The 248727-nt window shown below is 43.5% G+C and overlaps 1 protein-coding gene, 3 long non-coding RNA genes, 1 other non-coding gene and 1 pseudogene across 13 annotated transcripts; 4 read left to right on the plus strand and 2 right to left on the minus strand.

The window, feature by feature from the left end:
* The first annotated feature begins 27569 nt into the window (after nucleotides 1-27569).
* Nucleotides 27570-175696, plus strand: Mrtfb (myocardin related transcription factor B). Of its 8 annotated transcripts, none has more exons than XM_085694531.2 (19): nucleotides 27584-27614; nucleotides 34768-34828; nucleotides 69462-69521; nucleotides 79901-80117; nucleotides 85960-86022; nucleotides 131663-131728; nucleotides 133675-133730; nucleotides 135276-135351; nucleotides 137898-138059; nucleotides 139283-139461; nucleotides 149662-149799; nucleotides 157376-157656; nucleotides 160933-161014; nucleotides 161835-162833; nucleotides 164459-164602; nucleotides 166366-166524; nucleotides 166780-166917; nucleotides 168168-168228; nucleotides 170687-175696. In XM_085694531.2, exons 4-19 carry the CDS (start codon nucleotides 79964-79966, stop codon nucleotides 171220-171222), a joined length of 3294 nt encoding a protein of 1097 aa, XP_085550657.1. In that variant the 5' UTR covers nucleotides 27584-27614; nucleotides 34768-34828; nucleotides 69462-69521; nucleotides 79901-79963; the 3' UTR covers nucleotides 171223-175696. The 8 variants fall into 8 exon arrangements, with proteins under 8 accessions (XP_085550656.1, XP_085550655.1, XP_085550659.1 ...); XM_085694532.2 differs by lacking the exon at nucleotides 69462-69521 and adding an exon at nucleotides 50587-50677 and having other exon boundaries at nucleotides 27588-27614; XM_085694530.2 differs by lacking the exon at nucleotides 69462-69521 and having other exon boundaries at nucleotides 27570-27614; nucleotides 79913-80117.
* On the plus strand, nucleotides 27576-43590 carry LOC125399698 (glutathione-specific gamma-glutamylcyclotransferase 1 pseudogene; annotated as a pseudogene). The gene is made up of 3 exons (XR_015003472.2): nucleotides 27576-27614; nucleotides 34768-34828; nucleotides 39123-43590. The product of XR_015003472.2 is annotated as a glutathione-specific gamma-glutamylcyclotransferase 1 pseudogene (transcript).
* A 9411-nt stretch (nucleotides 175697-185107) lies between the features above and the next one.
* Nucleotides 185108-187966, minus strand: LOC148121061 (uncharacterized). Its single transcript, XR_015738937.1, has 2 exons — nucleotides 187636-187966; nucleotides 185108-186316 (listed from the first exon to the last, which is right to left on the minus strand). It is a non-coding gene; the product is annotated as an uncharacterized LOC148121061 (long non-coding RNA).
* A 36348-nt stretch (nucleotides 187967-224314) lies between these two features.
* LOC146892807 (uncharacterized) lies at nucleotides 224315-232660 on the minus strand. The gene is made up of 2 exons (XR_015003471.2): nucleotides 232453-232660; nucleotides 224315-226583 (listed from the first exon to the last, which is right to left on the minus strand). It is a non-coding gene; the product is annotated as an uncharacterized LOC146892807 (long non-coding RNA).
* Nucleotides 232661-232805: 145 nt separating this feature from the next.
* On the plus strand, nucleotides 232806-232877 carry Trnat-cgu (transfer RNA threonine (anticodon CGU)). Its single transcript has one exon. It is a non-coding gene; the product is annotated as a tRNA-Thr (tRNA).
* A 685-nt stretch (nucleotides 232878-233562) lies between these two features.
* Nucleotides 233563-234960, plus strand: LOC146892806 (uncharacterized). The gene is made up of 2 exons (XR_015003383.2): nucleotides 233563-234034; nucleotides 234738-234960. It is a non-coding gene; the product is annotated as an uncharacterized LOC146892806 (long non-coding RNA).
* The last annotated feature ends 13767 nt before the right edge of the window (nucleotides 234961-248727 follow it).

The raw sequence follows: 248727 nt of genomic DNA on the forward strand, positions 1-248727 counted from the left end.
CTTGATGTTTTATTTTGATGAGGGTGTTGTTTGGTTTTGTTCAGACAGGATCTCATCATAAAGCCTATGATGGCCTCTAACTTGCAAATCTCCTGCCCAAACTTCCTGAGTACTAGAATTACAGGTGTGTACCAGTCTGGTATGCCTTTAGCAGACGTTTGACACATTTCAGTGAAAAGGGAGAGTAGGCTCCTGGCAGAAGTTCAGCAAGAAACCACAGCTGTATAAATCACCTACAGCTGTGCCCTAAATTCAGTGGCATCAAAAGACTGCTCATGTTCTAGACACATGTCCACAGGTCAGAAACTCAAGAGCATTTTAGATGCGTGGTTCTGGTTCACAGTCTCTTCTGAAGTCGCAATAACCTCATGGTTTGGCTGAACTAACAGAGCCTGCTCTTAGTTGGCCCAGGGTGGTGCTGGAGTTGGTAGCAGCTCTCAGCTTTGTATCATCTGGGTGTCTCCCAGGCTGCTTGAACACCCCTACAACATGGTACCTGACTGGGTCCAGAGCCAGCAGTGGAGAGAGCCAGGGAGCAATTGGACGCCATCACTCACATATCTGTTTGGTCAAGGGGCTGTGAAATACATCGAACCCAGATCAGTCCTGTTCACTGTAGAGGGAACTGACACAGGGCCTGAGGAGCAGAAGGTAAGGCTCACTGCGGACCATCTCAGAGGCCAGAACTCTAGAGTCACAAGTCCTGCTTTCTCTTAACCACTTTGTAGGCCACTTCCTTTATAGCTGCATACATAGAGAATATGTATTAGTGTTGCTTACTCCTGTGATTCAGTAGCAATGTTGTGTGACAGATAGCTGCTTTACACTTGACAGTATGCTTCCGAGACCTCTCTGGGTTGACATCAGTAGGTCTGGTCACTGCTTTAATTTAACAGTACACGTCACTTTATTTATCCAGTCTCCCATTGAGGGCCATTTAGAAATTCCTGACCTTTGTCTTTATAACAGTGAAGGTCTGAAATTCTTATACATATCCTAGGAGAAGTAATGAGAAATTGCTGACTTGTGGCATATATGAGTTTTTTTCTTGGTGGGCAGGGACAATCACCCTTTAAAATGGTGATTTCAAATTCTCATTCTCCAGTAAGACTCCCTTGTCCTCAGCACCATCCTATTGCTAGAAATTGTAATTTCTGCATATCCTTTGTTTCTACTGTGGTTGTTTGTTTGGGGGTCTTTTGGGGTTTTATTTTTTTTATTATTATTATTTAGAGAGGATTTTCGGTGTAACCCATTTTGGTTTCAAACTCATGATCTTCTTACCTCCACCTCCCAAACTGTAAAATTGCAGGTCTGCACCATGACTATTGCTTGGTTGAACAATTTGAGAGAGAGAGAGATGGTATTTCAATATTTTGGGTGGGGATTTGTTCATTTGTGTGTTTTGGTTTATTTGTATTTTTAGATGGGGACTTATACTTAATAGGTACTTGTACTAATATACTCAATAGGTAGCTAGAAATGATTGTGAAGTTATGATTTTCCATCGCCTGAGTGCTGCGATTACAAGTAAATGTCACCACACCAAGTTTATAAAATGCTGCAGATATAGCATGGGACTTGGTGCAGAAGCAAGCCACATATCCAGCTCTGAATTATTTTACACTATGTTTGACAAAATAACCCAAATTTCCCTAAGCCCCCACAGTCACCACGCTTGTTTCAGTATGAGCTCAACTTTAGATACCTACATAAGTGTGAGTGTGCAACCCATGTTTGCATTTTGCACCTGGTTGTCTTCTCTCAGTGCAACATCCTCAGACTCCATCCATATTGTAGTATGGACAGGATTTCCTTCTTGTGAGGCACTTGCCACACTTCCTTTATCCGTGTATCTGCGGATGATCATTTGTGTTGACTATTGTGAAACATGGCTCCGTGGACACAGGTGCACAGATTTCTTTCAATTATTTTGTGTATATATGTAATCTCCAGAAGGGATTTCTGGATTGTGCAGTGATTCTATTTTTAATTTCTTGACAATCCCCAATACTGTTTTCCACAACACTGCATTTTCTTTTTTACATTCTCATCAATAATGGGACAAGAGTTCTAGTTTCTAGGTATAGTTTGGTTGGCAGATTGCCTGTCTAACATACATGAGGTCCTGGGTCCGATCCCCAGAACTTCATAAACTGAAGGTGGTGCCACATACCTATAATCCCTGCACTTATAAAGTGGAGGCAGTGGAGGCAGGAGAATCAGAAGTTCAAGGTCCTAAGCTCCACAGCTCCTTCAAGGCCAGCCTAGGATCCATGGGACCCGGTCTCAAAGAGTTGCAGATTTTTCATGCACTTGACAATACTATTTTTCTGTAATTGTTTTTTGACAATGGCCAACCAGCATCTGCATTTTATACCTCACAGAGTTCCAGGGTCAGTGGGCGTTCATTCGCTGCCCCACTTAAATGATTGAAACTTGCAGCTTTGGAAAGGCAACGCCTTCATCCCAAAGCACAGAGCTAGACAGTGGCAGAGCTGATGCAGAAGCAGGCTCCCAACATGCCACCCTGCCTTCCTGAAGAGAAAGAAAAGAAGAGAGAATGGCTCCTGCTTCTGAATCCCTGAAACACACAGTGCAGACAAGGGGGGATGTGCACAGGATTGTTGTTCTTGGACTCGCAAGCCAAGTGGCCTCTACCTTCACCTAGAAGGAAGCAGCATACAAGCTAATACCCCGGACGGGAAATGTGTGCCCAGAAGATTATAGCTCCATTGTGTGTGGCTGGACGCCTTCCACTGGTTTTGTTTATAGGACAGATTGTTTTTGCTAAGTTGTTTGCTCCGGTAAGTCTCCAAGCTGTTGAGGCCCTGGCCATGGAGAGGGTCACATTTACAGGCAGCACAGCACAGGCAGGAAAGCTCTACAAAGGAGTTAGATCCCACGAGGGACCCAAAACTCCCTGAACAAAACAAAAGCTGCTTTTACTTTAGCTTCTAAATTGATGTGCCACGGTGTTGGTCTCTCCCTCCCTGTGGCTGTGGGTGCTGATATCCTCATGTCACTGTCCGTGTCCCACGACAGCTTACCTTACACACGCCCATAAGTGCTGCTGTGATTTGGAGACATTTCCTTTGGTTTTCCTAATTCTTCCTTCCAGAAATACAATATAGTCAGTAGTTCAAGCTTTGTTGCACCATTTGTTCCAAATCACGGAGCAGATGGAGCCTGTGGAGTGTAAGGTGAACACGCCCCACTCAGGGGCCATGTGGGGTGTCTCTCCTCTGGTGGTCTTGGCGCTGTGTTCCTCTGGTGGAGAACACATTGTGTCTGGCTTTTGGAGCAGATGCCAGCTGCTAACATGCTCTCCTCACTGTTCCCACCCACCTCGCCACCCAGCCCATCCCACCGCCCAGCATGTCCCACTCTTCCCAAACCTCAAGAATTTAGGCCAGTCAGCCTAGAAAAGGCAGATGTGGAAGTCAAGGACTAAGGGCCTAACCATGGCTGAACATGGAGAAAGACCACCCTGGCCATGGAGATCACCGCAGCCACAGGGACATTATTGGGAAAGCACTCAATACAATGCTGGGAACCTTGAAGCATTCAAGAAGTGCTTGCTAGGGCTGAGGTTGTAGCTCAGTGGGAAGCATGTCCTTAGCATGCCAAGGTCATAAGTTTAAACCCATCACAATAATATAAGTCCCTCTAACTTCTTGGAGACTACCTTGGGCCAGACCTTCTGCTACAGATAATCTTGCCAGTGTGAACCACAATGAACCAACTACAGTGTGTAGATTAAAAAGTAGACACCTAGACCCAACTATATCAGAAAGCTTCCTGGAGGAGGTGGCATCTAGATTGAGCTTGAAAAACAAAACAAGCAAGCAAAAAAAAAAAAACCAACAACAACAACAAAAAAAAGTTTTCTTCTGCTGTTTAGGCAATCTCACCAAGAACAATCCAGAGTCTTAAAAGACACCATTTGGTATCCATGACTGCTGAAGTGCCTGGCCAGGTCCTCATTCATTCATTCATTCATTCATTCATTCATTCAATCTACAGTGTCAGTGCCAGATGACTTCAGGTATTTCCCATGACGGTGTCTGTGGGCAGATAGCTCAGATGGAGAGGGAGCATGCTCTGAGGTCCTGTCCCCAGCATGTAGCTTCCTCACGGTACTGACTTAGCTGCTCTTCATAATGTTAGGAATGGCTTTTGTTCCCATCTTAAAGGAAGGATGTTGAAGTGCAGGGGCTGTGTTAGCTGAAATTTGGAAAGCTGTAACAAATACCTGAGAGATTAATTTGGCTCACAGCTGCAGTCAGTGGTGTCTGGTTCCATAGAATCTCACAAAATCTTCTCAACTGTAGTATTTTCCATACCCCACCTAACAATCCTGTCTTAGCAAGTTCAGCCTAAGTGGACATCTGAAGGCTGACTGCTTCCTGCCTCTCTCCCTCTTCTTCACCCAAAATTCTGTGAGCAGTGAAGGTCTAGCCTTAGAAGTGGAGAGAGGGGTAAGCAGGGAGATGGCTTGGTCAGTGAAGAACGCTCCTTTCATGCACGCGGACCTGAGTTTGATCCCCAGAACCGAAGGTGGTAGTACATGCTTACAATCTCGGTGATCCCTGAGGCTTGCTGCAACCAGCTGGACCTACTCAGGGAGTTCTGGGCCAGCGATGGACCTTGTCTTAAAAAAACAAGGTCATCAGCACCCAAGAAATGACCTTTGAGGTTGGCCTCCGCCTTCACATGCATGTGCACAGGCCCACTCCGACATGCACATGCAAAATGTAGAAAGTCACAGAGAAAAGTGACTCCAGGAGAGAAGGCAGTTGCATCTGAGAACCGAGCCTGCTATCCTAGTGTTCAGCAATGTAGAGAGTGTGAAGAGGCTGAGAATAAACAAACAGGAAAGACCAGAAGAGTCGGGAGAGATGGGCTGTGAAATCAAGTTTCTTGAGTTCATGCTCAACATCCACCAGCTGCAAGTTGTATGACCTCTGGTAACTCACTTAAACTGATTCTCAGTTTACCCAGCTGTAAATTGGGGATGACTTTAATCTCTATCTCACATACCAGTGAGAAATAAATGGAAACATACCACTAGATCACTAACTCCTGGATCTGGATGCTAATAGCATGAATGCCAGCTTTATTCAGGGAGTTATGTTTCTTGGCACCTGACTAAATAAAAGTGTTTAAATTTTTTATTTCATTTATTTATTTGTTTATTTATTATGTATGTGTACATGCCTACATGCCATGGTTTGGTGGTCAGAAGACAGCTTTCAGATGTGGCTTTCTCCTTTCATTGTGGAATCTGGGGATCAAATCTGGGTCATCAAATTTGGTGGCAGATTGTTGGAAGGAGGTCACTTGTTGGTTTCCTGGTCACACAGACTTCCGAAATAAACACACAGAAACTGTATTAATTAAATCACTGCTTGGCCCATTAGCTCTAACTTCCCATTGGCTAATCCTTAGATCTTAATTTAACCCATCTCCATTAATCTGTGTATCTCCACATGGCAGTGACTTACCAGAAAAGTTCTGGTGTCTGTCTCCAGCAGGGCTACATGGCTTCTCTCTGACTCTACCCTTCCCTCCCAGCATTCAGTTTAGTTTTACCTGCCTAGCTCTGTTCTGTTCTATCAGGTCAAGCCAGTTCCTTTATTAACCAGTGGTATTCACAGCATACAGAGGGGAATCCCACATCAGCAGACACCTCTATCAGTGAGCAATCTCACTGTTCCAAATTGAATTTTCACAAGGAAGTAAGGAGAAAGAAATGAGTGCTACTGAGTAGCCAGTGACCTTAACCACGACTGATAAAATGGCATCAGCATCGTGACAACTTCAGAGTACGTTCTGAAGAATAGCAGTTATTAACATGATGTAGGGCCTGAAAACTTGTACTAGTGCTGACATGGTCGCAGATGGTAGAGGAAAGTCTGTGAAGTCCTCAGAGTCATCAAATCGTAATGGTTTATTTTGTTTGTTTTAAGACAAGTTCTCAAGTCTCTCAGACTGACCTCAAACTTGCTATGTATCTGTCTAGTTTGGTTTTTATTGCTGTAAAGAGATACTTTGACTATGATAACTCTTATCATCATGGCGGGAAATATGGCAGCTTGCAGGCAGACATGGTGCTTGAGAAGGAGCTGGGAGTTCTATATGTGGATAAGCAGGCAGCAGGAAGAGAGGGGCATTGGGTGTGAGCATCTGGAATCTCCAAGCTCACCCCAGTGACACACTTCCCCCAACAAGGCCACATCTCCTAATAGTGCCACTTTGTATGAGTCTATGGGGGCCACTTTCTTTCAAACCACCACAGTACCCAAAGTGATCCTCCTGCCTGCACTTCCCAAGTGCTGAGATTACAGGCTTCTGTCACCATGCTGGGCTAAAGCCCAGAGTTTTGTGTGAAGTGAACACTCAACCAGTTGAGCTGCCCCTTGGAGATTCCAATCATTTCTATACTGTAAACAGAGACTGCTCTTTTGTTCCTGGACACCCACACCCAAATAATCACACAGAAACTATATTAATTACAACACTATTTGGCCAATGACTGAGTAATATTCCTAGCTGGCTCTTACATCTTAAATTAACCCATTTCTATTAATCTGTGTATCACCATGGGGCTGTGGCTTACCAGTAAGGCTCCAGGTCCTTCTCCTTTGGCAGCTATGTGGAGTCTCCTTGACCTCCCCTTCTCTCTCTCTCTCTCTCTCTCGCTCTCTCTCTCTCTCTCTCTCTCTCTCTCTCCCTCTGTTCTGATCTCCTGCCTGGCTTTATTCTGCTAAGCCATTGGCACAAACAGCTTTATTCATCGACCTATAAAAGCAATGCATATACAAAGGGACATTCCATCTCATTGTCTAGCTATATATTGCCTGCCAGATACATCTCGACAGAGTACATAGTAGGTGGTTAATAAATAAGTTCCTGAGTTGAAAGGGATAAGTGTCCTGGGCTCTGGTGAGCTGCAGCTTCGCATCCCTATGCTAGCAGGACCTCTGAGGGCCTTTCAGGCACACCAGTTACAATGACTGCCAAGTCCCGTCTTGCCCATAGTGCACAACACCAAAGACACATTTCATGGACTGCATTTCTTAGCCTGTACATGAAATTACCAGGCTTTGTGCAACGTCTGTCTGCTTCCATACCCCACAAGTACTAACCTAGCAGCTCACAGAAAAAAATGTGGCTCTCTCCAGCTGCCATAGTCGTTTTTCTTAATCTATAGCCTGACTTGTTGGCACCAAGTAAACAGAGCTTAGAGCTGGAGAAGCAGCCAAAGGGTCCTGCTGCAGAGGCACATAGACAGCAGAGCCTTCTAGACATAAATGAACCTGGTCACGATCTCAACAGGCAGCAACAGTTCTCTGAGCAGCGATTGCACGCCAGACGTGACTCTAAGTGCCATGCATCCATTGATTCCTTTCATTCTTACACTCTTTCAAGGTCCAGTGAAGAGTGTGCAGGTCAGTGGTTATCAGACTTGATCTGAGTCAGCCCTGAGCCTAGAGGACTGGCTGTGGAGTCACAGATAGAGGATGGTTAGGGGTCCAGGAGTACAGTTGGGTAGATGAATAATCCTTGGCAACATTTAGTTGTATATTTCAAAATAACTAGTGAAGAGAATTTTGAATATTCCAAGACAAGATAAAGGCTGGGAATGATGGACAGGTGTGCTGCTGACCCTGACCACATTGTAGGTACCTACTGAAATAGCACACTGGATCACATAAACATGTGTAAGTGTTAAGTATCAATAAACACACACATATAAAAAGAAAATTCACACTAAAATTTCAGATAGGATTTGGGTTTAAGATGCTTTTGACTGATGACAGCGGCTCAAACTCTAGAGTTTACTTTTCCCTCAGGAACAAAAGTAAGAGGATGCTGCACTGGTTCTGAGATGTAGGGCAGGAGAGTCCCTTTGGTCTTGGGAGGCTTGAGCATCCCTCAGCACCATCCTGCAGTTCAGCATGGAAGGAAGGAGGGGATGAAGGGGAGTAAGGGAGGTTGAGGAGGTTCAGTGCCCTCTCTGGAGTGCTGACAGAGAACCACCTCTGCCCAGACTGTCACTCAAGAGGAGGCCAGGTCAGCTAGCCAAAAGTGCCATGGAAAGTTCTCCGTGTGTCTGTCAGGACGGGAGAGGTGGTTCTGAGCAGAGGCCTGGTGACTAGGACCCAGGCTCACAGCAAAGATCTGGAACAGAGCAGGGGAAAATGCAAAAAAAATCATCATTTGGAAGCAAGCGGGGACAGTGCTGGGCTTGGGGTATCTCAGCAGAGAGGGAAGTTTAGGGCCACTAAGGCCTGAAAGCCACAGGCAACAGAGCAGGGCCCCAGGGCACACAGGGGCTTTTAGACTGGGATCCAGGTGGGGGGGATAGACCTACAGCTTTCTGTCAGGGGTTGGCAGGTGCCACTCACACCGTTGGTGCACAAGGGTTCTGAGAGGTGGCTGCAGCTGAGGGTGTAATCCTTCTTTCTTTCCTTTGGGGCTTTTCCTCCTAGAAATCCTCACCCACTCCACCCTACCCCCTTTTGATGCCAGCGTGGCTCCTGGAGTGCTGGCCCATGTGCTCTTCTCCCCAGGACCTCGCGCAGGGCCAGAGTGGGGGAGACACTCGCTAAACACCACGTGAGCTGAACTGGGTAGGAGCAAAGTGTCTGTTCCAAGATCCCCCACCTGTTGCCATTGACACTGCTCATGGTTCTGGCTAGAGCACTGGCTCTTGAAGGGATGGCTTTGCCTCCCAGGGAGATTTGGAAATGTCTGAAGGCATTGCTGCCATAACTAGAAAGAAGTGACCACATTGTCACTGTTTTCCCCACAGGGCACAGTGTGGCCCCCACACAGAATGACCTGGCCAAAAATGGCAATAGTTCTGAGGTTGAAGGAACCTGCTCTGGATCTAAATGCCTGCTCCACTGTTCCCCTAATATTTTCTGCTACATTAATTTACTTTTTATTAACACATATTGTGTCAAATAATGGATTTAATTGTGACATTTTCATACAAGTGTGACTTACTTTGATTAGATTCCCCTCCCTTAACACATCTCCCCAAATGAGTTCACTTTTTAAATGAAGACCAAAAAGAGGAAGGGAGGAAGAAAGGCTGGGGTTAGAGTGCTTACTGAGCATGAGCAAATCCCTGGGCTCTATTACTAGCCCTGCAAAAATACACAAATAAAAAAATTAAAACAGAACGTAAGATAAAGGCAAGACCATTTATGGCTTCCCTAATTAACAAACCAGTGTGACTTTTGGTAAATAGAAGACTGTATGAAAATAAATATTCCATAAAAACTGGTTGCACTGTAGCTGAGTGTTTCCACCACTTCAAGTTCCCGAGCCTGAAGCTTATTTCTCTCTGTCTCTCAAAAACAGAGCTTGATCAACAAGCATCATTAAGACCTGAAGAATTAAGTTACAGGAAGGTGAAAAGGCAGATAGATGCAGTATGATTCTGGATTGATTTGAAACAGAAGAAGAATATTAAATGATTCAGATGGCCTTATTGTGGCAACTGACAAGTCTAGATGTGGCCTGTGTGTTAGATGGCAGGGAGGGATTAATATCACATGACTGTGTGTGTGGTTGTATTCAGAAGTGCCCTTGTTCTTAGCAAACATGGGAGACATGTAAGAGTGCAATAAATGATCACGGTACTGGCAAGCCATGCTCCATGCATTTGAAGTGATTCTGCACTACTGCACTATGGCTATGTTTACGGCTAGAGGTGTTTGCGAGCACCATGGTGCAAATGTGGCGGTCATATTACAGCTTTGGACAGTTGTTTTCGCCTTCCAATGTGGGATCCAAGAATCAAACTCAAATCATTAGGCTTTTGGGCAAGCACTTTTACCCATTTCACCATTTGCTGGCCCTCAAATGCTTTTTTTTAATTTGAGATATAGAAGCATATGTGTGTAATGCACACATGTAAATAGGCATGGAAAGAGGTAGACAAAGAAGACAAACATAGCAAAAATATAAATCTAGATCTAGTACATAAGAAAAATTGTTGTATTGCTCTTGTAACTTTATTTATTTATTTATTTATTTATTTATTTATTTATTTATTTATTTATAGAACCGGCCTTGAACACATTAGAACTGAAGATAACCTCACACTTATAACCCTCCTGTCCCACCACTCAAGTGTTCAGATTGTAGGCATGTGTTCCATCCCTGGGTTACGCTGTGCTGGGGATGAAAGTCAGGGTTCCGGCATATGAAGCAAGTATTCCACCCACCACCACCACCCTTGTGCCTCACATTTATCCAAAATAAAAAGCTAAAAGCACTGTTGGCACAGGTTGGGGAAACAGTTCAGTGGGAAAAGTTTTTGCCTTGTAAGCACAAAGACCTGAGATAGACCCCCCAGGCCTCATATTTATGACAACAGCAATAGAAGTCAGGCACTTAAAACCTTCGCTGCTGGGAAAACAGAAACAGACAGTTCCTTGTAGCTTGCTGACAGTCTCACCTACCTGACACATCCCAGACCAGTGAGAAAGAAAGAAAGAAAGGAAGGAAGGAAGGAAGGAAGGAAGGAAGGAAGGAAGGAAGGAAGGAAGAAAGAAAAGAAGTAATGAAGGAAGGAAGAAAGAAAAGAAAAGAAGAAAAAGATGAAAAAAGATGGACATCACCTAAGGAATGACACCAAGGTTGTCCTCTGGCCTCCGTGAGCATGCACATACCTCCACCTGCCCACTCACATGAGTTGACGTGCTTGCAAGCAAGTGCATGTGCGTGCGCACACACATAATCAAGCAAGTAAAAACTCCTGACTTTGCCTCTCACATAATAATTGCCCGTGTTTTAGAAGCTCAGGAGGGCTTGGAATGTTAAACGCTTCTGTTGAATTGAATACTTCTATTTTCCCCAAAAACCATTAGCAAAATCTAAATGTTTTCCAAATAAAGAAGCAGGGCTTTCCGTGCCATCATACATACATAGATAAGACAGGCAGATCACCTCCTGGGGGCAGGGCAGTGCTGTTGTGACAGATGCTGTGTGTGCAGGGCTAGTATGCTGAGTCTGTAGGACATCTGCTTCCGTCTGGGCAGCTGAGGCTGGATGTCTCCCTGCAGACACCGCACCACTTGAGAATAAAGAGCTGCTGGTGAGAGAGTGTGAAAGGTTACCCCATGGGAGAAGAGAGGGGACACTCTAGCTGCCACTGGGTGTGCTCTGGCCAGCCAGATGCCTCTGGTGGCCCAGCCGCTGGCAGCTTCTCTTCAATTTATGAAAAATTACCTGTGAGGCTCAGCTTCCACAGCTGTGAAGAAGTGAGAAACAGTGTGAGCTGGGTGTCCACGTGCCCTCTGAGGTCTCTAGAAAGCACCAGAAACAGTGTGAGCTGGGTGTTCACGTGCCCTCTGAGGTCTCTAGAAAGCACCAGAAACAGTGTGAGCTGGGTGTCCACGTGCCCTCTGAGGTCTCTAGAAAGCACCAGAAACAGTGTGAGCTGGGTGTCCACGTGCCCTCTGAGGTCTCTAGAAAGCACCAGAAACAGTGTGAGCTGGGTGTTCACGTGCCCTCTGAGGTCTCTAGAAAGCACCAGAAACAGTGTGAGCTGGGTGTTCACGTGCCCTCTGAGGTCTCTAGAAAGCACTCACTTGACTCACCACCCACACTCTGGTTCCCAGTCTTGGGGAAATTCCAATAGCAATGCAAAGATGTCACTGGATTCCTGGAGCCTTAAGTCCCCACCCAGGGCTCTGGTTCCTCCTGTCTAGGCTGACCTCTTGCCCTCCCTCTGACATATGCAGCAACTTAGTTGTCTTCTCACACAGAAATTCCCTTGCAATGGTGTCCAACATACACAAAGGCAAGGGAACACACACATACCCTGAAATTTAGGAGACAAAGACACACACCCAGACACAGCAACACACCTAGACCCGGAGGTGAAAGATGCACACAAGCAGAGCTGTCACACACACAAGCTAGGGATGTCGCTCAGCAGTAGAGCGCTTGCTCACAATCTGTAAGGCTCTAGGCCAGTCCCTAGTACCTACTAATAAATTCCTTCTTGTTGGGGATGGTGGCTTATGCCTGAAATCCCAAGACCCCGAGAGGCTGAGGCTGAGGCAAACTCACTGTGAGTTTTAGGCCAGTCTGGCTACACAGTGAGCTACAGAACATCTTGGGCTACCAAGTGAGATCCTGTCTCGAGTAAAATAAGAAAATTTTATCTTCAGCCACACTATTCTGAACACCTGTGATGCTGTCTGACCACAGAAACTAAACAGAGTCAGAGTAAGCTTGGATAGGAGAGATGTATCTAGGCACACAGATACATGTGTATGTAGATGCATATATCATACACACAAATGCACAGCCATAACTCCCATGTGAAAATATACATAGACGTGTAGACATACTCTCAAATCAGCAGAAACACACATAGCCTGAATATGTGGCCAACTTGACAAGGTCTGGGAATTCTGAGTTTTGATGTGGCAGGCACACATGCTGCTGTAATCCCAGCCCTCAAGAGGTAAAAGGGAGACAGTTACAAGTTCAAGACCAATCAGTGCTGCATAGTGAGACCCTGTCACAAAAGAAAAAAATAAAAGAATTGTCAAGGCAAAGTCAAATATTAAGAATATTCCTTTTCAAGTCCCCTGAACATCCTTTCTCTCTCAACTTCTACAATTCTTCCCAAAATATTCTCCAATCTTTAAAATCAGAACTAGTAATTTATTTGTGACTCTCCTTACTTTCAAATCCTTTGGATTACCCTTTGCAGGCCTCCACCCTCACACCCAAGCTCCACCCCGCTCTGCTCCCACATGCTTTGTCTCCACCCTCACACCCAAGCTCCGCCCCACTCTGCTCCCACATGCTCTGCCCCCACCCTCACACCCAAGCTCCACTCCACTCTGCTCCCACAAGCTCTGCACTCATTTCCCATCCCTGGGACGGGTCATTCGCTCTTAGACTTAGATGGATGCCCTGGTCACACTGTACCCTGTTACATTTGCTGAGGTTTGCATTGGTTGCTTCCTCCTCCACCACCTGGCAGGCTTGCTGGAAGATGATGTGAAATGTGGTGTTGGTGGCAAACCCATGACTTTAAGATCCCAATATAAGGCAACTTAAAGTCAATAAATCAAAGTTCATGGTGATGGGCACCACATCCACTCAAACATTCATGGTGATGGGCACCACATCTCCTTAAATACACTGCTATGGTTTTAGGTGGGATCTGAGTTTGTCCCTCAAAAGTTCACACACCAGAAAGGCACTGTTGACACAGAGAAGCCTGTAAGAGGTGGGGCTGGGGGCATAACTAGGTTACAGGCTCTTGAGGGATATTCTTGGAAGGAATAGTGCAGTTCTGACAAGAGCCCAGGTCACTCCTAAAAGAGAGTTGTTATATATAAAAAAGAGCAAGGCAAGAGGGGAGGGGAGGACTGGGGGGATGGTTCCGTCAGTAAAGTGTTTGCCATGTAAGCACAGGAACCCGAGTCTGGATCCCCAGCACCTACATACATGCCAGGAGTGGCAGCAGGTATCTGTAAGTGCAGCACTGAGCAGACAGGAGCTACAGAGCTTGCTGGCCAGTCAGTCCATCTTCAGGTATCTCAAACCTGAAGAAGAGTCGATGTTGACCTCTGGCTTCTACACACATGTACACACACACAAGCATACACACACAAACCAGGGCCGGCCCATGTCTCTGAAGCTTGCTGTCACATGTGGCCTCTCTCTTCCCTCTGAATGTAGCCCCAACAGGATATCATCAATCATATATTGTACAACCAGACATGTTCTTCCAAGAGGCAGAACAAACAAGGCTGCCTGATCCTAAACTTCACTCTTCAAAACTGTTCAGTTAAATGAAATGTTTTTCTTTATAAATCTCCCAGACTCTAGTATTTACTTATAGCAGTAGAAAATGAATTAAGATACACACCTACGTCTTTCCTGTCTCAGGGCTTCGTACATGCTGCTCCTCTACCTGGCATTCCTCCTTCTCCCTTAGGGGATTCAGCTCTTTCTTGTCCATTAGCTCTAGCCTTTTTGCCATTAGTTCAGGAGTGCTCCCTAGGCCATCCTGCTGGCTTCCTGCATCTGCCTTAGCTCACAGTGATTCTGGGTGATTCCTTTTTTATTTTTTTTTAAAGATTTCTTTTTATGTGTATGGGTGCTGTATAATGAAAAGTCATTTGGTCCAACAAGCATCTCTCCTGACACAATAACCCAAATCAGACCAAATCAAACTAAATTACAAAAAGCCCAGGGATGGAGATGAGAAGTAAGACTGGGAAACCACAGAGAAGGGAAAGGAACCGGAAAGATCATGTGTTCGTTCTCTGGGAAGCAGTTTAAACAGCCTGTGGGAGTGGCCTTGACTCTCTCTGGGGAGGGATCATAGTTTGGCAGGCTTTCCTGGAGGTGGAGTCTGGACTGAGACTCCCAGGGGAGGGGTCTGGGGAGAGTTCCACCCAAACATTTCAGACTCTTTGGATATAGAGATGTCAGCAACTGGGGTGAAGCCTGGACCCAAACATTCCAGACTCTTTGGGTATAAGGATGCTAGGGGCTGAGGTGATGCTTCCAACGAAACATTCCAGACTCTTTAGGTATAGGGGGTACCCACTCAAGTCTGGTTACTTCCTGCAGGCATGGGGTGATGTGAGAGAGGGGGAGAGTTGGGAGTTAGTGGGCTCACGCTCAGCAAGAGGTGTGGCCGAAGAGGCATTTAGTTTAGTGTCATCCTGGAGACCTTGGGCATCTGTTTCTAGAGGAAGATGAGAAGGCAGGTAGCAAGGAGAAAAAAATATTGTTATTATCAGCCCTATGAATGGAGCTAGCCATGGAAAGGGTCGTTAACTGCCAGAAAGAATGGGACAGAGAAGTGCCCTGGTTATATAGGAGAGGCACAGGTGAATAAGTGAGACACGAGAACAGATATGCCCTTTAAAACCAGATTTTAGTTGGTAGGTGTCCTTTTGAGCCAGGAGAGTTGGTACTAATGGTGAAGTGTCTGGAAGGCCCTCTGTAAGTTGGTCTTGACCCAGACAGCAGGAGTGACCTGTAAAATATGCTTGAAAATGAGTGGGGTTAAAATAGAGAAGATAATTAAAGGGAATTGAGAACTCTGGATCTTTGAAAATACATTTGAAACTTATTAATCCTGGACTATGAAACTTGTGAAAGAGGCACACCTGTTTATATTTTTAGCAGTAAACTTAACAAACAAAGTAATGAATTATCAGTACCCTAAATAATTAAATGCCATTAGATGGATCTGGGAGGGATAAATGAGCAGAAATGAGACAGCTTTTTTTTTTTCCAGCTATGCAGGCTATCCCAAGTCTCTCCATAGTCTTTGACAAACACCAGCCTTAGAAGTAGTACTTGCCTTAGAAGTAGTACTTGCCATTAGAAGTAGTACTTGCCATTAGCTGCCGAGTCCAGGAGGCCTGAAGATTTTCCGGAGAGGGGAGGATTTAGGCTACCTGTCTTGGAAAGATGAGAAGATCGATTCCCCCAGTGTAGTGTACAGGAAGCTGATGAGGTGGAAGGCCACTTTTTGCTGTGTGGGTGGCATTGCCATACCCAAAGGCAAGCCTCTAGGCAGAAAGTCTTCGGTAACCATGCATCTTCTTGGAGGAGATATTCCTGCTGCAGGAGCTGGCATGTTTCTGTATTAGAAGCTCTTTTGTTAAATGCCATACTCTCAGATCTGTAAAGGAACTTGAGAATTAGGGTACCATTACCTGTTAGGTATATTTAAATTAGACATAGAAGTTAAATTTAGACATATTCTTTACCCAATTAGTTATAGCTTACCAATGCTAGTAAATGTAAGAAGATTTAAAAGAATATTTTAATAAGTCAAAGAATATTGTAGGCAGAATGTCTCCTTGGTAGGTTCAGCACACATGGATACTCTGACAAAAGATGGCACTAAGGTCAAAATGGCAGTTACCCATGGGCTTTTATTATTTTAGAGCTGTTGTAATCTGGAGTTACAAGTTTTACAGATTTTAAAACACGCACACATACACACAGAGAAATAAGACAAGCACACTATGGAAACAAACACATATACACACATAGACATAAAACAAACATAATATGGCCACATTATTTTATCAGACAGACAAACATTTTTTTCTGAACCTGTGTTAGCTGACCAACTTAAAAATCCTGGTGTAGGCTGCAGAAGCCAAGGAAGCACACAGTGGTCCCAGTAAGGACCAAATTAGCAGATGCTGTAAGGGAGAACAGAAACATAAGGATGGAAGAACTATACAGTTTTCGAGTGGAAGGACAGGGGGAAAGGATCCATTGTAGAGAGCAAACAGCGAGAGAAGTGGGGAGGGAGGTTGGGGAGGGGAGTGGGAGCACAGCATCCAGAAACCATGGGAATATGGGGGCTTGTTTAGCATTATGTGTTAAGGATGTATGCTGTCAGATACCTCCATTTTCAAAGGATTTTTGTAAAAGGCAGCCCAAGGGCATTTGAGGCTCTGGCTTCAAATTGGAGGTGGTCATCTAGCAAGTCTATGCCAAGACTCAGGACTCAAAGCCTAGCACAATGTGTCCACTGTGATAAGATTCTTGAGTCAAAAACAGACAGGTGTGGAAGATTCCTGGGAAGGACATCTCCTATCCGAAGGAGCCCCAAAGGGGTCAGGCACCTGGCACAGGCCCTTGACTTCAACAGACCTCCTGACAAGTGAGGGCCCTAATAGCAGCACTTGGGAATAGGGACTCACCCAGACGAAGCCCATCTTAGCCTGGTGGAGAGCAGGTGCAGGCACGAGAAGGGTGTTTTTCAATACATAGCCCTGGGCCAGTGGAAAAACCCAGCCCCCTCAAGGTTTATACAGCCCAACAAGCCTCTCTGCTTGACACAATAATCCAAATCAGACCAAATCAAACTGAATTAGAAAAAGCCCAGGTTTAATGGGTGCCAGCACTCCCGGGTCACCTTCCAGTCCCCAGGGATGGAGATGGGAAGGATGACTGGGAAACCATAGAGAGGGAAAGGGAAGACCGGAAAGACCACGTGTTAGTTCTCTGGGGGCAGTTTAAAGAGCCTGTGGGAGTGGTCTTGACCCTCTCTGGGGAGGGGTCACCATTTGGCGGGCGTTCTTGGAGGTGGAGTCTGGGCTGAGGCAACTCCCAGGGGAGAAATGGAACTTTCCACCAAACATTCCAAAATGAATGCCAGGGGCTGGGATGGTCCAGGGGTGATGCTTGGACCCAAATATTCCAGACTCTCTGGGTATAAGGATGTTAAGGTCTGAGGTGACATTTCCAGCCAAACATATATATGTGTACTACACGCATGCAGAGGCCAGAAGATTGCATCAGACCCCTGGAACTGGGGTTACATATTGTTTTGAGCCATCATGTAGGTGCTGGGAACTGAACCCAGGTCCTCTGGAAGAGCAGCCAGTGCTCTCAACTGCTGAGCAGTCTCTTCAGTCTCTTACTTTATTTTTAAAAAGATTTCATTTTTATTTCTGCGTGTATGCTTGTCTGGATGTAAGTGCACGTGTGAGTGGAAGCACTCACAGAGGCCAAAAGAAGGCATCATAGCCCCTGAAGCTGGGATCACAAGTAGTTGTGAGCCACCAAACGTGGGTGCTGGGAACCAAATTCTGGTCTTCTGAGAGAGCTATCAGTTGTTCTTAACAACTGAGTCAGCTGGAATTCTTGTTCTTATTTTTAGTATATTTTCCTTAGTGAGTTCTTAGTAAGTAGGCCTGTGTGTCCATTATATTCCTGCAGAGTCCAGCACGCTACTAAGTACACGATGCTGAATCCCCTTTGAAAGTCTCACAAGGTTTAGATTGTTCTAAAGGGCTTTACTTTTGCTTTGTTTGACTATGATCTGAGTTTTCATTTTTTGAGACAGTTGTACTGTGTAGCCCAGGATGGCCTTAGCTTCAAGAATCCTGAACTTCAGGCATGCCCACAAAGCCTACCTAGGGTCTCCAGACTATTGCCAGCTTTAGAGTCTACCCCTTTTAAGTTCATAGTGTTTCTAGACAACTGGAGAAATGCCACATCAGTCATGTGAGCAAGCGCTGTACACTGTGCTAAGCGTGCAGCCCTGCAGTGGCTTATTAATGGCGATTTTTAACCTGAGTCACCTGACTGACACGGTGCCTGTTTGATTCATAGACTTAGAAATTAGTGCTGTGGTCCAAGGGGGCTTGTTCTGTTGCCGTCGTTTCTTCCTTGTGTATTAATTATAAGTCTCCTTGCAGAATCCCTCCCTCCTAGCCACTGTGCTCAGGACATCTGTTGCATTCTATGACTCAGCAGCCAACACTCTCTTTGTTCTGTTGTTGACACTGTCCCAGCTTTGATTGTTGGCGCTCCTTCCCGTATCCTTTCAATCTGCCTTCCCTCCTCTGGAGCACCGGTTCCTTTTCCTGGATAGCGTTTAGAAACTGAGATTTGGATGAAAAGCATGCTCAGCATTACGGATAGGGGCCCTGTGACACTAGGCTTTAATGGCTTCTTTCTTTATTTGTCATCGTGAGGTAATTTTTCTCTCCAATTGAAGAGCTAATACTTAAATCTTGAAAAAGCTATGAAAAATGTTCCCTGCCGTGCCTCCCCTTTCTCTCTACCCCACACACTGGGGTAGAGAGACTGGGCGCTGCAGCACAACTTTGAATGCTAGTGATGTTGTTAGAAGTGACACCACGGCCCTTCCTTGTGTAGGAAGCCCTGAGCAGGGGTGCGGGAGGGTCCGCTGGGCTCTGGAATGTGAGCTCACTCTCCAGGCAAATGAGTCAGAAGAGATGGGAATGAAGACGCCTTTGGGCACTTGTGTCAACAGGCGCTGGGGGAAGGAGGGACTGTGGCCCTCTGAGACCCTTCTACAGCAGTTCTTCACTTTGGCCACTGGCTGCTCTCCCAGGCATGCGCTCACCCCTCAGTGACATCTGGCACCATCTCCTCCCAGCACACCTGCTGTCATTTTCATCGGATTCTCCATCCTTATCCCTGAGTTTTCACCTCAGTGTCCCAGCACAAACCCTTCACAGCTGAATTCTCAGATTTTCATTTTTTTTTTTTTCTAAAAAAATCAAGTTTACCACGTTAGGTTGACAAGCTCATCCTGCTGGGGACTGGTTTTAACTGTGACTTCCCACAACCTGGAAGGCTTTGTTATGTGGTCCCACTGTCTCTTTCAGATGTTTATCCCATTCCTATGGCAACTTCTTTTTAACTCTGCATCTCTGTTTACTCATTCCATGTGGCCCTCAAAAGTGGGGACTGAGTTCTAGACCAAGTTCCGCAGGGAGGGACCAGTCATGGGGGTATCAGCTTGGTAGTGGTGCGAGACTGGTCTCAGATGTCTGCAGCCTGTAGTCCAGCTAAGCACAACACTTTGAATCAATGAGTGAAGGATCACATCTCATGTACAGTCATTCTTCAGTATCTAGGCCCCTGGGGATTCCCAAATCATGGATGCTCAAATGATTTATATAAAAGTCATAAAAGGGCTGGGGAAATTGCTAGGTGGTTAGTCTATCAGCCAAGAGTAAGAAACAGGTTTTGTGTTCCAAGAACCCAACTGAAAAGTGGACAAGGGGCTTCCTGGAGCAAGCTGGCCAGCACAGCTACCCATATCAGCCAGCTCTGGGTGTGACTGAGGCACTGCCTCATTGAATAAAGTAGAAGAGCAGTTGAGGATGATTCCTGATATCAGCTTTAGGCCTCCACATGCACATACACTCACATATGTCCACACACATGTGCACACACTCACGACATAAACACAAATGGAATATTAAAAGATAAAATGACATGGTATTTGCACATAATATTGCAGCCATCAGTAGACTAAACCATCTCCAGATCACTCTAATACACTACAGGGTGGATATGACATGGAGTGTTGGCAAGCTGCATCATTTGGAAGGCTATATGCTCAGTACACATGCAGATTAAAACATTGTTTCCTCAGTTGAATTCACAAATTCAAGATTAATAGCTATGGAGGGAAAGCAGTCAAGACAGACAAGTGCACATGGGGACAGTCATCAAGGCCCACTTCTAAATGGCCTAGCACCAGAACGTTCATCCTCAGCTCGCACTGTGAGTCCATGAAAGATGGGCTGGGGTACTCTGCTCAGCAGATTCACCACTGTCCTGAGCACTGCCCTGCTGGACAGACAGAGCCCTGTCTCAGTTTAACTTTAATGCTTTGTCACAGAAATGATGCATTGCCCCTCTACTCACACTCTGATCACACTGTGACCCAATCTGAGGGAACCAGGAAGTGCCAACACCCAGAAAATGGGGATCCAGACATCTTTGTTGAGCAGCACAGATGATTAGCAGCCTCCAAAAAGGTAATCTTGTCATTTCATAGAGGGCCTGAAGACATGTGTTCACGGCAAGGCATAGTGGTGAACAGCCGTAACATACCTATGGTCACAGTACTTGGGAGGTAGAGGCAGGGGGATAAGGAGTTCTCTGTAGTCAACCTGGGTTATGTGAGTTGGAAACCAGCATGGGCTACTTGAGACCCTGTTTCAAATAAACAAAGCAAAACAAAAAGTTGTTCAGGAGCAGAGGGTAAATGGGTTTGTGCTCTGCAGAAAAGTGAGAAAGCTGCTTCAAGGTTATAGTTTTTATTTTCTAATGTAATGAGGTTGGACAGCACATGCCATTAAATGTAGTAGTTAAAAGCCTGGAATCTGGGCATCCTATAAGACCTTCTTTGCCACTTATTAGCTGTATGAGCTGACGGGGGAGACCACATGCACAGATGGGAGAACAGAGGTAGGATGTGTTTTTTAGAATGGGAGATGTGGATCTGGACAGGGGTTACCTAAACATGACCGGGAGGAAGGAAGGATGTATGCAAAACCTGCCCAGCAGTTGAAGGGCCTGGGCACAGTGGGGGACATGTGAGCTTATTCCTCAGAAACTGTTGCCTTCCTTTGGGCCAGTGGGAATGCTTAGGCTGCTGGGGACAGAAACCACATGCAGCTGGTTATTAGCTCAGGGAAGGGACTGTCCAGGGCCCTGTGGGTCTGGAGTCCTCCCAGAGCAGTGTGCTGATGTCACCAACGAGCCAAGATCTTTTGGTTTCTTGGTTCTCTGTCTTGATGGCTTCCATCTCTTATGGGCGAAGCACCAATGACCACAGAGTGTGTTGGCTTCCAAGAGATGCTCAGTTAGAGCAAAGAAAGTCACTTTTGCCCCTTTAGCCAATAGCCTTTTTGGCCAAGCCTCTCAGGCTCCAGCCTGCTTTGGTTTCTGTGGGGACAGAGCTCTTGAGTAGAAATCCTAGCTGCTTTAAGCAGAAAGGTAGAGGATGTTAGAAGCCCACAGAGGCACTGGGGGAGGGGGAGAACTTTCCATCAAGCATCCAAGAAAATTGTCTTAAACCACACAGTATGCTGATTTCATGAACTCACCACCACTGAAAGGTGGGTGAGTATCTGTCACCTCAATGTGCTGGGTGTCAGGGGCTTGCGCTGGCTGCTCTCACTTTTACCAGAATCAGGGCCACTGCTTTGCCAACACTCACAGCAACAGAGTACAGGCTCACATTGGAGTCGAGAATCCTGTGAGAACACAGGCTGACAGGAGATATCGTGTCCCTTGACCTAGTATCGATGGAGGCTGACTCTGGCATGCCAGGACATTTCCTTATCTATAGATGTGAGGGCTGCTAATTACAACCTTCCCATCTTTGTGATTCCTTTTAACTGACAGCCTAGAATCACACACACACACACACACACACACACACACACACACACACACACACACACACGAATCCTAATGAGGACTTGTCTACATCAGGTTGTCCTGTGGGCATGTCTGTGGGGGATGGTCTTGGCTGTAAATTGAGGTAGGAAGACCCACCCTGAAGGAGGGCAGCACCATTTCCTGGACTAGACCTGGACCATCCAGGAGTGGAGAAAACTAGCTGAACATAAATAGGGGGGCAGCTAAGGTGCACCCACTTTTCTGTTGACGGTGGAGGCGACGTGACTAGAGTAGGTTCCTACCCTTAACTTCCCCAACAATGATGAACTCTAGCCTGGAACTCTAACCCAAATAAACTCCTCCTTGTGTTACTTTTTGTCAGGGTATTTTTTATCTCAGAAACATAAGTGGAATTAGGACACTACCCTTGATCAAATTCCTGAGCAAAGATGGAGGACTCTACAATGATAAGACTGGGTTGGCCAACAAGGAAGAACAGATCTGCATCTGTAGGCCTTAGTGATTCAGTGCAGTCACCTTTCCAGTGTCTTAGTTACGGTTTCTATTGCTGTGAAGAGACACCATGACCATGGCCAACTATTACAAAGGAAAAACTTTAATGGGCTGGCTTACAGTTTCAGAGGTTTAGTCTGTTATCATCATGGTGTGGCATGATGACATGCAGGCAGAATGGTACCAGAGAAGGAGCTGAGAGTCCTACATCTTGACCTACAAGCAACAGGAGGCGAACTGATACTGGGTGTAGCTTGAGCATAGGAGCCCTCAAATCTGCCCCTACAGTGACACTTCCTCCAACAATGCATACCTACTCCAACAAAGCCACACCCTCCTAACAGTGCCATTCTTTGGGTTTATGGGGGTCCAATTACATTCATATTATCATAACATGTACAGGTCTTTGTGGTTGATGCTTTGAAGTAGGGTCTGGCTAAGTAGCTCAAGTTGGCTTGGTACTCAAAATGCTTCTTGTCTCAGACTCTCCAGCTAGTGTATCACCATGCCTGGTCACATACATGACTTAGGATATTTCCACAGGCCCCAGCGTACCCTCTTTTCCCAGCTACCCACACTATTTATTTCTTGCTGATCCAAGTTGTCCCTGTCTCTAGAGTGCTATCTTCTTTCTACCTTGCCTACTATAGAGGTTTGAGTGAGATTGGCCCCCACAGGCTCATATACTTGCAATCTTGGACCCCAGTTAGTGAACTGTGTGGAAGGATTAGGGGATGTGTCCTTGTTGGAGGAGGTGTGTCACTGAGAGTGTGCTTTGAGGTTTAAAAGCCTAGTGTTGCTCTCTCTGACCCCTACCCTGCTATCAGGATGTAAACCTCTTAGCTACTTCTCCAGCACCATACCTACCTGCCTACTGCCATGCTCCTTGCCATGATGATAATGGAGCAGTCTTCTAAACTGTAAGCCAGCCTCCAATTAAATGCTTTCTTTTATAAAAGTAGTCTAGGTTATGGTGTCTCTTCACAGAAATAGAACATTTACTGAGACACTATCTCTGGTGTATACTTAAGAACTCATTTCAATCAGGTTTTTCCCATATCCTTCAAGCTATTAAAGAAAACTTTTGTGTATATGTATGGTGTATATGGTGTGTGTGTGTGTGTGTTAGAGAGAGAGAGGGGAAAGAGGGGAGAAGGAGGAGGGAGAAGAGGGGTGCCATAGCATGTATGTGTAGTCCAGAGGACAATATCAGGTGTTCACTTGACACAGGGTCTCTTAGTTGTTTGCCCAAGTGTACCAGGATAACTGGTTCTTGAGTTTCCAGACATTTATCTGTCGCTCCCTTCCCTCCAGCTATAACAGCATTGGGATAATAAATGTGTGCTACCATGCCAGACTTTCTGTGGGTTCTGAAGATCTAAATGCTAGACCTCATGCTGGCACACACAAAAGCTTTAACCGTTTAGCCATCCCCCAAACCCTTTTTAGAGAGCTCACTTGTTCTTACTGATTCCTAGCTTCCTCCATTTAACAGAAGAACATGAAATGATGGCCTTGCTCATAGTTTTTAACACAATACTTGACAGTTAGTGCTTAGATGTTTTCACCGGTGCAGTAACCACACTCTATTACTGGCATTTATGAAGTCCCCCATATATCCAAAGACATTTTGATACTTTCCATCCTCAATTATACCACATACTATGTAATATACCTTGACCCTTTATGGATGGACAATTTGAGCCAGGTAGTGGTGACATATGCCTTTAATGTCAGCACTTGGGAGGCAGAGGCTGGTGGATCTCTGTGAGTTCAAGCCAGGATGGTCTATACAACAAGTTTCAGGACATCCAGGGCTACATAGAGAAATCCTGTCTCAAAAAACAAAAACAAGACCACATTCCATTTTAGTAGTCGTACACTGATACCCTTTAGGATGTTGCTATCCTACCCCATCTGAGGGTCACTTCTGTTTCAAGCTGTTGCCATTGGTGGAAACTTGGAACAGCTTCAGCTTTTATAAATCTTTCTCTTTGTTCATGATGTCACAAGCGTTAACCCCAAATCCCACTAGAATTTTGTTAACAAGTTTCAGATTTATTTATCTTTCCTTTGCCCTTGTTTTCTGTTGTTGTTGCTGTTGTTTGTGGCTGTTTTCCCCACAATGAAGTGACTAACAGAGTTCTTTAAAAATGGCTGGTAGATTTTCCTGTATAAGGAGGAAGTCTTTAAAAAATCCTGTGCTCCTTATAGGACAGTTGGAAAGTTGGGAAGAGAGAGCTTTGGAGAGGGCACAGTCCCCTTTCATACTATACTATGGATCCAAGGACAACCTGGGCTACAGAGACCATCATACTATAGAATGGATTCAAGGACAACCAGGGCTACAGAGACCATCATACTATAGAGTGGATTCAAGGACAACCTGGGCTACAGAGACCATCATACTATAGAGTGGATTCAAGGACAACCTGGGCTACAGAGACCATCATACTATAGAGTGGATTCAAGGACAACCTGGGCTACAGAGACCATCATACTATAGAATTGATTCAAGGACAACCTGGGCTACAGAGACCAGCATACTATAGAGTGGATTCAAGGACAACCTGGGCTACAGAGACTGTCCTACTATACAGTGGATTCAAGGACAACCTGGGCTACACCATTTTTTTCCATTATGCTAGGAAGTACTTGTAGTCCTATACCCAAGCCCATCTTCCAGCATGATTTGGAGTTTATATTGGGAAGAGCAGAACAAAACAGGCATTACAAGGAACTTTTCCATGGTAAGAGTGTCTCAATTTGTGTACAATACTTTCATATATGTATCATGTTTACTAACTTAGTTCATCCCCCCAAACTATTTGTGCCCTATTTATATGAGACAGAGAAAAACACTGAATACTTTATGTTGTCTTGATCCCAGGTAGTTTGTTCAGTGGGGGGAGGAGGGGTCAGAGGACAATTTGAGGGTCAGTTCTTGCCTGCTACCACATGGATCCCAGCGATGGATCTCAGATAGTTAGTATGGGCAGCAAGTGCCTTTACCTACAATAGGGTAGGAAAGAATTCATAGGTCACAAAAGCCAGGTTTTGTAGGTTTGGAGTTGGTGACCTGGAGTGGGATTGCTAACTGCTACATACCAACTGTGTGTCCACTCATTTCCTCGACTCTTGGTTTCTTCATCTGTGAGAAAGAAATAACACACACTTCTTCACAGGTGTGTGGCAGCTAATGTGAGGCATCCACCTGATGGGTGTTAAGGGATTCTCAGATAACTCATTACGTCTGAGTGTGCTCACTGGACATGCCTGGGAAAGATTGCAGTATGAATCACTGGGCTGAGTCAACTTTATCTGCTAATGGCAAACTTGGGCAGTCCTCTAGAGTCATGGACATTAGTCCTCCGTCCTTCAACATAACAACTTCAAGTACTCTGATCTTCAGACTCGGAGACCTACACCAGTTCCCTCCCAACCCCTTATTTTCTTGGATCCTCAGCCTAAGACTGAGAGCTACATCATCAGCTTTTCTGGTTCCCAGGTCGTGGGACTTGGATTGAGGTATGTCACAGATGTCTTCCATGGTTGCCAGCCTTGCTGGCAGCATATTGTGAGGCTTAGCCTTGATGATGAACCCCCTCCTGCATATATACCCTATTAATTCTTTTCCTAATTCTTTCAACTGGGAGCTACCAGTTGGATAGGATCTCCACTCTTCATCTACATCCCCATGCTGATCCATGTTGCCACATTCCAACAACATGGTGTCTATAAGAAGAATGCTTTCCAGGGAGGCTAGGTTGGGAAGATTGGTGTGGACCCACATTTGCTGACATGATGTAACTATCAGACAGCCTCAGCACAGCTTATAGGGATGATTAGAACCTTCCTGGCTCTTGAGTCTAAAGAAGCTACCACTGAGGGGCCAGATCATAGGAATGTACAGAATAAGACTGTGGTGGTTTGAATAAAATGACCTCCATAAGCTCTTAGAGCTATTAGTAGGTGTGGCCATGTTGGAGTAGGTGTGCCACTGGGGAACAGGCCTTGAAGTTTCAGAAGCTCAAGCCAGGTTTAGTAGCTCACTCTTTCTTCTTGCTGCTTGCCAGTCTGGATGTTGAACTCTCAGCCTCTCTCCAGCACACTGCCTGCCTGCATACTGCCAAGCAATATTACCACGGCAATAATGGACTAAACCTCTCACCTGTAAGCCAGCCCCAACTAACTGTTTTCCTTTATGAGAGTTGCCATGGTCATGGTGTCTCTTCACAGCAATAGAAACCCTAAGACAAAGACCTAACTAAGGCAGTGCCAGGTCCTGGACTCAATGCAGTTCAAATACTGCCGTACTATGAACATGTGGGATATTTTCTTCATTGTAAGCTTGGGAGATTATGGGTACCTACTTTGATGCACCTCAGTATACCAGCCTCTCTTCTCCTAGGAAGAAATCACAAAGTTCTCCCTAATGCAATGGTTCTCAACCTTCCTAATGCTGTGACCCTTTAGTACAGTTCCTTATGCTGTGGTGACCCCAACCATAACATTATTTTGTTGCTACTTCTTAGCCACAATTTTGCTATTGTTATGAATCCTAATGTAAATATCCGATATGCAGGATATCTGATGTGCGACCCCAGTGGTGTAAAATGGCTGCCCTAAGGCCTTTTATTCTTTGGTTCTATGTCATGATCCTTTCTATCCTAACGTCTCCCACTATAGTCTAAGGAAAGCACATACTGCTTTTAGGGCTCTAGGGAGTTGGTCAAAGAGTGAGAGGCATTTAATACCTAGCTGCACAAAGGCGGTTGCAACAGATCACCTGCCAGGTGGTCTTTTACTCAGGAGAACTCTGAGGGATAGGGAGTGAAGCTAGGTTTAAGTGAAGGAGGGGGCCCGAAGGGCCAAACTGAGGTGTGGGTTGAGCATCAGAGAAGCCCCGACTCCACAGTCGGGTCTGCTCGTCCTGGTTGTCCCCATTCTGGAATGGGAAGGCGGTAAGAATGCATTTACTGAGGCACCTGAGCCGTGTGGTAGCAGGCGCTAACGGACTGACCACTTCACTTTGGGCGCAGCCAGAGTTTATGCTGGAACCTCTGAGCACTCGGTCCCGCAGCCCGACCTGCGCATGCGCCCCGGGCCAGCCAGGTGAGAGTGCCGTGGTAGCCCTCGCACCTGGGCTTTAACCCTTCCGGGTCACGGGCGTGGACGAATGCCGGGTGGGAGAAAAGAAGAAGGTCGTGAACCCCCCCCGGGGTCTGAACGGCATTTCCACGACCTTCCAGACTGTGGTCTGGTGCCCTCCTCGTTCGGGCGGGAGGGGGGTAAGCGCGGGGCGGAGCGAAGTCTCGCGAGATCTGGCGGCAGCTGCGGCGGCGGTGGCGGCGGCGGCGGCGGCGGCGGCGGCGGCGGCCCGGGAGGTGAGCGGCGGACGGGCGAGAGGCGGCCGTTGGGGCTGAGGAAGGGGAGAGCTACGGAGGGCGAGGCCAGGCTCTGGAGACGGGCGGGTGGAAGGCCACCGTCCACGGTGGCCCCTCGAGGCTGCTGCGGCGCCGCCTGGTGCGCGCTGTCCCGGGACTCGCGCGGGGCGGGGCGGGGCGGCCGCGGTCTCCGGGCCACCGGAGCCAGGCGTCCTTCTCCGGGGGTCCCTCTGTGAGTCCGCGACTCGATCACCGCGGGCAGCCTTGGCTTGGTCGGTACCAGGCGCTTTACTTGGGCGCTCCCACGCTGGAACTGCCGGGAGCTGCAGCGCCCTGGCCGAAGTCACACTGCGGGGTCGTGGTGGGATGGGACGGCCCACGCCCCGGACTCACCTACCAGCCTCCTCCCCACTCCGGCTCGCGGCTCTTCTCCTGGGGCCCCCGCGGGGCTGCAGAGGGTGTGTCTGGAAGCCCTCCTGAAATTGCAAGCAACGTCCCACGTTTCTAGGGAGAAAGTTTGTCCTATCCCAGAAGGTTCCCTAACCCTGAATGTTCAAGAACCATCTTTTAGTCTTGTGAGTGATGAGAGGCGAGCTGGGTGTGGGGGTCTAAGGCCAGGAGGTTAGCTCAAGGCTTGCCTCAGGCAAAGGAAACTCTGAAAAGTTTGAATCTTGTCTGAAGCCCAAGATCACACTCTTCGGATGAGTGATTGCGAAGCTCGTGATCAAGGCCTCTTACTTCTGTGGCAAATGTTTGTAAAGCCCACCTTGCCACCCTGACACTGAAGTTCATAAGTAATATGCCTTCATAAACATGGCCCAAGGTCGTGGAGTGCTCTCCTTTAGGTGTAAGGAAGAAATAAAGGGGAAGAGGTGCGGGGCGTTTGTGTAGCCCAGATGCCCTGTTGGACACCATTCGACAGACCCTGCGGCAAGTGAGTGTGTTTGCAAGTGAGTGTACTTGGAGACAGACAGACACACGTATGTATGTGTGTTTCTGTATGTATGTGTATAAGTATTTGTGTCTTTCAAAGTCAGGAACCAAGATTGGGACCCGAGAAAACCATCTTATTGGGGATAATTAATGCTAATGAGGAAAACAGTGTAGGCTGAATGACAGCATACAAGATAAATCACAGCCTGTCTCCGTCAACACTCAGTTAATAAAGCCCTCCAGGGATGCAGTATTCCATCTACATTGTAGCCCACCTTGTGTGTAACCCATATTGTGGGTCACCATCACAAACTCTGCAGTATCGCCATCTAAGGGTTAACACCAAGTCCTTCCTGCTTATCGTTGGTAATAAAGAAATAGAAGATTGAAATGGTTGGGTTTGCCGGTAGCGGCTCCACGTGTGCCTAGTGCTGGGGTGCAAGTGAAATGTGCCCTGTGGAAGTTCACACGGTTTCCTTTTCTTGGTTGTCCATAGTCGGGGCAGGAACACACCTTACCAAATGGCTCAGTATTGAATTCTAAAGTAGTGTTAATCTATAGTGAACTCATGGACCAGGTAGCCTGGATCATCACCTCTACCACCCACGTGTTGTATTATATGGGTCTAGATCCTGGATCCCAAATGCGGTTGCTTTCTGCTGCCAGTCTCTTCAGTAATTAACAGTGTGCTTTGGGGACAGTTGTGCCCCCTTGAGAACCACTACTAGCTAATTATAACAATTCAAGACACACTTTTCATTGGGAATTAAAAACAAAATTCTCTGCGCTTTTTCTGATACATAAAGAGTTTCTTTGGTTAGTGACACTTTCATTGGCTATCTTTAAGTCTCGGAAGGTGGGGTTAATGCCTGCTCACCTGTAGCTGTTTCCCTTTGGAGGGACTCCTTGTTGGGAATGTTGGTCACACTCGAACTGCTGAGCATCTTGAGGTGAGAAGGGGGTTGGAAGTCTCAGCAGCCTCATAGATAACTGAGGGGCATTGAGTACCAGTCAGTGCAACCCCTACTTAAGTGGCCTTTTCTACTTTTGGTATTCCTTTTAGTGAATTTGGAAAATACGGAATGTGCTCAAATGTGAAAACTAATATTGCCCATCCAATCAATTCTGGGGATGGCTCACAAAATACTGTCTTGACTGGGGAGCTCTTGCTGAAAGTTCAGCTCAGTCCGTTTCGTAGCTATAGCATAGTAAATTTCTTCAACTTGCTTAAGTCTGAGAAAGAAGTTTATTTTCGCCTTTTTTCTTTAAATATAAGTTGCTTCTTGCAATAGAATATTCTGGTTGCTTGTTACTTAGAAAGGCACAGGAAATCAACATCTAAGTAAAGACTTTTGAAAATAGGATACATTTAAAATTGTCTAGTCATACATAATGTGAACTCTTGTGAGTTGAAAAGTCACCTAAATCGAAAGTAATTAATTTTTATTACTTTAAGTAAACACTATCCAGTTCCAGGGTAAAAAAAGGCCAATACTTTTGGCTGTTTTGTTTTTATTGATCACTACTTTTTAAAAAAAACACTTCAGTTTTAGTTAGGGTTTCTATCGGTGTGGTAAACACTATGGCCAAAAGCAGCTTGGGAAGGAAAGGGTTTGTTTTGTTTACAACATCACAGTTTCATCTTTGAAGAAAGCCCATGTAGGTACTCAGGGCCGGAACCTGGAAGAAGAGCTGATGCAGAGACCATGGAGGAGCGCTGCTTACTGGCTTGCTCGGCCTGCTTCTTAAAACACCCAGGACCAACTGCCCAGGGGTGACCCTGCCTACAGTGGGCTGGGCCCTCCCCCAGCAGCCTTCAGTTAAGAAAATGCAGTACAGGCTTGCCCACAAGCCAAACTCAGTGAGGTTCCCTCTTCTCGTATTACTTCAGCTTGTGTCAAGTTGACATAAGTCTAGCCAGCACAGTCTACCTGTTCTTAAATGAATTAAGTATGAATTATGAATTAAGAGCTTGCCTTGACGATGATGCATCTCAGAGAAATAGGAACTATACAAACGTGTTCGTGCATTGGTTTATTTCTAACAACAAAAACTGAATCCGAGGGATGACTTGCAGAACGAAACTGCACCCTGTCCAGATCCTCCATCTTAGCCTGAGTTCTGTACTCTGAAGATTTAAAGTCACGGTCACTTCTAGAACCGTTTTTAAAAAGTGTTTAGAGGAAAGCATCTTGGGGTGGTGGCCTCTGCAAGCATGAGGTCAATGTGAGTTATTTTGGTCTGCTGCTTTATTTGCTCTTCCATTCTGTAAAGCTTGTCGTTCCATGGATAACTTTTTCTCGAATGGGTCATCCTTAGATTAATTTCACTGATTGACAATTGGTGCTGCTTAGGAAGAAATGTGTTTGAAAATACTTCTGTGGGAAGCAGGCAGTGTATGTGGAGAGCTGTTCCCTGGTGTCTTAGCCATTCGACACCGAGGGCAGCTCCCAGGAACCCCAAATGCACCACACCCTTGAGCACCTCCACCCTTCTCAGGTTTGTTGGTCCCTCACAGCAGCTCATCATAAGGCCCTAGCGCAGCCTGTGAGGAGCATCAGATGAGGGGCTATGGAGAAGGATCCATAGTTAAAGTGCTTACAGTCCAAGCCTGAGCACTGGAGGAGACCCAGGTAAAAGCTGTGTGGGTGTGGCGACTCACCTGTGATTTCAGAGATGTCACACCCAGAGCTAGCTGACTAGTGAGACTAACCATATCAGTGAACTCTGATTGACAGAACCTGCTTCTATGAAAAAGGTAAAAGAGCAACCGAGGATGATTCCTGACATCTACCTCAGGCCTCCATATGCATTTGCACAAACTTAAACACATGTAGCCACATTCAATATGTACAGATGGAGTCCTGTGGGTGTATACAGTGCACATCACACACACATGAAAACGGAGCAGCAACAGAATGGAGCATGTATCTCCAGGACTGCTGGCCACCACTGGAGTTTGGGCAGGTGGCCAAGTCATAGCCACGGCTGCTACTCTAGAGCCTGCACCTAGCATTATCACATGCTTTGCTTGTTTTTCAGTATCGAATTTAAGAGAAATATTCCCTCCTAATCATTAAATTTGAACTCTGACTTATAGGCAATTCTCTGTGTGAGTATTTTTTCAACATTTAAGAATTCTGTTTATATGGACAAAATCTTAATATGGCTCAAACACTTAAATAACGCGGACACGTCCAGAAAGCCAATTCCCAATTCTCTTCCCACATCCCCGCATATGGTCTTTATCTATTTCCTATAAATATGTCTATCATTTCTCTTTGTAGATATAAGCAAATGTCAGTGGGCTGTAATATTTCTTTATATAAAGTGCAGTGTTCTATGTAGCCTGTCTTGCCCTGGCTTTCCATTAGTTACTTAGTTTAGTTGCAGCATGTTGAGCTTACACAGTAAGTCCAAGCAAGGTATGACTGTCCTCAATCTCTGTGGAGGGTCGATTCCAAGACTCCTGGTTGATGATGAAGTCCAGGTTTGCTTGAGTCTTAATTTGAGATAGTGTTTACATGTGACACATAAACATACTTCACAGGCTGTGAAATAATCTGTGAATTACATGCTGTTCTAGCTAGTTTTATATCAACTTGACACAAATTAAAGTCATCTGGTTGCTGACAAGTCTGTAGGGCATTATCTTGATTAGGGATTGATAAGGAGAGCCCAGCCCATGGTGGATGGGGCCATTCTTCCATTGCTGGTTCTGGGTTCTATAAGAAAGCAGGCTGAACAAGCTGTGGGGATTTAAGCCAGTTAGCAGTACCCCTCCTGGCCTCCGCATCATCTCCTGTCTCCAGATTCCTGCCCTGTTGGAGTTCCTGTCCTGACTTCCTTTGGTGATGAATAGTGATGTGGGAGTGTAAGCCAAACAAACCCTTTCCTCCCCAGCTTGCCTTTGGTCATGGTGTTTCGTCACAGTAATAGCAGCCCTGGCTAGGACACATACACAGCCAGAATTAATGTTTTACTCTTGTTTTGGGACTGTGCACGTATGTAGAGGTCAGAGGACACCTTGGGCATCAGTCTTCACCTTCCACCTTGACTCTCCAGCCCCATTAAAGAAAAAAGATACTCTTAAAAAAGGATTTTTGTCTATAGGTCTTTTGCCTGAATATTTATCTGTGCTTCACGTCTTGCAGTGTCTGTGGAGGCCAGAAGATGACTTTCCATTCCCTGAGACTGGAGTTATAGATGATTGTGAGCCACCATGTGGGTCTTGGGAATTGAAACCAGATCTTCTGGAAGAGCAGCCAGTGCTCTTAACCACTGAGCCATCGCTCCAGCTCCACATCTTTTCCTTTAAGGTTTACATGGTTTCTGTCGGTCTTCTATGGAGCCTGAATTTGGATGTAATTACTGGAGGGCATTCTCATTCTTATTTCTGTTAAGTCTGTGGGTTTACTTCTGCAGTTGAGCCTCTGGTCCATTTAAGATTTGGTTTGGTGTTCTGAGTGGGCGGGGGGGGGTGAAGGGGACAACACACAGATGCTGCTGCAGCTCTGCAAATACCCATTGTGCTCTGGTGCATTTGCCCCAGAGCCTGTCTGGGAACCCAGGGCCGGCTGCTGTGTTTGTTAGGCACATCTTTGCACTTTGCATCCTACTTTTCCCTCTCTCTCTCTCTCTCTCTCTCTCTCTCTCTCTCTGTCTCTTTCATGTTTTCCAAGACAGGGTTTCTTTGTGTGTCCTTGCTCTCCTGAAGCTCGCTTTGTAGACCAGGCTGGCCTCAAGCTCACTGCCTCTGCCTCCCAAGTACTGGGATTAAAGACATGCACCACAATTACCCAGCTTGCATTTTGTGTCCTACTTTTCTAGGGGAAAATAAAAGAAGTGAAATCACAGTAAAAAAAAAAAAAAAACAAAAACAAACAAACAAAAAAAAAACCCTCAAAAGTCGGTTTAGCTTTTTCCAAGCCTGGATTGCCTCATCTATAAAAGGAACAATACGGAGGACACTAATAGATATACTAAGGGGAAGGGGCAAGCTTACGCTTAAGTCTGCTTAACCTCCACCTTCTCACATAAAAGAAAAAAGCCACAGAAGTGTTAAAATTAGAAGTAAGATATTGGTCTGAGCAGGATCAGCAGCACCCCCCCCCCTTTTTTTTTTTTATCATTTTCCTGTGGTCGTGATATAGTCCATCTCTCTCTTTTTGCTAGGCAAGCTGAGCTAAGAGTCCCAGTTTCTCCTTCCTTTTATTGTTAAATTTTGGGGTGGAATCTCACTGAGTTTCTCAAGATGGTCTTGAGTTCACTATGTAATTCATAATTCAGTCAAGCATTGTGATTGTACTCTTCCTGCCTCAGCTTCCCCACCACCAGCAGTTCCTGGCTCTTCCTAGTACAATCACTAGTCAAACATTTGAGAATAGAGAATGAAGTTTGGGTTGGCATTCAAGACTTCCTTCTTGCTTTCTGGACTCTCGCTACTTAATCCTCCCTTGCATACATCCTGGCTGTGCTGCTAGGCATTGGGTTTCTAGAATACCATTCAGAATGTTCTGTTGCCTTATGCTACCAGACAAGTGTGGCATTCAGTAAAAATTGGCACATCCAGCAGCTTGTTGGGCTGGTTTTTTGCACCTTAGTTGATTGGAAACTGAAGAGACACCGTGTTCCTCCTATGAAGAATACCTAATACCCAAACAAACATCTGGTAGAGGCAAACCAGATGTTAAGCAAGGAAAGGAAGGCTCAACTCTGGTCTTTCTTTTTAATTGCAAGTCAGGTAACTCATCTCATTGTTCTACTCTTAGCCCCTTGAGGACAGTCATAGGAGTCGTAACAAACACTAGAGAGATGGAGCAAGAGCAGACTTTTTTGCATAAGACCCTGTAATAGCAAAGCATGAAATTTTTTTCAACACATATATTCACGAGCTGCCAAGAAGTACCTGACTGGGTCATCTAATGTGATCCTTGTGCCTGTAGACACACAGAAAATGGGCCCAAGGGTGTGATGCTGACTGAGGATACTTACCCTGGTGGTACAGGTGATCTGAGTGCCATGCTTAGTCCCAGCCAGATACAGAGTTCCAGTCATTGGTGGATCCCTGAAGGATTTAGAAGCTTTCTCTATATGACCAGGGTTTTGTTTTTTGGATGGTCCCCTTTTTGGTGACCTCAGTGCTCTGACTTGTCTGTAATCACCTGCTGGCATACGGTAGGTCATGAAGAAAAAGTAATTTCTGCTTTTTTTTTTCCAGGTTCATAATAAAGGTGCTAAGGAAGAGAATGTAAGACAGGAAAATAAATAGTTTTATTGAGGTAAGTCTTTTTTATGATTTTAAAACAATTTCTTTTGAAAACATAATTATAAATTCTTCACAACTTCATTTTCTCTGATGTAATGGGTGGTTGTCTTAGGAGTGTTTAAAGTTATGGAAGCTAGGGATGTGAGGTGTGCAGGGGAGCAACACACACACACACACACACACACACACACACACACACACACACGGAGAGTACATGTGTAGAAGTCAGAGGACAACCTAGGGAGTTGATCCTTTCCCTCCATTATGAGAACTGGGTCAGACTTAGGTCCTTAGGCTTTGGGGCAAGCTCTTCTCCAGCTGAGCCATCTTGCTAACCCTAACAACTCTTTATAGTAAATAGCTCATTGTTAGACCAAATGGCCTGGAGAGTCTCTGAAGGAGACTCTTGTGCCTCCTCTGGTGTCTTACTGTGGTGGTATAGAAGTTGTTTACACGCTTTTCTTCTGCGATGAAAATGCCTTGGAACCCAGTTCTCAGTCACTTGTGATAAGTAAGTAGTAAATGGGAATCTTTTCTTTTAATTAACTAATTTAATTTTTTTAAAGCAATCTTTCCTCATTTTATATACCAATCCTAGTTCTCACTCTCTTTCCGTTCCTGCCACCCCACCCTCCCATCTACTCCTCAGAGAGGATAAAACTTTCCATGGGGAGTCAACAAAGTCTAGTACATTACTTTGAGGCAGGACTGAGACCCTCCCCATTGTATCTAGGCTAAGCAAGGTATCCCTCCAAAGAAAATGGGTTCCAAAAATCAGTTCAAGCGCTAGGGATAAATCCTGGTCCCACTGCCAGTGACACCCTCAGACTGTTCCAGCCATACAATTGTCACCTACATTCAGAGGGCCTAGTTTCGTCCTATGCAGGTTCCCCCGCCATCAGGCCAGAGTCAGTGAGCTCCCAGTAGCACAGGTAAGCTGTTTCAGTGGGTATCCCATTATGGTCTTGACCCCTTTGCTCATATTCTTACTCCTCCCTCTCTTCAACTGGACTTTGGGCACTCTGCCTAGTATTTCACTGTGGATCTCTGCATCTGTTTCCATCAGTTGCTGGATGAAGGTTCTATGATGACAAGTAAGATAATCATCAATCTGATTACAGGGGACAGCCAGTTCAGGGACCTTCTCCACTATTGCTTAGGGTCTTAGCTGGAGTCATCCTTGTGGATTCCTGGGATTTTTCCCTAGTGCCAGGTTTCTTACTAGCCCCATAATGACTCCTTCAACCAAGATATTTCTTTTCTTGCTTTTCCTCTCTGTCCTTCCCCCATCTTCCCTCATCATCCCTTCATATTCTCAGTCCCGTCCCCCTTTCCCCTCCCTTCTCCCCTACCCCTATGCTCTTAATTTTCTCAGAAGATCTTGTCTATTTCCCCTTCTCAGGGGATCCATGTATGTTTCTCTTAAGGTTTTCCTTGTTACCTAGCTTTTCTGTGGTCATGGACTGTAGGCTGGTTATCCTTTGCTTTATGTCTAATATCCACTTATGAGTGAGTGTATTCTGTTTTTGTCTTTCTGGGTCTGGGTTACCTCACTCAGGATGTTTTTTTCTTATTCCATCCATTTGCAAATTTCAAGATACCATTATTTTTTACCACTGAGTAGTACTCCATTGTGTGAATATGCCACATTTTCTTTATCCAATCTTTGGTTGAGGGGCATCTAGGTTGTTTCCAGGTTCTGGCTATTATGAATAATGCTGCTATCATAGCTGAGCAAATGTCCTTGTAGTATGAATGTGCAGTATTGCTGGGTCTCGAGGTAAATTGATTCCCAATTCTCTGAGAATCTGCCACACTTCCACAGCATTTGTACAAGTTTGCACTCCTACCAGCAATGGGGAAGTGTTCCCCTTACTCTACCATCCTCTCCAGCATAAAGTATCATTGGTGGTTTTGATCTTAGCCATTCTGACAGATGTAAGATGGTATCTTAGAGTCATTTTGGTTTGCATTTCCCTGATGGCTAAGGATATTGAGCAGTTACTTAAGTGTCTTTCGGCCATTTGAGATTCTTCTGTTGAGAGTTCTCTGTTTAGTTCTGTACCCCATTTTTAAATTGGATTATTTGGCATTTTGATGTCTAGTTTCTTGAGTTCTTTATATATTTTGGAGCTCAATTCTCTGTATGATGTGGGGTTGGTGAAGATCTTTTCCCAGTGAATGGAAATCTTAATTCAAAGCATTGCTGAAATGCTCTGTAAACTGATCTCAAGGCTTTCTCACATGGGGGTTGGTTTAAATGTGGTATCTCCAGCGGCTTCCTCCCATTGTAGGCAGAGTTTCATGTTTAAACGGGCAGACTCAGTGGATATAAGTTGGGCAGAGATGAGAGGCTGAGTGTGAGCATTCAGGGTGTGTGGCTGTCAGCTTTCTAGGTGAAACTGCTTTGTAGTGAGGGGATGAGACTGAACTGTGCCGGGGGAAGGAGTCTTAATTGCTGCCGCATGGTGGGAGCAGGAGGTCTCCAGAGTCAGTCTGATTAGTTTCTCTCCTTATACTTCTAGGCTGAAGGTAGAGTTTTAGCTGGGGTAAGGGGAGAGGAGAGGAAAACAGTAGACTGGGACCCTAAGTTATTTCCTAAGCTCCACATCCCTTAGCTCTGTGTCCCATCCTCCCTGAAAAGAAGCCATGCCTTATGTGTGGCATCAAGGAAACCTATCTGGAGCTAGACAGAGGAGGGCAGCCACTGCAGAGCTAACATGAAACTATGGTACAAACTGGCCTTTCCCCTTTAGCATAGACACAGCTCCACACAAGCGCTTCTTCCTTCTCTGTCTTCAGAGAGGGGAAGATGAAAGTTATGTGTGTATATTAAACCCAGTAAATTTCATCTTGATTGCATTTCAATCGATTCTAATGTGACAGAATTTTTCAGTTTGAGCTTGTTCTAGCTGCCTTCAGTCAAATGAGAATTGCTGTCAAGGGAAAGCGTACCCTCCCACACCTCTCCCTGAGTACTTGAATCCATCCCACTTCCTTTTCCTTTTACCTTCAGAACTGACTGCTGACACTTGGGAATTATAATCAGATTGCATCAGTCTTATGGAAAGGTTACCAATTACTGTTCTGCACAATATGCACTTCAAGTGTCTTGGTTCAGTGCTTTTAAATACCTGCTAGGTGAATGAAGGCTTTGTGTCACGCCCTGATTTAATACATTTGATGAGAGACTTTATTGATGGCTTCTTGTCTTCAGTTCTGTGGCGGAGGCTGGATGAAAGAGGATTACTTAGTACGAAGTCTGCATGGGGTCTCTTGGTGATTGCTCCATGAAGCTGGATCCTGAAAGGAGCTTGGCTGTTTCAGTGACTGGGACTGAGGGTGAATCCCGCCTTAGGTGCCACATGGAGCTGTGAGCAGGAGGAAGTTTCCTGGGGGTGCACTCTTGAGTACTGTGCCCTGTTTTCCTGACCTCATTTTGTTTGCTCAGTATCTGATAGAAGGGCACAATGAGACTGTGAAATTTGTCCTTGGGCATGTAGCTAGTAGGTTTTAAAATGTTTGGCTCAAATCTTCCCTCTGGTTCCCAGATCTGTCTCTCTTTATGTCTGTGGATGTCCATAGAAGATGTAGGTATTGTGTTAGGAATGGTTAGAGTGTCTCTGGTGTTGTAGGATATGCAGGTTTGAACAAAATGACAGTCAAGCTATGTCATCCTCCATTGCTGTCTTCTCTTGATTTCCTACATCCTTAGCCATGCCTGATGAAGTCTCTTGACTGGCCAGGATGTCTGACTATGTTCAATACACATAGTCTTGTCCAATTTAGCAACTCTCAGAGGTGAAAGGCTCTTGTCAGCTAAGTACAAACAGGACACTGATGTAGTCAGAAGAGAGAATGCTTATTTCCTTCATTCTGTGCCAGTTAAGAGGCTGACAGATTTTCTCCTCGTGAGGCAAAAGGACTTGGACTTGTTGAAGTTTCTGTGACCAGCAGGCTGTGTGTTGAGAACACTTTTCTTCTTGCAGTCTTGAGTTTGTTTTATCCTATTGAAACTGGCTGATTGTATGTTCTTTTGTTCTTGGTTCTGTTTACTTTGCATTTCATTTTATGGTTGGTCACGATGGGGATTTATTGGTAGGAAAACCAATCCTTTCCTCATTTGAACAGATTGTGTGTATGTTCTTAAGACGGCAGATTATCCTGTTGCGGGCAGATTCAAGTAGACCCCTGAGCAGGGGGCACTACACTATTCCTCTATGCCATGTTTCTTAAAATAATAGTTTTATTCATGTTTAATTCATATACTGCAAGGTTCATAAGAGTGGTGTTTATTGTGTTCACAGAGTTCTACACCAGTCACTACTGTCTAAGTCCAGAATGCTCTGAGCACTCCATGAAGAAATGGCAACCCTCAACAGCCGCTTTCCGCTCATCATCCCCCCGGCAGCGCTCATCTTTGTCCTCATAGACTTAGCTATTCTAGATGTGTCATGTGAATGTAGTCTTCTGTGTGTGGCCCTTTTAGTTAGGGTTTTGATTACTGTGATAAAACACCATGACCATAAACAACTTGGGGTTTATTCCACCTTTGTGTCACACTCAGGGAAATCAAGGCAGGAGCTCAAGCAGGGCAGGAACCTGGAAGCAGGAGCAAATGGAGAGGGGTGCTGCTTACTATCCACACAGCCCTCCTGGGAGGATGGTGACCCCCAAACCCTGTGGATTTTTGGGTGCGGTTTCCTAGTGTGGAAGCCGGATTTTGCTCACAGCGACAGCTGTGTGGGCTTTGTAAGTGGCTACAGCTGTCAGTTCTGGCAGGAAGATACCTTCCTTAGAGGCAGTGACAAGATGCCCGGCTGAGTGGTGACCCTCTTTGAAGATCATGAAGGCTGCACTTGGGTGTAGCATACCAGGTTCGAGGGGAGCAGGTGAACAAGGCCCTGAAGTACCCGAATGTGAGGGAAGCAGTGTTTGGAGGCTACGACGCTAAGGAAGTCACCTTCTATCCTCAAGATACCCCTGACCAAACCCCTCACAGCCCTGGCCTATGTGACCACTCCGCAGAACCCTAGCTACCTGGGTCCTGCTCCAGAAGAGGTCATTGCCACACAGATTCTTGCCTGCCGAGGCTTCTCTGGCCACAACCTTGAGTATTTACTGTGTTTGGCAGACTTCAGGAGCACCAGCGCTGTAGGTGATATTACCCACAGTGAGCTGAGCCCTCCTCCATCAATCATTAATCAAGAAGATGCATAGTAGGCTTGCCCACAGGCTAATCTAGTGGGACATTTTCTCAATTCAAGTTCCCTCTTTTCAAATGACTCTGACTTATGTCAAGTTGACATAAAACTACCCAGCACAGTGTGTTATTGAGGTTCATTAACATTGTAGCAAATATCAGCCTCGTTTTTACTTCTGTTGTGAGGTATTTTATCAGTTGGTGGACATTTGGGTGCTTTCCACTTCTTGGCTTTTTACAAATAGTGCTTTTGTGAACTTCTTTTTTCTGTTATGTTTTATTTTGGTAGTGGCTTTTTACTTGTGTATTGGGGCAGGCAGTAGAGGTACACAGAATGGGCTTAGACTCTAAAGGTAGTTGGGGACAAGAGCTTCTCATGATCTCTAGTGATTGATTCTTTTTGGTCCTTGCTGCTGTGTGTAGTACATCTGCCATCCATGCCATGTTTAAGTCATGTATTTAGGGCACTCACTAATACTCCACTCTTTGACCGGTTGCATGTTTCTGCGTTAATGCTATCTACTTCACAAAAAAACTTCTTTGATGAATCCTGAGAGCTGCTTTGGGGAAAGAGATATGAATTTAGAGAGAAATTTGATGCTGTATCTATTTAGCAGAATAGTAGTAGGTTTAGTGAAGTGTCCAGCCACAAGTGGAACATCTGTATCATCTCCTCCTCACAAGGGCAAGGAACATCACAGAAAAGCAGGCAGAAAACTTGTAAGAGCCGGAGGCAGAGGTTAGGGAGGCCCAGAGCATAGCTGTCTTTCAGATGTGATGGGACTCGTGCACATGAGCTCACAACACCTGGGATTGCCTACTCAAGATGAAGCCAGTCAACATCTTAGCATGAAGTTGGGTTCACAGTCGTCCCCCCCCCCCCACCTGAGGGGCTGTGGATAGTTGATGGCTTCTTCTCTGGGGAAGAGAGAATCAGGTTCTTAAATTGTTTTTTTTAAGGGTGTATCTGCTGATGGTACAGTCACTTGTGACCCTACACCAGGAGGATATGGACAGCACAAATTGGACTCTTTGACTTATAAAAATAGAAAAAGAAATTAAACGGTTGTAGGGAATAGGGAGGTTAGGGTGGAGTTAAGGGGGTGAGTTGAGTGAATATGATGCCCTGTATATAATTACCAGAAGTTAAATAAAAAGATTATACTTTTTATAAGAAAATAGCTTTTCAGTGTGGTCATAGGAAAGTGTAAATTTAGATGCGATGCATTGATGCCCAGAAATAAGCCCAAGAAAGCCACTTGGTGTCAGTTTCCTCAAGCTTGTAGGAATGAAAGCATCCTCCTAGTAATGGGTTCAGCATATGTAGTGGTGGTCTGAGCTCAGACTCCTGCTCCAGGGAGCAAAGGGCACAACACTCTACAGGGTGCCACTTCTTTTGTTGGCTAGGGAAGAATGTTCGTTGTTGGAGTCGGATGTGTTCTGTTGTGGCGTTCACATTGTATGCTTAGCAGTAGGTAGGGGCATTGACGTATCTAGCAAAGCAAAAGGGTGATAGATACGGTTGTTGTAGTTCCTGTACTCTAGGGTCTGAGTGTGAACACACCCATTGGGCTTTGTGTTGTTGTACCTGAGAGCTGGTGAGGACTGAGCTGGGTGCTGAATGTGCAGTGAAAAGACACTGTGCTGAAAAAGCACAGGAGGATTTAGTTAACAGGAAGCTCACACATACTGTTGCAAGTAAGAGAGTTTCTGGAAGATCCCTGGAAAAGGAAGGACACACAAATAACAGTACTGCAGAGACCAAGTGGGATTAGCATTGTGGGCCTGATCACTGGGCAGGTCTGTCCTTACACTGAAGCCCCAGAGTGCATGAGCCATCCTCCAGCTCTCCTTTCAGAAATCATAGCCACACTCCAGCCTTGAGTTTTGTGCCCTCTTTGCTGGAACCCTCTGCTGCCATCACTGAGTTCTCAGAGAAAGGGATGATGTCTAGCAGGTTCACCTGTCCTGTCATTCTAGCAATGTGAGCTGGTCCAGGATCTGATCCAAAGGGAGAGTTCATGGCTACCTCACAAGTTTCTGGCTTTGGGAGCCATTCTGCCCAAGAGTAAGGAAGTTCAGGTTGGGCAGAGCAGAAGGTAGCAAGTCAGCTGAACAATTTTTAGATTGGTTTAGTCTAATATAACACTGCTGGAGATAACGGTTTAAGAATCTGATTGACTTGGCTTCCTTCAGTGCTAGCAGCTAGAGAATGTTCTCTTTGCTGTGTCTCTCCTGAGCCTGTGTCTTGCTCTTGCCACATGACTGGTGTTAGAAGCAGGAGTTTGGATGGGGAAGTAGTACATCAGACCAGGTGCTAAGGGATGTGTCTAGTTCAGATACTCTGTAGTCTGTGGTTTCCATGTACAAGTAACATTATTGTGCCTACTTTTTTTCTTTCTTGTACCACCTGACAATAAGTTAAATTTTTTTTTTCTAAAATTGCACTTAGAGAATAAAGATGATGAAGACAGAGAGACTTAAGAATTGAGACACAGGGTGGAGTCTGACTTTAGATCTCTTTGGTAAATACAAGATGTTTATGCAACACTTGGAATGATACAGATTGTATTCAGAAAACGTGCTTGGTCAGCTGTGGAACTATGAAGCAGGAGCTTAGTAACTCAGGGCCTCTGGGAGTGAGGGACTGGAAGTTCACCTCAAAGGAAGAATTCTGTTCATGCCAAGACTTTAGACTTGAGCATTTTGTGTTTCAAATAGCATATGTTAACCTAGTTTTGTCTTTTATGTAAAAATGGAATAAATCACAGGTTTCAAATCTTGGCAGCTTGAAATCAGACTCCTTATTTCTATTTCTTAATAACCATCAGGCACTAGTCCACAAGGAGAATTTGGTTTTTTTTTTCTACCCTTTACTTTTGAAGTGACTCTGCTTCCAACTCCTCCTTCTCTCTATATCTAGGAAAACCCAAATTATTGGTAGCTTGGGTATGCTGTAATTTTTATTATTTAAGTTTTAGAAAAGTACACTTGTGTTTATATATATTAGTAATATTATGTTCTTACTTGGTCAAAGTGGTTTTTTGTTTTTGTTTTGTGTTGTGGTATTGTTGTTTTGGTTTTTCCAGACAAGATTTCTCTGTGTAGCCCTGACTATCCTGGAACTTACTCTGAACACAAGGTTGGCCTTTAACTCACAGAGATCCGCCTGCTTCTGCCTCCCAAGGGCTGGAATTAATGGCATGTACCATCATCCTGGTGGGCAAAGTACCTTTATGGCAGAAATACAATGCCATGCTATCATTGGTATCTGCGTGTTCAGCCATCAGTTATCTGTGGCTGTTGCTTCCGAACTCTCTGTGGGTACCAGAATCCAAGGATATGCAAGACCCTTTGTGGTCGCTTAAATAGGGATGGCTCCCATAGACTTATGTGTTTAAATGTGCTTGAATGCTGGGCCCATAGGGAGTAACACTGTTGGGAGGCATGGCCCGATTGGAGTAGGTGTGGCATTACTGGAGGAAGCATGTCACATTGAGCGCGGGCTTTGAAGTCTTAGATGCTCAAGTTAGTTTACATCCTGTTGCCTGTGGATTAGGATGTAGAACTCTGTTTCTTTTCTAGCATTATGTCTGCTGCATGCCTCCATGCTTCCTGCCATGATGATAATGGACTGAACCTCTGAACTGTGAGCCACCACCTCAGTTAAATGGTTTTCTTTATAAGAATTGCCTTGGTTATCGTGTCTCTTCACAGCAATAGAAACCCTAACTAAGACACCCTTATTATATAAAGTGGTGTAATGTTTACATATAACCTGTACACATTTTTCTATCTACTTTATAGGTTTATTTTTTTTAGTGGGGAAGTTTTAATGAGATAAAGGGACTGCAGAAAGGAAAGGGAGAGAGAAAAGAAAGAGAGAGAGAGAGAGAGACAGGTGAAAAGAGAGAAAGCTAAAGACTTATTTTTGATTATGTGTGTGGCAGGATATATGCATGAGAGTGAGTGCCTGTGGAGGCTGGGTACTTCTCAGGATGGGAGTTACTAGCGATTGTGAGCTACCCAGCATTACACACTCTTTCAAGTGCTGACCTATTTCTCCAGCTCCTGTGTACTTTTGTCATCTCTAGATTACTTACTGTGCCCAATATAGTGGAACTGCTGTACTGGATAGTTTAGGGAAAGGAGGACACGCACAGGATACAAGCAGTGTTTTTAAAGATAAATTGTATGTGCACTTGGTTGAACCCATAAATGCAGAACTGATGGTTAAAGAAGGCCAATTGTGTTTTTAGTGTTGTTACTTATTGTTTAAAATCTTTTCTTCCTACAATACAGTAGAGCTATTTTTATTTTATTTTTTGTTTGTTTAATTGAATCTTTACTATTTTTTTCAATACATCTCAACCCCCAGATCCACTCCTCCTCCATTTCCCTTCAGAAAAGAGTGAGCCTCTCAAGGGATACCTTTTTGTTCTTAATTGTTGTTTAAAACAGAGCATTGATTAAATTTAGCTGCTTATGCAGGCTCTTATCAAGTTGTAATTTAATAGACATTTCTCTGTAAGAAGTCAAGTTACAGCCCTTTAAATTATTGTAAGATATGTTGCTATATTTATTAAAAATAACTGATCATTTTCATTTGAACCTTAGACAAATATGTGTTCTGTCTGAGTTTGCTTCAGATGGATTAAGGATTAAAGTTGCATTTCCATAAAGCTACTCAAAAGCTTTGAGAAACAGTATACCCTAGAATAACCTGGGCCAAGTGTGGTGACTCAGGACACACACACCTATAATCCCAGCACTCAGAGTTCTCGCCTAAGAGAGTTCCAGGCCAGCCGAGAGACAGAGTGAGACCCTATCTCAACAAAACTCTGAGCTGGGAAAATTGCTCTCAGTATAGAGCACTTGCTGAGTAAGCCTGAGTACATGCGCTTGGATCCCCAGAAGCACAGAAAGCTGGGCAGGCTGCCTGGCCTCTTGGAATCTGAGCATTCTGGAGGCACGAATTGCACAAACTGATCAGGGAGCCTTGGGTTTCAATGTGAGAGAATGAATGGCCTCAAGAAATGGAGTAGAGAGTGGTTGTGCACAACACCAGATGTTAATTGGGCCTACACACACATGTGCACATCCGATATATTCATATGCATGCATACACATGCAAACCTGCATGTACACATGCATGTACATATACACAGGCAAAATTTTTTTTTAAAAAGCACAAATAAAGGTGTGGTATTTGCCATGTTGGTTAAGTAATCATGTAGGAAATTCCTGTGCCAGGGTCTTAGACTGTTACATATAACATCACACTTTAGATCAGCTATCAAACTGTAGTGGAAGATTGTTGATTTGAGGAGATACCCTTACCAGCTCCTGCGAAAAGTAACCAAAGTGTACCTGATACACTATTGTTTATTCTGTTTCCAAAGTGATATTTATTCCTTAGGAAGTAGCTAGTGTTTGTCTTTACCGATTAACTCTTCAAAGGTGGTGCCATTTAAAACAGAACCCATAGCCCCGATGTTGTGATGAGTAAACAGCTATTACCCAGACGTGCTAAGCACAGGCTTTGCTGACAGGAGCCTGGGCTTGTCAGGGCTGTTCCTCTGTTGGATGCACTATTTATGTAGGAAGGACTACTTTTCACACACTCTTGACATTCATTAAACTTTGAGTGTGCTTTATTTTACTTTACTTATATATTATGTAGGTGATAATCAAGAGGGGTTGTGTGTCTGTATGTATGTATACATGTGCATACATTCATTCATGTGCCATGGTGTATGTGTGGAGGCTGGAGGACAACCTTGTGGAGTCGGCTCTCTCCTTCTACTTTTATGTGAGTTCTGGGGATTCAACTCAGGTCACATGTATTAGTCAGCGTTCTCAGAGAAACAGAAGAAATGGAATGGATGACTAATTATTATATTTATTATATATAAAAGAATTTATTAAGTCAGCGTCTGTTAAAATAGTAGCATTTATCTCGTAGCTGAGAGTCTGAGAACCTGGTAATTCTTTAGTTCTTGATGCAGGGTACTTCAGCAGTTGGAGTCATACCACAATAGCTATCTCTCACTAGAGAGGCTAGATGGTCAGTTCATAGGGCTGGGTGCTTTAGTCTGCTACCCAAGCCTGAAAGATTCCTGACTATCCCTCATCCTCAGCCCATGATGGAAGTCTGGAAACCCCGGACTATGTTGAAGGAAGCAGTATCACCAACTCACCTGGATGGCAAGAGAAGGCCACATGAGAAAAAATTTACTGATTTCCCTCTGCCATAACCTTTTAACTTGGCTGCTACGAGAATGTGTCAACCACAGTTGGGGTTTCCCATGGAAATTTAATTTCCTAATTAAAGTAATTAGGACACTTCCTCAGGTGATCCTCTCTACTCAGGTAATTCTAATTTATGACAAGTTGGCATCAAAACCAACCACAATCTCATGCCATTTTGCCAGCCCTGTTTTTTGTTTTGTTGGTTGTTGTTCTTTGTTTTTGTTTGTTTGTTTTTGACAGAGCATAGATAATGGGAGGGTGGCAAATCCAGATGATCTGTCTCTACTGAGATGCAGTCAGAAAGACTTGAGGTAGAAACCATTGAAGTGCACTCTGGTAAAGTCCACATAGAACTTAAGCTGAGAGGCTGCATGGGCCATAATATGGTCCTGAGTCAGGACTTCAGTACCTGTGTTTCCATATGATCGTGCTTCCAAAATACAAAAGACAAAGAAGAAAGTTAGGCTATATGCTGGCTGGTCTTGTGTCAACTTGACATACAAGCCCGAGTTATCTAAAATGAGGAAACCTCAGTTGAGAAAAAGACCTCACTGAGACCCAGCTGCAAGGCATTTTCTTAGTGAGTGATTGATGGGGAGGGCCCAGCCCATTGTGGGTGGTAGTACCATCCCTGGGCTGGTGGTCCTAGGTTGAGAAAGCATGCTGAACAAGCCATGAGGAGCAAGCTAGTAAGCAGTACTCCTCCATGGCCCAGCTCCAGGTTCCTGCCCTGACTTCCTTCAATGATGAACAGCAGTATGGAAGTTTAGGCCTAATAAACCTTTCGCCCCCCAAGTTGCTTTAGTCATGCTGTTTCATCAAAGCAATAGAAATCCTAAGACAGGCTATGACGCCCCTAAGAGGGAGGTAAGGAGAGGGGGGGGGAAGAGGATACACACACACTATGTAAACACACATTTCTCAAGCCTCCATGACAGGTGTGTTCATGCTGTCTGGTTTTCTTATGGACAAAGGGCTGTACAGCTGCTCAGGCCATTCTTGTTCCTGTCTAGTGAGGTCTGAAATTTAGGTTTAGTCTTCATCTCAAAGATAGCAGAAGTCCTAAGAGGGTGGGAACTTTTGTGACCTGCTGGCTCCTTCTCTGGGTGTATTATCCATGGAAATTTCAGCCTGTAGCAGGTAAAGCAGAGGCTTCATGTCAAGACCTTGCTGCTGGCCCTGAAGCACCCCTCGGATGTTGTGTAGACAGTGGAAAAATGACTGAGAAGTTATTCAGTATGCATCCTATTATAACTTTCCATAAATTACTTAAAGCACTGGTAATATTTAAAATTAGAATTGTTATAATTTAAAGCCACTTTAAGCATGATAAGAAGTAACATTACTGCTAAGAAATCCATTCCATAGATGTAGAATAAGTACGTTGGGGTGGAGGCCAGAGGGTGACATCAGGTATCGTTCCTATGTTGCTGTCCTTCTTACATGTTTTAAATTTATTTTTCCATTCAAAAATTTCCACTTCCCTCCTCCCATTTCCCCTCCCGCTCCCCCACTCACTCTCCTCCCTCCCCCTCCAGTCTTAAGAGAGGGCAGGGTATCCTGCCCTGTGGGAAGTCCAAGGCCCTCCCTACTCCATCCAGGTCTAGGAAAGTGAGCATCCAAACAGACTGGGATCCCAAAAAGCCAGTACATGCAGTAGAAACAAGTCCCAGTGCCATTATCAATGGCTTCTCAGTCAGCCCTCATTGTCAGCCACATTCAGAGAGTCTGGTTTGATCACATGCTCGTTCACTCCCAGTCTAGCTTGATTTGGTGAGCTTCCATTAGAACAGGCACACTGTCTCAGTGGGTGGACCAACCCCGCACAGTACTGACTTCCTTGCTCATCAACTCCCTCCTGCTCTTCAACTGGACCTTGGGAGCTCAGTCCAATGCTCTGATGTGGGTCTCTGTCTCTGTCTCCATCCATCGCCAGGCAAAGGTTCTGTGATGATATTTGAGATAATCATCAGTGTGACTATGGGACAAGGCCAGTTCAGGCACCCTCTCCTCTGCTGCTCAAGGACCTAGCTGAGGACATTCCCGTGTACACCTGGGATCCCCTCTAGAGCCAAGTCTCTTGCCAACTCTTAAATGGCTCCCTTAATTAAGATATCTTCTTCCCTGCTCCTATATCTGCCCTTCTTCCATCTCAACCCTCCCATTCCCCCAAGCTCTCTCCAATCCTTCCCTTTTCCCTTCTCTCTCCCCGTCTCCCTTTCCTCCCATCCCACCCCACCCCCATCCCCATGCTCCCAACTTTTGCCCAGTGATCTTGTCTGCTTCCAATTTTCAGGAGGATCTATATATGTTTTTCTTTGGATTCACCTTATTATTTGGCTTCTCTAGACTTGTGAACTATAGGCACAATGCCCTTTGTTTATGGCTAGAATCCATTAATGAGTGAGTACATACCATATTCATCCTTTTGGGTCTGGGTTATCTTACTCAGGATAGTGTTTTCTATTTCCATCCATTTGCATGCAAAATTCAGATGCTTTTGCTGAACCTAGGACTTGCTGATGTGCTAAATTGGCTGACTGTAAAGTATAATTCTATGCCCTGCTTTAAAAATTATTTTCTGTATATCTGTATATGCCTGAGTGTGTGTACCATGTGACTGTAGGAACCTGTAGAGGGCATCAAATCCCCTGGAACTGGAACTACAGTTGCTTGTGACACAGATCTCTACAAAAGCAGTGAGTGCTCTTAACCACTGAGCCATCTCTCCAGCTCCATGCCCAGATGGTGGGGGGGACAGGGAGATGGTGAAGATACTGGGGAATCAAAGTCAGGGCCTCATGCTTCTACAGTAGGCATTATATCCTTTGAGCCATTTTACCAGAAGGACCTGGTTTCACTGCATAAATAGAGCAGCGCAGGCTATATATTCTCAGCTGCTCAGAATATAAGGTGTTGTATGCAACCCGCATCGGGTCCACAGCTTGGAATTCTCTAAATCAGGAATGAAGAATGTGCTTATGTCCAGTGTGGTGGCACACATCTGTAATCCTAGCACCCAGGAGGCTAAAAGATGTCAGCCTAGGCTTCGTAGTACCAGCCCAGCCAGGGCTACACAGTGAGGGCCTGTCTCAAACAGAAAATACCCCCCACCCCCCAAAAAAGAAAACAGGAAGGAAAAGCTATGGCATGGAATATTATCTTTGCTATAATCTCTAAGAATTTACTTAAGCTTCAGTTGTTATTAATAGTTTCAAACTTTAGGTCCAGTGCTTGTTAGCTTTCTACACTGCTTCCTATTCCAAGCTGGAAGGACCTCTTTGTAGCCAGCCAGCTCCATGAGAAGAGTAGCCGTCCTGGGCTGGCTGTATGCATTTTCCCTACCGCCTTCCTCTGCTGCTGTGTGCTTAGTACACACAGCAGTCTTCCAAGGGACTTGGAAGTACTAAGTACTTCCAAGGGACTTAGTACACACAGTGTCTTCCAAGGGAAGACACACAACAACTTTGTAATGTGATCCTGGCCCTTCTGCATGAAGTCCAACACCTCAAAAATGCCAGACACAGAGGGCTTGTACGGTGAATGTTTACCTGAATTAATGAACTGCCTTAGGGCAGGTTGCACTAGTAATGATTTCAGTATCTAGTGACAGAGCAGTCTGTGCTCATACTTGAGCTTAAGATTCAGGCTTCCCTCAAAGCCAGTCAGCAGAATCCAGGGAGACCAGTTAGTTCACTTTTCCACCCAATAGTCATTTACTTTTACAGTTGTGTTTATGTAAAGGTCAAAGGGAATGTTGTGTTGAAGGCAATAACATCAGTCACTTTGTTACAACAAAAGTTTCAGTGTGCTGTTTGAAGAGCTGCAGAATCAGGCAGTCCCTCCTCCCCCTCCTCCTCCTCCTCCTCCTCTTCCTCTTCCTCTTCTTCTCCCTCTTCCTCTCCTCTCTCCCTCACCCCCCCCCTTCTCCTGCCCCTCGCTCTCTTGAGACAGGGTTTATGTGTAGCTTTCATTAGCCTGGAACTTGTTTTGTAGACCAGGCTGGCCCGGTGCTGGGATTAAAGGTGTGTCCCTCCTTACTTTAACGCCAGTTGGTATCTCACAGGGTCTTGTGTGTATGAGGCAGGCACTCTCCACTGAACTTTACCCCAACTGCTCTAGTTACTTTCTGTTTTACTAGTCTGATCAAAAACTGGCCAAAAACAACTTGAGGGAAGGAAAGGGTATATTTTAGCTTACATTTTACAGTTCATCCTTGAGGGAAACCAGGGCAGGGGCTTAAGGAGCCACAGAGGAACACTGTTTACAAGCTTACTTTCCAAGGCTTGCTCAACCTGCTTTCTTATATACCCCAGGACCACCTGCACAGGAGTGACATGACCCACAGTGGACCGGGTCCTGCTCAATCAGTCATAACCAGCACAGTGCCCCACAGGCGTGCCACAGGTCAGTTAGGTTACTTCAGTTTGTGTCATGCTGACAAAACTACCAAGCACATTCAACCCATAATCTTTTAAAGTTTACCTTTTATATTTTTAAAAGTGATGATGGGGATTGAACCAGATTCCACATGTACTGGACAAGCAGCCCACCATTGGCCTCTGACGGTTTCTTGAAGTGTAATTGTCATCCGCAGTGAAGTGACCATTTCAGACGTGCAGTTTAATCAGTTCAACACACTCGTATGCCCATGGCACCTTCTATAGATAAGGAGAATGAATGGATCCATGATCCCCCAAAGCATTTTGTACCACTCTAGAATCCACCCTCATGGTCCTCTGGCCATCTCCAGGCAACCACTGCTGTCATTTCTGTGACTTTAGCTGAGTTAGTTGTCTCTGGCTTCTATAACAGAACCCTGTGTGCTGCCTTGCCCTGAGATGCTGATGATGTTGACACAGCAGGGCTTTCCCATCAGTGTTGTCATGTTGTAGATATGCTTTGTGTGTCTGCTCACTGTTCACAGCTGCTTACTTGTGTCTGTGTTTGGTTCTCATGAGCAATGAGCATCTGAGCATGAACATAATATTAATACTCACTCTTAGGAGCACACCCGGTACGTAAGTGTTCTGGCGCTTCAGGTCACTGCCAGTGCTTGCTAGCTCCAGTTTTGTTTTTGTTTTTGTTTTTTTGTTTGTTTGTTTGTTTTTAGTTTTCTAATACAAGACTCTCATTGAGATTTGAATTTGTATTTTCTCAGTAGCTAAAGATTGTGCATATTTTCTTGTGCTTGTTTGTTATTCTTTGATAAAGTATCATTTATTTTATATGTTTACTTATTGGGTTGTTTTCTTAGTTTTGAGAGTTTTAGATACAGATTTTTTTCCCCCCGAGACAGGGTTTTTCTGTGTAACAGTCCTGGCTGTCCTGGAATTTGCCCTGTAGACCAGGCTGGCCTCGAACTCACAGTATCCGCCTTCCTCTGCCTCTGGAGTGCTGACACTAAAGGCGTGCACCACCACTATCTGGCTAGATACAGAGCTTTAATCAGATTTATGGTTTGAAATATTCTGTCTCAGAGTGTGACTTGCCTTTTCTCTTCTCCTTGCTGTGTCTTGGAAAGAATAGCTGTTCTGATTTCAATGAGTAAAGTCTATCCACTTGTTCCATTAAGCCTTGTGCTTTTGGTGTTATGTCTAAGAACTGCTTACCAAATTCAAGGTTACAGAGGTTCCCTCCTCCAGTTCCTTGGAGAAGTTGTATAGTTTGAGGTGTTTCATGTAGTTACAGCTAATTTGGTTGGTTGATTGGTCTTTGGTGATAGGCTTCACATTTATTAAGCAGGTGCTTGACCACTGTTATGCTCCAGGCCATAGTTAACATTTGTACATAGGGCAAGATGTGAATCAAGAATTCACATTTTTGGCATATAGATATTTAACTGTTTCAGCACCTTTGAATGTATTAAAATGATCAGTTTCAGCCAGGCGTGGTGGCACATGCCTTTAATCCCCGCACTCTGGAAGCAGAGGCAGGAGGACCTCTTGAGTTTCAGGTCAACATAGTCTACAGAGCAAGTTCCAGGACAGCCAGGGCTTTTACATAGGAAATCCTTTCCCCCACCCCACCCCCACCCCAAAGACCAGTCTCTCTACTGAATACTTGCGCATATTGTCAAAAGCCAGTTGCCCTCTGTGTGTGTATGTTTGACATTTGTTTTTCATTTTCATTGTTTTTCAGTTTGTTTCACTCTGTAACCTAGACTGACCCCGTATTTCTGGTAATCTTCCTGCCTCAGCCTTCAGAGTGTTCTGATTATAGTCTGAGCCACCATATTCACTTGATTTCCTTAGGATAGGCTCAGTACCATATTGCCTTCCCTGTCATGGCTTCATAATCTCAACCTTTCATGCTTCTCTAGGCTCTTTTGGGTCCCTTACATATACATCTAAGGTTTAAGTCAGCTTCTGAATTTATTCAAAATGCTTCCTGGGATTAATTGAAATAATCTGAAGATCAATTTGAAGAGAGGTCATTTAGTGTGATTATAATTTTTTTATTTTTTATTTTTTTTTTCAAGACAGGGTTTCTCTGTAGCTTTGGTGCCTGTCTCAGAACTAGCTCTTGTAGATCAGGCTGGCCTCGAACTCACAGAGATCTGCAAGTTTCTGCCTCCCAAGTGCTGGGATTAAAGGTGTGAGCCACCACCGCCCAACATAAATGATATTTTTTAGAATCTCAGTATATGGGTGCAAATTGCTAGCATGGAGATTCGATTCCATTTTGTATCTTTTTTTCCATTTTCTTTCATTTTTTAATTTTTATTTTTTTCATTTTTAAACTAATCTTATTTTACATACCAATCCTAGTACCCTCTCCCTCCTGTCTTCCCACCTTCTCCCTACCCCACCCTTATCCACTCCTCAGAGAGGGTAAGGCCTTCCAAGGGGAGTCAAAAAAGTCTGTCACATCACTTGAGGGAGGATCAAGGCCCTCTTCCCTGAATCTAGACTCCATAGGGAATGGGCTCCAAAGAGCCATTTCCTGCACTAGGGGTAAACACTGGCTCCACTGCTAGTGGTCCCATCAACTGCCTGTGCCACACAACTGTCACCCTCATTCAAGGGCCTAGTTTGATCTTATGCTGGCTTCCAGCTGTCAGTCCCAGGTCAGTGAGCTCTGTCTGGGAACTTTGCCAATCTCAGTTAGTAGCTTGCTTGTTGGTTTCATTGGCATTTCTCTTTTTCTGGCACTGGGACTCCAACCTAGTACCTTGCTACACATCCAGTCCTTTCCTTGGCTTTTGTATAGACACAGTTGTAAGGTGCTATCCTCCCAGCCACACCACTGCAACTGAGTCTTTGTCTTTATGAAATCAGCTGTGCTTGTTTGCTGGCATCAGTCACCATGGGACGTTCCCTCCAGGGTGGAGGTCTCATCACTGGCCACTCCTCCCAGCCAATTGAATGTAGCACTGCTCTGCTTGCATGTGGCTTCTGGGTGTTGGGGAAGGGCTAGAGTATATAGGCTAGAGAAGACAAGGAAAAAGGGGCTTCACTTGTTGGCTATGGGAAAACTGTCATTCTTACTGGGTATAGACCTTCCAGTCTGCTTTGGGGTCGCCTGACTGTTTCTCTCTGTAACTCCAGCCCATGCTCTGCAAGTGAGTCTAATAAACTGATTGCCTCCCAGGGTGAATTTTGGTGGGATTATATTTTGGTGGAGGAGGTAGACGTTGTTTACATCTCCCCAAGGAAAGAAATTCTTGGGACAATATCCCCCCCCCCATTCCCTACTGCACCCCCGTTACAAAACAGTGTAACTCCTTTCGTAACTTTCATGCTTTACTGAATCGAGCAGAGCCTCCAGTGTGATGTGGTAGAGAGCTGAGAGTGTGGACATCTTGGCTTTGTTCCGTGAGCTAAAGGAAGCATCCTGCCTTTCACTGAGTGTGGTGGGAACAATAGGGGTCTGTGGGTCATTTATCACGTTGAACTCTCTTACATTCTTGCTGTGTGTTGCTTTTAGCTAAGAACATGTTAGATTGCGTGGTAAGTTCTCAGCATCTGTTGAGATGATCATGTGTCTGGTTTTGTTGTTGGTTCTGGTTTTTCTTGGCTTATTGGTGCCATGAATTATATGGCATTCCAAATGGTAACCATTCTTAGCATCAGCTCCATTTAGCCATGATGTGTTAACCATTTTAATATGCAATTAATCTTACTTGGTTAAGATTCTGTTTAGGAGTTTTTCTTATTCTTGTTAGGGTTTGGTATCAGGCTATTTCCAGCCTCAATAAATTGGGATGTATTTCTTCTTGTTTAGTTCCCTAAAAGAACTTGGATAGGCTTGGTATTCTCCTATAAATACTTGCAAGAATTCACTGTTGAAGCTATCTAGATCTGGGTTTTTCATTGAGGGGAAACTTTGAAGTTTCAGGTGAGTCTTGTCTGTTCCCTTTTGGTTTTCTCTTCTTGATGGCATCTTTTTAGGGATTTGTCCTCTTCAGTTTGGTTGTAGAATTTATTGGCATCAAGTTTTCTCAATATTCTTTTTTGCTTTCCATGTGTGTAGCATTTGTGATGACATCACCTTTCTCATTCTTCTGCAGCCGTCCTCCCTCCCGTCTCCGCTCCCCCATCACTCTGATTGGAAATTTGTCAATATCATTTGCCCTTTCAGGAAATGGTCTTTTTTCATTTCCTTCCCTCCATCCCTCCCCTTCTCCGTTTTCTTTCCCTTTCCCATCCTCACTCCTTTCATTTTCTTCCCCTCTTCTCTCTTTGCCACCCCTTCCCTTGGATCTGGGACTTGAACCAAGCACCTTGTGCACATCCCTCAGCCAAAGAACCAGCTTTCCATTGGTTCTTTTTTCTACTTCACTGCTCTTTCTGCCCTACTCTGTCCCCTGCTTACTGAGTATCTTTGGGATTTTAATAATTTCTTTTATTAAATTTTTCTAATTTTACGAGTAGAGTACACTTCTTTGAAGTTTTTTATTTAAATTTTTATCTCCCTAATACACAAAAATATTTTGAGGCCCAGAGAGATCAAGACAAACAGCTGAAGTGCATTCCACTGTCCTGTGGCTGCTGTGCTTTGAGTGCTGGGGCGGGGGAGTCCATGTAGTCTTTACCTAGTAAGGAGCAGGTGACAAGGCCTTTGGAAAAGCTGAGGTCCAAGGAGACTGGCTTTGTTGGGCTGGGGATTAACCTATTGCCAAACCCAAAGTATCAGCTCTTTAAATTGACTTTACCCTTGCTACAGGTCTTACTCTTACATGTGGCATTATGAAAGTGAGTTAGAATATACTAAGAGTACTTATGTCCACAACTTTTGTTTCCTGAGGTCTGATGGGTTTTTATGTCTGTTACTGTTTGTAGTTGACATGGTGATTTGAATAAGAATGGCCCCCAATATGCTCAGATGTTTGAATACTTAGTCATTAAGGAGTGGAACTGTTTGATAGGATTAGAAGGATTTAGGTGGCGTGGCTTTGTTGGAGGAGGTGTGACACTGGGGTTGGGCTTTGAAGTTTCAAAAGCCCAGGTTTCCCCAGCTCTGGCCTGTGGATGAAGATACCACTCCAGTGCCTGCCCACCTGCCGCCATGCTCCCTGTCCTGACGACGATGAACCAAACCTCTGAACTGTGAGTCAGCCCAGCAATAGAACAATCACCAAGACACACAATAACTATATCTATAACAGTATTTGTAGGTGTGGCTGACAAGTTGTTGGATAGGAGAAAAATCTGGGTTAGGAAAGGGGTCATAAGGACTTCCATTAACATTGCCCCAGAGAGTCTCTTATAATGACTCTAAAAGCTATTCCTTGTCTAGGACAAGTTCTAAGTTCAAAAACTAAGAAGAATGTTCATTATTAGAAAGACTGACTTCTGGTTATTTTATAAGCAGAGTGGTACCAGGATACTTTAACTGTCTTCTTGCATCCCTCCCCATTCTCAGTCACGGTGCTGTTTTAGGGTTTCTAAAAACATGGAACAGTCTTTTGCAGAGAGGCACTAATAAAACCCCTGGCTAATATAAGGGAAGAACAAGAGGAAAAACTAGAGGATTTATTTTCAGTGGTCATAAAGGCAAAGAGTATATTGTTATTTTGGTTTTTCCTTTTTTTTAAAAAAAAAAAAAGACAATTTCAGTTGTATTCTAGACTAAGCTGCTCTGTTGATAGTTTGAGTTCTAAATTGGAAAAATATTCAAACTTGTTGTTTTTTTATTCCTGTTTATGTAGAGACTGGGTCCTTGATACCTAGGCTGCCCTTAAATGTGATCTCAACCTTTACATTCCTCTTCCTCATCCCTAGTGCTGGGATTACAAGTGTGAGATGTACCTAGTGGGTGTGGTACTGGAGTCCTGACAACTACCTCCGTGTGTTGGGCAAGCACCCTTCCAACTTAGTCACATCCTTACCTCTCAAGTTTTTAAAGGACCAAGCATTAATGGGAACAGTAGATAGCAACTGGCTAGTGTTGATGGCGAGACCAGGCCCCAGGCTCTGGAGTTAGAAACCCTAGTTCTGATCCCAGCTCAGCAGCTTTCTATAGAAGAAGATAGCAACAATCTCTCTGTTCTTTGTGGTTACCACTCAGTGCATGGTAATGTTGTCTGGGGGTAGAGTCATTTTCTCTATCAAGTACTTGAGGAAATAATCAAGGGTCATATGCAGATAAGACAATTCTTAGAATTTTTGTGTCTCAAAAGTGAATCTAATTCACTTTTAGATTTTAGATTCACTTTTAGAGTGAACTCTGCTTTTAGAATTTTAAATTCATTTAAATTAAACAAATGCAACCAAATTTTCATGCATTTATAGTCTTTCAAGCTGGTAGGTCTTCAGTATTAACAATTGGATCCCATTTTGTTTAGTCTTGAATTTTTTAATGATGTATTTGACTAACTGTGTGCTAGAATAAATATTGCTGTCATTCACATCCAGTGGCAATGTCTGTGTGATTGCCACATGGACTCTCTTCCATGTCTTGATGGGTGTTTTGGAATGTGACGTTTCCTCATTGTGGGAGCTTTCTGTTACTTTAGCTTTAGACAGTGAGGAGTGAGTGCTGAGTGTTGTCTGCTCCTCCCAGCCTGCCTACTCCCTTAACCACTGTTCCTTAGTCCTGAGCCCTTGCTGCACCTGCCTGCCTGCTCTGGGAACAGTTGCCCTCTTATACTCCTTGCACACTGTGTTACAGTTGTCTGTTCTTGTGGTCTTCCTAATATAGGGTAGAAATGAGTCTCACTCAGCTCATATTGACCTCAAGTAAAAGATTCTTGGCCGGGCTGTGGTGGACCTGCTTGGAAGATCTGCGGTGAGGCTGAGTGCCTGCTTTTTCAATCTGAAAGGATCTAGGAAGACTCTGGTTGTGGGGTGTCCAGCCTGACTACATTTCCTTTCTTTTCCCTCACCAGGGAGCCAGGGTACAGTGGGCTGTGTGAGACTATTCATCCCAATGGGCCCCTAGCTGTGAGGTGGTAAGCCTCATTATTTGAAGGGCTTCTACTTTGTAAACCAGAAAGCGTCCAGTTGGCAGGAAGAATCAGGACCCAGCAGGACTTTTCTTTAATCCTAGCACTTGAGAGAGAGTCAGGCAGATCTCTGTGAGTTCCAAGCTAGCCAGGGCTGCATACCAGACCCTGTCTCTGAATGAATGAATGAATGAATGAGTGAATGAACGAATGACAAACAAATAAAAATAAATCAGAACCTCCAAACTGAACATTTTTTTTTCATTTGCACACTGTTATTTTTAATGGTGTTAGAAACATGTTTGAGGTTGCAAAGAAAGAGACTACCCCTCCAAAGTGTCTTGACAAAGCACAAGTTTACTCTTGATCAGGAAGGTGTGCTGTTCATAAAGCAGAGGAGAAAGCACACCCAGACAGTTTTTACTCTAACTCAGGTGCCGATTGTATTGTTTCCCTATGGTTTGGGTACTGCTAACCTCATAGTTTTTAAAAATTGTCTAGTTTTTTGTTTGTTAGGTTTTAAAGGGCAAAATTGAAGGGAGAGAAAATGATGTAATAATTTTAATTTCAAAAAAATAAAAGTTGTGATAAAAATATTTTTCCCAAGGGAGAAAAAGGAATCAGGCAAAGGACATGAAAGACAGTAGGAAGGAATAGGCCACCTAAGGCACTTAAATTCTGGGAATGCAGCAGGGCCTTTCTGTAAGCAAAGGTTTTGCCTGGAAGAGAGGGTTAAAACATTTACATAAAAGTCTTACAAGGTAGGGAGATAAAAATATTTGAATTCCTTTTCACTAACACAGATTTTACAGTGTTTAATACAAAAGAATAATATTTAATGTTTCTTACAGTGGTAAAATTTGAGAAAGATAAGTCTATAAAAAAATGAGCTTTGTGAGCTGGGTGGGGTTTTAGTGAGGTCACTTCCTGCGGGCTTAGCTTGCTGTGGGCCTCCACTTTGTCATTGTCCTGTCTGTGACCTGACTACCAAACCTGGCCACTAGCTCTGCTTGGCGCCTTGGTTATGATAGCCATTCACATTGTAGAAACTGTAACGGGATGTGCCTTGGTTCAGGTGCATCTGCACCTCTGCCTGGCTATAAAACCTTTATTAGAACTTGGAGCTTCAGGGTGGCATCAGTATTGGGCTGATAGTTAGAAGGAGAGGGGCCATATAGAAAGAAGCCATCTTTAAAAGTGTGAACTAATGTCCAGAAATTAAAAATATAACATCATAGAGGTTTAGTAGGCACTCCCAAACAGCTTCAGAATGAGAAGTTAGCCACATGTGGCTTCCCACTTCTACAGTCACAGCATTATTTATGTGACTGAGATAGGAGGATTGTGAATTCCAAGCCAGCGTGAGCCACATAGTGAGATTCCGTTGCAAGAAATCAAATGGCAAAGAAAGAAAACTTGAACCCTTATCTTTCTTTGTGTTGCTTGTTAAGTTAATAAAGCAGTCTGCTTTGCCTCCTTCACGTGCTATTCTAACCAGCGCTGAGAACTTTTCTCTGTCTCTCCCTGATGGGACTTCTAGGGTTGCCATGTATAAAAGGTCAATTGCAGAAATAAGTGATGTTTACCTTAAAAATCAGTTGCCATAATTTTATTTTTTTTGTAAGTCAGGATCTAAACAGTAGTAAGGTAGTTAGATACATTGTCCATCAGATGTGAAATGCTATCCTTTTGTTAGTGGGTACTGTAGTTATTTGTTTGAAGATGGAAATTGTATTATTATTAATAAAGTTCTTAGAGAGGTTATTAGGGGAGTCAAATGCTGTCATTCTGTCTCTTTATACTTAGGAACAAAAGCAAATGACTGAAGTATTTAGTGGGTTGAACCTTAATGTAGTGTTTGCCTTCCCCAGTATTATAAGAAGCACGTTGCCCAGTTGCCATGGAAACAGATTTAAATTATTGAAAGTTATGATGTAGATTTTGGTACTGATATGTGAAAGATAGATACTGCGTACCAAGGATCTGGATGCTACCCCAGTAGTTACTTCAGGGACAGGCATTGGCTGTACTTGCCATCACAAGTACAAAAAGAGTTCAGATTGTCCTAGGGATGGCGAGCAGCTAGATAGGCAGGACAGCAGGTACAGACATCATGCCTGCCGCTGGAGGACTGCTGCCGGAAAGTCAAGAAAGCAGCACTGACAGGTGGGTAAGAGATGGTGTTCCTGCTGAGGAAGCTGCTGGTATGAGCTGAAAAGAGAGGCAGAGTTCATCTAAGTCCATCCTTAAATTACAGCCTTAGCCACATATCTAGAAAGTGTTGGTGGGATGGACTGGACCAGCCTGCCAATGGTCACCAGACCATCCACCTCAGTTGTTTGACTTGTAAGCCTGCTAGGGCTGCTCTGTGGTTAAGAGAGGCTGTAGCTTTGGGCATGTCCTAAGCACTGTGTGGATTGTGCATTAGCAACAATGGTCTTGCCACTACTCATTTCGCTGCTGGAAGGAAGGTGTTTTTCTGATGGGTTAGCTCACTGTAATACTACAAGCAGTACTAGAGATTGTTTATAGTTAGCTATTGGATGCTTGCCTTGTCCTGAGTGCTGAACTGCTCCTTGTTCGGCTTCCAGCCGAGTTGAGAATGAGCATGGACAAATATGAAGCAGAGTTGGTACAGAGGTAGTTCAGTGTGCTAATAGAGGCAGCACAGCTGCTCCTGTGGCTCATGCTCTGTTGTCAAGGAAGCCTTGGCATGGCCAGAGAAGACGGAGCACAGAAATGGCAGACTTGAGGGGGAGAGGTGAACTTTCCTCTTCCTGTGTGAGGTGGGCCTGCCAGGAGTGGAGGGCAGTTAGTTGTCCCCATGGCCATCCAGTCTACCACTACAGAGGGCAGCTACATACCTGAGACAAGGGCTTCAGCACAGCCTTTTCTGACTGTGGTTTTCATCAGAGTTGAGATATAGAATAGAAGAATGTAGTTGGAACCGGTGATGGCCATCTACCAGTGACAGACTTTATATTGTTCTCCAGCAAGCAGTTCAAGAACGCATGTCAAGTGGCTGTCCTATGCCAGCTGCTGTGCTGAATTAGGAATAGAAGCATGGGTGAGAAGGCATGGTGTGCTTAGCTCAGCGGCTCCAGCCCCACAGGTGAAAGGAGAGGAGGTGCATATTGGGCAGATGCTGCGGGGGAAGTGAGAGAAAGCAGGGTCCCCAAGGAGAGGTATAGGCAATACTAGAAGACCTGCTTAACTTCCTCTAGAGCACCTTCCTGTCTTCTCCAAGTGTCCCAGAGGACAGGAAACACTGACCTGATTCTAGACATTGACTGTCACTGCCTTCTTTACCTGCCACCGCCCCTGCTGGGGCCTCTTTTGCTCAGGCAGCAGTGATGGACTCTGTTTCTCCCAGGTCTGGAGCATTCGGCCAGTTGAGCTGCTTTCTGTCGGCCTCTGTTTTAGTGCAGGACTACATGCTCAAAGAGCTCTGCATTTGAGCCATCTGCTAGGCCTAATGCTAGAGGCAGTAGAGGAGTAAGGTTGGTGTGGGTTGAACAGCATCCAGGAGATGGAATAACTGATAGTTTTGTTTGCTTTTTCCTAGATAGGGTTAGTGCTGGTCATTCTCTGTCACACTCAGGTTTTGAGGTATTTTAGAGATGGTTAGAGATGAACCTGTAGTATGTAGGTTAGACAGCTGTGAGAGCTCACAGTTGATTTCGTCATCGTTAGTTTAGTTTAGAACCCTGGCAGGATTTTCAAGTGTGTGATAGTGACGTCCTGAAGCCCTAGTGACAGGCCAGCAGCCTTCCTGGCCCTCACCTGTTGTGCTGTAGTGAAGCTGTAGGAGCTGGCTGCTTGGTAACCTGCTCACTCTGTGTAAGACTTGTAAAAGACGTTTAAATCCTGTACCTCAAGGATGTTATCTCTCTTTTTACTCAGATTTAAGATCCTGGATATGCGTTTTATCTTTATTTTTAAATATACATTTTTTTTAAAAGAAACCATTTATATTACTAGAGTTAAAGTCTGAAAAGCTGCGAGTTTAGTTGAACTCACAACACCAAGAGTGAGTTTAGTCCATGTTTTTTTTGTTTTGATGAAAACAGTTTCATGACAATAGCAACAACTATGCCAACAAAGAAAGCCTTGCTGTTATCTGCCCTATCAAGAGTAGTGCCTCAATATTTGGGACACTTAAAGGCAAAAGTATTAATGTCTTGCTTCCAGAAAGAAAATGTGAGCTTCTCTCACATAGTCAGTCTAAAAATTGTGCTGTCTGTTTAAAGTTTTGTACTACATTTCTGTTTTATAGTTTCTCTTTCTATTCTAAGTTTGATATAAATATCACAGTCATTAGAAGAAATTGCTTTTTAAAGGGGCTTGTAACCTGGCTAACGGATTACGTGTCTATCTTCATTGTTTCTTAGTATTCCCTTTAAAAACACAGGATTCTCTTCATCCAGGAAGCTGAAAATGCAGCCTGTTCTAGAGGACACTGGTTCATGGTTCCTTTCTGTCCAAACTCTAAGCCGAATGCTTTTCCTTGCCCATAAATTCAAGGACACAGTTTATGTGAATAAAAACAAACTGAGTAGCACCTGCCATTCAGAGAGAGAGAGAGAGAGAGAGAAGAGAGAGAGACCTTCTTCAAGTTACTACGCAAACCGCTGCATTCAGGTTAGGGTTTTGAGGTGCTTCATGCATATGTAGACAGAACAGCAAATGTCAGCATGAATTGTGTGAGGAAGTAAGGAAAGGTGGGAACACACCCATGGTCAAATCTGAGGTCCCATTGGGTGCGTTCAACTGCAACACTGCCATCACTGTGGGGCTGGCACCTTGAAAAATTGTTGATAGAAACACAGAACTGTTGAGTTGCTCAGAAGGATTTACAGTTTTACAGTTTTTTCTTTAACTGTCTTTACCATGATTCTTTAGATTAGCAAGAAGACAAACAACAAATAGTGCTTGGCAATTTTGCTATAAAATATTCAGCACTGTGGAGTTGACTCAGCCAGCTGTTAATAAGTTCAAACGATCTAGACCTGTGTACTCTCAGCATCTGCTCCAGTGTGGCCAGTTTGCTGGGACCTATGGTACCTCACACATGCCCTTGTCTGAGATAGTTGGGTTCTGGAAGAGGCAGCCATAAGAGTTCAGAAGGCACCAGAGATGGTGGGTTCTTGTTCTACTCTGTCACAGCTAATTTTATGAAAATGGCAAATCTTCTCTGGGCCTATGTTGCCCTGTTTATACTCAAGGGAGCTGAAACCTGCAACTTGAGCCTTATGAGTGCTATGACTTAGGGTCACATGAAGCATTGTGCCCTCACTGTGTGTAGTTGGCATGTAGGCATGTGACTCCTCCATCAGTGCTGCTAGTCACCAGGCTTGCTGGATTTTCCTCTTGCAAATGTTTCTCCCTGCCTCCCTTCTCACTATCCTGCATCTCACCAACTATTGTGCCTTTCAAGATGCTTACATTATACACCCGCCTTTCCTCTAGCATGTCCCATCAGCATTGTGCATCTCCTGTCCCTTCCCACCCGATTCACTGTCCTCTGCTCCCCCATCCCATCCAGTTCTAGGCTCTTGGTCTTAGACTGATCCCATCGTGAGCATTTCCTCATTCAAAAGTCATCACTCTGCTCTGGCTTTAAGATCTTCTGTGAGTTTGTCCTGCAGCATCCATCCTACTTTATTTACTGCCCCTGTACATACTCAGTGTCATCTCAGTTACCATAAATATCTTGTGTTTTTCTTCTTCCTGAACATTTTCATTCTTTATGTGGGTGTTGTATGCATGTGTAAGCACATATATGTGGGGTGTGTGTGTGTGTGTGTGTGTGTGTGTGTGTGTAGGCCAGAAACTGGTTTCAGGGGTCTTAATCTGTCATTCTCCAGTACATTTTTTGAAATTGAAAATGAGTCTTCCCATTTTCCCAACTAGGCTGGCTGGTCTACCTCTACCCCCATGGGTTACAGAGGTGTGCCAACATACCTGACTTTTGTATGGATGCTGGGAATCTGAATTCAGGTTCTCATGCTTGCATAGCAAGCGCATTAGCTACTGAGACATCTCCTAAGCCCAAATTTTTTTATTTATTTTTAAAAAGTATCTCTCCATGAAACCTTAAAATTAACATGAAGCAAGAGTGACTTTAGGATAACTGAGTAAAGCCCTGCAGAGGGCAGAGATGGAGGGAGAGGCACCTTAGAAGCAAAGAGTGTTGGGAACCAGGGGTAGGAGCAGGGAGATAGAGACTAACCATGCATGGTTTTGAGTCAAAGAAAGGAAGAAGTTTTGAGTGATCGCCCCAAATGGCCATTGCTTTCAGTAGATTAGAAGCCAGATTCATTAGCTCAGAAGGGTGAGATGTGGTACTAGGGGCGGGCACAGAGGGGCTCAACCAGAAGTGTGTGTAAGATTTTCTGAGCAGGTGTAGAGAAGCAGGTTGCAGTCATTGGCATGACTTTGTGGTAGAGCCATTAACTTTTTTTTCAGTTCAGGGTTTGCCTTTGTGGATCTGATAGGAGAACCCAGAATTATGCTTTGGTGCTGCTGAAGAATGACTGCCTCCTCTCCACCACTGCACCAGCTTCTAGACTTGGGAAGGATGTGAGTGAACATGGAGAGGCCTGGCTAACCGAGAGGAAGGAGTTGCTAAGGGTCAGAGAGGTCCATCTCCCTTCATTTCGTACGCACTTCATCCCTTTGTCCCTTCACAACTCCATCCACACTCACTACCCTATCTCATGTGTGTCAGTGTGTGCATCTGGATCCTGTATTCCTCCAGCCCTGTATATTGTGGGTGATAGAGGGAGACATGGGTTGTCTTGGAGAGAAAGGGAACAGGTCGATGTAGCCTCTCTAGAGAGTAACCACCAGCTGTAATGCTGGGCTATATAGTCTCAGCTGCCATCCAAGGCTCTCCTGGTACATGGCTGCCTTCCTCTTACCTCTTTAAGGATATAGCTCCACTGACTGTGTCTTTCTGCTCTGCCAGATTTTAACTGCTCAGGGATGGGTGTGGAGCAGGGTCAAATGTGGTTCAATATGTGCTGAGGTTCTGCTGGTCATGCTACAAGGCACAAAGAATCTATGACATTTGAGTGACCATAAACCAGAAGGTAGAAAGGTAGTGGGATCTGCGATATGGGAGTTCAGGAGGTTGCAGGATTTGAGACTCAAACTTGCAAAAAAAGGAGTTCAGGCAAGCCAGGGTGGGTTCTTGGATTTGGATGGTAAGAAGTGATTTTGCTGAGGGACTTATCTTGCAGTGAGTAACTGAGGGAGGGGGGCAATCTTGTGGAGAGTAGCTACAAGAGGGGCGGGTAAGGTGATGGATGTGAAGCAGGATAGTGTTTTGGAAATGATGGTGAGCTGGGTTAGTAAACTGTGCTGAGGTTTGTGAAAGTCAGATAGCCACTACTCAGAAGGACTGCAAGGCCAGCAATATCTTCAAGGTTAACACCAGGACTTCGAGCCTGCTCTTAGACTACTGGCAGCCTAGTCTTAACTCAACAGTGGTGTGGCAGGAGAAGTCCAGTGTCTCCATTCTCATCTCTCTTGGACTGGTAGGGTAGGCTCCCTCACGGCTACTGCTCTAGGCTGCTTCATTGCCTGGACTGCAGCAGAGTGTCCCTGCCTCCAGGACTTGCATGGACTCTTTCTCCATGTGTATAGTTTGCTCCCCACCACATTCGGATCTCTCCAAGGGCTCTTCCAGCAGAGGGGAGCCCATCTCATTTATTAAACACTCTTAGTCCCCGTTTGCTGTGGGTTGTTTGTTTTTTCCTGAAGATCACTGTTTGACAGCATACACTTTATTGAATTGCTGATTGATATGGTACAGGAGGGCAGAGATGTCTCTATTTTTAGTGGTGCCTTTTCTCTGCACCTATTATAGAACTTGGCAGATCACAGACGTTTACAAACATTAGTTAAGTGCAGAGTGTACATAACCAAGTAAGTGAAGGGAGGAATTGGGGGGAGGGCTAGCAAACAGAGGGAAGGATGTGCTCACCCTGCAACCTTGGATTCGAGGGTGGGTTGTTACTAAGGGAGAGTGAAGTGCAGAAAACAGAATGGTTCCTGTTGTTGAGGAAGTCAGCTGTGGGGGTTGGGTGATTAGGAATTCCACTTCCTGGCATGATGGCAAAGCAGGAAATCAGGCCCAGGAATGCTGGGTAATTTAGGAGGAATCAAGTTACCAACTCTTGACAAGAATGGAGGGTGGTGATGGTTTCACAGAAAAGTGGCTGTGAGGCATCACACACCCCCCTCCCTGCCCCCCAGCAGAATCTGCCCCTTACTCTTGGGTGTGTTTAGTTCCCTGTGAGCTTCTCTGTCTCTTGTTTTGTTTTTAAGAATAAGAAATATTACAATATAGAACTAAAATGTGATAAAGCTAGTTTTTCGATCTGTTACTCTCACAGGGGAGACCAAGAGTGTGTCAGTACAGTAGCTGGTATGACTTGCTAGTTCCTTTGGGTCTTTGGGAAGAGTCCCAGCGTTTGCTTTTCAAACTGTCACAGGTTCAAAATACAGAGTAACATTTATGCTGCTAGGGTTGTGTTTGGAAACTTGAATACTGCCAGAATCTTCCTGTTGACATCTGAATAACTCAGATTATGCTTCTGGTAAATTTATGGTCCCAAAGTGCCCAGCAGACCTCCCTGCCTTCAGCATCAGCAGTGCATGGCCATGACCTCACTCTGCTCAGACTCTGGCTTTCTAGATGCTTTAACGTACAGCTGCCCTCCTGCTGCTGTGAAGTGCACAGTAGGTATGCTTCAGGACCCAAGAGGACTTGACCACAGCAAAGATTTCAGCCTTTCATGTTCAAGTTCCTGTTCGTGCTGTGTTTTAAGAGTGAGGCATCTTCCTGAACCTCAGAAGTGGAAACCTGTTTCAAACAGGATTTCCTCTGGATGGCAGCCCTCTCCTGCCAGCACTTGTGACCTTGGCCCACCGTGGCTGTGGCCTCTATGCCTCATTTCCCATCCTCAGCTTTCTACAACTACTTTTCCCTCTTCTGCTTTGCATGGGTCTGATTCCTTACTCTTTTTTGTGTTTTTTGATTTTTGGGGGGGTGAGGGGAGGGGTGGGCGTTGAGACTTTGTTTCTCTGTGTAGCCCTGGCTGTCCTGGCTCTGTAGACCAGGCTGGCCTTGAACTCAAATTTGTCTGCCTCTGCCTTAATTAAAGGCATGCACCACCACTGCCCAGCTTCGTATCTTTTCTAGATTTAGCGTGAGAAAGAACATGGAGCATATGTCTACGTTAGTCTGATTTTGCTTAATATGATTCTCCCAGATTTTTTTAATTTTTATTTTTCTTTTAAAATTAGTTACTACCATGTAGTTGATTCCAGTCTTGACCTTTTTGCCCTCCTGCCTCAGTCTCCAGAGTCTGGGGTTACAGATGTGAACTACCTTCCTCACTACTGTATTAAGTTCTAAGTAGATGTAATACTCTCCTCAGTAAATCTGGAACAGTACCCATAGCAGCACTAAGCGTTCAGTAGCGTCCACATTCTGCTGCCAAATGGTTCTGGTAAGTTGGGCACCAAAGGAATTGCAAAAAGCATGTAGGTTTTGCAGTTTGGGGCTTTAGAATTGCCATTTATGTAAGCCTACCCACTGGAGATAATGATTGTCCTGCCTCAGCATTGTTTATCAAGGGCCTCCTCCTTTGGGATCTCTGATCTTCATGGCCAGAAGAGTGATGAACCTTGAGAAGCAAGAAGGTTGCTCAGTTCAGCGTGATTCAGTAGCCTGTGTTGATTCAGACTTCAAGTTCTGACCCTGAGTGGTTTGTTTTAGACGTATTTAAGGATAGCACAATTTGGTGAAAACAATTGTGGTGATAATGAACTCAATCCCACTTTCATAACAAAGCATGCATAAATCTCCTCGAAGAACAAAGTAAGCAAAATACACATCAGACTATGTTGACTATGTTGTGACTATGTTGAAACGTTTTAAAGTCTGTAAAGGTAGCTTCTTTATATTGACTGAGAGAAACAGGTTTACACTGGGAGAGTGGCCAGTGCTGTTACTGGAATGTTCTCTAGCCACACAATAGCACAAGGTCCAGCTCTGCTCCAGCCTTTTGGGTGAATAACAGGTTCTGCATCCCTTCCCGTGAAGGAACAACCCTGTGTTCTTAAGCTTCTAAGTTTTCCTATTGCTTATCTGTGAGGACAAAGACCTACATCTTCATGTCCCCAGCCACACAACCTCGGCTTAACCACTCCTTTAATCCATCATCCTCATTGGTTTTTCTTAGTCAGCTCAGTTCTCTATACCCATCATCTGTTCACCTGGGAATATGAAGAAAGTCATGTGTCTTTACCCTCTGGGAGTAGAATTCTCTCCCAGAGAAACATTTCTCACCCCAGCTCTGGATCCGGCATTCCACCTTTGTATTTGTAAAAGAGTACATACCTTTGCTGCTTTGTGACATTTTTAAAGTTGCTGCTACTTCTTTGGAGCCAGCATCTAGCATTGGCATTTTGAATATTTTCATCTCTTCACCTGGTGTTGACCACTTTCTTAGGCCACTGGCACTTGGCCTGTTGGGCCCAGACACTGGGTCTCTGACATATGTTCTCCTTGTTGGTCAGCAGGCATGACTCTCAGCATCAAGCCCCAGGATTTTGCACATTGACGCTGTTGCCACCTGTAGCTGCATGGTGTGTTGTAGACGGCCCTCATAGTGAGCATCACTGCAGAGTGCTCAACTGCACCCTGGGTCTTCTCTACTAGACTCTAGTGACCATCTTCCCAATGGTGACAAGAACAAGTGTCCCTGGAAACAAGGACAGTCCTCTCCAGCGGATTTGGGATTAAAACTCTGTGGTGCTCTTTATGTTTCTACCTTAACACGCACCAGTCTTTCAATGCAGATTGCGATGCGTGCAACGGGCGGATGGGTGGAGGGGCTGACTCTCCTGACACTGTCATTTTTAAGGGTTGAGGTACCACCTTTTGCCTGTTGGACATCTGCCAAGGAATCCTCTCACCATAAAGTCAGTCATTGGGTACAGCACCTTCTTGTTTGTTGGAAAAGACCTTAAAATCAACCTGGAAACATTGGTTAAAACAGTATGCAAATATTAAGTGGCATTCCTTCCAATTTTAGTTTTATAGATTTAGAAATTATTTATTTAATGTTTAAACTGCCTGAGACTGTGATTGTTATTTTTCTAGCTGTTGGCTCCAGCACATAATTATAAAAATGGGGATGCTGAGGCAGAGTCTTCCAAAAGACAGTGTAAGCAGCAATGTCAGATTGTTGCTTACTAAAGGGGCAAAACTGTAGTATTGGTCTGGGTGGAAGGTATGAGAATATTCTTGATTACGGCACCTGGGTGAGTTCATAAAACTGGAGCGCACAGAAGATAGAAAGAAGAAAAATAGATTTCTCCACAGGCTTGATGTCAAACAACTTAGTTCAGAATGTTTAGAGTCGTGCTTTATAGACTAACTGACAAAGCGTGGCATGTCGGAGACCAAGTTGGTGATTTCGGCTGCTTTCCTCTCTTTCTCTTTGTTCAAAATAAAAGGTACCTGATACTTTAAAAATGGGAATACAGAAGAATTTAGAGAAAAAAATTAACCCTTTGCCCTCTTTGCCTTACATTGAGAGCTAAAGATGACGTAAAATGAAATAAAAGACATACAATGTGCCCCTCACATTGTCATGGTGTTTGCTGTGCGCATGCATAGCTGGCACTTACACTACATGTGTGCTTATAGGCTGCAGCATCTTCAGCTTAGAGAAGTGTGGGAGTACACTGTGTGTGCTCAGACTTGTGTTTTTGCTGTTGTAGGACAATATCACAGTTTGTTTCTGCACTTCGTTGTTGGACAGTATTGTTCTGAACATTGAGGTATGGGTTTATGACTTTTAATTCTTTACTGTCGTTCGTGGTGCTGGAGATGCAGTGCAGGGCCATAAGTATGCTAGTCAAGTACCCACCACTGCTTCATCCCTTCCCCCACTTTCATGGTTTGTAACTATAAGTGTGAGTGTGCCTGTGTGTGCAGATGCATATGGGGTTACATGTGTGTACATGTGTATGGAGGCCACAGGTTAGCCTGTTTTCAGGTGCTTTCCACCTTCTTTTCTGGCAGTAGTCACAGTGACCTGGACTGGGAGATATCTACCAAGATATCTCCCCTATCCCTTGCAGTTTCTTGCCAGGCTTTTGAATTTTACCTTGAAAAAGTACATTCCCTTAATTTCTCCTAAACTTGAGCATTATTATATCTTCTGTTTATCTGACTATCTCAGTTTCTTCTTTTATGACTTGTGTTTTTCTTCTTTATTGATGGATTTTTTTTTTCAGACACATTTTAGATTTCTCTGTATTCTAGATGTATTGATGTTTCCTATATGCAGGTGTGTTCCCTCTGGTGGCGTATCTTTCCAGAGGGTGGCCTGCTTTGCCATGTGTTTATCACCTATACACTCATGGCAAGGCTTTTGGCGTAACTTTAATAGCTCCATACTCTTAACAATTTTTACCCCAAAAGTTTGTCCTACATTTTAATGTTAGTCTGATTCATCTGTGCTTTCTTTTTGTGTATGACATGAGATAGGGGATTAGTGTCCATGAAAATATACTAGTGACATGAGCCAGCATCACTGTTGCGTAGTCCATCTTTCCCCACGGATTGCTAATGCCACTGTCATTTGTTTGAATTGCTCACCATGCATGACCTTTTCTTCCTTGGCTATCGTACACTCTTGGTACCTTCTACACTTGCCATTACCAAGGCTTCATATGTTCATGTATTATGGGAGGCCTTGCTGTGATGGGATTAGAATCTAAGGTGGAGAAACCAGTGGGTGCCCTAGGAAAGCTGATGGACCTGACACTTAGAGGCTTTGAGAACATAGATTAGGCCACTCTGTGACAGCCAAGGGGTCACTAGGTGCTGGTGGGTGTAGCTGTCAGGACTGAGGCTGTGACCTTTTAGCTGCAACCTTGGGGCTGAGAGTCTCAAATCTACACTTTGTCCCTCCTTGTCCCCATTTACAGGTTGTACCTACTGTCTCTGGGGAACTTTTAGCACACTCCTTTTTAAACTCTGATCCTCCTAAAAAGCCTTACCCAGTGCTCTAGCCTAAAGCCTGCCTTCATGTGGGTTATTGGGAAGCACCATCTTCATCTGGAGGCATCCTCTTGTTCTTGCCATTTTCCTTCTTAGATCATACGGTTCTCCTGCCCCCCCCCCACCTTCTTCTTTTTAAAAAACTTTAACTTAAGGCCTGTTTTTTTCTCCTTACTTTGTACTGAATTAAATCAGAAAGAGAATGCTGTATTTAAATGTCATTGTTCTTTTGAAGAAAAGCTTCAGCTTATTATGTTTGTTTAAACTGCAGAGGTATCTTTAGGCTGCCTGCTTCTGCTGAGCATGGGTAACATGACTTCTTTGGGTGTCAGTGCATCGCCATGTTCCAGACGTGGCTGGCTGTTCTGAACTCTGAACAAATGGAACCACGTTAGTGAGAATCAGCTTGGAGAAGACTGGCCTCTGTAGAGGAAATTCAGGCTATCTGAAGCCCCTGTTGGTTATGCAGTGTTTGGAAAAGAAGTAGTAAAAGAGACACCAAATGAGAAGAGAAAGTGCAAAGCCTGTTTTCTTTTCAAAGTGAGAATGTCTTCATTCGCTGTGCAGACTATAGAAGTACTGCAGTTACTAAAGGCCCAGCAATGCCTGATGGTGCAGAACAGCCCGCTGATGTGCAGCCTCTGCCTAGGAGGTCTGCTGTGTCCACCAGCACTTGGGCTATGACAGCACAGCAGTGGAACTTGTTTATCTTTTATGTCACTGTAACTTATAGTCTTAGCTGAGTTTGGTGGCACATGTCTGTAACGCCAGCACTCCAGTGGCAGAGGCAAAAGGATCTCTGTGAGTTCAAAGTTAGCCTGGTCTACAAGTGAGTTCCAGGTCAGCCAGGGCTAAATAGCAATATAATTAATAATAATAATTATAATTATAGAGTGGACATGAGGATGAGCAACAACTAAGACCCCCTGCAAAGAGCTCAGCTCTTGCTCATTCCCAAGTCTGCTCAGAGTGTGGCTTCTGTACCTGCCCCTTCCGTTGCTGCACCTTATGTTTCTTTGGCATGCACCCTGCTGTGCACACACTCCCTACCTGCCCTTGTCTTTCTCTTGCTTTCTCCATGTTTGTGTTATGTATACACAAACTAATTATCTTGATAAACTAATTATTTTCCTTAGTTATGCATCAAGGCTATTTTTAAAGTACCAAAGGATTTGTCTGTCTCCTTTTGGTCAGTTGTGATGTGATTTGAGTGATGAGTGCACCAATATTTGTTTTTAACCGTCTGGCTGTTTCAGTTTTTCTCTATTAATATTTTTAAGTAGCATGTTTTTCTGCTTTATGTTTTGCCCATATGTTGAGTGCCTTGCAGTTTGTTCAAAACTGGGACTCTGTCTTTACATTTATATTTGATGTCTGTTAGAGGATTTTCATGTAGCTGTAAGTAAGGAAACTTCAGAACATTTGCCTGCATTTGAGGACTGTGTTGCTGCTGGCCAGCTTCCCTGGTGTTCTGACTGCTGTCCAGTGTGCAAGGGAGAAGCTCGAGTGCCACACTGCTGTGAGTGCTTGCTTGAGGCCCTGATGTTGAGGTGGATGTGAAGGCAGAGTCAGGCACCCTGCTGCTTCTCCTTTGGGAAGAGTCTGCTTTGTTGGAAGTTCTATTGAGACCGAGCCCATTCTGCTCCAGATTCCTTCTGCATTGAAAAGGAAATGAAATTTTGACTCATGGTCCAGTAGTCATCCAGCCTGGCTAAGAGAGCAGTCATGCCAGACAAGGGGCAGATAGGAGATGTTCTGAGTGTAGAGCACAGCTCTGGGAGTGCTGACGGCTAGCTGGCAGAATTATTCTCTAGCCAGCAAATGCCTCAGTTTTAACCATTTAGTAATTTTTCCACTATCCTCTGTAATTTTTCCAAAAATGTCCTGTTGCCAGTCTTCTGATAAAGACTGTTTTCCTTTTAAAATTATAAATTAATAAATTGCTCAGTATACTTGGCTGCCATAGTAGCCTCTTGTCCTCGGGGTGTGGGTTCCACACATCAGAAGTTCATAATATGCTGAGGTCATTTCCAAGTCATGATTAAAGGTTTTAAATTTTCAAGTGAAAATATCTTTCTCTGGCATATTTATAGGAAACAAAACAATGCTGCTTGAAAACAGAGAACTCATTAACATAGAAATCCAGGCTTTCTCCTCCTCTAAATACCTGCTTTCAGGGACTGAATTACAGCCTGGCACCTTACAGAGGACAACGTTGACAGTATGAAGAGGAGTCAGTTCATGGGAAGAGGCTTACTATGTTGGTTGAAATAAAAATTTGGTGAAAAGTTTGAGTATGGAGACTGCATGACTAGTTTTAAAAAGTAGCTTGAGGGATATCTTGCTTTTCCTTTAAAAACCAAAAATCTTAATTTAACCATATAAGAATGTTATATTGCTAAATATCTTGTTACATCGTAAAGGTTGCAAAAATTAGGCAAAAGGAACTCATTCCAGCTTCGGTTATTTCTAGAATTAGGTTGTGTGCTGGCCTGAACATAATATCACTGTGCTGAACAGACCTAGACTCAGACCGCCCTCTCAGTACCGCTGTGCCCATAGATTACCTCACTGCAGAGCTTTCTACACACAGTGAACTATGCTTAACACAGAAACTCACAGCTGCTTGAAATGTCAAGAGTAAGTATCTGTAATCTGGTCAGTCCCAGATGAGACCTCTGTGTTACCCACCTCTATCGGGCTTACGGACCGTCTCAGAAGAGGGAGTGAAAAGATTACAGGAGTCAGAGGCCAGGGAGAACTGGGTTGAAAGTCTCTTCTGGACATGGCAGGACCGCTGTACCCAGGAACTCAGCTACTGTGCCCACACAAGACTCACACAAGAATAAACCAGTCAACATTCCAGCATGGAGTAGGGTGAACTTAGGGGACTTTACACCAACTGGGGAGCTGTGGAAAGTTGATGACTTCTAGGGGAGTGAGAGTCAGTAGGCTCTTGGTGAATTGACCATGTTCCAGTGGATGGCCCCACACAGAAGTACATGGGCAGCATATTGGACTTGGTGTGTTATTAAAAATAAAAAAGGGACCCAATTTTGGGAGAGCATGGAGACATGGTAGATATGGAAGGAATGGGGGATAAATATGACCAAAATACATTGTGTGACTTTCTCAAACACTTAATAAAAATATTGTATGAAAATTGAACTAGCTGAGTGTATTCATTGTAGAACCAGACTGTAGTGCTCTTGTTTTATGGAAATTTTAAAACCCTATTGTCATTATACATCAGAATTTTGTGTGTGTGTGTGTGTGTGTGTGTGTGTGTGTATGTGTCAGAATAGTTGGTAGGAATAAACTCCCCCCGCCCCCAATTTGGAAGTTTGAAGTACAATTTAAAACAAGCTAAAAATGAAGTTTGATATGTAGTTTGAAAATTTTAAGAACTGATTGCAATACTTTTGTGTTATTTCACATAATAGATGCCGGAAACTAGAAATGTGACAGACAGAATAACACTAATTGCTCACATTATTGGCATGGATTGATTTATTTAAATCTCTGCTGTACATTACATGTCTGCTATTCTTTCTTTTTCCTATCAAAGTCAATATCCTGTTGCCCTCACTTTTAACTACCCCCTGTGACTCTGAAGGTACCAGTGGCTATCTTTCTGGAGGTTTTCCGGACTGGGATTAGATGCATCCTGGTCCACCTGGTTTTCACCATCACTGGTCCGATGGCAGACCTTTGAATATGGATTCTTTCACTGATAGAGATGCAAGCAGATTCAGCTGTGGGGCAGGTGTCAGTGGTTCATTTTCTTTCAGTACTCTCTTGTATTCAAGCACCAGTTAATAGCTCTGGTTAGTGCTTAGTTGTGAAAAATGCTGCCATATCATTTACATACAATAATATCTGCTTATTTAAAGTATAAAACTTGATTGTTCTGTAATTATATGGAATTTTATGGCTATCACTGCAGTGTAATTCACATCATCTTCAACAAAACAAAAGCCCCCTCATTGTATCTGTATACAGTCAGTCTCTTTCTGGACCCCAATTCCAGGAAGCCACCAATTTAATTTGCTCTGTAGACTGACTTGGGGAGCTGCATATGAACAGAGCAGTGTGCATTATTTGGCCGCTGGCTTCTTTCACTTGCCATATTTCCAAGTTTGTCCCTTTCCACGTGCGTCAGGATTTCTTCCTTTCTTGTTTTGAGCAGAATCCATTGCATACCTTACACTGTGCACCGTTCACTACCTGACAAGTTTGTTAGTGGTTCTTGGTGAATCAGAGTGATGCTGCTATGAACATTTACCTGCAAATTTTTGTGTAGACTTTTCTCTTGTCTCTCTATGTCATCTCAGAACTGCTTTATGTGATGTCTTTGTGACTTCCTCATGGTGTGGCAGCCTCAGGGCAGTCAGCTGGCTTACAGGGTATCTCATCTCCTCCAAAGATGAGCATCCCATGAGACCCTGGAAGACCTTTTGTCTTAGTTAGGGTTTCTTTTGCTGTGATGGATACCAGGACCAAAAGCAACCTGAGGAGTAAAGGGATTATTGGGTTTACATATCCTGAATTGTAAGATATCTTGTTTACTGTGTCCTTTGCTTTACAGAAGCTTGTCGGTTTCAAGGGGTCCCACTTATTAATTGTTTCTGTCACTACCTGTGCTTCTGGGATTATATTTAGGAAATGGTCTCCTGTGCCATTGTGTTCAAAGTCCCAGATTCACGTCCGGACCCTCAGCCATCTCTGGCTCTGGCTCACTCGCTCAGCGGTAGCTTCTCTGTACCTTTTGGGTGGAGTTTGCTGTCTCAGGTCTGCTCTGGCCCAGGTCACTGGCTCAGTCCTGGTCCACCAATGTCCCTGGACTTGCTTGGTCTGTTCCCGCTCCCGTGGAGCTTGCTTCTTCAGGCCCACTCTGGCCTAGGTCTGGAATGTTTTTCTTGCTAGATTTTGTAAGGAATAAGCTCCCTCGTCACTCGGGTGCCACTGCCCTCTAGTTCAGTTCTGACCCAGTGAGACAATCTGTGCTAATGCTCCTTCTTCCCATCCCACAGTGGCTCAGTGTTAGACATCAGAGTGTTGTTTATAATAGGTGTTGGGTTTCATTTTCAAAAGGAATTGTCAAGCACTTAAGTAGACTTTACTATGACATTCTGCAAATTTCAGAATGCATTCCATGCCCTACCAAAAATGTTCATGAATATTAAGTTAATTTTTTTGAAAACCTATTCTTTTCCCTTTGCTACATTTTGTAAAGATTTACTTAGCTTATAATTTTCTCAATTTGGAAGTGTGTGGGAGTTTCAGGTGAGTACAGTGTCAAGGCATAAGTTTAAAAAAAAAAAGGTCTTTCAGTATTAGAAACAGGTGATACTGCATTGAAAATATTTTAAAATCTCTGTCTAAAGGACCCTCTGGATCAGTACCACTGATGTTCAGGTTTTGTACGTCTTGTCATTCTAAGCGCATCATAATAATTGTGTCTTTGAAATATTTTGGCATGAACAGATTTTATTTTCTAGAAATAAATAATTCAAAATGAAAATGCAGTGTTGAAAATCTTTGAGTAGTATTTTAATGTTTTTTAGTAAAATAAGGTATTTTGCCTGCAAATTTATCTACCTACTGGAACCGTTGAAGTCAACATTGTGTGATAGCAGTGTGTAGTCTTCACCATCTTCTTGGCTTCTCCTTAGTGGTCATTTACCTCTACCAGAATCATACTTTTCCTTCTTTAAGAGTGTTCTGAACATATATTTTTGGATTTTAAAAAAATCTAACATTGTCATCCTCTCTTTTGATTAAAGTGTTTAGCCCCTTTAAACATAATATGATTGTTAGAATATTGGGTAAGGCCTACTATTTTATTGTTTGTGTTTGCCTCATCTTTCTTCTTCTCACCATCCTCCCTGTCTTTTGGGAGTTCATTGGGTATTTTTTAGAATACCATTAATTTCCCCTATCAGTATTTCAGCTATTTATATTATTTATATTGTTGTGTACAGTTATTTTGGAATTCTGCCGTAACTTCCCAGTCAGTCTTTTTAAAGAATTTACTTAAGGTCTATAGAAATGTAAAGACGTTCATTGCATTTGCCTCCTTCATCCTTTATGCTAAAATTGTCACATGGATTTCACCTGCAAGCCCCATGCCAAGATGCTATAACTTTTGCATTGATCTTAATAGTGACGAAATTAAGAAGTAAAACCAGTCTTAGTTCATTACTTGCATATTCTCCTTCGCTCCTAAGATGTTTCTGCCTGCTGTGCCTTTTCTTTGTTCTGTATGAGTCTTGGAGCATCTCTGTGCCCATCTGCTGGTGATGGATTACCATTGTTGTTACAGCTATTTTCAGTGACTTGAGATTTTGGTTGATTCTTCTTAAGACTCTTGGGGAAAATATAACCTTGCCTCACTTGTTTGTGAAGTTCGATCTTCCATATGCTGGCTGACCTGGCACATCTCAGTTTAGTTGTTATTGCCATAGCTATGTTCTGTAGAGTCTCACCTGCACATGTAGTGCTTACGGGTCTCCCAGAGATCTGGGGTACAGTTTACCCTTTTTGAGGAACTGAATTGAAAACTAGGGGATATGTCCACACTATACAAGCTAAATGACTTTCAACAAAGATGCAAAGATAACTTGGTAGAGAAGGCGATCTTTTCTACAAATGATGCTGTAGCAGTCAGATGTCCATAAGTCATCAATAGTGATTCATATTTTGTGCATATATAAAACTTTGCATCTAGCATTTAGATATATGGTGTCTTTCTATGTCGTGTGAATTTTGAGGGGCCTACCACCCAGCTCTCAAATAAATCATACACAGAGGCTTATTCTTAGCTATGAATGTCTGGCCTTAGCTTTCTTTGTTTCTAGTCAGCTTCTTATGTTAACCCATTTACCTTTTGCCTCTGAGTTTTTATCTTTCTCTATTTCTGTATACCTTTTTTTTTTTTTACTTCTTTCTTCATGGCTTGCTGTGTAGCTGGGTGGCTGGGTAGCTGGCCCCTGATGTCCTCCTTCTCTCATTCTCCCAGATTTCTCCATTTATTCTCTCTGCCTGCCAGCCCTGCCTATCCTTGCTCCTGCCTCACTATTGGCCATTCAGCTCTTTATTAGACCATCAGGTGTTATATACAGGCAAAGAATCACAGCTTCACAGAGTTAAAGAAATGCAGCATAAACAAAAACAACACACCTGAAGATAATATTCCCCACTATTTCTGTGTCTAGAAGGAAACACAGGAGTTAAGTTCTGTGATCTAAGATTTATTAGCTACAGCAACAAAAGTATAACACATAAGAGAAAGTACATGTAAATTGGACCTTACCAAATCAAAAGTATCTAATTTTTATAAAACACTGATGAACACAAAAGTGGAACAGTCTGACTGGAAGAGAACAGTTGCCAGAAGCATATTTACAAAGTGCTTGTGTCTGGAATATACAGAAGATCCAAGATTCAATTGTTAAAAAAAAAAAACTACATACTATTAAAACTGAGCAGGTTTCATCAGATACTTAATCCAAGAACATAAAGGAATGGGGAATAAGTACATAAAAGGTGTTCAGCATCATTAGTCACCAGGGAAACAGTTTTAAAAGAGCTGGAGAGATGGCTCAGGGGTTAAGAGCACTGGTTGCTCTTCCAGAGGACGCAGGTTCATTTTCCAGCACCCACATGGCAGCTCATAACTGTCTGTAATTCCAGTTCCAGGGGATCTGACACCCTCACACAGACATACATGCAGTCAAAATACCAACTGCACATAAAATAAAAATAAACAAATCTTTAAAAATAAAAGAAAGCACCATGAAAACCTTATGCCTTCTAAAATGTTCAAAATGAAAAGAATCTTCTAAAGGATTAACAAGAATAATGGACCAACTGGGATATGGTACCCTAATACTAGGGGTGGAAGACCCTTTTTCAGTTTCTTAAAAATCTACATATACTGCTGCCATGTGGTCTGCTCACCCCACTCCTAGTATGTGGGAGAGAAGTGGAAGCGTGTATCCAGGTTCATGTGTAGGAGAATTTCTGTGATATCGTAGTCAGAACTGCAGCCCTCTCAGCTACAGGGAGCTGACAGGCTGTGCAGAGAGCGCTGCTGTCTGAGCAGACCACAGTTGCAGCAGGTAGGTTGCCACTGCATGGCATGGATGGACTGCCATCTCCTGACTTCTGATGCAGCACCTAACTAGTATCACATGCTTGAGGTTCTCATTGTGTTTTGATTATGTCCCTACCAGCTTCTCAGTAGTCTGCACAGTCCAAGTTCTGCTATGGTAACAAACAGAACCATGTCTCCGTGACCTAAAGTAAAACTTCCCCTTATGAACTGTGTTTTCCTTGTTTCATGTTTGTTCATTCTGAGACCCAGGCTGATGAAGGAGTTTGTGACTGTTGACTAATTCAGAGCCTCCCAGAATAAAGGCATTGAGATGGACTTTCAAGACAGCCCACTTCTTTATTTTATTTTTTTTAAATATTTGTTTGTTTGTTTATTATGTAGACAATATTCTATCTGTGTGTATGCCTGCAGGCCAGAAGAGGGCACCAGACCCCATTACAGATAGTTGTGAGCCACCATGTGGTTACTGGGAATTGAACTCAGGACCTTTGGAAGAGCAGGCAATGCTCTTAACCTCTGAGCCATCTCTCCAGCCCCCACTTCTTTATTTTAATTAGTATTTGTTGTCTCTGTTCTCATTTTAGCATGGATTGAAATCTTTTCTTTTTTTTTCTTTCTTTTTTTTTTGTTTTTTTTTTTTTGTTTGTTTTTTTTGAGACAGGGTTTCTCTGTAGCTTTGGTGCCTGTCCTGGAGCTCGCTCTGTAGCCCAGGCTGGGCTGAGTGCTGGGATAAAAGGCGTGTACCACCACCACCCAGCCGTGTTGAAATCTTTAAATGACACTAGTAGGTAGATTTTTTATTTAATATTTGATACAAAAAATGTATGTAAAATGTCTTTTAGCTTTTATTTATAAATGCTTTTTAGCTAGGAACCATACTCCTGTAAGTTGGACAAGGAACCTGAGATGCAGAGCGGGTGAGTTGGTAATAGACAGGCAGCGATAGAACTAGTGGGACCTAGGAGCCTGTCTTTTGTGTAAGCTGGAGAAAACTTAAGCCATTTAATTTACACTTTGTAAAAATGTTGTCAGTTTCTTCAACAGGCCACGTAGAAGAGGTGTCCCATATTCTCTGTCATCAGTGGCTGGAGCACAATGGATCACACAGGGGCCATAGACACAGAGGAAGAACTGGGACCTCTAGCCCACCTTGCACCAAGTCCTCAAAGTGAGGCTGTGGCTCACGAATTCCAGGAACTCTCTCTACAGTCCAGTCAGCATTTGCCCCCTCTGAATGAACGGAAGAATGGTGAGTGTTTCAGCTGCATGTGGGACTTTGATCTAGAGGTCACCCCCTTTGTGGGGCTGTTTAATTCCAGTTGCGAGTGACGGTTTATCATTTGCATTTGGCAATCCCCACAGGGGACACTTTCCCAGAGGTCCAACATTTCACTTGCCACCTACCTCTCTGTTGTGTCACTAGTGACTGCCATTGGTGGCAGTGCTGCCTTTAGAAGGCAGCCTTAGATTAGCCCATTGGGTGGGAAGCCCACTTCTGGAAAGGCATTGTGCAGTTGCTGATGCCAAAGAAGTGGGTGATGGCCAGGATCTCCTCCTCCCTTTTGCCATGCCCAGTGTATTAGAACTTAACTTCAGAGGTGGTGAGAATTAGCCATCTCAGTGAAAGCAAGAACTTCTTGAGTGGTTTTATACTAATGGGCACAGGACAAGCTAGGTTTTATTTGGAGCTAGTTCATTCCTGTATACAGAGTGAACATTTTCTAACCAGTGTGGCAAATTCTTAGGACAGAGGCAGCCCAGTGTCTCCAGAAAATGGTTCTTATTAGTAAAGACAGACTAGATACTCTTAGTTCTAGTATACTGTAATACACTTCAAATATAAACACAGTTGATGTTCAGACAGCATGCTGATCATGCCAAGGCAGAACCCAGAGCTCTAAGTGGGTTTACCCTGCTGTCAGAGTTTTCATGTGTTCACCTTTACAAATACATGTTTTCAGACTACAGTTTTAAAAGTAAGAAGAAATAAAATGATTTTCCTGCAGAATGCTTCCTATCACCCTGAGGTTTCTAGGGCCTGAATACATCCCATTCACACTCCCTGGCCTCTCCGGGCTAAGGACAGGCTTGGTGAGCTTGCTGTGCCTTCTCACTGTTAGGTTCTGCCCTTGGCCATCTTAATTTAGGCAACACATAGACTTGGTTCAGAAAGAGCCCTGAGTGATGCTTTCTAGACGTTCTGTCACCGAGATGCAGTGAGAGAGGGCCCATTAGTTCTAGCCTCTTATTGGCTAACTCTCACATCTTGATTCAGCCCATTTCTAATAAACTGTATGTCACCACAAGGTCGTGGCTTACCGGGAAAGATTCAGCATGTTTGACCTGGCAGCTCCATGGCGGCTCTCTGTCTCCCTTCTTCCCAGTCTACCTAAGTGCTTCTCTATCAAAAGGCCAAGGCACTTTCTTTATTCAACCAATGAAAGCAACACATAGAAGAACCTCCTACACCACCAAGAGCCTGGCTTTACTGTGGACAGTCACTGAGACAAATATATTTACTCAGAAATGACTAAATAAATGAAGTTGCATGGTACCCTAGACCAGTTTCATGTCCTAGGGATTTGAGTTGTATTTGGTGTAAAATCACAAGCTGGCCATGTGTAACAGAGGAGGGAATGCACAGAAAGCAGTGCACCACAGTCATGTAGTTCATTCTCTCACAGATGCTCAGGCAGGTGTCTGAGTATAAGGTGCACATATAGAGTAAGCTCCCCTTAGACACTTAGAGTTTGGTATTTTGGAACCCAGCACCTTATCCAGGCTGGGCAAGCACTCTACCACTGAAGTACAACTCCCTTCCTATATGTCATTAGGGTGGTAGATGAAAGGGTAAAATGTTTAATTTACTAAGACTGCTCTATTTTATGAAATAATGCAGTCATTTGTCTTGCTCGTCCTGCTTTCATAGTTACTGAAGCCATCCTGCCCAGACTCTGTGTGACTCTGTGATTAGCATTTTGTCAGCCCATATTTGTCTGTTGAGCTGTCATTTCCAGGTTGCACCTTCATTTCTATCACTCTGAATTCCAGCAGCTTTTAAAATCCACGTGTGATCCAACACTGGAATTCTATGCTGAATCTTAAGCACCACTCATGAAATAGTAGGGCTGGTTTTCTCCTGTTGTCTCCTATCCGTGGTCTTTGTGACATGATCATTTATGTCTGATTTGTTATCATGTGTAGTCTTGTGCAGACCAGAACTTCTGTTTTAGAATAAACCCACTTTGTGTTCTGTTTTCAAGCCAAATGCATCTTGTTTAGCTGTTCTGAGAACACAGGAAGAGTATGTTGGCCTCCAGTCTGCCCTTTCCTTACTGGTTGTTTCCCCAGAATCAACAACTTTTACTAGTGTCCTTTCTGAGACAGAAATATTTGACTGTTTTTAAAAGTAGTTCTAAAACATGTTTTTGTAACAACAGTGTAGTACTTTAAGATTATAGCTTGGGAATAAGTAATGTATTGATTTTTTTTTGATTATCACTATAGGGCTTCTATAAACTTAAAATTAATTTTGAATAACATAGGTTTTTTAGCCAGTGTGTTTTCCCCAAGAGTAATTTCTGTTCAGTGTTAAGCCATGAAGACCATCATCTCACAATGAGGTATCATCTAAGGTTTCAAGCAGGAGCTAGCTCCCTTTTCTAAGGGGTGACTACAGGAAGTTTGAAACGTTGTCGTACATTCCAGGCTCATAGCATCTGCCTGCTTTCCATACACATTTCAGGGTATGAAAGTGATCTTTGTGCACATGCAATTAGAAATGTAGGTTTTTAGGGAGTTAAGGGTCAAGGGATAAAAACCTGAATCAGGAGAGAGGAGGAAGTTGGAGCTATGTATGGTGACTATGGTTTTAATGATGTATGTTCTTCCTGAACAGTTCTAGGAGAACAATCTAAGCACCCCCACTACAAAGACAATGGGATTTAAGGCTTCATTTAACTATCCCATAGAGTGTGCATATTTCAAAGCACCATTGCACATATATTTTATAAATATGTGTCATTTTGTCCAATTAAAACAAATTAAAACAAAAATAAAAAGAAATCTGGGTTTTGAGCAATACACACGTGTATGTGTGTATATATGTATGTATATATATATAAATGTATATATATTATATATACATGCAATAAAGATAGATGCTAGACCCTAACTTGCTTTCTTTGATATTTTCATGTATGTTGTTCTTTTTTTTTTTTTTTGCTTTTTGTGTTCTTGTGTTTATATCATGTCAGAATGGAGGTACTGGTCTCAAAGCCTCTTGCTGAATATTCTGTGACCACTATAAAAATATCATATGCATATGTCCCTGCTTGTATGTTTTGTTGTTTTTCCTAAGTCTTTAACTTTTCTCACGGATGCTGCATTCATTTCTGTTGGGAAAATTATATAGAGTAAGTCTGATTAGGAGGATTAGGAGGATTATGTCGTCATAGCTTATAATTCAGCTCTGGGAGCAGATGGGCTCACATTTAGGTAGTAATTCCAGTATCTTCCCTCCTATATTTTTTAGAAATATTTTTATCTTTCGCTTAGTTGAGTGGCAGAATGTTCCCACCCTGGAGTAAATATGGAAGATATTCAACACAAATACACTATATTCTTTTCTTTATGTCTGAATGTTGCTAAAATTATAGCTAGTAACATCTCAGTAAGGCGATCATTGAGGTGGACCCTATAAAGGAAAGTAGATACCTAGCCTGTTTCTTTATGAAATCAGTCCATCCACAGAAACACCAAGCTTCAGCTGTCACACTACACACCAGTTATTTCTGTATTTATGTTGACCTTTCGTGTTCAATAGGAAAAGCTCAGGTGGAGGACAGTGTAGGTGGATATTCTCTAGGGAATTTGACATTCCCCAAAAGAGCTGCAGCCCTTTCCTGCGTCCACACTCAAGGAGAGCTCTGAACTGTTGGATGCTCTGTTTTTTAGAGCAGAGGTATCAGACATTGCCAGCATTTCTGCAGAGCAGCCCATGTAGCCGCTGTGATAAAGAGCTGCTCACTGTCCGGGAGCATCTTGAATGTGTTGGTGTGAGACTCACTGCCCTTCACACAGCGTCAGGCTCACCTTCAGTTACCCAGTAGCAGTGAGGTCAGTGCCTGCCGCCTGCCTTTCCTGAAAAGCTTTTGACTGTGGCCTACCACCTCTAACCCAACCGGCTTCATCTGAAGCATTCACTGTGAAATAGCACGTGTAGGAGCCTGGTAAGGAGACATTCCATTTTCAGACATTGAGACATCAAGTCATAGTTAGGGACTTGAGCTTACAGCCTCATCTGAAATTTTTTTTTTCGAGATTTTTTTTTCCTTCCATTAAATTTGTACACTGAAAAACTTAGACCTTCCTGTTCACTAATGACCCCTTACTAGAGAGAAAATCATATATTCAAAAGTTGGTTGCACACAAGGAAATACAGAGAGCTGTTGACTTTGGACTCTGCACGGGGCTTTATCTAGTTCCACACAGATGGAACTTTCCAGGCTGTGGCACTGAGCCAAGGGCAGCCGCTTGCCTTCACCTTACTGAATAGTGGCTTCTGTTCACAGCTGCTCTGTTGTCTGCATTTTATCTGAGCATTCCCCACCCTCATTAGCTGTTGGTCCAGGTGTTTGGAAAAGTGCGAAGGTAATAAACATTGTTCGCAAGTAAACTCCGCTCCTCAGACTACACATGACCTGGTGCAGTGGTGGAGATGTGAGGAGAGGACAGCAGTGGTCATTTCTGTGAGACTCTCCTCAATCGCTTCCATGTTGACATTTAGGATCCAAAGTGCTTACTGTGCCACTTTAGGGCATCGCTAAACAGTCTGATGAATTTTGATTATTTATTTTTCTTCAGGAGTCAGACTAATAAATAAGTGTATATTTCTAATATTCCTTATCAAGTTTTTAATTTTTTTCAATCAGCCTTAGGACTTAGACACAATTATAAATCCAAAACCAAACTCTAGAGTGGCTCCTTAAATGAGGTTCTTCAATGGTCGTGGCAGAAGATGGTGCTGTGTCGGGTGCTTCCTGACTCCGTCAGAAGAAAAAAAAGCCTTATAAGCTCTCAGAGTGAGACCACACTCCCTTTCATAGCGGCCTCTAGTCGCCTAGTGAATCATTGTTTTGTTTCACGATGTCGGTAGACACCTATAACCTGTCTGCCCTCTGTTTTCTCCTCTGGTTTCTTTTTCAGACAGTTGTTGGTAAGGATTTAGTTTGCTTCAGTGTGTTGCTGAACACACCCTTGTAGTATATGCCTGTGGGGGCAAGCAGGAGATGAACTCTTTTCCACACCTCTGGCCTGGGCATGAGTCTTATTTGGTGCAGCAGCTAGAAGGCCAGAATGCTCGTAATGCTCATCCATATGTGTTTTAGGGGTTCCTGGGGCCCACAGTTTCACAGGACCACAGACCCCACTTATAGCACCCTGACACCTCATTCAGAGTAATTTATCTTGGCTTTTAAATTCTATCTCTTACAGACATGAGTATTAACAAGATAATTTAGAGTATAATAGTAATTAGCAGTTTGGTTTAAGCTGCCATTGAAATCATATCATTATAACATGTAGAAATGCCTAACCTAAACACTTTTAAAGGTTTTTCTAGGTACTAAGTTCAAGAAATATATTTTTTACATAAATTGAGATGATTTTCTTATAATTAGAATCTACTATATGTTTTATTAGACATTGGACTGATGAATAATGAACCAATTTGTGAAGGAGGAGTTGCTGTCCCTCAGAGAGCCTCAAGGAAGGGAAAAGAGACATCAGAAACTTGGACTCTGGCATACATGTGAAGACATTGTTAAGTGGACGGGAGGGTAGTGGGAAACATAGCCCATGAGTACTTTTATTCGTATCATTTAGCTCATACTTTAAGATATCGGTATCATGGCACTATTGTAACAGAAAGCAACATGATGAGTGAGAACAGCAAATGAATTAGAATTTTCTCTTAGGTTGGTAATTGATGATCATCTAAACTAACAAGCAGTCACACCCAATGTTTTCTAACTCCTTTAACCATGCTCTTGGCTCTCCTGCCTCACTGCTGCCCTCACTGTTATTAACAGGAAGTATAGTCTTTGGGGAGTCAGGACTCCAGCTTCCTCTGCCAGCTCAGTCTGTGAGCACGGGTAAGTCCCAGAAGCACGCGTGTCACAGTGTCCCCATCGCAGTGTCTGTCCGCAGCTTCAGCCACACGCTTCCCTCTTGCTGCCCTTTCTCATCACGTCATGCACTCCTCTGTGTCATTTTACTTTGGTCTTGTGTTCTTCATTAAGCAGCAGAACCATAAATATGCTTCCATCTCAGCCAGTTGATGAATTTTCCATAGATCCAGAGTAGTCATTTATCACGTTATAAAACATGTATGTGAGCTCTGTTAGTCAGATGCTCCTCATTGCCAGAAGGAAAGAGAAGTTGCCTTGATTGCTGCTCTTTCTAAAATAACATGTCTACTTTAGGTCTTGCAGTGCTCTCGGAGGTTGGCCGAGTGTGTGTTGTGTGTTAATGGTGGCATCAGTCTGTCGGTTTAAAAGGCACCATTTCACCTGGTTTTTAAAGTCCAAAGGATCGATGTTCCTTTCTTGTCGTGTATGTTACTGTTTTCATTGAGAGTGATAATATTCTTTATTCACTGTCTTACAATGTTGGTGTGTGACCTTGTGTTTAATAAGGAAAGGGGGGTCGTCTCACTTGCCACTCACCTTTGGGTCTCACAGACTACCTTTAGAGCCTGCCAGTGTTTGGATGGCTGCCATGCTGTCAATTGGAATAGTCACTATCATCTTGACAGGGCAATTAAGATACTGATTGGGCTGCCAGCTAGCCAGTTTCTCCCAAGGTGTTGAAAATTGACACTCCAATGATAGAAATAAAGATACTTTTAATTTTTTCATTTATTTATTTGTATGTAATATGGATTCTGAGGATTGAACTCAGGTCATCAGACTCAGCAGTAAGTGCCTTGACCAACTGAACCATCTTGCTGGCTACCAAGGTATTTTAAAAAATATCATTAGCAAACATGCATTGAGATGACCATTGTGAGTCTCTATAGGGTAGAGGCTTAGAGAGGTAGAGGCTTAGAGAATCTCTAAGCCTCATGAGATATAGGTTTCCCCCAGTGATATTTTATAACTTGATGGGTTTTTTATTTTGTTTTCAATAATTCCGGTAATTTTTTGCTTCCTGATTCCACAATTATTTCTTTTTTTAAAAAAAAAATATAATGGCACACAGCTTCATCCCTCTACACATACACCTTTACAACACTGACTGATCTGTTGAGCTTTGAGAAGGCAAAAGCAGTGGGCACAGGTTTCCCATGAAGTTGTCTCTCTTGAGAAAACTGAAGTTCCCACAGTCCTAACAGTCCCTGGGCATCAGTCAGTGTGCACAAGGAAGGACTTTGAGATTGTAAAGCATGTGAAAAGACAAACAGGCCAACACTCAGGCTCTCTAGGGACCCTGCCCTCCAGAAAAGACTCCAAGCTGACATTTTCACAGGCTACTTGCAGGAGTTCCAATAGGGCGGGTCCAGTCAGCAGACTCCTGACCAGAGCCTCCATCACCCGGGCTGCTGTGCAGCTGCTCTTTCCTGTTCTTGTTCTAAGGTGGTAGAGTCAATAGTTGTAGCTGCTGAGAAGCTGAAAGTCTGTGATATGAACAACCATTGCTGGGCAGAAGACGTTCAGTATAAAAAATAAAGTGACTGTGATGTTTAAGCAGGTTTCTTGTTTTAGGTCATCATCTAAACTTTTTTTACTTTAGTTACAAGAAACCTCTGGAATAATCACATCTCTGACTTTTTATTATGACTTAATCATTTAACAAAGAAATTAGATCAAGAAATGACCTGTTAAAAAATAAACGTGGATATTAAGAACATGTTTATGTTGCCATGGCTTGTTTCCCAGTGATCTCTAAAATACACAAAAGCAGAGACACTTGCAGTTACTTAGAAAGTTGTTCTGAAAGATCTTTCAGTGACAGCACCTGTTTTGCCTGATACTATATATTCTTGGAAGGAGCTGTAAATTGTTTTTATTTGGGTCCTTTCTTTTACTTTATTGTGTGCTATCATACTTTTCCTTTTTAAAAAAGTTATATCTATATCTATATAAATCTTTGTATATAAAGGGATATATATTTGTACACACACACACACACACACACACACACACACACACACACACACATATATATATATATATATAGTGAAGGGCAGGACCCAAGGAATTTGAAGGCTGGATTACTTAAGGAAATAGATAATTAGATAATTATGACTTCTGAGTGCCATGTCTACAATTCCAGAGGTGGACATATTCCGCCCTGGAGAGGTGGTTTATCGGGAGTGGAAAGTGTTGTTCTTAGAGCTTTTTAATGAGTTCTCCTGTTTCTTTTCAATGAGTTAACATTTAGATGAATCCATAGAATTGAACTGTTAAGAGTCCTTCCCAAAGCTAGGTGGTGGTGGCACATGAATTTAATCCCAGCACTCGAGAAGCAAAGGCAAGTAGATCTCTGTGCATTCAAGGCCAGCCTGGTCTGCAGAGTGAGTTCCAGGACAGCCAAGGCTACACAGAGAAATCCTGTCTGGAAAAAAAGAAAACAAACAAACAAAAAACCAACCAAATAAACAAAATCCAAAAAGCCAAAGCAGCAGCAACAAGAGTCCTTCACAACCGGAAATTTATGATTCCATATCCTTTTCTGTTGTCATGTGTTTTGAATGATTTTTTTTAAAGGACTTGACCAAATAGACCATGTATGTTCTCAGTCAAGCCCCTTCAGCTAGGCAGTAGGAATAGTACAGATTTTATTATATTCTGTTGGAAATCCAGTATATTTTAGATGTCCCTAGTTTGGGGGCTAGGGGAGGAAAAGGAAGGAAACTGAAGTGAAGTAATAAATAGATCACAAGTAGTTATTGAATATCCTGGATTGTATTAGACTGTGTGACTTCTGATCATTGTGTAAAATTATAAATGCTGAAAAAGATATGTGACATTCTACTTGTGTAACTGCGCTTTCTTGTTTGTCATGGACACGGAGCGCCTGTGTGATTGCACAAACACAATATGGACTTATTAGTTCCTTGTCTCTTGCTGTGATAAATACAAAAGCGGTTCTTTGGGCTTATGGTTCTAGAGGGAGAGTCCATAATGTCTGGGGAGGCGTGGCAACAGGTTGCTGTAGCAGGCTGAAACCACGTCCAACCACAAACATGTTGGGTAAAGAACTCACTGTAAGTGCATTGAGACTGTGAACTCTGGAAGCCTACCCCCAGTGACATACTTCCTCCACCAAGGACCATATTCCTGGAACCCACCCATGTAGCACCGCTAACCAGGGACCATGTGTTCTTCCTATGAGGGACATTTCCCATTCAAACCACCCACACTGTACAAAGTACAGAAAATTTTACTTGGATATACATAGGTCAAGGTAAGGTATAAGATATTGAAATCAAGTTCAGACTAAACTACTGACATTTAAATAATTTAGGAATTGTGACTTAAGGCCGAGTAGTTTTAGAAAGTGTCTTGATTTTTATTTTCGTCAACTATGGCACTAACATTCTCTAAAGTATGCTTTCTAATGGGAATGTATACATTTTACAAGCAACTGTGGTTATTTCATATAACCTTGAGGATAGAATGTTGTGTTTATGTCAAGTCCCACTTAGGAAGTATTGTCTGTGGTCACTAATGACTTTGTATTCACTTGTTCCACCATGCATTCAAAGATCTGTGTCTTTCCCATTTCTCTGCACTTTGTTTGCTCTTTGGCTTTGTTTGGTTTTGGTTTTGTAATAGGGTCTCTCACTGAACCTGAAGTTTATTAATTCACCTAGACTGACTGGCTGGTGAGCTCCAGGGTTCCATCCTCCTGTGTTGAATGCTCCCGGAGATGGAGTTATGGACATTTGCTGTCATGTCTGACTCCCATGTGTGCTGAGGATCTACACTCAGGTCCTCATGCTTGCTTAGCGAGAACTTTACACAGAACTGAGCGGCCCTCAGACCCTTTTGTTTAGATACAAGGTCTCACTATGCAACCCTAGTTGGCCTGAAACTTACTCTGCAGTCTAAGCTTGAGGCAGTTCTGTGTCTCTGGGATTGCAGGTGTGTACCACCATGTCTGGATTCTTCAGGATAATCTTTGTCTTGTGATAGAGATTTCTTGTAAGAGAGTATGTTAATTAATTTTTCTTAACTTGACACAAACTTGGGGGGAAGGAACCTCAGTTAGGAATTGCCTCCATCACATTGGTCAGTGGGCAAGTCTGTAGGACATTTTCTTGATTTATGATTGATGTCAGGGGCCCAGCCTAATGTTGGGTTATGCCACCCATGGGCCAGTAGTCCTGAGTTTTATAAGAAAGCAATCCAAGAAAACTATGGGAAGCAAACCAGTAAGCACATAGTAAGCACATTCATCCATGGTCTCTGCTTCAGTTCCTGCCTACAGGTTCCTGTCTTGAGTTCTTGCTTTGACTTCTTTTCATGATGGACTGTGAGCTGAAATGAACCCTTTATTTCCCAAGCTGCTTTTGGTCATGGAGTTTATGAAAGCAACAGAAAGCAAACTAGGACAGTAATTGTAATTAGGTCTCATTTATTTTTAGATTTATTTTTTATTTAAGTATATGTGTTTGTGTCTGTGTGTATACATGTGTGGGGGGTACCCATGGAGGCAAGAAGGGGACGTCTGAATCCCCTGGAGCTGAAATTGCAGACAGTTATGAACCACCTGGTTATGTGCTGGGAACAGAACTCCAGTCTTCTACAAGTGCACGTAACCACTGAGCTCTCTCCAGAACCTTGAATCTCATTTGTAAGAACCTCCTCTTTAAAATTCCGTACGTTTTTTGAATTGTTCCTTTCACATCATGAAACCCCCCCCATCCCAGGTAATGAGCCCCCTTCTAAAGTGTTTTCCTACAGTTGACTTGACATGAGACTCCTAGGTGGTTTCTTATAGACTGCACAGAACTGAATCTTTCTTACTCCTATTTGATAATGTCTTTCAGTTGTCATGCTTAGATCACGGATATTATTGTTAATTACTGTGTCCAAAGTTATAACAATAATAGTTATAATTACTCGATAACGGCTAACTGAATGCCCAGTAGTTATCTCATAATTTCTATAGATCAGGAATTCATTTGGGTCCTCAGCAGAGCCCCATTCCTTGAGTTCCTTACTGACTATTGCCTGGAAGCCACCCTCACATCTGCCACCAGGGTTCTCTAGAATGACAGTTTGCTTTCTTGCATCCAGTAGGACTAGGAAGGCTGAATTAACCCCTCAAAATTGCCGTGGCTTGTTGATGAGTGAGCAAATTGCTTGGGTAAGCAAAGCCATGAGTACTAGAGGGTGGGGCTGGTTGGGGCTTTAGCCGCAGCTATGTTGGATGCATCCTCTTGTGGATTTCTTTGTCCCTTTTTTCCTCTCTCTCAGTTCTTCTTTTCCTGCCTTTTTACTGGTAATTTTAAAGATTATTTTGCTTTTGCTTTTACTTTTACCCTGTCTTGTTAGCACTACCTCTCCTCTCCCTACATGTTTAGTAACATTCATTATTTAGGTAGAAAGTGACGTTAATACCACCTGTAAAATAGTTCTTTCTCATGCCTCCTCAGCCTTCTACTGCTATGTTTCTGCTATTGTAGCTTTATCCCAGCAAGTTCCGGTTTTCCTTCTTGCATTCTCCATTTCCCCCAGTAGAGCCAATATTTTACCCCCAGTGTTTTCGTGTTGAATTCTTAGTGAAGTCATAGCAGTTGTTAGTTCCTTCTCTAGCATTCTGTGTCTTCTCTGTGGAATTGTCTCCTATGGAATGAGTTGTATTTCACTGAAGGAGTTGAGCTTGGCATGGTGGTGCACAACTTCAATCCCAGCTCTTGGGAGACAGAGGCAGGAGGATCTCTGAGTTCAAAGGTAGTCTGGAATCTACACTACACAGCAAGTTTCAGGACAGCCCTATCTTAAAAACAACAAGATCAAAAGAAGTCACTGAAGGAGTTTTACTTCCCTGCTTCCTGGAAATGTTTTGTGGCTGTTACTAACTGTAACACTGGGAGTGTTGCCAGGCTGAGTGTCCAGTGTTGAGTTTTTCTGTCTTCTTTAAAAAGCATGTGCTTTTGACTTGGTGGACCTTTTGGTCACCTCAAAACTTTTCTTAAATTTTGCCTGTGATGATCTAGGGGTACATTTTGTTGGGGACAGTGCTTTAAGGATCTCCTTTGGTGTCTCTGCTGTTTGTTTGTCCTGTCATCTGTCCCAGGGAGACCATTCCACTCAGGCTGCTTGGACCATGTGTGCTATGGAGACACTTCAGCTGATCATTTCTTACCTAGTCCTGTGGGATTTTAGTTCATTACATAAAGTCCTACCCTCAGCAGAGCTGTCAGGGCACTGTCAGGCAGGTGTCTGGACTCTGTCAGCCTCGTCAGGACCCGTCTTTCTTTGGAGAAACTTATCCTTCAGTGTCCTTACCTTATCCTCCAGAGCTCTGGGCCCTGACACCACAACCCTCGCTTCCCAGTATGTGTGTGCAAATGCCTCATGTGCATGCCAGGTTTCCTAGTTTCTCATGTCAAGAAATTAAGTCCAGTGTTTATCACTCCATCGTGGTTAAATCTGTGGGGTCTGAAATTGGCATTTTAGCCCAAGGCCTGTGCCCTGTCCTCTGGGATGCACATGTGGGGCTGAACTTTCTCATAAGACTACAGCAGCAGTGGCATCTCATTGCTTTTTATTGATACTTTGGGACAGTGAGTGAGTAAAACCAAGTTGTTGGTGAAGAAATAAGGAGAGTACCTTCCATGTCTCAGCTGGCAAGAGCAGCCGGCAGGTCCGTCATAACAACAGTCCTGAGCCTCATTGGTCTGGAGCCAGTGGCAGTGTTGCTTACTTCTAGAAGTTCATTTTTCTTCTCTTTTTAAGGATCACAGAGGAAAGTTTTCTCAGGTTGACAGAATCTATTCTTCATTAATAGAGAACTAGTTACACACTGTTTTCTCTTTTAAAAAAATCATTTTGCCTCAATAATTGAATTAGATCCAGCTTGGCAGAAGAGTCAGCCCTTAGAGATAACCTGTGGGTGTACTTCTCCTCTCACGGGTGGATCAAGTGGGAGTTTTCCAGTCAGGACTGTATGGATTTTACTAAGAGAAAATAAGTAAGAAGATGATAAATGCATCATGAGTGCCCTCTCTCCCACCATCCTGCACCCTGCCCTGGGAGAAAGGCAGGGGTACAGTAGCAAGCTGTGCTTGTTAGCGGGCAGCATGCGTACCATCCTGTGTCCTCCTCCTCCCTCTCATCCTTCTTCCTTTGCTTCTTTTTGTCTTTATGATCTTGAGATAGAATCTGACTAGTCTATTTCATTGAATGTGGACATTTGTACAAGTATATATTGTATATGAAACACATGCCCAGGGCCTTCTGCCCTCCCTTTTTTTGTCCTTCTTGCCTCCCGTTAGTCCCCTTTGTTCCCTAAACAGTTCCACAAACAGGAGTCTATGTCCCTCTGTAAAATCTAGGACCCATCAGTGAGAGAAAATAAGTAATATTTGATATTCTGAGACGGGCTTAATTTGCTTAACATGTTATTGCTAGTCTCATTCATTTTCCTGGGAATGGCATTCTGTCATTCTACCAGTCTATTAGTTTTGATCCTTGTGCTAGACTTCCCAAGTTCCGGGATGACAAGAATACTCCACCATGCCCATCTCCTTTCTTTGCTATAGTATATATTCCTCGTGTGTACATAATGCTATTTATTATCAGTGAGGAAAGACAACCTTAAATGCATTTTGTGGAATATCAGGAATTTGGTAGGTTATTACTTTATTCTGATGTTGGGGGATTCTACTTAGAGCTGATCAGGTTGATTCTTTGCATTCATCATAGATTATCATTCTTTAATGTACAAAAGCATTCAGGAAACATGCTCTTTTGTTACATACTTTGAACAAGGTGATGGAAATAAAATAGGGTTTCACTGTGATCACTTGGTCACACAGCTCACCCACGTAATCCTAACACTGATCAGACTTTCCGCAGTCTGGCCCCCAAAGGCTGTGTCCCAGTTTATCATTGCGCTCACAGGGCTGTCATCGCTCTCACATGTGCTGCTGCTATAACCCCAGCTCCCATAGAACCAGAGAGTAGTGCATAGCAGGCTGATTGTACTAGCATCTGTATCAAATTGCAGTAGAGATGGAGATGGACCACCTAGCATAGGTGAACACACACCATCAAGGAGCTAGTGAGTCCAGGTGATACTCAATAGGTTCAGGAAAGCTGCTGCTAATGTATAAGCCAAGTATGAGCAGAATACAATTAGAATCAGCTCTTGATTGACATTTGGAACTGTCGAGCGGTCAGACAGAGATTTTATCAAAGGAGTTAAAATATATATAGAATAATGTAGATTCATAATATAGAGTTCTAATGTATTAACTCACATGCTATGTGCATCAGTTTGGTTTTGGTTTTGTTTGTAACTTGTTTGGAGGTAAGGTCTTACTCTGTAGCCCAGGCTAAGCTAGAACTAGATATACCCCTTCCTCATCCTTCCAAGTGCTGGCACTCCAGGTATTGCTGCCACTCAGAGCTGATAGTTTGTTTAAGTGAAAGGTTTCATTGGTGTGATGTGCTAATGCAGCGTGTTTTCAAAACGAGGCTTCATCTCCACACTGTTCCCTTGGCTCTTTTGTGAGGTGCACAGTTACTTAGCACTTGGTTTTGACTTGCTTAGTCACCATGCGGCATACAAAAACCACCCACACTTTTGTCTTCACTCCCTTTAATGGTACAGCCAGTGGACATCTACAAACAAGCTGCTGTGTCAAATTTTTCTGTGTGGTGCTGTGTTTTGTCAAATGTTCCTCTTTGCTACACAGCAGACCTAGATCCCATGAGATCCCTGGATTCTGCACACAGAGAGGCTTTCTTCACCAGAGAGACAAAGCATTGACCTTGTGAGATAAGATGTAACTGTTTACATTTCATGTGCCCCATAAACCGAGATGCAAGGAGGCTAAACAAGGCACAGAGTGGCTATTCGGAAATATAGTTTTATAGATACTCAAAAGCTGCTGCCAAAGGTAACGAAGAAGGCCACAATGCAGAAAAGATTGGTTTTAGTCAAAGCTAAAGTTGTTTTACATAAAAACATTGGGAAAGGAATAGAGGTAGTCGTATATAAAGCTAGGAGAGGCTTGAAGCTTTTACAGAGCAGAGCAGTTTTCCTTTGAACTCCTCCTGAAGATGGAAACCTTGTCCTGTCAGCCACCAGCCTCCTTAAGCCTCTCCACTTTGCCTTTGGGTTCAGTTCAGCCAATAGGTATTGCAGATGCTGTCTTACTTAACTTTTCAGTTACCATGATAAAGCAACAGAACTTGCAGTAGAAAGAGTTTATTTGGATTCATGGTTCTAGAAGGATAAGAGTCCTTGATGGTTGACAAACAGCAAGCATCCTAGCAGAATAGAAAGCTGAGAGTTCATACCCAGAACCAAGCATGAAGTAGAGAGAGCAAACTGAAGCAGAGTGGAGTCTTAAGTGCTCAAAGCCCTCCCTGAGTGACACACTTCCTCTAGTAGGGCCGCACTTCTAAAACCTTCCCAAACAGCACCAACAGCTGGGAACCAAGTGCTTAAATGCCCGAGACTATGGGGGACATTTCTTACTCAAACTACTGCAGATGCCATGCTAAGTATTGATAGAAACATCCATGCGAACAAAAGCTCACTGCCACCTGCAATGCTGTCCTCTGATGCTATTGTGTTTTCCCATCCTTACACCTTCCTCAGAATGCTATTACTGCTTGAGGAAAAGTGACTTCATAGCTCAGCACCATTGGAACTCAGAGCCCAGAACCATACACAGGTGGGTGCATCTTTTCACTCTGGCCTAGTACTTTTAAAGGTTCTCCATGAAATGAATAAACAATTTTTAAGAATTTCCTATAGTAAAAAAAATGTTCCAACAATCATTTGATTATTTTTCATCTTTAAAGAATTAGTTGCATTTATTTGTTTTTGTGTGTGCTCATGTGTGTGTGTGCACGCATGTGCAGATACCATAGCTTCGTGTAGGTCAGAGGGCAGTTTGTTGGAATTGGTTCTTACTTTCCCCGATGTGGGTACTTGGGATTGAACTCAGGTTCTTAGACTTGGAGGCGAGTGCCTTTACCCTGTCAGCTAACTCACTGGCCTTCTTACTAATCTTCTAAACAAATATACTTCATTTTCCAGGAAAGTGAAGAGCCTAAAATAGATCATCCTCTTCTGGCAATTTATTTTATAACAAACTATTTGACATTTTAACAACTAAAATAAAAACCTGCTTTTACTAGTTTTATAAGTCAACTATCTTTTCTGTGGTGAAGTATATATGAGCTATTTTCACTTGTGGTTGCCCCAATTGAGTAGGAGCTCTTTTACATTTTCTTTTTAACTCTTGGAGCCAAGGCAATTTATTAGCCCCCCAGAAGCATCTGTGTAAGTTGCAGGCATACCCCCATACACCAGCACACATCTAGTAAGAATAGAAAGTTAACATGAGTGTGATAGCAGTGTTGAGATGTGTCCATCGCCACTCTCCCCATGCTCCTCAGAAATGTCCCTTTTAGTTTTGTATTGTTCAGCCAGGACCTTGACAACTATGGCTTCATGTGTTTAGCTGATAGACTTTAATTTCTCCTAACTCAGCACAGTTCTCCCTGCCCTTTGTAACTCTGTGCTTGTGGAGTAGTTGCAGTACTTTGGAGTAGTTGCAGAAAAAAGGCACCAGTTTTTCTTTGTCTGATTGGGTTGTTGTGGGAGGTTTGGATAAGAGTATGATTTGGGTGCTAAGTCCTCAGTGAGTCACATCAAGAGTGAGTGATAGGTTGACCAATTCTTGGATGAGATTAAAGTACCCCTTATTCTCTGCAATGACATAAGTGTTCTGAGAACCAGCCATCTTTCACCCGTTGTTTAATTGACAGTTTCCACCTACTCTTATGAAGTTACTTGCAAAATGGTTTCCAATTCTGACATGGAAACAATGGTTTCCATTCTGGAATTCTGAGAGCACTGAGGACTTTATAGGTTCTTTAGCCAGGAAGAACCGTTGTTTCCACATATGTAGTGTATGCGTAGGCATGCATGGGTTGAGGTCAGAAGACAGCCTTTTGAAATTAGTTCTCTCTTTTCACCCTATCAGTTCCAGGTCGTCAGACTTGGTGGCAAGTGCTTTTACTCAATGAGCTTCATCATTTTTGTTGAAAAATTTGTTTTAATTTGAATAATAAAACTCCCTTTGTAACTGTATTTTTCTTTTGTATACTTTTGACCTTTTCTTGTTCATCTTTGGATCACCTTTTAAATGTTCATTGACCTAATTTTAGGGTTAGCTGTACCTCTGCAAATCTCTGGTTCCTTTAGTAGGGAATAGTATTTAGAAACCACAGAGAATGGTCATTTTCAGCTGAGTGTCATTGATTCAACTCTTTTGTTTTGTTTTCTCAAAACAGGGTTTCTCTGTAGCTTTGGAGCCTGTCTTGACCTGGAACTCGCTCTGTATGCTAGGCTGGCCTTGAACTCACAGAAATCTGCCTGTCTCTGCCTCCTAAGTGCTGGGATTAAAGGTGTGTGCACCACCGCCCAAGTTGATTCCACTCTTTAACCTGTAACACTATAACCACTCTTGGAGGTTACAGAGGACATTATTTAGAATTGTGTCTTCAGGCCTAGAATTACCATGCAGGTATAAAGAAGATAAAAGTGCCAAAGAATTGATCCACCAAGGCCTAATGTGATGCTGCAGAAGTTGATCTAAAGAAACAGTCTGCCAGTGGAGCAGCATAGAGGAGTTAGGGGTAGATAACACTCAACCACCTGGGCCAATTCCAGAACGTGCCTTGAGGAAACAGTGCTCTGATCTCAGTTTGCTAACTCTCCAGGGAAAGACGTCTACCTTTCACTCATCCCGTACATATTCATATAACTGTGATAGACCAAAGCTTTGGTGGGGGGCATATTTCCATGACAGTATGGGCAGAAAAATTTTAAATAGGACTTGTAAGTTAAGCTGTATTTAAGTTATAGACATTTGTGCACCAGCACATCATTGAGAGTTTTAAAAAGAAATGCATCTCAATGGATAGATTTAGTAAAAGACTACAGTATAGTAAGTAAGAGATCCCTGCAAGCCAGTCTAACCTATGGACGAGTGCCTGGACTGTTAGTTCATGTGATGGTTTAAACTGAATAACCCTAACAGACTTATGTTTGAATACTTTCTCTAGGGATTTGAACTGTTGGGGAAGGTTTAGGACAGCAGTTATCAACCTGTGGGTCACAGCTCTTTGTAGGGTCAAACAACCCTTTCATGGGGGTTGCTTAAGACCATGTCAAAACATATATTTACATTATGATTCATAACAGCAAAATTGCAGTTATAAAGTAATTTTACAACAAAAGTAATTTTATAGTTGGGGTCACCACAACACAAAGAACTGTACTAAGGGATTTCAGCATTAGGAAGGTTGAGAACCGCAGGATTAAGAGATGTGACTTTGTTTGATGAGGTGTGTCACTGGAGGTGGACTTTGAGGCTTCAAAAGCCCAGTGCTCTCTCACTCCCCTTCCTCTTTTGCTGGTGGCTCAGATGTAAACTCTCAGCTACCGCTCCAGCACCATGCCTGCCTGCTGCCATGCTCCACACTATGATGGTCATAGTGGTCATAGAGTCCATAGGGACTCTAACCCTCTGGAATGTAAACCCCCAATAAACTTTTTCTTATGGATGTTTCCTTGGTCATGGTGTCTCATTACAGCAGTCTAAAATTAGCTAGACAGTTGACAGTGGATGTCATCTTCAGGATGCTCATGTCTACAGGGGCAAGGGTAGTTTGTCCTTAGTCATCAGAACAGTAAAACATGGCATATATCCCAGTTCGGGCTTGGCAACAAGCGCCTTTACTCACTGAGGAACTGAATTCGATCCCCAGGACTTACATGGTGGGAAGAGAGAGCTGACTCCCATGACATTATCATGTACCCACTACATAAATAAATGTAAAGATAAATAAATAACAAGCCCTGGGCAGAGTGAGGTCCTAGCCCTCCCCCACTCCAGCGCTGGGTTGTAGACGTGGATTACCACACCAAGCACAGTGATCTTTTAGACGGATTTTTGTTTTACTTTTTAAATGTATGTATGCGTTTATAAATGTGTCCATAGAGGTCAGAGAGGCCATCAGATCCCTGTAGCTGGAGCTTTAATCCTCCACAAGGGCATTCTACATTCATAACCACTGAGCCAGCTCTTCAGCCCCAACATTACACTTTTAAAAAGAAATCATTATCTCTATTTGTAACATTATTAATAAAAGCCCAGAGACTGATATTGGGGTTCAACCTGAAGGTCAGAAAAGCAAAACAGCTAGCCACTGGCTGTTAACCTCTACCTCACCCAAAAATAGCGATCCTGCCTCCAAGAATCTCAGAATGAGACTGACTGAGAGTTGTCTCCTCCTGTTTTATAATCCTCTCTATTGCTGCTGGGATTAAAGGTGTGCACCACTACCACCTGGTTTCTTTGGCAAACTTAAAGTGTGGCTACTGGGTTTAAAGGTGTGTGTTACCACTGCCTGGTCTGTAAGGCTGACCAGAGTGACTCTTTTACTCTCTGATCTTCAAGAAAGCTTTATTTATTAAAATAAAATGAAACATCATTACATTTTTTTCTTGTTATTTTCATCAGAAAAGCAAGTATTAGGAGGACCAAGAAGAGTCTTGTCCTTGTTGACTGATAACCCTGTGCCTGGAGATTTCCTTCACAATCTCAGACACCCTCCTTAGCAGTCTGTAAATGTGGATCTAGATCCTTAAAGTTCGAGTAAAGAAGTAAGAGGAACTGCAGTTTGAGAGATTTGGAGCCTTACAGGTCTGAAACTACAGAGTAAGCAGGATCTGAGCCCAGGTCTTTCTGACTCCCAAGTTCAGTGATAAAGCATGCCTCCTTTCTCAGAGCAGACTTATTTTTATTGGACTCAGGGTTGATTCTGGGTGAGAACTAAGGGGGACAAAAAAAAAAAACAACCTAGCAGTGGTGTTTGGCATGAGATATTAGCACATCCTTCTGAGCAAGAAAGGCAGATACATGGTACTTCTTGCTCTCAGAAACAGTCCTTTAGTATGAGTCTTTTTCCCTGTTCTGAACTTCCTCTAAGCCAGGAGTTCATCTCACAATAAAGTTTAGTTACTTGATATATGTCCTGGTTGCTCCTGAAGATGAATCTTGTGACTGAGTAGCCTAAAAGCGTTGGGAGAGCACTTCTCCCCCGTTGCCACTGTTTGTGTTGCTCCTCCACAGCCTGGAGCAGCAAGTGTTCTTCCTGATGTGCATATTTTCTCCAGAAAAATAGGTATTGGAAGAACCAAGAAAAGTACTGTCCTTGCTGACCTCAGGCCTTGCGCCCTGTGTTTTCCTTCACTATTCTTTCTGGGTGTCTTCCCAAACATACACCACTCCGTCCACAGTGCTTCCATGATTTCTGTTTGCCTTCAGCAAAAAATCAGACCATCATGCCTGAGCTTTGCACAGCTCTCCAGCCTTCCTTCATTCTTCCTTGCACCCAGCACTGACGTCTTGTGAACTACCAGCTCCAAACCACAGTTACTCAAGTCTTAAGACTTCCCCTTTTTGTAGGTGTTCTGCCATTCCCATCCCAGTCTTCTCACCCCCATGCTCCTGTTTGCCAGGTACTGTCCTCCAACACTCTTACTTTGCTTTGTTCAACTAGATGACTGAGTAAATCTAGCCCCTTAGTAGCAACTTTTGCCTCTGTGTCACACCTGAATTTGTGATCACTTTTCTAGAGTTATAGGCACTTGTGAGCCTTCATGTGGGTACTGGGAATCAAATCTAGGTCCTCAGGAAGGATAACCAGTTCACTTCTCTACCCAGTCATTGTTTCAGGTCTGTGTTTTGTTTGTTTTGAGAGTGAGTCTTGTATTACCTGGGCTGACCTTGAAGTCTTGGGGTTTAAGTGATCCTGTTGCCTCAGCCTTCCGAGTAGGGAACTGAAGGCATGTGTCACCAGGCCTGGCTCTATAACTTTGTTTCGAAGTGATTATATGAAAGTTACAGACGTGGTACAAAGAATCCCCACTCTTACATTCCATTGTTCTTTACATTCATAGATGTGGCTTGCTTTCTGAACCACATGGAAGTAGGTTCTGGATGTGCTATTTAGTGCTAGACACTCAAGTATGTGCTCACTGAAAATACAGGTACTCTGTTCTTTAGCCACAGTGTTAAAATGAGAGCGTGGCATTGACTCACTGCTGGTAACCAACATCAGACACCTCTCGGGTCCCCCAGTTGATTCAGTCGTAGCCTTTGTAGAAGAAGTAATAGTATATGTCTTTCTTCTTTTGTGCTGTAATCCAGGGCCATGTTCCAGAGCCAGGTGTCCACTTCTCCTTTATTTCTTGTCTTCTGTGACATCTTTGAAGGTATTGGCCAGTTATTTTTGTGAAATGGTCTTTAGCTGGAACTTGACTCCTGGTACTCAAGTGGTAACAGTTTGATCAGGCTGTATTCTTCGGCAGTCCACCATGCTGGAAAGTTGTTTTTCATTCACTGGGCAGGAAGGTATGGCATCTGTTTAGCCAATACAGGTTACCTTTGGGTTTAACAGTGGCAATTTTACTATTTTTACACTAAAGCTTTCATAATAATGTCTGTGGAGAAATATTTTGATACTCTCTTGTAACATGAGGGCCTGCTTGTGGGGGTTTCTGTCCTGCCCAGTTCTCACAGCCGGCAAGTCCCAAAGAAAATCACACAGAGGTCTCCATAAGTTATAAACTGATTGGCCCATTAGCTCAGACTTAGTATTAGTTCTTATAACTTATATTAACCCATAATTCTGATCTATATTAGCCTCATGGCTCAGTACCTTTTTCAGCAGGGCAGGTCGCATCCTGCTTCTTTGGTGTCTGGACAGGACTCAAGAAGAGCTTCCTTCTTCCCAGAACATGCCTGTTCTCATTGCCCCACCTCTACTTCCTGCCTGGTTGTCCCACCTCTACTTCCTGCCTGGCTACTGGCCAATCGGTGTTTATTTAAAACATAATTGACAGAATACAGACAATTCTCCTGTACCGCTATCTGAATATCTTCTCATTGCTGGTGGTTCTTGCCTAGAGCAAGAACTGGTCATTAACGTCAGAGTGATGCTTTTCTGTTTCTGTCATTCTGTGCATAGATTAGATGATACCCTACTTAAAGTACAAGCTTCCGTTTCCATCTCTTCATCCATTCTTTCATTTATACTTTATTTCAGCATGAAATTGTGGACTGTTAGTATAAAGTATATAGGTATAAACTGTTGATATTATGTATTTTAATGCTAAAATTATCTGAATTAGTCAGTACAGCTCCTGTGTTGCTATGATAGGCCTGTCACTCTGCAAGCACCTATTTGCTCTCTGGAGAAGATGCTCCTGGTTCAGTATATACTTCTCTGCACCAACCGTGAAATAAGCCTTTGTTTTGTTTTGTTTATTATTCCTGCTAGTGGAATATTTGTAGACAAGATTGAGAAGTCAGTGTGTTTACTGCTACATCTCAGAGCTCTGGAGCTCTCAGTGAACAGGGGAGAGCCAGACCTCATATACACCCTTAAACCCTGCCAGCCTAATGAGGCCCCTGGTATCCTGCCCTAGCGTTTCAGGCTTCACTTAGCCTCTCCTCTGTGTTTGTAACTCACTTCTCTGATAGCAGAAACAGACTTCCATTATCAAATAGCTTTTCAATATTTTATTTTTCTCATTTTTAACATCTATTAACTGAATGAAATAATAGATTCCATTATGTTTCACACATGTATAGAATATGTTTTATTATCTTCTACCTCCTATAATCATATCCTGCCCCCCTTCCCATGCTCCCCTTCTCCATCTCCAAGCCTTCCTTCTCCTTCCATCTATTATCTCTTCTGTTTTCCTTAACTATTGCTGTTGCATGTATACATGTGTATAAATGTGTCTCTGTGTGTGTGTGTACATACTCACACAACTTGCTAAGTCCATTTAGTGTTGCTCATCTGTGTAATATTCTAGGGTTTACCACTTAGTATTGGGTAGCCAATCAGGGACTTGGAGAAGACTGATTCTCCCTCTCTCAGTAGTAATTAATTGCCTGTAGCTCTTCATGGGGGTGGAGTGGGGTGGGGTTGTGAGATTTCCCACATCACATTGGCGTGTTAACTGGTATTGGGTCTTGTTTATGTAACTTGATTATTGAGAGGCTGTAGCTTCTCTGTCATGTATGCCGTAGTAGACCTCCTAGTCCTCTGGCGTTTACAATCTCTGTGGTCTATTCTGAGATATTCCCTGAGCCTTAGGAGGAGGCATGGGCTACATTGTAGATGTGTTACCAGGGCTGCGCACTTCAGTCTGGCTCACTGCATTTTACCAGTTGTGGATTTCTATCATGCTCCCTGTCCTCTGCAAAAGAGCGTCTCTGATAAAGGGTCAGAGCTATATTTATCTGAGGGCACAGGTAAATATTTAGAATGTAATTAGAAATTGTGCTGGTTTGGGAAGGGAGCAGTAGCAGACTTTCCTCTGGGTCATGAGTCGTTGTCTAGGTTTGCGGTACCAGGCATGACCTCCCTCCTGGTGAGCAGACCGAAAGTCCAGTTAGACAGCGGTTGGTTGTCTCCCAGATCCCAGTGCCATTATGGCATCATTAGGAGCACGCTGCTGTGCTGTAGTGTCACAGCTGGGCAGGATTAGTGCGCACCTTCCAGTTCTCAGAGCAGAGGCTTTGGAGTCCTTTGTTCAAAGTCTATGGGACTTAACTTCAGATTCTGGAAAGCAACCAAGGGCAATGATAATAGTTTGTGTTGTTTTGAGGTCTTGGCCTTCTCTGACAACAACTTGAAAGGAGGTTTCTCCTACCTATTACAGAGGAAAACATTATCACCCCTAGTGATAAAACTTCGTCTAAACTGTATGTATGCATGTATGTATGTATGATATAAAATATATCTTTAGGTAAGCATAAAATGATTCCCTGTAGCCTTCTTTAACATTCTCAGTGTTATTTATGCCTCCTCTGACCCTCTCCCTCTTTATTTTCCTCTTTCCCCCTCTCCAATTAGAGCCCCATGGAGGAGGGAGTCTTCCTATGTCCTCCTTTGTAGACTCTGAGTTCCGCTGCTTCCCTCTTCAGAGCTCTTTTTCCCCTTGCCTGGCCTTCGACTTTCCTAGTTTCTGTGGTTAGTTCAGGCTATATGCTCACATCTCTCTATGATTAGTCCAGGCTATGTACCCACCTCTGTCTGTGGTTAGCCCAGGCTATGTGCTCACATCTGAGGATGTGAAACTAGGAACTGTAGATGAGAAAGAACATGTTTCTCCTTCTGGGTCCCGGTTCCCTCTCTCAGTATAATACATTCTAGTCCCAACCATTTACCAGCAGACTTCATGATTTTTTTCTTTACAGCTGGAGCAAATTCCAGTGTGCATGTGCACTATATTTTCATTATTCATTCATCATGTGAAGGGCATTTAGCTTGTTTTGGTTTCCCAGCCGTTGTGAACAAAGTAGCCGTCAGTATGGAGGAGCCAGTATCTGAGGAGGAACTTGTCCACTTGTTGGGCTGCTCATCTGGTAGATCTGTTTTTAGCTTTTTGAGAATTTTCCAGATTTCCATAGTGGCTGGACCAGTTTGCAATCCCACCAACAATGAATGCGGGTCCCCCTTTCCCCACATCCTTGCCAGCATTTTCTTCAGTTGTTTGTACATCTTAGCTGCTCTGACTGTGGTAAGTTAAAAATCATAAAGTGGTTTCAATTAGCATTTCCTTAACTTCTAAGGACGATGAGCACTTTTGTGATATTTATTACCATTTTTATTTCTTCTTCTGAGAAATCTCTGTTGAAAGCATTAGTGCATTTTTAACTGAGTGTTCTCTATATACTCTGTTAACCCTCTGTCAGATGGGAACCTGGCAGAGGTTCCTCTACACTCTGGACTTCTTCACCTGTTGATGGCTTCACTGTCTGTACACCATTCTAATCTTACAGGATCTCATTTTTGTCTATTGTTGGTCATTTATTATTACTTTTTAAATTACATGCCTATGTATGTGTCTGAGTGTAAGTGTGTGTGCGAGTGCAGCACCTGCCGAGAACAGTGAGGCCGTCTGACTCCCTGGAGCTGCAGCGGCAGGTGGGCGAGGGCATCAAACTCAGGTCCTCTGAGAAGAGCAGCAAGCAGTTAAACTGCTGAACTTCTTCTCTACCCTCGGTGTCTGAGTTTGCTTTTTATTGCTGTGATAAAACCCTAATGAAAAGCAGCTTTGGGGAGGAAGGTGTTTATTTGGTTTACAGGTTACAGTTCATCATCAGGGGAAGACAAGAGATGGATGTGATGACCCGTCTGACTCCCTGGAGCTGCAGCGGCAGGTGGGCGAGGGCATCAAACTCAGGTCCTCTGAGAAGAGCAGCAAGCAGTTAAACTGCTGAACTTCTTCTCTACCCTCGGTGTCTGAGTTTGCTTTTTATTGCTGTGATAAAACCCTAATGAAAAGCAGCTTTGGGGAGGAAGGTGTTTATTTGGTTTACAGGTTACAGTTCATCATCAGGGGAAGACAAGAGATGGATGTGATGTAGGTGTTTACTGGTTTGCTCAGTCAGCTTCCTCATACAGCCTATGCTCTCCCCTTCCCCGGGGCGCACTGCCCACAGGCCAGTCTGATAGAGGCCTTTGCTCTGATACTAAGTCGTTCCAGGTCCCTCTAGATTGATTGTATCAAGTTGACAGATACTAGTCAGCATAGCCAACAAATATCCTTTCTCCTTTTGTTTAATTTTATAATATGCATAAAAGAGACTAGTACTGCTAGTCCTTACCACTGTAAAAATAAATCAGCATTTACAGATATATGCTCTGTGCTGTATTATTTATATTCCAGTAAAACTTTTTAAAATATCTACTAAGTGAGTGAGTATTTGTTTGCATTCTTTTTATTTGTACCCAAAAGCATATAGCATTGCAGTCTTGCATTGAGAGGGGTTGTGTCTGACTCTCTTTATTCAGTGTATTGGGTTCTTTGCATTTGCTTATTTTAATTTTCATATGTGGGTGGCCTATGTCCTTCCTGATGGACCTTAGCTCACGTTCCACCCAACAGAAAAATGAGTTCCCATAGGTTACGCAACCAAGCATGCTGAACTTCTGCACCATTTGATATTTTGCTATGACGTTAAGTTTCTCTAATTGTATGAGTAAGCTAATGAGTAAGGCTGAACGTCTTTTCCTGCTTTTAACAATTACTTCAAAATGCTTGATAAGTGGGGGACAAATGATCTGATCATTTCTCTGGCAGGTTTTTGAACTTTTTTTGTTTTGAAGCATTGTGAATATTCTTTTTTGGGATACTTGGGGCTTTGTTTTAATGTGGACAAAATCTGTCAGTCATCTTTTGCGTTTGTATCTTGAGTCAAACTTTGAAAACCTTTTCTCATGTCTAGGGCCTGGAAAACTTCACTCACAGCACCATATAGCTTGAATTTTCTTTTTCATTTAGATCCATGAGCCTCTCAGAGGCTTATTGTTGTTTGTTTGTCTTTTAAGATTTTGTTATTTTTTAACTATGCATGTACGGACACCCTGAGAACATGAATGCAGTTGTCCATGAGGGGCCACAAGCCCTGGCCTCCCTGGAGCTGGGGTTAGCTGGGGCTGTGAGCTGGAGTGTAAGGTCTAGGAGCAGAACCAGGTCCTCCCAAAAGTAGTCAGTGGTCTGACTGTCAAGCTATCTCCAATCCAGAGTTGTTTTTGCCCCTCTCCACTACATGGCTTCTATTTTTATATGTTTTCCTGCCTCTCTTAGGGTGTTTTTATTTTTTTCCATATAAACTTAACTGTCAGCTTGTCTGTTTTTATTGAAAAACTACTAGGTATTTTTTTATAAATCTATAGACTAACTTAGAGATCTTTATGATTTTCAGTTGTCTTGTCTGTGTATGAAGACTCCCTTTCTGTTCAGTCCAACTTCTATGTAGTCAAGAGCTTCATACATTTCTTAGTTAATTAATAGGAATCCCCCCCTTTTCTGTTGTTGATGCCTAATTTTTTTTGGTGTTTTTATTTTTTTTTTTTTGTTTTAATTTGTTTTTGCTGTTGTTCTTTGTTTTCATTGACTTTTTGAGACAGACTCACTGTATAGTCTGGGCTAGCCTGGAACTCATGAGAGTATCAGGCTGCGGTGCTTCTGATACTTCTGGTGGCCTTGACTTCTGTGTAAGTCTGTCCCACTCCATGTGTGTGGGTTTCTTAATTCTTTATGTTTTCCCTTGAGTTAAGGGAATTTTCAGGTATTACTTTTGCAGATATGTTTTCTGCTCCATTATTTATCTGCCGTTTATGACTCTAGTTGCATAACAAATAGCCCTTAACACTCATTTGTACGTGTGTATGTGTAGGTCTGTCAGGGCAACTCTTGGGAGTCACTCTTTCTTCCCATTTTGTATCAAGAGTAGGCAATAAGCACCTTTACCCACAGGGAACAGTTTTGACTGTGATCTGTGTGTTCTGCTGTCAGGATCACTGCCCCACAGTGTCCTGATCTGTAGTGCCCTGCTGTCCCCCACAGTACTTCAGTCCTGCTCTGAGAAAGCCTCCCTCAGCTGCTGTTAAGGGCCTTTTTAACAGATGAGTAAGTGTACCAGTTTGGGTTTGCTCAGCTTTCTAAACAGTAGGAACTATCACATGATAGGGTTATCATAATTGCATAAAACGTTTTTCTCTTTCTTCTACAAATACTATTGTGAGGTCTCTGAAGAACATTTATTAAAATGCAATTGGCATGCAATAAATTACTAGTGTTTAAAGTTTCGAGTTGAGGAGTTTAGGCATGTATACACCCCGTACCATCATCACCACAACCAAGATAAGAAACCTAGAATTTCCTCCTAGCCTTTGCAGTGCGTTCAGTATTCTTCCCACTGCAGTCCTCAGGCAACCACTTGTCGACTGAGGTTTCTCCAGCCCGGTCCCAAAGAATCACAAGAGGTCTACATCAATTATAAACTGATTGGCCCAGTATCTCAGGCTCTTCATATTAAATAATTGTTATAACTTATATTAGCCCATAATTCTTGTCTATGTTGGCCACGTGGCTTGGTACCTTTTTCAGCGAGGCAGTCACATCTTGCTTCCTCTGTGGCTGGGTCACAACTGCAGCATTCTTGTTGCCCTGCCTCTACTTCCTACCTGGTTGCCGTCACTCCACCTATACTTCCTGCCTGGTTGCTGTAGCCCCGCCTATACTTCCTACCTGGCTACTGGTCAGTCACCATTTTATTAAAAATAATACAAGTGACAGGATAAGAGACCATTGTCCCCACAGCAACCACTGAGCTGACTTTTATTCCTGCTAATTAATTTTCATTTCCTAGAATTTAATAGAAACCAAATCATGCATATTACATATTGGGATTTGTTTCTTTCATTGAGTATGGTTACTTTGTTTTATGTTGCTGGATATAATTGATTTTATTGCTGAGTAATATTCTCTTATATGGATATTTCAAAATTTATTTGTATATTTATGGATAAATGACTTTACAGTTTTTGGTTCTTATAAATAAAACTGCCAGTAAAGTTCTGTTAAGAAACTTTTCTTCAAAAATTAAGTGTAGGGGTAGAAGAGATGGTTCTTGCAGAGGATGCTAGTTGAGTTCCCAAAACCCGCGTCAAGCAGTTCATCTCCTATAACTGCGGCGCCAGCGGATTGGATGACCCTGCTGGTTGTCACACGCATAGAACTCTAGTATACATACACAGATGCAGGCACATACAAACAATTAAAATTAAAACAAATTTTGTTTTAATAAGGTAAGTATATGCCTTTTATATAATCATACCTTATGCAAAAGAAATTACTGTAAACATTATTCAAAGATTACAATCAATGTTCAGGGAGGCACAGAGGAGCTTAGGTCAGAAGTATAGTGAGTTAGCAATCAGATTATGTAAGGAGGCAGGACGGCCTGGATTTTTCCTGGCAAAATTTCTCCTACGAGGGAAGCTTTGACTATCAAGAAGTAGAGTGCCTCTCGAAAGACTGAGGGGCCCCAGTTTCTTGCTAGAAAGATGAGGGGTGCTAGTACAGTGTGATTTTGAGAGCAGTGAGGTGCTGAGACCCAGTGTTGCTAATTCCAAATAGCATGGACAAAAGAAGGCATTCCTGTGGGGGCCACCGTGGCTCTCTCTGGAGTTGGGATGGCATTTTTGGCTCCTCTGGCTCTTCAGCTTCACCTTCCATCTCTACCAGTGACTCCTAAGATGCTACGTAAGGGCAGTATGTGACTCACTGGAATGGCACTGCACAGACCATGCCTTGACTTACAAACCACTCTCTCCAGCGTCATATAGTACAGTGCTCCCAAGCTGAAGTGACACATAGGTCTTGATTTCATTCTTACTGGTGTAATATTCCTGAGTTATGTGTAACCATGAGTGACAGGGGAACTTGTGGTTTATGGCACTTACATGGATACAAAACAGAAGCTCCTTCATGCTGATTTTTAAACCCACAGCATGAATGAGAACAAGGTTGTACTAACTGACCTGCCTTGAAGCTTCCTGCCGCGCCAGCTCAGATGGGACTGTCACTTTGTTTTCTATAGGTGTGACTGTCATTAGATTTCTTTTCTATTTGCCCCTATTTGGTTACAAAATAACTGTTCAGGTCACTACAGAGAATTTTTTTCTAGGTTTGAGAAATGAAAACACAATTTAAAATTTTTATGAAAGGACTGGAATGATGCCTCAGTGGTTAAGAGCACTGATTGCTTTTGCAGGGGACCCACCCAGGGTTTAACAACCAGCACTCAGTCTGTAATTCCAGATCCAGGGGATCCAGTGCCCTCTTCTGACCTCTTTGGGTACCTGAGTACACACATATGTACACACACACACACACACACACACACACACACACACACAATTAAAAATAAATTAGGTTTTTTAAAAAAGACTTCTTTATGGGTGAAAATGCATGAGGTTCGAGTATAAACACTACACTTTACATGTATGTCCAAGGTGCATGTTTGTTTTCATACTACATAACCTCGTGGTGTTACATATCCGTGAAACATGACTAGGAAAGAAGAACTGTGGCATGGGGCATTGGAATGAAGAGGGTAACTCCACTGTCAGACTTCCTTACTAGTCCGGCAGCCACTCAGCATCACCGATCATGTTATAACTGGCCATCCCATCTTTGCTGGAATTTGGTCCTCTTCACCTTCCTGTCATCTCTTACATCTTGTATGATGTTTCAAACCTGAATCATTTCATTCTCCCATCTCTTTATGGCTGTGGTGTCTTCTGAGAACTCAGAGGACTGACTGGAAGAAAATCCAAGGAGAGCTTCTAGTTATGGATCTTTCAGTCACTGTTATGTAACTGCAAAACTTAGAAACAGGAAAAGGATTTGAATGGCTTCTTTGAGCATTCATGAGTGTTCTGTCGTCTCTTGATTACCATACGATGACTTGAAGCGAGATTTAACATGACATTAGACATTCACGAGTCAATGTTGCCATGGAGCAAAGCCCTGTAATGAAAGAGATGAGGCTGGAAATGAATTGTGGGGGATTCCTTGGCCATGTGCTATTCTTCACCCTGCTCCACCACTCTGAAGAGAGGTTTGTTTTTTAGAATAGGTCTCACTTTGTAGCCCAGGCTGGACTGAAACTCATTGTCATCCTCCTGTTTGAGTTTTCCAAGTGCTGGGATTACAGGAATGCGCCACCATCCTTGACAAAAATGTATCATTTAAATGATAAAGGTAAAGAGTATTTAAGATTATTTTTCAAGGATAGCACTATTTTAATTTTAATTTCCTTAAAAAAAAATTCAAACTCACCATTGGACGTTACCTATTTAGTAATTACTATTTAGTAATGGCCTAATGGTTTCATATTTCAGAGTAGTGTTTGTAGTGTTAAAAAGGAAGAAAATAAAGACCGAAAATTTGTTGTTGTAGAAACATAGTTCCTTTAGAAGAAAATTCAAAGTGTATCCTCCACTGGATTCTATAAATGTGTCCAGCCAGTGTGCAGGAGGCCACTGAGTTCACCTTTCCCCAGAGAGCAGAAAGCCAAGGCCTCTCCATCTCCCATCAGAATCCCAGCAGCCTCTTCATGTTGTAGCTTTCAAAGGGTTTGCATCTGTAGAATGTCCCGTTCTCTCTGGGTTTGGCATCATCCCAGCAGGAATCTTTTCATCAGTAGTTTTGTGGGCCTCCATTGGTTCTGCCAGGTTTTTGTGGGAGTCCCTTGGGCCATGGTTGTTTTTATTTGATTCCTGAAGCCTTTCTTGAAATGCCACTACTCTAAGCCACGCAGTTTTTTCTCATGCTTATTAAATATCTGTACTTGGTGCTGGGGAAATTGACTTGATTTATGGCAGCCTCTTTCAGGGCTAAAGTGCTCTTTTGAGCGTACATACACACAAACACTGTTAAAACAAATTTATCTTAAGTAGAAGTAACTTTAATCACATACCTTATCATTTGAAGTTAAATGTTACTCGTAGCACCAATTGACAATTGAAAGTGTGTAGTGCATGAGGTAGGAGGAAGAGCAGTCCCTGTGAAAGCGCAGACTTCCCTGCTAAAATAATGCAAGGCTCTTTCTCCTCTCTGTTCAGTCCAAAGATTGGTGTGAGGTCCTAGCAAGGTAGCTGCCCTGAGACACTGGTAGTGAATCAGGATGAGATGTCCCCTGTGCAGCGCAAAGCTACAGCACTGACTGTGGGTAGTGATGGGTTGTAGAGACTCCAGAGGGCAGAGGGAAAAGAGGGTTGTGAATGTAGAAATGAGAAAACAAGCATGAACCTTAGGTGTTGGGCTGGACATTAGAAGTGTTGGGGTGAATTTGTGTTCTTCGCTGTTTATAAATAAATACAGATGTATATATCTAAATATAGATGTATTTGATATCTCTTAATATAGAGAGATGTAAATGTGTGTGTGTTACATATAAACACATATAGCACATCCTAGCTCTGTGCACAGAGAAGTCCTGGTTAAATAGAGACAGTCCTATCACCAAATGGAAGGCAATCACAGGTGCAGCCTCTGGAACAAAGCAGGAAGCCCTGAGACTGCTATAAATGGTAATGTATGCTGGCTGTTCGTTTTCTTCCTGTTGGATATACCTCTAATATAGATGGTCACCAATATGTGTTTCTACTTACGATTCTACATTTCCAGATGTACACAGGTGTGTACCTAATATAGATGGTCACCAATGTATGTTTCCACTTACGATTCTACATTTCCAGATGTACACGGGTGTGTACCTAATATAGATGTTACCAATGTGTGATTCCACTTACGATTCTACATTTCCAGATGTACACGGGTGTGTACCTAATATAGATGGTCACCAATGTATGTTTCCACTTACGATTCTACATTTCCAGATGTACATGGGTGTGTACCTAATATAGATGGTCACGTATGTATGTTTCCACTTACGATTCTACATTTCCAGATGTTCACGGGTGTAAGAGCAACACATACAGAGCGGAAAGCATGCGTTGAATTTCTGTCTTTTCCTCAGATGCGTGGCCCAGTTCTCTTGTGCAGTTAGGCAGCAGCCGAGCACCACTACTTGCAGTCAGCCCAGGATTACCAGGAGTGATGGGATGCCATAGTGCTGTGCCACTGCGGTGCTCTGCAGGCCGGAGCAGTGCTTGATGCACTGAGGACTTAAGAACATATCTTATTTAAAATCAATTATCAGGACATACATTGTAAGTACAGATAGAATGATCTTCCTTGCCACACTGTGTCGCCCCAGTTTTATCTCGGTGGCACAGCATCCAAACCCAAATCTCAGGCTCTTCTGTGAGCCCATGCAGCCCTTACAATTCACTGCTCCAGACTGAGGGCACCTGAAGAAACTTAACAGCTGAGTCACGTGCGACCCTGCTTTGGACCCTTTGCTATTTGGACAGTTTTGAACTTGGATGGGGTTTGTGGATTGATCAGCTTTGATCTCTCAGTCCTGGTCCTTATGCTGTGGTCCAGTCAGAAGGTGTATTGTGTCTAGGAGCATGCACACCAACATGCTTTTCTTTTAATTAATTTATTTATTGTGTATACAGTGTTCTGTCTGCATGTGTCTGCACACCAGAAGAGCATACCAGATCTCATTATAGACGGTTGTGAGCCACCTTGTGGGTGCTGGGAAGTGAACTCAGGATCTCTGGAAGAGCAGCCAATGCTCTCAACCTCTGAGCCATCTCTCTGGCCCCTAGGAACATGCACACCAGCATTCTTAATGAGGTTTTGTATCGGAAATTTTCACAGAGAGTTTGGGGAAATGCTCTGTAAATTTAAAACTATTTCAAATGTTTTGAGAAATAGCAAAACAAACTTTTTAGATACATCCATTACTAGAAAAATTGTTTTCTGAGACTTTAACATAACCCCGCAGAGGACAGTGCTTCCTTGTCGGGGTGTTGATACTTTCACAGAGACGGTGTGGCTGCAGAGGGTCCTTCAGAGAGCCTTTTACAGTGTTTTACGTTTTAAAGTGGTGAACACAGCTTAAAATATGCTCATGTTTTTGAACCTACAGACTGAAAACATTTGCGCAGCCCCCTAGGAAAGCACATGCCTGGCTGTTGTCTTCACTGTTCTTTGTGCAAAGTACTATAAAATGTAAGCCCTAGAGCCGAGCTTATTATGTGAAAGTCTTGACTTCCATTTGTGAGATAGGCTGTCTTTAACAAAGTATTTGGTTTTCCTAGGCCTCAGTTTTCTCGTCTGTAAATTGGGTTGTTAATATTGAATTCATAAGTATACCAACGGACTAACTGATTGATAAATAAGCAAACAAATAAATAAATCTCTTAGACCTGGCACGTAGTGGGCACTAAATAAAGTGGTGCTGCTTCATATAAAGTTAAAATGCTTTTATAAATCAGAGTATTGTGATCGCTCACCAAGAGCAGAGAGGGAGGATGAGTTCTGCTTTTAAAGCTGTCTCTAGCTAAAGCCTAGAACTAGGGACTATTCTAGAAGAAAACAGGCAGTGTAGTGCGGTAAAAAGACCTTTGGCTTTGGATAACTGCAACTTTGGTTCAATTCCAAGCCTGCTTATGAGCCTGGCCTTGATCCGTCAATTTCTGTGGTATTCCAGTCACCACAGAGGTCAGCTGAACTTCTGGGATAGCATGTAATCATGTGTACAAAACACCAGTAAGTACCCAACTAAACAGCAGTAGCTCCTTGTTACTCATTTGGAAAGACAGGAATATTTATCTGAAGAATGGGTCCAGGGACGGGCTAGTAGCAGAAGATTTGCTTGAGGACTGTGAGCAGTGTGGTAGACGCCTCCGTGTGTGCTGAGGTGTTTAGACTGCCCTGGGTGGCTTCTGTTACTTCACAAGGAGTCTCAGTTGGCAAGAAGCATGTCATGTGTTGTATAATCCTGTCCTCCAGAGATGGGGAAGAAGGGCAGATGGCAATCTCTGCACGACAGTGTGCGCTGAGTGCATGCTAGCCTTGGAACTAGGGGCAAAGAACAGGGTGCTTCATCCAGACCCTTCTGTGTCAGCAGGAAGAGACGCTTCTGGGCGCAAGATGTAAACCTTTCTCCAGTCCACAAAGGGCCATGCTGTGTGTGTAACTAAAATATATCTGCATTTTCTCTTAAAGAGAAATGTGCTTCCTTTAGAGGCTTTCATATATATATATATTCCATTAGTGTTGCCTCATCGGTAGGGACAGTGTTGCCAGCCATTTTCTCATGGTTTCTTCCAGCTTAGCCCCTTCCCTTGACTGGGCACACGTTAAAAACTCAGGCAACAAGATTCCTTATGGACTGCAGCTCTTGGGCCACTGCCCTTCATTTGACAGGCGTTATGGGAGCTCTATGCAAAGGCACATAGTTTGAACTCTTAAAATGAGAGTATTGTGTCTGCTGGTGTGTATTTGGTGTGTATGGAAGCAGACTTGTTTCCACATTGCCTGGAGTTTCCATTGTAGACATTTCCTGCCAGAATGCCCCTTGCATGTGTGAGCAGCAGCCTGTGCCTTGCAGGGAAGGTGTTCCTGTTGTGAAATGAAACTCCAGCCCTTCACTGGTTGAATCTGTTAGGAAGTCTACCATATCGGTGGCATTGCTTTGTACTTGGGAGGACTATTCTCCTTTAAAAAAAAAAAAAAAAAAAAAAACCTGGTGAATTTTAGCTCTCTAAGTCGACTAGCGGCACAAAGGCAAACTGCTGCTCTGCTGGGCTCTCAATGGCCAGGGAAGCAACTGCGTTTGCAGTGCCTTCCTGGCTGCAAAGTCTTGACTCTGTCTCTGCCAGGGATAGCCCTGTACAGTGAAGGGCTCCCACAAAGGAACGTGGGGGTGATGTACTGGTAGCATGTTTATTCGGTGTGATGTCTCTGCTAAAATAAAACGGCTTTCTTTGGATGCCCTTGCCTGTTGGTTGTATAGCTAGAGGATTTCATGAGTAGTCCATGTGTTTGTCTGACCAGTTTAAAGTGCTGCACTGCCCAAGGCTTTGCTTAGAGAGCCCAGAAGAGACTGCAGGCAGCATCTCGTCTCCCTGCAGAGCAGAGGCTCCTCTAGAACAGCTAGAGGTTTTATTTTTAACTGTTTGACTCAGTGCTCGTCAGATGATTGGGACCATCTAGCTGCAGATCAAGCACGGAGCGTGGGGGAAGCTGGAATGGCAAAGGGAAGAGGATGGCTGGGAAAGGGGGTGGGATCTTAAGAGTCGTGCCTCGCAGGCTCTGCCTCCTCCCAATGTGGAAGAGAGTTAGGGGCTCCCACCCGCTAGATGTGTCTGCAGGTCAAGCTGGGAACTCTAGAATGGCTGCCTTCTGCCACTTAGAGACCTGATTGCCCCGTGGTTAGTGTACTGTGAGGAGGGAGCAGGACCGGAGTATTGTGTGCTTTCTGCTGTCCTGAAAATCGAGCTTCTCTCCCGCTGGATGCTGCTTGTCTCCGGAAGCCTCTCACCATGATCGATAGCTCCAAGAAGCAGCAACAGGGCTTCCCAGAGATTCTAAGTGCTGAGGATTTCGAGCCTTTCAAAGAAAAGGAATGCCTTGAGGGGAGCAACCAGAAGAGTCTCAAGGAAGGTCAGTCTGTCTCTGGACACGGGCAGGATGGCCATGCTCGTATTCCTGTCACCTTGGCAGCTGGCATGCCGTCTGCCTACCACGTCTGTCTGCTTACCATCCGTGTGTCTGTTGTCTGTTGTCTGTTCACTGTGACCCTTACACTGTCCAAGTTCTGTGTGGTGACAGCTGCTTTCAAAGAGCGAATGCTGACAGACAGCGACTGAGTGGTTTGCAATGATTGGTACTAATAAGGGCATTAGAAATCTGGTCCTTATTTTAGTTAAATTTGTCTTGATTTGTTTGTTTATTTTCCCCAGTTTGAAGGTCCCCCCCCCACCAAATCCCTATGGTTTTGTGAGAGGCCATTTCCTTTTTATTATTAATCAGAACATTGCTTTGTGTTTACAATCACCTAATTCCAGGAAAATTAATTGTTACTGATTAGCATGTTGACTTTTTGTTGTTTAGCAACAGAAAGGTAGCTGGCTCTTTCTTACTTGAGTCCAGAAATGATGAGTCAAATGTGTGTGCATTATAAGCATTTTTGCCTTTAAAAGCGCTTTGCATAGTTTGATTTTTTTTAAAGCAAACAAATAAGCTTGAGCATGCTTACTTTTGGTTCTCGTCATCAGTGAGCACTGCACTGATCAAGAAGATGGCCAGGGGTCTGGGAAGTGCTGCTCCTGTTTGCAGCACTCTTCTCTTAGGGCTGGGAGCAGGGCTATGGAGAGGAAGCCAGGGTCCTCCATCCGAGACCTCAGTGCCGCTCATCCTAATGCCCACTTAGCTTTAAAACTGGTTTTCTGGTCCTCTCTGGGAGGCTTTCCGTTCTCCTTGCTCTCAGTTCTGTCTGCCGACCTCTCCTGTCCTCTCCAGTTTCTGTTCCTCCTACAGAGAGCCAGTCTGTAAGAGACCTCATTGCCCTAAGCAGCACTGGGTGCTGCTTCCACCCTTTTCTCTCAGATCATTAAGGGTGTGAAAATGTGAAGATGGGAGCCAGAGATGATAAGGAGCAGCTCTTGGACTTGCTGGAGTTGAACTGCCTTTGGGAATGGGTAGAAGAAACATCTAGTGAAGTAAATATCAGTAACTGTTGCTAAGAACTGAACAATAGGTGCGTTCTGCTTACGTACAGCATGTGCTACTGCAGATTGTTAAGCCAGTGCCAAGTGAGTTTTTAGGACACATGGAGACTCATGGAGGGGGGTGGGAGGCTTAAAGTTTTAAAGCATGCATTGATAAACAGTTTAAGAATTCTCTTTGCATCATTTAAGACATTTAAGTGTCATTTCCTTTTAATGTCATCTATTTAAAAAAAACATTTTGTGTGCTTCTAAGATCAGGCAAATTAGAGAAATAAAAAGATATCAGAATCATTGAATGTGGCTTAAGGGGCTTAGGACGCAAGGATCAAAAACATGAGGAAGGGGACTACAGGTATGGATATGTGCCTATATAGAAAAGTCGCAGGTTCAGTTCCCAGCACCATACGTACATAGCTGCCTGCATACATGTGTACATGGTAGAAGGACCGTGACTGATTGATTACATAATTAAAATCTCCTTGGCAATCCTGGGGGTTATGCAATGCAGTAAACAGCGCAGCATTCATAGAAGAGCAAAGGGCTGTGGGTGACAGGTCTTTAGGTTCAACCCCCAGCATCACTTCTGTGACCCTGGGTGTGTTCACTACTCTGCACTTTAATCCTCTCGTCTGTACAACAGATAGGAGCAGTATCCACGTCCTTGCATGCGCACAGGAGACTGAGGCAGTGTCCGTTCCATGTTCACTCTCATCCACTATAAACCCTCATTGCCATTTGGTTCTATGCAAAACTTAAAGTTTAAGAGCCAACATATATTTTTCTCATAAAGAAGTGGCCTGTGTTTTCAGAAATGTACCTCATAAAGAGGTAGAGGAGAGAACCTCGTGTTTCAAGAGAGTCCACAGACATGACTGATAGTGAAATTCACGTCTCACTGGAATTGCATTGGAATAGGGTTTTGACATGTTTACTTATGGGATCATGTTTTCCCACTTATTTTCAATATAGGGGATGATACAGCCAAATATCAAATCAAGGGTAATCTGCTTCCTCAGACCTGAATTTAGTCGGAATAGAAAAATGATTTTTTTTGAAAACTCCTTTATTTGGGTCATATGAAAATAACTTGTTTCTATGAAGAACTGAACCCTGAAAGTCAGTGTGCCCCAGTACCAGCTATGGGTGCATAGTAAGGTGATGACTGTGTATTAGCCAACTGTGACCTGGGAGCCAAGTACTATCCTCCTGTACATCAGTTGCAGTGTTTCTTGAGAAAGAGTTACTAGATGTCTAAGATTGACTTACTGAAAATGCTTCAAATCTAAGTGGATCCCTTGCTGTTTTGACAAAAGAGGTGAATCTATAAATGATTGTTAATAATGCCTAATAGTTTATCTTTGTGTGTTAAGAGGCACTTATTAAAGGTATTTATGATTTTCACTTCAACACTGTTGGATTTTTCTACTCATTGTTAAGAAGGTTGCATTTGTGTCTTTGAAGACCCAACCTATAAACTCTTTACACACCTGCATTATCAGATCATAAGTTTCTAGGCAATGAATGGCTCATCTGATTCTGGTGACAGGGATACCAGCCTGGTCCCTCTGGTATTGTGGACTTGTGTCTGCTGTAAGGGCTGGAAGTCTTTTCCAAACTGTTGACAGTGCTAATTGGCTGAAATTAATATTGGGTTACTGGGGGTGGGGTTCAGATTTTGTAAGCAAATAATCAAGGATTTAAGGATTTTTGTTTGTTTATATGGGGAAAGCAAGATGGCTCAGTGGGTAAAAGTGCTTGCCACTGAGACTGACCACATGAGTTCAATCCCTGGGACCCATGTAGTAGAAGAGAACTGACTCCCACAAGCTGTTTTCTGACCTCTGTACTCAAGCCATCACACACATGTATGCGTGTACGCACACATACAACTTTATAGAATTTTTGTAATACATCAACAAGTTTAGTATCATGTGAAACAGTTAAAGCTGTACTTCCATCTCATCCAGGGTCCTGTACATGGTTAGTAAGTGTTCTACCAGTGAATCACACCCCCAGCCCAAGGGAAAAGTTCCCCATTGGTAGTTGCTGTAGATACCAGGGAATCAGTTGAACAGCAGAAGATAGCGCCACACTCTGCTAATGCTTACTGTTTGGAAACATTTTGGTAAGTCCCAGTCAGAGTGTGTAGCTGGAGAATTTTGCTCCTTTCTGCTCTGAGTGAGAAGCAGCAATCGTCATGAATTCCCTGAACAGAGTCAAAATAGAGCATTCACTTATACCCATTCCCTCTGTCTACCTCATCTACAAGGACTGTGAACGTTTTCTAATTATGCTCAGGACACATGAACTTAAATTTACTTAGTTCTACAGCATGACAACAAAAGAAGTGTTCATAGGAATTTCCAGGAATAGTCAATAAGCTGAGGTTCTTTATTTAATTCAGATAAGCCTCTTACTGAGTTGTCATTGAAATGAATGATAGAGTGTATTCATCAAAGGCGAAGAAGTGGTAGTACTTGTAGTAAAAAGAGAAAAGTAGAATTTGAGATGAAGAACTCTTTGCTGTTGGAGATAAAGTGCCCAAAAAAGAAAGCTGGATTGTGTATTTGGCTGAAAGTGCCTTCGCGACCCCTCTGCATCTCACTCAGCAGACCCAGCCAGGAGCTGACGTATCCTTTGACAGTGATCAAGTGTCTGGGCCCTTTCACAGAACTCACCCTTTGGTACCGAGGTGACGAGGAGTTTCAGAGCTGAGGGAACTGCTAGGTTAAGTGTGAGTCTGTGGCAGTTGGCCGAGGGAACAGGCGATGCCATGCTGGAACATTAGATTTGCTTAAGGAAAGAAAGAATATTTGTCTGAGATATTCTAGGGAATCCAACCCAGAAAGAGAAAATAAGCAAAATAAATAACTTTGCAAAAGCACTTAGGAAATGAACTCATGTGAAATCCTGCCGGTGTTTATCTGTTAGCCAGTTCAGCAGCTTGTAGTCCCAGCTGCCCCCAGGCTGAGGCAGAAGAATCATATGAGCCCAAGGTTGAAAGACCGACCTGGACAGCATGGAAACCTTCTCAAAAAGGGGGCAGAGGGTTAATTAAATAAAATTTTAAAAGCACTGTCATAGAACACAGTCACAGCAAGTCTGCCCAGAAAACAGGACCTGGGTCGTCTGTTCTTCAGCTTTGCAGGCCCAAGTCTCTTAGCATGTACTTCCTGATTCCTTTCCTAAATTCTAGCACTCAGGGTGCTGAAGCAGGAGGATCCACAAGCCTGGACTCAGTGAGGCTCTGAAAATACTTGGTCCTCTTCTGCACACCCCCAGTAACTTCCTGGAGTCACCGGCCTTTCACCAGAGACCACTGTGTTGACACTGTCCTGACATCATGATTCTTAATGGTTCTTGGGGACACAGTCATCTATCCTGTTTTGTACTTAACCTCAATTCCTGCACCTCACAGAAATGGTGCCTCTCCACAGACGCTTCTTCCTCCTTCTGTGCAGTGTGGGAACTGAGCGTAGGGCCTGTCCATGCCAAACAAGCATTCTGGGACTGAGCTATAGCCCCAGCCCCGCAACTTTATTTAAAGAGTATTGTGCCCACCCACTCTACTTTAAACAAACAGTGTATGTTTTTGAACTGTTAGCTTCAGATATAAATTAGCCTTGCGGACTCAGTTAACCCAGTGTCTGAAAGGCCCTACAGGGGTGTGAGGGCAAACCCAGATCACCAAGGCGTGGCATGAGCCCATGTTCACTCCTGCTCCAGACAGAAGCACTCTCAGCACTTCTCTCACTGGCCCTCTTCTGCTCTGCTTCAGCTGGTGGGCTTTCGTGTAAGCCGGATACGTAATGGACTGCCAAGGATCTTGAGCCCTAGTGAGAGAAACAGACAAGTAAATGGCCAGTTTAGACAAGACAAATATGATAAGTCACTTCAGTATGCTCCATTGTGTAGCTAAAGGACATGAATTTTACAGTACCTGTTTTGATTCTCTGGGAATTTTCACTTATTTTCTGTCTTCATTCTACCAACTGAAAGTACCATACATGCGAGTTATCATTAATGTTTAATAAGTAAATTTGAAAAGATGCAGTTTCATATTCAAGTGACTTAGCTTGTGAATGAGGAAAAATCCCTTTCTCAGGCATGATTCACTATTTTTAAATGGGTGTCTGCTGCTTTTGAGATGAAGCTATATAGTCTGATTTTTATTGATCATGTTTTTTGATTTTCATTTTGGTTTTTTGAGACAGGGTTCCTCTGTGTAGCCATAACTGTTCTGGAATTCACTTTGTAGACCAGGCTGGCCTCGAACTCACAGAGATCCATCTGCCTTTTCCTCTGCCTCCTAAGTGCTGGTATTAAAGGTGTACATCACCACCACCCAGCTGAAAATTATGTCATTTAACAAAAAGGAAGTGCTTTCTACATAGGACTGTATAGGACTGTGGTAGATGTTGTAACCCTCCATAGCCATGGCATCCTAAAAGCTTATATAGACTTAAAATTGGAAAGCTAAGATGACAGTATAAAAGTCCAAACACATGTAAACACACACATACATGCATACATACATACATACAAACATACAAACAAACAAACAAACAAAAAGACACCAGAAGAAAACTACATGTGCTTTGGTCCAAGTGAGCCAGTTAGTCCAGCCTGTGGAGCCAACCCCTTTTCATCGCCTATCTCGATGTCCTTACCAGGCATCTTATTTCTTACACCACACATATTCCTTCAGGCTTTCCCATCTCGATGCACATCACCTCTCTTCAACCAGTGCTCACACCAAGAGTGGCCAAGAGAGTGATGTAGATTCCCTCGCTGACCTTGTCTGTCGCCAAGTCTGTCTGTCCTTTCTCAGAAATGCATTCTCTCCTGCACAGCATTGCAGCACTGTGGCCCAGCCTCCCAAGGGATCTGCTCATGTGGAAGCAACTGCGGAGTTGACCTCACTCCCCTTCCAGCAGTCCTGCACCCCTGCTAGCAAGAGCCATCATGGTGAAGTGCAGACCTGTTCAGCTGTGCACACTACTCAGTGCCTCTGGTAGCAGTCTGCTATAGATTTATTTCCTATAGGGGAATAAACCCAATCCCGTAGTGTCTAGGGCCTGCCCTGACTCCAGAACTTCTCTCAGGAGGCCTGTGTTGGCGCTGGTCTAAGCCGCCACAGCACAGTCTCCCTCTCCTCCAGTTTCACTCCAGACGCCAGACACTGCTGCCAGGTCCTGTCTAGCCCACCCTCTCCACACTGATTTGGACCGTCATTGTCCCATGTCCGTCAGCATTATTCTTATAAATCCACCCCTACTGGACTCAAAAGTCTCGGGGAAAGAGCTGAGTTTACCCTGATGCAGGGCAGGATGTCATCTCCTGAGGTCGCTCAACAGAGATATGTGTGCACGGGCATCTGGGGTGGCCTTGATCCCTTCACGTAAAAAAGGAGAATCCCATCAGAATCACCCCCTGGGGTTTGGTGAGTCACATGAAAGGACGTGTGTGAACCTGGGGATGGAAGAGTGCAGCCCTTCATGTGTCACCTCACCATGGTAACGGGACAGGTTACTGGAACACCAGTCTCGTTGAAAAGTTTTAAGAAAGCTTTGGGTTTTCAGATATTTCCTAATGATGGCTTTCCAAGGCTGTTTGTTTCGAGCAGGAGCTGAATGATGAGGAGGGTTCAGCTTAGAGATTGTGTCTTCCACAGCAGCCACTGTTTCCCACACCTCTGGAGGCTGGAAGCCTAGAGAGCTGGATTTCTCGTGGGGGCGCTCCTCTCGTCCTGCAGTTTTGCCTTGTTGTCCACAGGGAGGGGAACAAGCCAGCTCTCTGTATCTTATAAGGACACTAATCCTTCTGGCCCCATTTAACATTGCCTTCCAAAGGTCCTGTCTCTTGGGAATCCATGCCTGTAGCACGATGAATTCTTACTGGGGTCTGTTTAGCAAGCCTTCCCTTGCATACAGTCAGTGTGGTCAGCAGCATTGCCGAGGGAGGTTGGTGCTATAAGCAAAGCTCAATGCCATGTAATTCGGTAAACATTTTTTAATGGGTTAATTTTTTTAAAAAAAATTACTTGTGAAAATGTCTTGATTCTGCTTCTGTTTCTTACTAGTTTACATATGAGAATGGATATGTACTTAATTTCTCTGACAAAAATAAGTATCTGTACCCACCTCATGGCTCTCCTGGGAAGGGAGTTGGGTGATAACGGAGAAGCTCCCTGTGGGGCCTGCTGTGTAGGAAGTCCTCGGTGGTACAGCAGTGGGAACCAACCCCACTTTGCTTCTCTTTCAACTTGGGGGCACGACCAGACTGGTTTCTAGGCTGCTGACACAGAAGAACAAAGAGGCAAGCAGTTTCCTTGCTGTGTACTATTTCCGAGTGATGAACCTTCCTTTTAGTTAATGTGAATTCACTTTGCATCTACATGGCAGATTTTAGCATCCTTGTTCATTGGTGCAAATTGCACTTTTTATTATTTGTTTTAGTGGAAGAGCACTGCCAGTTGATAGTCCGTCATACAATCTAAACACCCATCAACAATCTTTCTCCTTGTGCACACCCTGCCATTGTAATACCAAGAAGGTACTGAACTGTTGTGTAAAGGACAGCTGGGTGACTCGCGTACGGCCACGACCTGGATCATTATGTAAAGGACAGCTGGGAGACTCACGCACGGCCACTACCTGGATCATTCTGCATAGTTGCAGTGCTGTTAGAGTAACACAGATCATAACAGTGTTCAATTGCCTTTGTGTTCTGATGAACATTGCACATATATGGACACGGATAGATACATGAGTCTACATATATGTAAGTGTATGCATTTATGTGGTTACATAATATCAGACAGAGGACTTTCTGCTCTGTGGTATCTTTCTTTTGAGGACATTAATCCTACTAGATTATTTCACCACATTCCTGACCCACCAAATGAGAGAAGCCCAGGTCAGGCTGCTTCTCCAGAGTGGGTTGCACTGACTGTGCTGGGGAACTGAATAGAAACAATGTTTCTGTTTTTCTGTTTAGTTTCTGGCTGTTGTTGTGTAGAACACCCACCTTAGATGTTTATGCTATAAGTTTTTAGACAACTGCACACTTTGGCATTGCAGAGGGCTAAGAGGTAAAAGAAGGTTTACCTGGAGCCCACCGTAAAACACCTCCACTGTGCTTCTAGTATAGCACAAGAGTGTTGACTTTTCATTATCACCAAAGCAAGAAAAATAAGCATCCTGTTCCTTGGAGCCATGTAGATAAGACGTCTTCACATGAAGAGCCTCATGATTCGGGGCGGGGGTGGGGGGGAATCAAATGTTGTAACTCTCAGCTCTCTCACTCATCAGGCAAGTGCATTGTTGTGTCTGCTCATTTGGTGCCTATTAGAGTGCTGAGCCTGCATAGATGCCGCCGTCGGCTTTTTCCCACTGCTTTTTCACCAAGTGAGACAATGTGCATGTCTTTCTGGAATTCTGCCATGGCTAGTGTGATCTCTGCCCTTCCACCACCAGCAGAGTATCAGCCACATGGCCATAGCAGGACAAACAGACAACTCTGCAAAAAAGGGTGAGGAATCTCTGTGAAGGTATGCTCAGTTTAAAGGAACATGCCCCATTTTTAGCAGTCTGTTTCCATGACAACAGAAGTAGCAGCCAACCAGAGAGTTCTCAAAGCTCCTGTAAATTTCCAGGGCTGTGTAATGAAAACATTGTCTTCCTGCCCTGGTACCACAGAAGAGTGCAAGAAACCAGCAGGACCTGCAGTAGCATTCCCGCTTGGCTGCAGTCGGGCTCTTTAAGTGCTGTTAGAGGATGCTGCACCATGGGACTTGCCCCCACCCTCACCAGCAGTGCACTTGTAAGGATGCAGCAGCACTGCAGCACTGAACAGGAAGGCATTGCTGCCGCTCTCCCATGCAAGCTTTCTTTGGATACTAATCTGTGCAACATTTTAGTTAATGTCATATTGTTACTCCTGTTTTAATCAGAAAAGAGTCATAAGAATTCTGGTGCAGATGTTGTTTGTTCCTGCTCGTGGCTGAGCCTTGGTCTGGGGCGCCCCCTGCAGTTGCCTTCCTTGTAGATAGGAAGTGGAGAGGCAAGTGTGCTCAGCCAGTACAAGCTGCACACCTTCCAGGACATGCTGCCACTGGGATCTGTTTTGCTTTTTTGTTTTTTGTTTTGGTTTGGTTTTTTGTTTTTTGTTTTGTTTTGTTGGTTTTGTTTTGTTTTCATCCTTTTGCATTTCATTTTAAAAATTACTTGAAGAACCTTATTTTATTATGAGCAAATTAGACCTTAAAAATACAGTTGAACCATGTGACCTTTGGTGGCTCCTTTTAGCATCTGAGGATTGGTAGGTGGATTTCACATTCGATGTGAGCAGTGATGAAGCCGCCATACTTCTGTGGGCTTCACACCTCTGATCACGGCCTGTCCATTTTAGTCTCCTTTATCCTTCACAACAACATAATTACATTTTGTTTTTTATTCCTACAACACCAATATCAATTCAAAAATAAGCACAAATACTGCAAGATGGCTCCCTGGGTAAAGGACTCACTCAGTAGGAGGCAATTGATTTCCACTACTCCTCTGATTGCCACACCCACACCATGGTTCCCCACTGACACACACACACACACACACACACACACACACACACACACACAGTAAATTAATAAAATGCAAAAAATGTTTGATTTTTTTTTGGAAAACAGACTGTAAGAGTCATACAATGAGATGAAACCATTTACTCCAGCATAATCAGTTACCCATAGAAAATCCTTCCGATAGTTCCTTCTGAAATGTGTCAGAGCCTTCCCTTTCCTTAGGGAACTGAAGCCAGTCACATGTTCTGCTGTCGTGTGCAGGGACGGGAAGGCCCTGCAGACAATGGAGGGCACAAGGGAAGGGTCTGCCCTCGGAGAGTGGGCAGAAGTCAGTGTCACAGTAAATAAAAAGCATAACTATTTTAGTTATTAAATCACCTCAGTGAACAGTGGAGTTGTATTGGTGGGGTGGGGACAAACCAGGAGGTAGGAAATTGGAGATGTGATCCTGAAAAATTAGTTCTTTAGTGTATCCTAACTTATCCTCTATTTAAAAAAAAAAAGCGTTGGCCAGAGTAGTGACACACACCTTTAATCCCAGCACTCAGGAGGCAGAGGCAGGTGGATTTCTGTGAGTTCAAGGCCTGGTCTACAGAGCAAATTCCAGGACAGTCAGGACTCAGGACTATACAGAGAAACCCTGTCTGAAAAAAAGAAACAAAGAAAAAAATGCAAAAAAAAAAGTGTTAAGGTGAAATTCACTAATTCACTTAACATGAAATTAATCATTTTAAAGGAAACAATTCAGTAATGTTTTGTACATTCGCCATGTTATACAATGATTGCTACATTGTAGGCTCAAAGAAATTTCATCACCTCAAAAGAACACCCAACACCTTCAGCAGCTGCTCCCAGGTCCCTTCCTGGCAGCCAGTGGTCTGCATGCTGTCTCTGGAATTGCTGTTGTGGGTATTTCTTACGAGTGACATAAGGTGCCATCTTTTGCGTCTGGCTTCTTTCACATGGTGTTTTTTTCTAGGTTCATCTGCACTCAGATTTATCTTTAAGAGTATGCGTTCTCCCTTTCCCCCGTGTGTATGCACATGCACACACATATGTGAGTAAAATCCAAGAGAGAATGTCAGATCCCCAGGAGCTGGAGTTACAGGCAGCTGTGACCCACCACAACATGGGTGCTGGGAACTAAACTGAGATCTTCTATGAGAGCAGCAAGTGTTCTTAACTGCTGCGCCGTCTCTGCAGCCCCTCGACCACATTTGATCTGTATCAGTACCTAATTCCTTTCTGTACCTGCACAGTACTCCATAAGTATAGACTAATCCATACTCTGTAACACTTAAGCTGTTGAGGGTATAGCTACTGTGAGCATGTGTGGACACGTTTGTGTCTGTATACCTGACTTTCACTTTGCATTTCTCTCAGGAATAGAATTGCAAGGGTGCACTTGTTTTTAACAAAGGTACAATATATAGAACTTTCGAAGGACTCTTTAAGTGTTGTCCTGTGGCCTATTTTGCTGATAGAAACCAAGTAACTTATGGTTCTTAATAAGACTTGGTAACCATAGTGACTGCCTTATTTTCTGGAGCACTTAAGTAATAAATGGCATGATTTCTCTTTCATAATTTTCAATTGTGTTATGAATAAGCACTTATGCTTCCTTCACTGACCTCCCAACTGACCTTCTCATTGTCCTTCTCACTGATAAAACAATGGTTAAATCCCACTTGGCGACTAAAGTACATGACAGACAGAGATTAGACATAGGCCAACTTGACCGTTTGACCAAACCCAGAAGATGACACAAATGTGCGGTGCTTCCGTGACCTCACCTCATCCTGCTCAAACCACACGTGCATTTCCAGAGTCCAGCGACTCCAGTCTCTTAATTACCCCAACATCTGCTTGGGAAAAGCTGAAACCAAGATCTGTTGGTTGCCCCGTAGTTTCTTCCATAAGTGGATCATCAGTTTCGGGGTATTATTTCATTCCTGGTGTTGACTTTGTCCCAGCTTGCCACCCTTTCCTAGACTTCTCAGGTTTGGGTTTTGTTCTCAGAATCTTTCCACCCCTCATGAACCTGCAGTCTGCCTTACCCTTGTCCTATAGTTATGGAACGTATTCTGACCTCTCTCTGACTGCAGCTCACTCTTTCCCAGAAAGTGTCATTTCTGCCTTGTTTTTGTGATATGCAGCCCTCTCGTGTGCCCCCACACATTCCAAAGCCAAAGCCGTGCTTTGTTTTGGCTCATTTGGCTCATGCTATTCCTTGTTCTATGTGAAAAATCACTTTAATCATATCAAATGTAGGAAACGTTTCGATACTGGTCATTTTAATTCAAAAAGCCAAAATTTTGTAAAAGTATTATGTAAGTTATATGTCAGTGTGTGTTTTGAACTGCTTTCCCACAAGAATTCCACTTCCTGTATATTCTTTATCCTTCAGTCATTTGCTTCACTGAATGCCATGTTGGTCGGCTTGCTAGTAGCATGCAGATTGTGATGTGCTGAGCCCATGAGTGCAGTCTGATGTCTCAGAGAGGCACCAGCTACAGCTCTCAGGCACACTGTGCAGACATGAAGCCCGTTCCAGGAAAATAGGTTTCTCAGAGTCCTGTGCCATCATAGGACATTATGCTAGACTGGTGTGCAGTCTAGGATGACAGCTAGGAATGCAGCTATGCAAGGGGCTGAGTAACAGCCAGTGTTATTGGATTTTTCTTTCACATGAATGGACCAGCCTTGATTAATGTAGAGACTCCAGAGAGAGGAAGGGGACCTTTCCTGGTCAGGCGTCGCGGCCACAGCCGTTGACAGCTCTGTGGTCAGAAGAGTCACATCTTATGTTGTCAAGGTTTGAAGCTCCATGATTCCTTTCACAATCCCTGAAAAGCACCAATAAATACACTCTGCCCAACCTCTGCCGCCCAGTGTGCTGCACCCGGCTGCCAGCCTGTGCTCTGTGCTGTGCGTCCTACTAAGTTGGTGAGTAGAGTACTAAAGGAAGTTTGCTCTTTCCTCAAGTTACCAGTCAGTGCTGTGTTGTTCTGTGTAACCAATGCCTTCTAACCTCATTGCTTCTCACCAGTCATGTGTAGTATGAACCAGTTTGGTGGTGGTATTTTCAAATTCACCAAGATCTGCAGTGTACTGGGGTGTCTCTGTTCCCCACCCTCCACAGCCAATGTCCAATAAGCACTACAACCGCCTGCGCCTGTGTATTAGACATTGTGTGTCCCTTACGGTCCCCCTTTGGGTATAGACAGGGTAAAGGAGCTAGGTGACCAGCAGACATAACTCACTACTTCTAAGTCCGCCTCCTCTCCAGTCATGTCCTTTCTAATGCCTCTGCCTCAACACACTTGTCGCAGTAGCAGCTGCGGATGCTCCTCCAGCAGTGCTACACAGCAGAGGCCTTAGAGCAGTGCTGTGCATGTTCTTACTTTTAGGGGAATTTTGAGGACATCAGTTAAGTCACCTGCCCCCTTTAGGCAGAATGACCTAGGCTGTGCAGGGGTTGCTTATTTTGGCCATCTAGGAAACTGGGTGAAAAACAGGACTTGTGTGTGGTGTTTGTTTTAATAGTTGGTGGTTGGTGCCTCTTCTCTGTGGTACGAGAAATGTATTATCTGTTCTCTGCCTCTAGTTCCTGGCACACAGCTCCTAAAATGGTTTCCTAGGTGACAGGAGGAGGGGTGAGTAAGCATCTTCTGTGAGCCTTGATCCTCAGTTCCTCTGTCAGGCTACTCAGTGTTGCCAATGATGAGAACATCTGGAGCACATTAGATGACAGGTAGCAGGGCTCCCCCGATGACTTCTGGGTACTTTTAGTTCCAGGAAGGCACAGATGGAATAAGAGAAAGGATCTAAGTCCAGCAAAGGACCCCTCCCTATGCATCTCCTCCATTGATCTGTTTCTTAATTGTGTCCTTTATAAGAAAGCAGTAATCATAAATAAAGTTACCTTCCTGCATTTTGTGGAAGAGTCAGACAAATACTCAAGTCTGAGGAGGATGTTGTAGTATGAATAGCCTAGGCTAAGGACCAGTATTTGAAATTGGGAGAGTGCAGGGAGTCACGCCTTCACTCTGAGTGTATAGGGTCAGATTTAATTGGAATTGTTAGACATGAATTTGCTATTTTCAGATTGAAGGACGGAGCTACTCCTGTGCATTTGCAATCAGGAGTGTTGGCCCGAGGAATGCATCAGAATGGCATGCGTCCATTCCGTGTGCTAGCCACACAGCAGCAGATATGCTGTACATGATAGCACGAGTGCTTCAGTCCTGACTTACCCAAGACTGTCCTGTGGGGGGGGGGGGCGAAGTTACCAGTGTTCAATCGGAAGAGCCTCTGAGGAGCACAAGCTTGCTGACGGGATAACTGCTGATGTCTTGATGTCAATATGCAGGAAGTGTAGTGTTCAATGTCTCCTAACTACGTGTTATGTTTGGGGTTTACTTTTTTAAGGGGCCGTTATTGCTTCTGTGACCTTTCTTTGAGGATCCCTGCGAAGAAGGGACAGACACTGCTTCCTGCTGACAAGGACCCTCTGAGCTGGAGTGACACCCTGACCCTCTGTCCTCTCATTCATTCCTTGGGATTCTCCCACCTTAAGTACCACCCAGCCTTAGCCTCTCCATCCCTGAGAAATGCTAGTGTCAGAAGCACGCACGCTGTTTAAATTGCTCTCTGTGGCGGTCTGTATCAAGTGTTCACACTCTAAATGTGGTGTCAGTAAAACTTGGTGGCTCAAAAACAAACCCGTCACATTTCTGTGTTCGGGACTCATATCTAGCATTGATAAGAAGGTGTTTGTAAGAGCCATTGAGCAGTTCAGGCAATTGTGCAGGACTGTGCTCCCAGAGGCACGTAGGGTCTCCTGCAAGTATGCTGCACTCCAAGCCTTTTGTCCACCGTTTCCCTCCTCACCATTAGAGATACATGCATATTTTGTTTTAGCCTGTTGGTAAGGTTTATGGACACCCTTAGTCATCCTAACCGTAATTTGAAAATAAAAGCAAAACAACTTAAAATAACTAGGAAAAAAGTTTCTGTTTTACTTGCTGTGTTCTTTTTAAAATAGACTTATTTTCTAAAATGAATATCTAGAGATGCTGTAAAAAGAATCTCCTTGAAAAATCGGGGGAGGGGATAAATTAATTTGACAAACTAGATATCTGCATTTCCTATTGTGGGCCTTGTTTCTGCTGATTCTGTAACTTACTCTGGTGAACAGTGATACCAGTTGGTTACAGCTCTCCTAGTCCTTGTAGGGTGAGAGCCAGTGTGTGTTTATGCAAAGACTATGAAAATTCATAACTTAGAAGTTTCTCTCTGGCCTAATTTATATGTATTCAGGCATCACTAAAACTATTTCTTTCTAATTCTTTCCTGGTGGAGAAGTCCTTCCAAACAAGCCAGTCTTTTCTTAAATTGTTACTATTAACATAGAAAAATGTCAAGGAATCTCATATGTTGCTCTGAATGAGATTTCCTTTGAACAAGTCATAATGTATAAGCTAACTACCAATTTGCTTGAGTACTGTGTTAAGTATTTAAATAGGAAATGCCTAGCATTCATCATAAATTCAAATTATTAACTAAACAAAAGAATTGCTGAGTAAATTCAGAATTTACCAGCAAGCAGAATCACAAAATATTTTTTTTTTTACAACTTAGTGCCAAGTAATGTCTTTTCTTACCTCCTTTCTTAAGACAAGACCTCACTCTACATGTAGTTCAGGATATCTGAAACTCACTTTGCAACCTGGCTGATTTCAGATCTGCAGTGGCCCTCTTGCCTCAGCACCTTGAGAGCTGGGGTTACAGACATGGCTACCACACTCATCTTCCCAATTGATTTTCTTCCTGTTAGATAATACAGTGGGTGTTTAGTAAAGGAGCTGCAGGGATTGGGGTCACAGCTGCTAATACACTCTTTCCTTCCCACAGTGCTCCAGCTGAGGCTGCAACAAAGGAGGACAAGAGAACAGCTAGTGGACCAGGGCATCATGCCACGTAAGACTAAGTCACTGTTGTCTCTGCTGTGTGGGGACTGACTGGGCATTCCCGAAGAAGGCTTGCCTCCTTCCCTTCACTCTTTGTAGTTTCTGTGAGGGCTCATCTGTGAGGAGAGCCAGGTGACAGCATGGCCCCACTAGGAGAACGCTTAGTACATCTTTTAAAAAGTGGGCTTGACTTTTACAGTAATGAAGAATGCCTTTAAGACTCTGTAAAGTTCTTTTTCAAAAGATTTATTTATATATTTTAGGTGTGTGAGTGCTCTACTTGCATGTATGCCTGCATGCCAGAAGAGGGCACCAGATCTCACTATAGATGGTTGTGAGCCACTATGTGGTTACTGGGAATTGAACTCAGAACCTCTGGAGAAGCAGCCAGTGCTCTTAACCTCTGAGCCATCTCTCTAGCCTCACTGTGGCATTCTTAACTGTGGGCTTTAATGTCTGTTCAAACTTTGAAGTGGTTGAACTGATAACTCTGCTGGTACATCTGAGGTTAGACCTGTAAGAGTAATGTATTACCATTAACTCATGACCTTCAGAATTCTACCTGAAGTAACTCAAGGTCATTCTCTGTGATGCTGGGCTGTGATCTACCTAATTGCATGCATCTCAGATTTGCAACCAACAGAATGCTATTTACAGTTAGTTAGCTTGGTCTTTCTGGCTTGAGTACGCTTGTTTCCTTCAAGAGATTCATAAGAGTTGATTTTAGAATATTTATCTAAACTGTTTTCTTTACCTTTAACCACCAGCTTTGGGAGTTTTAGAGGGAAGAATAGTTGTTTTCTATAGACCATGGAATTTTATAGCTGGACTTTGTTTAGAAACTAACTTTTCTAGGAGTTAATTTATCCACTTTAAACCACTAGAAATTACAGAGCAAACAAACTCATTGCCAGCCCAGAAATAATTTATCAGTTAATGAAGATGAGGAATGTTTTGTTTGTTTAGCAGTTTTTTTTTTATCCATGAAACTTTTATAGACTACCTACTGTCAGTCATCTAAGTATCTTAAATCCAGCTGTGGTCACCCAAAGCCACTTTGAAAATCTGCTAGGCATCTCCACCATCACAGTCCTCCCCCAGCCAGTTAATCAATAGCATCAGATAATGATGCTTAAGGTATACTGCTGCTAGATCAGCCCAGGCTGGTGTGGAGAGCTGGTCCTCAGCCATGCTGGCAGGGGTAGGTTCCTGGGAGCCTCTGTGGTGTCCCGAGGGCCAAACTAGAAGATTATGATCAAGACAACCTTCACAGAGAAGCCTAGTCCTCTCTCTCTCACACTGACCTGTGTCCATGGTTTTCACGTGCTGCTCTCGTAAGACAGTGGCTGGATGTACACAAATCAAGATCCTTCAAAGGCGATAGGCTGAAATACAAATACCACACCCCTCATGATACAAAGAACATAACCCTTTAAATTTAGTATACAAGATTTAAATCCCACTTTGGCCAGCATTTAGCTGTGTGATCTCAGAGACTTGCACACATCTCATCCTGGGGCTCATACTCACCTTGCAAATTTATTAGGGAGACCAGCAGCAGTCTTAACTGTGCTTCACCACAGAGTCATGCCGGTCGTGAGTTCTGAATGAACGAGTGCTGTGTGTCCCCATGTTCAGTTCCAGACCACATGGTATTTGTCTAGCAGCCTATATGAGCACTGTGAACAAAGACCGTGGAAGTCCCCTGGGCCTTGGATTGTCCAACCTGGCACTTAGCAGTTATTATACAGCATCTTTGTTTGAAATGTCTACTTGTTTTCTTTGTGATCTACATTACTTCATTGGGTAACAGTGAAGTCTTCACATTTGGAGGGGTCTCGTAAAGGAACTGTAAATAAACGTCAGCACAGATGCGCATTGCCGGGGTTAGCAGAGTGGCAGGCTAAGATATGGTGCTGCTTATGCTGTGGAAACCATTTGTTTTCTTCCTAACAGCTTTGAAGAGTCCAGCAGCATTCCACGAGCAGATAAAAAGCCTGGAGCGAGCCAGAGTAAGTAATTTCACTTTAAAAAAATCTTTATTTCTCAGTTGTATCCCAGGCGCCAATACTCCTAAATATGTTGATTTAGAATGCACACATTATCTCTAAGAAGTGTGGTGTAGATAGCACGCACTCTGGGGTGGATTGATTTTTAGGTGTATAGAAAGTGGGTGACAAGAAATGCAATGTAGATAGAATGCACTCTGAGGTATAGAAAGTAGGTGATGGCTCAGTTTGTTCTTTTAAAATCAGCTCTGCCAAAAGAGATGGCTCGGTCAGTAGAGCATTTGCCACAGAGCTGAGTTTAAACTCTGCCCCCAAATAAAGCAAGTCTGGGCCTGGCAACTCAAGCCTATAATGATTCCCAGCACCGAGGAGGCTGAAGCAAGAAGATCCTTGGTGCTTGCTGACCAGCAAGGCTTACCAACTGGGTGAGCTCACCTGACATTAACCTCTGTCCTCTACATGCATACGCTCATACATGTGCACATGTACATGCATTTTCCCAACATTCTCATGCACGCTCTCATACCCCATACTCTACATGGACATGCTTACACGTGTACACATGTGCATATATTACTCCCACACATACCCATAAAGTAAGAAACAAAATAAAAGTAACTAGTTCATTTGTTTTCAGAGCTGTGCTGACTAGCTTCTTATTAACTTGACACAGGGTTAGAATCATCTGAGAAGAGGGATCAATTGAGAAAGTGTCCCCACCAAACCTCAAACCTGTAGGGCATTTTCTTGACTGGTAACTGATGTAGGCAGGCCCAGCTCATCATAGCTGGGCTGCTGGTCCTTGGTTTTATAAGAAAGCAGGTTAGGGCAAAACCAGAGTCTAATGGACAGACTAGGCAAGTGCCTCTGCTATTTATTAGCCCTGCAGAAAGACATGGAAGTCATGTGCTTCTGAAGGTCCTTGGCTGATTTCCCTGTGCATCTGTGTCACTGTTCATTTGCCTAAGGATTGAGAACACAGCTAAATAAAGAACATGCTACACTCAACTGTGTTCTTGAAAGTGGTTCTTTTGTGGGCGCGTGTCACATAGGTGCTCAGTGCCGTTATATCCATTCTTCCTGTTAATGCAGTATGAAAATAAGAGTATTATAAAAATTTCTTATCACTGTCCCCAGAATGCAGTAACAAGCTCCTAGACCTATTGTTTGGGTGTTGAGTGCAGTTTTAGAGAATGTGCTAAGAACGCAAATAAAATATATTATTATTTCTAAGAATTTTAGTATCTAAATAAATTTTTACTTTTCTAAGGCACTGGTTTCATATGAAGGGATTAAATATTATGCTTATTTAAAACTCATCTTAAAAATCTGAGCTTTTCTCAGTTTCACTGTAAAACTTTGTAAAGTAGTTATTTTATACTAATACACATCAAACCCCTGGCTACACTGAAGTCTTGTGCTAGATGATAGTTCTCCTAAGCACTAATTTCTAGTTACTCTCTCAAAAACACAACAAATAGGGCTTTTAATTTATTTTTGAAGAAAATCTAAAACTACAATAAATCATGAACAACATTTTTTTTTAAGACTGAAAACTTTCTGAAGCACAAGATCCGGAGCCGCCCAGATCGCTCTGAGCTGGTCAGGATGCACATTTTAGAAGGTAAGGTTTGTTTCCGCTGGCTTGGCTCCATTTCTCTAAGAAGAGTGAGGTGTCCACCATTTCTGTTTATTCCCATCTTAATAACTTTTTACCCCACAGGCAGACATCCTTTAAATTGGATAGCACTGTGAAGACTCAAAACTTGACAACTGGGGAACCTTTGCACTCTAGGCAATCACTTGATGAGCTGGTTCCTAAGTTTCACTTGTACTGTCTAGAGGGCCTTTTTTGGTTCATAGGACTTCTCTATCATGGGAGAGAGAGGTGTGTCACTAAAACAGTGCACACAGCGCACACATCTAGCCCTAAGTTTTTGACAGCTTGGGCCTCATTGATATTTACCCAAAATGATGCCCTCACATGTCCCTACTCCTTTGTGTAGCTACTTCCTTCTGTAATGGTCTTGACCTGACCCTTACTAATCACCTCTGAGTGATGTAGTCTTAGCCCTTCAGAATACATGGCTCACATGGATGCCCTTCTTTCCAGAAAAGCCATTTTGAAAGGCAGCATCTTCATCAGAAATTTCCAGAGTTCTGTTTCTCCCATCATTCTGCTTCTGTGACTGATTTACTAAGCAAGAGCAAGGACTTGATCAGTCTTGAGTGCGTTAAGCTTTAAGGAGAATCTTGAAACATTGCAGATATTTAGAGACCAGGGTGGGGCAGAAAGAGCCTGTGTTCTCTGGGCCTAGTGACAGAATTAGGATGATTTTCACATGCAGGATAGCAGCCTGGTAGCTCAGACACTGCCAAAAAGTTGCAGTTCTTCAGGAGGCTGTGCATCCACTGTTCCAACGCTAGAGACTGGGGGCCCAGTAGTGAGCAAGGTAAAACTGCCTGCCTTCAAGCATCGCATGCTTCAGGGGAAGACAGAAAAGGGAACAACCAGGCAGCTATGACTGAGAAAGGACTTAGACTGATAACTGTATTAGAATGTGCTCTGAAGAAATGCCAAGTACCATCCTGGGCTCCACAGACCTGAAGAGTGTGTTCTCCGATGTGTGACCTGCTTGGTCCTGAGCAGGAGGTGAGAGATGTTACCTTTCTCCACCATGAGCTGTGTTCTCAGAAGTTCCCTGAACTAAAGAACTTTTCAGATTCAGTGTTAGGATAGAGAGAGTACTACAGATTTCAGGGATCATCGACTTGAGCAAGCCTTTCACTAAGTAGCCCAACAAAGAACAACAACGTGTGGTGTGTGTGTGTGTGTGTGTGTGTGTGTGTGTGTGTGTGTGTGTACACAATGCTGTCTATATTTGCCTTCTGACTCTAGAAGATATTGTTAATAGATTAAAGTAAAAAGAACTACACCTACCCATGTTTTTCTTTTAATTAATATGTACACACACATGGTACATATCACACATGCAAGCAAAACATCCATACACATATTTTTAATATAAGAGTCTATACTGAAACATGCATTCTCAAGTTGAGATCTGAAGAATGAGAAAAAAATATATCATCTTAAATTTTTGAATTACCTTATTCATATATTTTGACATTAACCTAATTTAATTGAATTGCGTATTTGGCAGGTTAGAGTCTACACTGTTTTCTGTAATTCAACAGCAAAAATTGAGCCTCGGCTTCATGGAGTTAAAGCGGAAGTGAGGCAGACAGAACCTGCCAGGCTACTGTAGGAAGACTTTCCTTGCAGGCAGGCATATTGCTGCTCTCACTTACGGTGTTAACGGGGGAAGGGAGAGAAACTGAAGGCTCTCCTACTTTGAGCTTCACAAAAGCATCGAAAAAAACAAACAACAACAAAAAGGCAACATGATTGACTGTCTGATCCTGTTTTCCCTGCACATAGTGTTCTATACAGTTCTGTGTGCTTCATCTCATAAGAGCTCAGAATCAACTCAGAATTTGGGGTCATGGCTCACCACATATTTTTAAACTAGCAAAAACATAGCTCAAGACAGTGGGAGGTGATGCTAATGACTTACTCCAGGCAGCAACTGACAGGAAGCAGGAGCATTGAGAGAGCTACAGTGGCTTTGTGTCTTTTGTAGCAACTCAGTCATTTTAAGTGTATGAGCTGTTGGTTCTGCACACCACAAACTGTGTAAAATGGGGGGTTTGTTCCAAAATAAATTCAAATTCTTAACAATGATAACTAACCCTGAGTCCAAGAATATTAATTATAGCTCTTCCCACTGAAGATAGTAAGGAAACGTCTATCCTAAGATTTAGTGCCTCTGTTTCTAGGAACTGCCTTTCTAGTGAAGCCAAATGAGAACTGTCCACTTCTAGAGCTCTGGACCACATGTGTCTACATGCTGTGTCTCCCTGGTACCTAGTCCATTGTTCTAGACAAAGCTGACCTCCTGGTGTAGGCAGATGTTCCCAGTTCATGGTCATCCAACCCTGGGGTCTCTGTGTTGCATAGACAGGTAGCTGCCCACTCCGAGAGAAACAGAGTCTACCGCACTCTGAGCAGTCACTGTCTCCTTGCAGAGTGTAACCCTGTTAATGTAGTTCAGTTCAGTTACTTGGCCTGATAGGTGCCATGGTTAAAGCGTACACTTGGTCTTGCAGAAACATTTGCAGAGCCGTCTCTGCAGGCCACACAGATGAAGCTGAAGAGAGCTCGACTGGCAGACGACCTGAACGAGAAGATCGCTCAAAGGCCTGGACCCATGGAGCTGGTGGAGAAGAACATTCTTCCTGTGGACTCAAGTGTCAAGGAAGCAATTATAGGCAAGAGTAACAGTTTCTGTCTTTCTCAGGAGTTTTAAATAAAACAGATTTGATTAAAATGCTAGCATCAATCAAGGGCATTATTTTCTTGATTAACTAGAAACTGATAAACATCTATTTTGTTGTGACTGTTTTGTTATAGATTAGAAAATGGCCTCTGCTGCCAGTAGCATGGATTGGATTTCCATTTTATGTCAGAGTGACTTTTGATACCATTATCACACATCTAAGATAAATTACTGTATTGTACCATTTCATTTCTACTGTTTACTATTGTTAGGCTGTTCATTATGTCTATCTAGGAAGGTAATAAGCTTTGCAGGCAAGAATGGCCCATGGATTTCCTGCACTCTGGAAGAGAAGTCGCAGCAGTCTGCTTCCCCTTTGCCTTGCGCTGCTCATTCTGTTCTTGTTACCTGACCCCAGGCCTGTGCATGGGCAGCACACTCCAGCACACAGAGGGTGGGCAGTGCCACTGATGTATTTTTTGCTTCTGGCATAGTTTTAGCAGGAAAACAAATGAATAATGATACTCATTCAGCACAGTTTTGTTGTTGTTTTTGGGGAATTTTGTTTTTGCTTGTTTTATATTAACTGAAAAACTAGTTAGTACAGCTCTCATACTCCTGAGGACTTCATACTCTGAGCCAGTGTGAGTTTAAAGCTTAGGCAGTTTGTAGTTAGAGAATTCTGAAACATGAAGTCAACTCTGATTCCAAACATTGGGGAAGACAGCCTCCAAGGTAAGGAAGGTGTGAGTGTAGGTGCGCTGTCCCTTGAAATGGAAACCGGCGTGCAGACTACCATAACTCTCTCACTCTCCTTTCTGCTGCCTGCATCCTGGATCGCCCTCTTGCTGCGGTATTCTCCAGTGTCATTGAGAAGCCTCCCCTCCCAGCCAGGCTCCAGAGCGGTGCTGGTGCTCTGACCTCATGGCCTGCTTGTACCGAGCCCTGAGCTCCATCCCCAGCACCACAGCAACAAAAGCAACAACAGAGCACTCCTGCCTTTCCCACAGCGGCTAGGAAAACCTCAAACCTCACAGAGTCCATGACAGACAGTTGTGGTTCCTGCTAGTAGAGCCTCCAGTTCTGTCGCGGTGCGGCTCCCTCTGGGAAGAACCTCCAGTTCTACAGCAGTGTGGCTTCCTCTGGGAAGAGCCAAACTTTAAAGCAGCTCCTAAAACTCCCCTTTCTCAGTCAGTCTTGGGGTTCTCTCTGCAGGGGTGGTGAAGGAGGACTATCCCCACATGCACAGGGAGTTCTCATTTGATGAAGACAGCAGTGATGCCTTGTCTCCAGACCAGCCGGCAAGCCAGGAGTCTCAGGGCTCAGCAGCATCCCCCAGTGAGCCAAAAGTCAGTGCCTCACCACCTCCTGGGACTGCAAACACTCCGGCCCAGGTAAGACCTTCCTAACATTCTTGCAGACTGTGTCAAGACAATATTTTCACCAGAAGAAAAATCTGAAATTACTGATGCTTCTTGCCTGTGAGCCAGACACTGTAAAACTACACAACTGGCTCTCACTTAATAGTTTTAATACACACACACACACACACACACACACACACACACACATTAGTCTAGCTTTTGGTGGTCAATAAAGTCTGACTTAATTAAGCTTTCTGAATGACTAGAAAATCTATAGATGTTTGGTGTGTTAATTTGAATGTATTTGGGCCCCATCAGCTCATAAAGAGTAGCAGTGTGTGTGGCCTTGGAGGAAGTGTGTCACTGTGGGAGTGAACTTTGAGGCCTCCTGTGCTCAACCTAGTGTCACAATTCACCTCATGTTGCCTGCAGATCAAGATGTAGAACTCTCGGGCTGGAGAGATGGCTCAGAGGTTAAGAGCATTGCTGTTCTTCCAAAGGTCCTGAGTTCAATTCCCAGCAAACACATGGTGGCTCACAATCATCTATAATGGGGTCTGGTGCCCTCTTCTGGCCTGCAGGCATACACACAGACAGAATATTGTATACATATATAATATTATAATATATTATAAAAAAAAAAGATGTAGAACTCTCAGCTTCTTCTCCAGCACCATCTGCTTGTACACTGCCATGTCCCACCATGACAATAATGAACTAAACATCTAAAGCTGTAAGCCACCCAATTAAATGTTTCCATCATAAAAATCGCTGTGGTCATGGTGTCTCTTCACAGCAATAGAAGCCCTAGGACAGATGGCCGGGGCAGTGATAGTCCAGGTCTTCTGTCCAGGTTCCCAGAGCAGCAGTGTCTGTGGCATTGCTGAGACAGGTCCTGAAAGCAAACTGAAGTTTTCTTTGTTTTGTTTTTATTGTTTGTTGTTTTTTTTTTCTTCAAGACCTTGACTGTTTAGAAACTTCTTCTGTAAACCAGGTGGGGCTTGAACTCAGAGATCTGCCTGCTTCTGCCTCCCAAGTGCTGGGATTTCAGGCATGTGCCACCACCGCCAGGCCAAAACTGAGGGTTAAGAAGCATGACACACAGTTGTGAGCAGATGGAGAGAAGGGAGCCTGCCCCTACTGTGTTCTCACAACTTGCTTCACCCTGGCTTAAGCTTTAAAAGTAGGCCTAGAAAGAATGCCAAGTATACAAGTAAATAAACTTTAAAAAGGAGTTTTCTTAGCCATTTGAGTTACTTTTCTGCTTGTGTCTGAGTAGGTCAAGCTGTAAGACAGGCATGCACATGGCTGTAGCTTTGGTAACAGGATTGTTACCTCTACCCCCTGGTAATGGCTACTTGGGGCTGTGATGGTTGATTCTTACTATCAGGTTGACTAGATTTGGAATCAGGTCAGAGATACACAGCAAGAAAGCATCTGCTGAAGGTGTTTCCCAGAGCCGTGTAGCTGAAGAGAGGACGCCCAGGGTGGTGCCGCCCCATGGATGGGTCCCACTGGATAGATCAGAAGGAAGCCAGGGAGTCTCGGTGTTTATTGGTTCTGCCACCAGACATACGCAAAGAGCTTCCCACTGCTGTGCCTTCTCCACCATGATGGGCTGTCTCTAAAGACTGTGAGCCAGAATACCCCTTCCTCCTCAGCTCATAGGCAGGTATTTGGTCACAGCAACAAGAAAAGTAAGGACCATAGAGGCTCACCCTGCTAGAGAGATTACCATTCTCTCAATCACACCCAGGCCCTTTCTTTGCTCATGAAAGTTGGTCCCTCTCCAGGCTGATGTGAGAAACTTTAACCAGAGGCAGTCCTGCCAGGCTGACACTGACGCCCATGGAGGGAAATGGCAATGTCTGTCACAGAATAAGGACAGATTGCTTATTGCCAGAGCAGTGCACACGGCCTCAGCCTGCTTCCTGGACGGAGGCACTGATGCTCGCCCGCCTTCAGAGAGACTACAGCACTGTGCAGCTGCTCCACATGCCCAGCAGCCATGCCAGGGGAAGTCAAGGATGGCTCCACTGTGGTGTCACCCTGCAGGCAGTGTCTAGCCTCTGTGTGTCTCAGAAACTCGTGTGAGTAAGGAACTGGTGGTTCTTATACGTCTGCTCGTGTGTCTGCATGAGCCTGGCAGCTGAGAACAGGAAGCCCTAAGTAGTGCTGTAGTGACATCGTCAGAGGTCTGTTCTGTTGTCAGCTTTTAATTAAGTATAGAAGCAAGCCTTATGTCAGTAAAGTCTCAGATTTTCTTATCTTCTAGAACTGATAACTTTCATTTTGACAATTTTTAAACTTTATTGTATTTTCCCAGGTTTCTATTTGTTGTTTTTAAGGCAGTGTTTGTGTGTAGTTTGACTGTCCTGGAACTTGCTCTGTAGACCAGGCTGGCCTCAAACTCACAGAGATCTGCCTGTATCTGCCTCCACACCCAGGTTTCAGGTTTTCCAGGTTTCAGGTTTCTTACTTCTCTTTCTTACTTCTCTTTCTTTTTTTCTTCCTTCCTTCCTTCCTTCCTTCCTTCCTTCTTTCCTTTCTTTCTTTCTTTCTTTTTTTTTTTGGTTCCCTTTCTCATGACTGTGAGCAAAGACCTGACAGGAGCAACTTAAGGAGAAAGGGTCTGTTTTGGCTTGTAGTTTGTCAGGAAGAGGCATGGCAACAGGAGACCTGTCTCTTCACATTGACCTTGGAAAGGAGTGACTAGGAAGCAGGCCAGCCTATAAAAGCTCAAGGATGGCCCCCCAGTGGCCCACTTCCTCCACTAAGTCTCCACCTCTTAAAGGTTCCACAACCTTCCAGATACCTCCACCTACTCAGGACTAAGCATGGGGCTCATGAAGGGTATTTCACATTTAAACGCATATGTAAAATCTATTAATATTTACCTACCTATATATAATTACTCTTCCATTTCCTTCAAGGGAAAGGACCTTAACATATTGCTCCTCACCAGATATCAAGTTCTGAGACTGCAAGATAGACACTCATTTTATAGAAACACAGAATAAACAAGCCCAACACACAACACACAGTTCCTGATTTAATGAATGAGACACTTTGGGAGATTGTTAAGGTCCCCCAAAGGCCTAGTGTGCAAGGCCGCCAGCTGGTGGGCTTGAGAGCTGAGTGGATCATGAAGGCACAGAGTTCATCAGTCTTTTAATCATTCAGAAGTTCCTAGCCAAATGGGCTACTCGGAGGTGAGGCCTGGCGGGAGAAAGAGTCTGTCTGTCCCCAGCCTCTCTGCCCTCCTTTCCTCACCTTAGTTCTCCCCTGTCATGGGCCTGAAAGCAGCATAGTCACTGAAAACACAGATTAACAGTGAAAACTGAACACAGAGATCCCCCGCTAGGTAATTTTCAGCTTTAGAACTCATTCCATCCTTAAAGAGGACGCATTACAAATGGAGTGCAACTTGTTTTATGCTTAAGCTGCTCGTGAGCAGTGGGAAACTAGAAAATCATGCTTTTTACATGTGGGTGCAAGGGTTACCTAGTCCCTTTTGTCTGCAGACTCTTCTCTCAGGAATTTCTTAAGCCCTTTATTTAATTAATCACCTCTTATTTTAAAACACCATGCTATCCAACATGAGCATGATGATGGCCCTTCTGTGAGTTCCCAAAGCCTAGGCTTTCAAGAAAGAGCTCTTTTCCGTGTCTGTTACCTCTTCCTCTCTCTCCTGCCTCCAAGTTACCACGAGGCAGCAAGCCGTCTCCTCCATACACATCTACCAGGGCAGTTTGTCATAGTAATAGTGTAAGTGCTCCAACTCAGATGGAAAGAGTCGCACTGGTGACACAACAAAGCTCACACAAAAGGGTTATTGGGAGTGGGAAGAAAAAACTGGAAAGTGACTGACTCTGCTTGGGTAAGAAACAGCAAAGAACTGAGCAAAAGGCAGGGTTTATATAGTTTCTTGTGGGGAGGCTGGAACTTTTGTGAAGCTTTCCAGGGTGGGGATTGAGTGGGATTTCAAGTCTAGATGTAGGGTGGGGGCTTCATCCGGCTGTTAGGGCAATTAGAGTGTTCTCTGAGTGGAACCTGGCAGTTGAAGGTCACTCATATGCCTTGAGGGGCTTAGAAATAGCAGACTAGTTCAATAATAATATATAGGCAAATATTGCAACCTTTATAACTTCTATTTTTATACAGAAATTTTAAAATTATAAATCTGTGGTAATAACTGGTTTATAACAATTTGTGCTCTTGCTAGTACAGAAGAGAGCTGGGGATGAGTACACACCTTTTTCACACTCAAGAAACTGAAACAGAAGAACTGGTGCCTTCAGGTCTGGGAGGCCATAAAGCAACATCTCTGATGTGACTGGAGCTGATTTTAATTACAGCTCTCAATGTTGTACATACTTGTCACAGTAACCAAAGACAGTGCATTAAAAACTTTTACAGAAAGAGAGAAGGAAGTCAGGTCAGCACTACAAAACAGTCAGCCGACAGACTTGTGTAAGCCTTGCAGCTCTGATGGAAAGGATCCTGGCAGTCAGGAGCCAAGGAACAACACAAAGTCATAGTAAAGCATAGCCGCTTACAGCCCTGCTCCAGCGAAAGGGTTCTCCAGTGTAACACCTGTGCTCCGGCAGGGGCGCGTTTCCCCAGCAAAGTTCTTACCGTTCTGCTCTTCTCCACTGGGGCTCCGTGAAAAGTGAAAAGTTGTTACTTCCCTGCTCCACTACAATCCTCCAAAAGAAGGTCTCACCCAAACCTCATCCAAGAGATTTATAGGGAGGGAAGAATCCAGGAGGGCAGCTAGCTGCCTCTGCCAGAATGGAAAAAGGCGGCTCCCAACTGAGCAGGTACAGAGGTATAGGGCTTATATAGGACTTTTTAGGGACAGAGATTTTCCAGGGTGATTTTCAGAGTGGGAATTGGTCAGATTTCAATCCCTGAGTTTCAGCAGGGCTGCATTTCATGCTCAGAGATTGGCTGGTTTTGTGCTCAGGGATTTGATTGGTATTTGTATTGATTTGGTCAGGAACAGTGTGTGTTTCTTTGGCTCTGGTTTCAAGGCCAGGATGTGTTTCTTTGGCTGGCCCTTTTACCCTACAACATGGAGTTCATGGAAGACTTCTCTTAAGAAATCAACAGATCTCAAACAATTCACAGATTCAGTACAAGCCCTAGCAAATCCCAACAGTGGCAACTACTGAAATAACCTGGTAAGCGGCCCTGAAAACCAAAACCATCTTAAATTTAAAAGAATATAATGTTGTCAGCCTCGCCTTTTTTAAAATTTAATAATTAGATTGGTTTTTTTGACAGTTTCATACAGGCATATGATATATTGATTTTAAAATTTACCATGAAACCATCAAAATCAAAATAATTGGTGCTAGCATGAAAATAAGCACACAGACAAGTAGACTCCACCGAGCCCACTGAGATAAAAGCCTGGGAAAAATGTCCTCATGTATATGACAAAGTGTTCAGTGGCAGAGACACCAAGATCATTTAGTGCAGGGAATACAGTGTTACTAAGGAAACCATCTGTACATATTTGAGAAAGTGAGACTGTGTTTATCCTACACAGAATGAACTCACAATGAGAAAGACCTACATGTGAACTATAACTGGGCGAGACTTAGGAGACAGCACAGGAGAAATCATCTTGACTCTACACTGTCTCTGTTTTCTTGAGTGCAAGACCCAGGCAACAAGAGATAATTAGTACTCATCAAAATTAAAAAGTTTTGTACAATGAATCTTATCAGCATAATGAAAAACCTACCCAAAGGAAGAGAGAAAGTATTTGAAGGATTGTCTCTGGTATACATAAAGGACATTCATAAATAAACAATACTTTTTGAAAATAGGTACAAAACTTGCTTATTTCTCCAAAGAATACATATTTGCTGGCTAGTTTCATGTCAGCCTGACAGAAACTACAGTCATGAGAGAAAGAACCTCAATTGAGAAAAAGTCTCCATAAGATTGGGCTGTAGTCAAACCTGTAGGGCATTTTCTTAATTAGTGACTTACCGGGGAGGGCCCAGCCCATTGTGGGTGGTGCCATCTCTGGGCTGGTGGTCCTGGGTTCTATAAGAAAGCAGACTGAGCAAGCCGTGATGAGCAGCCAGTAGGCAGCATCCTCCATGGCCTCTGCATCAGCTCCCTGTTTGAGGTTCTGTCCTGACTTTCTTCAGTGGTACGTAGCATTATAGACGTGTAAGCTAATTAAACCCTTTCCTCCCCAACTTGCTTTGATTATAATGTTTCATCCCAGCAAGTAGTAACCCTAATACAATACACAAGTGGCCAATAAGATATGATGATCTCTGGTATTTCAAAACCGTGTTATATAAACAATGGAAATAAATGCATCACAACGTACCAAGCATAAGAAATCGATAAACATAAATCAAAACCAGAAGCTGCTCTAACATGCTCAGAAAGCACCAGATTCTGGCAAGTATGTGGAGAAGCTGCAATTCTTGTACATTGTTACTGTAGTAACATATGTATTACATAGTCACTGTAGAAAATGGTGTCTTACAAACACAGTTTTACTGGGCCCCTACCATGGCTGAAGTGAGTAAAGGCGTTTGCCATCAAGTCCCTGTAATCTGCGTAGCGATTGGAAGCTGTCTCCCAAATGTTCCTCCGTCCTTCACCAGCATGCACACAGAGAAACTAAGTAAATAATGTTTAAGAAAGAACTTAACCAGTGACCCAGCAGTTCTGTTTCTGGATGAATGAGTTGAAAGCAGGAAGTGGGCTGTCATGGTGCACACCCAGCATCCAATACTTCTGGGTCCAACAATCTGACAGTAGGGTTGTTCTGGAGCCGAGGCTGTATAGTAAATCCCTGTCTTTAAATCAGTCAAACAAACAAAAGGTTGAAACAAAGAATTAGAACATATATATTTTCTATAACACACATACCATCATTCACCCTGTTCATGCAAACAGCATCTCATGGCTAACAGAAAAGCGGCCCTTGTGTGCACAGCATCTGAATGCAGAAACAAAAAGCTGCCCTTGGAAGGAAGGGGTTCTGCACCAGCTACAGTATGGATGAATCTCATGTTAAATGAGAGAACCAATCACAGAGGGACACACACCAGCACATGAGAATTTTACATGCCTGTACTCAACATCCAGAATATGTTTGGGTTTGTATTCAGCACATTCATTGTTATTTTATCTGTGTGGAAACTGAAATATTTATACAGTATTCAAAGAACAGCCACAGTTTGAACTTATTTGCATGTTGCCATCTTCAGCAAGAACTCTTCTGCATCCTGAATTAAAAGCATGCTTATTAGAGATTGAAAAACTACAGCATAAGAAAGTACGACCTTTCTAGAAGGCTGCTCTTGAGCCTTTGTGTGCAGACAGTAGTCTGCAGGGGAGGCAGCCAGAGCCTGCATCATCAACTTTTCCTATAGCAGCTTCTTGTAAAAGAAATGTTAGTTTTAAGGTTAAAAGCCTCTTTTTCTAACTTATTTTCCAAGTATCCAGTATTTAATTTTTTCTGACATTTTCCTTTGAATGATGATTGTATGTATACACATGTATGTGAAAGCCGGAGGTTGATGTCAAGTATTGTATATGTTGTATATGTTCATGTGAGTGTGTGCACATGTATGTGTCTAAGTGTATGTGTCTAGGGACTAATTTTAGGATTCTTCCTCAGTCCCTGTCCTTATGTTTTAAGACAGGATCTCTCCTGAGCCTGCAGCACTCATTTGGCAAGGCTGGTTAGCCAAGGAGCGCCAGGGGTCCTCCTGTCTCTGTCTCCCCAGCGCTGGGATTACAGGTGCTTTCTGTCACATTTTTCATCTTTTGCATGGATGCTAGGGTTCCAAACTTAGGTCCTCATGTTTTCTTTGATAGTGTTAGGATGAAAATGAGGATACTAGCAATTATGAGCCCTGCATCCTGTAGTGGGAACATTTGGATGGGAAGTCTGCAGCTTCTGTTTCTTCTTCTTTAGAGAAATAATTCTGCATTGTTGGCGTTAGCGATTCACAGAAGGAATGCAGGTCTTGGTGTCAGTTCAGATGCTCCCCTAGTATTCTTTCTAAGGTGATGACATATTAACTGTGGAGCAGAGAAGTGCCCTTTGTGACTTGGGTATTTTAAACCCTTTTAGAAGAACATGGTCATTTCAGAACCCTGGCACCTGGCTTCTTTTGGAGAGTTTGCCCAGTTGGAACCATTTGTTGAGGATATTTTGGTTTGGCACCTCAAGACACATAAGAAACCTGTCAGTACCTAGAGGACTCCAGATCTCTTCTTTCAGCTTGTTTATCTGCCCCTTAGGTACAGGGAACAGTTGCTGTATTTCAATAGTCTTAAGGTTTTTCTGGATAGCAGTCACGTTGAAGTAGACAGCATCTGTATTAGAGACTGGAGGAGGCACAGCCTAGGAGTGCAAGCAAAGAGATGTCCTCACAAGCAGCCCCAGCTGCTGCGTCTGTCCTTCTGGATAACTACTCACGACTGCCTGTGCTGGTCAGACAGCTCACCAGATAGAATGCTTTTGTAAGGAGATAATGTACAATTCAAAATTCAAGCACTTTATTCTACTTCATATACCAGTTATACAAGCGTAAAAGATTATACTCCCTGTGAGACCACCCAGAAGGAAGTATCTCCATCCCTACAGTGTGCCAGGGAGAGGACCACTGATGGCATAAGGCCATGTCCCATAAGGAAGAGCCACTTTTTACTTGATGCGTGAAAGTTGGCTGGCCACAAGTTTCTCAGAGAGCCAGACATCTCCAGAGTCTGAAACACAGACTGTGTCCTCAGCCTTCATTTCTGGATGAAATAAAGCTGATCCCAGCCGTCTTTAAAATCTCTTACTTGTCTTAGTTTAATACTCGGGTACTGACATGAGTAGCAGGCGCCTGTCTCAGAGGGACCTGGACTTGTACAATCGCACACTCACTCACAGTCACAGCTGAGTTTGAGAATGTGACTTTGCTGGAGGAAGCCACAAGAACACCATCAATTAAACAGATGTTTATTGAGTATACACACCAGGCTTCATATTTCTTTTTACTAATAACACTCCAGGTTTTTAGGTTGTTTATCTTAGGAAGAGAAATGCAGTTTGTTACTTTAAAAACTTCCACAGGAGGACTGAAGGGGGTGGGATGTCTTTTCTGAAGAAAAACCATTTTCCCTGAAAAAAAAAAAAAAGCAAAAAACAAAACAAAAAGCTGATAATAAGGAAGCAGAAGTGAGAACATAGCATTCCCTCAGGTGACGGACATGCCACATACTTAGAATGGATTACTGGCGAGAAGTAATAAGATCTTGTAGCTGCTTCTACCCCCACCCCAGCTCCATGCTGGTGCTCACTGGCTCTGGAAAGGGCAAAGGCCCTGTAAGAGAAGCTCCTTATGCAAGGGGACAGTTTCTGCCAACACACTCTTCTGCTTCTCTTTTAAAAGATACGGGCTGTGGTAAGTTAGCATTGGTTTGGAGACAGAAGTGTGAGGTATGCAGTACATTGAAGGCCCTTGGGGATGACATGGTCTTCCTCTAAGAAGCTGCCAACAGCAGAAGGGGGTGGGTATGGTACAGGCCCATGCTCTGAAAGGCCAAACCCTACATGTGAATGAGCCAGGATTAGCACAACGTACCAAGAAATGTGTAAGTTGGGTTTTTTTTTGTTGTTATTGTTGTTGTTTTGTTTTATTTTTGCCAAAAATAAGAATAGTTCTGAGTCCACTTGTTAGAGGAGTGGGGGACAACACTGCAGCCATACCAGTCCACCCTTGCTTAGTTCCCGCTGCCCTGCTCTAGAGATGAGGCTGATAACCTGCTGCATGGAGACTAAGCCTGTAATTCCCTCTGGATCTCAGGCACAATACTATATTTTTCTTTGTTTTATTTTTAGACTTATTTTTTATATTTTTAAGTTTTTTATACATTTTTAATGAAAATAGAATTGCATCACTAGCCCCTCCCTTTGCTCCCTCCAAACCCCTCCCATGACTCTCCCCCACTCTCAAATTGATAGACTCTTTTTCTTTATCCTTACTGCATATATGTATATGCATATGTATGTGTGTGGAAATATAGAAATACAACCTCTGAGTCTTTTGCATGAATGTGGTTGGGGCTGACCACTTTGTATTGGATAACCAGTAAGGATGCTGTTTGTACAATGAGGTCATTCCCTGGCAGTTCCAGTCCTCCTCCAGTCACTGATCTCATGGCCATGTCTCTCTCTGCCTTTCCCACCAGTTTACCTCAGTGTCCCCAGCAGTTCCTGAATTCTTGAAAACCCCTCTAACTGCGGACCAGCCTCCCACGAGGTCTACAGCTCCCATTCTCCCCACGAACACTGTGTCCTCAGCGAAGCCTGGCCCAGCACTGGTGAAGGTAGGTACCCAGAGCACAGCACTGCAGGGCTCCACTCCACTGTGGCTGTGCTCACAGACAAGCATGTCTTGAGTTCCCACAACCATGAAAATGAAAGTGTAATGCTTGCTGGGCTGGGTCAGCACATGGCCTGTTTGAAGTAAGCACTAGCTCTGCAGCACACAGGAGCATCTTCACGGCAGCCAGCTTTGGACTGGATGCACAAAGGAAGCTCTGTGGCGTGCAGAGGAGAGTGTGTGCAGGTCAGAGACTCTAGAGAGGCCTTGTATTTGAGTCCTTCCAGCCAAGCAGCTTGGCATGATCTCAACTATGCCTCTGGCTCCTGGCACTGTTTCAAATGTGCTTGGTTGAAATTATTTGGTTAGAATAAATCCCAAGGAAGAAGAAAAAACTTAAATATGCAGTATATTTTTAAAGTTCTTAAAATCCTATTTATAAATTCTAAATAAAATGATGGGAAAAAGCAATAAGAAATAGTCTAACCATCTCATTTGTGACTTTTCCTAAAACTGGAAGAGTTCGTGTCTCAAACCTTCTGAACTAAATAGGGCATTTATGTTAGTTAACCTCTTATCACCTTACAGAGGAGATTGACCCTCAAATAAGTTAAGAAGTGGCGTGGTTACTTATAAATATTTTTTAAATCCCCAGTTTGGGGATTCCTTCACTGATGCAATAAGCTAAATCAAGCCAAATTAATAAGACAGATTTAATAAACAGAGAAAAGCAACTCTCCGGGTAACTTTCAGAAAGGCCGGAGAGAACTCACGTGGCAGGTCTAGGACCAGGTCTTAGACACCTGAGGGCGTGGTTTTGAGCAGCTCCAGGGAAGGAACTGGCCCTTGGTGGGCTTTCTGAGGGGTGGAGTCTGGGACTGGAAGAGTGGGGCCAGGTACCCAGTCAAACATCCGGGCAGGGTTTGGAATGAGGGAGTGAGACCGAGGCAGAGATTACCAACATCCTAACCCTTTTGGATATATATGGATGCCAGTTCAAGTCTGGCTACTTCCTGTTGACGTTGACAAGGGACAATGGGGGGAGGATGGAGTTGATGGGCTCATGCTCAGCGGGAGGTGTGGGTGAAGAAGCATTTGGTTAGCTGCCATCCTGGAGACCTCAGGCATCTGTTCCTTGAGGAGGCAGAAAAGGCAGGTTGCTAGAAGAAAAACTAAATTATCACTGGCTTCATGAACAGGGCTAGCCATGGGAAGACTGATGGCTGCCAGAAGGGTTGCAGTGGAGATGTGTCCTGGTAGCACAAAAGAGACCAGGATGAGGGAGCAGACACGGGAGCAGGTGAGCCCTGCACTGGACATCTCAGAGAACCAGGTCCCAGTTGCTGGAAAGGTGCCCACTTGAGTCTGGAGAGGTGATACCAGCACTGATGTCTCAGGAGCTGGGGGGAGGGGTGGCATGCCAAATCAAGGAGTGATATGTTCTAGGAATACCTGAGCCATCATATCTGCTGTTCCCCTGGAGGTGGGGAACACCTCTATCCATCCTGTAATGGTGTCAACAGAATTAGGAGATAACGAAACTTTTTATGAGTAGGCGTGTGGGTGAAGTCAACCTGCCAATCCACACCCCGCTGGCGTCCTCAGAACTGGTGCAGGGACTGTCCTATCTGGAGGGCCCCCTGTGGGTTGGAGTTGGCATGTGTCAGGCAGGAGTGAACCTTGTCTTGACAAAGCAGGGAAATCAATTCCCCAGGAACCTGCAGGTATCTGTAAAATAACTGGAACAGAGTTATCTTAGCAAAAGGCTAGGGCTTTAGATTAAAAGATATGAACATTTTTCCTAGGGCCTGGTTTTAGCCCAGTGAAACACACCTTCAAGTCTATACTTTTAGAAGACAACCAGAGGAAATTTACTGAACAGAAGAGGTTGAGTGAGTGAAGGAGGAGAAGGGGCAGCTGAGGAGCAAGGGAAGAAAGAGGTGAACACACCTGCAGGCTTCCATACCGTCTTTAATGCTAGCTGGTGTTGCATAAGGAGCAGCGGGCTGTGTTCCCGCCTGGATCCCGGCTAGCTTACCCCCGAAATAATTACATGGAAACTGTATTCTTTCAAACACTGCCTGGCCCGTTATCTCCAGCCTCTTATTGGCTAACTCTCACATCTTAATTAACCCATTTCTAATAATCTGTGTAGCACCACGAGGTCGTGGCTTACCAGGAAGATTCTAACCCATGTCCATCTCGGAGAGAAAAGTCATGGTGTCTGCCTCATTGCCTTATTCCCAGCATTCTGTTCTGTCTATTCCGCCTACCTATGTTCTGACCTATCAGGCCAAGCAGTTTTCTTTATTAATTAACCAATGAAAGCAACCGATAGATAGAAGACCCTCCTACATCAAACTGGTCTCTAAAACCTGTGACCAGTAAAATCCACAGAAATTTAATGGCTCCTGAAAACTGTTTGTAGTCAGTGCTCTATTAGCTCATCAGAACTACCGTTATCAATACCAAGACTCTGAGCCTCCAAAGTTACATCTGAAACCTGTTTGTCTGATACCGTGAAGCCTGTGAACAAGGTACACCTATCTGTACTTTTAACAGGAAACTTAACTAATGAGCTACCAAAGTGGTTGTAGCCTTGGGGGTCAGGGGAAAGCTGTTAAACTGGTAAATCTATTCATACCCTAGTCACCAAACATCATTGGATCTAAAAAGGATAAATTTAAGCAGAAGTGAGACAGCTTTCCAGCTACCCCAAGCCCCTCCATGGCTGTCAAGGCAGTATCAGTATTCAGCTGCCAAGACCTGACAGACTTTTCTATGAAGTAGGAATTTGGGGAGACTGGCCTACCTTGTCTTGGCAAAGCAGGACAATCAATTCCCCACTGTTCTGCCCATCCACAGTCTAGACAGGGTCTTAGCAGCAATGAAGGTGCAAGGCAGTTTGTTGCTCAATGACTGCCATTACCGTACTTAAAGCAAGGCGCAGGTGGAGGTTTTTCTGTGGCCATCCAGCTTCCTTGGAGGAGGTAAAGGATGCTGCCAGGAGCTGGTGTGTCTCTAGCATGAGAAACTTGTTGTTGTTGTTGTTGTTGTTGTTGTTGTTGTTGTTGTTGTTATTATTAAAATGCTGTATTCTCAGATCTCTGAAGCATTTGAGAATCAGAAACAAAATCTGGCTGCCAGAAAAATACATGGATGTATGGAGGTAAACCAGCAGTGTTTTAAATCCTATCTTCTCATAAACCTTGTTTTTAGGACAGGAATTATCATACAGAAATGTATCCTAACCTAAAATAACTTGAAGACCTAATGTCTCCTGGTGAACCCATTCCATGCGGTAAGATGGCAGAGAAGTCATATGACCTCCCTAATCTCTGTCCTTAGTCAAAATGGTGACTGCCCACATGTTATTTTCCAGAGCAGTTCCAATTTGGAGTGACCAGTTTTGTTTTGTTTTATTTTGGGGAGGGTTGTGATGTCCCAACCAACAGGACACGAATGGGGCGTCCCTGATAAGTCTGGAGGAGGAAGAGGAATGGAGGGGACAAGATGGCAGCAGGTCTGGCGTTCTGATCAAGCTGCCAACTTTATCACTCCTCAGGAGCTGTGACATAGCAAACAGGCAAAGGGTGGGGAGGGTGCTGGGTCTGGAGACTTCTCTGGCTGAAAGAAAGAGATAATAACTAACAGGAAATGCTAATTGCTTCTAAAGCCTGTGGCCGGCAGGTCTCACTAGGTTAATTTCCCAGGCCCGGAACTTGCCCTGCAAAGGTGAATATCTTAACTTGTGAACTTAAGATGGCTATAAACAAAATACAGGTCTCAAAATACAGGTCTTTGCTTCCAGCATTGTGGGGGTTTTTGTTTATTTGTTTATTTTTTGTCTTTTTGAGACAGGGTTTCTCTGTAGTTTTTGGAGCTTGTCCTGGAACTAGCTCTTGTAGACCAGACTGGCCTCAGACTCACAGAGATCCACCTGCCTCTGCCTCCCAAGTGCTGGGATTAAAGGCGTGCGCAACCACCACCCGGCTGGAGTTACAAATTTTAAGTTAACTTTTGTTACAGATTTTTTTTTAAATCATACATATTTTTCTAAGTTGTTTTCTTTATAAGGTAGAACAGCATAAAATAACTTTCTCTGTCATCACATCAGATTTAGCAAAGCCCAGAGGCAAATTTTAAGCCCAGGCAGCTAGTTGTAATAACAGCTGAGCTGTATAGCTAAGGCACAGAACACACAAACCCTGACATCCAGGACCAGTTAAAAACAAGCGTGTGGCCACACCATTCACACATTTCCATCTGTACATACAAAATAAATGGTACTCTTGAGCAAAAAGACAAGACTTCCTTGGGAACCAACCTAAAAATCCTAAAGTAAGAGTTTATAGTATAAAGCGGCACAGGATGCTTCTTGGCCATAAGGCGACAGCCATCAAGTAAGAGCAGAGAAGGAGACACTGCAGAGAAAATGGAAGAATGAGAGTAGCAGCGCAGGCCTGCCCAAGAGCGAAGAAAGCCCAGGTGAGCAAGCTGGGACAGCAGTGAGGATTTGGAAAGAGATTGTTAGGAGAGAGGAAGGTGTGCAAACAAACCGAACAGGGAAATGGGAGGGGCAGGAGCACAGCGCTTGTAAACCTGGATGAGGCGCATGGTGTGAGACAGCCCCGGTTCAGACGGATGTCATTGGAAACATAGCAAGTGTGTCTCGGATTGAACTTGGACCCAGAAGTATCTATTCACAAGCCTTTATCTGGAGACCAGAAGCAATGGCTAAATGTCCCTCAAGATAGTCTGGGACCAAACGGTAGGGGGTTGGGGTATCCCTGTGCTGAATATCTCCCAAACAGAGGAACTCCAAGGGACAGGGACTGTCCCTACTAAATGGGCCAGAGTTGCTTGGCAGGCAATCCAGAGGCCAGAAGAGGTCCCAGACCTCTTATAGGCATTTTGGTTTGGGAGTGGGTGGCTTACCAAGCAGTCGGTCAAAGTGAGATAGGAGGGAGAGCAACTTTCCCACATGTTCTCAGTAAAGACTCAACTCTACCTGGGTTCAAGATTTAACTTTTTGAAAATCCCTAGTTTGGAGGTTCCCCTGCTGATGTAATAAGTCAAATCAAACTAAATTAATAAGACCAGATTTGATAAACAGAGCAGAGCAACTCCCTGGTGACTCTCAGAAAGGCAGGAGAGAAGTCACGTGGCAGGGTCTAGACACTAGGTTTAAAATACCCTGTAGGTGTGGTCTTGAGCAGCTCCATTGCAACAGCTGGTCCTTGGTGGGCTTTCTGAGGGATGGGGTCTAGAATTGGAGGAGTTGGGCCCGGGTTCCTAGCCAAACATCTGGGCAGGGTTTGGAATGGGGGAGTGAGAACAGAGCAGAGATTGCCAGCAGTCCTCCAGCCTTTTTCTGCTCTGAAGGTGGCACCAGCACTCAGCTATAAGGCAAAGGCGCTGTTCAGATGAGCGTAGTCTTCTCTCAACCAAGGCTGTCTGAGGCAGTGGAACTCTTGACTTCAGAACATCTTTCCCCAGCATAGCACCAGAAGCAGGAATGTCAACAAAGTCTCCTCCTCCACATCCATCCCACCAGTATCTACCCCACATCACTCAATGGCCCATAAGGCCAGGATACCAGCCTGCCGTGTCGTCTCTCTCCTCGGCTTCCTAATATCTTCTTTTAGGGATGGTTTTTGACTCTGGGGAAGAAGTACCAGTGACAAATATACAGTCCCAGGAAAGGAAGAGGGAGGGATGCACCAAAGGCTCCTGTGGAAGAGGCACAAGGCTCCAGCAACCTTCACATTGTACAGATTCTTCCTTGTACATGTTGAAACTAGCTAACCAATTGATTATTAACTGGACTGTTGTTTCAATGGTGTGTAATAGCTCAGCAGGCTGAAAGGCAAGTTACAGCCTTGCTAGTTTTCCTGGGGTACAAGCTTCCACCACAGCCACCAGCTTCAAGTGTAGAATTGGGAAAAGATGCACATTGAGCTCTTGTGAGTCAGTCAGAGCAGCCTGTTCCCATGTGTTGTATGTATCATTGGTATAAAAGTCTGCTGTGGAACCATTCTTTGATGAAAGAAGAGTCCGTGCAGTCTTTAGCACCGGCAGAGGATGGTACCTTTTCCGTGAGCGTCCACGGGACCCTCCCTGTTGTGCTTTACACTGACAGGCATTCACATAGGAAGGATGTGCCTGAGAGCGTTAGCAACCTCGTTGTCTGCTCTCCATTCTTTGGTGTGGGGACAACTTGTCATTTTCTTATTCTTTGGTCATGAGGAAAAAGTTATATATGTAGTTTATTCACAAGATCTGTTCAGTTATTTGTCACTAAAACCTAGGAATGATGTCTTGTTTTCTCTAGGTTTTTTATTACTATTCTTTATTTTTAGACATATTTCATTTTTGTTTGTATGAGTATTTTGCCTGCATGTGTGTATGTGCATCATGTGAGTGCCTTGTGCCGAAAGAGCTCGAAAGATGCCCTGGAAATTGGAGTTCCTGATGGTTGTAAGTCAACACGTGGGTGCTGGAAATTAAACCCAGGTCCTCGGCAACAACAGCCAGTGTTCTGAAGAGCTGGGTCATCTCTCCAATCCACTCTTTTGTTTCATTTTGCTTTTTTGTTTTGTTATGGATTTTATTCTTTTTTTGAAAATAGATCTTTTTGTACAATATATTCTGATCACAGTTTCCCCTTCCCCAGCTCCTCCCAAGGGTTTCCTCATCTTCCCTCCTGTCGGGGTCTACACTAATTCTGTCTCTTGTTACAAAACAAATAGCATCTAAAGATAATAATAAAATAAGATAAACAACCTGAAATAGAATAAAACAAACAAGCTTTGTTCTCCCCTGAGAAGGTAAAGTTGTAGCATAAATACCAAAATGCAGAAAATGATCTGCTTATTTTGAAACCGAAAAGAACAACTGAAGAAAAAGTTGCCTGTCATTCATAAGATAGGAGAGACGTATGGTCTCACCCCATCTTAAAAATGAAAATTAAACATTTTCAGGTCTTTTTGAAATTTATATTAGCTGACATTTTGAATTCTATTACTTTCCTTAATGCTGCTTTACATAATGTATCTTATTCTCATTAGAAGGAAGCATTTATTTATTTTTACATAACCATACTCATACTGTTGTCTTCTCACTAGGAGATACTGTGTGTAAGTACTCAGTGTCTCTATGCAGGAAGCCCAGAGTAGATGTTGGTAGCATTTGCATAGGCAGTGACAGACTAAGCATCTTGGCCGTGCCAAGGGAGTAATGTAGAATGAGAATTTTTAAATCAAATTAAGTCTGCAAGCGTCTTCATGGTTCTTTGATTTGACTCAGGGACTTATATAGCCTAGGCTAGCCTCGGACTCCATAGGCAAGACTGACCTTGAACTCCTGATCCTCCTGTTCTTACCTCCTGAGTGCTGGGATTACAGGCCCAGGTCAGTGGCTCTCATGTATTCCTCCCCAAAGCCACTGAAGACCATCTAAGGCACATGGCCCTTTTTAAATTCTAAGTCTCTGAGGCACATTATAGAAACACTTTCATGAACTTACATCTTTTAAAAAGTTTTCCTTTTTATTTTTTTATTTCCTAAAAAAAAAAATAGCAAAGCCATCCTAAGAATCCAAATGACAAACACCGTAACAAAAAATGCAAAGATCCAAAACCCCGAGTGAAGAAGTTGAAGTACCACCAGTACATTCCACCAAACCAGAAGGGGGAGAAGAGTGAGCCACAGATGGACTCCAACTATGCCCGCCTGCTGCAGCAGCAGCAGCTCTTCTTGCAGCTGCAGATCCTGAGCCAGCAGCAGCAGCAGCAACAGCAGCAGCAGCAGCAACAGCAGCAGCACTACAACTACCAGACCATCCTGCCTGCACCCGTCAAGTAAGCCTGTGCTCAGGATTTGTGCTCCCAAAGTGAATGTGGTCTACCTTCTAGTCCAACATTTGTCCTCCAGTAGGCTCTGAGCTTTTCATGGCTATTCAGGAAAGATACACCCATTGTCAGTGTCAAATGAGAAAACATCAGGATGCACACCCACAGACGGTAAAGAGGCATGGGTATAAAGGCAGGAGTGGTCAGGGAAATTTTTATGGAAATTTCCGCATGGAGGGCTCTAGAAGGCTCTTCCAAACAGAGAGAGAGAGACAAGCTCTGGTAGAGGAAGGGCATGCAATAGTGGTGAGCAAAGCTGCCTGATGGGGACCGTGTGTGATTCCTGAGAAAGGTGAAAGGAAGGAAGTAGAATCCGTGCTGCAGGAGACTGTTCCTCTTGGCAGCTAGTGCCATATCTTAAGACAGTGGTGACCTGATAGGACCAAGTCATTAAAAGCAACAGCTGAATACTGATAATAAAGGAGACTCTGGAACTGCTCAGGGTCAAAAGGGCAGTGATGAGAGAGACAGCAGGTGACTCACAGAGAAGGTTTTACAGCCCAGTAGTAACAGAGAAGGTGACATTTCCATAGCTTGAAGCCCAGAGTTTGGGCCCAGAGGTGGCAACTTTGTACCCTCAACTCATTAATTTTATAACATTTTAGATATCAATCCCGATTTGGTTTTTCTGAAACTCAGCAAAAATCTCATTTCTCACTTCCCCCTAACCCAGCTCTGGAGAGCTGGGAAGGGCAGAGGAGCTTGTCATTGGGAAGATGTTGAGAGCAAACTATTTGGTATCACAGGGGATGATTTTCAGTTTTCTCCTCTTACGATAAAGATTAGACCATCTTGGGAAAGACATGCCTAAACCAGTATGGAGGTGGGGAAGTAATTTTGTAACATGTTATTTTTTAAGAACAAGCAAGCCCAAGTAAACTATTATGGTAGAATGAATCCAGGGAAGGCAACAGCTGGGTCATGACCCAAGCAACTGTCACCACTTTTTAGTTTTGTCTAAGACCTGAGCAGACACCCTGCACCACCACCTGCTCAGGCACCGTAATGACTGCAGTGGTGACTGTGGCTCCTGGCTGTTGACACCACCGTCAGCCCCGCTGCGGTTTACCAGGATTGGTCTTTTGACTCCATTCCAGTAAGGACACTGAGACTGAAAATTCCACACAGTGGCTTTTCCTGTGATGTCTGCCTGTGAATTATCCTTTTAAAAGAAACAGCCATGTACATAAAACTTTGTACAGTTTGTAAGGTTTATTATTTTTGTGTATGAGTGTTTTGCTTTCATGTATATATGTGTACCATGTGTGTGCCTAGTGCTGGAGGAGGTCAGAGGGAGCACCAGATCCCTTGGGACTGGAGTGGCAAGGCAGTTGTGAACTGCCATGTGGTTGCTTGAAATGGAACCCGGTCCTCTACAAGAGCAACCAGTGTTCTTAGTGCTGAGCCCACTCCGCAGCTCTGAATACAAATTGAACCAGCTTACCCCTTTAATTGGGAAGAGGACATCTAGGGCGGTTTCCCTCTCTTCCACAAGCTTCCCCAGCTAAACCACCATTTAACCATTTAACCACAGGAAGACTGAACTCAAGTTATGGCCAGGTCCCAGATCTGAAAAATGAGGATTTTGTTTTCCACACACTGCTAATCTTTACCAGAGATCTACCCCAGAACAAAACAGAACTGGAGCCAGGTCTGGTCAGGTGCTGCCATAATCCTAGCATGAGGTGGGGGGTAGAGCTGGAGGTTGTAAGTTCAAGTCTAGCTCAGGCCACATAGCAAGATTCCATCTCAAAAAACAAAAAGACAAAAACCCTGACGCTCTGCAATGGGGTTCTCCCCACCCCTGAGCCTCCTTGTTATTTACAGAGTAAGCCTGGGCTTCAGATAAGCCGCGTGTGACCTCGCAGCAGTTGAAGTTATGGAAGTTGTCAGAAGCCTAGAACCTCAGGTCTCTCACCTGTGATTTAGGTGAAAAGAAAATTCAGCTTTTAAAATAATAGAAGTTAAACAGTGACTCCTAAACACAGATCTGGAATCTCAGCCATAAAGGTAGCAGAAAGGATGACATTGGTGTTTACGTGCACACACGGGCACAGGTCAGAAGTCACTGTCAATCACTCTTCACCCTGATTTCTGAGGTAGTGTCTCATCAAACCCAGAGCTCACTGAGTTGGCCTATTAGCTTGGCTAACAAGCTTCAGGGACCTTTATACCTCCCCAGTGCAGCGATTAGACAGATACCTCTGTGCCTAGGTTTCCATGTAGGTGCTGGGACTCTGAACACAGGCCCTCAAGCTCGTGTGGTTCTTTACTAGCCAAGCCTTCTCTCTAGACCCATTAGTAATACTTCACCAAATAGGAAATAGAAAGTGGTTTGGGGTGGGCCATCAGGAAATAAAGCACAGTATAGCTGTTCTGGGGTTTTGGTGGTGGTGGTGGTGGTAGTGGGTTTTGTTTTTTTTTTTTTGATTTGGGGGTTTTGTTGGGTTTTTTTTTGTTTTTTGTTTTTGTTCTTTGTTTTTTTGTTTTGACAGGGGTCAGGTGTTTGGTTTGGTTTGGTTTTCAAAAAAAGGGTTTCTGTGTGTGACAGCCCTGGCTGTCCTGGAACTCACTTTGTAGGTCAGGCTGGCCTTGAACTCACAGAGATCTGCCTGCTTCTGCCTCCTGAATGCCAGAATTAAAGGAGTGTGCCCGACTTCACAGTATAGCTGTTCATGGAGAGGTTGATTCAGAAAAATGTCCCAGAATGCTCCTTGTGGGGCCAATATTGAATAACAATAAAACCAAAAGCACCAGTTGAGTTCTTACAACTCTGAGGTGAGACTTTAAATTCTGTTTGAAAAAAGACATATATAAAACACTCAACATTTTTGCCTAGACCTCAAAAAACTTCATTTTCAAGACTAGGCATTTAACTGCAACCCACAGCAGGCAAGCTGTTGGAAGGCACGGGTGTAGATGTGCTAACTGGTAATGTCAGCATGCGGCCCTTACGCTTTCCTTCCAAGGGCTCCTTAGCCAACCCTAGTCCTTTCCCTTTTCTGTACTAAGCTTAGAGCCACCTTCTACATTTTCTCCACACTAACAGACAGTGGTACCTCTAGGAATTTGACTGGGGTAGAATGCATTTGATATTTCCATGATCCTGAGTCTTCTTCCCATATGTATCCGCAATGAATTCTCCTTGTAGGCTGCTAGATTGTTAATAGAGCAGCACCTGGAAGCAGCTTGTTGTGAACACTATCATTTCGCTTTCTTTTGAAGAAATGACAAGAACAGCAGTAGTAGCACGACTGTACCTGCAAGGAGGCCAGGACCTCTGCCTTCCAGCTTGGATGACTTAAAGGTAACAACTCTACCTCAAGCTTATTCACCCCTGAGTGAAAGACCAGTTTTGCCTGTCATATGCGTAGTTTTCCAGAGATGGACAAGAGTAGGAGTGTATTCTTTTTATTTCTATTGAGTTTTATCTTTCAAGTAACTGATAATTCTCATTTACTGCCACATGCCTTATCTGAGCACCGTGAAAACAGACCACTTCTGTGTAGCAATTCCTACAGTATTGACTGTTTTCAGACTTCTGTGCCTCCTCTGTAGACTTAAGTTTGTTATGGTGAGTACAGATGGAGAAATTCTAAGTTAATATGTCAGGTTCAGACGTCTCCTGGGAGTAGCAGCCCATCCATCCTTCTGGGGACAAGGGAGGGAGTTTTGCTGTTTATGCACAGGAGACTGTTGAGACCAAACATCTGATGTTGTCGAGGTCGGGGTTTTCTGTCCTGCCCGGTTCCCATAATCGTTAAGTCCCAAAGAAATCATACAGAGGTCTACTTTAGTTATAAACTGATTGGCCCATTAGCTCAGGCTTCTTATTAACTCTTATAACTTATATTAGCCCATTATTCTAGTATATGTCAGCCACATGGCTTCGTACCTTTTTTCAGTGAGGCAGTCACATCTTGCTTCTTCTGTGTCTGGGCCAGAGACTGCAGAGAAATGGGCTTCCTTCTTCCCAGAATTCTCCTGTTCTCATTGACCTACCTCTACTTCCTGTCTGGTTGTCCTGCCTATACTTCCTACCTGGCTACTGGCCAATCAGCGTTTATTTAAAATACAATTGACAGAATATAGACATTTGTCCCACACCAATCTGATTTTGCCTCCAGGTGTCAGAACTGAAGACAGAACTCAAACTGAGGGGTCTGCCAGTGTCAGGAACCAAACCCGACCTCATTGAACGCCTGAAACCCTACCAGGAAGTGAGCAGCAGTGGCCTTGCTGCTGGCAGTATTGTAACCGTGCCATCCACAGCTGTTGTCGCCAGTAACCCAGAGGTGACAGTGGCACTGCCAGTCACAACACTGCATAATGCCGTGACTAGCTCCGTGTCCACTTTCAAGGCAGACTTGCCGCCTGCTGGATCCAGCAACGTGGCCCATGTTGAAAGTGCCCATTCCCCTCTACCCATCTCACCATCGCCCTCTGAGCAGTCCAGTCTCAGTACCGAGGACACGAACATGACAGATACCTTCACCGAGATCATGAGCATGATGTCCCCTTCCCAGTTCCTGTGTGCCTCCCCCCTGAGGGTGGCAGGCCACGAGGACAGCCTGAGCCCTACAAGTAGCACCCTGTCAGCCCTAGAACTGGACGCTGCTGAGAAGGATCGCAAGCTTCAAGAGAAGGAGAAGCAGATTGAAGAGCTGAAGAGAAAACTGGAACAAGAACAGAAGCTTGTGGAGGTCCTCAAGATGCAGCTCGAGGTGGAAAAACGAGGGCAGCGACCACCAGACCCTCATCCCAGTGGCCCCTCACAGCCGCTTAGCACATCAGATCAGATACATGGCAGTGTCGGGTCCTCCTCCATCAAGGATGAGGCCTCGCTTCCTGACTGTTCCAGCCCCCAGCTTCCCATCTCCATGGGTAGCCAGACCCTTGTTGCCAAAAAGGCTGTGGTCATCAAACAGGAGGTCCCCATAGCTCAAGCAGAGCAGCAGAGTGTTGTCTCACAGTTCTACGTGAGTTCCCAAGGACAGCCACCTGCCCTTGTTACTCAGCCTCCAGCCTTACTGACCACACAGACCACTCAGCTGCTGTTGCCGGTGTCCATCCAGGGCTCAAATGTCACTTCAGTACAGCTTCCAGTAGGCAGCCTCCAGCTCCAGGTATGAAGTGTGTCTCAGTGTTGCTTTGCAGTGGGTGGGAGTGGTGCAGCCAGCTTGAACCGTTGAGCAGCTACTGCAGACTGTGGCTGTAGAAGGCATAGTGTGGGTGGGTAGGACGGGGCTAGCATGGCTAGCACTGTTTACATAATAAAAAGAAGCAGGGTGGCCTCCTGTTCTAGCCCTGTTCTCTTGGATGCACATGTCTGGCTGGAGAACTGCTCAGTAATTCAGAGCACATGCTATTCTCAAATAGGACCCAGGTTGAGTGCCTAGCACCCACATCAGGCAGGTCATAACTGTCTGTAACTCCAGTTCCAGGGTATCCTATGCCCTCTGATGTCCTTGGGCACATGCACACATGTGCACATAAACTCACAAAGGCACACAAACATACACATAAAAAGTAGATTTTATTTAAAAAAAAATTAATGACATTAGCATAGGCTGTGTGTTTTGAGTAGTTCACCCCCGTCCTGGTTCTGAGTCACAGCCCATTTTAGATAAAGAGCTGAGGACAGGTCTGGCTGCAGGGCCTGCTGGTGTCACCCAGATGTGGGCGTAAGGAAGACAAAGAGCCATTTGAGCCAGTGCTTCTTTACTTCACCTAATACCTGTGACAATAAGTTCACACCTGAGTTTAGGAGGCAGAGCACAGACACCTTTGGCAAGTGCAAAACAGTCTAACTCTCCTGCTTTGTCTGTAGAATACTTGAGTCAGAAGCCGATTCTCTAATGTATGTAATCTTGGGGGGAAATTGATCTAAACATTTTGTTAAAGTTGATACAAGAGCAGAGCCTGTTTTCTACTGGGCCTCTGTATGGCTATGTGCCCAGCATCTCTGGCTGTTCGCAGACTGTGCAAGCTTAAAGGAGGGTTGTGGGCAGTTGAGTATCACAGTGTTCCTTGGTGCTCTTAAATGGGCCACAGACCTGACTATTATGTGTAGAGCTGCCTTGTTTCTGTTTTCTCCCCATCTCCAGAGAAAGAGGAAAGAGAAAATGTTTCAGGACACAACATGTGTGCAGCACGGTATCACATGGCACCCAATTTATGATAGTTTTTTTTTTCTATTTCTATCAGTAAATAAACAAGTTTGAAAATAATTAACTGGGCAATGGTAGCTCACGCTTTTAATCCCAACACTCAGGAGGCAGAGGCAGATGGATCTCTGAGTTCAAAGCCAGCCTAGTCTACACAGCTAGTTCTAGGACAGCCTGGCTTCACAGAGAAACCCTGTCTGTGGGGAAAAAAACTGAGAAAATAATTGCCAAAGATGAGATGAACCAAAGTGTGTGACTAGTCATTTGTGTCATCTCATCTCAGCTGTGGCTCCCAGGCATCAGCTGCACTGCATCATAAGCTCCGTCCCAGATGTGCACTGCATCATAAGCTCCGTCGCAGATGTGCACTGCATTATAAACTCAGTCCCAGATGTGCACTGCATCATAAACTCCGTCCCAGATGTGCACTGCATTATAAACTCCATCCCAGATGTGCACTGCATCATAAGCTCCGTCGCAGATGTGCACTGCATCATAAACTCCGTCCCAGATGTGCACTGCATTATAAACTCCGTCCCAGATGTGCTTCTTGACACTAAGATTAGTCTTTGTTTTCTTTTTAGACACCAGCACAAGGAGAAGCCCAGGCTCAGCCTCAGATAGCCGCTGCCACACAGATTCCAGCAGCACCACTGGCCCCAGCGCTGCCTCAGAAGCAGGAGGCCTTCCCGCAGCATGTGCTGGGTCAGCCCCAACCAGTCAGAAAGGTACAGTGTTCTCAAGGACTGACCGCTGCTTCTCTTTTCTGTCACCTTTCCCCTGTCAGTGAGCATCATCCAAGAGCCTGTTCCTTGGGAGGCTGCAGTGATGCTCAGCCATGGAACAAACCCTAGGCCCAAAGCTACTCTGTCTGAGATTGGGGAAAATCTTTACCTAGTCCTTTTCCAAATAAGTTTCCAGAATATGTATTTATAAGTCTGCTAAACTAAATTAGTGAGTTTCAAGATACATTTCTTTTCTAATTAATTTCCTTGGGGAAAGATAGTTAAAGATACTTCAGGTATTTTTCAAGTAAGAATTTAATATGTGTGTATCTGGGAGTCTCTGTCCTGTCACGAAGGAAGAAGTGGAAGGATCACTTGTGGGGCACACACCAGTAACCCTATCACTGGGAAGACTGAGTCTACAGTGTGAGGCCAGCCTGCGCTACAATGCCAACCCTTCTCAGAAAACAAAGGAGAAAGGGATCTAACCTTGGGGCCTTAAAACAGATGTTTTTATCCTGGGTCTGAGTTCAGAGCTTCAGTCTTGAACAGATTATTAGGCATCCTGATCTGTATCCTGAACCGTGTGTGCCGAGACAGATTGTAGGTGAAACTGAGGGCCCACGTTATCAACAGCAACATTGACACGAGTGAGAAAGGAAATAGAATCATACATGACCAAGACGAGAAACCACAGAATACCCATTTAGTGTAGTATGTAAGCTTAAAGGAGGTTCAGCTTCATTTGACCTTAGGGAAGAGTGGTACAGACAGTATAAATAAGGGCTTCTCACTTCATCTCAGAATCCTGGAATTAGGAGTCATTACTTCCAAAAAGAGATGTTTTGCCACATGGGAGGAGACTTACAAATAGTAGGTGCATTTGGAAACAGGTATGTACACTCATGTACCCTCATGGCAGGAAGTACAGTACATCTCTAGAGAGATTCAATTCACAGCATCCACATGGCAAGTCACAGCTGACTATCACTCTAGTCCAAGGGGACCTGACACCTACTTCTCACCTTCATGGCACCAGGCATGCACGTGGTACATGCAGGCAAAATACTCATGCATATGAAATATAAATAAATGTAGCAAAAATAAAGACATATATCTACTCACAGTGACATAAGGAAGAAGCCACCTTCTTTAAGGATATTAGTGGTGTAAAGTACATTCATCATTTTGGCAGTTAAACCAAGCAGTGTAAGACACAGGTACTGAATAAGCAGTGTTGCTGTCAGTTTATAAAAGTCACCACACTAACGGCTCTTCATGGAGCTGCAGCAGACACTTCGGAGTTTCATGGAAACTAGTTTTCCCTTCGACCTCTCGACACAGGAAGCAGTTCTTTAGAAGGGGTGATACTTAAGGCGGGAGTGTGCAGTCCATGTGACGGGCATGTCAGTGGGAGGGGCTTCAGCAGCTCCAGGATTAGGACTAAAGAGCTAGGAAATGCAAAAGGGAGAGATCTGCAGGCAGCTTCAGAAACAGAACAGAAGACTGTATTAGGTGCCAGCACCCTCTGAGCTGGAGCAGTGTGAGGTGTCCAGAGAGATGGCATATTTGGGTGTGTCCTGGAAGGGGACCACGTCACCCCAGGAAAACTGCCTGAACACCCTTCTGTAAAATGCTGGCTGCACAGCTCAGCAGAGGAGCCCCACTCTACCTGTGTCTGCAGATGCAGTCCTGTTGGTAGCTCCCAGGAGACACCGTGACCCACAAACTGCTCTAAAATGGTTTTCTTTCCTTCATTGTCACAGGTCTTCACCAACTCTGCACCAAACACAGTTCTTCAGTATCAGAGGCCACCTGGCCCAACGACCCAGCAGCCCTTTGTCATCAAAAGCTCCAACCCTGTTCTTCAGTCCAGAAGCACCCCACTTGCACCCCTGCAAAACGGCCCTAGCCCAGCCAGCAAGGTAAGCATCTACAGTACTTACTGGCCATACAGTCATGCTGACATCTGGAGTGTGTGCTGACTTAGTGTTGGAGTTAAGGGAGTGAACCTAGGACTGACAGTGACTTGCATCTCTGGTCAGTGAAGAGGAGCCCTTCCACAAGACAGCCACCGTCAGCTGCCGCGGTGCTTAGGACACCTGCCCATGAGGTGACCGAGCCACTGTAGGGCAGGCGGGGTCCACAGCTAACAAGTATTTTTCCTTTGTTCGATGCAGCCAAGCTCACCCTCGCCAGTCCAGCAGTTTGTCGTCCAGCACTCTTTGTTTGGGACCCCAGTCACCAAGACAAAAGACCCACCTCGCTATGAAGAGGCCATCAAACAGACACGCAGCGCCCAGCCAGCCCTTCCAGAGGTGAGTGAGGGCACAGTCATATCCCAGTCTCATTTCGGGTCATCCTCTCGAGAATTTCCCCAGTTAGAACTCAGAGATTCTAGCTGGGAGTTTTATATTTCGGCTGGCTGTTTTGAATTGGCATGTGAAGAATCCCAAGCCACTTGGCTACAGTAACTGTTGTGATCAACAGTCACAGTGTGGCCTCAGGCAAGGTGTTTATGTCTCTCTCCTTGGAGCCCTCCTGGGTCCCCTCTAACATGGAAGTAGCGGTGATTGTGCCCCTTAGTGAACAGAGTGAGAGCTCTCAATTAGAAAAGGCCTTTGGTGGATGCCCAGTGACCACAGCACTGATTGACTAACATAAACACATTCGAGCCCCTGCCTTTCAAAAGCTCCCTTTCAGAACTGAGAAAGGAGCCCAGCATCCCAGAGGACCTGAGGGGTAGACTTGACAGCAAGAGTTCCCAGCAGCTAGCAAGAACATGAGCACACATGCACAACCCATGGCCATACTCTGTGGAGTACTTGTCAGGGACACACGGCAAGGCCGTACTTTTTCTAGCGAGCATCAAACAAGTGAGCCCCCTTAACTAGGGTGCAGGCACTTGGTCACTGCCTGTGAGGAAATGCTCAGTGACCACAAGATGCAGAGCAAAGACAACTTTCCTAGTTGTCAAACTTCCCAGACTCAACAGAGACCTTAGCTATGAAGGGGGAAAAAAAAGTTTAAACACTGCTTTAAGAGTCTAAACAAATGGATCTTGGCCTGCCCTTCTCTACAGTCCATTTGAAAATAGCATCTCCCAGGAACAGAAGTGAACTGCCAAATGATTTTAATGGCGGTGAGAAGGCAGCACTAGGCCACCAAACACGATTCTCATGTGCAGGCCCCTGGCAGTGCCCACCTGATGCATGCACCAGCAGAAGAAGCCAGCAGGAATTCTGGGGCTCACGTGTCACTGGGTACAGCTCTAGGCTGCAGACACCAGTTGTGCATCAGCACCACTAAGTCCCTCTGGAAATCTTGAGGCTCCAGCAGGTCCTGAGTGGGGTCCTGCTGGCTCCATCTTCCCACAGTAACAGCTAGCACAGAACTGAGGCAGAGACTCAGTTCCTCAGCTCTCTGGTGGAGAGCCCATACTCAGTTCTTAGTGAGGAGGGATCAGAGACTACCACCTGGGTTCTGTATCAAGTGAGAGTGTTAGAGGACCCTCAGGGCAGAGGCTGCCCCTGGTGAAAACTGCTCACTCTGCTTTCCTTGACTGCAGGTTTCCAATGCGCACAGTCAACAGATGGATGACCTCTTCGACATCCTCATAAAGAGTGGAGGTAGGTCAAGAGCTGGACGTGAGCCTGTGGCCTCACCACTGGCCAGGACAGTCCTTCTCTAAAGACTGAGGATGTCTTGGAAACTGAGGAATGAACGGTTCTAAACCTAAGTTAGGTCATTAAAACACATGACAGAGGAAATGTCTCTGGTTCCACATCAAAAACTGGCATGATGTCCTGGCCACAGCCATTACCTAGCAAAAAGGAAAGATTCACAAGCAGCAGAGCTGGGCCAGCTCTGAGCTCATGCAAAACTGTAAAACCTGCCTGTGCACCAGTCTTGCTGTGTGCTGAGGACACTCCGGCTACCTGGCCTGGGCTCCCTCAGCTGTTCTGTTAAAACTCAGAACACTCTTACACATAAGAAGTCAGAAGGGCTACTGAGGTAACTCACAGGAAGGACGCTTGCTGCCAACCTTAATGACCCAGGTTTGATACCCAGGATCCACATGGTGGAAGAAGAGAACTAACCACCACAGGATGTTCTCTGACTTCACATACATGCTGTAGTGGCCTGCACACATAAAATAATAAAGTGGAGGGAGAAATTAAAGTAAGTCATCAGTTTAGTCTTTAAACCTCACATTAACCACAGGAAAAATCTGCCTCGGCTCATGTGTCCTTAAAAATAAGCATAGAATTGGTTTTCCAGAAACTTTTGAGGGTGCTTGTAACCCAGTGGCAGAGCACTACAATACAAATGTGAGGTGTAATCTTTTATCCCAGGCTATACACGCACACATATGTACACACACGTGTGCACAGGCCAGAAGTCCTCTAAGGAAAGCAGTCTTCTATGAAGTTGTACATCTGATTGCTGTTTCTCCATCTGTATGGAACATCATCTGACCAGAGGCTGATGTTCTGGTCAAGCACTAGGCTAGTGAAGGACTCTTGCATCTGCATATGGGTCGCATGCTTAAGTGGAAGTGGATTGGTCTTTCAAAAACACATTAAATTTAAAACATAGGGGTTTTAAAATGAAATATCTATTTTAAAATCAGGGCATTCAATTTTTGCTCAGTCTTGTAGAGATAAAATTTTTTTCAATGATTGATAATAATTTTTAGGGGACCAAAGAGATGGTTCTGTGACTGCTCTTCCTGTGGATTCAATGTCAATTTCCAGACCCACGGGGTGGCTCACAAACAGCCTAGCTCCAGTCCCTGGTGATTCAGCGCCCTCTTCTGGCCTCCATGAGCTCTGCACATACAGCACAGACAAAACTCCTAGACACACTTGACCTGAGTTCATTAAACCTCTCCCCTCGTGTATTTTCAGAAAAGTGAGATAGAATCAAACGTGGTGAAGCTCACATTTAATCCGAGTACTCAACAGGCAGAGGCAGGCATACCTTTCCAAGTTCCAGGCCAGATCAGCCAGGGCTACACATAATGAGAACCTATCTCAAAAGCAGTGAAAGACGTTATTAAACGTCGTCTCAGTGAGCACTCCTGTATAACAGAGGAATCACCACATGACCGGGTAGGGAGATGGCTCCATCAGTGTGTGCTAGCAATTCTGAGTTTGGTTCCTCCAGAACCCACAAAGAAAAGAAAAAAAAATGAGCTGGCATTTGGTGGTTCCTGCCTTTAGCCAACACATGGGAGGCAGAAGCCGGTGGATCTCTGATTTCAAGGCCAGCCTGGTGTATAAAGCAATTTCGAGGATGGCCAGGGCTATGCTGAGAAACCCTACCTAAAAACAAAAACAAAGTAGACACAGTATGCCTCTAGTCGTGGTGTTGGGGTCCTTTGGGCTTGTTGCTCAGAGCCCGACAGGTGAGCTCTAGGTTCAGTGAAAGATCCTGTCTCAAAAACCAGGATAGAGTTAAATTTAAGGAAGACATCTGACATCAATTTCTGGCTTACACACAGGGAGAGTGGGGCCACCCAAAAGTAAAGGAGTGGGGACTAGAAAGATAGTCCAACACTTAAGAGCACTCGCTCCCTGCTCTTGAAGAAGGCTGGAATTTTGTTCTCAGCACCCATGTTGGGTGGCTCTCAAGTGCCTATAACCCCAGCTCAGGGGATCAGACACCCTCTTCTGACCTTCTTGGGTACTTGCACACAGGAACACATTCACACACATGTACATGTAAGTAAAAAGTAAATATTTAAGAATAAATTAAATAAATTATTGGTGCTTATTGAGGCATTTGCCTAATCCTCCAGAATTAATATAACTCAGAAAAGAACAAGAACTCAGAGCAGCAGCTGACCTGCCTCACGTTAAGGAGGACGAAAGAGCCAGCGTCAGCCGTGCACCTTAGGTTACTGTATCCTTTGGGAACTCTGACACCAAACCTGAGGGCAGTTCAACAGTAATGACTAAAAAGAGAGTTGAATAGAGCATGGTATTTCTGCTTCTAAGACGTGAGAATGGGTGAGGAGGTCGTCACTAATGTGAAGTATGACGGCAGTGTGTCCGTACTAACACCATCAATTCTTCTGCACAGAGATTTCCTTCCCTGTAAAAGAAGAGCCTTCTCCAATTTCCAAGATGAGGCCAGTGACAGCCAGCATCACTACAATGCCAGTCAACACAGTGGTCTCTCGACCACCACCCCAGGTCCAGATAGCACCACCTGTCTCCTTAGAGCCTATGAACAGTATATCTACCAGCTTAGAGAACCAGCTAGAAGCCTTCTTGGATGGAACTTTACCCTCGACCAATGACATTGCTCCACTGCCGAGCAGCAGCGAAGACAGAGAGCCATTCTCTCTGATAGAAGATCTCCAGAATGACTTGCTGAGTCACTCCAGCATGCTGTACCACTCTCAGTCTCCCATGGAGACCTCTGAGGCCCAGCTTGTGGCAGGGACCCCCTGTCTGTCTCTCGACCTGTCAGACTCCAACCTGGACAACATGGAGTGGCTGGACATCACCATGCCCACCGCATCCTCCGGGCTCACGCCTTTGAGCACCACTGCACCAAGCATGTTCTCTGCTGATTTTCTGGACTCACAGGACCTGCCACTCCCATGGGACTAAGGTCATAGGTCACTTGTCTCAGAGTCGTGAGGTTCCAAAACATGAAAACAATCTTGAAGGGTCAGTGCTTAGAGCTATAGCCATAGCTGCACTGTCACAATTAAAATATATTGTCGTAGAAAAAAAGGACAGCCATAGCCTGGAAGCCAAGTGTGAGAGCACCTCATCCATCTAGCAGTGACTCCACAACTTACAGAGGCAGGCCTGTCGCATGCAAGAGGCCTTGTGAGATGCCTTAGATAAAGCCAAAGGTCGGAAGCCGCCCACAGGAAGTGGCCCTGGCGCTCTGGTCATCAGCCACCTTTCAACTTCTGGGGTCACCTCACGACCCTAATAAGAGGCAAGCAGCTCCATTTGGACCACAAGGGAGGGGAGAAGCTACTGCACATGCCCTCCCTAGAGCCCTAAGCTGGGTCTGTAGCCAGGGCAGAGGTGTTTGAGACTCCGAGTTCCACTCTGACACTTGTGGAACTGTATGATGTCATAGGTCATTTTTTGAGTTTGGGAATCTCAGTGAACAGCCTCTCACCATAAGCATGTGTCTGCAAAATACTGTCACACAAGAACCCGGTGTCCAGAGTCCAGATGTGTTAGTAGTGCTACGGTTTTCCCAGTGGCCTCAGGCGGCTGAGCTTGGTTCTCATGTGATGTTAGACATTTGAATATGCCCTGACCTTGTAACCTCTACAGCCTGCAATAGAGTAGAAAGATGGCCGTCCACTGGTCCTGCTTGTTGTAATAACTCAGATATCTCTAGATTACCTGAGCCACAGTATCTCCATCTTTGAAGACTTGCCGACAGACTCTCAGGTGACCGTACCCATCTCAAAGAACCAAAAAAGGCTTCAACATGAAATTCCTTTTTGAGCTACTGAGTTAGAAGAAGGGAACATGTGGAGTGTGTCAGACTCCGAGACAGTCCCACCTTGAGCACAGGTTAGACCCTCCCATCACTAGATTCCCTGGTTCTCATGCATAGGCTTGTAACCGAATGCCCTGCCTGCTCTCAGTGTGTTCTCAAGCCTACACCTAAAAACTGGAGGTTTTATTTTTTTTCTCTTGATCTATAAAGGAAAAGTTATGTTTGTTGAGTAATTTAAGAATTTCTAAAATGCCAACTGCCACAGGATTTCCACAACTCTTGATCTTGTCATTTAGTTATTGGCAAATTGTAAATAACTGAGCAGAGCATGGGATTCCTGCTTCACAGCAGCCTTACCCTGGTCCCTCCCACCCTCCACCTAAGCCAGGTGGGCTCCCTCCACACAGCCTCTCCCACGGGCACCTCCGGGAAGTGGCCTGGCCCATTGCCGAGACAGAACCGGAATCATCTTTGAGGAGATTCTGCCCCAAAGTAATCTTAGTTCCAGTCTGTACCTGTTTAATCCCGCTCTGTGTCAAAATGGTCTCTGTTCCCAGCTTTAGCGTCTGAGCAGCTCCCCTCACCTAAAGTTTGGCTTGCTGGTGGCCAGGGGCCACTGAGCTCAGAGAGTCCTCTTGTTTAGGAACTGTTTAGTCACTCTCATAGGACATGTGCAGCCAAGTTGGTTCTGCTAGACAGCCGCTTGTGTCTTGGCCCCAGCTGTGTACCTGGGCAGAAACTTTCCACATGAGAATTTCAGCTCTAGGTTTTGGAGAGTTTTAGTCTTCTTTCTCCAGCTTTGGGTGTCCAGTTAATTAGTACCAAGTATCAGTGAGCATGTGAGAAACTGCTAAATGCTAGTACATTTCCTCCTATAGAAAAATTCTGTAATTCTGAGTCGTGAATAGAGACAGCATTCTAGCCCTCAAGTCCCTTGCGCTATTCTTCTAAGTTGGTTTGAAGCTGGCCACAAGAAAGTCATTCTCCAAACACAGTTGAGTACAGAGAAAGCCATCTCAGTTGTTCATGTACCCATCCTGCCCACTAGGGTCCCATTTCTTAAAACACCAAGGGGCCTCCAGCTACCAACTTCACTTGCAGCCAACTCACCTACAACATTCCTTGCCCTGCTCTCCTGGTTCGAGCATCTAGTAGGTACTTAAGACGCCAGTGACTTGAGAGTACTTGCTAGGCCTTTCCAGCATGCTCTGGGTGAGAGTGGGCATCTTTCCCATGTGCTCACTTAAATGCGTCATGACCAAAGACCACTCTACAGAAAAGCCTCCTGACCTAACTCTAGCCCTCGGCGAGTGTGTTGAAAAAGGTGTGTGTCTGAAGATGACGTTGTTATTTAAAACTGATGCAAGATGACTCCATAGGTAGGGCTGGGGGGCTACCAACAGGCCTGAGGGGCTGAGCCTGAGCCCCAGAATCCATCTGATGGAAGGACAGAACTGGCTCCCACAAGTTGCCCTCTAACCTCCACACACAGACACACCTGCAAATAGATGTTATTTCACAGCCATTAGGTCAGAGATCCCGTTAGATTCCCACTGTGCATGTACCAGTGTTTGTACCACATTACTAAGGAAATCCCTCCTGGGAGCTTGTAGTGTCCAATCAGCTTGACTTTGTAAGGTATAGATTTCCCAGCCATTTTACTAGGATGGGATGAGTGGATTCTAGAAAGCTGATGTGGCTGGGGCTCTTGGAACCCTCCCAGGGCTGCACCAATGTTCACCCAGGCATCTTACAGAGGTGAGCACATGGAGATGCCCTGAATTTATTGAACTTTTCGCTCAAATACCATATGTGTTTGTTACACACAAATATTTTCTAAGATTTTACTAAAACCTTTTCAAAAGCTCCATGGTTCTCTGACCACATGCTATGCCTTGCTGGTGTGAGTACTCCAAAAAGCCAGGAAAGCTCTGTAGAGACAAGGAAATGGGTTCTCAGCCCACATGCACCGTCAGCTGACCCAGAGGAGCTGGTGAGATCAATGTCCACTTTGTCACCAGAGTGGATTCAAGCCATCTGAGCCCAGTTATTCCAGGCAGTGTTCCCAGCAATTACAGCTGAGGAGGCGGGTGTCCCTCAAGTGCCCTTGAGTAGACCTGGCCCAGATAAGTGGCCAACAAGAGCCCACATCACATCTATACCCTTTAGTTGTTCTCACGTAGCCAGCCTCAGAAACTGCTGATGGTAGGAGGCCAGGGACATCGGTCAGGCCTAGCATACTCAAACAGCCTTGCTTGCTTCTGTCCATAACACCATACAACACTGAGGATATCAAATACACAGGGACCCACTGCCCCAGTGGACAGTTAGCCCCAGGTTACCCTAGCACACTAACTGGAAGACCAGGTTTATTAAGAAACAGTGTTCATGCTTACAGAAGGTGCATTTGGATAGCATCCTAAAAGTTCAGCTCATTGTAAAAGAGTCAAAACTGGAACATTACAGCTCACGTAGTCATTATGCTCCCTGGTTCAGACTTTCAATTGTCTGTTCACTCAGCAGTCTGGGTTCTGGCTTATTTGTCCAGTGACTGACTGTGTAGCAACGAGCAGGTCATTTTTTTCATCCGCTAACCCTCCCTGTACCTGAGGAGATGTGTCCCTGTGTCTTTCATGTAAGGCCTGTGATTCAAGAAGCTGCACGTCCCTGAGAAGCTTTGCCCTCCACTGGAGCCTGTGCTCTTGGGAGTGGGTGTCACAGGTTGGTGACAGCAGCAACATCAGCTGTGAAACAAAGCTCGGCCAACACCCAAGAGAAAGCTTGAGCAAGTGGACAGACTTGCTGGAAGATGGTCCAGTTATGTTACCTCTCCATCCTGCTGTGAGGACCTTGCCCACTAACAGGAGATGAAGGGTTAAGAAAAGGTTCATATCTACCGAAAGTACTTGACCTCAAGAAACCAAAAGTAATGCAGAATGCTTAAAGGAACCAAAGGCATCACCAGGTATTTGCCAAAAGCAGCCACTTTTTATTTAAAAATTGAGACTAATGTGATCTCAAGTCAGTCCCAAAAAGGTATCCATTTACGGTTATAATTTTCAGAGAGATGTAGATATTTCTTGTTTCCTGTAAAATAGTATGGAGCTGTTGTGTTGGTTTAAGAATAACATGCTTACGTGGTAGTCATGCAAAGCTGTTTGTTCTGAATCGAAGTCTAGTTCTCTGTTGCTTGCAGTGGACATGCAGGTGTCTCTCTTTCATCTTCACATAATGTCTTAGCATCTCACTTCCTGAAAACAAAAGGGGGAGCACCAGTGGGCAGCGCCGTTCTTACTGAAGCACTAGTTTCATGAACAGGAAATCATGGCAATCGGGGGTCCATTTGTGTGTTGCCTTTATGTTGTTTTTAAAAGAAAAACCATGATGCCTTTGTATGTGCCGTTTGCACCCCTGACTCGATTCTGTACTGTGTCTGATGCCATACGTTTGCACATGTACTGTACATAGGCAATGCAGACTGTATTTTTATATGTGTGTGCATTTATCATCAGATCTTTTGTACATAGTGGCAGTATTGTAGCTGATCGGGAAATGTTTGATATCTCAGCAATTTTGCATTTTTGTGTCTCAAATAAAAAACATTTTGATGTACCATGGCTTTGTATGTACATAAGAACACACTGTGGGGCAATGGGACCGTTGTAGACCCAACGGATGGTGCGGCCTCCAGGAGGACAGAACAGCTCCCAGCCAGGCAGCAGGTGGGCCAGTGGTATGGCGTGTAGACCCCACAGAAAGTAGGCTGCCACCTCATGTCTTCACAGCACACAATAGAAGCTCATAGGATCTCACTGACCAATAAGACCTCTTCTGTCCTCCAGAGAAAATGGAAGGCACTGAAGTATGTGGTCCTTGCTGCGGTATGGACATAACACTCTACAGTGAGAGCTGGCTCTTCTCTCATGGTGACAAGCACACCATCAACAAAACTTCTAGACACCCAGAACTGAATCCTTCAGCCAAATCTCAAAAGCAGCTACCTATGTAGAAAGTACTTTCTGACCCATATTAAATGCCCTCTAGTAGTAAGTAAATTGTGGGGAGAGGCATTTCAGCCGTGGTTAAGTTGAAGTTAGTTTTATTCTCTTAGCTTAGAAGAAAGCAAACGGTGATAAGAAAGCATAGCTGATAAAACACATGTGTGACGGTCAGAGGAGCCTGGTCCCCAGCTGCAGGAGAAAGCTAGTTAAATTGCGGGTTTTCTGTGCATCTTGGGGGTAACAGAGCCACCAACAGACCAGTGATGGAGCTGTCTTTAGTATCCTCGTATTAGAGACAGGTACGCCTGCCTGTGGGATGGCGCTGCACTAGGGCAGGTGTAAGGAGAGGGAGGCCAGACTCTCTGGGGACCAGCTCTGCTCGACTGTGGGAAGGGATCCACCAAGGAAGTACCCAGAAATTTTAGCTGGGTGGGTAGGAGACCACAGGCTCTCGGACACCTAGCCTGAGGCATTAGAATCTCCCACAGATACCTTTGTTCTTTTCCTTGGTAGTACTGAGCTTTGCAAAGCTTTTCAAATGTTGGACAAAGCCCACTGAGTGTGTGAGGTCCTTGACGCCAAAACTCAGTGATGGCTGCTGATGCGTGCTGGCTGCTGGTGCGTGCTGGCTGCTGGTGCGTGCTGGCTGCTCCATTCTGGGCACAGAATGGAGAGAAGGTTCAGCACCATGTGGTTTCATCTAATTCCATAATCCCATGGTTCACCATTCTCTCACCCCTCCTTCAGTAGCAGCTGTCGGTATTGCCTCCTCTTCCTCCTCCCCACTTCTCTCTGCCTTTCTCTCTCTTCTGTCTCTGTGTGTCTCTGCCGCCTACCTCGGCTTTTCTTCCCCCCCCCCACTTTCCTTCCTCCCATCCCCCCTCCTCAGTCACGAATGGTCACGTGTAATCTGATCCTCCTAAGTTTACCTCAAGGCACCAATGTATGGAATACTGGAGGTGCTAGGCAAGCACCCTACCAGCTGAGCTACATTCCAGCCCTTGTTATCTTGAGTTAGGTTGTCACTAAATTGAGCTAACTGCTCTTGAACTGTATCCGAGGATGGCCTTGAACTTGCAATCTTATCTCAATTCTGCTGGATGCCATTTTTAAAATTCATATGACTCAGAAGCGAGTTGTTATGTCCTAGCTTTCCTGTTCATTTATGTGACAAGAAAATAAGCAAATATGAGAAAATAAATGTCTTGCTGAATTCATCAACTGCTGAAGGCCCCATTTTGAGTATGTATGTCACAGACCCTTCAGTAAGAATCAGTGGACAGTATGATCAGACTGGTTTCATGGAGATCACCAGCCTCTGCCCCCGAGTGCTGAGATCAAAGGTGTGCACCACCACACCCAGCAGGGAGGAACTTTTAATAAAGGTTGGCTACTGAGACTTGATAGGTTTTGTGATGGACCAGCTCAGCCCGGAGCACTGGGACCTATGGGACAGGATCTCAGGAACAGGTGGGTAAGGAGTCGGCAAATGGCAAAATGACATAAGACTTAAAGGAATTGTATTTGAATGTATTTTTATTAGGCATGAGGCTCATCCTTTGAGCAGAAAAGTTGCTTAATAGCATGTATTGTTTCTTTATGTGGTACAGATTATGTTTAGAATTGTTACATAAGATGTATGAGAATAGATTTTGTTAGATGTTTTCGTGTGAGTCTGGTTAGTTATGTTAGACATGGCTTGGCATTGGTTTTGATATAAATTATTATGGCATTTTGAGCTAAGGGCAAGTGGTTGTTGTTAACAGTTTAATGTTTTACATAGTTTATAGTTTTTTTATATTTTGTAATTTATGTAGAAGAACTTTTTTATGTTTAAATTTTTAAATTTTTTTTTTAAATCCAATCTTAAGAAGTTATAGGTGGCCTGTTCTCCTGCAAGCTCAGCAGAACCCTGGAACACAGCTTGCTCCAATATTGAGGGGACTTAAGAGGGGAATCAACAGCCACGGGGCAGGACAACTGGACACCCCACTCTCTGGGAACTCCCCGGTATGACAAAACCCAAGGGCCCCTCCCCAACTCCCTTGGCTTTTCTAGCCAGCCAGCAGGGAGTTTTCCTGCTTTTTCTATGGCTGGGCTATCCCCCTGTGTCTTATTGGAGCACCATGGAGTCAAGTTAGAATTTAACAACAATACCACCCCCAGAAAGCCTACAAATTCATGGAAACTGAACAGTCAACTACTGAAGGAAGAAATAAAGAAAGAAGTTAAAGTCTTCCTTGAATTTAACGAAAATGAAGGTACAACATATCCAAACCTATGGGACACTATGAAAGCCATGTTAAGAGGAAATTTCATAACACTAAGTACCCACTTAAAGAAAACAGAGAAAGTTCACGTTAGCAACTTAACAGCATACCTGAAAGCTCTAGAAAAAAAAAAAAGAGCCAGACTCACCCAGGAGGAGTAGAAGACAGGAAATGATCAAATTGAGGACTGAAATCAACAAAATAGAAACACAGAAAACAATACAAAGAATCAATAAAACAAAGAGCTGGTTCTTTGAGAAAATCAACAGGATTGACAAACCCTTATCCAAACTAATCAAAAGGCAGAGAGAGAACATCCAAATTAACAAAATCAGAAATGAAAAGGGGGACATAACAACAGCCACTGAGGAAATTCAGAGAATCATTAGGTCTTACTACAAAAACCTGTACTCCACATAATTGAAAAATATAAAAGAAATGGACAATTTTTTGATAGATACCATATACCAAAATTAAATCAAGACCAGGTGAGCAATTTAAATAGACCTATAAGCCACGAGGAAATAGAAGCTGTCATCAAAAACTTCCCAACCAAAAGAAAATCCCAGGGCCAGATGGTTTTAGTGCAGAATTATACCAGAGCTTTCAAGAAGAGCTAATACCTATACTCCTCAAAGTGTTCCACATAATAGAAACAGAAGGGTCATTACCAAACTTTTTATGAGGCTACAGTTACCCTGATACCAAAACCACACAAAGACTCAACCAAGAAAGAGAATTACAGACCAATCTCACTCATGAACATGGATGCAAAAATTCTCAATAAAATAGTGGCAAACCAAATCCAAGAACACACCAAAAAAAACATCAACCATGATCAAGTCGGCTTCATACCAGAGATGTAGGGCTGGTTCAACATATGAAAATCTATCAATGTAATCCATCATATAATAAGCTGAAAGAAAAAAAAACATATGATCATTTCGTTAGGTGCTGAAAAAGCATTTGACAAAATCCAACACCCCTTCATGATAAATGTCTTGGAGAAATTAGAGATTCAAGGATTATATCTAAATATAATAAAAGCAATACACAGTAAGCTGACAGCTAACATCAAATTAAATGGAGAGAAACTCAAAGTGATTCCACTAAAATCAGGAATAAGACAAGGCTGTCCACTCTCTCCATATCTCTTCAACATAATTCTTGAAGTTTTAGCTATAGCAATAAGGCAACATAAAGAGATCAAAGGGATTCAAATTGGAACGGAAGAAGTCAAACTGTCATTATTTGCAGATGATATGATAGTGTACATAAGTGACCCCAAAAATTCTACCAAAGAACTTCTACATCTGAAAAAGACCTTCAGTGATGTGGCAGGATACAAGATCCACTCAAAAAAATTAGTAACCCTCCTACACACAAAGGATAAAGCTAAGAGGGAAATTAGAGACACATCACCTTTCAACAATAGCCGCAAATAACATAAAATATCTTGGGGTAACACTAACCAAGGAATTGAAAGACCTATTTGACAAGAACTTTAAGTCTTTGAAGAAAAAATTGAAGAAGATATCAGAAAATGGAAAGATCTCCAAAACTTTTGGATAGGAAGGATCAACATAGTAAAAATGGCAATATATGGCCTACCATAAGCAATCTATAGATTCAATGCAATGCCCATCAAAATCCCAACACAATTCTTCACAAACCTAAAAAGAACAATAGTCAACTTCATATGGAAAAACAAAAAACGCAGGATAGCCAAAACAAACCATTACAATAAAGGAACTTCCAGAGGCATTACCATCCCTGACATCAAGCTCTATTACAGAGCTACAGTAATCAAGACAGCTTGGTATTGGCATAAAAACAGAGATGTTGACCAATGGGATTGAATTGAAGACCTGGATATTAATCCACACACCTATGAACACCTGATTTTTGACAAAGAAGGCAAAATTATACAATGGAAAAAAGAAAGCATCTTCAACAAATGGTGCTGGCATAACTGGATGTCAACCTGTAAAAGAATGAAAATATATCCATATCTGTCGCCATGCACAAAACGCAAGTCCAAATGGATTAAAGACCTCAATATAAATCAGATCACACTGAACCTAATAGAAGAGAAAGTTGGAAGTAGCCTTCAATGCATGGGCACAGGAGACCCTAAATATAACCCTAGTAGCATAGACAATAAGAGCAACAATAAATAACTAAGTGGGACCTCCTGAAACTGAGAAGCTTCTATAAAGGAAAGAACACAGTCAATAAGATAAAAAGGCAGCCTACTGAATGGGAAAAAGATCTTCACCAAGCCCACATCAGACAAAGGACTAATCTCCAAAATATATAAAGAACTCAAGAAATTAGACATTAAAATTTTAAATAACTCAATTAAAAAATGGCATACTGAACTAAACAGAGAATTCTCAACAGAAAAATTTCAAATGACCAAAAGACACTTAAGGACATATTCAATTTCCTTAGCTATCAGGGAAATGCAAGTCAAAACAACTCTGAGATTCCATCTTACACCTGTCAGAATGGCTAAGATCAAAAATACCAATGATAGCTTATGCTGGAGAGGATGTGGAATAAGGGGAACACTCATTCATTGCTGATGGGAATGCAAACTTGTACAACCACTTTGGAAATCAATGTGACTGTTTCTCAGAAAATTGGGAATCAACCTACCTCATGATCCAGCAATACCACTCTTGGGAATATACCCAAGAGATGTCCAATCATACTACGAAAGCATTTGTTCAACTATGTTTATAGCAGCATTATTTGTAATAACCAGAACCTGGAAACAACCTAGATGCCCCTCAGCTGAAGAATAGATAAAGAAAGTGTGGCACATCTACACATTAGAGTATTACTCAGTGGTAAAAAAATAATAATGTCTTGAATTTTGCATGCAAATACATGGAATTAGAAAACACTATCTTGAGTGAGTTAACCCAGACCCAAAAAAGTGAATATGGTATGTACTCACTCATAAGTGGATACTAGCTATAAACAAAGGACATTGAGCTTATAGTTCATGATCCTGGAGAAGCTAAGTAATAAGTTGAACCCAAAGAAAATCATATATAGACCCCCACCCCGGGAATTGGAAACAGACAAGATTTCCTGACAAAATTGAGAGCATGGGAGCAGGGGGTTAAAGGAAGGGGAGGGTTGAGGAAAACTTGAATAGGATAGTAGAGATGGAGGAAGGACAGATATGAGAGCAAGGAAAGAGATATCTTGATTGAGGGAGCCATTATGGGGTTAGCAAGAAATGTGACACTAGAAAAATTCCCAGGAATCCGCAAGGATGACCCCAGCTAAGACCCTAAGCAATAGAGGAGAGGGTGCCTGAACTGGCCTTGCCCTGTAGTCAGACTGATGATTATCTTAAATATCACCATAGAACCTTCATCCAACAACAGGTTGAAATAGAGGCAAAGAACTACACTGGAGCACTGGACTGAGCTCCCAAGGTCCAGTTGAAGAGTGGAAGGAGTGAGAATATGAGCAAGGAGGTCAAGACCTTGAAGGGTTCATTCACTGAGACAGTTTGCCTAAGCTAATGGGAACTCACCAACTCCAACTGGACTGGGAGTGAACAAGCATGAGATCAAACTGGTCCCTCTGAACATGGCTGGGGCAGACTGAGACTGAGGGGCACTGGCAATGGGACTGGCATTTGTCTCTACTGCATGTACTAGTGTTTTGGGATTCCATTCTCTTTAGATGTATACCTTGCTCAACCTAGATGTAGTAGGGAGGGCCTTGGACTTTCCACAGGGCAGGGTGCCTTGTTCTCTCTTAGGATTAGAGGGGGAGGTGTGGGAGGATATGTGGAGGGAGTGGTAGGAGGGGAGGGAGTGGGAATTTATATTGGTATTTTTTAAAGTAATAAAATAATAAAAAAGATTTAATGAATGAAAAAGAAGTTACAGGCACTTATTTTTTATTTTATTTTTGTTGAATTTGTTTTAATTGTTTAATTAAGTTTGGTTTTGGTTTTTTTTCTTTTTTTTTTTTTACTTAATAAGTACCAGATTGGCCTAAATCTGTTAAGTCTTTGTATAAATTTTAATGAAAACCAGGAAGCCTTTTTTATGTTAACCCATTTTTATGGCATCATATAATTCTGTATATGGAAATGTCTCATTAGTAGACTCTGGAAAGTTAAGTATACTATTGAGAAGGGACCGGGAATAGACCCTATTCCCTAGAACATAAGCAGGTAATGCCAAAAATGCAAGGGCTCTGATGATGGAATCATAACACATGTACACCTTTTCTGTGGGCATTTTTCTTGAAGATTATGTGTCACATTTTTTTGGGGGGGTGAGGTATTTTTTGTTTTCTTATTGATTTAATTAAGCTATACATTTTTCTCTACTCTCCTCCCTACCTCTCCCCTCCCCTTCAATCCTCTCCCATGATCTCCATGCTCCTAATTTACTCAGGAGATCTTGTCTTTTTCTAGTTCCCATATAGATTATATCCATGTATGCCTCTCCAAGGGTCCTCATTGTTGTCTAGGTTCTCTGGGATTGTGAACTGTAGGCTGGTTTTCTTTGCTTTATGTCTAAAAACTACTTCTGAGTGAGTATTTCTGAGTGAGTATTTGTCTTTCTGGGTCTGGGTTACCTCTCTCAATATGATGTTTTCTAGTTCCAGCCATTTGCCTGCAGATTTTCAGATGTCATTATTTTTTCTTCTGTGTAGTACTCACTGTGTAAATGTACCACATTCTCCTTATCCATTCTTTGGTCGTGTGGCATTTAGGTTGTTTCCAGGTTCTGGCTATGACAAGCAAAGCTGCTGTGAACATAGTTGAACACATGTCCTTATGGCATGATTGAGCATCCTTTGGGTATATACCCAAAAGTGGTATTACTGGGTCTGGAGGAAGGTTGTTTCCTAATTTTCTGAAAAATCTCCACACTGACATCCAAAGGGGCTGTACCAGCTTGCATTCCCACTAGCAATGCAGAACTATTCCCTTTTCCCCACAACCTCTCCAGCATAAGTTGTCATCAGTGTTTTGATCTTGACCATTCTTACAGGTATAAGATGAAATCTCAGAGTTGTTTAGATTTGCTTTTCTCTGATGACTAAGGATGTTAAACATTTCCTTAAGTGTCTTTCAGCCATTTTAGATTCCTCTATTGAGAGCTCTCTGTTTAGGTCTGTACTCCATTTTTTATTGGATTATTTGTTATTTTCATGACCAATTTTTTCGAGTTCTTTGTATATTTTGGAGATCAGACCTCTGTCTGATGTGGGGTTGGTGAAGATCTTTTCCCATTCTGTAGGCTGTCATTTTGTCTTGTTGACCGTGTCCTTTGCTTTACAGAAGCTTTTCAGTTTCAGAAGGTTCCATTTATTAATTGATTCTGTCAGTGTCTGTGCTGCTGGGATTATATTTAGGAAGTGGTTCCTTGTGCCAATGAGTTCAAGTGTACTTCCCACTTTCTCTTCTATGAGGTTCAGTGTGACTAGCTTAATGTTGAGGTCCTTGATCCATTTGGACTTGAGTTTTGTGCATGGTTATAGAGAATGGATCTATTTTCATTCTTCTACATGTTTATATCTAGTTATACCAGCACAATTTGTTAAAGATGCTTTCTTTATTCCATTTGATATTTTTTGCTTATTTGTCAAAACTCAGGTGTTTGAAGGTGTGTGGATTAATATCTGGGGCTTCAATTTGGTTCTTGTCTGTTTTTTATGCCAATACCAGGTTGTTTCCAGTACTGTACTTCTTAGTACAGTTTGAAGTCAGGGATTGTGACACCTCCTTTATTGTACAGGATTGTTTTGGTTGTCCTGTGTTTTTTACTTTTCCATATGAAGTTGAGTACTGTTCTTTTGAGGTCTGTAAAGAATTTAGCTGGTATTTTGATGTGTTGTTCAGGTTTCTGTCCTGCCCTGTTACCATAATCATCAAGTCCCAAAGAAATCATACAGAGGTCTACATTAATCATAAAGTGATTGGCCCAGTATCTCAGGCTTCGTATTAATTCTTACAACTTATACTAGACCATTATTCTTATCTATGTTAGCCACGTGGCTTGGTACTTTTTCAGCGAGACAGTCACATCTTGCTTCTTCTGTGGCGTTCTCACAACTGCAGAGGAATGAACTTCCTTCTTCCCAGAATTCTCCTTGACCCGCTTCTACTTCCTGTCTGGTTGTCTCATCTATACTTCCTGCCTGGCTACTGGCCAATCAGCATTTATTTAAAATATAATTGACAGAATACAGACCATGGTCCCACACCAGGCATTGTATTGTATCTGTAGATTACTTTTGATAAGATTGTCATTTTTACTATGTTAATTCTACCTATCCAAGAGCATGGGATATCTTTCCATTTCCTGATGTCTTCTTCAATTTCTTTCTTCAAAGATTTAAAGTTCTTTTCATACAAGTCTTCCACTTGTTTGGTTAGATTTACTTCAAGAAATTTTTTGCGATTTGTGGCTATTGTGAAGGGTGATGTTTCTCTGATTTCTTTCTCAGCCCATTTATCATCTGTGTACAAGAGGGCTACTGATTTTTTTTGAGTTAATCTTGTATCCTGCCACATTACTGAAACTGTTTATAAGTTGTAGAAGTTCCTTGGTAGAATTTTTGGGGTCAATTATGTAAACTATCATATTGCTCCGCCCAAATCTGCAGAAACCCCACTTTCCGATATGGGGCGCGCTTCCCGTTCCGAACCGCAAGCCTGGATTAATATCCTAGGAGTTAAACAGACACACACAGAGAGACCAGAATCATTCGCCCAAAGGGTAAATGTCAACTTTATTCAGCACATGTTGGCTTAAATACTGGGGGCAAAAGGACGAGAGCCTCCTCCCACCTGGGACAGGGAAAGAGGGTGTTAGGTGCCCAGTGCCACCGGCTTGAAAACTGAGGGGAGGGAGTGTCAGCAGCTGCGGTGTCAGACGTTTTAGGCGCCAAGGTGGGAACCTTTGCTTGCAGGTGGAATTACCATATCAAAAGAGGACAAAGCTCTTTCTAAGCTAATCCCCCAAGGCGGTACAGCGAGCAGAGAAGGCAGGAAGCGAGGAGAAAAACAGCCCTGCATAGCGCCTCGAAGAAAGGGGAAAAAGCCCGGGTACCAACAGGTCTCCCCTAAAAAATATAAAATATGATGACAATAGCCTGTCTTAGGTGTGCTGATAGCTGGACTAAATCTCTAAACCCGTCTATGGGAATGTGTTCAGGTCCAAACGCACCCCTTGTCTTAGGCGAGACCGCCCCCCCCCCCATGCAACAAATCCATCTTTGGCTCAATGTCATGCACCAGCAAGTTCAGCCGGTTTTAAGCTGAAAGATACTCTGAGGCAAATGCCTACTAGGGCCAGCCCGTGGCAGACCTGAATAGCCACTAGCCAAGGGAGGATGCTCCAGCACACACATAAGCATTCCTGAAAGAGACTGTGCTTGCACAATTTCTGAAAAATCTGCTCAGAATAGAGCCCCTCGAGCAGGGCTACAGCACTGGTGAATGGAGCCCCTGGAATAACTAGCCAGACTAAATGACAGCCAATTAGTAAATTTTGTATTCCAGGGTCCGAGAAAAACAGCAAAAGCCTTTCCTGTGATCAGCAGAGGTCAAAAACCCATACCCAGTTTGTAAAGATTAACTACAGTATCCAGTTGTGAATTTAGCTTAATTTGAATGGCTATGGTATTTCTGTCTGCCTTGGCAGGGTTCCCGCAGCGAACACCAAAAGCTGCTGACAGGATAAGGGGAAACCCAGTATCATAACAATGCACAGCAATGTACAGCAATGATTGACAGTACAGCAATGACTGATAGATCAAGGGTAGGGAGCTGGGGGAGGATGAATCCAGGCGCTGGATCGCTTTTCAGGAATCTGCCAGCTCCACAGCAAACAGGTTGGACAGCTCCACAGCAGAGGCTTTGTCCTCAGGCTTCTGGACAGCATGCAGCAGTACCCAAATGGACTGGATTTCTAGGAGAGACATAAACAAACTTCTCTCCCAGGTTAATACTTAAGAGTAATAAAAAAAAAACTCAGGTTAAAATTTAATACAGCCAGTACTGGAGTAGGCTGGTCTTGAACTTAGAGACCTGTAGGTCTCTGCTCCAAAGAGTAAATCCTACTTGCCTGCACCACTGCAGCAGACCTTTGTATTGGGCTGAATAGCCAACCTCAAAACATCTTTTAGAATCAGCTCCACCTGGAACTTTTTCAGGGGCAGAAAATAATTATCTGATCCAGTACGTGAGCATTCACATAACTGGATAGGATTATTTAAATTGTTATTTTTATGGGGGCATATCGCCTCCCGCCAAAATTAGAGAAATAATTAATAGGATCTTTAGAACTGAGAAGCTTCCGTATAGCACAGAACAGTCAACAAGACATACCTGGCTATAGAATTGGAAAATCTTTATCAGTCATTAATCCACTTAAAAAACATAAGGACTCTAGAAATTAGTCCTCCAAAGAACAATTAATTAAATAAAAATATATACAATAAACCTAAACTGAAAACTCTCCATAGATGAACTTAAAATAACTGAAAAACATTTTTAAAATCCTCAAATATAACATCTTTAATCACTGGAGAAATGTGAATCAAAATAACTCTTGAGACTCCATCTTATTCCTATAACATGACCAAGATCAAATATTGCTCATAACTTATACTTAAGAGAAACTCCTCCACCACTGGTGGAAATGTAAATTGAAATTGACAATATCATTGAAGGCAATTTACAAATTTAATGTAAATGCCCACTAAATTTATGATGGAAATTTTAGACTTTTAAATAAAATAATATTTAACCTTATGAGAAAACATGAAACTTAAAATCCTGTATAATTAAGGAACCTTTGAATCTATTATAATTTCTAACTTTAAACTGCCGAGGCTGCACTGCACAGCGTGGGGGCGGGACACAGACTTATTTTGTCTGCAGACTGCCTCCTGAGCTTTTTGGGCGAATTTTTAACTATCCTTTTGTACCGCCAAGGCCTGGCCCTCGCCGCCATCTCCCGTGTCTGCCTCTGTTGTCCAGGCGTGCCCTCCGAGGGAGCCCAGGTGTGGCATTTGTAATTGTGGCTGCGCTTTAGGTCTTAATGACCTTGTTGCTAGCCTTAGGCTGCTGTGTTTGTCTCTGTTTCCTAGGATACGGGCAACCTGGTCGCAGGCATTTTTTCCCAGCCCTACGAGGCTTTCCAGCTATGGCGCACCTTGGACCTGGCGACCTGGCGTGCGCCTTTTTCCTGTTAGTAACTCTCTCTCTCTCTCTCTTTCCACGCACCTTGGCCCCTGGCACCTGTGCCCAGCCCGTTTGTCCTTCTAGCTATGGCGAAAACTCCGGCCCGGTGCCTGTGGGCAGTCCCTGCAGCCCGCTGCTCGCAGCCGCCTTGGGTGTGGGGGGCCATCGCAGGAGGTGCGGCCCAGCCACTGTGCTCCGGGCAGGCATTGTTTTGCGCCGCTCCCTCCCCTCTGCGTTTGCTAGTCCATCTGCCCACGCCTGGCGTCCGGCCCGTGTATGGACCCTGTATGTCCCAGTATGGTCTGTCAGCCTCCGCCCAGGCGCCTAGCGCGCCCGCCGCATCTGTGCTGCTGCCACAGTCGCCCCTGGTTAGGCACCGCCGCCTTTTATCGGCCGCCTAGCGCGCGTGTGTGCTCTCTCTCTCTCTCTCTCTCTCTCTCTCTCTCTCTCTCTCTCTCTCTCTCTCTCTCAATCTCTGTGTGTGTGTGTGTGTGTGTGTGTGTGTGTGTGTGTGTGTGTGTGTGTGTGTGTGTGTACCGGGCGCACCGTGGCTGTGGCTATCTCAGCCGCAGTGAGGGACCGCCTCCTTCAATTGCTTGACAATCTTAAAGGTCAGAGAGTCAGGCTGTCTGATATTAAGTACTTGCTGACCGATAGTTCCCTCAGCAGGATAAATCAGTCTTTCTCTACCGAGATTATTAGGTATGTTTGACATCTCTCGAGTTCCCGCCTCCAGATTTATAGGGGCAAGAGCTGTAGCACAACGGTTTGGGGTGGCAAAAAATGTTTTTTGCGGAGGAGGTCTAATGGGGGCATCTCTGTTAGTGGCCCCGCCTTCCTCCTTTTCTAGCTGTCTGGTTAGAAGTGTGATTTCGCCTTCTAATATTTCCTCTTCTTCTAAATTCTCAATGCTTTTGATTTCTTGATCCTCAAAACTCCTGATAGAGCTCACAGATTCTACTTTCTGAATTTCCTCAAGGGTTTTGTTTAAAACCTCTAACTGTTCCTTCATTAAAACATCCTCACTGAGGAGGGCATCTATCTCCTTTTGTTATCTTATTTTTTTAGCTAGAACCTCAAGAACTATATTGAATAGATATGGAGAGAGTGGACAGCCTTGTCTTGTTCCTGATTTCAGTGGGATCGCTGTGAGTTTCTCTCCATTTAGTTTGATGTTGGCTGTTGGCTTACTGTATATTGCCTTTATTATGTTTAGGTATGATCCTTGTATCCCTGCTCTCTCCAAGACCTTTATCATGAAGGGATGTTATATTTTGTTAAAAACTTTTTTGCATCTAATGAGATGATCATGTGGTTTTTATTTTTCAGTTTGTTTATATGGTGGATTACATTGACAGATTTTCATATGTTGAACCATCACTGCATCTCTGAGATGAAGCCAACTTGATCATGGTAGATGATTTTTCTGATGTGTTATTGGATTTGATTTGCCAGTATTTTATTGAGAATTTTTGTATCCATGTTCATGAGTGAGATTGGTCTGTAATTCTCTTTCTTAGTAGTGCCTTTATGTGGTTTGGGTATCAGTGTAATTGTAGCCTCATAAAAAGAGTTTGATAGTGTTCCTTCTGTTTCTGCTGTGTGGAACAATTTGAGGAGTATTGGTATTAGTTCTTTGAAAATCTTGTCGAATTCTAAGCTGAAACTATCTGGTCCTGGGCTTTTTTTGGTTTGGAGACTTTTGATGACTATTTCTATTTCTTTAGCAGTTACAGGTCTATTTAATTTGCTTATGTGGTCTTAATTCAGTTTTGGTGAGTGATATTTATCCAGAAAGTTGCCCATTTCCTTTAGGTTTTCCAATTTTGTGGAGTACAGGTTTTTGAAATATGACCTAATGATTCTCCGTATGTCTTCCATGTGTATTGCTATGTCCCTCATTTCATTTCTGATTTTGTTAATTTGGATATTCTCTCTCTGCCTTTTGGTTAGTTTGGATGAAAGTTTGTCTATTTTGTTGATTTTTTTTCTCAAAGAACCAACTCTTTGTCTCATTGATTCTTTGTATTGTTTTCTTTGTTTCTATTTTGTTGATTTCAACTCTCAATTTGATTATTTCCTGCCGTCTAGTTCTCTTAGGTGAGTTTGCTTCTTTTTGTTCTAAAGTTTTCAAATGTTCTGTTATTTTACTAGTGTGGGATTTTTTTTTTCACCTTCTTTATGTAGGCATTTAGTGCTATGAACTTTCCTCTTAACACTGCTTTCATTGTGTCCCATAAATTTGGGTATGTTATGTGGTCATTTTCATTGAATTTTAGGAAATCTTTATTTCTTCCTTGATCCATTGATGATTCAGATGATCCTTGTTTAATTTCCATGTGTTTGTGGGTTTTCTGGAATTAGTGTTGCTGTTGAATTCTAATTTTAAGCCATGGTAATCCAATAAGATACATGGCGTTATTCCAATTTTTTTAATCTGTTGATTTTGTTTGTTTGTTTGTTTTTTGTTTTTTTACTGAGTATGTATCAATTTTTGAGAAGGTTCCATGAGGTGCTGAGAAGAAGGTATATTATTTTATGTTTGGATGGAATGTTCTATAGATGTCTGTTAAGTCCATTTGAGTCATAACATCTGTTAGTTCTCTTATTTCTCTGTTCATTTTATGTCTGACTGACCCGTCCAGTGGTGAGAGGGGAGTGTTGAAGTTTCCCACTATTAGTGTGTGGGGTTTAATATATGATTCAAGCTTTAGATGTATTTCTTTTACACATGAGGGTGTCCTTATATTTGGGGCATAGACGTTCAGTATTGAGATTTCCTCTTGATGAATTTTTTCTGTGATTAATATGAAATGTCCTTCTTTGTCTCTTTTGATTGATTTTAGTTTGAAGTCTATTTTGTTAGATATTAAGATAGCTACACCAGCTTGTTTCTTAGGTCCACTTGATTGGAAAATTTTTCCCTAACCCTTTACTCTGAGGTATTATCTGTCTTTGAGGTTGAGGTATGTTTCTTGTATGCAGAAGGATGGATTCTGTTTTCATATTCAATCTGTTAGCCTGTGTCATTTTTATAAATGGAGTTGAGTCCATTTATATTAAGGGATATTAAAGAGCAGTGATTGCTATCTCCTGTTAATCTAGTTTTTATTGTTGGTGTGTTTATGTTGATGTAGTCAGCTTCCTTGGGTTGGAGTTTTCCTTGTAGTACTTTGTGTAGGGCTATGTTTATGGCTAGGTATTGGTTAAATCTGGTTGTTTCATGGAATATCTTATTTTGTTCTTCTTTGGTAATTAAAGGTTTACTGAGTATAGTAGTCTGGGCTGGCATCCATGGTCTCTTAATGTCTGCATAACGCTTGACCAGAACCTTCTGGCTTTCATTGTTTAAATGAAACCAGAATTAAACCAGGTGTAATTCTGATAGGTCTGCTTTTATATGTTACTTGGCCTTTTTTCTTTGCAGCTCTTAATATTCTTTCTTTACTCTGTATGCTTAGTGTTTTGATATTATGTGGCGAGGGGACTTTATTTTTTATCCAGTCTATTTGGTGTTCTATAAGCTTTTTGTATCTTCATAGGCACATCTATCTTTAGGTTAGCAAAGTTTTCTTCTATGATTTTGTTAAATATATTTTCTGTGCTTTTGAGTTGAACTTCTTCTCCTTCTATACCTATTATTCTTAGGTTTGGTCTTTTCATTGTGTCCCATATTTCCTGCATATTTTGTGTTACACTTGTGTTAGATTTAATGTTTTCTTTGACCATGTTTTCTTTCCCTCTGTTATATCTTCGGCACTTGAGATTCTCTTTTCCATCTCTTGTATTCTGCTGTTTATGCTTGTATTTGTGGTTCCTGATCATTTTCTCATGATTTCTGTTTCTATAATTCCCTTAGCTTGTGTTTTCTTTATTGTCTCTATTTCAGTTTTCAAGTCTTGAATAGTTTCTCTCATCTGTTTGATTTCTTTTTCATGGTTTTCTTTAAGGAATTTCTTGATGCCTTCCAATTTTTTTGTTTGTCTTTTTCTCCATTTCTTCGAGGGAATTTTTCATTTCTTTTTTAAAGGTCTCAAACATTCTCCTAAAGTTATTTTTTAGGTCATTTTCTTCTGCTTAATCCATATTTGGTTGTTCAAGTCTTGCTGTTGTGGGATCACTAGTTTTTACTGGTGTTGTGTTGCTCTTTGTGGTGTTGTGTGTTCTTACCTTGTCTATCATTTTTTCCTCTGATTGGTGTAGTTGGGGCTTTCTGTGACTCTGATGATCAATCTTCTAGGTGCCAGTAGATCCAAGGCTCAGATGGTAGCTCCTCATGGTGCAGTCAGGATCATGGTTCCAGTTACCCTGTTGGTCAATCCGTGTTCCTGGAGGTCGCTCAGCACTGCTGGGGTTTTTCTTGCAATACTAGAGGTCGTTCAGGTCTGCTCCCACAGAGATTGTTTTTTGGGTCTCAAGCCTACTCCCTTTGCAGTTCCAGATTTGCATCCCAGACCCACAGAGGTCTCTGGTTCCAGTATGTTCCCTCAGGGGTTGCTCCCTTGTACCTGCTCCTATGGAGTTCGCTGTCTCAGGTGTACTCTGGCCTAAGTCATTGGTTCAGTCCTGTTTCCATAAATGTTTCTGGTCTGGGTCTGCTCCTGCAGTCCCTGACTTGGGCTTGGTCCCTTAAAGGACTCTGGCTCCAGTCTACTTCCTCGGAGGTCCCAGACTCAGGTATGCCCAGACCCGCAGAGGTTCCTGGCTACGGTCTACTCCCTTGTGTCACATTTTATGTGAGAGGCCATGCAGACTCTGCAGAAGGTGGCATGACAAGGTTTAAGCAGGCAAAATTGCCCAGTGCTGCCAGTGTTGACAATTTAAATTCCAGTACCCCAGACCCACATGGTAGAAGAGAGAACCAATTCCCACAAGTTGTCCTCTGACCTCCACATGTATGTTTTGGCAGCACATATGCACACATGTACACAAAATACATGTAAATTTAAAAGTTCATACTGAACTCAGTAAACTATGCCATTAATGAGGTTCATCTCAATCTTAATTAGCCTTCACTCTCTTTTATACCTCCTCAATCTCACATACACACTAAATGAATGAACAAGTAAATAAATGTAATTTTTAAAAGCTGGAAGCCATTAAGACGGACCTATGGATTCAATCTCCAGGACCTATATTGTGTAAGAAGATGACCAAGTCCCATAAGTTGTCCTCTGACATCTACACCTGTGTGATGGCACACACACTCATAGAAACACAATTTTAAATATATTTTTAAAACACAAGATTCAACTCTTTCTGTGCCAGAGCCACATCTTATTGGCAAGGACAAACTGAAAGTGAAAAGACGGGAAACTACACAAAGCAAGGAGAGGCAGGAAACATCAAAAGTATTATGCTTGTGTCTAAAAAATGAAGTACAAACAGTAATTCATCAGAATACTTAAAGAAGTTCACTATCAGTGAGAAGGCCCTGTAAGTGAAAAGACCTGAGATGACTTGCGTTTCATCCCCCATACTCATGTGGTTGAAGTAGAGAACCAACTCTTGAAATTGTCGTCTGGCCTTCACTAGTAAACCATGATGGCATTTGAACTCCCACACACTTACACCCCATCATACACATATAAAATAAATGTAATATAATTGTTTTAGTTCACTGTCTGTCACAGGAGCAGGACACTAAGAAAATGTAAGGATACTAAATATTAAACACCAAGAGTTGATACACCCAATTTCATAAAACAAACACTACTAAAAATAAGTGAAAATGAAAGCAAGTACTTTAACAGTAGTGGAAGTTCAAGACCCAACTCTCATCAACAACATCCCAACAGGAAACAAAACACTTTAAACTACTCAACAAATCAAAACAAGGTATCACAATGTTGTTACCCCCAAGAACTTGAGAATACACATCTTCTCAGCAGTCCAAGGAATTTTCTGTAAAATATATCATAGAGTAGACATAGATTAAGTCTTAAATATAAATGAATTGAAATAGCTTCTCATACCTTATTAGATAATAGTGAAAACACCATAGAAGATGATAGTCAGAGAAAATCTACAAACACAAGAAAACTGAACCTTAGTTTTCTTTACAAAGCAGAGGATAAAACCCAGGCCCTTGTCCACACAACAGAAGTACTCCACCCTACCTCTGAACTGTATCTCCAGCTCTTCAACAGTACACTCTTGAACGATCAGACCATAAGTGAAGAAAGGAGGGAGAAAATCAAATGAAGCAAGTGAAAATGAAAACAGCACATCTGAATCTTTAGAATAGTTTTAAGAAGAAAGAGTGTAGGTATGAGTGACCGCATCATAAAATCAGATATGGCATGGTGTAGTGCATGCCTTTAATCCTAGCACTCAGGAGGCAAAGGCAGGTGAATCTCTACGAGTTTGAGGCCAGCCTGGTCTATATAGTAAATTCCAGGACAGACAGAACTACATAGAAGAGAGAGGGAGAGAGAGAGAGAGAGAGAGAGAGAGAGAGAGAGAGAGAGAGAGAGAGAGAGAGAAGGAAGGAAAAAAGAAAGGAGGGAAGGAAGAAGGAGAAAAAGAAAATCAGCTATACTGCAAATAAATAGCCTAATAAGGCACCTCAGGTCTTAGGAAAACAAGAACAAATTGCAAGCATTACAGCTTGGATGAAAGCGAGTCTGGCAACTGGGAGCTAAAGAATACCACAAAGTCACACCACACAATAAACCTCACACTAGAGATTTATTGGGGGTAAAAAAAAAAAACAGGGGTGATGCCTCTGCTTGTGTGAGAAATGGCAGCACACTAGAGTTTCTTGGGAAGAATGTGGAAGTTTTAAGAATGGAGCTTTTCAAGGTGGAGATTGGTAAGATTTAGTGTCCAGAGATTAGGCTTTGTAGGATGGGGGCAGGCTCCAGTAGTTAAGGCAGTTATTATGTTGGCGGGATCTGGAAATTAGAGGTCCTCAGAGAAGGGGCCTGACTTGAGAGGCTTATATTCCCCCTTTTGTTTATTATTGATAAACAATCAAGTCACAGGAAAAGGGACAATGTTCGCATTAGACTATGGCCTGTTGAATCAGGATGTCAAAGACCTTTGTGAAAACTTGATCTTCACCATCAGGGTATAATCGGGAGTCACTGGTCTCTGACTCTGTAGCTAGGAGCCAATAAACCTGTAATAGCAACTGATTAAAAATCTGATTAGAGATATTTGAATTCTGTTATTGAAGAAATTTAGATAAGTTTATAACACAGGGTGCAACTAGTAGGATTAAGAAAAGCAAGAAAAAAGAGGGTTGGGTTAAGAAGGGTAGTATCTAATTCTGTATTGGACTGTCAGTCACTAGGCAGCGGCATCAGATCTTGTCTTTCACTATATCTAACTGGTTGACATAGAAGCAACACTCCTCCTTGAGGAAGAGACCAAGACCACCTCTTTCTGATGTTAGTGTATCTAATCCTTACTGACTTTGTAGCACTCCAGGGGCCAGTGAGTCTATTTGACCCTGGAGGATAAGGATGGTCTGAGCCACCAGTTGGAGATCCTGGATGAATTGAGAGGAAAACTGATGGTAAATGACAAAGGAAGTAGTCAGTCCCAGGTTTGGGCACCAAAATGTTAGTGTTGTAGCTCTGAAGGAAAAAGTATCCTGGCCATCAGAAACCAGGCTATACCTACAACTCTGGAGGAAAAGGAAGATATCCTGGCTGTCAGAGGCCAAGGAATAGCTACAACTTGGAATAGAAAGGTATCCTGGCCATCAGAAGCCAAGGAATACCTACAGCTCTGAAGGAAAAGGTATCCTGGCTGTTGAAAGTCAGGCTATACCTACAGCTGTAAAGGGAAAGGTATTCTGGCACACCTGCATGGCTTTCATATTAAAGTAAACAAGCAGGAAGTGTTGTAGTGACACCCAGTAGAAAGGAAAAGACAAGTGGTTAGAGCAGGTAGAGAACAAAATAGCTGAAGAAGTGCAGTTGTCTTAGTAAGTAGAATTGCACACGTGATGGGGCCCTGAATGGTAGTACAGCCATGATAGGCAACATGACAGGCAGCCCAAAGGACATAGAAAATTCTTTCTTAGAGAAGAGGCTTACATCCCCTGAGAATATGGAGAGAGGTTGGGTATTGAGCCTAAGTGATATATTTGGTGGAGTTTGATGTGTCTGTTATACCCATCACCATACCCCAACAAGGGGAACAAGAAGATGAGGGTCCTTGAAACTGACTAAGTAGTTGGCTCAGTGTCCAGAAGGAAAGAGATAGATTGCCCTGATACTCTGATGTCTACCTGAGGCCCCCTGTCAGACAGAGAGGGCAGTGGTCAGGCCATGGGAGCCCAGGGCCCCCTCAGTTGTCCATAGCCAGATCTAGGAGGTCAAGGGGAGGGCCATCTAGGCTTGATGCCTTATGCCATGAGGAACATGGGCTCAGGCAACACCCAGTGTTGCTCTTGATAACACCTTGGATATGGTCTGAGTGGTTCATGATGGTTTGGACAGGCCCAGGCCCAGTGACTCTCCTGACTGCTTTAGAAACAGGGACCCAGAGGGTCCTTGGGCTTGAGAGACCAGTCAAAAGTCCTTTGTTAGCATCAGGTATTTTTTTCAGGCTTTTTTATCTCTCCCATGGCACACCTTAAAGGCCAGTGGAGTCACGGGTCCTTTCTCTAGACATTTAAGTTTGGCCCTAATCTCAGGGAAACTCTGGGAAAAGAAACAGATCTTAAAGAGTTGCTTTCAATCTGGGGTCTTAGGGTCCAGACTGGTGTGTTGTAAGATGGCCTTTATGAGGCAGTCTAGGAGTTGGAGTAAGTTATCATATTTGTCCTGGATGACCTCTGTAATTTCCCTCTAGGGTATTGTAATTTTATTCTGGCTTCTGGTCAGGGACTGCCTCAGCCCTAACTGGGGAGGCAGCCTGTCTGAGAAGAGAGAAAGGGAAACCAGAGCAGCCGGAGTGGAAGAGAAGGACTGTGGGCTGAGGCCTGTTAGTGTGACCAGAAACAGTGGAAGAATCATCTGGTTTGGGCCTGACAGCTAGGAGGAGTTGTTTTCTCGTGCATGGCTCATTCCATGTGGTCCCTTTAATCTAGATGGGAGTGAGATCACATGGCAAAGGCCATCCTCTCCAAACCTAGTAAAGATGGCTGTCGGGTCACACCAGTGTGGGAACAACAGCTAAGAAGACGCAAGCCACATGTTCCTTTTAATATTGCCTATGTATAGATTTTTAATTTTCAACCATGGTATTAGTTTTAAATTAACCCTTTTGTTATAAATTTGCAGGATTTTAATCAGAACCAATATACTTACAAATCTTGAAGTACAGGAAGTTCACACAGTAGTTTCACAAGTATTGGGATAAGATTTATACCTTGACAAAAGTTTTGGAGAGTTAAACCAAGATGAAAAGAGTATGAGATGAATAGCAGTGGTCCCCATTGGTCTGTCTTTTTATTTTGTTTTGCTCTCCTTTCTCTGTTACATAGGTGGCTCACCTGATATGGGACAGAGATTTTGGAAGAAACCTTAAAAAGCATACTTGGGTTGGGGGTTGGATGTTGGGGGTGGGATGGGGTTCAGGTGAAGAGGACCAGCTTTAACCTTAAAGACAGTGGCTGGGGCTACCTCTACCTCCAGGAGTACCAGAGGAGTGGTAGACACTCAGTAGTTACTTCCTCAGACTCAGGGGAATGTTAACACTGACCAAAGGAGAAACTGACCCAATTGCCACTGGTGGATGGGGTGTCAAACAATTGGTGAGCCAGAAGGTGTCCCTTGCAGGAATACAGGAGTTGAGGGATAGGATTCCAGTGCAATTTAGACTATACGGGAAAACTCAGGCACTAGGAGAGTTTATCTGAGTCATGGCACCAAATGTAAGCATTACAACTCAGATGGAATGATATCCTGCCAGCTAGGAGCCAAGGAATACCACAAAGTCACACCACACAACAAACCTCACACAAGAGATTTATTGGAAGGGGAAAAAACAGGAGGGTGACTGCCTCTGCTCATGTGAGAAATAACAGCACACTCAACAGGATACAGGGCTTATATAGAGTTTCTTGGGAAGGGGGTGGAGACATAGAATTTCATGTCCAGAGATTGGTCTTTTTACCCTGGAGCATGGGAGCAGGGTCCAGCAGTTAGGGCAGTTAGAGTGTTCTGTGGGTGGAACCTTGTAGTCAGATGTCCTCCAGGGAAGGGCCTGGCTACTTATGTGACTTGAGGGGCTTACAAAAAATAAACCATAATGAATAAATGAAAGAATAAAGAATCAATTTTTTAAAAGAACAGATAATGCATCAGTGGAATGTTGAATTGGTTCTTTAAAAAGACGAACAAGATTGACAAGCCCTTAGCCACAACAACCAAAAGAGAGAATATGGCAATACCAAAACTGCAAACAACGACACTGAAACTCTTTAGAAAGCCCTCTACCATCAGAAAATCTAGAAGAAATAGGTAACTTCTAGATAGACATGGCCTATCAAAACCAATTCAAGAAGATGTAAAACAGACCTACAATGAATAATACAAAAGCAGTCATTAAGAGTCTCTCAAGGCCATGGGAGATAGTTCAGTACTGAAAATGCTTGCAGTTCAAGTATGAAGATCCAAGTTTATCTCCAGCACCCATGTAAAAGCTGAGTGCTCAGATACATACTTACAATCCCAGAGGCAAAGACAGGAGAGTCCTGGGGCTCATTGGCCAACCATTCTGGATAATCAATGAGTTCTACAACAGTGAGAAACTATCTCAAAAACAGAGAACAACTCCCAAAGAAGAATGGTTCCTGGGACTGAACTCTGACCTCCACACACATGTCTCTCAGCAACAAACCCCAAGTGGACAGATCCACTTGGTGGATTCCACTAGTCCTTTAAAGAGAAACTCACAGCAGGATGTAGAGGAAACAGCGGGCTGCGTCCCCATCACCCAGTTCCCGGCTAGCTTACCCCCAAAATAATTACACGGAAACTGTATTCTTTTAAACACTGCCTGGCACATTAGTTTCAGCCTCTTATTGGCTAATTCTCACATATTGCTTTAACCCATATTTAGTAATCTGTGTAGCACCACAAGGTGGTGGCTTACCGGGAAGATTCTAACCTACGTCCAATTTGGGCCAGAGCTTCAAGGTGTCTGCCTGCCTCTGCTTTCTTTCTCCCACAATTCTGTTCTGTCTCCCCTGCCTATGTAGACCAAGCAGTTTTCTTTATTAACCAATTAAAGTAACACATAGACAGATGACCCTCCGAAATCAGCAGGATGTCTTGAGTTATTCTATAAATAAGAAAGGAAGCTAAATTCATCATAGAAACCTACCCCATGGGGCAAGAGATTGAAAGAGGAAAAGATATGGAGGGAGAGAGGAGAGCAGAAGAGAGGGAAGAAGGGAAAGGAAGGTAGGGAAGCATGAATGCACACATGGGCAATTTCCCTGATTAACACAAATAGAAAATACTTGGCATACTATGTCCAACAGCATATGAAGAAGTCATACACGTCATTAATTTCAGGGATGCAGGGATACATCAACACATGCAGGCCAGGTTATTAAATACAGCACATGTACGGCATCAAAGATGAAAATCACATAAGACCAACAGATGTGGAAAGGGCTTTTTAAAAACAAAGCTCAACATTGCTTCATAAGAAGAGCCCTGAAGGAATTAGGAAGAAAAAGAATATACCTCAACCTAATAAAGGTTCATATGACAGACTCATAGCCAGTACTAGACTAAATGGGAAAAACAGGAAGCATTTCCTCTGAAACTGGGGATGAAGCAAAATGTCTACTCTCTACTCTTACTCAGCACAGAGCTGAAAATCTTAGCCGGAGCCTTAGGCTAGTGAAAGAGGAGCACATGCATGAGAGGGAGGAATCTAACTAGCCTGATTCCCAGAAGTAATTCAATCCTATACCATACGTAAAAGACCCTAAAAATGAAAACAACAACTATACAAGAAATCAGAAAAATGGTTCCATTCATAATAGCACTCCTCACTGAAATAAACTTAGGAATGAACCCAACCAAGAAAGTGTAAGGACTACACATTGAAAATGCTGGATAAAGAAATATCTTTAAATACTAAAATGAAAAAACATCTCATCTTCATAACTTATGAGAATGAATATTGTAAAATGGCAACACAAAAGTGATCTATAGAATCATGCAATCATCAAAATTCAAAAAAATCTTGAAATTCATATAGATTAAGAGTCAAAAGTCTTCATAGCCAACCAACCCTGAACAGAAAAGGCAATGAGGGAATCTCAGGGTCTGATTTCAAATACTACCACAGAACCATGGTGACAAGAGAGACATGTAGACTAACGATATGGAAGAGGAACCAGAAATCAACCCAGCAGCCACAGACGTTGGATTCTTGACAAAGCCACTAAACATGAATGTTCTAGGGAAGGATTCCTAAAAAGTCCAGGATATCCTTTGAAGGGAGGTCTCTATCTCTCACCAAGTATAAAATAAAATCAAAATAAGACCTGAAACTTGGAAGCTAAACTACAGAATTCATAGGCAAAATGAGTCAGGACAAGACTTTCTTAAAAGGATTCCAAGAGCACAGTCCAAGAGCAAGGATTGACAAGTAAAACCGCTTACCAGTTAAAAAATTGCTGTCCATCAAAGGGAGCAATTAGCAGTGTGAAGACACAGTCCACAAAGTGAGAGGAAATCTTTGCCATTTCTTCATCTGACAGCAAGTTAATGTCCAGAATACAGAAATAAATTAAGTAGTTAATAAGTGGGCAAATAAATTAGATAGGCAGTTCTCAAAAAAGTATAAACTCTAATAAATACATAAAGTGATTTCTGACATCTACAGCAATCAGGGAAGTACAATCTATTTTTATTTTTTTGTTTGCTTTAATTTTGAACTTACTTTATGTAAGTTTATGTATTTTGTCTGAATGTATGTCTCTGCACCATATGTATGCCTGGTGTTTTTGGATATGAGAAGAAAGAATGCCTTCTTCTCATATCCTAAAGTGACAGGTGGTTGTTATTTAAGCTTTTAATGATTTGTCTTAAAAGACTTTGCTCAGGGTTCAAAGAGAGTTGCTACAATAAGCAGAGGAACTAAAGTCTAAGGCCTGTAGATAAAAAATCTTTTCACACATGTTCTTTCTATTCATGTGCTCTTTATTACCCTGTGTCTGCTCCTCATTCCTGCCCTGATCCTAATCTCTCCTAGCTTCTTCTTCTACATTCATCTTCATTTTCCTACACCCTTATTTTTCCTACATTCTTACCCTTTTACATTTCTGCTAATTTATGTCAGCTGCTTCTTCCATCTGTTACCTCTCTAGTCTCTCAAAATCTTTCCTTCCCCACAGGCTTGAAGCAAAAGATAAGAGTTACAAAGATAGCTTTTCATTGCTCAAAAAGCACATTCCTTGGATAAGCAATAAGGGTAGAGTCATTGCCATGGCAACACAAAGGTCCAAGTTTACAGAAGTGAAACTGTGACCAGAGGATTGGGAGGGCATGTACAGTGAGATAAGACATAGGTCTTTAGTTAACAGACTGTCAAACAAAGAATAGGCATGCTTTAGGGTAAACATGAGGTTAGCTTGGAACAGCACTACCCTATCAGCTGGCAGAGTTACTCCAGGACCTGCTTGTTCTCTGTTTCTCCAAGAGGAATGGGCTCAACAACTTTAGACATGCTGTACTTCTTGTCTGTGGATATCTGTGAATGTCTCAGAAGAGGTCTCTTTGCCTGGATATTAACCCTGGCCAACTGTCTGCCAAAGAGGATAATTGCAGGGGGAGGACTTCTAAGTTTATACAAAGACCTAGTTGAAAGAGGAATAGTATTGACTGTGATTAGTTTCTTGCCAGAATCACGCATTGCTGGGGAAAGCCATGCAATATACCAATGCTTAGGGGAAACTGTGCCCACTAATGATAATGATAATGCAAAAGATAATGTAGTGCTGTTGGAAGAATCCCCAAGCTGTAATGTGAAAGAAAGAGCTTTTCACACAACAAGTCTGCAATGGGAACAGCTAACACACTCAGAAGGCAGTAATACCTATCATCATGGAGACAAGGTTGATAAGATGCTTATCTCTGGTAATGATACTCCTTATCACTTTGCTGATGAGGTGTCCCACAGGAAGTAAGCATCTCTGATGAGATGACCACTTAGTATGTGCTGAACTCTCACTGCATAATTATATAGTCTATAGCAGGTTGTGAGCCACCAAGTGGGTGCTTGGAACCAAATCCAACAAGCATCAAGTGCTGTTCACTGCTGAGTTATCTCACCATCCCTAGGAAAGACAAATTTTAACTACATTGAGAGTCTATCTTAATATTTTAGGATGGTGTGGTGTCTATTCTTGGTTGTCATCTTGACTACAAATGGAATTAACAAAAATACAAAATTGGAGGGCAGACCTGTGAGAAATTAGTTTACTTAATTTGAGGTAAGCATATCAACTTATAGTCTGGACTTTGAGGCAGAAAGACACACCTATAATCTGGGACACACATTCTGCTGGAAGCCTACAGATATGGAGAACCATTGTTCTCCATATCTAAACATAATAAAAAACAATATGCAGCAATCCAACAGTCAACATAAAATTAAATGGAGAGAAACTCAAAGCTATCCCACTAAAATTACCATATCTCTTCAATATAGTTCTTGAAGTTGTCTATAGCAATAAGATAACAAAAGGAGATCAGGGGGATTCAAATTGAAAAGGAAGAAGTCAAACATTCCTTATTTGCAGATGATAAGATAGTATATATAACTGACCCCAAAAACTCTACTAGGGAACTTCTACACCTTCAGTAATGTGGCAGGATATAAGACCAACTCAAATAAATCAGTAGTGCTCCTATATACAAATGATAAAGAAGCTGAGAAAGAAATTAGAGTGATATCACCCTTGGCACAATAACCACAAATAACAAAATATCTTGGGGGTAACACTAAACAAAGAAGTGAAAGACCTGTTTGACAAGAACTTTAAGTCTTTGAAGAAAGAAATTGAAGAAGATACCAGAAAATAAAAATATCTCCCATGCTCGTGGATAGGTAGGATCAGCATAATAAAAATGGCAATTCTACAAAAAGCAATTTATTCATTCAATGCAATCCCCATCAAAAACCCAACACAGTTCTTTATAGACCTTGAAAGAACAGTACTCAACTTCATATGGAAAAACAAACAAAAAACAAAAACCAGGCTAGCCAAACAATCCTATACAATAAAGGAACTTCCAGAAGCATCACCATCCCTGACATCAAGATCTATTATAAAACTACAGTAATAAAAACAACCTGGTATTGGCATTAAAAAGAGAAGTTGACCAATGGAATCAAATCGAAGACCCGGATATTAATCCACACACCTATGAACACCTGATTTTTGACAAAGAAGCTAAAAATATACAATGGAAAAGAAAAAAGCATCTTCAACAAGTTGTGCTGGCATAACTGGATGTCAACATGTAAAAGGATAAAAATAGATCTATATCTATCCCTATGCACAAGACTCAAGTTCAAATGGATTAAAGACCTCAAGATAAATCAGACCACACTGAACCTCATAGAAGAGAAAGTGGGAAGTAGTCTTCGATGTATGGGCACAGGAGACCACTTCCTAAATATAACACCAGTAGTACAGACACTGAGAGCAACAATAAATAAATGGGACCTCCTGAAACTGAGAAGCTTCTGTAAAGCAAGAGGCATGGTCAATAAAACAAAAAGGCAGCCTACTGAATGGGAAAAGATCTTCACCAACCCCACATCAGACAAAGGACTGATCTCCAAAATATATAAAGGACTCAAGAGATTAGACATCAAAATTCCAAATAACCCAATTAAAAAATTGTGTACAGAACTAAACAGAAAATTCTCAACAGAAGAATCTAAAATGGCTGAAAGATACTTAAGGAAATGTTCAACATCCTTAGCCATCAGGGAAATTTAAATTAAAACAACTCTGAGATACCTTCTTAACCCAGTTAGAATGGCTAAGATCAAAATCACTGGAGAGGATGTGGAGTAAGGGGAACACTCATCCATTGCAGGTGAGAATGCAAACTTGTACAACCACTTTGGAAATCAGTTTGGTGGTTTCTCAGAAAACTGGGAATCAACCTACCTCAGGACCCAGCAATACCACTCTTGGGCATATACCCAAAAGATGCTCAATCATACTACAAGGATATTTGTTCAACTATGTTCATAGTAGTATTATTTGTAATAGCTATAACCTGGAAACAACCTAGATGCCCCTCAACGGAGAAATGAATGAAGGTGTGGCACATTATACCCATTGGAATACTACTCAGTGGTAAAAAAAAATTGGTATCATGATATTTGCATACAAATCAATGGAACTATAGAAAAACAATCCTGAGTGAGGCAACTCAGACCCAGACCCAGTGGTATGTACTTACTCATAAGTGGATACTAGCTGTAAAGCAAAAGATATTGAGCCTATAGTTCATGATCCTAGAGAAGCTGGGTAACAATGTGAACCTTAAGAAAAATATACATAGATCCACCTGGATTGCCTGACAAGATTGAAAGCAAGGAGTGTGGGGAGTAAGGAGGGCAGAAGGGGAAGAGGAGAGAGGAGGAAAGGACATCTTGAGGGAGCAGATAGTCGAAATGAAAGAAGGACAGAGATGAGAGCAAGGAAAGAGATATAATAATTGAGGGAGCCACTATGGGACTAGCAAGAAATCTGGAACTAGAGAAATTCCCAGGAATCCACAAGGATGACCCCAGTTAAGACCCTAATCAATAGAGGAGAGGGTGCCTGAACTGGTTTTGCCCTATAGTCAGACTCATGATTATCTTAAATATCACCCTAGAACCTTCATCCAGCAACTGATGGAAACAGAGGCCCACATTGGAGCACTGGACTGAGCTCCCAAAGTCGAGTTAAAGAGTGGGAGGAGTGAAAATATGAGCAAAGAGGTCAAGACCATGATGGGTACACCCACTGAAACAGTCTACCTGAGCTGATGGGAGCTCACTAACTCCAACCACACAGGGAAGGAAACAGCATAGATCCAAACTAGTCCCTCTGAATGTGAGTGACAGTTGTATGACTGGGCAGACTGCAGGCAACTGGCAGTGGCACCAGGATTTATCCTGACCACTTGTACTGGCTTTTTGGGAACCTATTCTCTTTGGACGGATGCTTTGCTCAGCCCAGACATAGTAGAAAGGGCCTTGGACCTTCCTCCAAAACAATGTGACTTACCCTCTCTGAGGAGTGGATGGGGTGGGGTGGGTGAAGTAGGTGGAGGGGAGGGAGTGGGAACTGGGATTGGTATATAAAATGAGAAAAGATAGTTTGTGTTCTTTTTAAAATAATAAAACAAACAACCCTCACACACACACACACACACACACACACACACACACACATACACACACACAAAAAAAAACAGTGAATCTCAATCTTCCTAATGCTATGACCTTTTAACACAGTTCCTCATGCTGTGGTGACCTCAACCATAAAATTTTTTTGTTACTACTTCATGACTATAATTTTTCTACTGTTATGTATTGGAGGTTTTTCTCAAAGGTTTATATTAATTGTAAAAGTTTGGCCAATGGCTCAGACTTATTACTAACTAGCTCTTACAACTAAATTAACTCATTTACATTACTCTATATTTTACCATTAGTCTATATTTTATCACAAGGCTCATGGCTTTTTACCTCATATTTTGTTTCCCCAGCAGCTGCTGGCATCTCCCTGACTCTGCCTTCTTTCTTCCTGTATCTCTGCTTAGATTTCCTACCTACCTATGTTCTGCCCTGCTATAGGCCAAAGCAGCTCCTTTATTAACCAATGGTAATAAAACATATTCACAAAATATAGTGAGGCATCCCACATCATTTCCCCTTTTCTGTCTAATTAAAGAGGAAGATTTTTAACTTGAACACAGTAAAATTATATAGAACAAAACAGATAACAAGCAAGAATTACAGTTATAATATTTAGTCTATTTGTATTTGGCAAAATTAAAGAAAATAATCTATTATCTATTCTATCTTTCTGAGTCTAAAGTTTCATATATAATTTATCTTTTACCATAACAAATGAAAACCATAATTATAATTATCTAGTCTTCAACTCCATCAGTAACCTCAGAAGGATATAATATTACCTGAGTAAACAGGTAAACATTGTAAGCAACTTCTAAAACCCTAGAAATTACAGAGATATCTGGTTGCCTGGACAGTTACCCAAAGTTCTTCTGTAACATTAGGGCATTCATCTTCAGTCTACTGGACTAGTGTATCTGACAGAGTTCTCAGTGAAGCAAGAAATTTGAGGGACTATCCTACCTATTTTGGCAAAATTCACCAGTCACTTTGTTCTTCCATGTTCTGAAGCATGTCTGGCAGACTCTTTTATAAATCAAGAGCCATGAAGGACTCTACCACCTTATTTTGGCAAAGTTCAGCAGTCATTTTTCTATGGATCCTGCATGTCCAATTTATACAGCATATTGTCATACAGTCCAGGTAAGAGCAGTTTCTTGCCCAAATTAAAAGCAAACTTCCCTCATTAAAAGCAAACTCCATAATGAGATTCTTTGATGTGCATCATCTTCTTGAAGAAATTGGTGCTGCCAGGAACGGATGTGTCTCACTTTCAAAAAAATTTTAAGTTCTTAAAACATTTTAATGCTATATTCTGTTTATCTTTGAAGTATTTGAAGATTACCTATCCATCTGAAATATATCTCTGTATATCTAGAAAACCTAACATGACTATAAGTTTTACTATTATAGATGACAATTAATTTGTATTTCTTAACTATACATTACATTTTTAAATGAGCTTTATAAACATAATACCTAAAACAAGAGTAGAAAATACATACAGTATGAAAAAATTGACATTAAATTTGTTTTAGTAAACCAAAATTCATATCAATATAGAGTATTTTGAGATTAGCAGTTGTTTTTTTGGATTAAAGTCGGTTTAATAATCTACTTTTTATCATTTTTATAGTATATCCCCTTTTTTTCTTTAGAAAGAGACTATGGCCAGGCAGTGGTGGTGCATGCCTTTAATCCCAGCACTTGGGAGGCAGAGGCAGATGATCTCTGTGAGTTCGAGGCCAGCCTGGTCTATAAGAGCTAGTTCCAGGACAGACTCAAAGCTACAGAGAAACCCTGTCTCGAAAAACGAGAGAGAGAGAGAGAGAGAGAGAGAGAGAGAGAGAGAGAGAGAGAGACACTATGACCCTTTAAATATAAACAAACATTTCTAAGCAACATTTTGGGGGATTTAGGAATTTTTTTATTCTACTTCCTGCTGATTGAGGGCACTGCACTGGTAATCTTTTGGGAATCCTGAAAAAAATTGGAATTATGGTTAAATCTTGGCTGATTTGGTTGCATTGTCTGAGCCAGTTGTCTTAGAGCTGTTCTGGGTGTTGGATCACCTGGGCCATCACCCACATCAAAGACCTCTCAGGGGATCTTACTTGATCAAACCATATTAGCCTGGAGGAACCCTGAGCTTTTCATCTTCTGTGGAAAAAAAAAAAAAAACTAGAACCTCTTTTCCAAAGCAACATATCCTTAGGCCCAAATTTTGAAGTTAAGATACCTTTATGTTAGCTTAGCAGCCCCCATAATCAAGTGTCTCTCTGCATTGAGGTCATTAACAATCAAAATATTTTAAAAAATAGTATACATAATCTAGACACTCTGTGTATTTTCTATTTTTATGTGACTTATTATAATTTTTATTACTCTATTTCCTTTTTAAGAACCTCAATGTATTATCTTCAATTATTCTTTTAATCTATGACTTTCTATCCTTTATTCTCTATTTCTCCCAAGCCTATGCATATTTATCAAACTTCCTGTGATCAGTTTAGAAGACTTTTTGTCTGAATCTGTCTTTATAGTAGAACAAGCCCAAGAGAAAGAAGTGCATTGTAGTCAACAAAGCTGAAAGCAGTTGGAGATCTGAAGAGTGCTTTGACATCAGACATTAAGATGCAGAGTTTGAAGTTTACCCACCTGGTTTTTGGTCTTGCTTTGGTCCACTATTGCCTCACTATGCTCCCTTCCTATGTTTTGGAATGGTAATGTATATTCTGTGACATTATATGTTGGAAGTATATTATCTGCTCTTTGATTTTGATTTTACAAGAGATTATAGTTAAGAGATTGTATGAATCTCTGAAGAGACTTTGAACTTTGGACTTTAAAACATTGAGACTATGATAGACTATGGGAACTTTTCAAGTTGGACTGAATGCATTTTGTTTTATGATTTTTTACAAGTTTATGGGGGCCAGGGAGTAGGAAGATAGTAATTTGAATGTAACTGGCCCCCATAAGTTCATTGGAAGTGGCACTATCAGGAGGTGTGGCTTTGTTGGAGTAGATATGGCCTTGTTGCAGGAAGTGTGTCAATATGAAGGTAGGCTTCTATGCTCAAGATATGCCCAATATCATTGTTTACTTTCTGTTGCCTGTGGGTCAAGATGTAGGACTCTCAGCTCCTTCTCTAGAACTATGTCTGTCTGTATGCCACCATGCTACACCATGATGCTAATGGACTAAGCTTCTGAAAATATAAGCCACACCAATTAAATGTTTTTCCTTTCTAAGAGTTTCTGGGGTTAGCTGAGCAGTGATGATACTTGCTTTTAATCACAGCACTCAGGAGGCAGAGGCAGGTGGATCTGTGAGTTCGAGGCCAGCCTGGTCTACATAATAAATTCCAGGACAGCCAGAGATACACAGAGAAACCCTGTCTTGAAAATTAAAAAGAAAAAAAGTTGCTGTGGTTACAGTGTCTCTTCCCAGCAACAGAAACCCTAACTAAGACAACAACACACCAAAGCACATTAAGAAAGAGAGAGTTGTTATGGTCATGGTGTCTCCTCATAACAACAGAGCACTGAGGCCATAGGCATCTGCATTCAGATGTCAGGGTTCTCTCGAGTAGTAGAACTATAGAATTAACTTCTCTATGTATGGAAAAGGTATTTTTAGGGCTGGAGAGATGGCTCAGAGGTTAAGAGCATTGCCTGCTCTTCCAAAGGTCCTGAGTTCAATTTCCAGCAACCACATGGTGACTCACAACCATCTGTAATGAGATCTGGTTGTGGCCTGCTGGCATATACACAGACAGAGTATTGTATACATAATAAATAAATAAATATTTTTTTAAAAAGAAAAGGTATTTTTAGGAATGACTTATTATAGGTTTCAGTCCAATAATGACTAGCTGTGAACAGGAAGTCCAAGAATCTCGTAGTTGCTCAGTCCATGGGGTTGGATTTCTCAGTTGGTCTTCTGTATATGCTGGAATCCTAGAGAAGTAGGCTCTAATACCAGTGAAGGAATGGATTCACTAGAAAGACAAGGGTAAGAAGATGAAGAACAACAGCTTTCTTCTTCCATGGTCTGATAGCAGTGATTCTCAACCGTGTATCATGACCTGTTTGGGGGGCATGACTCTGGGGGTTTCTTAAGACCATCTGCATGTCAGATATTTATATTAAAATTCATAACACTGATATAGTATGTCCTTCTGTATGTTGTGAATGTGTTTTATTACCAATGGTTAATAAATAAACTGATTTGGCCAGTAGCCAGACAGAATAGATCTAGGCAAGAAATCTAAGCAAAGATACAAGGGAAAAGAAGGCAGAGTTGAAGAGGTATCAGCAGCTACCAGTGAAGAAAGATGTGAGTTAACAAACCACAAGCCTTGTGGTAAAATATAAAATAATAGAAATGGGTTAATTTAAGTTGTAAGAACTAGTTAATAATAATCCTGAGCTAATAGGTCAAACAGTTTGTAATTAATATAAGCCTCAGAGTGGGAACTGGCAGGCAGGAGCGAAACCTCCAGTTACAAATGGCACCCACTATCTGGCATGGACCCACAAAAGACCTAGAAAAGCTTTTTTTTAAAAAAGAGGACTTCTAGGCACATAAAATGGGAATAAGCACAGCTGATTGGTAGCCTCATTTTTTCAGATAGGCTCTGTTTGTGGCGGCAGATGTGCAGTTCCGTTCGTGCTGGAAGCACAGGTGGCTTTCTCCAGAGGTCCTGCTATGGAACACTTGAATGGGGTCTGTGAACAGTGTATTAGAAGCTGCTTGATGGCAGTGTGAACTAGACTTGGGGTGGTGAGCATTGGTTCCCAGAGCTGGCAGTGAACTTACCTCTGCCATGTTGGAAAGCTGAAAAGGGTAGAACCAACATCCAAAGCCCTGCCACTGGTCCTAGCCATGCCCATTTAGCACTTTTAAAATGTTCCTGGTTAGAAAGTGATTACAGATACACAATACATATTAAGAAAGTGGAATGGAGCTAAATCCTGTTACATATTAAGCCTCAGAGTGGTCATTTGAGATCTGGTGAGCTGAACTTACCTGTTAGCAGTTTTCCTTGGCAGGTATCCATGGTTCTGGTATCTCTAGCATCTTAGGGTCTCTAAGACAATCGAGACTTTACCTTTCACAGATTTATGCAATGGCCTCTCTAGGCCTTAATTCAGGGACACCCCTGACACATGCTTGGGCTCAGCAGGTTTTCTTAGTCACAGAGGGAGATTCCATAACCCCTTTCTTATACACTTAAAGCCAGAACCATGTGGCTGAAGTTGCCAAGATCTGCTGCTTACTGGGGCTGGAACATGGCTCCCTTCATCAACTTTCTGCTTTCAATGGTTTCCTTCACTGCCTAAGCTTGGGTATCTGAAACTGTATCTATAACCAGGCTGGCCGCAAACTCAGAGTTTGAGGCCTCTGGAGTGCTGGGATTAAAGGTGTGTACCACTACACCCAGCTCTGAGCTTTTCTTTAATTCCTTTTCACAAGCTGAAAACTCAGCCGGGCGGGATCTTGCCTGGAGGTCACCACTCCCTTTATTCTATTAATCTGTTTATCACCTTAAATACAGTATTTAGCTCCATTCCACTTTCTGGTGCTCCATTTCTCTTCACATTGTATATTTTGTATTTTTACTTTCTCAGCTTGCTCCTTTTTATTATAAATCTGTATAAGAGTGGCCACCAGTAACAACACAACAGAGTCTATACTAGACTGTATTAAAACTTCCTCTGCCAATGGAATTAATCCAAAACTTTTCACTTTAGTCTCAGACAGACTCTTTGGACAAGAGCAAAAAGCAGTCATTATTCACCAAAATATCACAAGAATTATCTCTAGGCAACATACTAAAATTCTTCTTCACTGAAACCTCTTGAATCAGGCCCCCACAGTTCATCAAATCACCCTCAGCACCACTGTCCTCCATGCTCCTACTAGGATGGCCCATTAAAGCAGCACTTAAAGTGTTCAACTGCTTTTCTAATCCACAGTCCCATGGATTAGGAATATGGTCTATATTCCTTCAAACAAAAGCATAGTCAGGCCTATTACAGCAATACCCTAGTCTTTAGTACTAACTTTTGTCTTAGTTAGGGTTTCTATTGTTGTGAAGAAGTTACCATGACCATGGCAACTCTTATAAAGGAAAAACATCTAATTGGAGTAGCTTGCATTTTCAGAGATTTGTCCTTTCCCGCCATGGTATGACATGGTGGCATGCAGGCAGACATGGTGCTGGAGAAGGAGCTGAGAGTCCTACAGCTTGACCCACAGACAACAGGAAGTGATGTGACACTGGGAGTATCTTGAGCATAGGAGGCCTCAAAGCCTGCCCCCACAATGGTGCATTTCCTCCAACAAGAACAAGCCTCCTCATAGTGCCACTCCCAGTGAGCTTATGGGGGCCAATTACATTCAAAACACCATAGTTGCCTACAAGTATGTCTGTGTGAGGGTGTCAAATCCCCTGGAACTAGAGTTATAGACAGTTGTGAGCTGCCATGTGGGTGCTGGGAATTGAACATGAGTTCTCTGGAAGAGCAGCTTATCACTGAGCCATCTCTCCATCCCTGACCACAGAAACTCTTACAAAAAGAAAGCATTTAATTCTAGGTTGCTTACAATTTTAAAGGTTTAATCCATTGATGTCAGGGCAGGAAGCAAGGCAGTATGCAAAACAGACATGATGCTGTAGAGTAGCTGAGAATACTACATCCAGGTTCACAAACAGCTGAAAGAGAAAGACACTGAGCCTGGGATAGATTTTTGAAGCCTCAAAGCCTACTCCCAGTAACACACTTCTTCCAACAAGGCAATACCTCCTAATCCATGCAATTGGTGCCACTTCCTAAACATCCAAATATATGAGCCTATGTGTTGGTGGACACAGCTTGTTTATAACTGTTTTGTATATGTAATTTTACTATGTTAAAGTTAAAATTGTCCTTTTTACTTAGACAGAAAAGATGAAATAATGTGGGATTCCCATCTGTATGCTGTGAATATGTTTTATTACCATGGTTAATGAATAAAGCTGTTTTGGTCAATGACTTAGCAGAACAAAGCCATGCAGGAAATCTGAATAGATAGATAGATAGATAGATAGATAGATAGATAGATAGATAGATAGATAGATAGATAATAGCTGCCAAAGAAGACAGGTGCCCTGGAACCTTACCAGTAAACTACGAGCCTCGTGGTAAAATATAAAATAATAGGAATGGGTTAATTTAAGATGTAAAAGTTAGTTAATGCTGCAGGAGTACCTTCCGCTCCTTCAGCCAATAGTCGCTGAAGTACGAGCCCACAATGCTGCAGGAGCACTTTCCGCTCCTTTAGCCAATAGCCGCTGAAATACCAGCCCACTGGGGCATGGTATATTTCTCTTTTAAAAAGAGCCGCAAGTCTCGGCTCGGACTCTCTTGGTTCCGACACTTGATTCTGGCTCCTGCTCCAGCGACTAGGCTCCTTTCCTGATGGTTTCTGTGTATGTAAGTTTGCCCCCCAAAATAAATACCCCTTTAAAACCTAGCTGGTGTGGGATTGATTCGCCATTATCTGGCACCCGAACGTGTGGGTTTTTCCCCCCTCATGGCATGGGCCAAGCAACCAGAGCCGCACACCACTACTGGCTCCCAACTGACCTCAACCTTGGGCAGATCGGGGAGGGGACTTTTTGGCTTCTGCTACCCCTATTGGGCACTGTCTTCCCCGCCACCCAGCTGAGTCCAGCGCTCGACCTGCGCCGGAGCACACGATCTGTGAATTTAACCTCTGGATTTGAGTGTATATATTTTAGAGTTTACTTCCTGGATTGAGTCCATTGCCACGTGGATTTAGGTGCACCCCCGCCACCTACTGGTAGGCAATGATCATTACAGGTAAGATTTTTCTTTTCGGTTGAAAATAAAAAATACATACATACAATTTCTTTTGATTGAAAATGTCAGAAAATATTACTATCCAAAAGTTCAATGGCTTTTTTAATTGCGCTGTGGAGGATATTCTGAAGGATGTCTCTGATATTCCTCTTACTTGGTTATTTCTGGGATCTGTCGCTTTTCTGGTGTTTGACTATTTTATAAGGATGATACAGTTCTTACAGATTGAATTCACAATGCTGAGGGCAGAGATTAAAACCTTAAGGACAATTCAGACTGACACCAACCTCCTCAAAAAAGAGTTTTGAGTTTTCAAGGAGGAGACTAGATCAGAGTTTGGAGTTCTCAAGTAGGAGACTAGATCTTTGTCTGATATGACTCGGTCGACTGACCAAAATATCAAGAAGGTACAGTCTGATATTGCTTCTTTAGAAGGGAGCTTCACTGCTCTGGAGGAGGGGACAACCAAAATGACTTGTAACCTCCAGTCCATGACTGTAAGTGCTGAAACATTAGCTGAGAGGATTATAACCATTGAATGTGAAAATCGGACTTTATCAAAAGGGTATGATAGATTAATTGACAGGATTTCCATACAAGAGGCACAGTACATGCCATGAGGATTATGTCCAAGGAGGACATGGTATATCTAACGGACAAGCTCCACGCCTTAGAATTATCAATGAAGGCGATTGTGTCCAAGGAGGAAATGGTGTCTCTGACAGACAAGCTCCATGTCTTAGAATCGTTAATGAAGGCTTTGGAGCATAATACTGGACAGGAGATTCAGGACTTACAGAAGGCAATGGTGAGCAGATTTAATAAGATTGAGGAAATCATAGACTCTGATGAACAGGAGCAAAAGGTAGAAAGGTATAATTTACCTCCGAAAACTCTCAGTTTACACAGAGTTATACCTGCCTTTCCAGTAATAACATCAGAAAAAATAACTGGCTCCAAAAACCCTAAGGTCATTAAAGAACATACATGGGAGCCTATACATATGAGAGATCTGAAAGAATTTAAACAAGCAATTGTGAATTACAGACTACATTCATCCTTTGTTAGAGAGATGTTAATATCCTGGGCTCTGAACAGCAGGGCCACCTCTCAAGATTGGAATCAATTAATGTCAGCTGTCCTCGAGAACGAACCTTTATGGCATTTCAAATGCCTATTCAAACAAGAGGCCAGACTTTTACAACAAGAATCAGCGAAAGGAATTGATGTTTCTCTAGATCAAATTCTAGGGGAAGGACTTTACTCTGATCCTCAGGAACAAGCTCTTTATGATGAAAACATTTTATTCATATGTGCCACAGCAGCTCTAAGGGCCTGGGACAGGGTTCAAGACTCAGGTCAGAGAGTAGAATCGTATATCAGGGTCAAACAGGGTCATAGAGAACCCTTTAGTGACTTTTTACAAAGACTAACTAAGGATGTACAAATAGGGATACCTGATCTAGAAGCAAGAAATATAGTAATTGAGACTTTGACTTATGAGAATGCCAATGTAGAATGCAAAAGGATCCTGGGGCCTTTAAAGATCAGATCAGTGCCTTTGGATGAGTGGGTTTTACATACAATGAATGTTGATACGTTTGATTATGGCAATGAAACATGGGTGCAAGAAGCAATTTCCAAAGGTAAAAGGAGACATCAGATTACAAAATGCTTTCATTGTGGCAAAACGGGACACATGAAAAGGGACTGCAGACAATGGAATTCCAGAAATAATGCCTCTTCTAGGAATAACAGGAATAGGAGGAATCAGCCTTCAGGTTTATGTAGGAGATGTGGAAAGGGCAGGCATTGGACGAATGAGTGTAGGTCAACAAGAGAAAAACAAGGCAACTCGTTGCCATCGGGAAACGCAATGAAGGGCCTCTCGTAGGCCCCCATGGCAAATGTGGTTCAGTCATTTCCGGTCACTGCAGAGAACATGCCTCTTCAGGGAAATTAGAATGCCCCATGCCTGCTGTTAAAAGCAATAACGGCCTGAAGGATGAGTTAAATGTGGTGAATGAATCAAGAAATCTAAGAGGACAAAGTAAACGGTTATTCTGGCAGACTTCTATAAATGAACAAAGACCACAGCTAAGAGTGTGTAAATGGCAAATTTATTACTGGCTTGCTGGACACAGGTGCAGATGTAAGTATCATTACTCCAGAATCTTGGCATCCGCATTGGCCTCTTCAGGAGGTAGATATTCAGTTCCTAGGAATTGGAACCCTATCTCGAGTAAGACAAAGCATGAGATGGGTCAGTTGTATAGGTCCAGACGGACAAATAGGAAAACTAAGGCCATATGTAGCCAATACTGCAGTGAATTTATGGGGCCGTGACCTATTGCAGCAATGGAATACCCACATTAACATTCCTGCTGCTTCTAGAGCCTATATTTCTGAGGAAAATATTACAGATGGCAAAAATCGGCCATTAGAGCTGTACAAGAACACAACACAATTGATGGCCCTTCAGAGGTACCAACAGCCATGCCTCTACAATGGTTGACTGAGAAACCAATATGGACTAAACAATGACCTTTAGCTGAGGAAAAGTTACAGGCTTTAGAACAGCTGGTACAAGAGCAATTAGATGCTGGACATATAGAAGAATCTACCAGCCCTTGGAATTCTCCTGTATTTTTTGTTAAGAAAAAATCTGGTAAATGGAGAATGGTGACAGATCTTAGAGCTATCAACAAGGTTATTCAACCTATGTGCCCTCTGCAATCTGGAATTCCTCTGCCCTCCCTGTTACCAAAGGGATGGCCTCTTATAGTTACGGATCTGAAAGATTGTTTCTTCACTATACCATTACAAGAAAAAGATAGAGAAAAGTTTGCCTTCACAGTGCCTACTTTTAATAACTCTCAGCCTGCAAGGAGGTATCAGTGAACCGTCCTCCCACAGGGAATGTTAAACTCTCCCACCCTGTGCCAATATTTTGTAAGCCAACCATTGAAAATTATACGCAAACAATTTCCTAAGTTCATAATATACCACTATATGGATGATATCCTGATATCTGATCAAAACAAAGATACCTTAGAAAGGCTGTTTGAAGAAATAAAAATAGTATTACCTAAATGGGGATTGCAAATTGCTCCTGAAAAAATTCAGAGAGGAGATTCTGTTAATTATTTAGGTTATAAAATAGGCTTACAAAGAATTCAGACTCAAAAGGCACAAATCAGGAGAGACCGGTTACAAACTCTTAATGACTTTCAAAGATTATTAGGAGACATCTCCAGCCCACGACCAGCTGTTGGGATAACACCTAATCTAATAACTCATTTAAACAAGACCTTGGATGGTGATAAAGACTTAAATAGTCCCAGAGAATTAACAGCTGAAGCAGAAAAAGAACTGACAATGGTTGAAGAAAAATTACAGGAGGCTCATGTGGACAGGGTAAATCCAAAGCTTAGTTGTATTCTCGTCATATTGCCTTCCAGAATTTCTCCTACAGGAATCTTGCTGCAAAGAGATGATATTATCTTGGAATGGATCTTTTTGCCACACAAACCAAGTAAAAAATTTAAAACCTATGTACAAAAGGTCTCTGAATTAATTATAAAAGGTAAACTGAGACTTCGTCAACTACCAGGTATAGACCCAGCAGAAATTATAGTGTCTTTCACTACTGATGAAATAAAAAGTTATGGGAAGACAATGAACCATGGCAAAGAGCTTGTTTTAATTTTTGGGGAGAAATCAATAACAATTACCCAAAAACCAAGAGACTTAACTTTATAAAGAGAACTTCTTGGATCCTCCCTCGAATCGTCCGTGATGCTCCAATAACCGGAGCCCATACATTTTATACCGATGCTAATAAATCAGGGAAAGCAGGTTACAAATCAGAAGAATTGAGTAAAGTGGAACAAAGTCCTTATGATTCTGTCCAGAAGGCAGAATTATATGTCATCCTTATGGTGCTTAGGGATTTTAAAGAACCTCTTAATATAATTACTGACTCACAATATGCAGAAAGAGTTATCTTGCATATTGAAACTGCTTAATTTATACCTGATGATACAGAACTGACCTCATTGTTTATCCAGGTACAAGACATGATCAGGAACAGGCTCTGCCCTATGTATATAACACACATCCAATCCCATATGGGTCTGCCAGGTCCTCTAGCACAAGGTAATGCAGATATTGATCAATTATTGATTGGTAGTATGCTGCAGGCATCTGAATTTTATAAAAAACATCATGTCAATAGCAAAGGCTTGAAAAAAGAGTTTTCTATTACATGACAACAAGCTAAGGAGATTGTAAAGAAATGCCCTACTTGCTCTTTTTACAACCAAACACCATTGCCTGCAGGGAATAATCCAAAGGGTATTAAAAGGAATCAAATTTGAAAGATGGATGTGTTTCACTTTCCAGAATTTGGCAAATTAAAATATGTACATCACATCATTGACACATACTCAGGTTTCCAATGGGCAACTGCTTTAAGTTCAGAAAAAGCTGATTCAGTAATCACTCATTTATTAGAAGTTATGGCCATCATGGGTATACCTACACAGATAAAGACGGATAATGGTCCAGCTTATGTTTCTAGGAAAATGACACGATTTTTTGCTTATTATAATATTAAGCATGTTACAGGTATACCATACAATCCTACAGGTCAAGCAGTTATAGAAAGATCAAATCGAACTATAAAAGATATGTTGAACAAACAGAAAGGGGTGGAAAATACCCCCAGGAATAGGTTACATAATGCTTTATTAACCTTGAATTTTCTCAATGCTAATGAGAAGGGGACAACGGCTGCAGAAAGACATTGGATATTGGAAAAGTCTGCTGAATTAAATCAACCAATTTATTTCAAGGATGTGCTGACCTCACAATGGAAGCCAGGAGATGTGCTGCGTTGGGGAAGGGGTTTTGCTCTTGTTTCCACAGGAGAAGAAAAATTGTGGATACCATCAAAATTAATAAAAGTTAGATCTGAAGAGAAGAAACCTCTTAAAAAGGAGAAATGACAGCATCTACAATGATGATGACCATACAGGCGGTAAGAAAAACATAAAATGGGGGCAGGGTTCTGTTCTTGTCTCCACAGGAAAACACTCGTCTTTGAAAAATTCAAGGGACCCTGGATGTTTGAATACTGACAGATGGAAAAATAATTACCCAATATGGATTATCAAGAAAACTGAATAGGTTCTGTGAGTATGAAGCTCTGGAATATACTAAATCATATTTCTGAATTTATAGAGCTGGTTTTGGAGTTGGACGCTTGGCTCGGTCCCTCTCTAATTCCAAGCCTGTTGTTAAGAGAAAAAACCCAGAATTTCTGGAGTTTCTGTCTTATGTCAAGAGCCATGATATGAGACAGAAAGAAATATGAGTTTAGAAAACATCTTTGCTTTTCTTCATATCTATCATACTTTTCATTGAATATGTCTATCATACCTTTCATTGAATATATGTTTGTATATGTCTATATAATTAATGTTTAAGTTTTCCACAATGAACAATGAGTTTTTCGTGCACTGACTTTTGAAGTTTCAGGAAGAAGATGGGACTCCCATAACAACAACTCCACTCGGTTGATATGACGTCATGATACTACATAGGCATATATTGAATATTGTATGTATGCATGCTTCTACCTGTTTAAAACATTTTTATTTATTGATATATATTGTAATGATATATGTATACCATATTGCAGTGTACATTTCTACCTCTGATTAAGATACTCATATATTGTTTATATATTGATATTTATTGTTTACATTTGGAGGTCATTGTCCTCATTTATTGCACAGTTGTTTATTCTCTTAGTCTTTAAGTTAGATACATGTTAAGAATTGTAGATCAATAGTCATCTATGTCTGTCATATTTATGGTTAGACTAATCAGGTTCTTTAGATATATAGAGATTATATATAGTCTTCAACCTCTTCAAAGAGCTGTAGAAAATGGCATTTAATTTAATCTTAGAGTTCTGTGTAGTGAGACACAATCACTCCTGGCAACACTGACCTATTCCCGAGAGATAGTTGAGCACCAAAGACACTCCACTTGGAGCTTGTCTTCTTGACAAAACTGGCCTCTGGGTAAGGAACTGCCCATACCTCAACTACTGACAAATACACGGTATCTGGAAATGGATAAACAGAACTGTCAAATCTTGCCAAGACAGGGTAAGACGGTTTTGAAAAATCTCTTGCCTGTTAAAATCCGGAAATGGATAAACAGAACTGTTAAATCTTACCAAGACAGGGTAAGATGGTTTTGAAAAATCTCTTGCCTGTTAAAAATAATCTGTCAGTTATTCTAGGCCTTAGTCAAAGTTGGTTGCTTCAACGCTGCAAACAGGTCTTTGGTGATTGCCCAGGTAGCCAGTGTCTCTGTGATTTGTTACATGTTTTGGAAGTTCTTTGATTGCACTTCCTAATTACTCAGGTAACATTATTTCCCTTCTCGGATCTTCTATGGGGTTGAAGACTAGATAAATGTAGCTACTTTCCTCTCATGACTTGGTCAAGTTATTTATTATACAAGACTTTAGCTAGTTAGAAAAGGATATTTGTACTTATTGTATATAATTTTATAGGTTTGTACTTACTGTATATAATTTTGTAGTAGGCTTAGAACTCTCTTACTTAAACAAAAGGGGGAGGTGCTGCAGGAGTACCTTCCGCTGCTTCAGCCAATAGTCGCTGAAGCATGAGCCCACAGTGCTGCAGGAGCACCTTCCGCTCCATTAGCCAAAGGCCGCTGAAATACCAGCCCACTGGGGCATGGTATATTTCTCTTTTAAAAAGAAGAGTGGCAAGCTCAGCTCGGCCTCTTGGTTCCGGTGCTTGGTTCCGGCTCCTGCTCCCGGCTCCTGCTCCAGCGACTAGGCTCCCTTCCTGATGGTTTATGGTGTATGTAAGTTTTACCCCCCAAAATAAATACCCCCTTAAAACATAATTGGTGTGGGATTGATTCGCCATTATGCTTCTGGTTTTATTTGTTGTTTTGGGAGGTTTCTTTGTTTTCTGAGACAAGGTCTCAAGAGGCCAGGCTGGCCTTGAACTTGCTATATAAATAAGGATGACCTTGTATTTATGATCCTGAAGTCAGACACTAAAAAGAAATACCACACTAGTCAGAATTGAGTATAATAAAGGGTTATTTATTTAGGGGTAGACTCTGCATAAACAGGAAACAACAAGTGAATCCTGCAGCTAGAAGAGAGAGGGAACACGCACTTTACATCAGCATCTATAGTATATGAGGCATGCCCAAGTGGGCAGGTAACTTAAAGGCTACTGGCTGTAGGATTTCCTATAGTACCTCCCCCTTTTGTTTGAATAAGAGAGTTCTAAACCAAATAAAAAATTATATACCATAAGAACAAATATTGGGTATAAAAATTAGAATTACAACCAGCATAAACAATATCAAGCAAAAAACATGTGATAAATGTTTCAGCAATTATCATGTCCTAAGGAGCTTAAGTCTTGTATTATAAATAACTTGGCCAAGTCATGAGAGGAAAGTAACTACAACTATCTAGTCTTCAACCCCATCAAAAATCTGAGAAGGGAAATAATATTACTTGAGTAGGCAAGACATGTAATCAAGCAGCTTCCAAAATGTGCAACAAATGACAGAGACAACTTGGCTACCTGGGCAATCACCCAAAGTCTCATTTGCAACCTTGGAGCAACCAACTTTGGCTAAGGCCTAGAGTAACTGACAGACCGTTTTCAGAGGTAGGAAATTTTTCAAAACTGTCTTGGCAAGATATGACGGTCTTTTTTCTAATATCCTGCTTGTCCTGTCTGGACATTGTGCATTTTGTCAGTGGTTGATGCATGGGCCAAAGGCCAGTTTTGCCAAGAAGAAAACTCCAAGTGGAGTGTCTTTGGTGCTCAACATTTTCTCAGGAATAGATGGGTACTGCCAGGAGCAATCGTGTCTCACATCAACAGAGCCCTAAGTTTTTAAATGCCATATTCTACAACTCTTTGAAGTGGTTGAAGATTATCTATCTATACATAATACAATCTCTATGTAGCTAAAGAACCTGATTAGTCTAACTATAAGTATGAAAAACATGGATGACTATTGATTAATACCTATATAACTTAAAGACTAAGACTTCATATGAGAATATTAAACAATCTTTAAACAACTACGCAACAAATGAGGACAATGACCTCAAAATGTAAACAATGTATAAGTATCTTGATCAGAGGTCAAAATGTATATTGTAACATAATAAATATATTCTAAAATTGTATCAATATACAAAATGCCTTAAGCAAAGGTAGAAGCATGCATACATACAATATGACAAAATAACTTTGCCTAGGTATACAAATATTGTAGATGAAAATAGGAACATATTCAATATAATTTAAGTTTGTATCAATATACAAGAATCTATACCAATGTAAATTGCCTATAAATAATAGCTCACAGAGTGTTCACTCTATTACTATTATTAGTGCGAGTAAACTCACACTAATCTATTATCCCATCCAATTTCCCCCTTTTTTTCAAAGAGATCCCTGAGCCTACATAATTTCTCTCCCAACCCCAACCCTATACCAATTATAAACAACCCCTAAATGATGTCTCTAACCCTGAGGACAAACTTTGTTAGGAGAGGGGACGTCATCTTCTAGAATTACTTCCAGCTATCATGGGGGTGTTGTTCAATCTATGGGATCCTGTGAAAGTATAATGATGGTTAAGTTTCAAGATTACTGTCTGGTAAAATTGGAAATAGTCTCTGAGTAATCAGGGTTTTTCTGAGGTTCCCATTTGGAGTTCTGGCCAGAACGTTGTAAAAAAGTACACCATTTCAGCTAGCCAAGTTGGAACCATCTTGAGCAGGTGGTACCCAAAACAGGTCTTATAGTAGAATTGAATATCTGCCTCTTGAAGTGGTCAATCTGGATGTCAAGATTCTGGAGTAATGATAGTCACACCCACACCTGTGTCTAGTAATCCCTCAATTACAATGTCAATTATATGCACTTTTAGTTTTGGTCTTTGATCATTTACAGAAGTCTGCCAAAATATACATTTTCTACTTCCTATTGGAATTTTTGATTCATTCTCCATGTTTACTCCATCATCCAGAACAGTATGGTTTTTTACAGAAGGCTCTGAATTTTTTAATTTTCCTGGTGAAGCATGTCCTTCACAGTGGCTGGGAATGACTGGACCACTTTTGACTTGGGGACCTCCAAGAGGCCCCCCCAAGGAGTTTCCCAATGGTGTCGGGTTTCCTTATCTGTCTTTTGCTGATCTGCATTCATTGGTTCAATGTCAGCTTTTGCCACACCTTCTACATAATCCAGAAGATCGATACCTTTTATTTTTGCCATTCCCAGAAGAGACATTATTTCTAGGAATTCCTTGTCTACAATCCCTTCTCAGATGTCCTATTCTACCACAATAAAAACATTTGGCATTTTGATGTCTCCTCATACCTTTGGAAATTGCTTCTCCTACCCAAGATTAAGTATTATAGTCAAATGTCTCAACCATCATCATAAGCAGGATCCATTCATCCATTGGCGCCGATCTAACCTTCAAAGGGCCAAGTATCTTTTTGTATTCTAAGTTTGCATTTTCAATAAGTACTCAATTAGTGTCTGGGTCTGTTACTCCTATTTGTACAGCCTTAGTTAATATTTGTAAAAAGTCACTAAAATGTTCTCTCTGGCTCTGTTTAACACTGGTATATGATTCAATTCATTTTCCTGATTCTTGAATCCTATCCCAAGTAAGGCTGCTTTATGGCATAGAGACAAGATTTGTTCATTGTAAAGAGCTTGAGCCTGTGGGTCAGCATAAGGGCCCTCACCAAGAATTTTATCTTTGGAAGCCTTAAGTCTTTTTGCTTTTCCCTGTTGTTGTAAAATTTTTGCCTCTTCCCTGAAATAACATTTCCACATCAGTTGAGGCCTGTCCTCCAGGACTGCTGAAACTAACTAAAGCCAGTCGTGTGAAGTGGCTTTAATGCTAGAAGCCCATGTCTTTACCAGATCCCTAACAAACGCAGAATGCAAGCCATAAGTTACTGCTGCTTGCTTAATTTCTTTTAGATCATTCATTCCTATAGGTATCCATCTACCTTCTTTGAGTCCTTTTGGACCTTGAAAACTTCAGGCTTTTTCAGAGTAGATTATAGGGTAGGAAGCTAAAACCCCGGGAAAGTCATCTCTGACAGCTATTGGTGATGTTGAATCCTGTCCTTGTACCTTCTTTCCCTGCTCATCAGCTCCAATAATTTCCTCAATCATTTCAAATCGTTTTACTACTGTCTTTCGTAAAGCCTGAATCTCCTGACCTGTATATATTTCTAGTGGTTTCATTGAGGCACCTAGCCTCTGGTCCTCATTCTGCACATGTGATTCCAAGGTCTGAAGTTTTTCCTTTAAAGATAACATCTCATCCTTGGACATTATTTGGATAGCATGCAGATTGTCTTTCTGGAGAGATACTCTATGTGCTAACCTATCATAACTTTTTAATAAATTTTGATTGTCAAATTCAACAGTATGAATTCTTTCAGATAATTTCTCAGTACCCTTTGACATGTATTCAATATTCAATTTTTGTTTGTCAAATTAATCTTACCCTTTTCGATAGTATTAATTTTTTCAGGTAACTTTTTTCAATGGTATTAGTCCTGTCATCTAGATGTTCATTATTAGTCTGTAAAGACTATATAATTTCTAAAAGTGCCTCATTCTTGGTTCTGTTATCAAATCATTTTCTTAAGGATATAATATGAAGAAAAAACTGAATCCCAATATCTAATAAATAGATGTATCACAATAACCACATAAGCCTTGCAGAATGCAATCCATAGTATTAGCAAAAGGTTACTAAAATTCTCAATAATAATGTTGTCTGCAATTATATAACTTTCAATTTTATTGATTTATTAATTAATAAAATGTTTACCTGTGTTATGAGGTCCGGTAAATTATTTTAGGTGTAATAATCTTTATTGTCCAGCAGGTGCTGTGCTTGCAGAGTCATGACCAGCGGCACAACCTGTGGCACCAGGAACAGTCCAGAGTTTCTTTGGTTTTCTGCCTTGCCACTGGTTAAATACTGAGAAATGTGCTTTGTTTGACAAATTAAAAGCAATTAAATCAATTTCATACACGGAGCAAGGAGCCCAGAACTCAAGAGCAGGGAGTACAAACCAGAAGCTGCTCAAACAGCTGCAAGGCAGGGGATGTGGCAGCGAGGTTGAGGGGAACGTGTGCAAGCTTGGGAAATTTCCAAGTTGGCGCATGCACTTAACTCTGCTGGGGGAGGGGGGTTTACAAAAAACCTGCTTAGGTGAAAGCAAGCCAAGCAGGCAGGGGTGGGAGACTGTCTGGGCTGTGGACCAGTTAGGCCTTTAAAGCCGGTCCACCTGGTAGGTGTGGAGTGCGGATCCACATGGGCGCCAGATGAAGAAGGATGCTAAGAAGAAATCCCACACTAGCTCAGAACCGAGTATAATAAAGGGTTATTTATTTACGGGTAGACTCACAAATCCTAGTCCTCTGCTCAGATGGGGAACAGCAAACAAATCCTGCTGCCAGAAGAGAGAGGGAACGCACACCTTACATCGACGTTTATAGTACATGAGGCCACGCCCAAGTGGACTGGTAACTTAAAGGCTACTGGCTGTGGTATTTCCTACAGCGTGATCCTCCTGCCTCCACCTCCCCAGTGCTAAGATTACACGCATGCCAGGCAAGCCCTCCACCAACAGAGCTGAAGCTGAAGCTGAAGCTGAAGCCTGTTCTGTTTCTTGTCTGAGCTGTGCTTTGGAAGGCCCCAGATGCAGAGCTTCTGCTGCAGGTGCCTGCCAGTCACCAGGGCTTTCTGGCCATGACAAACTGTGTCCCCTGAAGTCCTAAGCAAAAACAGATTTCTCTTCTTAACTAACTTCTCTGAGCAACTTTGTCTGTGATGGGAAAAGAATGCACTCCACAGAGCCAGCCTGGCTGGACCTCCAGTGCTCCCTGCAACAAAAAGATGCAAAGTGTACACACCATGATGGCGTTTTTGAGAATAATTTCATTTCTGGGACGAAATGGGGCAACACAAAAACAAAGACATGTAGTGAGATAAAAATCAATGCCTGGGGCTGAAGAGAAAGCTTGGTGGTAACGTATTCCTGAAGCTCTTTCAGAGCACCCAGGCTGTTCCCTGCACCCATGTGGAGCAGCTCACACTGCCTGCAACTACATTTCCAGGAGATCAGAGGCCCATAGCTTCTGCATATATAGAGACACAAATAAAGCTAAAATAAAATCAATTAAAGTTGGCTTATAGTGAGCATCTCCCAGGAAAGGGAGAAGGGAGAGGAGTGAGCTAGGAAAGAGGGAGCTCTCTGCCGTGGCAGGCAAGGCAGGAGTAGGACTGTATTCTGTTGTCATCCACCACTTCATACATGTCAGCATCTACCACTTCATACATGTTAGCAGCAACCTGATATCAACACCATATGCTGATGCTGTACCTTGAAAAACCTGCCTGACATTTTAAAACACCACCTGACTTCTATTGTTCATAGCTGCCAGTGTGACCCTGCTCAGGTCTGGATGAACCAACTTAAGTGGATTCTTTCCCAGGTGGAGTTTCAGACTGGTTGGATGAGGTGATGCTAGGGTACTCTAGGGTGCCATGCTTTTGCTGAAAAAAAAAGTGTTTTTTTCCATCTTCACACTAGAACATGTTTGCTGGTGTTTGTTGAGGGTATGGAGGCTGTCATTATCACCTCCTCTACCAAGTTTGGGGTCTTCAGTCACAGACAACATGTGTGCAGTGATATGCTTATGACTTCCAACCCAAAATCAGGCAGGGGATTGCTTAAATGGAATTTTACAAGAAAAAACTTTTCTTCCTCTAAGAGTCACAAGAAACTCACATAAGGAGGTTGCAATAAAGTAAATTTGGAATCAAAGACTTGAAGGGGAGAGAGAAGTAAGGAGGGAATAAGGTAAGGATGGGGAGGGGAGACTGAGGAAGAGGAGAGAGAAAAAGAGAAACCAAGGTTTGATGGTTATAGCCCCAGAACTGGGGAATTTGAGGCTGGAGAATCAAGAGTAGGTAGCAAGCTGGAGACCATCCTGTGCTATGTAAGACCGAGCTTCAAAAACAGAACAGGAAGTCTGTAGAGAGTGGAGGAAGCCTGAATATGTACACATCTTTTCCTTCCTTCTTATTCCATGTCTGGCTATGTAGCTACATGGCTGGTCCCCAGCATCCTCCTATCCTCTCCTTTTCTCATCCTTCTTCTTTCTTCTATTTATTCTCTCTGCCTGGCAGCCCCACCTACCCCTCTCTCTTGCTGAACTATTGGACACTCAGCTCTTTATTAGACCAATCAGGTGTTTTTGGCAGACAAAGTAACACAGCTTCACAGAGTTAAACAAATGCAACATAAAAGAATGTAACACATCTTTACACCATTAAACAAATATTACACAATATAAATGAATACAATGAATACAATACATCTTTAAAAAATTCCACAAAATTTCCCCCTTTTGTCTAAATAAAAATGAAAGATTTTCTGGTGCCAGGGAAACTGCCAGGAATCCACAAGGATGACCCCAACTTAGACTCCCAGCAATGGTGGACCGGATACCTGAGCTGGCCTTCTCCTGTACTCAGAGTGGTGACTACCATAATTGTCATCAGAAAGTGGTGAAAGCAGATGCAGCAATTCACAGCCAAGCACTGTGCGGAATTCCAGGAGTCCTGTTGAAGGAAGGGAGGAGGGATATATGAGACATGAGACGGGGAGTCAAAGTCATGACAGGGGAGCCCACAGAGACAGCAGACCTGAGCTCATGGGAACTCACAGACTCTGGACCGACAGTTAGGGAGCCTGCATGGAACTGACCCAAGCCCTCTGTATGAGTGTGACAGTTGTGTAGCTGGGTCTGTTTGTCAGGTTGCTAACAGTGAGATCAGTACCTGTCCCTGTCACTTAGCTGGCTTTTGGGACCCTGTTCCCCATGCTAGATTGTCTCACACAGCCTTGACTCAGGGGGAGGACCTCGTTCCTGCCTCAACATGATGTATCATGCTTTGATCAAATTCATCGGAGGCCTGCATTTTTCTGAATGGAGATGGAGGAGGAGTGGATGGGGACAGAGGTATATGGAAGGCAGCGGGAGGGGAGGGAGGACAGGAGGGAGAGAAAACTGTTGATGGCATATAAGATAAATTTAAAAATTAAATAAAATATAAAACAAAAATTAAATGTTTTAACTTTAACATAGTAAAACTATATACAACAAAAACAGTTCTCAGTAAGAATTATATTTATAATATTCAGTCCATTTGTATTTAGTGAATTCAGAGAAAATACTCTACTATCTATCTCCTCTTAGTGATCCCTACATTTTATACCTAATTTATTTTTTATCATAACTAAGGAAAACTGTAACCTTAACTTTTTAGACTTTAACTCCTTCAAAGACCCAGAAGGATACACTATTACCTAACAGAAGAGGCATCTGGTTATCTAGAGTCACAGAGTTTCCTCTGCAATGTTGGGGCATTCATCTTTAGACAAAGATCTAGAGTATCTGGCAGACTCTTCTATGAAACAGGAATTCTGAAGGACTGTCCTGCCTTGTATTAGAAAAGTTTAATGTTATGATTCCAGTCACAGAGCAGTGGCCGGCACTTCCGGGTTCTAGGGCCATGCATGTGCGGACAAGTGCTCAGGCAAAATACTTAGCCACCCTGAGGACCTTAAAAGGCCTTGTGTGACCTGCATGCAGGATGGTTGTATCACCTACATATGAGGCAGCTATGTAAGCCCTTGCCCACTCCCTAAAACAGATCCTATCTCACTGTGTGTTTCTGTCTGCTCTTCCACCCAGCCATGTTGATTGTCTTCAATCCTGCCTGCCTGCTCTACCCGCCTCCCCAGTGGGAGCCACAATCCTGATTACCCATTTCATTTCTCCGTCATTGCTGGATATTAGAAAAAAAACTAAAACTAAAAACATGGAAGTTGTTCCCTAAACCTCCATACAGGAACTGGTGAAAATGGCTTTTAAGGTTTTTACTATCTGAGATAAAGCATGAGTTTTCCTGGCAAGCTCTAAGCTCATGCCTTGGCAACTGCCCTGAGGCCATCAGTACCCCCAAAGAGAAAACAGGGGAAGTTCACAAGGCTCCATCCCATGGGGGTCCAGCAGAAGTCAACTCTGCCAGGGACCTGCTTCAAATGCAACAAGGAAGGCCACTGGTCCTGATGCTGCCCCAACTGTCAGCCACCAGCAAGGCCATGCCCTGTCTGCCAGCCATCTGGCCACTGAAGTCGTAAGGCCCCTCTGTGGACTCATCCTCTGTGCATACCAGGGAGGTCCAGCCTCACCAGCACGGGCATCTGAGACCCTCAGCCTTGAGCTCTTCAGCCTGGTAGAGAACTGTCGGCGCCCAGACTCAGACTCCCGTCACCCTCACAGAGAGCCTAGTGTGAGGTTCCAGGTAGCGGGTAAGTCCGTCACCTTTCTGGTGGGCCTGGAGCTACCTTTTCTGTCTTGACCTCTCACTCAGGTCCCACAGTTCCCTCACCAATTTCTGTCACAGCAGTGGATGGGACCCCATTCTTTTCACCCAGGACCTTGCCACTTTTGTCCATTCTTGCAAGACAACTCTCACCCTCTTTTCTAGTCATACCCATGTGTCCAATACCTTTACCTGGCTGTGATATCCTCAGCTGTTTTAGGGCCACTTTCTCCTTGACCCTCACACTCTTCTGAGTCCCCCCATCTTTTTCCCTTAATTATCGCAGAGGTCCCTGTAACCCTCTTCCCCATCCCTTCCCCCTTTGATATCCCCTCCCACTCCTGCCCAGAGGCTATGGAGGTCTTACACTCACCCTGGCCTGGTCTCCTAGACCAACCCCTCACAGACCCCAGATTCACCCTCTTTCTTACTTCTCTGAGCCACTTTGTCTGTGATGGGAAAAGAATGCACTGCACAGAGCCAGCCTGGCTGGACCTCCAGTGCTCCCTGCAACAAAAAGATGCAAAGTGTACACACCATGACGGCGTTTTTGAGAATAATTTCATTTCTGGGACGAAATGGGGCAACACAAAAACAAAGATTGGATAAGACTCCTGTGGTTGGCTCTTCTGTGACTAAGAGTCTCCCAAAGAACCCTTCCTCATTTCCCCTTCGGAGCTCATGTGTGGATGGGCGATTCTGCCTCCTGGCCTTAGGCCGCAGCCATCGGCTCTCCAACACCTTCTTACGCCCTTGTTATGCCAGCTTCACAGTCTCCCTTGGAATTTCACGCACCATTTGTCTCAGCTGCATCCCGATCCCTTCCCTCTTCCCTTCCCTCTTCGGTCGACATCAGGCACTTAGTCCTCTCCCCTCCAAGTCACAATCCCCCCTCTTTCTCCAAAATGGACAGGCCCCTTCAGGGTCGCCCTTACTACCCCAGCCACCGCTAAGCTCAAGGGGCTCCCTCACTGGATCCATCTTTCTCCTCTCAAGCCCTTTATCCCATCAGCCCAGGATAACCCTCCTTACGTCTCCACCCCATAGGACCTTGCTCTCTTAAGTTTCAGAAGATGCCTTTCTCCAGTCACAGAAGAATGGGGCCTTGCACACCTGCCAAGACTTGAGTCCAACACACTTACATCTTAACTTACACTTACAGCCTCCAGCCACCTGGGTCTGGGATCTAAAGTGTCCTTCACTCACAACTGCCCCACTCCCACCCCCGACCAGCACACACTGCTTTAAGTATTTAGGACCTTAGAGAGAAACCTGTGTCATCACGTGGCCTGAACACCCAGGCCCATGGTTTTGTTTCCACATGCAAACAAATTTCTTCAAGAATACTGCAAGCCACTTGGAGGGGCTCTCCAAGCAAGATCCGGAGCTGCCAGCAGGCATGTCTCCTGGAGGTGGGTCACTGTAGAACCCAGGGCCTCAGCCACCTCACCAAGGCAGTCAGACTTTAGCACATTTTGCAGGAAAAACCAGTGTGCCATCAAGTGAGGCTTAGCCCAGCCGCTGTGGAAATAACACAGGTGAATGCCCTCAGTGCCTTTGAAAGCCCTTGGCGCCCACCCTAGCTCAGTCCAGAGAGCTCAGCTGGAGGAGCCATTACTGTCACACTGGCCATAAACAACCCAGCCAGCAACCCCCACGGCAGACAGATAATTGCATCTCCATTCACATTGTCAACCCATGTTCACCAATCACTTGCCATTCACTTGCCATGTTCACCAACCCATGCCACCACGAGAAAAAGTGAAAACAACTTGGACACTTCTGACACAGGGTGACACAGCCTGGTGAGGCTGGAGTACCTCCATCTAGCTTCTGTCTAGAGGAGCGGCAGCCAGGCTTCCTCTTCCAGCAGTGCTGGGGAGCTCCTCTCACTCCTCTTGCTCCTTCAGCCAATAGCCTTTAAGATACCAGCCCACTTGGGCGTGGTCTCTTGTTCTGTAAACGCAGCTGTAAAGCCTGTGCTCGCTCTCTTGCTTCAGGTTCTCACTTCTGGCTGCTAGACTCTGTTCCTGTTCCCCGATCCTGCAGAGGACTGTGATCTAGGACAGTGATCTGTGAGTCTCCCCTAAATAAATAACCCTTAATTCTGAACTAGTGTGGGATTATTTTGTGTCTTCTGCCATCACAGCACTGCAAAGCAAATGAACAAGTTTCAAGAATTGTGTTTGTGTGTGTCACTCTCACACCTAGCACGTGTGTAGGTAACCAAGGTGTCCAACGTGGGTGCTGAGGCCATGACTGAGCCGTCCCTCCAGTCCCGTAAGTCACATGTCACATTGTTTTTTGTTTTGTTTTGTTAAAAAAAAAATTACTTTGGAGATAGGCACTGAGACAGAGGCACAGGAAGAAAACAGAAAACCATGGCTTGTTTCTTTGTAATCTGAGAAAGTGTCTCTTTCACATGAAGGAAATACAGATACTTACAAATTGCTCAAACTTGAGCAACTCAGCCATGCAGATGAAAGAAAACAGGCCGCTGTGCCGTGAGGCTCGTCCATTCAGGAGCTTTCTCACATGGTGCAGGCTTGCCACCACCCCAAGGCAGCACAGGCCTGGCAGAAGGGGAAAGTTGGTTGTTATGAGTTCCAGGCCAGTCTAGGCTACAAAAAGACACCTTACCGCAAAACAACAGGAAACAGAAGCCAGCAGTCTTACAAGGCTTCTAGCAACCTTCCCCAGAGCATTTGGGAAGCCTTCTTCCCTGCGTGCCTCCTGAGCCAGAAACCTGGAGCCACAGAGAAAACTTTCTGTGAATTTGAGTTCTTTCATTAGAATGGAAAGCCGACATGGGCCCTGAGAAGGAGCATGCTCTGGGGACTACCATAGTGTTTGCTGGCTTCTCGGCACTGACAACCTTGCCTGGAATTCTAGAACCACTTGGAAGAGAAGTCCACTGTATTTACTGAGGCCTGTCTGTAGGTAACACTCTAAGATGTGTGGTAGGACAGACGGTCACTCTACCGGTATCCATCTCTGTAGCACTGGCCTGATGAACTTATGAGTACTTTAAAGCTTGGATTTTCACTTTTAAATGTATGGGTTGTTTTTGCATGCCTTCCTGTGTCCTTGCCCGAAGGCTTTCCACAGAGCGATTTGATAAACTTGGTCCTGGCATCCCTTTGTTTTCTACAAGGTCCCATTTTGTAGTGCAGGCCTGGAACTCACTGTGTATCTCAGCGTCTCAGTGGCTGGTGTGACAGACATAAACCATCCTGGCTTGTGTTAAGATCCTCTTTGCTTCTGCACAGCACCCTGGGCTGTGGACACTCCTAATACGATGGCCCTACATCTGATTGCACAACACTGGCTTCAGCAGCAAAGACACGTATATGTAGCTACAGCGAAACAGGTACAACCCCCCAATGGCTAGCTCCCAGTCACAGATTCGATTAAAGCATGAAACATGCAGTTGTGAAAGGCAGCTTTTTGTTTGTTTGCTTGTTTATCAGGATAGGGTTTCTCTGTGAAACCACCCTGGCTGTCCTGGAACTCACTGTATAGACCAAGCTGGCCTTCAACTCACAGAGATCCCCCTGCCTTTGCCCCTTGAGTGCTGTGATTAAAGGCTTGCAACGCCACGCCAGGCAAAAGGCAACTTTTAATGAGGCACATGAGAAAGTCCATTCGTGTGTAATGTTATAGTACTTGTTTTAGCATACATAATCCACTCACTGGTAGTGTGCTAATATTATGCAGTATGCTAATGAGCAGCAGATATTTGTATTTTCCAAACCACGGGATAGAAATAATTATACTATCTTATCTATTACAAGCCACCAAATTAAGGCAAAGTGCAGGGAATGGCATAATTAGTCCAGTTACAGAAAAATAAAAAGGCCTTTGAATCCATGAACAGGAACATATGAATCAGCAGCCGTCCAGACCTCTCCACCTGGCACCTAAGAGTCCTGTGCAGGGGATGTAAACCCACACAGAGGATTTTCAACCTCAATATAAATCGCATTTCTAGCAAAGATTCCAGACATTGATGCTGACATCAGAGACACTCCCTACGCCAGACAGCGGCAGTCTGAGTAAGAGCCAGTTGGAGCTTTTTAATTTTGCAAAGTCGACTCACCGATTCACGACCCTGATCAGGGCAGTTGAGGTCGCGCTAATGATGAAAACTGGTCACCACGCCTCTGGGAGACACACGGCTCAAGTGAGGGAACCCACTGACGGAGCTGGGATTCGAACCAAAGACACCAGGCAAGCCCCGCTCGGGATCTGTGGACTCGCGCGGGAACTCCCTGGCCGGGCGGCCGCGCCCGCCGAGACCTGGAGTCGCCGGAACCACCTGCGCGCGCCCGTGCGGCCGGCCGCGAGGGGCGGGGCGACCGCGCTCTGCTCGTGCCCGCGCTCGCGCTCGTCAGACGAGCTCATGGGAGTGTCGCCAGCATAGAGGCTCGCGCGGCGAGCGCCCCCAACGCAGGCGCGGTGGCCAAGTGGTAAGGCGTCGGTCTCGTAAACCGAAGATCACGGGTTCGAACCCCGTCCGTGCCTGTTCCATTTCAGCCCCGGGTTGACGAGGGTCTTTTTGTAGTTGAGACCGCCTTTCAAGAGTGTCGTTTGTCCCGGCCATCGGGGCCCCGCCGTTTCCTTTTCGCCTCACTTCACGCTAACTCCTCCCTTTCCACTCTTCGCGCGAGGCAAAAGTGGGTGGTTCAACCTCGGCCCTTTTGCACCGCCGGCTTGGGTCTGCTGGAAACAGCGCCCCCTGTCGGCCATGAAGTGCTTAAACGTCTGGGGGAAGTTTGCGGAGTAGCTTGGTGGGCGGAGGTTGCAACCTGGAAGGGTCATCTGCACACTTTGCAATGATTGGCACCCACCTAGCTTCAGGGCCCTTCACGTTTTCCTGGTCACTGAAACCCTGCGTTATCCTGCCTACGCTGTTGCCCCACACCGAGCCCACTCCCACAGGCAGCTAGTGTCTGTCCGCGCAGGTGGGCACTGCTTTCGGGAAAATCCCTGCCCGCACTTGGAACGATTCTGACTTGAAAATGCAAACCTCTGGCCAAAACCTCCTTTCACCCCTAGCTAAAATGGGTTACATGACCCACAGGTGGCGTTGGCGAGGGAGCAGCTAGACACTGGCTGCAGAGGTGGCCTCTGCTCACGGAGCGGCACGCCTGTCACATTACATCACAGAGGTGTGGTTTGCTTCCCAAAGGCTGTACCAGAGGGCGCTCAAAGTGCCTTTGAAGAGGTCATTGTCTTACTCCAACTCTAGACCAGAGTCCTGTAGAATCCGGCGAACATCTTGACCTAGTTTGTGGAAACTGGGTCGGACCTGTCTGAGACTGAAGCTAGCATCGACGGAGCTACTAGCGTGCTTCTGAGAGAACTAAATGAGAGATGGGCGGGAATCAAACCTGGGTGGGCTCTCCGAACCAGAAAGGGAGAGGGAACTGTGGGCTGGGGGTGATGGCTCAGATTCCTGACTGGCAGTGTGACCATGCAGTGGTTAAAGCACAGCTACTGCCTCTGTGGTCCTCTGGGATCGGGCCTGCTCATTTGTGTTTCTAACGGGCTTCAGGATGATGCTGGTGTTTCTAGCTCCCAGGCCACACGCTGAGAGAGCCCTGCGCTGCCCCTGCCCAGAGTGACACAAAACCACATTGCCAACCCAGGAAAAAGAATGTGTTATACAAACATGGAAGGTAATTCATAGCAAAGTAGTGACTGGAGGTACTAGGAAGATGGTTCAGGCCAGAACGTTATTGCTGGGCAAGCGTATGGACCTCAGTTCAGATTCCCAGCACCTACATTTAAGGGGGTGGGGGTGATAGTGCAGGTCTATAGTCCCAAAGATGGAAAAGGGAGAGTTGAGTGGAGGAGCTTGTTTCAAAAACCAGCATGTAAGACGGGCAGTGGTGGCCCACACCTTTAAACCCAGCACTTGGAAGGCAGAGGCACATGGATCTCTGAGTTCAAGGCCAGCCTGGTCTACAGAGTGAGCTCCAAGACAGTCAGGGCTACACAGAGAAATCATGTCTTGATAAACAAACAAACAAACAAACAAACAGGATGTAGTAATTATGGAGACACCTTTTCTCAGCTCCGGCCTTCCTATGCATGTGAACACTTGTACATGCTCACACTCACACACAGTAAATATCCACACTTGTGGCACACAGGCTGGGGCTGCATGTTACGGCATAGCCTCTGACTCTGAGGCTTGGCAGAGCCGGAGACACTGAGATTCTACGTTCACAGGGGACATGGGTAGTGGGGTTTCAACAGTGGCCTTTTGAACAAGAGATAGAATGGGGAAGCTTTTTAGATTGGTTCCACTCTTGCCCTGGGCATTGTTTGTATTTTCTACAAGATGGTGGTGCTACCTGTGGGATTTTATTTTCACAGGTTCTCATCCACAAAAGAGAATCAGGGAAGAGAAAAGGAGAGAAAAGGGCCACAAAGGTGATCTTTTGGACACAAGCCAATTGCAGCAGCAGAGTGAAGGGACTCTCCAGGGGTGGTCTGTGCCTTTGGTTGTATCTTATGCTGTTTTCTCTATTCATCTCTTTTTGAAGAACTACAAAAAATCATGTAGATTCCTCCCCCATTAAAAATGTCTCCAAGTCAAGTATGGTGGTACTTGTCTGTAATTCCAGCACTTTGGAGAGGCTAAGGCAGGAAGATGGAGAGTTCAAAGTCAGCCTGGGCTATATATAAAGCCCCATTTCAAGAAACAATGCCGCAACCACAAAAATCTGGTTTGGGCAGAGCGCTTGCATTCACAAAGCCCTGAGATTTCATTGCCCACAAACACTAGAGCAAATGCACACATACGCAGGTACACACATACATACACAGAGAGAGAGAGAGAGAGAGAGAGAGAGAGAGAGAGAGAGAGAGAAGGAAAGGAGAGAAAGAATAAGAGTACAAATTCACTTATGAGGTGTTTTCTGTTTTTAAAAATACTGTGTGCAAGCACATATTCATGTGTGTGCACATTGCATGTGGGTGGACAGCGTGTCTGTGCATGCACATATTTGTGTGTGTGCACATTGCATGTGGGTGGATAGCGTGTCTGTGCATGCACATATTCGTGTGTGTGCGCACATTGCACTGGGTGGAGGCTAGGGGATCACCTGAAGATGTTGTCCTCTGTTGCTCTCCATGTTATCTTTTGATACACATCTGTCTCTGGACCTGGAGACAGTTCTGCTTGACTCTGCTGCCAGCAGTCTGCAGAAGCTCACCTCTTTCCACCTCTAGAGTTGCGCTCCAAAGCTAGGGTTGCAGCCATGCAGCGCACCTCCCCACCCAGCTTTTTGCTTGGTGCTGGGGAACCTGAATTCAGGCCCTTGGCACCGTGCCCAGTCTGTCTGATGTTCCCTTTGTTTTGAAGCTTGGAAGATTACACAGGAGTCCCAAGGTATCACCTCAGGTTAAGAGGTGGGAATGTGGGGTGCCATGGAGCTGTGAAACTAACATGTTATGTGCTATGGAATTGGAAGCTAGTGACCCAAATCCTGAGTGCAAGTTTTTACAATTTTTTAAGTTGGTCATGTGGGTGAGGTTTTCTGTTGATTTAAACCACGTGTGTTTAAATATAGGAAAGCCATGTTTGGATTTCCAGATCTTCTGCATGAATTTCATGTCCAGTCTTTGAGAAGAGTCTTACACAGGTCCTCTGAAGACTGGAAAGGGAAGAAGAGGGAGGGGGCTCAACAGCAGTGTTCTCCTGAGACCCCCACTTGGGAAATGACAGCCAGGGAGAAGGCAGTTCACATGACTAGTCCATACCTTTCTGATAAGAAGAAATTAAATGCTTCTCATACACCTCTCTGTTTTAGAATACACAGTGGCAGCAAAGGTCTTAATGGCTTCTTCAAGCAAAAAGAGCCTAAGTTCCCAGCTAGACCAGCTTCTCCTAGGCTCAAAGACTTGTCTGCAGAGACTGCACAGGTGCAAACTGCAACAGTGCCACCTCATGGCAGCATGAAGCAAAAGCATTCGTGCATCCGCCCCTGCCTTCGGAAAGAGCCTAGGCTTGCCATTTAGCTCAATGTGCCTTGGTCCCTTATTCCTTCTGGTGTGGACTTTTCCCTTGCACGACTGGGGGCGGAGTGATCCCAGGGCCTTTGGTGTGCTAGGTAAACACTCTACCACTGAATTACACCCCCCTTTTTTATTTAATTTGGAGATAAGGTCTGACTAAGTGACCCAGGCTGGCCTGCCTCAGTGATTACAAGTTTGCTCCATCTTGGCTCTCTCATGGACTTCTGACTGCCAATCAGAGAGTTCTACAAAAATACTTTATGACATCATAGCTGATCACTGGAGGGATGACAATAACCTCAGCTGAGTCAGAGGAGGTCTTCCTCTGGCTTCTTTTAAGATAGAGTCTGGTAGATGCAGTGAGCAGAGCCCTTTCCACACAGACATGCGGACCTGTGTTTGGTTGATCCCCAGAACCCATGTGAAAAGCTGGGCAAAACCAGGAAGATGGAAGCAGGAGGAGCCCTCAGGGTCACTGGACAGTCAGCTTAGCCAAACCAATGACTTTTGCTAAAATTCCTTCTCAGGTCCTCCTACTATTCCTCCCTAACAGGGCACAGGTGAGGGGTGTGACTCCTCCCTAACAGAGCACAGGTGAGAGGTGTGGCTCCTCCCTAACAGGGCACAGGTGAGGGGCATGGTGCTCCCTAACAGGGCACAGGTGAGGGGTGTGACTCCTCCCTAACAGAGCACAGGTGAGAGGTGTGGCTCCTCCCTAACAGAGCACAGGTGAGGGGCATGGTGCTCCCTAACAGGACACAGGTGAGGGGTGTGGTTCCTCCCTAACAGGGCACAGGTGAGGGGTGTGGTGCTCCTCCCTAACAAGGCACAGGTAAGGGGTGTGGTGCTTCCTAACAGGGCACAGGTGAGGGTGTTGCTCCTCCCTCAAAAGGCTGCACTGAAGAGTCTACCCATCTTCTCTTCTCCAGCCCATGTACGGTAGTCCCTCCCACTTAGGACATGTATATACAACAGTATTAGGAAGTAGTTGGGTACTTTTTAGGGTCCTATATCTCCTGCTTTCCTCCGTGAGGGTCTGTGAACAGTCAAGCCCAGCTTAAATGTTACCTGAACACTCTGAGATGGTAGTTGCTTGGCTTGGAGAATAGACCTGTATGACACCTGTGCACACTCACACGAACAAAACAAATACAAATGCACATGCACATACAGATATGTTAATGGACAGGGCTGTGGCTGGAAGGTAGAGTATTGTTTAGGGTAAAGCCATAGGGGCCCGCCTCCCCCCTCCCTGTTCCATGCACACATACACAAAACAACTACACAAAGTTAACTTTAACTATGTGATAGTGTGGAGGTCAGTACACCCTTGATACTAAGTAGTACATACGCATTGGCTCCAAAAGTTTCTTCGTGTCTCTTTGACATTTGCTTATTTGCATGTGACATGTACTTATCACATGAGCCTCTATCCTTCAGGTCCCTAACACCATATTCCAACTGCTGGGTGTTAAGTCGAGTGGACCTCTAGTTTTAGCTGCTCCTGAATAATTATAACTTTACTAGAACTTTAAAGTTCTGAGTCTGTGAAAACACTATCAGTAGGCACGAGTACTTGTGCACATGCGCACTAATTTTGTGTTTGTTTTTGTTTCTGAAGCAAAGTGTCACTATGGAGCTGAAGCTAGAAACATGTAAACCCCTGCCTCAGCCCCAAAGTGCTGGGATTACAAAGGTGGGTCAGGGCAACAAAGTGAGACTTTCAGACACAGTTTCTACCCAAAAAAAAAAAAAAAACAAAAACAAAAACGGTCACAATGAGCCTGTGCTTACAAGGACAAGATGCCGATGAAAAAGCCATGTCCCTGGCTCTGACCTGCTGCAGGGGGTCAGCCCTGGCAGGTCCACCTCCCACCCACCCTGTGCCTGCCACCTAGGCTATCAGGGGCTTAGAAAACTACATTAAAGGATTTTTTCTTTTAAAGAAAGGGAGTGCAGTCTGTATACATTTGTGCTCTGAGAACCCCATTTCAAACCAGAAGGGTGTTTCCGTATTGGTGGAGCCTGGAGTGTATTCAGGGTACACAAGGGGTGGGGTGAGGGGTTCTGTTGAGTAGAGATCATAGGGTGGCTTTGTGTTTCCTTTGTCAGGGGCCCCCTCCTTCAGGTGAGTGTAGATGGATTAAGTGGATAACTTACTGTGGGCAAAACTGAACCAATAAATTAGGAAGCTCACTATCTTGCAAGATCTGCAAACAATCCTCTTTTCCCCTTTCTCCTCTTCCCCACCTTTCTCCTCTTTCTCTTCCTTCACCTTGTTGTGGGAGTAACTTCCGCTGCCTCAACCAATAGTCACTGAAATACGAGCCCACAGTGCAGTGGGGAGCGACTTCCACTCCATCAGCCAATAGCTGCTGAAATACCAACCCACTGGGGCGTGGTATATTTCTCTTTTAAAAAGAGAAGCAGATCCGGATCAGGCCCTCTTGGTTCCGGTGCTTGGTCCCGGCTCCTGCTCCCGGCTCCTGCTCCCGGCTCCTGCTCCCGGCTCCTGCTCCAGCGACTAGGCTCTCTTCCTGACGGTTTATGGTGTATGTAAGTTTTACCCCCCAAAATAAATAACCCCTTAAAACATAACTGGTGTGGGATTGATTCACCGATAATTGGCGCCCAACGTGGGGCTCCATCTGTAGTGAGGGGCTGCGGGCAGGCCTGCTTTTCATCCTGCCCAGCTCCTGCACGGCTAGCTTAGCCCCAGAAATAATAACACATAAGCTGTATTCATTTAAATACTGCCTGGCCCATTATCTCTAGAGAGTTAGTTACTGGCTAACTCTCACATCTTGATTAACCCATTTCTAATAATCTGTATAGCACTGCAAGGTGTGGCTTACCGGGAAAGATTCAGCATGTCTGACCTGGTGGCTGGCTCCATGGCTTCTGCCCCACTGCCTTCTTCCCAGCATTCTGTTCTGTTTACTCCGCCTACCTAATTTTCTGTCCTATCAAAGGGCCAAGGCAGTCTCTTTATTGACCAATGAAAATAACACAGTAGACAGATAACCCTCCTCCATCATCACCTTCTCCTTCTCCTTCTCCTTTCTTCTTCTTCTTCTTCTTCTTCTTCTTCTTCTTCTTCTTCTCTTCCTCCTCCTTCTCCTCCTCCTTTTTCTTCTCTCTCCCTCTTTTCCTCTCTTCCCCTCTCTCTTTCTCTCTCCACCCCCAGTTCAAGACAAAGTCCCACATAGCCCAGACTGGGTTGAAACTGTCTATGTAGCCAAGAATGGCCATGAACTTCAGATCCTCTGGCCTCCATCCCTCAAGTTCTGATAGGGCTATCATCATGAATCACCATACTTAGTAAGCTAAGCAAGCATGCCACCAACAACTTTAGCCCATGTCACCACCACTCTTCTCCAACTGGCTGTTGCCCAGTGGGACTGCAGCTCTTGAGTGCAAATCCTTTGGCCATCTATTTTTTTTAATCTGGATTTAAAAAAATATGATATTTCCAATTTTAAAATATTGGCCGCTGAATAAAATGCATTTTTATTATTTTAGATGCTATGTGAACCAAATGAAACATGATCGGCTCATCCAGGCCTGTAGGCTGTCAATGGCAGGCAGCCTCAGGCAAAAATAAAGCAACAAAAACAAAACCTTCCAAACCCAGCAGGCTTATTTTTAAATTGCTGTTGGTGTAAGACAGGGCCGTGGCCACACTAGCGATGATTTTAAAGAAAAGTTCTTTGCCCTTGGAGCAGCAGAACAATCTAATCATTTCTGTTTAGGCTAGACAACCTTGTATCTCTCTTTCATTGCTTGCTTTCTCTCCTCCCTCGACCTCCTCCTCTTCTTCCTCTTTCTTCTTCTCTACCTCTTCCTCCTCCCTCCTCTTCCACTTCTTCCTCTTCCTTCTCTTCCTCCTCCCTTTCTTTCTTGCATTTTGGTTCCTTCTTTCCTTTCTTGTTTTTTGTTGTATATGCTATATGTATTGAATATGTTTTTGTGGGTGTGTGGTGTTCATGTGTGTTCATGTTCATATGTGTGCACAAGTGTCCCTGTAGAAGCTGGAGGTGACTCTCGGTGTCTTCCTCAGTGGCTCTCCACCTTGTGTTTTTAAACGGCATCTCTCGCTGAAACTGAAGCATGCCCATTCAGTTAGACTGACACCAGCAAGCCCCAAGGATTCCCCTCTCTGCTGCACCAGCGCTGATTCCAGATGAGCCAAACTCAGGGCTTCATAGTTGCCTAGCAAACATTTTGCCACCTCCTCAGCTCTTACGTTTTTACAAGACATGCATCCTTTTGGGGTGAGGGGTAGATTCTTTGATGTAGCCAAGGCTAGTCCTCAACTCTCAGTCCTCCTGCCTTCCAAGTGCTGGGATTCCAGATATGCACCAATAAACCTGGTTTCCTCCAGTGTACTGACACACTTAGGCTACATGTCTGATGTAGGTGGGCCTTCTGTTATGTGTTATTTTCATTGGTTAATAAAGAGACTGCCTTGGCCCTCTGATAGAACAGAAAATTAGGTAGGCGGAGTAAACAGAACAGAATGCTGGGAAGAAGGCAATGAGGCAGATGCCATGGAGCCAGCCACCAGGTCAGACATGCTGAATCTTTCCCGGTAAGCCACCACCTCGTGGTGCTACACAGATTATTAGAAATGGGTTAATCAAGATGTGAGAGTTAGTCAGTAACTAACTCTCTAGAGATAATGGGCCAGGCAGTGTTTAAATGAATACAACTTGTGTGTTATTATTTCTGGGGCTAAGCTAGCTGTGCGGGAGCTGGGCGGGATGAAAAGCAGGCCTGCCCGCAACCCCTCACTACAGATGGCGCCCAACGTGGGGCTAACTGAATCCACAGAAAGCCTGAGAAAGCTTGGGAAAGAATAGAGTAAAGCATGTTTTGTTGGTAGCAGCAATTTCTCAGGTCTTCTCTGCTTGCTAGAGGCAAGCAAACACTCTCATCTAAGAGAGACTTTCTGATTCAGCTTTAGCTGCAAAACTTTGTAGCTCCGTTTAAGAGGCCCTGCCGCGAAACACTTAAACGGTGTTGATGAAAAGCTGAATGTATGCTTTTCAGTTTTCAGGCATAGCAGGAAAAAAGCTGTGCTGTTTTAAAATGCTGGCCATCCTGCCAGGGCAAACTCTGACTCTTTCAGGCAGGCAGTCTGACTGAGTGTGGTCTGTGAGCGGAATGTTGCAGCTTGCTTGCTGGCAGGGACCTTGAAACGCCATAGAGTTGTGGCAGTGAACACAACTCTGGCTGGTATCTCAGCCATGAGGCTGGAAAGCTAAGAGATGGGCTGAATCTAACTGTCAAAGCCACGGCTTTAGTCCTACCCTTTAAAGACTCATGTGGTCAGAAAAAGAGAGATATACAGTAAAGAGAGATTCAAAGACAAAGAAAACCTCTAAATATTTTACAGTGTGTTAAAAATATTTGCAGGCTAAAAGTTAAAGTTCTTAAAGTTAAAAAGAAAGAAAGAGAGTAGTTGGGTGTTGTGGTAAACACCTTTAATCCCAATGCCTGAGAGGCAGAGACAGACAGATCTTTGAGTTCAAGGTGTTGTAGCATACACCTTTAATCCCAGCACTGGGGAGGCAGAGACAAGTGGATCTCTGTGAGTTCAAGGACAGCCTGGTCTACAGAGTTATTCCAGGACAAAGATATACAGAGAACCTGTCTCAAAAAGTAAAAGTAAAAATAAAAGAAATAGAGGTTAAAATAAAGCCGCATAAAGATGGAAAATATACAGAGAATCTTAATACTGTATGCTATTATGCTCTCTTTGAATTGTTTGAATGCTGAGGAAGGAGCAACAGCTGCTAAAAGATATTTGTTTATAAATGCTGCTGAACTAATCCAAGATAGATATGTTGAAAATACCTTGACTTCAAAATTTGGATCTAAAGTTATGATGCTTTGGAAAAGTTCTTCTTTTGTTTTCACAGAGGATGAGACCCTGTGGATTGCTTCTATCCCAATATGGTGTGATAGACTCCGTCCTCCTGAAAGGTTGCTATGGACACCCTCAAGAAATTACTTTGCTCAACTGCTGACTGAGATGAATCTAGCACACAGGTTATACCATGAAAGACCTGATTAACAGTGCCCCTATACAGCAGGAAGAAGTTTGGCAAGAAATAACTATGCCCATATTCCCAAATATTGTTTATAAATATTCTTTTACATTTAAAGGGGGATAGGATATAGATATGAATAATTTGCATTGGTACGGATTTTAAGGTCAATTTTATTATATGTATATGTATTTCTGATCTTGATTAAGGTATTATGATTGTGTAGTTCACTTAAAAATGTAATGTATAATTAGGAAATATAGGTTGTTAATGGATAACCATTGATAATAATCAAGCTTGTAGTCATATTAGTTAGATTTTCTAGGTATAGAGATATATTTTAGTTAGATAGGCATTCTTCATAGCTTTCAAAGACTACAGAACATGGCATTTAATGTTTTAATAACTTAGGACTTTTCATGACAATGAGACACGTCTGCTCCTGACAGCACCAATCTACTTCAAGAGGAAGATGGGCATCGAAGAGGCTCCTTATAGAGTTGGTTAGCCATTTTGGGCAAGAAACTGTTCTTGCCTGGACTGTTGCTTAGACTGGACACAGAGGACCCACAGAGAGAGGACTGCTGAACTTGCCTAAAGGTGAGATGATCTTTTGGGGTTCCTGATTCATGAAAGAGTCTGTAAGACATTCTGCAGGACACAGCAGATAGTGACTGAACTGCCTTTAAAATTTCCTGCTTCATGGAAATGTCTCTGAATACTATCGGGCCTGTAGGGTGAAAATGGATGCCCCAACGGTACAGAGGAACTTTGGGTGACTGTCCAGGTAGCAAGATATCTCTGTAATTTCTAGAGTTTTGGAAGTTGCTTACTTCTTGTTTACTTAGGTAATATTATATCCTTCTGGAGTCTTTGATGGAGTTGAAGAATGGGTAGTTATAGTTATAGTTTTTCATTATTATGATAAAGATAAAATAGATATAAATATTGTAACTGTAACTCTTACTCGATAACTGTTTTGTTATATGTAATTTTACTATGTTAAAGTGAAAGCCTTTCTTTTTGTTTAAATAGAAAAAGGGGAAATGATGTAGGTGGGCTTTCTGTTATGTGTTATTTTCATTGGTTAATAAAGAGACTGCCTTGGCCCTCTGATAGAACAGAAAATTAGGTAGGCGGAGTAAACAGAACAGAATGCTGGGAAGAAGGCAATGAGGCAGATGCCATGGAGCCAGCCACCAGGTCAGACATGCTGAATCTTTTCCGGTAAGCCACCACCTCGTGGTGCTACACAGATTATTAGAAATGGGTTAATCAAGATGTGAGAGTTAGTCAGTAACTAACTCTCTAGAGGGCCAGGCAGTGTTTAAATGAATACAACTTGTGTGTTATTATTTCTGGGGCTAAGCTAGCTGTGCGGGAGCTGGGCGGGATGAAAAGCAGGCCTGCCAGCAGCTCCACACTACACATGTCTGACATGCTAAGCATTCAATACTCTTTCAGCAGGTGTCAGGAACAGGTCAGTCAGGCCGTGCTTGTTCACCCATCCAGGGACAAATACCCCTCCGCCATGGCTCCAGTGGGTTTGGAAGTGGGAGGAAACTGATGCCAGGGACCGGCAACCACCCCTCACCAAAGGGAAACCCTCACATGTGTAACTGCACAGCAGGGGCATACCTGGCCCTCGTCACACATCTTTGCCCATGATAATTGCTATCATTTACTGAGCACACACTTTGTGCCTGGTCTCTGCAAGCCTTCGTGGGGACCATGCAACTTAATCTTTTCATGGCCCCAACATTGCCACCATGGGAACTGAAACTCAAGAGGGCTAAAGCTCTGTACTCAGCAGTGGCTGGATCTCCAGTTTCTTTTTGTTGTGAAGCCACACTCTCTGCCAGCCTGCGCCTTTAACAGGTGACGACAATATTTGTCTCAGCCCCAGAAACCACAGGCCAGAGGCTCAGCAAATGGCAGTTTGTCTGTCTACATGGGGCCTGGAGCTCTTGCCTCCTGGAAACTTTGACATTGCCACGAATGAGATGTCACCTCAACCTCACCCTCAGTCCCTCTCTCCCAGGGCCTTCTGCCCTGTGTTCATTCTGGTGAACAAATATTGCTGGAGCTCTACTGAGTCAGTGGGGCACGGCCCAGGGCCCCAGAGTTTGAGAGAAGGGTTGACTGCCTGGGGCGGGGCTCACAGATGAATGGGGGAGATGCTGACAGAGGAACAGAAGCTCAAGGCTGGGGCTTGGAAGAGAAGAAAAGGTACCAGGCCAGAAGCCAGGAAAGGTGGCCCAGTGGACTGAGCGTTCACAGCTTGGAGGAGTCTGAGCCCATGGGGACCCTTGGGCCAGTGGCTCCCCCTGCTCCTTGTGGAATAACCCTGTCCTTCTCTACTTCTGGAAATCTGTCACCTGCCAGTGAACCACCCCACAAATGAATGTAAGAAAGCTTGAGAAATAGTGAACGGTGATTCCCCTATCACACAGTTTCCCATCAACTTTCTAGAAATTCCCAGACTCGTGTACCTTTGGCATGAGTTGCCTCACTGCCATGACCTTACAGTCTCCTCGTATGACAGAAGGTCAAAGGGCAGGCCCTGCTCTGTGGACCCACGATGACTCAGTGTTTATTACAAAACCCTGGCAACTTGGATTTCAACCCCAGAAGCTCACAAAAAAAGGTAGAGGAAGAGAACAGACTCTACAGGTCATTCTCGGACTGATACACCATGGCACACACGCACACACACACGCACGCACACGCTCACATAGTTATTTCGTATGTGTGCTGAGCATAAACACCCTAGTGCTATGAAGCATCCCCCGCCCTTTTAGTTCATCTTTTGTTTTGAGACAGGAACTCCTGAAGTTGCCCAGTCAGGCCTTGAAATTGTGACCCTGCTTCCTCAGTCTCCTGAGTGGTTGGGATTCCAGATCTATTCCACCACAGTTGGTTCTTATGTTTTTATATTTCACAAAGAAAGGTAAGAATGGAGGCACACAGGGCACCAGAAGACAGGCCAGGTGGCTCTTGACATCCACAGAGAGTGTGGGAGGGCTGTTCCTTCCCTTGACCCAGGATCCTGCCGTTTCTTACCCAGGAGCCCAGCATCACCCACAGGCGGGGGTACTCTAGAGCGAGTCCAGAGTCCAGACCATTCTGGTTTTGAGGGGACTTCAGACCTAATCTGTGAGAGTAATGTGGTCCAAGATTTACAAAGAGGTTTATGTTGTTGTTTTTTGTTGTTGTTTGTTTGTTTTTGTCTTTTGGGGTGGTGGGGGTTGAGACAGGGTTTCTCTCTGTAGCTTTGGTCCCTGTCCTGGAACTAGCTCTTGTAGACCAGGCTGGCCTCGAACTCACAGAGTTCTGCCTGCCTCTGCCTTCTGAGTGCTGGGATTAAAGGCGTGCGCCACCATTGCCAGGTTTTTGTTTTTGTTTTTGTTTTCAAGACAGGATCTGCTGTAGAGCAGGCCATCATTAAACTTGCTCTGTAGCAGAGGGTGACCTTGAACTCTTGATCCTCCTGCCTCCACCTCTGATTACTACGATTACAGGCATGTGCTATATTACTCCATCTATGTGATACTGAGAATAAGCCCAGGGCTTCGTGCATGCCAGGCAAGCACCGGATAACCCTGAGCCACACCCCCACTCCTGATTAGATTCTTAACATTATCTCCCATGGTGTGATGATTTGAAAGAAAATAGCCCCCATAGAAAGTAACACTGTTAGGAGGTGTGGTTGAAGAAAGTGTGTCCCTGTGAGGATGGGCTTTGAGGTCTTCTGCTTCCTGCAGGTCAAGACGTAGAACTCTCAGCTCCTTCTCCAGCAACGAGTCTGCCTGCAATCTGTTACGTGCCGCTATGCCCCACCATGGTGATAACGGACTAAACCTCTGCATTGTAAGCTGCATGCTATCCAATTAAGTGTTTTCCTTTCTAAGAGTTGCTGTGGTCATGGTGTCTTCACATCAATAATGCCCTAAGACACATGGATTTCACAAGGATGGGCACAGCCTTCTGATGGGGTTAAAAGAGCAGTTATCATGTCCCCTTCAAACTGCATCCCAAGATCCTATTGGAAGGACCAAGAATCTGTTTCTCTCTATCCTGCCCCCCTCCCATGTCCAAGGAGCTTCACCACAGTATACTTATGTGTCGTTTCTTCTTCTCTTACATTTGTTCAATGTGAACTTTCCCGGCACAGTAACTTATTTCCTTGCCGAGGACGGGCCTGGGCCTCCCACATCCTAGCAGGCTGTCTGTTTAGTTCCTGACAGAACTTCACTAAGTTACCCAGGTGTTTGAATTCTGATTATTCTTGCCTCAGGTTTATGTCATAGTTTTTGTGCTTGCCTTGGAAATGTAGGGATTTTATTATTATTACATTTCTGTGTGTGCATGTATGTATATCTGTGTATATGTGTCTGTGTGTGTGAGTGTATGTGTGTGTATGTATGTGTCTCTGTATATCTGTATGTGTGTCTAGTGTATGTTTGTGTGTGTGTGTGTCTGTATGTGTGTGTGTCTGTATGGCCAACAAGGGGAGCTCCTTACTGGAAGAAGACCTGTATGTGTATGTGTGTGTGTGTGTGTATGTATTGTGAGTGTATGTCTGTGTATGTCTGTGTGTGTCTGTGTGTCTGTGTGTGTGTGTGTGTGTGTTCATATACGCTCAGGACAACTTGTAGGAGTAGGCTTGGCAGTCAGTCCTGCCTGCTTTCCTCTTTCCCACTGGCCTGGCATCTTCCCCTTCCTCATTTCCACTCAAGCCTCTCTAGGTAATGCAACCAAGCTCAAGCAATGAGTAAGGTTTCACTGAGCACTCCTGGTGGGAAGCCTTTTTTGACATCTCCACCACAGGCTACACAGCAGTTTCTTTCTTCTGTTTGTGTGTCACTACCACAAGGTTATGGCACAGAGGGGAAACTGAGGCCCAGGGAGGCCCCGAGGGCTGTCTTTACCTGCTCAGTCATCTAGAAGTTTATTTTTTTTATACTGAGAGTCTTGGCACCTGATAGTAGCAAGTCACACTTTGTCACCTTCCCTCAGGCCCCATGAAAACCCAGAGAGACAAGAGGCCTGTGCTCACCCCTCTCCCCAGCCTAGGACTTTCCCAGAGGCTCAGGTTGTCTGTGATTCTCTGGGGTTTCAAGGCCCTTGGCAGCTTTTCCACAGATGTGGCCGAGTTTTGGTGTCACCAAAGGGCCAACAAGGGGAGCTCCTTCCTGGAAGAAGACCTGCATGAGTTTCTAGGGCTTCAAGTCGGATAGCAAGTTGTTTCTCGTGTATGTTGATGGCAACAGTGCTTACCTGGATCTCAGGTCTTGCCTGATTATGGGCAGCTGAGCTAGGCTGGAACAGGGGGAACTCTAACAGATCTGGGAGGCATCTTTTAAGGGGGTTTAAATTACAAGAGAAAAGCCAGGTGTCCCCAGCCTATGGTAAAGTCTACATGGCTCACCCTACATGGCCCACGCCACATGGCCCACCATATATGGCCCACCAGAGCCTGTTTTGCCCTCCTGTGTCCAACCAGCTGACTCTTTGGGTTCAGGCGGGACCCAAATTAGAGTGTCAGGGTAAATCATGCAGCTTCAAACCCAGGGAGCATGGCTGTCCCAGCCGGGCACTGGCACTTCTATAGCAGAAGACAGTCATCTGAGCTGCAGAGCGGGGCTGGGGCCCTCTCCTGCCACATACAACCCTAGTTCCTCCTCCTACTGGCCTGGCATCTCCCCTCTTCTCTCACGCTCTCAGGGAATGCAATCAAGCACGAGTAATGAGCAATGGTTTCTCTCAGTACTCTAATAGAGAGCCTCTTTTTAAATCTCCACCACAGGTGTATGGCTTCTTTATAGATGCTCCCACTTTACAGGCCGGGGAAACTGAGGCCCAGAGAGGCTCTAGGGGTGTCCAGCCTGTGACTCACAGTCTGTATGTAGCCAAGGATAGGTATGAACACTTTGACACACACAAAAGATTTGTGTATGTGATTTTTTTTTTTTTTACTGGGTGGCACAGGTTTAAGCATGAGCTCTGTAGATGACAGTGTTGGGTCCCAGTGTCAAAGGGTTTGAAACAGCTGGACAGTGCCCCGGTGGAATAGAATACAGCTGTTTCTCTGTGAACTTCACAAAGGGGCCCACAACATCTGTGGGACAGGATACACTAGAGACGACCTCAGTCTAGCCTTACTATCATGGTCCCCTGACCCAAGGCAGCCTGGGTCTACAAGCCTAGACAATGGCCACTGGATAGTTGTCACCATCACGCTGTACCTCCTGCCACATAGAAGTCAAGTACCCGTGACTTCGAGAAGCCAC

The sequence above is a fragment of the Myodes glareolus genome, chromosome 9, assembly GCF_982192425.1.
Source record: "Myodes glareolus chromosome 9, mMyoGla1.1, whole genome shotgun sequence".
Classification (NCBI taxonomy): domain Eukaryota; kingdom Metazoa; phylum Chordata; class Mammalia; order Rodentia; family Cricetidae; genus Myodes; species Myodes glareolus.

Excerpts from the sequence above, each read along its gene's own strand:
- Mrtfb (XM_085694530.2), top strand. The coding sequence starts at position 79,964 with ATGGATCACACAGGGGCCATAGACACAGAGGAAGAACTGGGACCTCTA. Across the intron at positions 131,729-133,674 it reads GGACCAGGGCATCATGCCAC|CTTTGAAGAGTCCAGCAGCA; the intron begins GTAAGACTAAGT and ends TCTTCCTAACAG. Across the intron at positions 168,229-170,686 it reads CATCCTCATAAAGAGTGGAG|AGATTTCCTTCCCTGTAAAA; the intron begins GTAGGTCAAGAG and ends TCTTCTGCACAG.